General features: G+C 46.7%; 5 protein-coding genes and 1 long non-coding RNA gene across 14 annotated transcripts; 2 read left to right on the top strand and 4 right to left on the bottom strand.

Moving 5' to 3' along the window:
• Positions 1 to 40,172: 40,172 nt before the first annotated feature.
• On the bottom strand, positions 40,173 to 57,261 carry LOC141156736 (uncharacterized). The gene is made up of 7 exons (XR_012247707.1): positions 57,054 to 57,261; positions 50,615 to 50,822; positions 41,017 to 41,264; positions 40,770 to 40,928; positions 40,559 to 40,684; positions 40,343 to 40,463; positions 40,173 to 40,249 (listed from the first exon to the last, which is right to left on the bottom strand). It is a non-coding gene; the product is annotated as an uncharacterized lncRNA (long non-coding RNA).
• Positions 57,235 to 107,069, top strand: MFSD14A (major facilitator superfamily domain containing 14A). The gene is made up of 13 exons (XM_073643056.1): positions 57,235 to 57,383; positions 70,786 to 70,898; positions 72,325 to 72,420; positions 73,772 to 73,834; positions 74,540 to 74,667; positions 74,763 to 74,877; positions 77,244 to 77,462; positions 82,450 to 82,563; positions 82,653 to 82,724; positions 83,270 to 83,382; positions 84,456 to 84,553; positions 100,321 to 100,481; positions 101,469 to 107,069. The coding sequence occupies exons 2-13, from the start codon at positions 70,818 to 70,820 to the stop codon at positions 101,673 to 101,675; spliced, it is 1,467 nt and encodes a 488-aa protein (XP_073499157.1). The 5' UTR covers positions 57,235 to 57,383; positions 70,786 to 70,817; the 3' UTR covers positions 101,676 to 107,069.
• A 3,556-nt stretch (positions 107,070 to 110,625) lies between these two features.
• Positions 110,626 to 160,589, bottom strand: SASS6 (SAS-6 centriolar assembly protein). 3 transcript variants are annotated; one of them, XM_073643045.1, is made up of 17 exons: positions 160,269 to 160,317; positions 149,668 to 149,728; positions 149,350 to 149,423; positions 148,483 to 148,667; positions 143,482 to 143,650; positions 143,312 to 143,389; positions 142,943 to 143,062; positions 141,378 to 141,569; positions 140,746 to 140,940; positions 139,984 to 140,073; positions 139,656 to 139,835; positions 137,431 to 137,512; positions 136,738 to 136,829; positions 136,519 to 136,647; positions 136,372 to 136,439; positions 136,188 to 136,276; positions 110,626 to 111,290 (listed from the first exon to the last, which is right to left on the bottom strand). In XM_073643045.1, the coding sequence occupies exons 4-17, from the start codon at positions 148,650 to 148,652 to the stop codon at positions 111,193 to 111,195; spliced, it is 1,752 nt and encodes a 583-aa protein (XP_073499146.1). In that variant the 5' UTR covers positions 148,653 to 148,667; positions 149,350 to 149,423; positions 149,668 to 149,728; positions 160,269 to 160,317; the 3' UTR covers positions 110,626 to 111,192. The 3 variants fall into 3 exon arrangements, with proteins under 3 accessions (XP_073499146.1, XP_073499144.1, XP_073499145.1); XM_073643043.1 differs by lacking the exon at positions 149,350 to 149,423 and having other exon boundaries at positions 160,269 to 160,589; XM_073643044.1 differs by lacking the exon at positions 149,350 to 149,423 and having other exon boundaries at positions 160,257 to 160,275.
• TRMT13 (tRNA methyltransferase 13 homolog) lies at positions 160,551 to 177,148 on the top strand. Of its 4 annotated transcripts, none has more exons than XM_073643046.1 (12): positions 160,551 to 160,677; positions 163,966 to 164,127; positions 164,915 to 164,961; positions 165,033 to 165,099; positions 165,241 to 165,300; positions 165,626 to 165,695; positions 168,241 to 168,347; positions 168,673 to 168,840; positions 175,009 to 175,075; positions 175,157 to 175,231; positions 176,395 to 176,770; positions 176,866 to 177,148. In XM_073643046.1, the coding sequence occupies exons 2-12, from the start codon at positions 163,972 to 163,974 to the stop codon at positions 177,062 to 177,064; spliced, it is 1,392 nt and encodes a 463-aa protein (XP_073499147.1). In that variant the 5' UTR covers positions 160,551 to 160,677; positions 163,966 to 163,971; the 3' UTR covers positions 177,065 to 177,148. The 4 variants fall into 4 exon arrangements, with proteins under 4 accessions (XP_073499147.1, XP_073499148.1, XP_073499149.1 ...); XM_073643047.1 differs by having other exon boundaries at positions 163,966 to 164,132; positions 165,038 to 165,099; XM_073643048.1 differs by having other exon boundaries at positions 163,966 to 164,132.
• LRRC39 (leucine rich repeat containing 39) lies at positions 172,435 to 248,137 on the bottom strand. 2 transcript variants are annotated; one of them, XM_073643050.1, is made up of 9 exons: positions 244,941 to 248,137; positions 221,412 to 221,575; positions 220,175 to 220,280; positions 216,849 to 217,005; positions 215,277 to 215,413; positions 214,812 to 214,957; positions 214,128 to 214,280; positions 185,313 to 185,455; positions 172,435 to 177,322 (listed from the first exon to the last, which is right to left on the bottom strand). In XM_073643050.1, the coding sequence occupies exons 2-9, from the start codon at positions 221,534 to 221,536 to the stop codon at positions 177,282 to 177,284; spliced, it is 1,008 nt and encodes a 335-aa protein (XP_073499151.1). In that variant the 5' UTR covers positions 221,537 to 221,575; positions 244,941 to 248,137; the 3' UTR covers positions 172,435 to 177,281. The 2 variants fall into 2 exon arrangements, with proteins under 2 accessions (XP_073499151.1, XP_073499152.1); XM_073643051.1 differs by lacking the exon at positions 244,941 to 248,137 and adding an exon at positions 230,994 to 231,493.
• A 1,838-nt stretch (positions 248,138 to 249,975) lies between these two features.
• On the bottom strand, positions 249,976 to 255,300 carry LOC141156733 (dynein light chain Tctex-type 5-A-like). 3 transcript variants are annotated; one of them, XM_073643054.1, is made up of 2 exons: positions 255,100 to 255,300; positions 249,976 to 250,856 (listed from the first exon to the last, which is right to left on the bottom strand). In XM_073643054.1, exon 2 carries the CDS (start codon positions 250,847 to 250,849, stop codon positions 250,271 to 250,273), a length of 579 nt encoding a protein of 192 aa, XP_073499155.1. In that variant the 5' UTR covers positions 250,850 to 250,856; positions 255,100 to 255,300; the 3' UTR covers positions 249,976 to 250,270. The 3 variants fall into 3 exon arrangements, with proteins under 3 accessions (XP_073499155.1, XP_073499154.1, XP_073499153.1); XM_073643053.1 differs by lacking the exon at positions 255,100 to 255,300 and adding an exon at positions 253,777 to 254,070 and having other exon boundaries at positions 249,977 to 250,856; XM_073643052.1 differs by lacking the exon at positions 255,100 to 255,300 and adding an exon at positions 253,857 to 254,069 and having other exon boundaries at positions 249,982 to 250,856.
• Between the last annotated feature and the right edge of the window lie 3,588 nt (positions 255,301 to 258,888).

The raw sequence follows: 258,888 nt of genomic DNA, 5'->3' as shown, positions 1-258,888 counted from the left end.
CTAGGTCACACTATATAAATCCATGCAAACGGCATGGATTTATACAGTGTGAACCGTAAAAATAAAATAAGCTATACTCACCCCCGATGCCCCGGCGTGTGCTGCAGCGCTGCTTCCTGGCTGGTTCCCGGCTGCCGGCATATCGCGAGACAGAACGCTGAAGGGCCTGCGGTCACATGACTGTGACGTCACCAAAGGTCCTTCAGCATGCAGAGAAGCCTTTGGAAAGGCGAGTATAAACTTTATTTATTATTTTATTCTTTTTTTTTACAGGTACAATGGTACCCAGGTCTGGATGAGAGTCTTGTCTCCTCCAGACTTGGGTACCATCCGCACATAGAGACTCATAGAATTCGCTTGTAGAAATGTACAGACGCGCATTCTATGCGTCTCAATGCAAGTCAATGGCGGCCATTCCGCTGCGCTTCCGCAAAATTAAATGACATGCTGCGGATTTTTGTACGCAGCATAAACGCTGCGGAAAATTCGCAGCATGTGCATAGAACATGCGGAATCCCCTTGGGGACCATGGGGTGCGGATTACCTAGCGTTTCACAAGCGTTTCCGCTGCGGAAATTCCGCAGCATAAACGCTTGAAAAATGCTACGTGGGCACACAGCCTTACTGGAAACGCCGGAGATAAGCAGATCGCAGCGCTCGGCTTACGCTCCTATTACAGTCATTGGAGAGGCGGTGCTCATGATAGACCTCTGCTCCATTCAGCTGGGGATTTTCAGAGCCCAGGTATTTGGGATGTGTGGGGGCCACAGCGATTGGTGCCCGAGCGATTAGTTATCCCTTATCCCCGTGATGGGAGAGAACTTTCAAACTTGAGAACACCCCGAGGGTGTATTCATCATTGTGAGGTGCCAAATCAATGTGGACAGGTAAGTCTGGGAATGACTGGTAAAAATGAAATGGGTAATCACGTGATGAAAAAGAAATACTGCTGTTGGCTGATGTGTTTCAGATTGACATTGTCTCATGGCCGCTTACACACCAGCGAGGGGATCTGACCCCGATATTATGGTTGCTTTGTCTTACAGAGAACCGGGAACAAGTGCACATTACTATTACAGTTCACAGTCTGTCACAATACAGTTTTACTGCAGATCCTAAAATAAATTCTGGTCTAAATATTCCTACTACATACTTTTTCTTGCAGCTCGTGATATTCTTATGAACCCCTCTCATAAAGTCTACATAAGGGTATGTGCCGACGTGGCAGATAAAGTCTTACCTGCAGATCTTGCTGGAGATTACATCCTATACACTTAAAGGGTGAAACCTGATTATCTGGCAGAAAAATTGCAGATATTGTGGTGGATTTGAAAATCTACAGCATGCTCTGTTTTCGGCTTTTTTTTTTTTCTCTTTTCTTCCCCTGCTATATTTTGGATACCCCGTCCACATGCTCTTAAAATTCACAATTCTGTAGCATCAGCCTAAGGACACGATCGCACGTTCAGTATTTTACATCAGTATTTGTAAGCCAAAATCAGGAGTGGAAGAATCAGAAGAAAAGTATCATAGAAACACGTCACCACTTCTGCATGTTTCACCCACTCCTGGTGTAAAATACTGATCGTGTGAACGTGGCCTTATGTGTCCAGTGCCTGTGGACAGAAATGCCCAGCAGCTCAGTCCCACCGCCCATGGATCTAGTTTCACATGACTGTATTATTTGCTAGTATGGAGAGCAGTTAATAAGGATCAGCACATCAGAGAAGACTTCAGGCGGCTACAAGAATAGTTATAGGGAACCAGAGCGCAAATGCTGCATTATTGCAGTCATATATTTTAGGCCTCCTTTACACATCTGCGTTTTCAGTACGTGTGGTATCCGTTCTTGTTCTCACAGATACCACACGTACCCATTATAACCTATGGTGCTGTGCAACAGCCGCGTACAACACATGGATGGCATCAGTGTACAGTCTGTGTGCTGTCTGTGTTTAGCGCTGCAAAATATAGGAGAAAGCACTGATGACAAATGGATGGAAAATACTGACACCGCTTCCGGTTTTACATGTAGGTGTTTTATATGGGAGTGATGGAGGCCCAGCTCTGACACTGCAGCATTTCAGGGAAAGCATACCCTATAAAAGCTGCTCGGTACGATGCGTCTCAGAAGATTAGTCCGAGGCCGATTCCCCAGTGGCTTCTCTCCACTTCCCTAGAATTACAGGTCTCTTTATGTGTGTATAGGTGTTTGTTACAGGAAGAATAATGTGATTAGCGCTGCACGCTCTTCTGTACAATAAATAATGGTCCGTGGAATTAATTATACCTTTTTCTTTCTTTTTATTGTCAGATGACAGTAATAACACAGTTAGCGGTTGACAGTATAAATATACAATGCAATTACAATAGAAATAATTAAGTTATACATATAAAGAAATTAGAATACTGAATATAGAACTCCTCAAAAAAGATTCATAAAAATATTTGTTTCTCAAAAAATAACAGATGCAAAGACTGAATTGTTTATTTCCTTATGTATTCAAATATTGGTTTTTGTTTTCTTTTAGTTTGTTGATGAAACTGATCTCTCTCTCTCTCTCTCTCTCTCTCTCTCTCTCTCTCTCTCTCTCTCTCTCTCTCTCTCTCTCTCTCTCTCTCTCTCTCTCTCTCTCTCTCTCTCTCTCTCTCTCTCTCTCTCAGCTGAGATGGATCAATTCTGTATGGCTTGTACTTGTCTGTAATGAACATCCTATCCTATTTCATTAGAGTATCCCTGGTGCATTAATACCCTTTGACCACAAGGTGTCACTGGTTCACAGAATGACTTTACTGATCATTTAGTCCGTATGGATTCAGCGACTGTAATTTCTAAATCCAATAGATTTCTCTTTTCTTCAGTTTCATATTTAGTGAATACGTGTTTTCAGATGCAATCAATGGGTTGCATGGATGTAGGATCTGCCATACTGGGATGGCTTAAAGGGGTTGTCTGGCCTTAGCCTACAAGTCTGCTGTCATTCTACATCAATTCTTCCACATTGACATCACAACACCAAGAAGGAAAAGTCGTAGAATTATGAGAATCACAGAATGGATAGACATGTAAATGATATGCAAATTAGGAAAATATGGACATAACATTTTCAAAACTTCTTGATTTATTCAATATTGAGTATGAGCGCCAACCATATAATTACAGACACTTACACACCTCGACTACTATCAATGAGGCTATTAATGGTTGTCTGATCATCAAGTTTCACTGCTGGCAGCTCACTTTGCAATTGCCAACCAAGGCTCTGCAGCTCATTGTAGCTAAATAACAATGGCAATTTACTATTTATTTCCATTCCTTAGACCTTCTCCTTCTCCTCAAAAAATAATTAAAGAGAAACTGTCGGCTGATTAATGCTGCCCAAACCTCAGGCAGCATTAATCACAGCCTGGCTGCAGAACTGCAGTCAGGTATATTTTGTTTCTGAAACGCGTTTCCTCTCATCCAGATTCATCAGGGGAGACTTTCATGGCACTTGTGGTCAGATGTGACCACGTAGGAGGATAAGGACTGGTTGGTTTTCATTGCTGGAGCATTCCCAGTCATGAAAGTCTCCCCTGATGAATCTGGATGAGAGGAAACGCGTAGGGAGCACAGCACCTCCATCTCTTTATATGCTACCAGTTTGTGGACTTATGAGATTGATACCACACTGGTACTGAGTGAGCCATGCTTTCTTGCAGGACATGGTAAGACTGTTCTAGTTTTTTTCTACAGTGATAGTCCTATGCATTCTTTCAGAGGTCTGTTCTGATTTATGACAGACACTTTAGCATTCTGTCCTATATGCTTTTTTTGTACTTGTATCTTTGTGGTGGTTTATGTATTTGTCCTGTCATTGGTCTTTAAAGGGTATGTGTATAGCACAGCAGCACTTTACTAATATATGTATTCTGGACCCTTACCACTCAGGTAGTTAAAATTTCCATAGTGCGACTTGCATACACCTGGTCATTATCATAATTGTTCTGCTTTATAGGTATGGTGTACCATTGAACTATTTCTACCTACCTTACTTCAATACTACAGTTACTTATGGACTATTTTTTCTGGGTGTGCATTTGATTCACTATGGGTATGTACTTTGTTTAGAGTATATGCTCATAGTAATGGGAGATATATATACCTAGTGAATTTTCTTATGTGGAACTTTTCTATCAGTGTGTGTACTTGGTATTGTATATAGGACCTTGAGGTTTAATTTGTGATTTGAGTAGGAGGTTCACTTTAGTGGATCATTTTATTGCATATTAATTAAAACATTACATTTTAATATTACCACTTTTTGCTTTAATAGGGCCTAGCTTTAGGGTTAGCTAGGGCCAGGTTTCCAGCTCGGCGATAGGTGCAGAACCTATATAGGGTCCATAGGGGAGTCAGGGTTTGTCGTTTGAGCTGTTTAGGGGTCTCCACTCCCCTTTTCTCCACTTGTAGGGCACCCTTCCCTTTTCCTGTTGTTAAATGGTGGATTCTTCTCATAGCCAGCATGACATTTATCTCCTCTTCCCACAATCGCATGCAAGATTTCTCCCGTGCATCCCCCTACTCTGGAACTCTCTACCCCAACATATCAGACTCTCACCTACTGTTGAAACCTTCAAAAGGAAGCTGAAGACCCACCTCTTCCGACAAGCCTACAACCTGCAGTAACCACCGCTCCACCATACCGCTGCACGACCAGCTCTACCCTCACCTACTGTATCCTCACCCATCCCTTGTAGACTGTGAGCCCTCGTGGGCAGGGTCCTCGCTCCTCCTGTACCAGTCACCGTCACGTCTTTGTTCAAGATTATTGTAATTGTTTTTGCTTCGTATACCCCTTTTTCATATGTAAGGCACTATAATAATAAATAATAATAATAATGTGGTCCAGACTCAAGGCTACTGAGACTGGACCGTGTGCAAGACTGAGTGGTGGTGGTGGCAAACTGACTGGAAGCATTATCTATTTATCTGCTATCCCACAAACAACCTTTTCACACCAGTCTGGCTTCAAGAGTGGTATTCCGCGGCCCCCTAGAAAGTAGGACAGGAAGCTAGGTTGACATTATGTGGGTGCTTGTTGTGGCTTCCTTAGTAGGCACAGTTTCATCTTGCCCACGGCCTCGGCCTCTGCATGCACCATCACCATTACGTCCACTTCCCCGTCCCTTGCCATGCACCTTGCCCATTTTAAATGGAGTTTAATATTTGTCAAGTTGCCAAAAATGTCTGTATTATTACGGCAGTAATATAGGATCACGTCTGATGACCCTGGTTTTAGGTAGTGACCTGGGATGCAGAGATGCTTCTAGGGGTCTTCCCCATGCTGTTCCCATGTCATTTCAGCACTATGGATGTGTCTGATCATGTCTCATACACCACATGACCAGATAAGGTCATGTGGTGTAATATGTTAAAAATACATTTACTGGTGAACGAATTTTCCACCCTTTAAAGCAATGCGAAAGTGCAAAACGCATCAAACACACTCAGTGTAAACATAGCCCAAGGTGTGGAGGAGCATTATAGTTATTTTTTTGCCTTATATACAAGTCATTACCTTGGAAAGGATGTTCCTTAACATTTTTTCCAGGAAAAGCCATTTTGGTTTCGTTTTTGTGTTTTATTGTGAGTCCGTAAAAGTGTCGTAATACCTCTGACAACATTGTTCACGGCAGTGACCTGGGAGTCAGAGATGCTTCCAGGGTCTTACCCATGTTGTTCCCATGTCATTTCAGCACTGTTCCCATCGATTTGGGCAATTTTTAGGCCCCTCCTGACCTACGGGGAGTGGGATGCCGTAAAAATGCTTGCGTTTCCCATTGACTCACATTAAGTTCATTACTCGGGTCGAGCACCCGAGCATTACGATTTGCTCGACCTGAGCAATGAGCACCCAAGTATTTTTGTGCTCGCTCATCATTAATAATAATCCATCATTTATAGTAGCCGGCATCGGTAGTCTAAACGAAAAACTGAGTCTGTGGGTTGATCTATTTTTACAACCTTTGGTAAAACAACTACCTGGATACATCAGAGATACGAAACACCTCATAGCATATTTAGATGACCCGAACTGGCAGGAGACCTCCTCTTCGCTCTCATGTGACGTAGTGGGTCTTTATCCATACATACCCCATGCTTCAATGATTTCTATTCTATCTTACCATTTAAATGCTTATAGTGCATATAGTAGGGATTTCCAGCAATTTTTGGTGTTAGCAGTGGAGTTCCTACTTAGCCACAATTATTTTTCTTTCAACGATGAATTTTTTTTTGCAGAAATGTGGAGCGTCGATGGGGGCGGGTTTCTCGCCATCCATAGCCAACATTTTCATGGCATATTGGGAAAAAACTTTTTATTTTTTTCAGATTCTAGTCCTTTCTCCTCCCATATCAGGTGGTATGGCCGCTGTATAGATGACCTGCTCCTGATATGGGATGGGACAAGGACAGAAGCAGAGGAATTTATTAGATTCATTGGGGTCAATTCCATGAACTTAACATTTACTCACAATTTACAGCACAAAACTATTGATTTTTTGGATGTTACTTTGAGTTTTGAAGACAACACAGTGGTCATTACACCTTTTAGAAAGAGTCTGTCCAGAAACTCCATCCTATTAGCTTCTTCTTGCCACAACAAAAAAACTATTACCAATATACCGGTAGGTGAATTAATACGTACTAAAAGAAATACGAGCAATCCCCTACAATATAGGATAGAAGCAAATAAAATTATGAATAGATTGTCAGAGAGAGAATATCCTAATTGGATGTTAAATAGGGCAGATCACATTGTAAATAAAAAAGACAGACAAAATATGATCAGAACAAAACAAAAAATCACAACTAAAACTCCTAATCATGTTACATTTGTTTCCCAATATAGCCCTCAATTTTCATCAATAAAAAATATAATAAATAAATATTTACCCATGCTACATGCTGACCCAAAATTGAGGGAAGTACTTTCAATACCTGTTAGATTTACAGCCCGTAGAGCACCTACTCTGGGAGATCTTTTATCGCCGAGTTTGTACTTAAATGAAACTAAATCTAATTCAACTACCTGGCTGCACACAACCGGTTTTTACAAGTGTGGACACTCTATTTGTACGTGCTGTACCCATATCACTAGAACTAAAACTTTTATATCTTTTTCTACTAATGCAGTATATAACATAAAAAATTTCATTAATTGTAATTCTACTTATATTATTTATGTCATTTCATGCAAGGTATGCCATCTTCAATATGTGGGATGTACCTGCAATCCCCTAAAAACACGCAGCAGACGCCACTTGACAGACGCCCACAATAAATTAATTAAAAAATGCTCTGCGGCTTCAAGACATTTTTCGATGTGTCACAAAGGGGATACTACAGCTTTTAGTGTAATCGACATAGAGAGAGTTATACAGTGGTGGCCAAAAGTATTGACACCCCTGCAATTCTGTCAGATAATACTCAGTTTCTTCCTGAAAATGATTGCAATCACAAATTCTTTGGTATTATTATCTTCATTTAATTTGCTTGCAAGGAAAAAACACAACAGAGAATGAAGAAAAAATCAAATCATTGATCATTTCACACAAAACTCCAAAAATGGGCCAGAGAAAAGTATTGGCACCCTCAGCCTAATACTTGGTTGCACAACCTTTAGCCAAAATAACTGCGAACAACCGCTTCCGGTAACCATCAATGAGTTTCTTACAATGCTCTGCTGGAATTGTAGACCTTTCTTCTTTGGCAAACTGCTCCAGGTCCCTGATATCTGAAGGGTGCCTTCTCCAAACTGCCATTTTGAGATCTCTCCACAGGTGTTCTATGGGATTCAGGTCTGGACTCATTGCTGGCCACCTTAGAAGTCTCCAGTGCTTTCTCTCAAACCATTTTATAGTGCTTTTGGAAGTGTGTTTTGGGTCATTGTCCTGCTGGAAGACCCACGACCTCTGAGGGAGACCCAGCTTTCTCACACTGGGCCCTACATTATGCTGCAAAATTTGTTGGTAGTCTTCAGACATCATAATGCCATGCACACGGTCAAGCAGTCAAGTGCCAGAGGCAGCAAAACAACCCCAAAACATCAGGGAACCTCCGCCATGTTTGACTGTAGGGACCGTGTTCTTTTTTTTGAATGCCTCTTTTTTTTTTTCCTGTACACTCTATGTTGATGCTTTTTCCCAAAAAGCTGTACTTTTGTCTCATCTGACCAGAGAACATTCTTCCAAAACGTTTTAGGCTTTCTCAGGTAAGTTTTGGCAAACTCCAGCCTGGCTTTTTTATGTCTCGGGGTAAGAAGTGGGGTCTTCCTAGGTATCCTACCATACAGTCCCTTTTCATTCAGACGCCGACGGATAGTACGGGTTGACACTGTTGTACCCTCGGACTACAGGGCAGCTTGAACTTGTTAGGATGTTAATCGAGGTTCTTTATCCACCATCCGCACAATCTTGCGTTGAAATCTATCGTCAATTTTTCTTTTTCGTCCACATCTAGGGAGGTTAGCCACAGTGCCATGGGCTTTAAACTTCTTGATGACACTGCGCACGGAAGACACAGGAACATTCAGGTCTTTGGAGATGGACTTGTAGCCTTGAGATTGCTCATGCTTCCTCACAATTTGGTTTCTCAAGTCCTCAGACAGTTCTTTGGTCTTCTTTCTTTTCTCCATGCTCAATGTTGTACACACAAGGACACAAGACAGAGGTTGAGTCAACTTTAATCCATGTTAACTGGCTGCAAGTGTGATTTAGTTATTGCCAACACCTGTTAGGTGCCACAGGTAAGTTACAGGTGCTGTTAATTACACGAATTAGAGAAGCATCACATGATTTTTCAAACAGTGCCAATACTTTTGTCCACCCCCTTTTTTAGGTTTGATGTGGAATTATATCCAATTTGGCTTTAGTACAATTCTTTTTGTGTTTTTTCCTTGCAAGCAAATTAAATGAAGATAATAATACCAAAGAATTTGTGATGGCAATCATTTTCAGGAAGAAACTGAGTATTATCTGACAGAATTGCAGGGGTGCCAATACTTTTGGCCACCACTGTAAGACCACATAGGGGGGGCGATCATAGGAGAAAATTCCTTAATAGAGAAAGTTGGTGGATCTATACTCTGAATACAGGCGCACCGGCCGGCATGAACATCAGGCATGATCTGTTGTATCACTATGAATGAGAACTTTTTCTCCCCCTTTTACTCTCTCCTTACAAATTAGTAGATACAATTAAACATGCATATTATCTTTGTGTTATAATTTTTCCTTTGCTGAAACATTAAAAGGAAAGACACATTTTATTATTTCAGATGTTTTTACCCATTATTGTTTCTTTAATTTTGATTGGTTTACCTTTGAACATGTGATCAGCAGGATATGACATATAACGCTATTTCCATGCGGTTTTTCACTATGCAATGATTAAGAACTCATAGTTCGAAACGCGTTTGCTATTGTCCTCCCAAGGTTGTTTTAACTAATTTCCTAATTTCTTCATGATCTAATAAAGAAATTATTTTTAGAAGATTTGCTCATTTTTAGAAGATTTCACTATACAAGTTATTATTTTTCTCATGAAACATCATTTTTTTGTGTTTGATCATTCTTTTTATTTACAGCATAGGGGGTTTCTATGGGAGTCAAATTCTCCCCCTCCCTAGCAAATTTGGTGATGCCCTACTGGGAAGAATTATTCTATCCTAAACTCTGCTGCCCGACTAATCCACCTGTCCCCCTGCTATTCCCCGGCCTCTCCTCTCTGTCAATCTCTTCACTGGCTCCCCATTGCTCAGAGAATCCAGTTCAAAACCCCAACCATGACATACAAAGCCATTCACAACCTGTCTCCTCCATACATCTCTGACTTAGTCTCCCGTTACACACCCGCACGCAACCTCCGATCCTCACAAGATCTCCTTCTCTACTCCCCTCTTATCTCCTCCTCCCACAATCACATATAAGATTTCTCTTGTTCATATCCCCCTACTCTGGAACTCTCTACCCCAACACATCAGACTCTTGTCGACCGTGGAAACCTTCAAAAGGAGCCTGAAGACCCACCTCTTCCGACAAGCCTACAACCTGCAGTAACCACCGCTGCATGACCAGCTCTACCCTCACCTGCTGTATCCTCACCCATCCCTTGTAGATTGTGAGCCCTCACGGGCAGGGTCCTCGCTCCTCCTGTACCAGTCGCTGTCACATTGTGTTCAAGATTATTGTGCTTGTTGTTTGCTATGTATACCCCTTTTCACATGTAAAGCGCCATGGAATAAATGGCGCTATAATAATAAATAATAATAATATATTCCTCACACCATCCTTTCTACACACACATATTCTGGTATGGCATACATCGACTATATTCTCCTCATCTGGAGTGGCGATGTAGCTGCCATACCACCATTCATTGATTATATTAATTCTAATAGTTTCAATCTACAATTTAGGGTCAGTTATAATCCATCTACCATTTCTTTTCTTGATTTACAATTGACGAGTATCCCTGGTAGTCTCATCTCCTCCTCCATGTTTCACAATCCGCTTGCTGGTAACACAATCATGCAAGTAAACAGTAGTCCTCCCAAACATGTAGCTAAAGCAATCCCTGTAGGCAAATTTATTAGGAGCAAGAGGAATTGCAGCGATCCTGTAGACTTTTACCAAAAAAACAAACAATTGAATACGAGACTATAAAATCGTGGCTACCCTCCATGGATGTTGCACGGGGCACACAATCTGACCAAGCAAAAAAAAACGTTCTGACCTTGTGAGATTTAACAGATCATTATCTGATGGTGAGAAATTTGATAAACCCATTTTTTCCACACAATATAGTCCACAGTTTGTCACCATCAGAGAAACAATACATACATATTTACCATTATTATTTGAAGACGGTACACTTGCTTCCATCTTGCAGTCTGGCTGCAGAGTGGTTGTGAGAAACGCACCTTCACTTAACAACATTCTATCACTTAGTTTTTTTGGTTCTAATTCTTCTAAGCAGACCTGGCTTCGTTTTAAAGGTTTTTTTTCAATGCGGTGCCAAGCAATGCAGGACTTGCAAGCAAGCATTTCCATGTTCTATTTTTTCAATCATGATCATACTCAGAATTATAATATCAAAGAAATCATTAATTGCAATACTGAGAATGTAATTTACGCTATTAGGTGCTCTCTTTAGATAAAGTTTATATTAGTTGTACCGTTCGTGAATTGAAAACACGCATTTCAGAACATTTGAACGATATTACTAATAATAGCAACATTGATGGACATGTTTTATCTGCAGCTAAACACTTCATTCACACACACCACTGACAAATCACATACCTACAGGTTTTTGGTCTGAAAAATGTTAACAGACCAGCTCATGGTGGGGATATGAGGAGACGCCTATTAACCAGGGAGGCTTTCTGGATCTTCAATATTGATGCTCGTTCTCCCCAGGGTTTGAATTTACAGAGTGAAATCATGTATCATTACTATGTTCTTGCATTTTTCATGCAGTTTTTTCATGTAATTGTATTCACAATTCCTGTTTTGTTGAATTTTACTTATGTTTGTATTTCATTACAATTGTTTTTATTTAGTCTCATTTAGTCTTTCTTTTGTCACATGTCTTTTTAATTTGTTCACCTGAGTATTTAGGTTGCAGCTTGTGCTGGTGTCTCTGATCCTGTGTGTAGATACGGGTCATGTCCCTGGTAGTTATGATCCTGGTGACAGCTCCTGGCCGTTTTCCAGGTGGTCATGATCCTGGTTACATCTCAGAGTCATCTCTCGTGTCCATGGATCTGATTACTGCTCCTGTATGTGTCACGTGGTTCTGGTTACAACTGCTGGCCATGTTCCTGACTGATGCTCATGATCCTGTTTGTAGCTCATGTCTGTGTTCCTGGTGTTCATGAACCTGGTTGCAGCTCCTGGCCATGTTCCTGGTGCTCATGATCCTGGATATAGCTCCTGTACGTTTTCCTAATGTTTGTCATCCTGGTTAGAGTTACTGGCCGTGTTTCTGGTGCACATGATTCTTATTGCAGCTCCTGGCCGTGTTCCTTTTGCTCATGATCCTGGTGTAGCTCATGACTGTGTTCTTGGTGCTCATAAACCTGATTGGAGCTCCTGGCCATGTTTCTTGTGCTCATGATCTTCGTTGTAGCTCCTGGTAGTGTTCCTGGTGTTTGTAATCCTGGTTACAGCTCCTGGCCATATTCCTGGTGCTCATGATCCTTGTTGTAGCTCCTCGCCGTGTTCATGGTGTAAATTATTCTGATTGCTGCTCCTAAATGTGTCCACTGTGATCCTGGTTACAGCTTCTGACCCTGTTCCTGGTGCTTATGATCCTGCTTGCAGCTCATGACTCTGTTCTTGGTGCTATTGAACCTGGTTACTGTTAGAACCTTGCTGTTAGGTTTTTTTTCCTTTGCTGGTCACATGACCTTGTTGGCCTATTTAATCCTGCTCCGCCCTTCTGGCTTTGCTGGACTTCATTGTATATCTACTTTCTAGCTAGCCTGTGCTCTGTATCTAGCTCTGTTAGTTTGCTTGGTCTACGGACCTCTATGTTCTATCTATTTTGTTTGTTCGTCTGTCTGCTACTATTTCTGTTAGGAGGTGTCCCATATTCCTCCCAGTCCTTAGTACTTGTAGGGATTCCCTCCCCACATCTATAGGTCTCCGTACAGACTAGATTAGGACTTTAGCAGGTCTGATCGCAGGATCAGGTTCCCTGTTACATCGTAGGGATTCAGCTGAGTCCTATAGTAGGGACAGATCTCCTCTCTTTCCTTAGCTTTGGTAGCAGAACATAACAGTAAGTCCAGCCTGCAAATTCTCTAAGGAAAGATTTTTTTTTTTTTTTGTTCCATCATGGTGTCGGTTCAGGATTTGACTAAACACCTGCAGGGACTCTCTCTGGAAGTGGCCGAGCTCCGTCAGCACGTGAGTAACTGTCCTGGAGCATATTTCTTGGAGCCTAAGGTATGTTTGCCGGATTTATTTTTTGGTGAACATCGAGAATTTTTTTCATTTAAAAATGCTTGCTTATTGTATTTTCGTTTGAGACCCAAGTCCTCTGGGGATGAATCCCAGCGCGTAGGGTTCATAATGTCACTTTTGCGCAAAGAGCCTCAGGAGTGGGCCTTTTCTTTGCAACCTAGTGATACATGCTTCAGATCAGTGGATAGTTTTTTTTCTGCTTTAGGATTATTATATGATGATCCTGACCGTGTGGCATCAGCTGAGACTGAGTTGAGACGTTTAAAACAAGGATCAGGTAATGTGGAAAAATATTGTACTCATTTTCGTCGTTGGTCCACTCAAACAGGGTGGAACGATTCTGCTCTGAAAAGTCTATTTCTTGCTGGGCTCAGTGAAAGGGTTAAAGACCTGCTAATTGCTTATCCTACACCTGAGGATTTGCAACAGGCTATGCAATTAGCTATACGGGTGGATAGAAGACTGCATGCTAGGGTTAATGAGAGCAAATCCTCTGCTATGTCAGTTTCTGGTTATGATAATGTGTGTACTAACAGTGGTGAACCGATGGAGATTGGATCGGTGGCACCTCGCTCTCAAGAAAAAGACCGTCGTTTTTCGGAAGGCTTGTGTTTCTATTGCGGAAAATCTGGTCATTTGATTAAAGGCTGTGAGCTTCGTATGAAGAAAGAAAAAAAAAATGGTCAGTCACGCCCGTATTGCCTGTTTAAATTCCAAGGGTATATTTTTAGCTGCTTCCACGATTGCTCAGAAAAAATTAATGGAATTTCGGGTGTTTGTTGATTGCGGGTCTACACTGAATGTAATTGATGGGGGATTCGTGGAAAAACTCAATTTAAAACCTGAACCTTTATCATCCCCCATTGCTGTGGTTTCTGTGGATGGCTCCCCTTTGAAGAATATTACTCTCAAGGTCAGTGAATTTCCTCTCACTATTAATGGTGTTCACCATGAGAAATTGGATTTGGTAGTGTTGAATAACTTGCCTTCTCCAGTAATATTGGGTTTGCCCTGGTTAAAATTTCACAATCCTGTACTGGATTGGTCTACCAGTGAAATTAAATCCTGGAGCCATAAATGTTATGACAAGTGTTGTAACGGGCGTATTGCAGCTTTGGATAGGGGAGAATTGCCTGTTCCTATTCAGGATTTTTGGAGAGTTTTTTCTGAGAAAGAATCGCAGGTTTTGCCTCCCCATAGAGACTATGATTGTTCTATTGAATTTGTCCCTGGAGCGATTCTTCCTAAAAGTCGTTTATTTAACCTTACTATTCCTGAGAGGAAGGCTTTGGAGGAATACATACAGACAAGTTTGGCCGCCAGTCACATTAGGCCCTCTAAGTCTCCTGTGGCGGTTGGATTTTTTTTTGTAAAAAAAAAGGACGGCGGTTTACGTCCTTGTCTGGATTTTCGTGAGATTAACAAAATTACGGTACGCAATCCTTACCCACTGCCATTGATTCCTGATCTGTTTAACCAGTTATTGGGGGCCAAGTGGTTCTCTAAAATTGACCTTAAGGGGGCATACAATCTGTTGCGCATGAAGGAGGGTGATGAATGGAAGACTGCTTTTAACACTCCTGTGGGTCATTTTGAGAATCTGGTTATGCCTTTTGGTCTTACTAATGCTCCTGCATTTTTTCAGAATCTGATTAATGACATCCTTAGACCTTTGATCGGTAAAAATGTGGTTGTGTATTTGGATGACATTTTGATTTATTCGCCAGATCTGGAGTCTCATTGGCGGAGCGTGCGTGAGGTATTACAGTTATTAATGGACAATTTGCTTTTTGCTAAGCTGGAGAAATGTGAGTTCGCTGTACAGAGAATTAGTTTTTTGGGCTACATTATCTCCAGCCAAGGTTTTGAGATGGATCCGGTTAAGGTTCAGGCTGTGCAGGAATGGCCTAGGCCTATTGGTTTGAAATCGATACAGAGGTTTTTGGGTTTCGCCAATTACTATAGAAAATTCATAAAAAAATTTTCTAGTATTGTCAAACCTCTGACTGATCTCACCAGGAAAGGTGCTGATGCGGTTCAGTGGTCTTCTGAAGCCATTGAAGCTTTTGTGTATCTCAAGGAGAGGTTCACCTCTGCTCCCATCCTTATGCAGCCTGATGTTACTAGGCCGTTTTTGGTTGAGGTTGATGCTTCCTCTGTGGGGGTTGGCGCAGTATTGTCTCAGGATAACGGGGATGGATTACATCCCTGTGCCTTTTTTTCAAAAAAATTTTCGGAGACTGAATTGAATTACGATATTGGTAATCGGGAATTATTGGCTATTAAACTCGCATTTGAACACTGGCGCCACTTCTTGGAAGGTGCGGAATTTCCCGTTCAGGTTCTTACGGATCATAAAAATCTGATATATCTTGATGCTGCCAAGCGCCTGAATGCCCGTCAGGCTAGGTGGGCACTGTTTTTCTCGCGGTTTAATTTCTCCGTTACTTACATCCCTGGTACTAAGAATGTTAAGGCGGATGCCTTGTCTCGCAGTTTTTCTCCCATAGTCGGTGCTGAGAAAGAGGAAAACATTTTACAAGAAGGTGTTGTGATAGCTGCTTTAGACTCCGTTTTGGAAGATGAGATTCTTAAAGCTCAGGAGAATGCCCCATCTAACACTCCTCATGGGAGGTTGTTTGTGCCTGGGACCTTTAGGAGAGATTTGTTTGTTGAGTGTCACGAATCTCGGTTGGCAGGTCATCCCGGAATCTCTGAGACCAAGAGACTGGTGGGTCGCAGTTTTTGGTGGCCTGGATGGCAGAAGGAAGTCATTAAGTGGGTGCGCCAATGTACTATATGTGCTAGATCTAAGTCCTCACATACTCCTGCTGCGGGGTTACTTTGTCCTTTGGAGGTTCCTACCTCCTGGAGAATTAATCCGGTCTTTCATGTCTCTCTGTTAAAAAAAGCTGTTGTGTCGGATGGTGACGCCTCTGCCTCTGTTCCTCCGGTGGTGGAGGACGGGGAATATGAAATTTCTCGCATCCTTGACTCTAGACGGTATAGAGGTAGTTTGCAGTATCTTGTGGCCTGGAAAGGTTTCGGACCCGAGGATAACTCTTGAGTGAGGTCAGATGATGTTTGCGCGTCCAGACTTATCAGAGCGTTTCACAGGAGATTTCCTGATAAGCCTGGTCCTAGGGGATCCGGAGGATCCTCTTAGAAGGGGGGGTACTGTTAGAACCTTGCTGTTAGGTTTTTTTTCCTTTGCTGGTCACATGACCTTGTTGGCCTATTTAATCCTGCTCCGTCCTTCTGGCTTTGCTGGACTTCATTGTATATCTACTTTCTAGCTAGCCTGTGCTCTGTATCTAGCTCTGTTAGTTTGCTTGGTCTACGGACCTCTATGTTCTATCTATTTTGTTTGTTCGTCTGTCTGCTACTATTTCTGTTAGGAGGTGTCCCATATTCCTCCCAGTCCTTAGTACTTGTAGGGATTCCCTCCCCACATCTATAGGTCTCCGTACAGACTAGATTAGGACTTTAGCAGGTCTGATCGCAGGATCAGGTTCCCTGTTACATCGTAGGGATTCAGCTGAGTCCTATAGTAGGGACAGATCTCCTCTCTTTCCTTAGCTTTGGTAGCAGAACATAACAGTTACAACTTCTGGCAGTGTTCTTGGTAATCATGATCCTGGTAACAGTTCCTGGTCGTGTTCCCAGTGGTTATGATCCTGATTACATCTCAGGGCCAACTCTCGTGTCCATGGATCTGAGTACTCTCCTGAATGTGTCCACATGGTCATGGTTACAGCTCCCGGCCCTGTTCCTGATACTCATGATCCTGTTTGTAGATCATGGCTGTGTTACCGGTGCTCATGAACCTGGTTGCAGCTTCTTGCCGTGTTCCTGGTGCCCATGATCCTGGTTGTAGCTCCTGGGAGTGTTGCTGGTGTTCTTAATCCAGGTTACAGCTCCTGGCCATGTTCATGGTGCTCATGATCCTGATTACAGCTTCTGACTTTGTTCCTGGTGCTCATAATCATAGTTGCAGTTCTTGGTCGTGTTCCTGGTGCTCATGATTCTGGTTATAGTTTTTGGCCATGTTCCTGGTGCTCATGATTCTAGTTGTAGCTCTTGGCTGTGTTTCTGGTGCTCATGATCCTAGTTGCAGATCCTGACTGTGTTCCTGGTGCTAATGATCCTAGTTGTAACTCCTGACCGTTTTCCGGGTGCTCATGATCCCAGTTTCTGCTCCTGGTGCTCATGGTTCTGGTTGCAGCTCCTAGTCATGTTCCTGGTACTCGTGATCCTGGTTACAGCTTCTGGCAAGGTTGCTGGTGTTCCTGATCCTGGTTGCAGCTACTGGTGCTCATGATCCTGGTTGTAGCTTATGGCTGTGTTCCTTTAGCTCATGATCCTGATTGCAGATCCTGTCTGTGATCCTGGTGCTCATGATTCTTGTTGCAGATCCTGGCCGTGTTCCTTTTGCTCATGATCCTGGCTGTAGCTTATGACTTTGTTCCTGGTGCTCATGATTCTGATTGCAGCATCTGACCGTGTTCCTTGTGTTCTTGATCCTGGTTGGTGCTTATGGCTGTGTTTCTGGTGCTCATGATTCCAGGTGCAGCTCCTGGCCGTTTTCCTGCTGTTTGTGATCTCGCTTACAGCTCCTGGCTGTTTTCCTGGTACTCATGATCCCAGTTATAGCTCCTTGCAGTGTTACTGGTGCTAATTATTCTGGTAGTAGCTCATGGCTGTGTTCCTGGAGCTCATGATCTTGGTTGCAGCTGCTGGTGCCCGTGATCCTGGTTGTCTCTCCTGGCTTTTTTCCTGGTCCTCATGATCCTGAATACAGCTCCTGACCATGTTACTGATGACCAGGATTCTGGTTACAACTACTGACCGTGTTTCTGGTGCTCATAATCCTAGTTATGGCTCATGGCTGTGTTCCATGAGCTCATGATCATGGATAGAGCTCCTGGCCATTTTACTGGTGCTCATGATCCCAGTTGCAGCTCCTTGCAGTGTTGCTTGTGCTCATGATTCTGGTTGCAGCTCCTGGTCGTGTTCTTGGTGCTCAGAATCCTGGTTATAACTTCTGACAATGTTCCTGGTGCTCGTGATACTGGTTGCAACTCATCCCTGTGTTCCTGGTGCTCATGATTCTGGTTGTAGGTCCTGGCTGTTTCTTTTGCTCATGATCGTGGTTGTAGCTCATGGCTGTGTTCCTGGTGCTTATGATCCTGGTTGCAGCTCCTGGCCGTGTTCCTCATGCTTATGATTCTGGTTATAGCTCTTGACCATTTTTCTGGTGCTCATGATCCCAGTTACAGCTCATTGGCATGCTCCTGGTGCTCATGATTCTGGTTGTAGCTCATGGCTTTTCTCCTGGTCTTTGTAATTGTGGTTACAGCTCCTGGCTGTGATCCTTGTGCTCATGAGGCTGGATATAGGCTGGATGTTGCTACTTGTATTTCGCCTTTCAAGGGTTTTAAAGCATTTTAAGTTTTCCCTTAGTAGTCATTTATTTTGTTTGCTAGTATCCTTTGCATATGCCTGAAGGACATAAAAAAGAATACATTTTGCTTACTTAAAAAATTATTTTCCTTCAGTCCGTAAGTCATCATGGTGTTCTGCACCAAATATTTGAATTACTTGAAACATTTTGTTTGGACCTTGTGTCAGAGTTTTTAATAGTGTATGCCACTAGACCACACAACCTGTTGTTTGCATCCCACTAAAGCACGAGGCCTGGTATTTGTCTGCACAGGAGCACATAGCTGAATGTTTGCCTGCCACTAGAGCATTCAGCTTGATGATTCTGTGCCACTGAAGCTCTCGTCTTGGCTTCTTACTGTGACCAGGGTACACTGTTTGGTGCATGTGGTCGTTTACATGGCTGGTGTTTTTGTACCAATGGAGTACACAGCTTTGCATTTGCGTGACAATGAAGCAAATAGCTTTAGCATTTATGGGTGACTGGAGAACACAGCTTAGCTATTCTGTGCTCGCTCCCGGAGAACACGACTTAGCAATTTGGTTACAGCTATGCCAACTAGTCGTAAATGCAATCCAATGTTTTTTAGCCATTTATGACAGTGGACACACACGTTTTTTTGCTTGTCACCAGGATGCACTCTTTGGCCTTTCTGACTAACATAGGGGCACACTCTTGGGCATTTTAGCCTTCCACAGGGAACTTTCTTTGGCCTAATTGCTTACCACCAGAGCACACTCTTTGGCTGTTTAGCCTGCTAGAGGGGTGCACTTTTTGCCATTTGTGTGCTACTGGAGCAAATCCGTTGCCATGCAATTGGAGCACACCCCTTGTCGTTGGCATGCTACCGGAACACAGCCTTTGCCGTTGGCATGCCAACAGAGCATACTCTTTGCCATTGGCTTACCACCGAAGTACAGCCTTTGCCGTTGGCGTGCCATCGGAGCACAGCCTTCGCCATTGGCGTACCACCGAAGCACAGACTTTGCTGCTGGCTTGCCACCGGAGCACAGCATTTGTTGTTGGTGTGCCACCGGAGCACAGCCTTTGCTGCTGGTGTGCCAACGGAGCACAGCCTTTGCCGTTGGCGTGCCACAGGAGCACAGCCTTTGCCGTTGGTGTGCCACCGGAGCACAGGTTTGGCCATTGGCGTGCCACCGGAGAACAGCCTTTGTCATTGGCGTGCCACCGGAGCACAGCCTTTGCTGTTGGCGTGCCACCGGAGCACAGCCTTTACCATTGGCGTGCCACCGAAGCACAGCCTTTGCCGTTAAAGTGCCACCGGAGCACAGGTTTGGCCGTTGGCGTGCCACCGGAGTATAGCCTATGCCGTTGGTGTGCCACCGGAGCACAGACTTTGCCGTTGGCGTGCCACCGGAGAACAGCCTTTGCTGTTGGCGCTCCACCGAAGCACAGCCTTTGCCGTTGGTGTGCCACAGGAGCACAGGGTTGGCCGTTGGCGTGCCACCGGAGCACAGCCTTTGTCGTTGGCGTGCCACCGGAGCACAGCCTTTGCTGTTGGCGTGACAACAGAGCACAGCCTTTCCCGTTGGCATGCCACCGGAGCACAGGGTTGGCCGTTGGCGTGCCACAGGAGCACAGGTTTGGCCATTGGCATGCCACCGGAGCACAGCCTTTGCTGTTGGCGTGTCAGCGGAGAACAGCCTTTTGCCATTGGCGTGCCACCGGAGCACAGGGTTGGCCTATGGCGTGCCACCACAGCACAGCCTTTGCCGTTGACGTGCCACGGGAGCACAGGCTTTCCTGTTGGCGTTCCACCTGAGCACAGCCTTTGTCGTTGGCGTGACACCGAAGCACAGGGTTGGCCATTGGCGTGCCACCGGAGCACAGCCTTTACCGTTGGCGTGCCACCAGAGCACAGCCTTTGCCGTTTGCGTGCCACCGGAGCATAGCCTTAGCCGTTGGAGTGCCAAAGGAGCACAGCCTTTGCCGTTGGCGTGCCACCGGAGCACAGCCTTTGCTCTTAGCGTGCCACCGGAGCACAGCCTTTGCCGTTGGCGTGCCACAGGAGCACAGGGTTGGCCGTTGCCATGACACCGGAGCAGAGCCTTTGCCGTTGGCATGCCACCGGAGCACAGCTTTTGCCGTTGGCGTGCCACCGGAGCACAGCCTTTGCGGTTGGCGTGCCACCGGAGCACAGCCTTTGCCATTGGCGTGCCACCGAATCACAGGTGTTGGCCATTGGTGTGCCACCGGAGCACAGCCTTTGCCGTTGGCGTGCCACTGGAGCACAGTCTTTCCTGTTGGCGTGACACAGGAGCACGCCCTTTGCCGTTGGCGTGCCACCGGAGCATAGAGTTGGCCGATGGCGTGCCACAGGAGCACAGGGTTGGCCGCTGGCGTAACACCAGAGCACAGCCTTTGCTGTTGGCGTGCCACCAGAGAACAGCCTTTTGCCGTAGGCGTACCACCGGAGGACAGCCTTTTGCCATTGGCGTGTCACCGGAGCACAGGTTGGCCTTTGGTGTGCCACCAGAGCACAGCCTTTGCCGTTGGCCTGCCACTGGAGCACAGCCCTTCTCATTGGCGTGCCACTAGAGCACAACGTTTGCCATTGGCGTGCCACCGGAGCACATCCTTTGCCGTTGGCGTGCCACCGGAGCACAGGGATGGCCGTTGGCGTGTCACCAGAACACAACCATTGCCGTTGGCGTGCCACTGGAGCACAGCCATTGCCGTTGGCGTGCCACCGGAGCACAGCCTTTTCCATTGGCGTGCCACAGCAGCACAGCCTTTGCCGTTGGCGTGCCACCGGAGTACAGCCTTTGCCGTTGGCGTGCCACCAGAGCACAGCCTTTGCCGTGCCACCACAGCACAGCCTTTGCCGTTGGCGTGCCACGGGAGCACAGGTTTGGCCATGGTGTGTCACCGGAGCACAGTCTTTGCCATTGGCGTGCCACCGGAGCACAGCCTTTGCCGTTGGCGTGCCACCGGAGCACAGCCTTTGCGGTTGGCGTGCCACCGGAGCACAGCCTTTGCCATTGGCGTGCCACCGAATCACAGAGTTGGCCATTGGCATGCCACCGGAGCACAGCCTTGACCGTTGGTGTGCCACCGGAGCACAGCCTTTGCCGTTGGCGTGCCACTGGAGCACAGTCTTTCCTGTTGGCGTGACACAGGAGCATGCCCTTTGCCGTTGGCCTGCCACCGGAGCATAGAGTTGGCCGATGGCGTGCCACAGGAGCACAGGGTTGGCCGCTGGCGTAACACCAGAGCACAGCCTTTGCTGTTGGCGTGCCACCGGAGAACAGCCTTTTGCCGTAGGCGTACCACCGGAGGACAGCCTTTTGCCGTTGGCGTGCCACTGGAGCACAGGTTGGCCTTTGGTGTGCCACCAGAGCACAGCCTTTGCCGTTGGCGTGCCACTGGAGCACAGCCCTTCTCATTGGCGTGCCACTGGAGCACAACGTTTGCCATTGGCGTGCCACCGGAGCACAGCCTTTGCCGTTGGCGTGCCAACGGAGCACAGCCTTTGCCGTTGGCGTGCCACCGGAGCACAGGGATGGCCGTTGGCGTGTCACCGGAACACAACCATTGCCGTTGGCGTGCTAATGGAGCACAGCCATTGCCGTTGGCGTGCCACCGGAGCACAGTCTTTTCCATTGGCGTGCCACCGGAGCACAGCCTTTGCCGTTGGCGTGCCACCGGAGCACTGCCTTTGCCGTTGGCGTGCCACCAGAGCACAGCCTTTGCCGTGCCACCACAGCACAGCCTTTGCCGTTGGCGTGCCACCGGAGCACAGGTTTGGCCATGGTGTGTCACCGGAGCACAGCCTTTGCCATTGGCGTGCCACCGGAGCAAAGCCTTTGCTGTTGGCGTGCCATCGGAGCACAGCCTTTGCTGTTGGCGTGCCACCAGAGGACAGGGTTGGCCGTTGGCGTGCCACCGGAGCACAGCCTATACTGTTGGTGTGCCACCAGAGCACAGGTTTGGCCGTTGGCATGCCACCGGAGCACAGCCTTTGCCATTGGCATGCCACCGGAGCACAGCCTTTGCCGTTGGCGAGCCACCGGAGCATAGCCTTTGCTGTTGGCGTTCCATCGGAGCACAGCCTTTGCTGTTGGCGTGCCACCAGAGGACAGGGTTGGCTGTTGGCGTGACACCGGAGCACAGCCTTTACTGTTGGCGTGCCACCGGAGCACAGCCTTTGCCATTGGCATGCCACCGGAGCACAGCCTTTGCCGTTGGCGTGCCACCAGAGCATAGCCTTTGCTGTTGGCGTTCCAAAGGAGCACAGCCTTTGCCGTTGGCGTGCCACCGGAGCACAGCCTTTGCCGTTGGCGTTCTACGGGAGCACAGCCTTTGCAGTTGGTGTGCCACCGGAGCAAAGCCTTTGCCGTTGGCGTCCAACCGGAGCACAGACTTTTGCCGTTAGTGTGCCACAGGAGCAAAGCCTTTGCCGTTGGCGTGCCACCGGAGCACAGCCGTTGCCGTTGGCGTGCCACCGGAGCACAGCCTTTGCCGTTGGCGTGCCACCAGAGCACAGCCTTTGCCGTGCCACCAGAGTACAGCCTTTGCCAATGGCGTGCCACCGGAGCACAGGTTTGGCCGTTGGTGTGTCACCGGAGCACAGCCTTTGCCATTGGCGTGCCACCGGAGCAAAGCCTTTGCTGTTGGCGTGCCACCGGAGCACAGCCTTTGCCGTTGGCGTGCCACCGGAGCAAAGCCTTTGCTGTTGGCGTGCCATCGGAGCACAGCCTTTGCTGTTGGCGTGCCACCAGAGGACAGGGTTGGCCGTTGGTGTGTCACCGGAGCACAGCCTTTACTGTTGGTGTGCCACCAGAGCACAAGTTTGGCCGTTGGCATGCCACCGGAGCACAGCCTTTGCCATTGGCATGCCACCGGAGCACAGCCTTTGCCGTTGGCGAGCCACCAGAGCATAGCCTTTGCTGTTGGCGTTCCACCGGAGCACAGCCTTTGCCGTTGGCGTGCCACTGGAGCATACGGATGGCCGTTGGCGTATCACCGGAACACAAACATTGCCGTTGGCGTGCCACTGGAGCACAGCCATTGCCATTGGCGTGCCACCGGAGCACAGCCTTTGCCGTTGGCGTGCCACCGGAGCACATCCTTTGCCATTGGCGTGCCACCTGAGCACAGCCTTTGCCGTTGGCATGCCACTGGAGCACAGCGTTTGCCGTTGGCGTCCCACCAGAGCACAGCCTTTGCCGTGCCACCAGAGCACAGCCTTTGCCGTTGGCGTTCCAACGGAGCACAGGTTTGGACGTTGGTGTGTCACGGGAGCACAGCCTTTGCCATTGTCGTGCCACCGGAGTACAGCCTTTGCTGATGGCGTGCTACCGGAGCACAGCCTTTGCCGTTGGCGTGCCACCGGAGCACAGTCTTTGCTGTTGGCGTGCCAGCAGAGGACAGGGTTGGCCATTGTCTTGCCACCGGAGCACAGCCTTTACTGTTGGCATGCCACCGGAGCACAGCCTTTGCCATTGGCATGCCACCGGAGCACAGTCTTTGCCGTTGCCGTGCCACCAGAGCATAGCCTTTGCTGTCGGCGTTCCAACGGAGCATTGCCTTTGCCGTTGGCGTGCCACCGGAGCACAGCCTTTGCTGTTGGCGTTCCACGGGAGCACAGCCTTTGCAGTTGGCGTGCCACCGGAGCACAGCCTTTGCCGTTGGTGTGCAACCAGAGCATAGCCTTTTGCCGTTGGTCTGCCACAGGAGCACAGCCTTTGCCGTTGGCGTGCCACCAGAGCACAGCCTTTGCCGTGCCACCAGAGCACAGCCTTTGCCATTGGCGTGCCACCGGAGCACAGGTTTGGCCGTTGGTGTGTCACCGGAGCACAGCCTTTGCCATTGGCGTGCCACCGGAGCAAAGCATTTGCTGTTGGCGTCCCACCAGAGCAGAGCCTTTGCCGTTGGCGTGCCACTGGAGCACAGGCTTTGCTGATGGTGTGCGACCAGAGGACAGGGTTGGCCGTTGGCATGCCACTGGAGCACAGCCTTTACTGCTGGCGTGCCACCGGATCACAGCCTTTACCATTGGCATGCCACCGGAGCACAGTCTTTGCCGTTGGCGTGCCACCAGAGCATAGCCTTTGCTGTCGGCGTTCCAACGGAGCATAGCCTTTGCCGTGCCACCGGAGCACAGCCTTTGCTGTTGGCGTTCCACGGGAGCACAGCCTTTGCAGTTGGCGTGCCACCGGAGCACAGCCTTTGCCGTTGGCATGCAACCGGAGCACAACCTTTTGCCGTTGGTGTGCCATAGGAGCACAGCCTTTGCCGTTGGCGTGCCACCGGAGCACAGCCTTTGCCGTTGGCGTGCCACCGGAGCACAGCCTTTGCCGTTGGCGTGCCACCGGAGCACAGCCTTTGCCGTTGGCGTGCCACCAGAGCACAGCCTTTGCGGTGCCACCAGAGCACAGCCTTTGCCATTGGCGTGCCACCGGAGCACAGGTTTGGCTGTTGGTGTGTCACCGGAGCTCAGCCTTTGCCATTGGCGTGCCACCGGAGCAAAGCATTTGCCGTTGGCGTGCCACCGGAGCACAGCCTTTGCCGTTGGCGTGCCACCGGAGCACAGCCTTTGCTGATGGTGTGCCACCAGAGGACAGGGTTGGCCGTTGGCGTGCCACCAGAGCATAGCCTTTGCTGTCGGCGTTCCAACTGAGCATAGCCTTTGCCGTTGGCGTGCCACCGGAGCACAGCCTTTGGAGTTGGCGTTCCACGGGAGCACAGCCTTTGCAGTTGGCGTGCCACCGGAGCACAGCCTTTGCCGTTGGCGTGCAACCGGAGCACAGCCTTTTGCCGTTGGTATGCCACCGGAGCACAGCCTTTGCAGTTGGCGTGCCACCGGAGCACAGCCTTTGCCGTTGGCGTGCCACCTGAGCACAGCCTTTGCCGTGCCACCAGAGCACAGCCTTTGCCATTGGCGTGCCACCGGAGCACAGGTTTGGCTGTTGGTGTGTCACCGGAGCACAGCCTTTGCCATTGGCGTGCCACCGGAGCAAAGCATTTGCTGTTGGCGTGCCACCGGAGCACAGCCTTTGCTGTTGGCATGCCACCGGAGCACAGCCTTTGCTGATGCTGTGCCACCAGAGGACAGGGTTGGCCATTGGCGTGCCACCGGAGCACAGCCTTTACTGTTGGCGTGCCACCGAAGCACAGGTATGGCCGTTGGCGTGCCACCAGAGCACAGCCTTTGCCGTTGGCGTGCCACCGGAGCACAGCCTTTGCCGTTGGCGTGCCACCGGAGCACAGCCTTTGCCTTTGCCGTGCCACCAGAGCACAGCCTTTGCCGTTGGCGTGCCACCGGAGCACAGGTTTGGCCGTTGGTGTGTCACCGGAGCACAGCCTTTGCCATTGTCGTGCCACCAGAGCACAGCCTTTGCTGTTGGCGTGCCACCGGAGCACAGCCTTTGCCATTGGCGTGCCACTGGAGCACAGCCTTTGCTGTTGGCGTGCCACCAGAGGACAGGGTTGGCCGTTGGCGTGCCACCGGAGCACAGCCTTTACTGTTGGCGTGCCACCGGAGCACAGCCTTTGCCATTGGCATGCCACCGGAGCACAGCCTTTGCCGTTGGCGTGCCACCAGAGCATAGCCTTTGCTGTTGGCGTTCCAAAGGAGCACAGCCTTTGCCGTTGGCGTGCCACCGGAGCACAGCCTTTGCCATTGGCATTCCACGGGAGCACAGCCTTTGCTGTTGGTGTGCCACAGGAACAAAGCCTTTGCCGTTGGCGTGCAACCGGAGCACAGCCTTTTGCCGTTAGTGTGCCACAGGAGCACAGCCTTTGCCGTTGGCGTGCCACCGGAGCACAGCCGTTGCCGTTGGCGTGCCACCGGAGCACAGCCTTTGCCGTGCCACCAGAGTACAGCCTTTGCCGTTGGCGTGCCACCGGAGCACAGGTTTGGCCGTTGGTGTGTCACCGGAGCACAGCCTTCGCCATTGGCGTGCCACCGGAGCAATGCCTTTGCTGTTGGCGTGTCACCGGAGCACAGCCTTTGCCGTTGGCGTGCCACCGGAGCACAGCCTTTGCTGTTGGCGTGCCACCAGAGGACAGGGTTGGCCGTTGGCGTTTCACCGGAGCACAGGTTTGGCCATTGGCGTGCCACCGGAGCACAGGTTTTGCCGTTGGCTTGCCACCGGAGCACAGCCTTAGCCATTGGCATGCCACCGGAGCACAGCCTTTGCTGTTGGCATGCCACCGGAGCACAGCCTTTGCTGTTGGCGTGCCACCGGAGCACAGACTTTACCGTTTGTGTGCCACTGGAACACAGCCTTTGTCGTTGGTGTGCCACTGGAGCACAGGTTTGGCCGTTGGTGTGCCACCATTGCACAGCCTTTCCCGTTGGCGTGCCACCAGACTTTGCCGTTGGTGTGCCACCGAAGCACTGGGTTGGCCGTTGGCGTGGCACCAGAACACAACCATTGCCGTTGGCGTGACAACGGAGCACAGCCCTTGCCGTCGGCGTGCCACCGGAGCACAGGATTGGCCGTTGGCGTACCACAGCCTTTGCCGTTGGCGTGCCACGGGAGCACAGGTTTGGCAGTTGACGTGCCACCGGAGTACAGCCTTTGCCGTTGGCGTGCCACCGGAGCACAGCCTTTGCCGTTGGCGTGCCACCGGAGCATAGACTTTGCCGTTAGCGTGCCACCGGAGCAGACTTTGCCGTTTGTGTGCCACCGGACAACAGACTTTCCCGTTGGTGTGCCAGCGGAGCACACCCTTTGCAATTGGCGTGCCACCGGAGCACAGCCTTTGCCATTGGCGTGCCACCGGAATACAGCCTTTGCCATTGTCGTGCCACCGGAGCACAGCCTTTGCTGTTGGCGTGCCACCGGAGCACAGCCTTTGCCGTTGGCGTGCCACTGGAGCACAGCCTTTGCTGTTGGCGTGCCACAAGAGGACAGGGTTGGCATTGGCGTGCCACCGGAGCACAGCCTTTACTGTTGGCGTGCCACCGGAGCACAGCCTTTGCCGTTGGCGTGCCACCAGAGCATAGCCTTTGCTGATGGCGTTCCAACGGAGCACAGCCATTGCCGTTGGCGTTAGACGGGAGCACAGCGTTTGCAGTTGGCGTGCCACCGGAGCACAGCCTTTGCCGTTGGCGTACAACCGGAGCACAGACTTTTGACGTGGGTGTGCCACAGGAGCACAGCCTTTCCCGTTGGCGTGCCACCGGAGCACAGCCTTTGCCGTTGGCTTGCCACCGGAGCACAGCCTTTGCCGTTGTCGTGCCACCAGAGCACAGCCTTTGCCGTGCCACCAGAGCACAGCCTTTGCCGTTGGCGTGCCACCGGAGCACAGGTTTGGCCGTTGGTGTGTCACCGGAGCACAGCCTTTGCCATTGGCGTGCCACCGGAGCAAAGCCTTTGCTGTTGGCGTGCCACCGGAGCACAGCCTTTGCTGTTGGCGCGCCACCAGAGGACAGGGTTGGCCGTTGGCGTGCCACTGGAGCACAGCCTTTACTGTTGGTGTGCCACCAGAGCACAGGTTTGGCCGTTGGCGTGCCACCGGAGCACAGCCTTTGCCATTGGCATGCCACCGGAGCACAGCCTTTGCCGTTGGCGAGCCACCGGAGCATAGCCTTTGCTGTTGGCGTTCCAACGGAGCACAGCCTTTGCCGTTGGCGTGCCACTGGAGCACAGGGAAGGCCGTTGGCGTGTTACCGGAACACAACCATTGCCGTTGGCGTGCCACTGGAGCACAGCCATTGCCGTTGGCGTGCCACCGGAGCACAGCCTTTGCCATTGGCGTGCCACCGGAGCACAGCCTTTGCCGTTGGCGTGCCACCGGAGCACAGCCTTTGCCGTTGGCGTGCCACCGGAGCACAGCATTTGCCGTTGGCGTGCCACCAGAGCACAGCCTTTGCCGTTGGCGTGCCACCGGAGCACAGGTTTGGCCGTTGCTGTGTCACGGAAGCACAGCCTTTCCCATTGTCGTGCCACCGGAGTACAGCCTTTGCTGTTGTCGTGCCACCGGAGCACAGCCTTTGCCGTTGGCGTGCCACCGGAGCACAGCCTTTGCTGTTGGCGTGCCACCAGAGGACAGGGTTGGCCATTGGCGTGCCACCGGAGCGCAGCCTTTACTGTTGGCGTGTCACCGGAGCACAGCCTTTGCCATTGTCGTGCCACCGGAGCACAGCCTTTGCTGTTGGCGTGCCACCGGAGCACAGCCTTTGCCGTTGGCGTGCCACTGGAGCACAGCCTTTGCTGTTGGCGTGCCACAAGAGGACAGGGTTGGCATTGGCGTGCCACTGGAGCACAGCCTTTACTGTTGGCATGCCACCGGAGCACCGGAGCATAGCCTTTGCTGTTGGCGTTCCAACGGAGCACAGCCTTTGCCGTTGGCGTGCCACCGGAGCACAGGGAAGGCCGTTGGCGTGTTACCGGAACACAACCATTGCCGTTGGCGTGCCACTGGAGCACAGCCATTGCCGTTGGCGTGCCACCGGAGCACAGCCTTTGCCATTGGCGTGCCACCGGAGCACAGCGTTTGCCGTTGGCGTGCCACCAGAGCACAGCCTTTGCCGTTGGCGTGCCACCGGAGCACAGGTTTGGCCGTTGCTGTGTCACGGAAGCACAGCCTTTCCCATTGTCGTGCCACCGGAGTACAGCCTTTGCTGTTGTCGTGCCACCGGAGCACAGCCTTTGCCGTTGGCGTGCCACCGGAGCACAGCCTTTGCTGTTGGCGTGCCACCAGAGGACAGGGTTGGCCATTGGCGTGCCACCGGAGCGCAGCCTTTACTGTTGGCGTGTCACCGGAGCACAGCCTTTGCCATTGTCGTGCCACCGGAGCACAGCCTTTGCTGTTGGCGTGCCACCGGAGCACAGCCTTTGCCGTTGGCGTGCCACTGGAGCACAGCCTTTGCTGTTGGCGTGCCACAAGAGGACAGGGTTGGCATTGGCGTGCCACTGGAGCACAGCCTTTACTGTTGGCGTGCCACCGGAGCACAGCCTTTGCCGTTGGCGTGCCACCAGACCATAGCCTTTGCTGTTGGCGTTCCAACGGAGCACAGCCATTGCCGTTGGCGTTCGACGGGAGCACAACGTTTGCAGTTGGCGTGCCACCGGAGCACAGCCTTTGCCGTTGGCGCACAACCGGAGCACAGACTTTTGACGTGGGTGTGCCACAGGAGCACAGCCTTTCCCGTTGGCGTGCCACTGGAGCACGGCCTTTGCCGTTGGCATGCCACCGGAGCACAGCCTTTGCCGTTGTCGTGCCACCAGAGCACAGCCTTTGCCGTGCCACCAGAGCACAGCCTTTGCCGTTGGCGTGCCACCGGAGCACAGGTTTGGCCGTTGGTGTGTCACCGGAGCACAGCCTTTGCCATTGGCGTGCCACCGGAGCAAAGCCTTTGCTGTTAGCGTGCCACCAGAGCACAGCCTTTGCTGTTGGCGCGCCACCAGAGGACAGGGTTGGCCGTTGGCGTGCCACTGGAGCACAGCCTTTACTGTTGGTGTGCCACCAGAGCACAGGTTTGGCCATTGGCGTGCCACCGGAGCACAGCCTTTGCCATTGGCATGCCACCGGAGCACAGCATTTGCCGTTGGCGAGCCACCGGAGCATAGCCTTTGCTGTTGGCGTTCCACCGGAGCAAAGCCTTTGCCGTTGGCGTGCCACCGGAGCACAGGGAAGGCCGTTGGCGTGTCACCGGAACACAACCATTGCCGTTGGCGTGCCACTGGAGCACAGCCACTGCCGTTGGCGTGCCACCGGAGCACAGCCTTTGCCATTGGCGTGCCACCGGAGCACAGCCTTTGCCATTGGCGTGCCACCGGAGCACATCCTTTGCCGTTGGCGTGCCACCGGAGCACAGCGTTTGCCGTTGGCGTGCCACCAGAGCACAGCCTTTGCAGTTGGCGTGCCACCGGAGCACAGGTTTGGCAGTTGCTGTGTCACGGGAGCACAGCCTTTCCTATTGTCGTGCCACCGGAGTACAGCCTTTGCTGTTGGCGTGGCACCGGAGCACAGCCTTTGCCGTTGGCGTGCCACTGGAGTACAGCCTTTGCTGTTGGCGTGCCACCGGAGCACAGCCTTTGCCGTTGGCGTGCCAGCGGAGCACAGACTTTGCTGTTGGCGTGCCACCAGAGGACAGGGTTGGCCATTGGCGTGCCACCGGAGCACAGCCTTTACTGTTGGCGTGCCACCGGAGCACAGTCTTTGCCATTGGCATGCCACCGGAGCAGTTTTGCCGTTGGCTTGCCACCAGAGCATAGCCTTTGCTGTCGGCGTTCCAACAGAGCATAGCCTTTGCCGTTGGCATACCACCGGAGCACAGCCTTTGCCGTTGGAGTTCCACGGGAGCACAGCCTTTGCAGTTGGCGTGCCACCGGATCACAGCCTTTGCCGTTGGCGTGCTACCGGAGCACAGCCTTTTGCCGTTGGTGTGCCACAGGAGCACAGCCTTTGACGTTGGCGTGCCACAGGAGCACAGCCTTTGACGTTGGCGTGCCACCGGAGCACAGCCTTTGCCGTTGGCGTGCCACGGGAGCACAGCCTTTGCCGTTGGCGTGCCACCAGAGCACAGCCTTTGCCGTGCCACCAGAGCACAGCCTTTGCCATTGGCGTGCCACCGGAGCACAGGTTTGGCCGTTGCTGTGTCACGGGAGCACAGCCTTTCCCATTGTCGTGCCACCGGAGTACAGTCTTTGCCGTTGGCGTGCCACCGGAGCACAGCCTTTGCTGTTGGCGTGCCACCAGAGGACAGGGTTGGCCATTGGCGTGCCACCGGAGCACAGCCTTTACCGTTGGCGTGCCACCGGAGCACAGTCTTTGCCATTGGCATGCCACCGGAGCACAGTCTTTGCCGTTGGCGTGCCACCAGAGCATAGCCTTTGCTGTCGGCGTTCCAACGGAGCATAGCCTTTGCCGTTGGCATACCACCGGAGCACAGCCTTTGCCGTTGGAGTTCCATGGGAGCACAGCCTTTGCAGTTGGCGTACAACCGGAGCACAGCCTTTGCCGTTGGCGTGCTACCGGAGCACAGCCTTTTGCCGTTGGTGTGCCACAGGAGCACAGCCTTTGACGTTGGCGTGCCACAGGAGCACAGCCTTTGACGTTGGCGTGCCACCGGAGCACAGCCTTTGCCGTTGGCGTGCCACCGGAGCACAGCCTTTGCCGTTGGCGTGCCACCAGAGCACAGCCTTTGCCGTGCCACCAGAGCACAGCCTTTGCCATTGGCGTGCCACCGGAGCACAGGTTTGGCTGTTGGTGTGTCACCGGAGCACAGCCTTTGCCATTGGCGTGCCACCGGAGCAAAGCATTTGCTGTTGGCGTGCCACCGGAGCACAGCCTTTGCCATTGGCGTGCCACCGGAGCACAGCCTTTACTGATGGTGTGCCACCAGAGGACAGGGTTGGCCGTTGGCATGCCACCGAAGCACAGCCTTTGCCATTGGCATGCCACCGGAGCACAGCCTTTGCCGTTGGCGTGCCACTAGAGCATAGCCTTTGCTGTTGGCGTTCCACCGGAGCACAGCCTTTGCTTTTGGCGTGCCACCAGAGGACAGGGTTGGCCGTTGGCAAGCCACCGGAGCACAGCTTTTGCCGTTGGCGTGCCATCAGAGCACAGCCTTTGCCATTGGCGTGCCACCAGAGCACAGCCTTTGCTGTTGGCGTGACACCGGAGCACAGCCTTTGCCGTTGGCGTACCACCGGAGCACAGGTTTGGCCGTTGGCGTGCCACCGGAGCACAGCCTTTGCCATTGGCGCGCCACCGGAGCACAGGTTTGGCAGTTGGCGTGCCACCGGAGCACAGCCTTTGCCATTGGCGTGCAACCGGAGCACAGCCTTAGCCATTGACGTGCCACCGGAGCACAGTCTTTACTGTTGGCGTTCCACCGGAGCACAGCCTTTGCCGTTGGCGTGACACCGGAGCACAGCCTTTGCCATTGGCGTTCCACCGGAGCACAGCCTTTTGCCGTTGGCGTGACACAGGAGCACAGCCTTTGCCGTTGGCGTGCCACCGGAGCACAGCCTTTGCCGTTGGCGTGCCACCAGAGCACAGCCTTTGCCATTGGTGTGCCACCGGAGCATAACCTTTGCTGTTGGCATTCCACCGGAGCACAGACTTTGTCGTTGGCATGCCAGCACAGGCTTGGCCGTTGGCGTGCTACCGGAGCACAGCCTTTTGCCGTTGGTGTGCCACAGGAGCACAGCCTTTGACGTTGGCGTGCCACAGGAGCACAGCCTTTGACGTTGGCGTGCCACCGGAGCACAGCCTTTGCCGTTGGCGTGCCACCGGAGCACAGCCTTTGCCGTTGGCGTGCCACCGGAGCACAGCCTTTGCCGTTGGCCTGCCACCGGAGCACAACCTTTGCTGTTGGCGTGCCACCGGAGCACAGCCTTTGCCGTTGGCTTGCCACCGGAGCACAGGTTTGGCCGTTGGCGTGCCACCGGAGCACAGCCTTTGCCGTTTGCCTGCCACCGGAGCACAGCCTTTGCCGTTTGCCTGCCACCGGAGCACAGCCTTTGCTGTTGGCGTGCCACCGGAGCACAGCCTTTGCCGTTGGCTTGCCACCGGAGCACAGGTTTGGCCGTTGGCGTGCCACCGGAGCACAGCCTTTGCCGTTGGCGTGCCACCGGAGCACAGCCTTTGCCGTTTGCGTGCCACCGGAGCACAGCCCTTGCCGTTGGCGTGCCACCGGAGCACAGCCTTTGCTGTTCGCGTTCCACCGGAGCACAGCCTTTCCCGTTGGCGTGCTACCGGAGCACAGGGTTGGCGTGCCACCGGATCACAGCCTTTACCTTTGGCGTGCCACCGAAGCACAGCCTTTGCCGTTGGCGTGCCACCGGAGCACAGCCCTTGCCCATGGGCGTGCCACCGGAGTACACTTCTTGCCCGTGGGCGTGCCACCGGAGCACCGTTATTGCCCGTGGGCGTGCCACCGAAGCACCCTTATTGCCCGTGGGCTTGCCACCGGAGCACACCCCTTGCCATTGCCGTGCCACCAGAGCACACCCTTTGCCGTGCTACCAGAGCACATCTTTTTCCCATTGGCAAAACCACTGTACATGCAGTGACTTACTGGTGACATCACAGTTTGGGTCTTATCACCTTCTCACTGGAGTCGCTCTTTTTCGTCACTTCTCTACCTACTCCAGTCCTTCATGGCGACTTTCAAGCATGACTAGTCTTTGCAGAATTTGCCATTCAGGTGTCTTGTTTCTGTTCTTGAATAAAATATGCCACCCACTGTGCCACAAAATGCAAATATGTGCCACACTGTGCCCATGAGTATATAATTCACAACAGTGCACCCTCCACTCCACTGAGAATATATATTAGTTACCAGCACTGTGCCCCCATTATAAATATAAATTCATGGGCCAGTGATATAAATGATTATGAGTCCATCCACGGCTCGCTGCCCAGCGCCTGCTCTATGCCACACATGATATGATGATTTTATTGTTTTACCACGTGCGTCATTCAATAGGAGCACGACTGGAAAAAACCAAAGCAGCAAGTGGAAGCCGGACGAAAGAGTCAGGCGGAAATTGAACTTTTTATTTTATTGCTTTACTAGGCACATGTGGCTCATTAATTATATTTCACAGTGACCCTCCACCCTGGCACTAAAAAGTGTGTGTACATTTATCACAGCGCCTGGTGTCCTCCGTTTGCTTTCTACTGTCTCCTCCATTCAGATCGGTATTTTCGTCCAGATCCAAGATGGCCGCAGCAATGGCATGGGGAGTGCAGTGATGAATCTAGACCTCACCTCCGTGTTATAAAACTCTTCATCAGAAAGAAGCGCTCAGAAATGTATTCTCCACGAGACTGTGGGAAAAAGCTGAGCGCTCTACTATACTAGCATATTTAGCAAGCAGAGGCGCTACAAGAAGCCGTCCCCGACTGTGCTGGACCATGGGCCCAGGGAGGGTCAGGCCACTCATGATGGCGCAGATTACCATCATTACAATCCTCCAGTGATGATAGATACATAAAATGAACTGCTATAGCCCCTTTTTGTGTTAGATCACTTGATTTATCTGGCATGATAAATGGAATTATAATACTAATAACAATATTTTATTTATTTATTTATATATTTTACTCACTTATATAGCGCCAATGATTTCACAGTGCTTTACAGACATCAGTGGCAAAAAAATTGCTGTTTTTTGTTAATCTAAAGCAGGGATGTCAAACTCAAAAACACAGAGGGCCAAAATGAAAATCTTGGACAAAGTCGCAGGTCAACCAGCATACAGTATAATGGACCCCACAAAATCCTCCATACAGAATAATGGGCCCCACAAAGTCATCCATACAGTAAAATGGGCCCCACGAAGTCCTCCATACAGTATAATGGGCCCCACAAAGTCCTCCATACAGTATAATGGGCCCCACAAAGTTCTCCATACAGAATAATGGACCCCACAAAGTCCTCCATACAGAATAATGGGCCCCACATAGTCCTCCATACAGAATGATGGGCCCTACAAAGTCCTCCATACCGAATAATGGGCCCCACAAAGTCCTCCATACCGAATAATGGGCCCCACAAAGTCCTCCATACCGAATAATGGGCCCCACAAAGTCCTCCATACCGAATAATGGGCCCCACAAAGTCCTCCATACCGAATACTGGGCCCCACAAAGTCCTCCATACCGAATACTGGGCCCCACAAAGTCCTCCATACCGAATACTGGGCCCCACAAAGTCCTCCATTCCGAATACTGGGCCCCACAAAGTCCTCCATACAGAATACTGGGCCCCACAAGGTCCTCCATACAGAATACTGGGCCCCACAAAGTCCTCCATACAAAACAATGGGCCCCACAAAGTCCTCCATACAGAACAATGGGCCCCACAAAGTCCTCCATACAGAACAATGGGCCCCACAAAGTCCTTCATACAGTATAATGGGCCCCACAAAGTCCTCCATGCAAAATAATGGGCCCCACAAAGTCCTCCATACAGTAAAATGGGCCCCACAAAGTCCTCCATACAGAACAATGGTCCCCACAAAGTCCACCATACAGTATAATGGGCCCCACAAAGTCTTCCATACAGAATAATGGGCCCCTCATATTCCTCCATACAGAATAATGGCTCCATATAGTCCTCCATACAGAATGCCCCACATAGGGGTGGTGGTTCTGGTGTTGTGGGTCAACTAAAACCCTCATGTGGGCTAGATTTGCCTCACAGGCCAGAGTTTGACATACAGAACAATGGGCCACACAAGGTCCTCCATACAGTATAATGGGCCCCACAAAGTCCTCCATACAGAATAATGGACCCCACAAAGTCTTCCATACAAAATAATGGGCACCACAAAGTCCTCCATACAGTATTGGGGGCCCCACAAAGTCCTCCATACAGAATAATGGGCCCCACAAAGTCCTCCATACAGAATAATGGGCCCCACATAGTCCTCCATACCGAATAATGGACCCCACATAGTCCTCCATACAGAATAATGGGCCCCACAAAGTCCTCCATACCGAATAATGGGCCCCACAAAGTCCTCCATTCCGAATAATGGGCTCCACAAAGTCCTCCATACCAAATAATGGGCCGCACAAAGTCCTCCATACCGAATAATGGGCCCCACAAAGTCCTCCATACCGAATAATGGGCCCCACAAAGTCCTCCATACCGAATACTGGGCCCCACAAAGTCCTCCATACCGAATACTGGGCCCCACAAAGTCCTCCATACCGAATACTGGACCCCACAAAGTCCTCCATTCCGAATACTGGGCCCCACAAAGTCCTCCATACAGAATACTGGGCCCCACAAGGTCCTCCATACAGAATACTGGGCCCCACAAAGTCCTCCATACAAAACAATGGGCCCCACAAAGTCCTCCATACAGAACAATGGGCCCCACAAAGTCCTTCATACAGTATAATGGGCCCCACAAAGTCCTCCATGCAAAATAATGGGCCCCACAAAGTCCTCCATGCAAAATAATGGGCCCCACAAAGTCCTCCATACAGTAAAATGGGCCCCACAAAGTCCTCCATACAGAACAATGGTCCCCACAAAGTCCACCATACAGTATAATGGGCCCCACAAAGTCTTCCATACAGAATAATGGGCCCCTCATATTCCTCCATACAGAATAATGGCTCCATATAGTCCTCCATACAGAATGCCCCACATAGGGGTGGTGGTTCTGGTGTTGTGGGTCAACTAAAACCCTCATGTGGGCTAGATTTGCCTCACAGGCCAGAGTTTGACATACAGAACAATGGGCCACACAAGGTCCTCCATACAGTATAATGGGCCCCACAAAGTCCTCCATACAGAATAATGGACCCCACAAAGTCTTCCATACAAAATAATGGGCACCACAAAGTCCTCCATACAGTATTGGGGGCCCCACAAAGTCCTCCATACAGAATAATGGGCCCCACAAAGTCCTCCATACAGAATAATGGGCCCCACATAGTCCTCCATACCGAATAATGGACCCCACATAGTCCTCCATACAGAATAATGGGCCCCACAAAGTCCTCCATACCGAATAATGGGCCCCACAAAGTCCTCCATTCCGAATAATGGGCTCCACAAAGTCCTCCATACCGAATAATGGGCCCCACAAAGTCCTCCATACCGAATAATGGGCCCCACAAAGTCCTCCATACCGAATACTGGGCCCCACAAAGTCCTCCATACCGAATACTGGGCCCCACAAAAGTCCTCCATACCGAATACTGGGCCCCACAAAGTCCTCCATACTGAATACTGGGCCCACAAAGTCCTCCATACAGAATTCTGAGCCCCACAAAGTCCTCCATACAGAATACTGGGCCCCACAAAGTCCCCCATACAGAACAATGGGCCCCACAAAGTCCTCCATACAGAACAATGGGCCCCATAAAGTCCTCCATACAGAACAATGGGCCCCACAAAGTCCTCCAAACAGAACAATGGGCCCCACAAAGTCCTCCATACAGAATAATGGGCCCCACAAAGTCCTCCATACAGTATAATGGGCCCCACAAAGTCCTCCATACAGAATACTGGGCCCCACAAAGTCCTCCATACCGAATACTGGGCCCCACAAAGTCGTCCATACCGAATACTGGGCCGCACAAAGTCCTCCATACCGAATACTGGGCCCCACAAAGTCCTCCATACCGAATACTGGGCCCCACAAAGTCCTCCATACCGAATACTGGGCCCCACAAAGTCCTCCATACAGAAAACTGGGCCCCACAAAGTCCTCCATACAGAACAATGGGCCCCACAAAGTCATCCATACAGAACAATGGGCCCCACAAAGTCCTCCATACAGAACAATGGGCCCCACAAAGTCCTCCATACAGTATAATGGGCCCCACAAAGTCCTCCATACAGAACAAGGGGCCCCACAAAGTCCTCCATACAGAATGGGCCCCACAAAGTCCTCCATACAGAATAATGGGCCCCACATAGTCCTCCATACAGAATAATAGGCCCCACATAGTCCTCCATACAGAATAATGGGCCCCACAAAGTCTTCCATACAGAATAATGGGCCCCTCATATTCCTCCATACAGAATAATGGCCCCATATAGTCCTCCATACAGAATGCCCCACATAGGGGTGGTGGTTCTGGTGTCGTGGGTCAACTAAAACCCCCATGTGGGCCAGATTTGACTCACAGGCCAGAGTTTGACATGTATGACCTAACGGGTAAGAAGTGAAATAAAAATAATAAAAATGTTATCTATACCCCAATATGTTACCAATGAAATCAACAGTTCATATAGCTTTGTCACAGGAGAAATAAACTTATAGTAAACACAAAAAAATTTTTGTAAACTCTTTTTCGAAATCTGTCATATATGTATGGCAGATGTCAGGAGTGTGTGTATGGATAATATATAATAAAACAAGGTAAAAGTTTGAATCACCCACTTTTCCAAATCTGAAAATAAAGAATTTAAAACAATAAAAGAATCACTGGAGTCCGGTTCCTGAGTGGAGTAAGATTTGTGGCGAGACCCTCACCTGATTTATTAAGAAGTGCCTCTCACTCCACATCACCCTCATTAAGCCTGTCCAGAAACACGCCGGTCTTGATGAATCGGGCCATGGTTCCTGGAAGGAGGAGGAGTTAAAAATGAAATATTGTTCCCATCAGGAAGGGGTTAAAGTGCATTTATTGTGAAAGGGTAATAAAACCTTATATTCGGTGTCACCCGCAGAATAAACAGAACATAATGGAGCAGATCTGATGAATTGTCAGAACAGATGATTACTCCAGGGCTGATCCCCTCCAGGATAGCACTGCTCACCTGTTATATACACACATACACACATGCACACATACAGAGGCTAGACTTTGCAGGAGTAAGCCACTTACCCCCCCAACATAAGCAGTAGTTGGCCCAATACCTTGGATTCGCTATGCACAGACAGAACCAACCAGTCATCATAGAACAAACTACCTGGTTTATTATCATACAAAATGTGAGGAGCGGCCTGTAAGAAAGGGGGATCATGAGGAGCAGTCTGTAAGAAAAGGGAATCATGAGGAGCAGTGTGTGCGAAAGGGGGATCATGAGGAGCAGTCTGTGAGAAAGGGGGATCATGAGGAGCGGTCTGTGAGAAGCCGTCCTCTGATGTGCTGGGCTTTCTGACCGTGCAACACAAAAATGTGGCTTTTTCACACCATTTTCTCTGGGCTCCCCCACTTTTCACATTCCTGAGGAGCTGTGGAGTTCCTTACTCCACAAATCTTAATCCAGTTAAGGACCTGACTGGAGTAAGGTTTGTGGCTAGGCACACGGAGATGCACACCGGATCTAAATCCCACTAAACACAATTTTGTCCGGACCGGCTTTCTATCTGTTTTTATTTTGTGTTGTTATAAAATACACAAAGGAAATAAACATGTGTATAACAAAACGTGAAATTGCAATAATTTTCTGGGAGAAATGCTTCTTTTCTGGAACAATTTCAAGGCTGGCAACACTTTCAGCCATAACTAATATATACAGTATATATCATGGCTGAAAGTGTTGGCACCCGTTGTAAAATTGTTCCAGTAAATGAAGTATTTCTCCCAGAAAATTATTGCAATTACATGTTTTGTTATACACATGTTTATTTCAATTGTTTGCATTGGAAAAAAAAGAGAAAAAAGACAAATTGGACATAATTTCATACAAAAACGCAAAAATGGGCCAGATAAAATTATGGTCCAGTGCGGCTAATAGTCCACAAAATACGGTGTGAAATATATATATATATATATATATAAATATATATATATATATATATATATATTGGTTGGTATGTGGGTACAGGAGGCGCTGTGGGCTCGTCACTACTAGTGGCAGCAAATTTGTGGACAGGGAACCAGGGTTGTCCCAATAAGTGTTGATATAGCCGAGAAGAAGTAAATTTGCGCTAGTGGTAGTGAACAGAAGGACGGCACGAGAGATTTTGAGTGCAAGGGATAATTTTATTTAATTGAACATGTGCTTAAAAATAGCTAGTTAAAATGATTCAGACTCAGTGAGGTCACTGGGTCGGATATGAGAATAGGTATTAAAAGTATTAAAAGTTTTAAAATCGATAAATAGATCGGTGTCCACTGATACAAGGTAATCACTGATTGATAAAAATAGGCCTTTTTCCCTCGTAGTCTGAGGATGTTCGGTTGCAGTAGATGTATAAGGAGGCAAAGGCTTGTAGACCTGGTGGGATAGAATAGGAATGTATAAATATGGTATACTAATGAGCGATGGGGGAAGGGGTAGGTATCTGTTTGTCTGTGGTTACCTGATACTGGTGCCTCGTATGGGGTATGGAGGTTCACTGGTGGCACGTGTTGGTGCCTGGGAGGGAGGACGAGGGGTACCTAGAGTGGGGTACACAAAAAAATGTGTGGATCAGTGTGGGTGGAACTCGACAGAGATGTCTCTGCTGGACTCTGTGTTGGGTCGTGAGTTACCTGTTCTTGGTATGGTACTCAATAGACTGTGGTAGTAGTTGGCTGTTGTTCCACAGTAGTGCTGCTACTGGTGTGACAGTCAGCAGGCTGTGTAGATAATACTGGATTCACCGGAGTAGTACTATAGGGAGTGAGAGGAGGCAAGTATTAAGAATAGGGTGCAGGGCTCAAGGGTTAAGATATGGGGTTCGAAGGGGGCAGTTTTGGATTAGTTACCTTCTAGAGGGTAGCGGGGGGTGTCCTGATTATTTTGGATGACTAGGAGGTATCGGTCCTGGTCCTTCTTGGAGAGAGGTAGAGGATATGTCACACACGGCTGTGGGTTGATGATCTGAGTTAGATCTGTAGGGGGAAGGAATAAGGATAGATCATAAATTAACTGATGTAGCTGTGGTACAAGCCTTGGAGACAAGAGGTTTAGGGTTACCTGTTTGTAGGTACAAGGGGCATCCAGGGACGTCTTAGAATGAGCTGGAGGTAGTAGTCCTGGTCCCTTGTTGAGTGGAGGTAGCACGAGGAGGTCAGAAGTAGGATGCAGCAAGAGGCTTGTACTAGCATGTAATGCCTCTGTTCGCTGTATAGAGATCTGTAGGGAGGGGGAGGGGGTGTATCTGTTAGGGTATCACTGGATTGTGGCTGTAGCCTCCAGTTTTTACCCAGAGATCGTGGTTTACCTGCTTCGTAGGGATTAGGGTGTCAATAGTAGATGCTGGTTCAGGTCTCCATAATGTAGATACAGCAGGGTGCTGTAGTAGGAGGCTATAGTTATGTCAGAGGTAACCAGAGATAGGATACAGCAGGAGGCTTATGTTTTCCTATGTTGGGTGCACCAGGAGGCTCTGGCTGGAAGCAGTGGGTGCCAGATTCAGCAATAGGGAGGGTTGCTGGTGCAGAGCCCAACTGAAGGGGTTGGTAGCAAGTACTGCGGGGAACAGGGAAAGACCGTTAGAGGGTCAGCTGGGTACAGTATGGACTTGGTGGGGCAGGGGCCTGTTGTTACTTACGGTCTGTAGAGGGCTTCACCGTCTGTGGGCGGTCGAGGTCCGGAGCGAGAGCGGAGTCCCGGCCGGTGACTGCCGCGTACTCGGTACTTCCGGGTAGGAGGAGGAGAGAGAGAGTATGTGGAGAGCGCGCGAGAAGGTGCGCGTCTCCAGGAAAGCGCGCAAGAGGGGGGCAGCGTGACGTAGGGTCACGTGGTGTGCAGCGTGCACAAGGTACAGAGGCCTGTGGGCGCCTCTTTAGCTGGGTTAAGGGTCAGTCCGACGCGTTTCAACAGCTGCGGCTGTCTTCCTCATCGAGATCATTTTCATGCATGATAATGCCCCGTCTCATGCTGCACATAACACACCTGCATCTCTGGCTGCTATGGGCATAAAAGGGGACAAACTTATGGTGTGACCCCCTTGCTCCCCTGACCTCAACCCCATTGAGAACCTCTGGAGCATCATCAAAAGGAGTGTCTATGATAGCGGGAGGAAGTTCACATCTAAGCAACAGCTCTGGGAGGGTATTCTGTCCTCATGCAAAACAATTAAAGCAGAAACCATCCAAAACCTGACAAATTCAATGGACGAGAGAGTTCAGAAGCTCCTTTCGAACAAGGGGTCCTATGTTCAAATGTAACATCACCTAGAATAAAGTTTTGAGTTGAAAACTGTTTGATTTCAGTTTGTAAAAACCTGCTAATGCTTATAACTTCAAAAATGACCATTTTTTTGTTCTTTATTAATATGAAAAGGTTGAAAACTCTGCTGTGCATAATAATTTGGAACATGCATTTTGAGTTTTTTATTTTTTTTAAAAATATACTGTTATCATAGGCAGTTTGTACAAAAACCTTTCAATTGTACTCTAATAGTTATTTGACTGGAAAATTACAATGACTGCAATTCATATAGGTAATTTGGGAAAATCTGAGAAAATATTATTTGCATAATAATTTGGAACACAGTGTATATATATATATATATATATATATATATATATATATATATATATATACACTGTGTTCAGAAATATTAGGCAAGTTGTATTTTAGAGGATTATTTTTATTATTGATCAACAACTATGTTCTCAATCAACCCAAAAGACTCATAAATATCCAAGCTTAATATTTTTGGAAGTTGGAGTGGGTTTTTTTTAGATTTGGCTATCTTAGGAGGATATCTGTTTGTGCAGGTAACTATTACTGTGCTGAATTATTAGGCAACTTAATAAAAAACAAATATAATCCCATCTCACTTGTTTATTTTCACCAGGTAAACCAATATCAGTGCACAAAATTTAGAAATAAACATTTCTGACATGCAAAAACAAAAACCAAAAAATTTAGTGATCAATATAGCCACCTTTCTTTATGATGACACTCAACAGCCTTCCATCCATAGATTCTGTCAGTTGCTTGATCTGTTTTCGAACAACATTGCGTGCAGCAGCCACCACAGCCTCCCAGACACTGTTCCGAGAGGTGTACTGTTTTCCCTCCCTGTAGATCTCACATTTTATGATGGACCACAGGTTCTCTATGGGGTTCAGATCAGGTGAACAAGAGGGCCATGTCATTATTTTTTCTTCTTTTAGACCTTTACTGGCCAGCCACGCTGTGGAGTAGTTGGATGCATGTGATGGAGCATTGTCCTGCATGAAAATCATGTTTTTCTTGAACAATACCGACTTCTTCCTGTACCACTGCTTGAAGAAGTTGTCTTCCAGAAACTGGCAGTAGGTCTGGAAGTTGAGCTTCACTCCATCCTCAACTCGAAAAGGTCCCACAAGTTAATCTTTGATGATACCAGCCCATACCAGTACCCCACCTCCACCTTGCTGGCGTCTGAGTCGGAGTGAAGCTCTCTGCCCTTTACTGATCCAGCCTCTGGCCCATTGTAGTGTCGGCGTCCCTGCCCCCTGCTAGGCAGGGACGCCGTTCCCCTCACCTCTCCGCTCCGTGCCCGGCGGCTTCCTCCCGCTCTGCTGGCAGCGCGCGCTGCTTCCCGGCCTCTGTGCTTAGGGCGCGCGCGCCCCCCCCCTCTCTTAAAGGGGCCGCGCGCGCCGTCCTAAGGAGTCCCCGGCCAATGGCCGGAGGACCTCTCCATATATAAGGCACCTCCTCCAAAATGGAGGTGCCCGAGCAATGTTGTTGCAAAGCCTTCACTCTGCTTCAGCCCTCAGGTCCCGTTACCTGTTACCTGCCAGTCACCTGCCAGATTCCTGCTTGTTACCTGCCAGATTCCTGCCTGTTACCTGCCAGTCACCTGCCAGTTTCCTGCTTGATACCTGCCTGTTATCCGCTTACCTGCTTGCAAGCCTGCGGTCCGACGGTCTGCCTTCCGACACCTGTCAGTCTGTCTATGGACCAGCCTGCCCACTCACCTGGGAGCGCTCACCTGCTACCTGCCTGCTAGCTTACCTGGAGGCTCTGCCGTCACTTGCCGTGACCACCTGCCTGTCCAGAGACTCTTGCTCGCTCACCTGGGAGCGCTCACCTGTTACCTGCCTGCTAGCCTACCTGGAGGCTCTGCCGTCACTTGCCGTGACCACCTGCCTGTCCAGAGACTCTTGCCCGCTCACCTGGGAGCGCTCACCTGTTACCTGCCTGCTAGCCTTCCTGGAGGCTCTGCCGTCACTTGCCGTGACCACCTGCCTGTCCAGAGACTCTTGCCCGCTCACCTGGGAGCGTTCACCTGCTACCTGCCTGCTAGCCTACCTGGAGGCTCTGCCGTCACTTGCCGTGACCACCTGCCTGTCCAGAGACTCTTGCCCGCTCACCTGGGAGCGCCCACCTGCTGTCTGCTAGTCTACCTGGAGGTTCTGCCGTCACTTGCCGTGACCACCTGCCTGTCCAGAGACTCTCGCCCGCTCACCTGGGAGCGCTCACCAGCCACGTGACTACCTGCCCTTCTACCCAGAGACTGTCCCTGTCACTTGCCGTGACTACCTGCCCTTCTACCCAGAGACTGTCCCTGTCACTTGACGTGAGTACCTGCCCGTCTTCCCTGGGAGCCACCCGCTTCCTTACAAGGACTGCCCCCTTGTTTAGTTGCTCAGAGGTTCCAACTCCCAGACCCGTTACAGTTTGCTCGGGCCATGGAACCCGGTGGCACCCAATCTCCCTCGCTCTCGGACCTATGCCATGAACTGTCCCGTCAGAGGTCCCAACAGGAGTCCATCCTGAGCCACCTGCGGAATGTCAACTCTCGCCTGGACGCTCTGACTGCTCCACCAGCAACCACCGCTAGTGTCATGACTCGCAACCCGGCAGTGCCGCTGCCCACCAATACCATGGCATCCTGCCCCGGTCCCTGGCTTTCTGCACCTCCTCGCTTCGGAGGCGACCCTGCTCAAGCTCGGGGCTTCATAAACCAGTGCACCCTGCACTTTGAACTCCTGGCCCACCAGTTTATCTCCGACCAAGCCAAAGTGGCATTCATCATGTCCCATCTCACTGGGGAGGCACTGGCATGGCTTAACCCTCTGTGGGAGAGAGGGGATCCCCTGGTGTCCGACCTGTCGTCTTTCCTCACTGCTTTCCGAGGGGTCTTCGATGAACCGGGACGAAAGACCTCATCAGCCTCCTCTTTGCTACGTCTCCGCCAAGGGAGTCTCACCGTGGGTCAATATGCCATACGGTTCCGCACCATCGCTTCTGAGCTTGCCTAGGATAATGAGGCCCTGGTGTCCGTCTTCTGGGAGGGTTTTTCCGGTCGGATTAAAGATGAGCTCGCCGGTCGGGACATTCCTACCACCCTGAATGACCTGGTGTCTCTGGCCACCCGGATTGACATCCGGTTTCAAGAACGTACCAAAGAGACCACCAGTGAGAGAACGTTTCCCCGCCTAGCTCCTACTTGCCAGAAACCTGTCTCCTCTTCTGTCACTCCCCGGGCGCACTCACCCGAGTCCATGCAGATCCACTAGACCAAGTTGGTCAAATCTCGCCAAGAGTCACGCCGAGCCGAGGGGAGCTGCTTCTATTGTGGCAGTAAAGAGCACCTGATTCGTTCCTGCCCGGAGAGGTCGGGAAACTCCAGTGTCTAAGACCGCTCGGAGAGGTCGCCCTAGACAAAAATAAGTCCTCTCCAACCCTGACTTTGTCTGTATCTATCTCCTGGGGAGAGAACCGTCACTTTGAACTCGCCCACCTGGACTCTGGATCCGCTGGAAACCTCATCTCTCAGTCCTTGGTTGAGAAATACCGTATTCCCACCAAGTCTCTGGCTGAACCTTTGTCAGTCGCCTCCGTGGATGGAAGACTCCTTCCGGTGACCATCCTGCTCGTCACGGAACCCATAACCCTGCAGGTGGGAATGCTGCACTCTGAGGTAATCTCCTTCCATGTCTTGTCCGGACTCTCCCACTCCCTATTGCTAGGTCTACCTTGGCTCCAGACACATGAACCCGTGTTGAACTGGCATTCCGGTGAAGTACTCCGGTGGGGGCCAGCCTGCCATAAGACCTGCCTGGTTCCGGTTCGTCCGGTTCATCCTCCACCTATCCCAGCTAATTTACCCGGTCTTCCGGCTCCTTACTGGCCCTATGCTGACGTCTTCGGTAAGAAGGAAGCAGAGACATTGCCTCCTCATAGGCCATATGATTGCCCGGTCGACCTGGTACCTGGAGCCACTCCACCCCGTGGGCGTATTTATCCGTTGTCTGCAGCAGAAACCCGGGCCATGTCTGAGTACATAGAGGAGAATCTGGCCAGGGGATTCATCCGGAAGTCTACTTCCCCGGCTGGAGCCGGATTCTTCTTTGTCAAAAAAAAAGATGGCTCGCTTCGCCCCTGTATTGACTATAGAGGACTCAATCAGATCACGGTTAAAAATAAATACCCCCTTCCGCTCATCTCTGAGTTATTTGATCGTCTTAAAGGCGCCAGGATCTTCTCCAAGCTGGATCTACGCGGAGCATATAACCTGGTCGGTATCCATCAGGGAGACGAGTGGAAAACAGCATTTAATACCCGGGACGGACACTATGAGTACCGTGTGATGCCCTTCGGTCTCTGCAATGCTCCCGCCGTCTTCCAAGAACTGGTCAACGACATCTTCCGTGACCTTCTTTACTCCTGCGTGGTGGTATACCTGGACGACATCTTGGTCTTCTCTCCGGATCTTCCCACACACCGGAGGGATGTTCGTCAGGTCCTGCTTAGGCTCAGGCAGAACCACCTCTATGCTAAATACGAGAAGTGCCTTTTTGACCAGACCTCTCTTCCTTTCCTGGGCTATGTTATCTCCCAGACAGGCTTGCGAATGGATCCCGAGAAGCTCTCTGCTGTCCTTAAGTGGCCCCGTCCGGAGGGCTTGAAGGCGATACAGCGATTCCTGGGCTTCGCTAATTACTATCGTCTCTTCATTCCTCACTTCTCGTCACGGACTGCGCCCATATCTGCGCTCACCCGTAAGGGAGCAAATCCCAAGGTATGGTCATCCGAAGCTGAGGAGGCCTTCCTTTCCCTGAAACAAGCCTTCTCCTCTGCCCCTGTGGTGCACCGTCCGGACTGCAACAAACAGTTCTACCTGGAGGTGGATGCCTCCTCCTCTGGAGCCGGAGCGGTGCTCACCCAGAAGTCTTCCTCCGGGTGAATGGTAACCTGCGGCTTTTTCTCTAAAATCTTCTCCTCCTCTGAGCGCAATTACTCCATAGGAGACCGATAACTGCTTGCCGTTAAATTGGCGCTGGAGGAGTGGCGTTACCTGCTTGAAGGGGCTCTATACCCGGTGATCATCTATACGGATCACAAGAACCTGGCATATCTCCAAAATGCCCAGAGACTTAATCCACGTCAGGCCCGGTGGTCTTTGTTCTTTGCCCGCTTCGATTTCATCCTTCATTTCCGCCCGGCGGACAAAAATGTCAAAGCTGATGCCTTGTCCCGATCCTTCCTTTCCTCCGACCAAGAGGAGGAGCCTATGCACATTATCGACCCCTCCAAGGTGATGAATGTGGCCCCCTTGGATTTGACTCGTCTTCCACCCGGCAAGACGTTCGTGGCACCTCCAGACCGGGAGAGGGTTCTTCGCTGGGGTCATTCTTCTAAACTAGCTGGCCATGCCGGCCAAAAGAAGACCTTCCTACTCATTTCCCGGCATTACTGGTGGTCTACCCTGCGTAAGGATGTGGTAGACTTCATCTCTGCCTGTTCATCTTGTGGCCGCAACAAAGTTCCCAGACACTTACCAGCTGGTCATCTCCTGCCGTTTCCCATACCTGTTGCCCCGTGGCAACACATCGCTATGGACTTCATTACCGATCTTCCTGTCTCTGCCGGGTGTACTGTCATTTGGGTGGTCGCGAACCGCTTCTCTAAAATGGCCCACTTCATTCCCCTGCCTGGTCTTCCGTCTGCTCCTGAGCTGGCTAAGGACTTTATTCGCCATATCTTCCGTCTCCATGGCCTACCCCTCCACATCGTGTCGGATCGAGGGGTTCAGTTTACCTCACGCTTCTGGAGAGCCACATGTAAACTGCTGGACGTCACCCTGGACTTCTCCTCCGCTTACCACCCTCAGTCCAATGGTCAAGTGGAGCGGATCAATCAGATCAGATCAGATCTCCGGCACTTTGTTAATGCCCACCATTCTGATTGGGTGGACCTCCTTCCTTGGGCCGAGTTCTCTTATAATAACCACGAGAGCGAATCCTCTTCCAAGTCCCCGTTCTTTATTGTCTTTGGCCAGCACCCCCGGATTCCGTTTCCCGTCTCCGCCTCTGTGGACAACCCTGCCGCGCAGTCTCTTGTCAGCGAGTTTTCTACCATTTGGGAGAATACCAGGTCTGCACTTCTTCAGTCCTCCGAGCGGATGAAGCGATATGCTGATAAGAGACGTCTGGATCCGCCTCAATTCCGTCCGGGAGACAAGGTTTGGCTCTCTTCCAAACATGTACGGCTCAAGATACCCTCCTACAAGTTAGGTCCTCGCTTCATCGGTCCTTTCGAAATCCTCAGGCAAATTAATCCAGTGGCCTACAAATTAAAACTCCCGGCCACCTTACGGATTCCCAACTCCTTCCACGTATCTCTCCTCAAACCCGTTGTCTTTAACTCTTTTTCCAACAATCCAGGTACTCCTCCTGCTCCGGTTTCCGCTGAAGACGTCTTTGAGGTAGAGAGTATTCTGGCCACTAAGAGGGTAAGAGGAAAGACTTTTTTTTTTGGTAGATTGGAAGGGGTTTGGTCCTGAGGAGAGAACATGGGAGCCCCGGGAGAACATCCATGCCCCTCTCATCCTTGCTAAATTTCTCTCTGGCCTAAAAAGGGGGGGGGCCTAAAGGGGGGGGTACTGTAGCGTCGGCGTCCCTGCCCCCTGCTAGGCAGGGACGCCGTTCCCCTCACCTCTCCGCTCTGTGCCCGGCGGCTTCCTCCCGATCTGCTGGCAGCACGCGCTGCTTCCAGGCCTCTGTGCTTAGGGCGCGCGCGCCCCCTCCCTCTTCAAGGGGCCACGCGCACCGTCCTAAGGAGTCCCCGGCCAATGGCCGGAGGACCTCTCCATATATAAGGCACCTCCTCCAAAATGGAGGTGCCCGAGCAATGTTGTTGCAAAGCCTTCACTCTGCTTCAGCCCTCAGGTCCCGTTACCTGTTACCTGCCAGTCACCTGCCAGATTCCTGCTTGTTACCTGCCAGTCACCTGCCAGATTCCTGCCTGTTACCTGCCAGTCACCTGCCAGTTTCCTGCTTGATACCTGCCTGTTATCCGCTTACCTGCTTGCAAGCCTGCGGTCCGACGGTCTGCCTTCCGACACCTGTCAGTCTGTCTATGGACCAGCCTGCCCGCTCACCTGGGAGCGCTCACCTGCTACCTGCCTGCTAGCCTACCTGGAGGTTCTGCCGTCACTAGCCGTGACCACCTGCCTGTCCAGAGACTCTTGCCCGCTCACCTGGGAGCGCTCACCTGTTACCTGCCTGCTAGCCTACCTGGAGGCTCTGCCGTCACTTGCCGTGACCACCTGCCTGTCCAGAGACTCTTGCCCGCTCACCTGGGAGCGCTCACCTGTTACCTGCCTGCTAGCCTACCTGGAGGTTCTGCCGTTACTTGCCGTGACCACCTGCCTGTCCAGAGACTCTTGCCCGCTCACCTGGGAGCGTTCACCTGCTACCTGCCTGCTAGCCTACCTGGAGGCTCTGCCGTCACTTGCCGTGACCACCTGCCTGTCCAGAGACTCTTGCCCGCTCACCTGGGAGCGTCCACCTGCTACCTGTCTGCTAGTCTACCTGGAGGTTCTGCCGTCACTTGCCGTGACCACTTGCCTGTCCAGAGACTCTCGCCCGCTCATCTGGGAGCGCTCACCAGCCACGTGACTACCTGCCCTTCTACCCAGAGACTGTCCCTGTCACTTGCCGTGAGTACCTGCCCGTCTTCCCTGGGAGCCACCCGCTTCCTTACAAGGACTGCCCCCTTGTATAGTTGCTCAGAGGTTCCACCTCCCAGACCCGTTACACCTATCCATCTGGCCCATCAAGAGTCACTCATTTCATCAGTCCATAAAACCTTTGAAAAATCAGCCTTAAGATACTTCTTGGCCCATTCTTGACGTTTTATCTTATGTTTCTTGTTCAAAGGTGGTCGTTTTTCAGCCTTCCTTACCTTGGCCATGTCCCTGAGTATCGCACACGTTGTGCTTTTTGATACTCCAGTAATGTTGCAGCTCTGAAATATGGCAAAACTGGTGGTGAATGGCATCTTGGCAGCTTCACGCTTGATTTTCCTCAATTCATGGGCAGTTATTTTGCGCCTTTTTTGGCCAACATGCTTCTTGCGACCCTGTTGGTTATTTACCATGAAACTCTTGATTGTTCAGTGATCACGCTTCAAAAGTTTGGAAATTTCAAGACAGCTGCATCCCTCTGCAAGACATCTCACAATTTTGGACTTTTCAGAGCAAGTCAAATCTCTCTTCTGACCCATTTTGCCAAAGGAAAGGAAGTTGCCTAATAATTAAGCACACCTTATATAGGGTGTTGATGTCATTAGTCGACACCCCTCCTCATTACAGAGATGCACATCACCATATTTACTTAATTGGTAGTTGGCTCTCAAGCCTATGCAGCTTGGAGTAGGACAACGTGTATAAAAAGTATCATGTGATCAAAATACTCATTTGCCTAATAATTCGGCACACCGTGTATATATACACACACACACCGTGTTTTGCGGACTATAAGTCGCACTGGACCATAAGACTCATCCCAAATATTGGGATGGAAAATAGGAAAACATTTTTTTAAATAAAATGGTGGTGCGTTTTATAGTCCGTTTTAGCGATAGCTTACCGGGAGGTCAGCGGCGGTGGAGTGGGGTCACAGAAGGCAGGGTCACTGCTTCAGGAGGCTGACAGCGGTAGGAGTGGGGCGATGCTGCGGCACTGGGCTCTCACAAGTTGTCGGTGCCGGCGAGCGGAGCCCTCTTTCCCAACGATCTCCCTGCAGTGGGCTTCAGGAAGATGGAGGCGGCACATGCGCAGATTGAGATCTCGGGAGACTATAAATTTGGATGAAAACAGTGCGTCTTATAATCCGGAAACTACGGTATAATGAATATATATATATATATATATATATATATATATATATATATATATATATATAGTACAGACCAAAAGTTTGGACACACCTTCTCATTTAAAGATTTTTCTGTATTTTCATGACTTTGAAAATTGTACATTCACACTGAAGGCATCAAAACTATGAATTAACACATGTGGAGTTATATACTTAACAAAAAAAGTGTGAAACAACTGAAAATATGTCTTATATTCTAAGTTCTTCAAAGTAGCCACCTTTTGCTTTGATGACTGCTTTGCACACTCTTGGCATGCTCTTGATGAGCTTCAAGAGGTAGTCACCGGAAATGGTCTTCCAACAATCTTGAAGGAGTTCCCAGAGATGCTTAGCACTTGTTGGCCCTTTTGCCTTCACTCTGCGGTCCAGCTCACCCCAAACCATCTCCATTGGGTTCAGGTCTGGTGACTGTGGAGGCCAGGTCATCTGGCGTAGCACCCCATCACTCTCCTTCTTGGTCAAATAGCCCTTACACAGCCTGGAGGTGTGTTTGGGGTCATTGTCCTGTTGAAAAATAAATGATGGTCCAACTAAACGCAAACCGGATGGAATAGCATGCCGCTGCAAGATGCTGTGGTAGCCATGCTGGTTTAGTATGCCTTCAGTTTTGAATAAATCCCCAACAGTGTCACCAGCAAAGCACCCCCACACCATCACACCTCCTCCTCCATGCTTCACGGTGGGAACCAGGCATGTAGAGTCCATCCGTTCACCTTTTCTGCATCGCACAAAGACACAGTGGTTGGAACCAAAGATCTCAAATATGGACTCATCAGACCAAAGCACAGATTTCCACGGGTCTAATGTCCATTCCTTTTGTTCTTTAGCCCAAACAAGTCTCTTCTGCTTGTTGCCTGTCCTTAGCAGTGGTTTCCTAGCAGCTATTTTACCATGAAGGCCTGCTGCACAAAGTCTCCTCTTAACAGTTGTTGTAGAGATGTGTCTGCTGCTAGAACTCTGTGTGGCACTGACCTGGTCTCTAATCTGAGCTGCTGTTAACCTGCGATTTCTGAGGCTGGTGACTTGGATAAACTTATCCTCAGAAGCAGAGGTGACTCTTGGTCTTCCTTTCCTAGGGAGGTCCTCATGTGAGCCAGTTTCTTTGTAGAGTTTGATGGCTTTTGCAACTGCACTTGGGGACACATTCAAAGTTTGCCCAATTTTTCGGACTGACTGACCTTCATTTCTTAAAGTAATTATGGCCACTCGTTTTTCTTTACTTAGCTGCTTTTTTCTTGCCATAATACAAATTCTAACAGTCTATTCAGTAGGACTATCAGCTGTGTATCCACCTGACTTCAGCACAACACAATTGATGGTCCCAACCCCATTTATAAGGCAAGAAATCCCACTTATTAAACCTGACAGGGCACACCTGTGAAGTGAAAACCATTTCCGGTGACTACCACTTGAAGCTCATCAAGAGAATGCCAAGAGTGTGCAAAGCAGTTATCAAAGCAAAAGATGAGTACTTTGAAGAACCTATAATATAAGACATATTTTCAGTTGTTTCACACTTTTTTGTTAAGTATATAATTCCACATGTGATAATTCATAGTTTTGATGCCTTCAGTGTGAATGTACAATTTTCAAAGTCATGAAAATACAGAAAAATCTTTAAATGAGAAGGTGTGTCCAAACTTTTGGTCTGTACTACATATATATATATATATATATATATATATATATATATATATATATATATATATACTGCCGTTCAAAAGTTTGGGGTCATTTAGAAATTTCATCATTTTTGAAAGAAAAGCACATTTTTTTTCAATGAAGCTAACATTAAATGAATCAGAAATAAACTCTATACATTGTTAATGTGGTAAATGACTATTCTAGCTGCAAACGTCTTGTTTTTATTGTAATATCTACATAGGTGTATAGAGGCCCATTTCCAACAACCACCACTCCAGTGTTTTAATGGTATATTGTGCTTGCTAACTGTGTAAGAAGGCTAATGGATGTCTAGAAAACCCTAGAAAACCCTTGCACAAGTATGTTAGCCCAGCTGAAAACGGTTTGGCTGATTTGAGAAGCTATAAAATTGACCTTCCTTTGAGCTAGTTGAGAATCTGGAACATTACATTTGTTTGTTTTATGAAACTCTCAAAATGGCCTGAAAAAGAGAACTTTCAAGTGAAACTCGACAGTCTATTCTTGTTCTTAGAAATGAAGGCTATTCCATGCGAGAAATTGCCAAGAAACTGAAGATTTCCTACAACGGTGTGTACTATTCCCTTCAGAGGAGAGCACAAACAGGCTCTAACCAGAGTAGAAAAAGAAGTGGGAGGCCCCGCTGCACAACTGAGCAACAAGACAAATACATTAGAGTCTCTAGCTTGAGAAATCGACGCCTCACAGCTCCTCAACTGGCAGTTTCATTAAATAGTAAAAGCAAAACACCAGCGTCAACGTCTACAGTGAAGACTCCGGGATGCTGGCCTTCAGGGTATAGTGGCAAAGAAAAAGCCATATCTGAGACTGGCTAATAAAAGGAAAAGATTAATATGGGCAAAACAACACAGACATTGGACAGAGGAAGATTGGAAAAAAGTTTTATAGACAGACAAATCAAAGTTTGAGGTGTTTGGATCACACAGAAGAACATTTGTGAGACGCAGAACAACTGAAAAGATGCTGGAAGAGTGCCTGACGCCATCTGTCAAGCATGGTGGAGGTAATGTGATGGTCTGGGGTTGCTTTGGTGCTGGTAAAGTGGGAGATTTGTACAAGGTAAATGGGATTTTGAATAAGGAAGGCTATCACTCCATTTTGCAACGCCATGCCATCAACATCTCACTGAACACAAGAACAATTTCCAAAATTTTAACAAGACGGAGTTTCATAGAACATTTTTTTAACCCATAACATGAAAGTAAGGTTGAAAATATAACTTTCTTTACAAAATCATAGGTTTTACCACAATTAGGTGATACAAAAATGAGTACACCCCACATCAAAAACTGCTACGTCTAGAATTTTGTATGACCTCCATGATTTTTAGGGACAGCACCAACTCCTCTAGGCAGGGCCGGCTTTAGCCTGAATGGTGCCCTGTGCAAAATTGCCCCCACCCATTTCATTTTTTACCCATATTCCCAGAGCACAGACGAGGACAGAGAGACATTTTTTATAGCCTAAGAAATTTGATTTTGGCTTTCTTCACATAGTTTTTGGGAATTCTGCCATCTCTGGACTGAGAGCGGCGCCTGTCATTGCCCCATTGGGGGATCCACATCTACTATACACTTCTGGGAAATCCTGTGGATGCCATAAATATACAGGAAGAGAATACCAGGCGATACATGAAGGAGCCGCCCCTGCTCTGCATGGATTCAGGGCCAAAATACAAGTGTTAAAGAGGATTGTACAAAATTAGAAAAAAATCTCTGCTTTCCTGTATAATAATGTGTCCTCTGATTATATCTGACGTTGCTCAAGTGAGCTCAACAGGCAGAGGTGCAGTACCACATCCACAACACGAGGACAAGGAGGGCGCTGTTTATGGAAGACCTCCGCCATGTTAATCCACAATAACCCCTTATTAACCAGTTTGGGCTCACACCAGTTGGCAATGCTGCAAATAATCTCTCAGAAAATCTGTAAAGCAAATCCACAACGAATCATGCGGATATTGGAGCAGATTTGCCTCAGATTTTCTTGGGTGTTATAAAAAGAAAAAAAAAAGTCAGTGATTTTGAAATACATTGTACATAATACAGCTGCTGCAGAACCTCATAACAAACCTCAGCTGCTGCAGAACCTCATAATACACACCTCAGCTGCTGCAGAACCTCAAAGTGATATGCAGATAGCAGTGACTCCATTTAACATATGAGTGTGAGGTTTCCAATGTTATTTTGCCAACAGATAAGGAACCTGACAGCTGATTCCTACTGCACAATCCTGGGGCCGCAGGAATCAGACATCGGCTCCATTATTGCAGCCGTTCATTCTCTGATGCTGCCGCGTTTCAAAGAAAACACAGATTTAAATCTGTCTGGGAACGATGTGACGAGGATGAGTAGCCCAAGAGGCAGGATCCCGACGGCTTCTCCCTGCTCTGCTGCCCAGGACTGACAGGTGTCCTTTGCCCAGCGGGCCGCGGTATAGCACTGCATGGTGGGCGGAGCACTTGGTGGCCCCATTAATTCTCTATCGCTGGGGGGGCGAGCACAGGGAGTTCATTAAATGGACCAACATGACGCACACAGGTCTGGAGCCTGGAACGCGGACATACGTCAGGACGCTCTTTGTGGTAGGAGAGCGCACACTCTGCTCTCCCGCCCTTGTAACGCTGCAGCCGCTTAGTGATCTGGAGCGGTGAGCAGCTGCGTGTTTGTTCTGCTCCTACAGATGCTTCATGCTGGGCCGCTCTGAGTCCTGCCCAAATCTGCACTATTCTGGGGCACTGAGTTAGCGAGTGTTCCCAGCCCAGAGACAAGAGGAAACTCATATATTGCTGCTTCCCAGCTCTGGTCCACGCGCTGCTTGCAATATGATGAATCTGGACAACCCCTTTAAGAACGATCGTTTCTCAAAAAGGTTTGTGTGTAAATTGGCTTCTGATCCTGGGTGAAGCATCATTGTTCTTGGAGGTGCCTCATCCCCTGTAGCCAGGGTGCGCACGATGGCAGTCTATGTGCACAGGGCAGACTATAACCGTGCGCATCGTTACCATGGTCACCCCGTGTACACAGGTGAATAAACAGCGGCCAGGTGCTGAAGGATGACCAGCAGCGTTATCTAGTCCTGACCATGGGCCATAAAAAAGAACCCAAGTGAAAGGGGTTGTCCAGTCAGGAAATAGTGACGACCCCTCCATAGGATCAGTCATCAGTGTGAGATCCGTGGGGTCAGCGTCCCCAGAGGTCAGGTGTTCTGGCGCCTGCTGGAGGGGAACGCGCTGGATGGGCCTCGGCTGCTGTGGGATTAGACGCCCTTCTGTAGAGCTAACTGCAACATTCAGCGAGTAATGCTGCCACCTGCCAAAAATACCAGCTGATTGGTGGGGTGGAGGGTCGGACCCCCATGGAAAGCAGTTTTCTCACCCATTAGAGTAAGGCTATGTGCCCACGATGCAGAAATGCTCCGGATTTTTCCTGAGCGTTTCTGCATCTCCCCTGGCAGAAAAAACGCATGCGGATTATACATGCGGATTATACATGTGGATTGTACATGTGGATTGTACATGCGGATTGTACATGCGGATTGTACATGGGTTTTTCCTGCCAGGGACATGCGGAAGTGAAGCATTCTTCACATGCATTTCCACATGCGGGTTGACAAGCGCTTTCCAGGCGATTTTAGCATCACTTGGAAAGAGCTTGACAACTTGGTCACACTATATAAATCCATGCAAACGGCATGTATTTATATAGTGTGACCCCAAAGAATGGTTAAAAATAAATCTATACTTACCTTCCGATGGCCCCCGCAGTCTTGTTTCACTCCATCCTGGCTGCCGGCAGATCGCGGTACACTGAAGGACCTGCCGACGTCAGCATCGCGTGACCCGTCACATGACTATGACGTCAGTGCAGGTCCTTCAGTCCACCGTGATCTGCCGGCATGGGAGGACGAGCGCAGCGGGGGCCATCAGAAGGTAAATATAACATATATTTTTTATTATATTCTTTTTTTAACAGGTTCTATGGTACCTGGGTCCAGAGGAGAGTCTCCTGTCCTCCACACCCGGGTACCATCCGCACATTGAAACGTATGGAATCCGCATCTACAGATCCAGTGATGCAGAATCCAAGCGTTCCAATGCAAGTCAATGGCGGCGAAAACGCAGCGCTTCCGCAAAATAATTGGTAATGCTGCGTTTTTTTTCCGCAATGATAATCCGCAGCGGAAATTTCCGCAGCATGTGCACAGCACATGCGGATTATCATTGGGGAACATGGCAGACCTTCTACCAGGCGTTTTTAAGCGTTTCTGCAGAGTTTTTGCCGCTGCGGAAACGCTTAAAAAACGCATCGTGTGCACACAGCCTAACCCTTTCATGACCATGGCACATAGTATCATCACAAGAAAATTGCCCTCCACAGTATGACACCCCCACAGTGAATTCCCCCACCGGACCCTGCACACACACTATGACTCACCCACACACATTATAAGACCTCAACACACTCACATTTATAAATCTGCGGTTTGTGTCCCAGATTCATTCCCAGCACTAATAACAGCCGGTGCGTCCCTCCCCCGCGTCCGTACAGCGCAGCCGCAGACCCACAACCTTCGGCTGCGCTGGGATCAGGGCAGTGACGCCCCGCTCTACCCCGCCTACTGCCTGATGCGTCTGCCCGCGCAGCCACGCCCCCTCACGTGCGCAGACTCGGGTCTGGCGAGGCACACGTGGTCGCCGTGTCAGCCAATGGGCGGGTCGCACGATTTGACGTGAGAGGGTGGAGCGTGCGCAACATGGCCGCGGAGTGAGAGGAACGGCGAGAACGGAGGGAGGCAGGTGAGGTGTGAGGGGAGACTGGCACCGGGAAGTACAGACTGAGGGTGGGGAGGGACCGTACAGGAGGGGGGTAATATGGCGGCGAGGCAGAAGATGACAGGCGGGGGCTACAGGCAGAAGTGACAGGCTGTTATGAGGAGGGCGCTCAGTGTATGGCGGCGGCTACAGGACGAGCCCGGGGCCCTGCCCGACACTGCCGGCCGTGTAATGGCTGCACCGGGGACTGTATATAACCGCACACCCTGCGGGCCCGGGAATCCCCCCTTCTGGTGGCAGAGACCCAGCTGTTACTCGTCTGTGCGCAGGTGCCCGGATGTCAGGGGGATGCTGCCTGTGTGACTGGAGAGGGGCTGGCTAATAGCCAAGCCGGTGCCCTAAGAGCTGATTATGGGGCTGCCGGGTGTCAACCCCCCACTGATCTGGTATTGATGAGCCGTCCTCAGGGAGGTTATCATCGTCATTGACACTCCTTTGAAAGGGAACCTGTCACATGAAAAACCATATTAACCTGCAGATATGGGGTTAATGGCATTACTAACCTGCCTGGCACTGAGAGCCCCAATGCTGGGAGGAAATTAACTTCATCCCCCCCCATATCCTTCCTGTTTAAGTTATGGGGGCGGCGCAGGTTCAGTCATCGCTCTGTGTATAGAGAGCAGCGGCTTTAACTGCTCCCTTGGCCCTGACTGACAGCCGGCCATAGTACTGATCGTGCTGACAGTCAGGGCTGGGGGAGCAATTACCCCCACTGCTCTCTATACACAGAGCAATAACTGAAACCAGAACGCTGCTGGGGGGAATGAGGTTAAAGGGATCCAGCTTCACTGCGCACGCACTATTACCTTTGGATCCCCGCGCGTGCGCAGTCAACCTGGAAACCACACAGCCTCACTGCGCAGGACCAGTGGCCTGACATGTACGCATGCGCCCCACAATAATAGCGCTTGCCAGGAGCAATAATCAAATACATGGGCGTAGTGTAGATAGGACGTGACAGGTTCCCTTTAATATAATCCCAGCATCAGGGCTCTTAAGTGCAGGCGCCAGGCAGGATCACAACGCTATTAACTTGGAGATTAACCCCATATCTGCAAGTTAATATTGTTGTTTTTTTCAGGTTAAGGGTTCCCTTTAAAAGAAACCGATCACTAGTTTTTCGCCCTGTAAAACCTGCCCTTCATCTTTAAAATCATGTGAATGTGGTTCCTACAACCCCCTTTATATCCTCAGACCTGCCTCTGTATACCTCAGAAAAGGTTTTTTATTCCTGTCCCACGTTGTATGTAAATTGCACAATCCGGTTCCATTGGTGAATCCAGATCACACTGCCGCCCTGGTCCCTTCAAATTGCCGCCTCTATCTAGATGGAAGTGGATAACGTTTCCAAGTTACTCACACAGTGCTCAGTCTTGCACCGGATTTACTGGTACGTCACCAGACCCTTGGCTGTTCAGTAGGGCATAGTGAGGAGCGCCTGCCTGGATCTGATTCCACTGCGAGACTTCCAGCCCCGAGACTTCCAGCCCCGAGACTTCCAGCCCCGAGACTTCCAGCCCCGAGACTTCCAGCCCCGAGACTTCCAGCCCCGAGACTTCCAGCCCCGAGACTTCCAGCCCCGAGACTTCCAGCCCCGAGACTTCCAGCCCCGAGACTTCCAGCCCCGAGACTTCCAGCCCCGAGACTTCCAGCCCCGAGACTTCCCCCACATAGAAGATGCAGCGTTGTAAGGGACTAGGGCGACTCTGTGCACAATCTGGATTCATCCATCAAGCCAGACCATGCAATTTACTTGCAGCTCGGGATGTGTATAAACCACTTTTTCAGGGGTTTGAAGAGGCTCCTAGTAGAATCATAGAATCATAGAATGGTAGAGTTGGAAGGGACCTCCTGGGTCATCTGGTCCAACCCCCTGCTCAAAGCAGGATTCACTAGATCATCTCAGACAGATGTCTGTCCAGCCTCTGTTTGAAGACGTCCATTGAAGGGGAACTCACCACCTCTCGTGGCAGCCTGTTCCACTCATTAATCACCCTAACTGTGAAAAAGTTTTTTCTAATATCTAATCTGTGTTTCATCCCATTGCTTCTAGTCTTTCCTTGTGCAAATGAGAATAAAGATGATCCTTCTGCAATGTGACAGCCCTTGACATATTTGTAGACAGCTATTAAGTCTCCTCTCAGTCTTCTTTTTTGCAAGCTAAACATTCCCAAATCCTGCAACCGTTCCTCATAGGACATAGTTTGCAGACCAGTCACCATTCTGGTCGCTCTTCTCTGAACTTGCTCCAGTTTGTCTATGTCTTTTTTAAAATGTGGTGCCCAAAACTGGACGCAGTATTCCAGATGAGGTCTGACCAAAGAGGAGTAAAGACCGATAATGACTTCACGTGATCTAGACTGTATGCTTCTGTTAATACATCCCAGAATTGTATTTGCCTTTTTTGCTGCTGCATCACACTGTTGACTCATGTTTAGTCTATGATCTATTAGTATACCTAAGTCTTTTTCACATGTACTGTTGCTTAGCTCTATTCCTCCCATTCTGTATATGCTTTTTTCATTTTTATTGCCCAGATGTAGTACTTTGCATTTTTCCCTGTTAAAAAACATTCTGTTGGTTGCTGCCCACTGCTCCAGTTTATTTAGGTCTTTTTGAATCCTCTCTCTCTCTTCTCTAGTATTAGCTATCCCTCCTAGCTTTGTGTCATCAGCAAATTTAATCAGTTTACCCTCAATTCCTTCATCTAAATCATTGATAAAGATGTTGAACAATACAGGTCCCAGGACGGAGCCCTGTGGTACCCCACTTGAGACATTCATCCAGCTGGATGTGAAGCCATTTACAACAACCCTTTGAGCCCGATCACTAAGCCAGTTATGAATCCACCTAACAGTTGCCTGGTCCATTGCATACTTGGTCATTTTTTCAATAAGGATGGTGTGAGATACTTTGTCAAATGCTTTGCTGAAGTCAAGATATACTATATCTACAGCATTTCCCTGATCCACCCAGTCAGTGATTCTGTCATAGAAGGAAATTAAGTTAGTCTGACATGACTTGTTAGTTACAAACCCATGCTGACTCTGGTTAATCACTTCATTCTTATCCATGTACTTACATACGTGTTGTTTAATAATTTGTTCAAAGATCTTTCCTGGTATAGAAGTCAGACTCACCGGCCTATAGTTCCCTGGGTCCACCTTTTTCCCCTTTTTGAAGATAGGAACAACATTTGCTCTTCTCCAGTCTTCTGGGACTTCTCCTGTTCTCCAAGAATTTTCAAAGATTATGGAGAGTGGTTCTAAAATTTCTTCTACGATCTCCTTCAGTACTCTGGGGTGTAATTCATCTGGACCTGGAGACTTGAACTCATTTATGTTAGCTAAATATTCCCTCACAATCTTTCTGTTTACAGATAACTTGGATTCCTCTATTCCTTTAAAAGGACAGTGAAGATCAGTTGATGTTACATTTTCTTTCTAGAATATAAAGGGTTTGTAGGAACCAAATTTACATGATTTTAAAGGTGGTGTGCAGGGTTTATAAAAAAAAAAACTAGTGACAGGTCCCTTTTTAAAGCTGTAAATGTAGAAGAAAAGCAAAGTAACATTGTTCAAATTTGGATCCTTTAAATATACTTACTGACTGTAGTTTTCCTGTGGTGTTGCCAGGTCCAGTTCTTGTCTGTTATTGCTGATTTAGTTTGTCAGTCGGTGACGAGGTCTCTTTCTATAGAGTGACCCCACTGTCAGTTTCACCTTACTGCCTGGAACATTGCTGTTGTTGGAGATATGATCATGATATCACAAGCTTGGATCACGATATCTTTGTGATTGAATGTTTTGGATATGATTTAGGGTCCTATAGGGGTTTGTAAACTTGAGCTCTTCTATCCAGATGATCCTCTCTGTCTTTCAGGAAAGTCAGGGGTGGAGTCTCTTATGTTCGCTAAGTGGCCAAGAATTAAAAGGTGCTGCGACTTCCAGATGGAATGTTAAAAAAATGAAAAAACAAAACCTACCACTTATTAACGTCCAAACATTATTTTGCACAACCGCAGAGCCATCTACAATAGGCAATTGATGTGGACTCTGGTCCTAATTTAAAAGCCCCTGAGATTTTTATCTGGGCTCATAGACTTTCTAGTCTGCTCACTGCTCTGTGTGCGCGGCCATACTAGATCAAAGCTGTGCTGCATCTTCACCAGCATTCACGTGAATAAGGTTTTGAGGGATCAGCGGGGGTCTTAGGATCTGGAAGCGCACCAGTCTGTGAGGCTTTTCCAAGATAACAAAAATATAAGTTGTCAAGAAATAATATAAAATTGCAAGAGAAAGTAATCTCACCAGCTAGGTCTGTCACCTTCTGTTTATGTGGCAGCAATATTTAAGTGCTGTTCACAGCAGTACGGTGGTTCAGTGGTTAGCACTGTGTCTGTGCAGCACTGGGGTCCTGATTCAAATCCCACCAAGGACAGCAAGCATCTCAAAGGAGTGTGTATTTTAGGATTTCACTCAGGTACTGCTTGAGGTAGGCATTAGGCAGCATCCACACAGGCAACATTTTTAGTCCAACAAGGCAAGGTTTATCCCCTTAGTGACCGGACCAATTTTTTGAAATTTGACATGTCACTTTATGTAGTAACTCTGAAATGCTTTAGCATAACCAATTGATTTTGAGATTGTTCTTTGTGACACATTAGACTTTATAATAATGGTAAATTAAGATTGGTATATTTTGCGTTTATTTATAAAAATCAGAAATTTGACAAAAATGAAAAAAAATTGCACTTTTCAAATTTTGAATGATTTCTTTAATCCAGATAGTCATACCACACAAAAACATTAATAAATAACATTTCCCTCATGTCTGCCTTACATCAGCACCATTTGTAAAATGTTTTTATTTTATTAGCATTTTAGAAGGTTTAAAAATGTAGCAGTAATCTTTCAGTTTTTCAAGGAATTTTGCAAAACTTATTTCTTATGGATCTCTTCAGTTGTGAAGTGACTTTGGGGGACCTTTATATTGGAAACCATCCAAAAGTCATACCATTTTAAAAACCGTGCGCCTCAATGTATTCAAAATTGTTTTTACCACCTAAATTTTGATAACTTCTGAACAGGCCGCTATAGCCAGCAGACTCCAAGGCCGTTATTTGGTCATCAACTGCCATGGCAAATATCCGGACCACACTATCAATATCTCAGGGTGCCGATGAGGTTAAAGAGGAAGCCCACACACTCTTAACTATTTAGATTCTGTAGTCACTATTGACAGCAGCATCTAAGGGGTTAAATGGCCATGGTCAGTGCCAACACTAATAATGGCTGATGCAGCAAGCTGTCAGCTATAGCAGTGTTCCCCAACTCCAGTCCAAGTCCCACCAACAGGTCATGTTTTCAGGATTTCCTTAGTATTGCACAGATGATAATTACATCACCTGTGCAATACTATGGAAATCCTGAAAACATGACCTGTTGGTGGGCCTTGAGGACTGAAGTTGGGGAACACTGAGCTATAGTGTAAATCTGACAGCTGCTGGATTGCCACGCATCGCGGGATGCTAGACTCTTATGTCGCAGGTCTGTAAATGGACGTATTGGTGGTCGCTAAGGGGTTATTAGCTCCAAAAACCCCAGAGAGAGTTCAACACAAAACAGCCATGCTCCGGTACAAAGATAAACCCAGCAGGTCAATAATCCGGCAGACACCCACACACCGATTAGTATAAGATATACCCTTCTCCCACACTCTGGTAGACTGTCCACCCTTAAATTATCCTTTTCTCTGTAGGACCAAAGACTGCTCAGCTCCTCAGCTGACTCGCCAGCAGTCACTCCATTCAACAGAGACCCTCAGCTGTCTCTCTCCCAGCGACAGCTCACATCTTGGCTGGTCACTCACAAGCTACATACTTGCCTCTGCTACATCCAGCCGACTGACTGACTCCCCAGCCAGCAGCATCAGCACACACTGATTCTTAGTAAAACACTGCAGGTGCCCTCCTAATGAAGACCTGCAGTGCTAGGATTTACCCCTCACCATCCTGACCTTGCTATAGTATGTTCTCACCGTGATTGTTTTAAGGTTCTCCGGTTTCCTCCCACTCTCCAAAAATACTGATGCAGAACTTAATCCCAATGTTAACAGTGAGGATAATGTCTGTAATATGATGGCACTATATAAGCAAGAAATGTAAAAATAAATATAAACGTGATGGTTAGAGTGAGTCACTACAGGCAACATGTAGATAGCACTTTATTGCTGCAGCCCAGCAACCAAAGACCAGCTGTGAGCGCTGGAGCAGCAGCAGGGGATGTGACTGCTGAGTATATGTTCTGGTGGACTTGTATACCATGTCCTGCCATTGCCCAAAGGTTATTTTTTTCCTAGAGTCCTTAGTGACACCTTTTAATAGCTAACTGAAAAGATGGAACCAAATAGCATCTTTCTAGACTACTTAGGTCTTTTCATCAGGCATAGTATAACACACATTCTGAAGGGTCACATATTTATGTACAACAGGACACAGGAATAATAGTGACTGGAAGTAGAACTATCTTATGGGAAGGGGAGAACCAGTTGTGGCAGTATATAGTAATGCAGTTCATAGACTAGGAGTGTTAATGTTTGTATTGTCCTCTGATTGAGATCTGGTCCAGGATTGCGATTCCCCAAATGGTCTACTGACTAATACAGTACAAAGATCTTTCTCTTAAATATTGCTGCAGGTGTCATTATCTTTACCAGTTATGCTGCTAAGAACTGGGATTTTCCCTGCAGCGTGACCAGTGTAAAGAAAAGAAATAGAAATTGCCCCTACAGCCACACAGCAGCAATTGATGTAGTGTGATGAGGTTACAGGATACTCAGGTCTTGTGCAGAGACGTGGATTCTGCGGTTTTGTATATTTTCCAACTGATTTCTGCCTCCTGCTACTGCAGTTTGTGTCCATCTGTCAGTAAGTTGATCAGTTTCTTGCATGTTTTAAGTATTTCTTAAAAGGAATCTGTCAGGACAAGTTTACTAACTAGTGGTATGGCGGTCGCGTGACCTGTCACATGACTAAATGATGTCATGGAAGGTCCTTTTACACCACCGCGAGACACTGTAGAGACCGGGGCCAATCGGAATTTTTTTTATTATTATTTATTACCATTTTATTCTTTTTTTTTAAACTATTAACTTGGTCACACTATATAAATCAATGCCGGTTGCATGGATTTATATAGTGTGACCAAGTTGTCAAGCACTTTCCAAGTGATGCTAAAATCGCCTGGAAAAGCGCTTGACAACCCGCATGCGAAATCGCATGTGAAAAATGCGCGACAAACGCTTGTCCCTGGCTGAAAAAATGCATGTACAATCCACATGTACAATCCACATGCTTTTTTTCTGCCAGGTTGATGCAGAAACGCTCAGGAAAAATCCGGAGCATTTCTGCATCGTGGGCACACAGCCTAACGGTGCCCTCCTGGCAGTGTATGTGGTTACTAAGCACAATCCTGCTGACAGGTGCGCTTTAAGGTTCTGTTCAAAATTTTAAGTAGCTTTGTAAATGTTTTTCTGTACTCAGAGGGATTTTCTTATGAAGTCTACACCATTCCATGTGCACCAATCCAGACTTGCTCCAATCAACCCCTTCTCATTCCATATGTTTGGTCCCCAGTAAATAATTAGTTATACTCACATCCGGCACCGTTCCAGTGGTGTCTGCACTGGCTCTCCCATGGATCACGTGACATTGATCCCTGTGGCCAATCAGTGCTGGCTTCACTCTCCCTGCCTTCAGATGTATGTCATTTGTCTGAAAGGTGGATAGAGTTAAGCCAGCGCTGATTGGCGGCAGGGATGAATGCCACGTGATCCCTGGGAGAGCCAGTGCCGACACCACTGGAACAGCGCTGGTGGTGAGTACAGATGTTCTTTTACTGGTGGAAAACATAGGAATACAGAAGGGGTTGTCCGAGTAGTGGACAACCCCTTTAGGATCTGTGGATCGTCTTTTCCTGCATCGTGCTTTTCCTTTTGGTTTTCCTTCTAGAAATGTATGAATAAAAAAGCAACAGGGCTTTACCATTTCTCATATATTTCTTGGAGGAGTAACAGAGGAACACTAGACTGCTAGAATAGTTGTTCTATGAAGAATAAAAGTATTTACTAAAGCAAACAAACTGTCAGGACCAACAGGTCCTCATAACCTTGTACCTGTCCAGTGTTACAGCTTTTGAAATCCATGTTCTTGCATCCGAAACAACCGTATTTAGAGATTTTTAGTCTCTGATATTTTCTTTTACAAATCTGCTTAAAAACATAAGTGAAAGTAGATAAAATTTCACATGTGTCTTTTGGAAATTGGATGATTTCCCTCTTATTACAGGGATGCAGGCTTTACTTTCACTTTATTGGAGTGCATGGAAAATCTGGTGAGAGTCTCTTCTCTGGGAGGCACCAACTGTGAGCGAGGGGGAAGCTGACTCTAAATCATCCGAATGGCGGAGCCTTGTGCTCAAATATGGCAGGGCTTGGGCTGTTTTGCTGTATTGTAGACTTGCTGGTTCATAGAATACAATGGGAGAATGACTTACCTAGAAGTTCCCAAGGAAAGTAAATGCAGATCTTCTGCTGAGGATTTGATTGGTTAAAATCCGTCACATATTGCAATCCCAGCATTGCGATTGAATGAGATGTAATTACTGTATATCTCATGGCCACATTGCATAAAAAATGTGCAGGGGGTATGCTGATTTGAAATCTGCAAAAAGTAAATCTAATATGCAGACTCTTTTTGTGTTTGACCCTGCACAATGCAAAGTGTGAAATGTATCTTGTATCTTTTGCAGTTTTCCTGTAATGAAATCATCAGCGGTATTTACTATTGCAGATTTTATGCTGCTGAAAAACCATAGCATTTTGTGCCAAGGGGGGCCGTTATTCAGAAGTTCACCGAAAGAGAAACACTAACTTGGTTGATTACTTTTTCAATGCATCCCAATAGGCAGCAAATGGCAAACAGATAAAAATTTCTTACTCCCCTCCAAGAGCTTCTATTGTACTTCCCACACAATATAATTTATCAGCTATGTAATAATATATCCTTGTGTATCATATGGCCCAGATAAAGGAGGAGGATGTGGTGCTTTCCAAAGGGTTCATCTGCAAAAGACTGAATCTACTGCCTATAAAGCTGTGGTGTCAAACTCAAATACAGAGGGCCAAAATTAAAAATTTAGACAGTCGTGGGCCCACCTTAATAGTTATTATAAAAAACGTCTACAATTGAGGACTTTTTTTCTTTATCACCAAGAGAGAATGTTTTTGCTGCATGTGAACATAACCTTAAATTTGTATTTAAATGATTCACGTGCCAGTAGTTTGGTCAGCATGAGTTTCATTTCATGATTAGACAGACTGGCAAGATGTGTAGCACACAGGGGACAATGAACATGTTGTGGGGGAGGTGGGAGCTCGGGGAAGATCCACTCCTGTCCACGGGCAGGGAGCACTGACGTGGATCCGCTCATCTCTAGATAGGGGATAACTTTCTGACTGCTTGTGGTCCCAGAAGTTAAACCCCCAGTGATTCCAAGCATGGGGCTGTGGACCCAACAATTGGGCTCTACAGAACAGTGTATATAATTTATTACACTGGTACAGTTTGTATAACAGGTACAGTATTTTTGTATTGCCCCTTTACCCCCAAGCCTGTTTTCACCTTCATGACCAGGCCAAATTTTACAGTTCTGACCAGTGTCACTTTATGAAGTAGTAAATCTGGAACGTTTCAGTGGATTGCACTGATTCTGAGATTGTTTTTCGTGACATATTGTACTTTATAATAGTGGTAAAATTTCTTCATTATAACTTGTGTTTATTTGTGAAAAAAAATGGGAATTTGGCAAAAATTTCAAAAATGTAACAATTTTCAAACTTTTAATTTTTATGCCCTTAAATCAGAGAGTTATGCCATACAAAATGGTTAATAAATAACATTTCCCACATTTCTACTCAATTTTTGAAACAAAATTTTTCTTTTTGTTAGTAAGTTAGAAGGGTTAAAAGTTGACCAGCAGTTTTTCATTTTCCCAACAAAATTTACAAAACTACTTTTTTTTTCAGGGACCATTTCACATTCGAAGTGACTTTGAGGGGCCTATACGACACATAATGTCTGGCCTCTGTTCAGCACTGTCCTTCTTTTCAGAAGTGCACAAAACTGTGGCCGACCGCGCTTTTATGCACTCCTAAAAAGACAGACACAGCTGGATCATTGGCCAGATGGTGTTCACGGTGCCTCCATCTGGCTCATTATAGGGAATCTTCTGCCGGGGTTTCCGTCTGAATCCCGTATTTTAGAGATTTACCCGGTGTAAGAACTCAACGCAGAGCGCCGGATGAATGTGCACCGAGCCTTACTGCGATCTTTGGGAGGCAGAATGAACAGATCAACAGCCGGTGAAGAATTGGTGTTATTTATTTTTAATTCTGCTCCTCATGCGGTATGAGTGATTAGACGACTTTATTCTTCGGGTCGGTGCGATTACAGCGATGCCACATATGATTTTTTTTTTTTATGTTTTGGCGCTTTTACACAATAAAAACTATTTTATAGAAAAAAAATCCTTATTTTTGCATCGCTTTATTGTGAGAGCTATAACTTTTTTTATTTTTCAGTTGTTGGCGCTGTATGGCGGCTTTTTTGCAGCACAAGATGATGTTTTCAGCGGTACCATTTTTATTTACCTTTGTCTTTTTGATCACTTGAACACTTTTTGTTTGGCGGTATGATGATAAAGCATAGTTTTTTGCCTCATTGTTTTTTTTTTTTGTTTGTTCGTTTTTTTTATTGTGTTCACTAAAGGGATTATCTAGTGGGACAGTGTTGGGTCGGGTTGCTCCAGTCACGGTAATACCATGTGTGTACTTTATATGAAATATATATTTATTTATGGGTACAATATATTTTTATTTTGTATAATTTTTTTATATATATATATATATATATTACAAAAAAAAAATAAATTCACATTTATTTGTTTTTTTTACTTTGTTCCATTATGGGATTTTCACTTTTTGCAGGCTGACCGATTGTAAAGCATAGCAATGCTATGCTTCAAAAAATGTCAGCGCTGCTCTAACAAATTTGCTACACCATGCACTGAGCATGGTGTAGCAACTTTGCTAGCTCTTGTGACCAGATGACACATCAGGTCACCATGGCAACTATCGGGCCTCCACAATGACTCTGATCCAGGGGCAGTGGGCGCTTCCTCCATCTACCTGCTCTCTAAATGCTCTGATCGATTTTGTTTGCAGCATTTAGGGGGTTAAAGTGCCGGGAACGATGCAATATAGAATCAGCTGACGCCCGGCTGTGATTGCCCGCGCACATCCCCTGTGCGCGGGCGATCGCCATGACGTATCCATACGTCCAAGGTTGTACCAGGCGACCTGGACGTATGGATACGTCTAAGGTCTTAAAGGGGTTAATATACCAACTCCACTGGATGGGGGAGTAGGGTCAGGGGACAGGGATCAGTCCCAGCCTGGAGTCCTCAGTGTAGCAGTGACAGGAGGCCGCTGTGTCAGAGGTTAGAATCCATGATCTGGTGACTTGTGCTCTGAGCTCCTTGTTGGTCGGTGCTGTGTGTGGCTGAGAAACCTGATCTGCTCCGACCAGCATGGAGCACCGAACACAGAGTCACTAATTCACTTTAATCTCCGACACTGTGACCATCCTGCTGTGTAGAAGCGGACAGGCGGCAGGAAGCATCTCGCCTCCATCAGCAGAAGAGTCCTATGATGAGTGAGAAGGCTGAGGAGAGGAGCGGCCTGCGTGCATGAACTGAGACATGGGTTCACGAGCTCTGCTGAGCTACACAGTGGTGCTGTAGCTATCAAAGTGCCTAGGAACAACCCTGACTTGCGGGCCAAATACAATCACCCCACGGGCCAGAGTTTAACACATGTAATGTCTGTAAAGCGCTGTGGAATTAATGGCACTATATAAGTGAATGAAATAAAAACTAAAAATAAATATGTGCTGTAAAGGGTTCTTTTCAGTCTCACACTACATTCTGGACACAGACAGCCACAGCACAGGAGAAGCCTGTGACAAGATTTACCTCAGTTGCTGTAAATATCTTCCTTGTGCTCCATAATACACAGAAATCCATCTTGTATATTTTCTTATTGAAAGTAGACCTGTCACTACATTCATGCTGCGCCATCTAGAGGCAGCATGAATCAGAGACTGCTCTGGCCTTTCAGAGAAAACAATTTAAGGAGTGGGGGTAAAGTCAAGGAATAGATGTGACTAGTCCAGAGCGGACCCAGACCAGCTTCTCCCTCCGCTGCCCTAGTTGACCGGTCTTTCCCATGTTTGTACACAGGAAGATGCCGGTCAATCACCTGGAGCAGGGAGAATCCAGATGGGGGTCCAGACTAGCCTTCTCTATTCTTATGGTTCATAGCCAGCTCTTTAAACTATGTTTTCTCAATAACACTGGGGCATTTCAGAGAACAACATAACTGGCTGCAATGGTGCAGCGAGGCTCAGATTAATGCTGCTCGTGTTTCGGGCAGCAGGAGTCAAATGACAGGTTCTTTTTAAATACATCCAGGATGACATAAAACTGCAACACAGATCTGTGTTTTCATACTGCACACCCCAATCCCACACAGTGGTGTCTCAAGCTAGAAGAAGAAAGTCTCACATAGCTGTCAGTATAGTGGAACAGTGGAGAGCCTGGCTTAAAGGAGTTGTCCAGTCTAAAATTAAGTCTTCTGTCATTCTGTGTGACTGCAGACTTTTGAATTCCCCCAGCTGATTTCTGAGCTGGGAACGGCGGTGTTATATGCGATATGCATACTTCCGAGCAGAAGCAATCTAGTGGGCGTGGCTTCGCTCCATACAAGAGTATACAGTGAGGCCCCGCCCACTAAATGGCTTCTGCCTGGGAGTATGCACCTAAATACCTCTGAATTCTGGGTAGTAGGAACTATGGTCATATGACTTGTGTGAAAACTCCCACTGCTTTACAGCAGCACAGCCGAGCAATTAGGGGTAAATGTGTTGACAATCATATTGACTTATTTCAATAACAACCAGCAGAATTGTGAATGCTGCTCCAGAATATACCACAGGTTGTAAGTCCTGATTAGTAGAAGATAAATAGTAAAATGTTTCCAGAGTGATTCAACTGTTGGATGATTATCTCTAACTATAACCTATGAGAGAGGAGTCTCTCCACCTTTGGACACTAGCAGACCTTACTATCACTCTGTAGCATCTTTCTTATTGTGAGTCTTGTAATATATATTGCCTGTACTCGGCTACTTATAGTATATGATACTACATATGGATAGATAACACGATCACTTTACTTTTTTTTTGTAGGTGAATGTTACCAGAACCCTAGTTATGTGAAAATGACCCAGGGAAAGAAAAAGAAGAGGGTGAACCGCAGTGTTCTTCTCGCGAAAAAGATCATCATCAAAGATGGCGGCTCAGTAAGTATCATCACCTGAATGGGGAATGTGAGTTTTGGGAACATTGTTGAATACAAAAACTGCGAAGCATTTTTTAAAGTACCATTCCAGCAATTATTTCTTTTTATCTCCCCACTTGTTAGCAATTAGTAATGTGTGCTCAGTTATATGCATTATAATACATACTGGTTGCTGACTTTTGCCGTTGCTCCCGAATATTTTGTGTTTTAAAAGCCTCACACTTGTAATCAGGGCTGTGGAGTTATAATCGGAGGGTCCAACCCCACATAAATATGGCAAGTAATGAGTAATAACACAATTATTGTATTACATCACTGTAATCACTGTTTCTTAATAAATAAAGGGCCTTAGATTGATAGAACATAAAATAGATTTCTTTAAAATGTCTAAACTTGTCTCATTTCCTATGAAACTTAATAAATTAAACAATATTAATAGTGAAATATGCATATATTATTTTTTTTAAGCTGGATATGGTTTGTTTCTTCCAGTTGCACCCAAAACTAGCTACAACATGAACTCCACAGTCCTGCTTGCAAAAGCATATTAATAAAATTGGAAAATTCTTTTGAGATGTTTTTTTTTTTTTTTTACATCCTGCAAAATGTGTCCAGCAGGAGGGAATGGTATAAAATGAGAAAAGAAAATAGTCACTTGTTAAATCACAGGGCGATCGCTGACCGTCTTGCTTTACTTGGGTGCAGTGGTCACCTTTGTAGACGGGACGTGACCATTGGTGCCAAATAAAAAACGCCTGAAGGGGAACACTGGTACAGTGGGCGATTTAACAGGTTACTGCAGGTTCTTTTATTACACCACTTTTTTCACCTATTGCCAAATGTTGTAGGTTCTCTGAAATTTTATTTAAAGTTTTCCTGCCATTCTTTATCAGCTTTTGTTTCGGTGTAATTTTTGGTTGCACTTGTTAGAAAATAACTTTGCTACTTCATCTGCCTGGGCTTGTTCACACATTGTGTTTTTGCTGCTTTTCTTTCAGCGTGTTTTTATCATGGGGGGAGAAAAAGCATTTTTACAGTACCAGCAAAGTGAATGAGACCTCTGAAATCTCAAGCACACGTTGCTTATTTTTTCCTTGAGGATGTGAACCATGAACGCATTTCCTTCAAATATGCAGCATGTCAGTTCTTTAAGCGTTTTCCACCTATTCAAATGAATGGGGGAAAAAACACAAGTAAAAACATATCAGAAACGCCTGTATTTTGCACATCATGTTTTTCCTGCTAATACTCAGGAGGGTTTTTTTTTTGCAGAAAAATATGCTGCAGATACTCAGTGTGTGCACATAGCCTTACTTACACTGATTCAAGAATATATGAAGTCTATTCCTTACTTTTCTTCTCTTAGTGGTTGATATATAGTTATTTTTGTAGAGAAAGCAACTCTAATACTGTCATTGTGTCTTCAGCCTCAGGGGTTTGGCTCTCCCAGCGTGTATCATGCGGTCATCGTTATCTTCCTTGAATTCTTTGCTTGGGGTTTACTCACTGCTCCAACATTGGTGGTAAGTTCAGTTTATCGTTGTACAATTGCCACACAATGTATCAAAACTGTTGCCCATAGGATCCTAAACTGTGATTGGCAAATGTAAGACTGGGTTCAGACATATTTCGGCTATTTAATAGCTGTCCGTTCATGTACTAATCTTACAACCTTATATGCGTCTGAGGCTGTAGGTTTGGGAGACTTCAGGTCTGTCTGGGCGTTGTAATCCATAAACAGACTATGAAGTGTGCCTGTTTAAATAGGGGTTACAGTTTATTTTTTAGACTCTTTAATTATACATAAATGGCTACTGGCTCTGGATTTTTTTAGTTGCTCAGGGATTAATCCACACAAGGGCATTGACCAATATTGGAGAAATTAGCTAAGAATTCTCCAGGAGAGCATCTGGTCAGGAAGTAACTGTGTTGTATGTCACAGTAATCTTTATTTCTGTCTTACAAACATGTTTATACTGAGATGTCATATGGACTTGTGATGCAGGCATCAGATAGCAACCTAGTATTTGCAGGTGGCTACAAGATTTTTTTTTTAGTCTTGTTGCTCTTTACAGCTATCATGTTCCCTGTGTCTTCCAGCAGATGTGCTGCATGCCGGTCATGTCTGCTAGAAGACCAGCTCAGTGTGCCGCCATTGCTGCCCGCCATTGTAGAGCAGGTTAGGGTGTGAACATCCCCTGAAGGTGATATCTGGATGTTAATGTAAACATTTCCCTTTTGGATGTGCTCCTCTTTAAATAATGCCATTATTGGGCATGGAACTTTACTCTTTTTACACCTTATTTGTCAGTATTAATAAATATATATTTATATTATTTAATTTGGCACCTAAATGTTTTAGGTTGGCTTGTAGATAGTGGGCTTTTTTTCTGGATCACTGTAATGTGAGTTTGGCCATGTGTATTTCTGCAGCAAACTTGCCCCAGTCTGTGTCAGATGTGGCTTTAGATTCAGTAGTCGGGTTATTTCCTGCTACTGATGATCAGGAGCCGAGTGCTTTCCTTCTCACTTCATACAGTTTCGTTAACACGGTCCCTTGGGGTCTTACAACCTACTGACAGGTTTTTGGATTAAGGTAGCCATATTTTCCTAATCCTGTAGAACCACATTCAGTAGTTATTACATTTTTGTCTTGTAGATTCAGGGTTTTTTGTACAGGACAGCAGCTAGACAGCATTATTTCCCATCAGTGTATATGTCATAACCTCTGCAGATGATGACTTTCCACGGTAGCTGGAGAGCAAACGCTCAAACCACAAGATGAATCACCGTCTCTTCCTGCATTAATGCTCGCAATGTGATGTAGCATGGTCGGCTCTATACATTTACACCATTTATCTGTTGCCTGTACAGGTTTTACATGAGACCTTCCCAAAGCACACGTTTCTTATGAATGGACTCATCCAGGGAGTGAAGGTAATGTGAACTTGACCTGTGACACTCGTGATCCCTGTTCTGTCAATTACCTCTTGTTCAATAATGAATAAACTTAAAAATATTTCCTGGTGGATTGCACTATAATTCCTTGAAAAGATTCTCCAGAATTATTTTCTGGGGAGTGTGACTATATTGGTCATAGCTGATAAATCCTAACTAATATATTATGGCTCCATATGTCAGCTATATATCTAGCACCAAGAACGGGATTGGATTCTGTTAGTTCACACCCCGAAGTATGGTGTGAATTGTATATTTTTATGATGATTTCTGTTAGGTTTATATTTGTTTTTGGGTGCATTCATACATCCCTGTGAAATTCCCGAGTACTGCCTGGTTCTATTTTATTAGACAGCACTTGGACCCATGGAGTTCCACAAATCCATTCACACAACCGTGAAAATGATGATTCTGAGAATATCCTTGAAATTCTGTGCATGTCCTATCCTGATCTAAGGTTGCGGGTCAGAACAGAACATTTTCAGTGGGTCGGTGTGCTGTCTGCTAAAAAAAATATAGCTGCACACCGACCGTCAAATGCTTCCTAAAAGTAACGATTAGGGCTCGCTCACACTGGTGTATAAATTGGACAAGTGCAATCCAGGAAAAAATCTTTTTTTTTTTTTTTTTTTTTTACATGCTAATGTAAGCGAACCCTTAATGTGTTTCCTCTGTTTCTTTCAGGGTTTATTGTCCTTTCTCAGTGCACCTTTGATAGGGGCGCTCTCTGATGTTTGGGGAAGGAAGTCTTTCTTGCTGCTGACGGTGTTTTTCACATGTGCGCCAATACCACTAATGAAGATCAGCCCCTGGTATGTAGTGGCTGTTACGTGCATCTGTCCTTCTGTCTGTATATAAGCATTTATGGAACGTTATAATTATTGCTTTTTCTGTGTTTTTTTTTTAGGTGGTACTTTGCAGTAATTTCTGTATCTGGTGTATTCGCTGTTACCTTTTCTGTGGTATTTGCTTATGTTGCGGATATAACACAGGAGCATGAGAGAAGCATGGCTTACGGACTGGTATGGGAAGTGTTTTAGGTCTTTAAGGCAACATTGAAATTTTAGGAATTTGTTGTGAATTTTCAGCATTGATTTCGCGTGAAAATCCACAAAAATACATACCCTATGAATGGGGTTTTCATAACCCCAGCAGCAGTCATCAGATGTATGTAACCGGTGAAACCACCTGCCATATCCACATCGCTGCGGATCTAAAAACATCTGCTGTGTCTGAACTTATCGTTCAAGATAACAGAACAGACAAGTGTTTAATATAGCTCAAAAGTTATGTATTTTAAATAAATGACACATTAAGAAAAATGTAACTTCATGCCTTCTATGGCTGAGATGGGAATATCTCTGACCAAACAATGTAGCATGGCAAGTAAATGGGGAACTTTTAAGATAAAACTCACATAGCCAGCAGACATCTGCTTGCATTAGGGGGCTTTCACATTGCATCTAGTTACATGGTTGGTGTCCCCGTTGGGGCATACGTCCGGACCCCTCCCCTACAAAACGGGATTCGGGCGTAAGCGCCAATGGGGCCATAGGCTGTAATGGTGCAGACAGAGTGAGCGTGCTTGGGCTTGTATGCCTCCAGTAGGCGCATACGCCTGAAACTGCACGGCAGAGCGCCGGCACCATTTTACTTTGTCCTCATCAGCCCATAATTTCACATCCCATTTTGCGGTAGTGGGCTCTGACGTATGCCCCAACGGGGCCACTGAGCATGTAAGTAAATGCAATGTGTAAGCACCCTTAGAGAGCTATGCATGTATTCAGCACACCTCGGGAACACACTTCTTGGTCTACCCAGCAGAAAAGGCGGTTATACTGCAGGGCCTGTCAGCGGTAATAGTGATCCACCCAGACGGTCCCCAGGTTAATCCCCAGGAAGAGTGCGGCACAATGGTGGATATGGCATCTTCAGATGATGACGTTGGTAGACCTTCCTATTGACCCATAGTATTGCTGAAAGTTTATTTTTTTTCCTTGTTCATATAATCTGTTTTGATCCTATGGTCTTTATCAGCTACATATTGAAGACCACAGTCTGAGAACCACAGCAGCACAATTTGAGGTTTCCATATGCACCATTTTACAGCATAAGGCCGCGGCCCCACTATCAGTATTCGATCAGTATTTTTTCTCAGGAGTGGGTGATAAATGCAGAATTGGTGACTTGTTTCTATTATACCTTTCCTCTGATTGTTCCTCACCTGGTTTTGGCTCCCACTCCTGAGAAAAAATACTGATAGTGGGGCCGTGGCCTTAGGCTGCGGCTACACGGCAACTTTTGTGACGACACCAGTTCACTACGTCTTGCTGCTACATCGCAGTGCGATACAAGTGAACAGGGTCACATTGTGGCCTCTGGGGTATTTCAACAAGCAAACTGCAAAAAATCTGACACAGGTGGACTTTTTTCTATTTGCTTGTCGCATTACATTTGGGGTTGCAGGCTCGCAGTGCGACTCTATTTACTTGTATTGTTTTGCAATGTGGCAGCGACACTTGGCGAACTTTGGTCGAGTGATGAGTATCTCAGCCTTATTCCAAAATGTCCTACTGAAATAGGAATATCTTTTCTAACCCTGCACCAGTAATCTGGTTCCATGATGTGCCATTCATATTTAGTATAATAGTTTGACGTTTTTTTTTATTATTTTTAGCTGCATGAAATTTTTTTATGAGCAATCTGAAAATCCGTTTAATCTGTGGGTCGGATGCTGTGCCCGACAACCGTGCTGCCTTTTAGCATCACTATTTTGTATAAATTAGGCCCTCTATACATTGCCTACATAGATTGAAAGAAAATTGACAGCAGAGCCTGAACCTATAATTCCTGTAAGAAACTGTTTTGTGGTATCTCTTCTGGTTATGCTCCTACAATGGAAAATCCTGTGTGACGTGCGGCACTTTCTGTGTGAGGCTCCCGGCCTCTGCTAGTTATTTCCATACACAGCTTCATGTTTTCTGGAAAGACAACAAAGCAAATCCCCAGGTAAACATGGTAGAAAGTGTGGAGATGCCGGAGACTCTGCATGTGTAAGTGACACTGTGCAGTGCAAGGACGTGAGAGGAACATGATCCCTGTGCCACCCTGCTATTCACAGAGATCCTTATCGCACATTACAGCCCTTGTGGTTTCATTGCTAAAACTGATTTCTTGAGATTTGTACCAAACTGTGCAGGATGTAATTCCAGGAAAGATATAGTAAGAGTGGTATGAAAGGAGCTTATATGTCAGTGGGTGCAGCCTGAATCTGTCCAGGCTGCATGGTGTGCCCCCAACAGCTGTAGAGTGAATGGTTATATATATTTAGTGCTGCATTTAGGTTTTCTTTGTCACTGTTGTGTTAAACGTTCCCGTACTTTTGCAGGTTTCCGCCACGTTTGCAGCTAGTTTGGTCACTAGTCCTGCCATTGGAGCCTACTTGAGTCATGCTTACGGGGACTCTCTTGTGGTGCTGCTGGCAACGGCCATTGCTCTGCTGGACATCTGTTTCATCCTGGTGGCTGTTCCAGAGTCTCTTCCAGAAAAAATGAGGCCAGCATCTTGGGGGGCCCCAATTTCTTGGGAACAGGCAGATCCATTTGCCGTAAGTGAAAACATTGTGTATGTTCTTATTTATTACACTCTTACTAGGAAGACAGTGGGTGAGTCCAGTTGGCTAATAGAAGCCATCAAAGAAAACCAAGGACTTTTAGCTCTGAGTCTGCAGTATTCCTAAGGGCAGCAATCCCCATCCCTCTCAGCACTGATTGACTGCGAAGTGCCGATAAATACATCTTATTGGCCATGTTAGTTAATGGGAAAACGGGACCTGTTTCTATTATATGGTGCCATATTTTTGGGCAATACGTTTAATTGACTACTCCAATTTAAAAGAGTTGTGTTTTTTTTTTTGTTTTTTTTTCTTCACATGTGGCACAATTTTATCGTTCACTGTAAAATCAGGGAAAACCCTAAATAAAATAGTGTTTGATTTGTTTCAGAATGGTCTAGTTATGTACATAACACGTCTGTTCAGAGCACCGGGCCTCACTTTAGCAGGTCTTCTTACCAATCGCAGAATTCCATTTATCAGAGACGTGTAGAAACTCACAGTTGCTCTTGATTGTTGCTGGTTTTCATAAATGTGGACAATTGATTTCCCCCTTAATTTCTTCCTACATTCTGTCATGGGTTCTCTTAGGGCTCGTTCAGGCGAGTTTATTAAAAGTCCGTGTACAATATGTGTAACATATGGACCGCACAACGACCAATGCCAGTCAGTGTGCTAGTTCACATGAAATCTTTTGCATGTGAAGAATATCAGATCACATATGTTGGGTTTTTTTTGTGATTCTATTACAATTATTAACATAGGAACTTGTATTTGTTTTTTCCTTTATAATTTATTAAAATGATAATATAAAAACCAGATGCCATACAGACGTGGAAAACGGACATGCAGACCCACACGGAAGCAAATATTTTTTTGGGGGAACTAAAAAAACTGATGATGATTTTGCATTCGAGTGTGTAAATCCTGCCGTAGGTATTCAGCTTGTGGTGGTCTCTATGAAGGCCTCGCCTACATTTTTCCTATTGCTTCTAACTAGTGCACTACATTATAGTAGAGGGTGTCGCCTTCTTCCTTGCATTGATTATTGTCTGTAATGGTAACTGTTTCCCACAATGTAATGGAGAGATAACAAGCGCTGTACTCCCGTCACAGAGGGCTGGCCCCTCCAATACAGCAGTGTGCCGTACTAATTGGTAGCCAGGGAAGCAGCCATATTAGCCACTTCCTCCTGGCAATGAGAGCGTGATCAGAGAGAGAAGCGGCTTATCTATTGATTTATATGAAGGCTGGAATATTCACCTCCTCATTTCTCTTTTAGCATGGAAAAATCACCTCCACCCTTCCTAATCTGGCCACTTGTGTTCTTTATCCCTAGATGTAACGTACATTATACAGCACAAACTGTATATTAAGTTCTTCAAAGCGCATAACGTTCTGAGCTGATGCTGATATCTGCATTTTTGGCCACGATTGGACTTGTATTGGAATGAATTACATTTCTCTAATAGAGATGTGGCTGTCTGTTTGATCCCCTCTTGGGGGTTTAGTTTACCTACACTCCTAATGGCATTTAAGTTCTGGTCTTAAAGAAATAAAATGTGCAGTGTATGAATTTGATATTTTATTTATCAGGTTCCCTGCATTGTCTACTCCATTCTGTGGTCAAACCACAGAAAATTAAAGTAGTACATATGATAATTGCTGAAGGAAATTCAATATATCCATTAAAGTACATGATCTGTGTGGATCTGAGTGTAGATGAGCCCCCCCAGAGCATGTTATGTATGTATTATCCCATGTGTGCATTGCTTTGCACTTATTTTATCACTGCCTGTGAGCTGTGACATCTTAGCCTCAGCTCAGGAGACACATGGCCAGTGTGAAAGTCGTGGTCCGTGCACGGACCCTGAAATTCAGATGTGTTTTAAAGCTGCATTAGTAAAATCTGTGCCTAAATCCTGGCAACATCTTGGTGTGAGCATGCAATGAGATGCTAAATGTCTATATGATGCGATTTCACAGTGTAAACATTTTAGTGTCTTTAAACCTCATTTACAGGCCTAGTTTTACCTAAGGTAAGCTGCAATGTGTGGGTGCATTGTGCTTGCATGCAACGCTCTTGTGGCATTCTGCATTGACTTCTAGTCTGCTCACTTCCACAGGTGAGGGGCCGGAGATGTCAGGTGTACTTAGATCTGCCGTGTCTGAATTGTAAACCTGTCTTATTCAGTAGATGTGACATCACTTGTCTCCTGATGCAGAAGTGAACACAGCCAAAATACCCTTTAAAGGGACCATCATTAAATGCGTTGTCTAGTACTAACATTGATATGGCTGATGCAGACTACTGCTGTATAATAACCATTCACTCCCATCAGTTTTATTTATTCTCTTAATATATTCTAGTCATATGATATAGCACTGTGTACTTACAATTGCTCATTTTGCCTTTCTATCCAGTTAATTCTTCTCTTTTCCATTAGATCTATGACATCATGAGATTGAAACAGACTAGCTCAGGGGTGGGCAATTAATTTTCCAGAGGGGCCACATGAGAGACCGTGACTGTTGTGGAGGGCCGAATCAATAGGCTGAAATTAACTCTGCTCAATATTAAAATTACCATATTAATTATAATTACTTTATATTAATATTAACTGTATCACTTAACATTGAGCAGAATTAAGTATGCAGACATCCCCCTATATACCGTTTGAGCACACACACAGCCCCTTATATACCGTAAGGGCCTCCACACAGCCTTCCCATGATCAGCATGAGACCCCCATAGCCTCCCCATGTCCAGCAACTGCTACCCTCCCCCCATGTCCAGCAACAGACACCCCCTTCCCCTCCCCCCATGTCCATTAAATAAAAAAACACATACTCACCTCGTTCCCATTGTCCCGGCGCTGGGGACAGGCGGGGGGCGGTGCGGCCGGCGGGCCACTGTTTTCTGCCATGGTTGTCTTGGTCTGCGGGCCGGACGGGGACAGCCACAGGGCCTGGCCTGTCTCGGTCTGCGGCCCGGACGGGGACAGCCACAGGGCCGGATGAGGCGCGTGGGCCGCACTTTGCCCAGGCCTGGACTAGCTGAATCTAAGCTCTATGTAGAAATAGGAGGTCTCTTGTCCCTGCATGAGTCCTCATTATAACTACAATCCTACCTCCCTGACTAAAGGAAATAAGGAAGAGAGAGAAAAGCAAGGGGGGCGTGAGCAGCTGATCCAGAAGTTGAAGAGGTGGAGCTGGGCTGCCAGGGACTTTGCAGTGATGTAGAATTGCAGTTCCAATGATGATTCATGCAGGGAAAAGAGACTTCCTGTTTCTACATAGAGCTTAGAAGGATTCAGTTAGTCTGTTTTTAATCACATGATGCTATAGAACTAATGGAAAAGAGAAGAATTACCTGGGTAAAAGGACAAAATGAGCAACTGTAAGTACACAGTGCTATATAATATAATGACTGCAATATATTAAGAGGCTAAAACTTCTATTGGAGTGCTTCTTTAAGTCTGTAGCCACATAGCTATCATTTGCTTGCCTCCAGATCAGATATCAAGTGATCGAGTTTTGGGCCCCCATTGAGATCATATTGATGATCTATCCTAAGGATGGGCCATCAGTATGTTAGTCCGGGACAACTCCTTCAAAAGTGTTTTTCCCATTTTAGACATTTGTGACATGCCATTAATATCGTATAGATGCAAGCAGGTCCCACCTCTAGGACCCACTCCCATCCCTGGAAGGCCCTGCCTGTGGCCTCCATATCTAAGTGGAGAATGAATGGATGTGGTTGTGGGGCGTTCTCCGTTCACTTCTATGAGAGTCATGACAGGTCCACACAAAGGGTTTAGTTAGGTGTCTGGTGCACACAGATTTACGTAAGTGTCTGCCTAAAATATGAGCTATTTCAGCGTCTCCGTACATTTCCCTTATGATCTGGTCTTGTTTGTTCGTTTTAGTGCCCGCTTGGTCAGCTTGTTTGCTCATTCTTTACTTGACATAGGTGGCTGTCAGTTATGCAGTGAAAGTGACGCTTTCTGCTTTTACGCTAGAAACCTGTACAAGCGACATGTCTCAGGATCAGGCCCCGTTATTCACACTGAACTAGAGCGGCAAATGCTACACTAGCCGAAAGTGTGTCAGCCCAGCATCAGCTTACATGTGTTATGGCACCTTACCAGCCAGTTTGCAGAGCCAGAAGTGACACCTTGTCATCAAGCTGCCTTGAAAACAGACACTTGCCAAGTCAGTGGTCTACTGCCTGTAGAGCCTTGTGGAAGGGGGGTTGTTGGCTTCCAATAGCTGGTGAGCCAAAGATTGAAGTCAGTGGAACAGAATGCATTGCGTCTGACAAGCCAAGCAGCTAGGATGTCTTAGAGGTTTTTTCATGTTCATAATTGGGTAAAATTTCAAATTGCTTGTATAAAAGAAACTTTGCAATTTGCCTTTTATTAAAAATTATCGAACTGAGGGTTTTTAAGTCTTTAGTTCCCTGCTCATTGTCTAGGTTGCTGCCACTTCTGGGGTTTATCAGTGGTGGCCGGTTTCTGGGGCAAGGAGCGTACGCTTGCAGGCTCTTTTCTATAGAGCGTTTAATCACTGCTCTAAAACCAGTGACCCAGCATTGGAGGGCACACAGTTTGGGTTGGTGGTTCATCCATGCTGCTGGGCCGAACTGCCAATCTTCAGGAGCGCACTCTCCCCCACCTCCCGGCAAAAAAGCATTGAGGTTGGGGAGCGGTGTTCTCCTGAAGATAAAAAACAAGACTATTCCTTTACTTGTGCCAATAGTTCCACTCTGATAGGGTGTTGTACCTGGTGACATGTTCCCACATCTACTTTATGTAACTACTCATCTCTTCCACAAATCTGGCCTTTTTTCAGTTGTGTTTTGTCTGCTGTTAGGCTGTGGTGGTGGAGTCTGTGTATATTATGTATATGTATGTATATGATGGTTGTGCCTACTACATTTGTATGGTTCAGAATGTTACAATTTGTCTCTTGTTCCCAGTCGCTGAAGAAGGTTGGCCAGGATTCCATCGTCCTGCTCATCTGCATCACCGTATTCCTCTCCTACCTCCCGGAGGCTGGACAGTATTCCAGCTTCTTTCTGTACCTCAGACAGGTGAGCAGGACCCACATGAAGAATACGTTGTAGGAGTCCAATCAGTCCTGTGTACTCACTCAGTGTTTGTTCCTTACTTTTTCCTGAAGATTATGAAATTTTCACCAGAAAGTGTGGCTGCCTTCATTGCTGTTTTGGGAATTCTATCCATTGTTGCTCAGGTAGGTAAAAACAGGCCTCACTGACATGCAGGTTGTGTTCGGTGAAGAAATATGCCTTTACTTAGTATCAGTGGCACAGTTGTACTTTTACAGTCAGGCATCATCAGAACGAGAAATATTACCTGGATTAAATGTTCGGATAAACTTATCTAGGGTTTAAAATATGTTTTCTGCATCCAAGTACGCAGTGTATTTTAGAAAGCAAACTTCTTTTCTCACCCACCCATGGTCCAGTGCTGAGTTTTTGCTGCTGCTGCTACCGGTGTTTGTTGTGTGTAGCGTTGATGTCATGTCGATAGCACTTCAGACAATCACTGCACTCGGCAACTTTTGCCATCTACATTGGCAGAGCGCTTCAGCTCACTGACTGCCTGCAGCGTTGTCAACAACAATAAACACTGAAATAGCAATGGAGGCTCATTGCTGGACCTGGGGAGGGTGAGAAATGTAGGAGAAAGGACTATGCCATCTGTTTTCTAGTATATGTACGTTTCATCTTTCAGTCCTGTATGTGTCATATCATTTTCTTATGTTCGTTATTGCAGACAATTGTGTTAAGTCTTCTAATGAGGTCGATTGGAAACAAGAACACAATTCTGCTGGGCCTTGGTTTTCAGATCTTGCAGCTGGCCTGGTATGGCTTTGGATCAGAACCTTGGTAAGGACATCATGGTCAATTGTGATGGAGCGAGCACTTTTTTTCCACTCTTTTGCTGGAAAGTCTTTCAGCGATCGGGTCTGTGCTCACAATCTGTTAATGCAAATAATGCACATCCTGAAACTAGAGAAGGCAGCGAGGAGCTGATGACAAACAGGTTCCCATTACAGGTCTGCCTCAGGCTGAAAGACAGAGATGAGATCAAAATGTGCTCATGGAGTTAGCGCTGGTACTGCTGCCATCTCTGCCTGCTAGATTAATCTTTTGGGGTTCTGTATGTATTTAGTCCTGGTTTAACAGATTAGGACATATTAAAAAAAATCTGGTCCTGTAGAAGGTCTTAAAGTTTGATTTCAGCCTTCTATGAACAACACATGACAAATTGCACCAGTTATAGATGTGATAAAGTAGATGTGTATATATATAATATATTAGACATACAGTACTGTCCAAAAGTTGTAATCCGTTGTGGGGAAAGTATGCTGCAAATATAGAAGCGTTATTCTTTTATTTGTATAAATTAACAAAATGCAAAGTGAATGAACAAAACTGAAATTCAAATCATTTGGTGTGGTCGCCCTCTGCCTTCAAAACGGCATCCATTCTTTTAGGTTATATATGTCACTCTGGCCCGTGGGCCAATCTGGCTCACAGGGTGATTTACATTTGGCCCGTGACACCATAACCACCACCAAGGAGTACTATGTGGGGCCCATTGTTCGGTGCGGAGGACTGCGCGCGGCCCATTCTTCGGTGCGGAGGACTGCAGAGTTCCTTCAAAGACTGTGTGCAAGTGTAAAGAATTGAGGTTTTCAAGGCACACCAAATATTGATTTATATACGGTTATGACCCGCATGAAGATAAGTTTATGTACACCAGAAACACAGGAGGTAATTGTATATATTCAACAAGCACAGTTCCTATCTTCTGCCAAGATCAGAGAAACATCAGATTAACCTGTTTAATAGTAATTGCAGTGATTTCAGAGGGCAGAGGCTTATTTTTTTCTACTGTAATCCTCAGGAAATGTTTATCACGTCTGACAGTGTTCTCTATATCTTGTCACTTGCAGGATGATGTGGGCAGCGGGAGCTGTTGCAGCAATGTCCAGCATTACATTTCCTGCAGTCAGTGCTTTGGTGTCTCGGACAGCAGATGCCGACCAGCAAGGTAGGTGAACTGTAATAAGCTTGTTGCAATCTGCAAGTACAGTGGCTTGCGAATGTATTCACCCCCCTTGACTTTTACTTATTTTGTTACGTTACAACCTGAGTTTAAATATTTTTGTAAGACGATTTTTGTGTGATGCATCAGCGCTAAATTGTGTAAGTTGGTGATGTGAGAAAAATATAGGCATACATTTATGGGATCAATTAACTAAAAATTGTCATGTGCATATGTATTCACCCCTTTTGCTATGAAGCCCCTAAAAATTTCTGGTGCAAGCAATTACCTTCATAAGTCACATGTTCGGTTCGGGAAAGATTGCACATGTGGACTTCCTAAGTGTCACATGTCAGTCAGTATATACACTTTACCTTTTCTGAATGGCCGCAGAGGCTACAGCACCATTAAGCAAGAAGCACCACTGACCAAACACCACCATGAAGACCAAGGAGATCTCCAAACAACACCATGGAGATCTCCAAACAAGTTGGGGACAAAGTTGTTGAGAAGCACAAGTCATGGTTGGGTTATAAAAAAAAATAAATAAATAAATATCCCAATCTCTGATGATCCCCTGGAGCACCATCAAATGGAAAGAACATGGTACCACAACAAACCTGTCAAGAGATGTCCACCCACAAACTCTCAGCCCGGGCAAGGAGGGCATTAATCAGAGAGGCAGCACAGAGACCAAAGGTAACCCTGAAGGAGTTGCAGGGTTCCCAAGCAGAGACTGGAGTATCTGTCCATATGACCACAATACGCTATACACTCAATAGAGGTGCCTTTATGGAAGAGTGGGCAGAAAAAAGCCTTTACTTACGCACACACAAATTATAAGGCTCTTTTTAAGTTTGCCAAAAGACGTGGGAGACTCCCCAAATATATGGAGGAAGGTGGTGTGGTCAGATGAGACCAAAATTTTACCTTTTGGCCACCAAGATAAACAATGTGTCTGGCGCCACACAACACAGCTCATCACCCCAAAATCACCATCCCCACAGTGAATCATGGTGGTGGCAGCATCATGCTGTGTGGATGTTTTTCTACAGCAAGGAAAGGGAAAATGGTCCGAGTCGAGGGGAAGATGGATGGTGCAAAATACAGGGATGTTCTTGAGCAAAACCTGTTTGTCTGTCAGTGATTTGAGATTGGGATGGAGGTTCATCTTCCAACAAGACAATGACCCAAAGCATACTGCTAAAGCTACACTCGAGTGGTTTGAGTGGAAATGTGTAAATGTTTGGAGTGCCTAGTCAAAGCCCAGACCTTAATCCAATTGAGAATCTGTGGTCAGACTTGAAGATTGCTGTTCACCAGAGGAAACCATCTAACTTGAAGGAGCTGAAGCAGTTTTGCCTTGAGGAATGGGAAAAATCACAATGGCAAAATATGGAAAGCTCAGAGACTTATCCAAAGCGACTTGCAGCTGTAATTACCGCAAAAGGAGGCTCTACAACTTAAGTACTGACTTTAGGGGGGTGAATAGTTATGCACACTGAAGTTTTCAGTTAATTTGTCCCATTTATTGTTTTCTTCACAGTAAAAGGAAAACCAAATGTTCACAGTTGTAGGCATGTTCTTTACATGAACTGATGCAAACTCTCAAAAATCAATGAAATTCATGGTTGTGAGGTAGCAAAACAGGAAAAATGCCAAGGGGGGTCAATACTTTCGCATGCCACTGTATATACAGGAGCATCTCACTAAATTAGAATATTATCAAAAAGTTAATTTATTTCAGTTCTTCAATACAAAAAGTGAAACTCATATATTATATAGAGTCATTACAAACAGAGTGATCTATTTCAAGTGTTTATTTCTGTTAATGCTGATGATTATGGCTTACAGCCAATGAAAACACAAAAGTCTTTATCTCAGTAAATTAAAATAATTAACAAAAAACACCTGCAAATGCTTCCTAAGCATTTAAAAAGGCCCCTTAGTCTGTTTCAGTAGGCTCCACAATCATGGGGAAGACTGCTGACTTGACAGATGTCCAGAAGGCAGTCATTGACACACTCCACAAGGTCCCAGAGTTCCAATTTTCATTTGAAAATCAAGGTCCCGGAGTCTGGAGGAAGAGTGGAGAGGCCACAATCCAGGCTGGTTGAGGTCTAGGGTGAAGTTTCCACAATCTGATGGTTTGGGGAGCAATGTCATCTACTGGTGTAGGTCCACTGTGCTTTATCAAGACCAAAGTGAGCGCAGCCGTCTACCAGGAAATTTTAGAGCACTTCATGCTTCCCTCACAAGCAGACAAGCTTTTTGGAGATGGAAATGTCTTTCTCCAGCAGGACTTGACCCCTGTCCACACTGCCAAAAGTACCAATACCTGGTGTAAAAACAACAGTATCACTGTGCTTGATTGGCAGCAAACTCGCCTGACCTTAACCCCATAGAGAATCTATGGGGTACTGTCAAGAGGAAGATGAGAGACACCAGACCCAACAATGCAGACGAGCTGAAGGCTGCTATCAAAGCAACCTGGGCTTTCATAACACCTCAACAGTGCCACAGGCTGATCGCCTCCATGCCACGCCACATTGATGCAGTAATTGATGCAAAAGGCGCCCCGACCAAGTATTGAGGGCATTTACTGAACATACATTTCAGTAGGCCAACATTTTGGATTTTAAAAACATTTTTAAAGCTGTTATAAATTATTCTAATTTACTGAGATAAGGACTTTTGTGTTTTCATTGGCTGTAAGCCATAATCAACATTAACAGAAATAATCACCTGAAATAGATCACTCTGTAATGACTCTATATAATGAGTTTCACTTTTTGTATTGAAGAACTGAAATATTAACTTACTTTATCGCTTCATTGGGGGACACAGGACCATGGGTGTATGCTGTTGTCGCTAGGAGGTTGACACTAGGCAAAAAAAGGAAAATAGCTCCTCCTCCGCAATATACACCCGCCTACAGGCACCAAGCTCACCAGTTTAAGCTTAGTGTCTGTAGGAGGTAGACCTGGATCCTAACAGATCCAACCCTGTTGTGTTTTATTAATGTTTGTTCTTTATTTTTCAGATACAGCTCTTCAGGGTTAACAGGGAACACTGCGTCCCCTGTTATCCCCATTCTCAAGCGACCGAGAGAGCAGTGTAGCATTTCCCACATCGCCCACTCTCGGACCCGCTGGGCAGGACCTATCCCCTGTCGCCTTCAAGTGTCTCAGGGTGATTCTCGGTGGCCAGTCCTTGCCTATTCCCCAGCCCCCTCCTCGGAGCGGCCTGGGAGGGGAGACGGTGGTCACTACGGTGACCTTCCCCCAGATTCTGGGGTTGACACAGTCTCCTGCACTGTCCAGGACCGGTCAGTGCGGGAAGGAGGAAGAGCCAGGATCCCCCCTATCCACGGAGGACCTCCTGTGTCCATCCTCAGAGGGAAAGAGGAAGAGTCATCAGGACCTTATACAAAGGTACAATCCCTCCCTGCTGCCCCCTCAGCCCCAGGTCCCTCAGATCTCATGGCTATGGCACAGAGTTGCCTGCCTGCGGGCCCCGTAAATCCTGGGATATTAATGGGGGCATCACATTTCCCCGCCGACGCTCATTTACTGCAGCACTTGGCCACGCCCCCTTTCCTCGCAGGACATTCTTCATCGGCACAGCATGGCGTCCCCCTTAGCATGGCGTCCCCCACAGCCGCCCCCCTTTCTCTGTCCCTTTTTGCGCGGCATATCTGCCCTCGCTTTCTCTGTCGGGGGGCGGCTTGGGGTGGGCGTTACTCTTTCCGGCGGGTATACGCCCCTCCCGGAAACCGGCCAATCAGGACCGAGGAGCAATATGACTCTTCCGTCACGCCCGCTTTTATCCCGGGGGCCTATCAGCGGCCGAGTTCTTAAGCCCGCCCCCATCCCTTCTGCCTATCGGAGCCTTGGCTCCCCTAGCTTGCTCAGGGCAGCACCCTGCTCCGCCCCTCTACGCTGCTCTCTGTTCTGGCTCCGGCAGCACCATTCTGTCTGACTGCCTCATCACCGCAGCCCTGCTCCTGCCTCCGTGGCTCCGGACTTTCCGACGGGGGATACGGGACCGTGCCCATTCCAGACCGGGTAGGCCCTACTCTGGCACCTCCAAACACACAGGCTCCCTCCTCTGCAGTATTCCTGGTAGGTACATATGCCCAAACCCAGGGAGCTTTCTGTCCGTTCCACTCGCAGTCACATACTACGCCTGTGCTCTTTGCAGTACTAAGTGGCCCACGGGTCTGACAACGGCTTTCTGCTCGACCTGCAAGCCTCCCACCATGCTGGCACCCCAAGACCCCCCCTGCCACCCAGGACGAGGTAACTCCCCCTCCTCCGGATTGGGCTGTTGCTATGTCTCAGTCGGTCTCTGACCTCACCAAGGTATCTGAATCTCTGGTGCAGGTCCTAGAACGTTTGCCCATGCTATCCACGGCCACCAGTGCTCCGAACGTTCCAACGGACGATTCTAAGGGCAGACCGAGGACACGTTCTCAGCAACGGACTAGTGTTGAGCCACCCCCGTAGTGTTCGGGTTCGGTTCGGTTCGTCGAACACCGGGATGTTCGAGGAACTGTTCGTCGAACACCTTAGAACACCGTCGAACACCGTTAAAACCAATGGCAGGCAAACAAAAACACATAGAAACACATAGAAAACACCTGCAAAGGTGTCCAAAAGCTGACAAACTGCTCAGAAGACACTCTCTTTAAAAAAGCCGGCCGGCAAATTCAGCAGCGGCATACACCGGTACCCGACAATTTAGACAAGAAGGAATAGAGCATCACACATAGATTAGATAGATAGAAACATGTCAGTCACACATATAAGAAGCACAGTGACAGTGTTGGTTACTGCACTTGTCATTTAGTGTAAAGGATTTATTAAAAAAAATATTAGTGTTTTCATGCACCGTCTCTTTAAAAAAGCCGGCCGGCAATTCAGCATCTGTACCCGACAATTTAGAACAGAAAGAATAGAGCTTCACACATAGATTAGATAGATAGAAACATGTCAGTCACATATATAATAAGTACAGTGATAGTGTTGCTTACTGTACTTGTCATTTAGTGTAAAGGATTTATTTAAAAAAATAATAGTGTTTTCATGCACTGTCTCTTTAAAAAAGCCGGCCGGCAATTCAGCAGCGGTATCCGACAATTTAGAACAGAAAGATAGAGCATCACACATAGATTAGATAGATAGAAACATGTCAGTCACATATATATGAAGTACAGTGATAGTGTTGGTTACTGTACTTGTCATTTAGTATTAAAATAAAGGATTTATTATTAAAAAAAATTGGCGTGGGGTTCCCCTTAATTTTAGGCTCTAGCGGAGGTTAAGCAGACGGCTGGGGCAGATGTTTGAAGCCTGGGAAGGGGGTAATACCCACGGAGCTTCCCAGGCTACTAATATCAGCCCCCAGCTGAATACATAGCCTTTACTAGCTATTAAAATGGGGGACCCCCCCAAAAAAATGACGTGGGGTCCCCCCTAATTTAATAGCTAGCAAAGGCTAGGCAGACAGCTGGGGGCTGATATTAATAGCCCAGGAAGGGAGCCATGAATATTGGCCCCCTCCCAGGCTAGAAACACCAGCCGTCAGCCGCCCCAGAAATGGCGCATTCATAGGATGCGCCAATTCTGGCACTTAGCCTCGCTCTTCCACGCTGCCCTGGTGCGGTGGCAGGGGGTAATAGGGTTGGGGTTGATGTCAGCTTATAATGCCAGCTGACATCAAGCCCAGGTTAGTAATGGAGAGGCGTCTATAAGACACCCCCATTACTAACCCCATAGTCAAAGTTAAAAAAAACACAAACACCCAGAATAAAGTCCTTTAATTGAAATAAAGACACAATCCTTTATTGTTCTAAATTAAACCATACTTACCGTCACGCCCATTCCAGCTGAAGCCAACGATCTCCTGCAATAAAAGAAAAATAATAAAGCAACCTCATCCTTACCTTTCCATGGTTCCCACGACAGCTTCAGCTCTGCTACATCGAGATGACAGGCTGGACCGCAGCAGAACGCTGCCATCCAGCCTGTCATCCCGCAGACACTGAGAAGCGCAGGCTTGCTTGCGCTGCTCAGCGTCTCTCTGTGACGACATCCAGATGAGCCGAGTTCATGTCCAATGAACTCGGCTCACCTCATGCACGTCACTGACAGCGTGGGAAAATTCTCAAGCTGAAGCGGTGAGTGCAGGAGAATTCTCCCACGCTGTCAGTGACGTGCATAAGGTGAGCTCATGTCCAATGAACTCAGCTCATCTCCTGCACGTCACTGACAGCGTGGGAGAATTCTCCTGCACTCAGCGCTTCAGCGTGAGAATTCTCCCGCTGAAGCGCTGAGTGCAGGAGAATTTTCCCACGCTGTCAGTGACGTGCAGGAGGTGAGCTGAGTTCATTGGACATGAGCTCACCTCATGCACATCACTGACAGCGTGGGAGAATTCTCCTGCACTCAGCACTTCAGCGTAAGAATTTTCCCACGCTGTCAGTGACGTGCAGGAGGTGAGTTGAGTTCATTGGACATGAGCTCACCTCATGCACATCACTGACAGCGTGGGAGAATTCTCCTGCACTCAGCACTTCAGCGTGAGAATTTTCCCACGCTGTCAGTGACGTGCATGAGGTGAGCCGAGTTCATTGGACATGACCTCGGCTCATCTGGATGCCGTCACAGCGAGACAGTGAGGAGCGCAAGCATGCCTGCGCTTCTCAGTGTCTGCGGGATGACAGACTGGATGGCAGCGTTCTGCTGCGGTCCAGCCAGTCATCTCGATGTAGCAGAGCTGAAGCTGTCGTGGGAACCATGGAAAGGTAAGGATGAGGTTGGTTTATTATTTTTCTTTTATTGCAGGAGATCGTTGGCTTCAGCTGGAATGGGTGTGATGGTAAGTATGGTTTAATTTAGAACAATAAAGAATTGTGTGTTTATTTCAATTAAAGGACTTTATTCTGGGTGTTGTGTTTTTTTTAAATACTTTACTAGAAATTCATGGCGGTCATGTCTAATACTGGCGTGACCCCATGAATTTTGGGCTTGGGGCCAGCTGATAATACCAAGCTGGCCCTAACCCCTTTATTACCCAGTGAGCCACCGCACCAGGGCCCTGGATGAGTTGGGTACAGCGCCAGAAGATGGCGCTTCTATGAACGCGCCATTTTCCGGGGTGGCTGCGGACTGCAATTTGTAGCGGGGGGGGGCCCAGAAAGCTTGGGCCTCCCTGCGCTGCAGATTCCAGCCCCCAGCTGCCTAGTTGTACCTGGCTGGACACAAAAATAGGGCGAAGCCCCACGTACTTTTTTTTTCATTATTTCATGAAATTCATGAAATAATTAAGAAAAAAAGGGCTTCCCTATATTGTTGTGTCCGGCCAGGTACAAATAGGCAGCTGGTGGTTGGGGGCAGCCCGTTCCTGCCTGCTGTACCTGGCTGGACACAAATATAGTGCGAAGCCCCACTTCAATTTTTTTTAATTATTTCATGAAATTCATGAAATAATTAAGAAAAAAAGGGCTTCCATATATTGTTGTGTCCGGCCAGGTACAAATAGGCAGCTGGTGGATGGGGGCAGCCCGTTCCTGCCTGCTGTACCTGGCTGGACACAAATATAGTGCGAAGCCCCACTTCAATTTTTTTAAATTATTTCAGGAAATTCATGAAATAATTTAAAAAAAATTGACGTGGGGCTTCGCACTATATTTGTGTCCAGCCAGGTACAGCAGGCAGGAACGGGCTGCCCCCAACCACCAGCTGCCTATTTGTACCTGGCCGGACACAACAATATAGGGAAGCCCTTTTTTTCTTAATTATTTCATGAAATAATTTAAAGAAAATTGACGTGGGGCTTCGCCCTGTTTTTGTGTCCAGCCAGGTACAACTAGGCAGCTGGGGGCTGGAATCCGCAGCGCAGGGAGGCCCAAGCTTTCTGGGCCACCCCCGCTGCAAATTGCAGTCCGCAGCCACCCCGGAAAATGGCGCGTTCATAGAAGCGCCATCTTCTGGCGCTGTACCCAACTCATCCAGGGCCCTGATGCGGTGGCTCACTGGGTAATAAAGGGGTTAGGGCCAGCTTGGCATTATCAGCTGGCCCTAAGCCCGAAATTCATGGGGTCACGCCAATATTAGACATGACCACCATGAATTTCTAGTAAAGTATTTAAAAAAAACACAACACCCAGAATAAAGTCCTTTAATTGAAATAAACACACAATTCTTTATTGTTCTAAATTAAACCATACTTACCATCACGCCCATTCCAGCTGAAGCCAACGATCTCCTGAAATAAAAGAAAAATAATAAAGCAACATCATCCTTACCTTTCCATGGTTCCCATGACAGCTTCAGCTCTGCTACATCGAGATGACAGGCTGGACCGCAGCAGAACGCGGCCATCCAGCCTGTCATCCCGCAGACACTGAGAAGCGCAGGCTTGCTTGCGCTCCACAGTGTCTCTCTGTGAGGGCATCCAGATGAGCCGAGTTAATGTCCAATGAACTCGGCTCACCTCATGCACGTCACTGACAGCGTGGGAAAATTCTCCTGCACTCAGCGCTTCAGCGTGGGAGAATTCTCACACTGAAGCGCTGAGTGCAGGAGAATTCTCCCACGCTGTCAGTGACGTGCAGGAGGTGAGCTGAGTTCATTGGACATGAGCTCACCTTATGCACGTCACTGACAGCGTGGGAAAATTCTCCTGCACTCAGCGCTTCAGCGGGAGAATTCTCCCACGCTGAAGCGCTGAGTGCAGGAGAATTTTCCCACGCTGTCAGTGACGTGCATGAGGTGAGCCGAGTTCATTGGACATTAACTCGGCTCATCTGAAGCTGTCGTGGGAACCATGGAAAGGTAAGGATGAGGTTGCTTTATTATTTTTCTTTTATTGCAGGAGATCGTTGGCTTCAGCTGGAATGGGCGTGATGGTAAGTATGGTTTAATTTAGAACAATAAAGGATTGTGTCTTTATTTCAATTAAAGGACTTTATTCTGGGTGTTTGTGTTTTTTTTAACTTTGACTATGGGGTTAGTAATGGGGGTGTCTTATAGACGCCTCTCCATTACTAACTTGGGCTTGATGTCAGCTGGCATTATAAGCTGACATCAACCCCAACCCTATTACCCCCTGCCACCGCACCAGGGCAGCGTGGAAGAGCGAGGCTAAGTGCCAGAATTGGCGCATCCTATGAATGCGCCATTTCTGGGGCGGCTGACGGCTGGTGTTTCTAGCCTGGGAGGGGGCCAATATTCATGGCTCCCTTCCTGGGCTATTAATATCAGCCCCCAGCTGTCTGCCTAGCCTTTGCTAGCTATTAAATTAGGGGGGACCCCACGTCATTTTTTTTGGGGGTCCCCCATTTTAATAGCTAGTAAAGGCTATGTATTCAGCTGGGGGCTGATATTAGTAGCCTGGGAAGCTCCGTGGGTATTACCCCCTTCCCAGGCTTCAAACATCTGCCCCAGCCGTCTGCTTAACCTCCGCTAGAGCCTAAAATTAAGGGGAACCCCACGCCAATTTTTTTAATAATAAATCCTTTATTTTAATTCTAAATGACAAGTACAGTAACCAACACTATCACTGTACTTCATATATATGTGACTGACATGTTTCTATCTATCTAATCTATGTGTGAAGCTCTATTCTGTCTGTTCTAAATTGTCGGGTACCGCTGCTGAATTGCCGGCCGGCTTTTTTAAAGAGACAGTGCATGAAAACACTATTATTTTTTTAAATAAATCCTTTACACTAAATGACAAGTACAGTAATCAACACTGTCACTGCACTTCTTATATATGTGACTGACATGTTTCTATCTATCTAATCTATGTGTGATTCTCTATTCCTTCTATTCTAAATTGTCGGGTACCGCTGCTGAATTGCCGGCCGGCTTTTTTAAAGAGACGGTGCATGAAAACACTATTATTTTTTTTGATAAATCCTTTACGCTAAATGACAAGTACAGTAAGCAGCACTTTCACTGTACTTCGTATATATGTGGCTGACATGTTTATATCTATCTAATCTATGTGTGAAGCTCTATTCTTTCGGTTCTAAATTGTCGGGTACAGGTGTATGCCGCTGCTGAATTGCCGGCTTTTCATGTTTCACTGTTGGCACTGTTCCCATCGATTTGGGCAATCACTGTAATGCCACAACCACCATGGCTGTGGCATTACAGTGAGTGGCAGACAATCCCTGCATGATTGGTGCTCTAAATAGCGCCAGACATGCAGGACACGCTTTTGGTGCACGAACAGTTATCGAACATAACCTCGAACAGCCGAATTTTTTGCAAATCGTTCGGGTTCGTCGAACAACTCGAACACCGCCCAAAACAGCTCGAATTTGAGATTGGCGAACAGTTCTAGTCAAACACCGCTCATCTCTACAACGGACTCACACAAGCTCGTCCTCCTGCTGTCCAGACTCCAAATTGCTCCCTGCATCTCACACCTCTTCCCCTTGTCTGATCCCGTGTCGCTCCGGGATCAGACACTGCATCAGATTCTGACTTTAGAATATTGGTCCGTGTCAGATCCAGAGTCCAGGACATGGTTGACAGCCTTATATCGGCCGTCAATCAGACTCTGCATGTTAAAGAGGACGACTCCGTTTCCTTCAAGAGAATCAAGTGCCCGGCACGCACCTTTTCTAACCATTCAGAATTTGATGGTGTCTTTCAGAAACAATGGGAGCATCCAGAGAAGCGCTTCACTGTAAAGAAAGTTAGACATGCTATACCCATTTAACCACGACCTCGTCAGCAGATGGACGGAGTCCCCTTCTTTGGATCCTCCTGTCTCTCGTCTCTCGGCTAAGACAGTACTGTCCCTTCCAGACGGTTCTTCCCTCAAGGACACTACGGATAGACAGGTTGAGGCCTTGGCTAAGTCGGCTTTCGAAGGCTGCTGGCACCTCTTTTTGTCCTTCCTTCACCTCAACTTGGGTATCAAAAGCAGTCTCCGCATGGGCCAAACAGCTTAGGCAGGGCATCCTCACGGGGGCTTCCCCAGACGATCTGGCTGACTTAGCGGATCAGATCGCCCACGCAGGGAAATATCTGCTCACGGCGTCCCTTGATGCCGCTACCGGTTCAGCCTGCATCTCCAGCAATATCATCGCTATACGTAGGATTCTTTGGCTGAAGGCTTGGAACGCCGACCCAGCCTCCAAGAAATCACTAACAAATCTCCCTTTTCAGGGCTCCAGACGGTTTGGGTCTAAATTAGACCAGATCATCTCTGATGCCACTGGGGGCTAGAGCATTTCCCTTCCTCAGCCGAGACCTAATCGCCCTTTTCCTAGGAAACGTTCCCTTCAGTTCCGGTCCTTTCGTCGGTTCGCTCAACCAGGACCCTCCTCTCAACAGGACCGTACCCCAGCACAGCAAGACAAACGTAAACCTACCTTTAGGCCCACTCCCAACTGGTGCGCAAAAGGTCTCTCTTCCAAGCCCTCTGGATCCCGATCACGATCCAACAGATTTCTCCCAGGGTGGGCGGCCGTCTACTTCTGTTCCGAGACCCTTGGGTATCTGCAATAGAGGATGCCTGGGTCAAGGAGATAGTGACCTCAGGCTATAAGATCAAGTTCAACGCCATACTAGGAACACGATTTCTCAGGTCCCGCCACCTGCATCCATCTCTACCTCCTGGTTTCCTTCAGGCCATTGCCTCGCTTCTGCGCTCAGGAATTATAGTTCCAGTCCCCCTTCAAGAAAGGTGTTCGGGTTTCTACTCCAATCTTTTCGTCGTTCCAAAAAATGACGGCTCACTACATCCGATCCTAGACCTCAAACAACTAAACCGACAGGTACGCGTACGGCACTTCAGAATGGAGTCCCTCAGGTCGGTAATCGCCTCGATGGAGGCCAGGGAATATCTATGTTCAGTGGAGATTCAGGATGCGTATCTTCATATCCCAATCTGCGCACCACATCAGAAGTTCCTTCGATTTGCCTTCCAGAACGCACATTACCAGTTCACTTCTCTCCCCTTCTGGCTTGCCTCCGCCCCTAGGGTTTTCACAAAGGTAATGGCGACGGTCATGGCCATTCTACGAGCCAGGGGTATTGTAATTATTCCCTACCTCAACGACCTAATGATCAAGGGTTCTACGTTCAGGGACTGTCTCCACAGTCTCCAGATCACCCTGAACACGCTCTCTCGGTTAGGCTGGCTGATCAACACAGACAAATCCTCCCTGGTCCCATCTCAGTGCTTAACCTTTCTAGGGATGCAGTTCGACACGACCCATGCCCGGGTCCTTCTCCCGCGGGAAAAGATAATCCCTCTCTGTCGGGGGATTCACCTTCTCTCCGACCCAAGTCCACGCTGTCTTCGCCTGTGCATGAGTGTCTTGGGAAAAATGGTGGCAGCTATGGAAGCAGTCCCGTTTGCCCAGTTCCATACCCGGCCTCTTCAGCTGGCCTTTCTGTCGGCATGGGACAAGAACCCGTAGTCTCTAGATCGACGCATCAGGTTACCTCTTCATGTGAGAAGGTCATTAATATGGTGGACTCGTCCTTCAGACCCTGGAGGTCATTCCTACCGCTTCGCTGGCAGGTGGTCACGACCGATGCCAGCCTCAGTTGGGGGGCAGTCTTCCTCCACCACACGGCTCAGGGCCGTTGGAGCCTCCACGAAGCCTCCCTACCGATCAATATATTGGAGATAAGGGCAATTTACCTGGCGATGCGTCACTGGCAGGACATTCTTGCAGGGTTCCCAGTCCGCGTACAATCGGACAACGCCACGGCAGTGGCGTACATAAACAGTCAGGGAGGAACGCGCAGAAAGTCCGTCTTGAAAGAGGTGACAAGAGTGCTACAAGAGAACACTGTTCCGGCAATCTCAGCAGTCCACATTCCGGGGGTCGACAGTTGGGCAGCCGACTTCCTCAGTCGGCAGGACCTTGCCTCAGGAGAATGGTCTCTCCATCAGATATGCTTACAATGGGGCACGCCGGACGTCGACCTCATGGCGTCTCGGTTAAACCACAAAGTTCCATCCTTCGTAGCCCGATCCCGCGATCCTCTTGCGATCGCTAGTCATTTCATGGTCTCAGTTCCAGGTGCCCTATCTTTTTCCCCCTCTACCATTGATACCTCGGGTCGTCAAAAAGATCAAGACAGAGGGAGTACCGGTAATTCTAGTAGCCCCGGATTGGCCCAGACGCATCTGGTACGCAGATCTGGTAAATCTGCTCGTCGCCGCCTCCTGGAGACTACCGGATCATCCGGACCTCCTCTCTCGGGGGCCTATTCATCAGAATTCTCGTTCTCTGAATTTAATGGCATGGCCGTTGAGGCCGCAGTGCTGAAAAAGGCGGGTTTTGCAGACAACGTCATCCAGACCCTAATTAGTGCCAGGAAACCCGCAACCTCGCGCATATACCACAGAACCTGGAGAGCCTTTTTTCGTCACTGCGAGAATGACCGGCTAGCTCCCATGTCCTTTTCACTACCGGTCATTTTGACTTTTCTTCAGTCTGGCCTGGAAGCGGGACTCTCTAAGTACTCTCAAAGGCCAGGTTTCAGCCTTGTCTATTCTATTCCAACGTAACTTGGCTTTCCGTCCCCAGGTCAAGACGTTTCTGCAAGGGGTGGCTCACCTGGTGCCGCCTTATCGCCCCCCAGTGGATCCATGGGACCTTAACTTGGTCCTGAGCGTCCTTCAACAGCCCCCATTTGAACCCATTCAGGATATCCCAGCCTCGCTTCTCTCCTGGAAGGTGGTTTCCCTGGTGGCTGTTACCTCTATTAGGAGGGTTGCAGAGCTCGCAGCCCTCTCTTGTCGGTCGCCTTTTCTGGTCTTCCATCAGGAAAAGGTGGTGCTCAGGGCAGTGCCTTCCTTTTTGCCAAAAGTGGTCTCCTCTTTCCACATCAATGAGGACATTGTTTTGCCTTCCTTCTGCCCACCCCAGTGCACCCTCGGGAGAAATCCCTGCACAAACTGGATCTGGTCAGAGCTCTACGTGTGTACCTTTCTAGAATGGCTTCCATTCGGCGTTCGGACGCCCTGTTTGTCATCCCCGAGGTGCGTCGCAAGGGTCTTCCTGCTTCCAAGTCAACCATCGCCCGTTGGATACGTTCGACCATTTTGGAGGCATATCGCGTCTCGGACAAATCTCCCCCTCCGGGGGTAAGGGCTCAATCCACCCGGACGGTGGGGGCCTCTTTGGCTGTTCGCCATCAGGCTTCAGCTTCTCAGATCTGTAAGGCCGCAACATGGTCTTCACTCCACACCTTTTCAAGGTTTTACAAGGTCCACACTTATTCATCGGCTGATGCCAGTGTTGGACGGAAGGTTCTGCAAGTAGCGGTTGCCTGCAGTCAGACCTAGTCTGTGGCTACCTTTTTTTGTTCTCCCACCCTAGGAACTGCTTTTGGACGTCCCATGGTCCTGTGTCCCCCAATGAAGCGATAAAGAAAGAGGGATTTTTGGTACTCACCGTAAAATCTCTTTCTTGGAGCCTTCATTGGGGGACACAGCACCCTCCCTGATTTTGGGCATAGGTACAGTTGGCCCTATTTGGCATCTAATTTAGTTTTCACGGTTGTGCCCCGTTGGGCATTGCATGGTTAATTGTTTTAAGTTCCTCCTACTGCTTTAGCCACTAACTGGTGAGCTTGGTGCCTGTAGGCGGGTGTATACTGCGGAGGAGGAGCTTTTTCTTTTTTTGCTTTGTGTCACCCTCCTAGTGACAACAGCATACACCCCATGGTCCTGTGTCCCCCAATGAAGGCTCCAAGAAAGAGATTTTACGGTGAGTACCAAAAATCCCTCTTTTTGATGATATTCTAATTTAGCGAGATGCACCTGTATCTGTGATATTATGTATTGGGTAAATTATTGTAGTGTTACTGTTGGAATAGCCTGGTTAATAATCATAGGTTGTTGATGCCTTCTGTGTGTATATGACACTGGGTGAATCATGAGCTCCGTGATTAATGTGCTTACATTAATATGTTGACAGAACACTCATAAGATACCACGGTGTAAATAGGCAACTGTAGTAGTAACTCAAATGTAAACATTTGCAAAAATGTAAATTCCTGAATGTGACTTTGTTTCTATTTGATGGCCAAGTCCTATGAATGCCAGCTGCTTGGACAATCTATAGAAATATATGGGAATTCCCTTTTGGTGATCTAAGCCTGTTAAAGGGGATGGCCAATACTTTGTTGGTTGTTGATTTATCTATTTTTGATGATGGGTAATCAAAAAAAAGTTTGGGTGTTGGACATGCATCACCCCTAACGATCAGCTGTTATTAGCTACATCATCATCTGGATTTAAACAATGAATGGAGAGGAAGAGCCCAGCTGTGTACATTAGTAGCCATATCCGAGTACTGCAGACTGCTCTCATCACCAGTATCCAGAAGCCGCCACTAAACTGTATGGCTGCAGTCAGAGCTGATAAGTTGATTGCTGGGACTGCTGGGTGTCAGACCTCGACAATCTGATAATTGATGACCTCCCGCCTCCTAAGGGCGCAGCCAGACAGACCGAGGTTGGTGTAAAAAAAAATTGGACCAAGGTTGAACCACAAGGTACGGACTGGCTGGCGGCTCTCCCGATCAGAGTGGGACAGCTGCATAGAAATATATGCAGGGTTAGGAGAGACGCCAGCCAGTCCATACATTGTAGTCTGAGCTTGGTCCAATTTATCCAGCTGTCTGACTGTGCCTTAAGAACAAGTCATCAATATCAAAGCCGCAGTCAATCCCTTTTAATGAGGATAAGGCAGAAAATAATCACATTTTTCTTCCTTCTGCAGGTGTTGTCCAGGGTATGATTACAGGAATCCGTGGGTTATGTAATGGCCTTGGACCTGCACTCTATGGTTTCATATTTTACATTTTCCATGTGGAACTAAATGAAAACCCTATAGGAGAATCAGAGCCAAGAGACAAGGTGACGACATCACATTCACAACAGGTACTAATATTCATACATTCCAATAAATGAACATTCAGATTACAGTACTGAATATATATAGTTACAGATCTTTCCTGATACCATGGGATGGTGTATAGAATCTTAGTGTTTCATCTGTAATCTCACATTTATAGGTTTAGTACAATAACCTCCTTTGGTTGTGAGATCCACCTCTTATATGACGGCATCTGCTGCTCTTCTTTTGATTAGCTGGCCTGGCACATCATCACAGGTTGGCTAATCAAAAGAGCAGCGGATGCTGTTTGGTTGGAGACAGCCCTCACGGCTCCCATCAGCAACTGCAGACCGGTGTCATGACCCATGGACTAAGGTGTGTGAATCTATTCGCATCAACAGTGACCGAGTTGGAATCAATGGATTTGTCTCTCTGCTTTTGCTCGTAAAGGGGGTCCCTGACACAGTCCCGATCATAAAATACATGTTAAATTAGATTGTCAAATGTTATGTTCACATATGGCAGATTCTTAGCACAACTTTGTCAGCGTTGCTGTCACCTGAATGGGGTTTGAATTCATTTACCTGCTACAGAAGCAGCTCCATTTGTTTTTCATGAAACAAGCCCATAAGACTGGCCATGTAATAAAAAATACAGCTTTATGAGCCAAACACAGGAATGGCTAAATAGATAAATATAGAGGGGTTGGTCTGCCACTGGGACACCTGCCAATCCCAAGAATAGGGGTCTCACTCTCCTCGTTTGTTCTTTAGCTAATGGAAAGTACCAGTGAATTTAGTATAAGACCTCATTTATTCAAAACAAGCCCCTCGTGATTGTGGTAAGTGTGCGGCATGTAGTGATCCACTGATGGGTTATTGTGGCCCTTATTCTCTGTACTGGTAGTCACTGACTTCAGTGCAGCTACCATATCATTTTCTGTGATTGCATTGGTGGATGATTGTGACCTGATGAGAATGTAAAACTACTGTATTGAATGTCCTTAATCCATCTGGTCTCTCTCCATGCAGAACTCCATCATCCCCGGGCCCCCGTTTCTCTTTGGAGCGTGCTCCGTGCTTCTTGCCCTCCTCGTAGCTTTGTTTATTCCGGAACACACCAATCTGAACATGCGCAGCAGCAACTGGAAAAAACATGGTGCAGGACACGGTCATCCCCATAGTCCTCCAGCACCTGGCGAGGGCAAAGAACCTCTTTTGCAGGACACAAATGTATGACAAATGCCTAAAAGACAACTTCTACTGGCTTCTGCTGCTCATGTAGTTGCATTCCACTCAGTTGTGAGCTGAGGCACCTGCAGGACCAATTGGTATAAAAGGAAAGCTCAAATGAGAGTCCTCGCCACACAAAGGACTAACCTCCGGCCCCACATGACTATCCTGCCTCCTCTATTCAAGCAGGGCCAAATCTCCAGCCTTTTCTACTTACAACCAGATTGCGAGGAAGTATGGATGTAAATCTATTCCATCTTCTGAATGCCAGATTGTTGCAACTGAAGAAAAAAAAATCTGTATGTACAGATGTAAATGGTGCAGGTCGACGTAGAATAACAGCAGGTGAACCTGTTGACATGGCACTAGAGGTCTGTAAGGGGATCTCCAGCCAAAACTGTTCTCCTGGGAACCATGTTCTACATAGGAGCTAATAGCTGTGCAGCTGCCCGTGACCGAAGACTGGCAGGAGGGCAGATGGCCCGGTGCGGGTCACATCACTGGTGTTGTTACAGCTATTAGCTTTTGATTGCACATGGTTCTTCAGTCATGTAGTGTAACTTTGTGTTTTCTCCAGCAATTTATTTTATTTTTTAAGATAGCCAAAGTACATGCATTTTACTTTGCTTACTGAGTTTCCATGACTTTTTTTTTTTTTTGCTCTTTGATACCATTGCAAGCATTTATTTTCCTCCCCCAGTCTATTGTAAGATTTGCTAATTACCTACCTTTACATGTTTACAAAATGACACCACTTAAAGGTTACAGTGGAGCTGGTATTACCAGTCCGGGAGCAATGCTTGTCCTGGCACAGTTTGGGAATCTAATTAAATGTTTTGCTGTGTAAACCACTAAGCCTTAACTGAAGCCCAAGTGAACTTGTAAAAGCAGAAAACTACTTCTGTCAGGGCGGGCGGTCGTGTGGCCTCCTGGTTCACCAACAGCTGGCTTACTAGTGAGCAGAAAGGGTGAAATGCTGATGTCTTCTGAGCATTACATTGCTGTATTACTACAAGAGAGCACCAGAGAGAGGTATGGCGTGACTCCAGCTACTGTATGTACTCTGTTCTTCACCCTTTCTTATGGCAAATAGGAAAGAATTCACATCGCCAAATAAGAAATATGGATCGTGCCAATAGAAGGCATTATAGAAAGATGGCGTTTTCTTCTCAGATCAACAATGCAGCTTCTCTCATTAAAAATCTCCAAACAAGATATTGAAGCATTTAAAGGGAACCTGTGACCTGAGAACTTCTTCTATTAACCTGTAGATATGCGGTTAATCAGTAGGTTAACAGCGTTATGCTGCCCGGCGCCTGCACGCAGCCAAATGCAGCGGGGAGAAAATTAACTTGATTCTCCCCGCCAGCATTTGGTTTCACTCATGGGGGCGGGGATGGCGCGGATTCAGTCACCGCTCTAAGTATACAGAGCGGCGGATGTAACTGCGCCCCTGACTGACAGGCGGCCGCAATGCTGGGCCGTTGTCAGGGTCACGGTTACAGCCGCCGCTCTATTCTCAGAGCGGTGACTGAATCAGTGCTGCCCTTAACCCCAAGACTAAAACCGAATGCTGACTTAGAGAATAAAGTTAATTTTCTCCCCACTGCATTTGGCTATGTGCAGGCGCTGGGCACCATAAGCTATTAACCTGCAGATTGATAGCATATCTGCATGTTAATAGCGTTATCTCGGGTGACAGGTTCCCTTTAAACTGACAAAAACTCATAATCTTTGACTTTCAAGCCTTTTTATTTTTACAATCTCAATTGCACGTGTTGCTATAAAAACAGTAGTGCATAGATCACGGGTCAGTTCAGTCTATAAAGTCATTACATACGAACGCCAGTTTCACAGTCGTTCAATCTTCAAAAATAAAAAATACAGCAAGGCTTGACAGTCTCTTTTTTTTTGGGCAGCTTTGATGGTTAAACGCTGGGATTCATTGTTTGGACATTTTGGATACCGTAAGGAGCTTGTAAAAAAAATCTAAAATTCTGACAGGATGTGGTCTGCTTGGTTTGGGCTACACTGCTGGATAGGATCATGTATTACTGTGTGCTGTACCCTCGGTAAACATACAATGTTGAGTAACTTGCAGTATATTACATTCATTTTATGTACACCCAAAGGGTATAATAAAGGGGGATCCAGGTGTCCTCTATTAGGACGTATGGACAGGAATGGTCTGTCTGAGACTACCTTACACCGTCCTGTTTCCTCCCGATGGCAGGAGCTGCTTCTGCCCCATTGTACCCTGCAGCTCAATCACTGGATTGTACATGCTCTGTTGTGGGGCAGTGAAAATACAAGATAAGGGTAGGTTCACACAAGCATTTTTTCGGTCCTAGTGCAAACAGACAGCACTAGGGCTTATGTTATTCAATTGGGCTATGCACATAAGCATATTTTTTTTTTTTATGGACCGAATCTGCATGTGAAAAAAAATGGCAGCATGCACTAGCTTCCTCCGTGTGTGGTGTCAGTCACCCACTCTATGGATGTAAAGAATAAAAAACGATCCCATACGGAGCCACCATACAGCATCTGTTTTTTTACGGATACATTGCAAGTCATTAACAAAGGAAACTGTAAATGGTCTTGTAATTTAATAAACGGAATTACATACAGATTACAAGTGAGAAAAAAAAATGCCCCAGGTTTCTGAACGAAAATCTGCCAGTTTTTTTTATACGCTCATGTGAACCTGGCCTAAGTGTTTGCAAATACTCAACAGTGTGTGTATAATCAAGCTAAATCATACTGTATGGCAAAACAAAGCATTCTGGCTCAGACAGTTTTTCTCGTACAAGAAAAATCACTGAGTGTCGTCAATGTGTTCATTTTTTCCATTAGTTTAGTCAGCGTTTTATCAGTTCTCTTCTGATGGGGAACTGACGGGTTATTTCTGGTTTTGTGACACTATGCCATTAAAGCTACATTCACACTTCCAATTCTGTTCCATTTTTAAGACCTATTACATTACTCATGTAAATGGAAGCAGAGGGACCAGCGATTATTTTGTCTAGGTTCTAAGTTCTGCAAGAAGTTCTTTTTCTTCCATTTTAAAGACTGATTCATATCAGAACCCCAACGAACTTCATAATAATCACTGGGGTCCCTCAGCTTCCATTTAAATCTAATGGAACGGCAAAATGAGACTCCTCCACTTGTTTTGCATCAGTTATTGAGAGTATCCGTTTTAGATATTAAGGCCACAGCCACACTATCAGTATTCGGTCAGTATTTTTTTTTCTCAGGAGTGGGAGCCAAAACCAGGTGAGGAACAATCAGAGAAAAGGTATAAGAGAAACAAGTCACCAATTCTGCATTTATCACCCACTCCTGGTTTTGGCTCCCACTCCTGAGAAAAAATACTTAACAAGAACTGACCAAATACTGATAGTGATCTAAGGCTAGGTGTACATGTTGTGGTTTTGCTGGGGGGGGGGGGGGTGTTAGTGCAGATTTGTCACAACCAAAATGGATTTCCTGATGGCCAGCGGAGTGAATGAGAATCCTGAAGTCTTATTCATACATTGCTTATTTGTGACTTGCAAATTTAAATCTGCAGCATGTCAATTCTTCGTTTTTGCTGCTGCTTTCACCCATATTAGAGAAGTTGTCCACTACTTTTACATTGATGCCCTATCCGTATCCATTGGTGCTGATCGTACATTGATGCCCTATCCAATGGATAGGGCAACAATGTAAAAGTAGTGGACAACTCCTTTAATAAGTGGGGAAGAATTTGCACCAAAAAAAGCACATTTTGCCTCTATTTTTCCTATTAAAAGATGCAGAAATTTCTGCAAATACTTAACATGTACACTTACCCTAAATCAGTTTTTCTGTTTCTTAAAATGGGAGTGTGAACAAAGCTTTATATTGCATTACTTTTTACTGATGTGCCATCTCTGGAGCTGCCGATTAGAAGGCCACATGAAATAATTGCATTATGTTGGGGGTTTTTTTGTCCCTGGGAGCAGAGGACAGGACCATGGACAACACTTTCTACTTGTGAATTTAGGGAATTTTATTTACCGTCTCATTATATGCTTTTAAATTGTATTAAATTTGTTCTTACACTGAATTAATTCAAGACTCCAGTCTTGACCCATAGTCTACTAAAGTAAGATATGGCCTCTTAATCAAGGAATTTAATGGGAAGGAGTAAGTTTCTACTATAATTTATGCCAAAATTAAATTGTAGTCACAATGTTGGGTGGTGAGGCCACACCCCTTCCAGCAAAGCCCTGCCCACTCATAAAAACCCCAAAACGGACCCCAAAAAAAAGTGCAACTTTGTAAAATGCTTAATGAATTGGTAAGAACAAATTTGTACTGTTTGCAGTGTACGTTGGAGGTCTATTCCAGATTAACCAGTGACATCTTTTACCTATAAACTCCCATGTTAAAGGAAACCTGACCCCATGCTCCAGCAGGCAATTACATGATAGTTACAATGGAGCTAAACTATGTTTTGTAGTTCTGCTACAGCTATAAATGAAAGCGTTGTCTCCCGTTTTGTATAAAACTGTTACCCCCACCCCCCCGAGTCATCAGTGCAGTATGGTATCCTGGCCGAGTCACCAGTCATCTTCTGAAAACTCGCCCATTCCCTCTGATCGGTCTAGTCTGGTGATGGCAACACAGGCGTCTTTAAAATCCAGTACTTGTAGAGTCCAGGCTGAGAACGCCGCTGTAATGCGCAGTGAGCCGAGGTGTGTGTGTGTGTGTGTGTGTCTCAGCCTACTGTGCGTATAGCTCTCAAAGACCAATGCACAGACTGGAGCCGTCGCTCAAAGGAAATGGGCATGTTTTCAAGATACTGTACTGCCCCAATGACTCGGGGTAACCGTTTTGCTCACACAAAGGAAAGGTTTTAGTTTAGACCTATAGCAAAACAAAAAAGCGTATGGTTTAGCTGCAAGCACCATTGTGATTATCATGTAACTGCCTGCAGGAACATGGGGTCAGGTTAATAGGCTATTTTCTGATGTCCAGTTCCCTTCAAAAAGAGGGGAAAACCCAAAACACTGGATACCTCTGTACAAATTAGGGCGTCAGTCTGTGCAATTCCATACAGCTGATAAAAAGCTTACCAAGGTGAAAAGAACATTCTTTTCCCTGATTTAGATTAATAGGAGGGGTTGTAAAGTTGTTCAGCAGCTAAAAAAAAAACAGGAACATTTACAATTTTATTCTGCCTCCCACTGTTCATTATATACTGTACCACTAGATGTTGGATGTTTTTACTCTTCAAAACTTGAATATACAGCTCTGAGGTTGTGTCCCGGCATAATGAAGCTCAAGTATGAGCAGCTGGCATCACCCATATGTCAGCCGTTGCTCAGTTTAAAGAGGAGACTTTATGAGGGTGAGCTCCAAAAAATAAAAGCTTTATAACTGATGTGAATTTCTCTTCTAAAACTATCTATAATTTGTGTATATTTTTGCTTGGTTATTTAAAGTGCTTTCTTTGTACAGTACAAAGTGTTGTATAATTTAATAGAATCACTTTTTTTTGCTTGGCACTTTGAACATTTCTCATTGGCTAAGATCTGAATGATGTACGTTTATTAATAAACCTGAATATTTTTATATTGAACTTTAATGGCTCTCACTTTCTGAAAAAACATACACCTTCAATCAACGCCATATGATCTCTGGTCCTTTATTGCTTCAGGTTTTGTTTTGGCATGGTTTTGGGTCACCATGATCTACAGCTCCAGTCACGACAGCTTTATTTTTATACAAATGTAACACACATTCTTAAAGGGAATGTGTCACCGCCCTGGGCAATATCAGACCACTACTATGGGCATACAGGGTATAGAAAAGTAAATCTATACTTACCTGTATGGCTCATAGCAGAGGTCTCATTGCTGAGAAATCTTCTCCAGGGGATGCCAAGCCAACCCCTCCCATCTGCTTATTATACACGTAATTCGCCGTCTCTTTTCAAAAACAACATATTCCCCCCATCACATCACAGGGTGCTGTGACAGGCCCAGTGATGTTCCCTGCGCTGACACCCATGCAGCGCTTTGTTTCCCTCCGGCCCTGTTTGGTTGCGCACTTGTGTGATGCTGACGCAGCCTTGCATTGCACAAGTGCCAGGGAGTCACTCAGTCTCAGAACAAAGTGAAGGTTCTGGAGTGGCCACCTCAGTCTCCTGCCCTCAATATCATTGAGCCACTCTGGGGAGATCTCAAGAGTGCAGTTCATGCTAGACAGCCCAGGAATTTACAGGAACTGGAGGCTTTTTGCCAAGAAGAATGGGCATCTTTACCATCTGAGAAAATAAAGAACCTCATCCACAACTACCACAAAAGACTTCAAGCTGTCATTGATGTTAGAGGGGGCAATACACGGTATTAAGAACTGGGGTATGAACTTTTGATCAGGGTCATTTGGATGTTTTTGGTTGTCATTAAGATTTAAAAAGAGAAAACACAGTAGTTTGACAATAAATGGCTTCACCCAACCAATAACCATGAGTGGAGAAAAAGGTTTTTTTTCTTATCATTCATATCCTCTGAAACAAGGCCAAGAAAGGAAAAATTCTGGCGGGGTATGTAAACTTTTGAGCACAACTGTATGCATCCTCACAGCATGTGTATACACTAACCATGCACTGTAAGATATATCTATATACACACTAACTGCATATGCAAACCGCTCAGCTTCAGAACCTATAGAGACATTCACTGTCCCCAGTCCCCCTGGTGATGTGATGGCTCGGCTGTCTGTACACTGTACATCTGCCTCGGATGCTCCCTGAGCCGGCGGTGTACAGAGTGCTGACTGCAGCCTGGTGCCTAATGTATGATGTGTCTGAAACACCACATGCACATAGGGTGAGGGTCTGACTATTGTGGCCATCTATTGTATTGAAGTGTCTAATAAGGTGTGAAAGGAGGAGGAGCAGGGTCTGCTGTAAGGGTGCTTTCACATTGCCTCTAGTACAGGCTCTGTGACCCCATCAGGGCATACCTCCAAACACTCCCGCAAAACCGGTTTCGGACAGTTGCCCAATGGGGCCATAGGCAATAATGGTGCCGGCAGAGCAAAAGTGTGCTCTGCATCATTTTCGAGCATGTATGCCTACTGGAGGCAGACACTCACACTTAGTAGACTTTTTCCAAAGTTAGTGACATGGGGAAAAAATACATTGCCAAAATGTTTTCAAAAAATACATGCAAACGTAAAAACCTAAATTTAAAAAGGGGTTGTCTGGTCCACACAGATAAATCTGCAGTTTACTCTGTGTGACTGCAGACTTATGAATCCCCCCCAGTGCACGCACTGTGTGCTGCGGGTATTCACTGGTTTCTGAGCCGGGACCGGAGGGTATATGTGAGTTATACATACTCCTGGCCAATGGGTGCAACCACACTCTCAATACACTTGTATTGAGCAAGGCTGCGCCCACTAGATGGCCGCACCCCAATACAAGTGTATGGAGTGAGGCCATGCCCACTGACCAGGAGTATGTATAACTCATATATACCCTCCAGTCCCAGGTCTGAGACCAGTGAATCCCTACAGTGTGTGCGCTGGGGGGGATTCACAAGTCTGCAGTCACACCGAGTGACCGCAGGCTTATCTGTTTGGACTAGACAGCCCCTTTAAATAATAATTTTGTGACGATCGCTTCCCTTCAAGGCTGGGGTGAAATTGCGCTATGCAGCTGCTACATTATAGCATAGTAAAAATTACCTTGCAGGTTGCGATGTGGACCCATCTACACTATGCTGCAATGTACTAGTAGCATAGCAAGAAATTAGGCTGTGCAGCTCGTGTCACAGCCAACATAGTTGTGACTGGGGGCAGCATTTTCTCCAGTGCACCCAAAACTATTACATGTCCTGCTTTAAAGAGAATCTGAGTAGGAGCAACCCTCTTGAGCCGTCTATATGGGCATGGAGGTCACAGGAAGCTGAATAAAAAGATACCTTTATATCTCCAATGTCTTATTCCAGAGAAATCTACATTTTTCTTCTATGTAAATGAGCTGTTAAGATCTATGGGCCGGACACTGATCTCACTGAGAATCTGTCTCCAGAAACTATTTTAAATGAAAGGGAGTATTACCAGTGTGAGACATGTAATGACCGACTTTGTTCATAATCACACTCAGCTCTGAGATCCGAACTAGCTCAGTACTGAATGAACTTTGTCTCATTACACACCTTTGCACCAGCACGTGTCTTCTCAGTGCTGGCAGCTCTGTGCCTGATTATAACTAACACAGTACAGCAGAGTTGAACTTCCTCTCATTGCAAACACATTTGCAGTAATGTCAGCTCTGCCCCTTCCCCCACACGGCATGGACTGCCTGGGAGATGGAAGCTGAAGCAGTATGAGAGGACACTGCAGTGCAAATGTTAGTACAATAAAAGTGAACGGTCTCATTAGTGTTAGCTTTTCTGTACGGTGTTAGTTCTGCGTACATTGTAGAGCTGTGTCAGGAGGCATTAGCATTATATGTAGTAATGACTAATTTAAAATAAGCTCTGGTTGCAGAATCGCTGGGAGATCCATGTCCGGCCCATAGATCTTAACAGATCATTTGCATATAAGGAAAATGTGGATTTCTCTAGAATAAGCTATAGGGTTGCAGATATCAAGGCATCATTTTATTCAGCTTTCTGTGACCTACATGCCCATAAAGACGGCTTAAGAGGGGTGATCCTATTGACTAGATTCCATTTAATTGAAAAAAAAAAAAGGCTATAAACCTATTCCTCTTTTCATTCTGGAGATTACTGCTTTGTACCCGATAGCCCACATTGAGGAAGCGACAACTTCCACATTCTATGTGACCTAATCGAAACCTGTTTGAAGAAAGTCAGTTATGTCTAGCAGACCATCCCATAACCGTTTCCTCCCCCCCCCCCACACACACGTATATATGTATAAAAAGGAAATTATATAAAACTCTTGAAACTTATGAAAAAGATAACTATTTACAGTGTTTAATCAGAATATTACATACAACGTGATCTGAAGAAGTGAGCCGTCCAATCAGAGCAAAAATTTTCACACGAGACGTAACAGAAGACGGGAGGTAGTGGAAGCATTTAAATATTTCTTTGGAATAAAATTACTAATGTTAAATAGATTCGTAGTGATGTGCAAAATACAGTATTAGTGTCCCTGGCCCAGATCTATTGGGATAGAGCACAGACACTAGTTATACTTCTGTTCATACAAGATTCCTTGCCCCAAGCGCCTCAGATGAACATAAATCCTTCCTGGGGAATATATACGTATTAATACCACACATCAATCAATGGAAATAAAGATATTCAAGTTCAAACAACCATACACAAAAGCAAATATCTGAACGAGTAATAGAAGAACCCTTCCAAACCTATGAGGTTGTATAAGAATATGCTGTTGCCTTTTTATTCTTGTGCAGCCACAAATCCTGTTTCCATAGGTTCGGGCCATGACCATAATTCCAACCTCCAGTTAATGGGGCTTAAGACGTACAAGTAACCAGCTCACGCCATCAGGATGACACTTGTCCAGGAAAGTATGCAGACTGAATGGCAGGTCCAGTCTTCGCTTGTGTTGCTGTACGTAGAGCGGATTTATGTGGTTCTGTAACTGGGGAAAAAAAAAAAATACAAAACGTCATCGTAATCCAATACATGTAGCAAGTCATACAATACATACAAGTCCAGAAAGCGTCATACACAAACGTTGCCTCTATTCTACAGACTTAGGCCTCCTTCACACGTCCTGGTGATTTCTGTACAGGAAAAACCAGTACTGGTGAAAACCGTGGTCCGTATGTCACATACCGGCGCCTGGGAAAAGCAGTACAGTTCGCACTGATCCCAGGTGCCAGCTGCTGAAGGCAGCTCTCATCAATGATGGGAGTTGTATTCAGCACCCGCTGTGTACATCCAGTGTAAAATGAAGAATTAAATTTAAAAAAAAAATGGCATGGGCTTCTGCATCATTTTCATAACAAGCAGCAGGAAAGCTGACCATTGGGGACTGATATCACTAGCCAGGGAAGTGACCATTAGCCAAAAAGGATTCCTGGCTACTAACAGCTCGCAACCGTTTGATTAGCGTTTACTGGCTAGTTTACAGGGGGACCCCAGAAAAAAATTGACATAAGGGTCCCCCTATAAAATCTACCCAGCAAAGGCTAAACAGACAGCGGTGGGCTGATATTAATAGCCAGGGAAGGGGCCACGGATCTTGGCCCCCTCCGAGGCCAACAACATCAGCACTCCGAGGCCCCAGAAATGGCTCATCAATAAGATGCGCCAAATCTAGCGCTTAGCCTCGGCTCTTCCCACTTGCCCTGGTGCGGTGGCAAGTGGAGTAATAGGGTTGGAGTTGATGTCAGCCTTGTATTGGCAGCTGACATGAAGCCCAGGGGTTAGTAACGGAGAAGAGTCTATAAGACACTCCCATTACTAACCCTATAGTAAAAGTTTGTAAATAAAGCAAGAATAGAATCCTTTATTTAAAATAAAAGTCCACAACCTGTTTCACACATTTAAAAATAAAAAACACAGTTATACCTCACCTAACATCTAGTCCTCTGAAGCCATTGTCCCCTGTAAAAAAATAAATAAATAAAAAAATAATATCCCTCACCGGTCCGAAGCGGAAAGAATTCATTGTGTCCCACACCGTAATCCATCTGTGCGACACATGCTCTTCAGGCCACCGCTCATGCTTTAGAGCTGGGTAGAATGACTCGCTGCAGCAAGAGCGGGCCCATAAACTGCAGTGACCTCTGAGCTCACCGCAGTTCACCGTGATAAATTTCTCATGGTGTTGCGCTGAGCTCACGGAGTTCAAAGTGAACTGCAGTGAACTCTGAACTCAGCGCAACACCGTGAGAAATTTCTCCTGGTGAACTGCATTCAACTCCCTGAGGTCACACAGTTCATGGGCCTGCTTTCGCTACAGCGAGTCATTCTCCCCTGCTCTTCAGCATGAGCAGTAGCCTCATGCCACCGTTCATGCTGAAGAGCAAATGTTGCACAGATGGCTTATGGCACTATAGATTCTTTTCACTTCGGACAGGTGAGGAATATTGTTGTATTTTATTTTTGTTTTTTTAACATGGGACAATGGCTTCTGGGAATAGGAGTTAAGGGGAGTATAACCTTTATTTAATTCTTCATTTTACACTGGATGTAGACAGCAGGGGTAGAATACAACTCCCTGCATTGTCCCCTGCTCGCGCTGATCTCAGCACGAGCAGCTGACAATGATGAAAGCTGTCTTCAGCAGCCGGTGCCGGGAAGCAGCGCTAACTCTACCGCTGATTCCCAGGCTCCGGTATGTGTCACATTGATGACATTCGTGTATCAACAGTATGCAGCACGCATTTTGTCCATGCTGTGCAAAAAAAAACCCTGACACTGTCCGTGTGAAAAACCTGACATGTGCGTACACCCATTGAATACAGTGGGTGTGCGCATGTCCGTATTTGTGGTCCTTAAAAAAAGGACCGTATACGGACATACAAAACAGACGTGTGAAGGGGTCCTTAGACTGATTCATAGCTTTAGAGCATATGTACTACCATTGGTCATATTCATTAATTAGTGCTCACCAGAACTTTGGTGCATAAGTGCTTGACATGTAGCCATTTTTTGCAAAAGTTGTGCAAAAATTAGCAACTTTTGGTATTTTTACACCAGTGTTGGTGAGCTCGGTCATCTCTTGGAAGAGTCGGTGGAGCTTTGATGAGGTGTGGCCAAGCACTCCCGACAAATTCATCATGGCGTAAACAACAAAAGAGATGTACACCGACCACTGGCTGGCTTGTGTTTCTGTCACTTGTGTCGGCAGTTGAAAGATGTCCCAATTTTTTTTTTTTTTTTTTTCTAAAGAGGCACACACCTCAAAGAATTTGGCACATCTTCAGTTCTCTCTTCATTAAGCTGGGAGCTTTGCAATCATGAATCGGGCATATATTCAGTCATTACAGTAGACGGTTGCTACTGTTCTGGATTGTGTTTATTTTTAATTCACAGACAACTGTAGAAAAGGCAAATTTTTGCAAGAATGTTACAGCTTTTAGCTGTTTATTATGCCAGCTCCGCTTTTAAAAAAAAAAAAAAATAGGAGTTTTGATTAATTTACCCTGTATTCTCTAAATGTATTAAGATTACAATGGGGTCCACAATCTCCTGATAAAAGGATGGGTACAAGACACACTGCTGCTAGCATTCTGCAATGATCGGTAATAAAAGAAAAATATGGCGGCAAGTGTTCCCCACCACAGGTTAAATGAAGTATTACACCGTTTCCATTAAAGGGAAGCTGTGACCCTTTTGAGGTTCTCATGTTAATAATATGGGCATACATGTTGTATACAGCTGAAATAAGTCATGACTATGTGCCTCCTGGATGTGGCATCGTTCAGTAAAAATCATCTTTTATGGTTTTGCTCTACCTGGCTATGGGGCGAAGGCAGCCCGGAAGAGAAGACTGCCTCCGGTCTTCATTATACAATATTTCTCCTCCCGTTCTTTTTATTTTCCCTTTGACGTCATGTGCGCTGCCGGAAAACCAGCACCTGCGCATTCGGCCTGCCGTCGCTCCTCTGCACTATGGGGAATTCACCTTTACTGTGCACCGGAAGTTACGACTCTCCGGAGCACATCAAAATTGAAGACAGCGCCTACAGAAGGGCGGAACGGTGCAGAGGAGAGACTGCAGGCAAAAGGCGCAGGATTTCCGGCCGCGCATGTGATGTCAAAGGGACGTCTGAAGAGAAGGGGAGGACAAAAAAAACTATATTATGAAGACCGGAGGCAGTCTTATCTTCTGGGCAGCCTACGCCCCATAGTCTGGAAGATCAAAGCTATAAACTATGATTTTTACTGAACAAGGCATCATTAAGGAGGCATAAAAGTATGACTAATTTCAGCTGTATACAACCTGTATGCCCATATTAACTCTAAAACCTCAAAAAGGTGACAGATTCCCTTTAACTCCTTAACGACCGCCGATACGCCTTTTAGCGGCGGTTGTTAAGGGGCCTTATTCCTCAGCGCCGTCCCACGGCTGATATTCTTCCCGCGGGTGTCAGCTGTACACGACAGCTGACAGCCTGTGGTATCGGACTTGGCCGGTTTTGATACCGATCGGGGCAGATTAACCCCTTAAATACCGCGCTGTCAATCGCAACAGCAGTATTTAAGTTGTTGCTAGTAACCATCGGACCCCTGCAAAGAGCATCGCAGGTTCAGATGGTTAGCGTGGTACTCTGAGGTCATGTGATGACCCCAGGTTACTGCAGTGTATGAGACGAGTGATCAAAGTAAAAGTTATACATGTCCCACAGTGGGAAAAAGTAAAAAATAAAAAAACACACAACGCACACAAATGACTAAAATCGGTTTTGCTACACAAAAAGCAGTGCTTGTGATAACCCAAAAATAAACCCCAAAAAAGGACACAATTGGTATCGCCGCTTCTGGAGTGACCCGCTTTATAAAACTGGCACGTTATTTATTCCATATGGCGAAAAAAAAGACGCTTTTTCATCATACTGACTCTCAAAAAAGGGAATAAAAAGGATCAAAAAGTTCTAACTTTTTTTTTTACATACATAAATTAAAACGCCAAACCATCCCACAAAAAACAAACCCTAATATGGCTCATTTGGCAAAAAGATAAAGTTACAGCACTCAGCAATGAAAAAAAAATTCCATTTTCGTAAAATATTGTTTTTAGTGTGTAAAAAGAGCAAATCATAAAAAAAACTATATAAATCTGGTATCGCTGTAATCATACCGACTCGAAGAACAAAATCGGTCTCATCACTTACCGCACGGTAAACGGCGCAAAAAGACGGATTTTGGTAAGACCTTACCTGTAAAATCCTTTTCAGCGAAGAAAGGAAGGGAGACACAGTCATTACTAGTGGGTAGGCGGAGCCCACATAGGATAGAAACACCTCAGATTTAAAAAAAAGAGTGTTGTCCGGCTCCTCCAGCTTGGGCTCCTCCTACTCCAGCTCTCCAGTCCGTACACAAGCTAAGGAAGAGCAAATATCACCAGCGGAGCAACATAACCCCTTCTGAAGAACTTCAGAGAAAAAACAAGAGACAGGTTATGCATATAACAGAAAAACCACACAGTCCCAGGTACTACTCACTGGACCTGACCACTGCGATGAGCTGGCAATGCTGGAACAGAGCCTTAGCGCGCCGACCTCAGCCCAGATAATCGCTATCAGAGAAGGGTCACGCTGCATCTGAAAACACAACAACACACTTCTGCCATGGGAGGGTGCTGTGTCTCCCTTCCTTCCTTCGCTGAAAAGGATTTTACAGGTAAGGTCTTACCAAAATCCGTCTTTCAGCAGCAGATGGAAGGAAGGGAGACACAGTCATTACTAGTGGGACATCCCAAAGCAGTCCAAAAATTAAGGGTGGGAAAAAACCAACAGAGGCAGAATCCCAACAACCTAGAAAAATGCGCAACTAGCGCTAAATACAAGTTAACGATAACTTAAACTACAGCCGCCTGCAGGACCCTACGTCCTAAGGCTGCATCAGCGGAAGCACTGACGTCCACCTTATAAAACTTTGTAAAAGTGTGGACGGAGCGCCAGGTAGCCGCCCGGCAGAGTTGAGCTGCCGAGGCCCCTTGATGAAAAGCCCACGATGAACCCACAGCTCTTGTGGAGTGAGCTCGAATCTTAATTGGACAAGATTCGCCCTTGAGTCGGTAAGCCTCTAAAATGGCCGACCGAATCCATCGAGCTATAGTGTCCTTGGAAGCTCGTTGACCACGCCGACGACCTGCTTGAATCACAAACAGAGAGTCCGATTTCCGAAAACCTTGAGTAATAGACAAATAGAACTTCAAAGCCCGCACTAAATCCAATGAGTGCAAGGCCCGTTCCTTCGCATTCCTCGGTTCCGGACAGAGCGAGGGCAACACAATATCCTGGTTAACATGAAATTGTGACACCACCTTAGGTAGAAAGTCGCCCCGTGTGCGAAGCACCACACGATCCGGGAGAAACTCCAGAAAAGGAGGCGAGCAAGAAAGAGCCGCCAGTTCAGAAACCCTTCTCAAAGAGGTGACTGCCACTAAAAAGGCAACCTTCCAAGAAAGCAAAGAAAGGCTAACGGAGTCCATAGGCTCAAAAGGCCCATGCTGAAGAGCCTCCAAGACCAGATTGAGCCGCCAAGGGGACACAAGCGCCTTCCGCGGCGGAAACTGACGGGTTACCCCGCGAAAAAAGGAACGAACGTCCCTACGCGAGGCGATAGCCTTCCGAAACAGCAAGGACAAAGCAGAAACCTGACCCCTCAGAGTGCTAACTGCCAAACCCTTGTCCAGGCCATACTGCAAAAAGGCCAACAAATTGGGAATGGAAAAAATCCTCGGGTTCCTTGAAGAACCCGAACACCATGAAAAGAAGGCCTCCCAAGTCTTGTGATAGATCCTAGTAGTGGCAGGACCCCTGGCAGCTCGCAGAGTGGCAATGACTTCGGCTGAAAAACCTTGACGAGTCAAGATTTCGGTCTCAAGAGCCACGCCGTCAAACGCAGAGACTTCAGGTCCGGATGACGAACGGGCCCTTGGGTTAACAGGTCCGGGCGAAGAGGGAGAGGAAGTGGAGGCGCAGCCAGAAGCGACACCAGCGTCGAGAACCACGTCCTCCTTGGCCAGTCTGGGGCTACTAACATAGCCGGGACTCTTTCCAGTCTGATCCGACGCAACACCAGAGGAAGTAAGGATATCGGCGGGAACACATAGATTAGCTCGAATTGGTCCCACGGAGCTACCAGAGCATCCACCGCCACAGCCTTCGGGTCCTTGTACCTGGACATGAACGTCGGTAACTTGGTGTTGAACCTTGATGCCATCAAATCCACTTGAGGAGTTCCCCAACGGGAGCACAGCTGTGCAAAAATTTCTGGGTGAAGACTCCATTCTCCGGGATCCACCTTCTCGCGACTGAGGAAGTCCGCCGTGATATTCTGAACTCCCGGAATGTGAATCGCAGAGATGGCTGGCACCTTGGCCTCGGCCCATACCAGGATCCGAGACACTTCCATCATGAGCCTGGAGCTCCTCGTTCCACCTTGATGGTTGATATACGCGACCGCCGTCGCGTTGTCTGTCTGCACTCGGACTGGCAGACCGTTTAAAGGGACTGTCCAGTGTTGGAGGCAAAGGAAAATGTTCCAGACACCCGCCCAGCCTGACAGGCTGGCATCGGTGGTTATGACCGACCACCTCGGAAGGAGGAAGGACTTCCCCAGGGATAACGCTTCCGGACGTAACCACCATTCTAGAGACTCTCGCACCCTGTGGGAGATGATGACACTGCGATCCAGCGAAGCCTGTGATCGATCCCAACGGTTCAGAATGAGCATTTGGAGAGTCCTGGAATGAAATTGGGCAAACGGAAGTGCCTCCATTGACGCCACCATCAAACCCAAAAGGCGCATACACCTTCGAAGGGACATTGCTGTCGAAGACTTCATAACCTGTACATGTCGAAGAAGACTTGCTTGCTTGTCTGGAGGCAGGGACACCACTGCTCGTACAGTGTCGAAATGCATCCCCAAAAACAGGATTGACTGCGACGGTTCCAGAGACGACTTCTTCCAATTGACCAGCCACCCGAAGTCCTCCAGGAGCTGAAGGGATAGATTGCAAGCCGTCACCGCCTCCTCCTTTGAGGACGCCACAATCAAAAGGTCGTCTAGGTAGGGAAGAACCGTAACCCCCTGTCTTCGAAGGATCGCCATGAGAGGTGCCAGAATTTTTGTAAAAACTCTGGGCGCCGAGGCCAACCCGAATGGTAGGGCCACAAACTGGAAATGGTCCTGACCTATGGCAAAACGAAGGAAGCGTTGGTGGGCCCTTCCGACGGGAACATGCAAATAAGCGTCGCGAATGTCGATTGACACCAAAAAGTCGTTCTGCGACAGGGCCGCCACAACCGAGCGAAGCGACTCCATGCGGAATTTCCGGGTGCGGACATGCCGATTCAATCTTTTGAGATCCAGAATGGGGCGAAATTTGTCCTCCTTTTTGGGGACCACAAAGAGGTTTGAATAAAACCCTCTTCCCCGATCCTCCGGCGGAACCGGTACCACCACACCCTTCAGCAGAAGGGAATCGACCTCCTGCCGTAGAGCGGCAACTAGCTCGGGCTCTGACGGAATGCGAGATCGGCAAAACCTGTCTGGGGGTCGAGAAAGAAACTCTATGAAGTAGCCTGCTGACACAACCCGCGTCACCCAGGCGTCCGAAACGCGGGACGCCCAAGTCGATTCGAATTGGAGCAGGCGACCCCCCACTCGAGAGCCCTCGAGTGAAAACCTGGCGTCAATCCGCCTTAGCGGGCTTTTTGTCAGCTTCCCGCTTGTCTTGACGGAAGCTCTGTTTCCAGGGAGTGCGGGATTTCTGAGAAGCCTTTTTTCCTGAAAAAGAGGGACGACCCGATCCCCAAGAGGGCTGACCGGACCGTCCCCTGGACCGAAAGGGCCGCCGACTACTACCGGCACTAGGCCTGCCCGACGCAGAAGCCACAGTTCTTCGCTGTGGTAAGGCCGCTTCTTTTGCCTTTGCCTTGACAATCAGCTCCGTGAGGTCAGATCCAAATAACTGACCACCCTTGTAAGCTAAAGATAGCAAACCTTGCTTGGAAACCGCGTCCCCGGTCCACTGTCTGAGCCACAGTGCTCTTCTGACTGTGACCGCCGAGGATTGCGCCCTGGACAGCAGTGACGCGGTATCCAAACCTGCATCACTGCCATATCGGGCCGCATCCTCCAACAACTTGAAAAGCCCATCTACCTCGGATAGCGGGGAACCATCCGCCACGCCGTCCGTAGACGGTCCAACCAGCTTAGGGAAGCTTTACAAGCACACATGGATCCTAGCACCGCTCTGAATCCATGACCCGCGGCCTCGTAGATGGATTTCGCCGCCATCTCCGTTTTTCTGTCCAGCGGATCCTGCAGACTCGCCTTCCCTTTAACAGGCAGTAATGAGGATTTGCTAAGCTGGGATAAAGGGACATCCACTTCAGGAGAAGGAATCCAATTATCAATCAACTCCGTGGAACACGGATACAGTGCCTCAAAAAACCGTGTTCCCTGAAAACGTTTATCTGGACACAGGCGTTCCTTCTCCACTGCCCCATTAAGCTCATCCAGAGATGGTAATGCCAAGCGCGACCTATGCGACTCCTGAAACATCCGGGCCGACTTACCAGGACGTCTAGTTACCTCCTCCGGAAACTGTAACGCCTCCCTCATGGCTCCAATAAAAGCCTCTGCACGGCCCAAAAAAGAGGCAGAGTGCCCCTGCCGATCCTCCTTATCCGAATCGGACATCTCCCCATCTGAGCTTGAAGGGGAACCCTCCATAACAGAGATCTCCGAGTCGCTGCGCGGGGAGGGCAGTACCGGCCTGTGGCGCTTCCTGCCATGAGAGGATCTAGCTGACACCCAATAACCTAGAAGGTCAGACAGGCCATCAATAGAACGAGTGAGGGTCTCCATTTTGACCACTGCCCCATCACCGAAACCCCCGACCGCTGCGCTTGACGCCGTCGAGGACTCCTGCGTGTCAGACACGCGAGACTGATCCTGTAGCGGACCTGGGAGACGGTCCGCACCTCCTGGACCCTGATCTGACATGCCCTCACACAGTATATGGCAGGTTAAACCTGTCAGTAAGTAGGACAGTGTGGTTTCTTAAAAGAAAGCTGAAGGGTTAAAGCTCTTAAAGAGAGCTACCCCAGCTGACCCCCAATTAAGGGATAACCGCCTAATAAGGGGTTAATGTCGCAGACTCCCCACAACGTCTGTGAAAAGAAAAGGATGTGCGAGCCCCAGACAAAAAAGGGAACCTCTATATGAGGTAATAGCTGCAGGACAGCACAGTCTGCCACCTTATTGTGCCTCAGAAAGGTGCCCTGCGCTGAGGGGGTGAGGGGTTAAGCTTCTGCCCTGACAGGCAGAAGCGACTCACCCAGCTGGCCGCGGTGCAGTGTTCCTTCGGTCTGTCGGGAGGAGAGGAGAGTGAGGAGCCCGATGGAAGCCGTTCAGTAATGGCCGCCGCGCTGTGAGGAGAGAGAAGCCGGAAGAGGAGGGGCAGGAGAAAGCGCGCGCTCAGAGCGCTTCCTGCCCGCGAAAGACCGGGAAGGCGCGAAGCCACGCCCCCTGCCGGCTTCAAAAAAAGCGCGCGCGACTCCTCCGCTCTCCGCTCCTGCCCCGCTTCCATGTCCTGCAGGCATCCACCTGCGGACAAAAAAACACAAGTCACCACCAGAATACATGTAGCAGCGGCTGCCGCAGCAGCCGCTGAAGCACTCAAAACACATTAACATGCTGAGTACTCACCCAGCTGAGCGCCACAGGGACCCCCAGGGATTTGTGGCGCTGTGCCCAAGCTTCCCCCCAGGGCGGAGAACGCAGTGACCCCAGATGCGCGGTTTGCGTCCCCGCCAGGGAAGCATCCCTCATCCCCCGGGGCCGGCAGGGTTCTGCAGGGACCTCTCTCAAAGGGTAATGCAGATCCGCCAAGGGAGGGGTGGGGGTCCAGCAGCGCTGAGACCTCAAGACCACGGGGGTCTAAGTCTCTGTCCGATAAAAATAAAAAAATTTTCTGAGGAGCTGCTTCCAGCAGCAACCATCCTCTGTGACCTCAAATTTTAGACTGGAGAGCTGGAGTAGGAGGAGCCCAAGCTGGAGGGGCCGGACAACACTCTTTTTTAATCTGAGGTGTTCTATCCTGTGTGGGCTCCGCCTACCCACTAGTAATGACTGTGTCTCCCTTCCTTCCATCTGCTGCTGAAAATAAAAATAACTGAATTGCTGGTTTTTGTTCATAATGCGTTTGAAAAATCTGAATAAAAAGCAATCAAAAAATATTAATGTATCCCAAAATGGCAGGGCTGTGGAGTCGGTGTCGGTATAAAATGGACCGACTCCTAAAATATATAATGAATTGAGTACAGTAGTTCATGCAGTTTGTGGGGAATATTTTTTTTCATAAGAATTTGGTAAAGTTATGAAATGTCCTATTCCTGATCTAAGGGTCTAGACTTTTAGCGGAGATGAATCTGTGCTACAGTAAATTTATCACTTAAACATGAGCCATGAGGGAGTTGGAGTCATGGAAATTGAGGAGTTGGAGTCGGAGGTTTGGCTTACCGACTCCACAGCCCTGCAAAATAGTACCAAAAAAATCTTCAACTTGTCTCGCAAAAAATAAGCCCTCATACAGCTCTGTTCGCCAAAAAATAAAAAAGTTACAGTTCTCAAAATATGGCGACGAATAAAACTACTTTTATAAAAAGGCATTTTGACTGTGTGATAGCAGTAAAACCTAAAAAACAAACAAAAAAAAAAAAAACACAATATAAATCTGGTATTGCACCGACCAGAAGAATAAATCCGCCTTATCACTTAGACAGCAGTACAAGAATAGTTGAATAGTTTTTATTTTTGCTGTTTTCAATATGCGGTATATTTGTTCATTCACAGCTCACATTTATCCTGCACGCTCCGCTGAGCGCTTACGTTGTGGTTTCCGTGTAAATTCCCTAAAACCGCGATTCAGACAAAAACCCCAGCGGAACCACTCACTTATGATGCAGATGACGTCACTTTGGACTGGTCTCTGTTCCAGCGGTGTCCCATCATTTTAGGCGTCTTTTTAGCGCACAAGTGTGGGCGACCACAGATCTGTGCACACCTACAAAGATGGAGACCACCGGAGCAGACGCCAAACGGACACCAAAGTGTCTCCATCTGCCTCATTATGGTGGGTGGTTCCGTTGGGGGTTTTGTCTGAATCGCATTTTTGTGGGATCTAAACAGAAACCCCGACATAAGTGCTCAGAATAGAACACAAGAAGGCGATCCAGCCTTATTCTGGAAGTGATTGAGAAATATTATGTACCCAAAAATGTTACCAATAAAACCCCAATTTATCCCGCACAAAACCAGCCCCCACTCAGGTCTGTCATCTGTCACTGGAACTATAGGGGTCCCACATTACTGATAGAACAAAGGCTCTGGAAAAGCGACGGCTCCCACCATCTCAAATAAAATCCAGTGAATTCTGCGCTCGCAAATCCAAATGCTCGCTCCTTCTGCGCCCCACTGTGCCTAAACTACAGTAAGCAGCCACATGTTTGGCATAATTGTAGTGGGGAGAGAGCACTTAATTTACAAGGTACGTAACGCCAGATGCACAAGCTGGACACAATGTATGGGGCCCTACAATATATGGGCACTAAACTGGCAAATGTTCAGTTCTCCGGAAAAAAAAGTCTGGGGTGGATGTTACAAAATAGTCACTGCAGCCGCAGATTAATTCATCGAGGTGCGCAATTTCTACAATGGTGTCACTTTTGGGGTTTCTCTGCTGTTCTGGCACCTTCATGGCTCCGTAAATGTCGCCCACAAACTATTCTACCAAAATATGCACTCCAAAAGCCAAATAAGCGCTCCTTCCTTCTCAGAACTGATGTATGGCCTAACTAATTTCTGACGCCATATGGGGCATCACCGCATTCGGGAAAAATTGCTCAATAAATTATGGTGTCCAGTTTCACCTATTTAACCCTTGTATACCTGACAAATTTGAAACAAATACAAAAAATAAATTTTTCACCACAAAAAAGTCATATTTCCACGTCTCCATGTTATAAAATTCTGTGAGGCACCTAAGAGTTCAAAATATTCACTACATCGCAAGATGAATTCCTTAGGCAGTGAAGTTTCCAATATGGGGTCACATGGGGGGGGGGGGGGGGGGGTGTTCTGCTGGCACCTCAAGGGCTCGGCTAATGGAGCCCACAATCTATTCAAACAGAATCTGCATTCTAAAATCCAAGTATCGCTCCTTCCCATCAGACCCTGCTGTGTGCTTAAACAGTAGTGTACAACCATATATGGGGTACTGCCATATTTGGGAGAAATTGCGTAACAAATTGTGGGGTCCAATTTCTCCCATTACCCTTTGTGTAAATTATAAATTTGGTGCTAAAACAGTATTTTAGTGGAAAAAAAAAAATTGTGTTCTCACATCTAAAAGTTAAGTTTCGTGAATCACCTGTACGTTAAAAAAGCTATTCCTTGAGGGGTCTAGTTTCCAAAATGGGGTCACTTGTGGAGCGTTTCTGCTGTTTCGCATTTCAGGGATTCTCCAATTGCGACATGGCATTCACAATCTATTCCAGACAAATAGCACTCTTTCCTTTCCTAGCCCTGCTATGTGCCCAAACACAAGTTTTTGACCACATATGGGGTATCATCACGTTCGGAAGAAATTGCGTAACAAATTATGGGGTCTGTTTTATACTATTATCCATTATATATTGGGGCCAAAACTACATTTTCGTTGAAAAAAAAAAATTAAAATTTTCAATATGATGACCTGTTATCAAATTCTGCGTACTACCTGTGGGTTTAAAATACTCACTATACCCCTGGAGAAAATCCTTGAGGGTGTATTTTCCAAAGTGGGGTCACTTGAGGGGGTTTCTCCAATCGCAACATGGCGTCCACAGACCATTCCATCAAAGTCTGCTTTCCAAAATGTCACTCCTTTCTTTCCGAGCCCTGCCATGCGCCCAAACAGTAATTTTACCCCACATATGGGGTAATGGTGCACTCGGGAGAAATTGCACAACACATTTTGAGATCCATTTTCACCTGTTACCCTTGTGAAAATAAAAAAAAATTTGGGGCTAAAAAATACATTTTTTTGTGAGAATTATTATTTTTTCATGGCTCTACATTATAAAACTTCTGTGAAGGACCTTTGGGTTCAAGGTGCTCCCCACACATCTAGATACATTCCTTGTGTGGTCTACTTTCCAAAATGGGGTCACATGGGTGGAGGTTTCCACTATTTAGGTACATCAGGGGCTCTCCAAACGCGACATGGCGTCCACTCTCGATTCCAACCATTTTTGCATTCAAAAAGTCAAACAGTGCGCCTTCGATTCCGAACCCTGCCGTGCGCCCAAACAGTAGTTTTCCTCCATATATGGGGTATCGGAATACTGAGGAGAAATTGCACAACACATTTTGGGGTTTATTTTCTCCTTTAATAACAACATTTGGGGCTGAAGTAAAATTTGTGAGAAAAAAAGTAAAATGTAAAATTTCCAGTACGTCCCCATGACAGCACCATAGGAGGAGTAATCCCATATCCTGTGTAGGGACAGGAAGCACAAGAGGTTAAAAGCCCTCCCACCCCCAACCTCTCAGTGTTTTTCCTGTCCCTACACAGGACAGGGAGTACAGGAGGAGTGCTGGTGCAGGAGCACTGGTGCGAAGATGGATATACCTCAGGGGACCCCAGGCAGGTCGGGGGGGGGCCACGGCTCTCTCCTTCCCGCCGCCAAGCGGGTCCTGGGCCGACAGTCCCTGTCAGGAGTCCCTCAGCCCTCCGGTGTGCTGGAGCCTCCAGGTGCCGCTTCCCCATCGCCGGGGCTCTCTGCTTCCTGCTCTGGGCGGGTCCGGCTTCTCCTGGCTCCAGGACCGCCCGGCGTCGAAACCGGGAGTTCGGGATGACGACTTCTGGTGGCGGTCACGCGGTTAATTCAAACCGCGGTTCAACCAGACGCCAGGGAGCAGGGAAAGGAATGACAGGACGACCAGGTAAGGTATAAGAAGGGGGGCTGGGGAGCACAAAGACAGGCTTACAGCTTGGGTACCCCTGACAGCAAAATGGCAGAGATGTCTCGCCCTGATACCCTCCCTGGATCGTCCCACAGTCATGTAAGTGTACCATTACCTCCTTTATATGGTTAATGGAGCTTACTCTTACCAGGCCCTCCATATTTTTTATAGGATCTATCTTGGCAGTTACCACCTCCTTCTAAGAAACAGAAGGATAAAGGGAAAAAGGCCACAGTAAAATCCAAGAGGTGCCTGGATTGTAACATCAGACTTCCCGATTCATATACAAAATGTATATGTGCTGAATGTAGAGCCTCCATGCTAAAGGAGGAGCACGGGGCTGTATTAAACAAGATGCGTAATATAATCAAAGAAGAGGTTCAGGCTTCTATTAGGTCTCTGCAGCCCCCAGGTTCAGGAGTCCAGGATGTCCCAGGACCCAAAAGACCCAGAGAAGGTATAGCACCATCTTCTGAGCGTGAAATCGACCCATCTGGCGACTCTGACAATGAGACCATTAGTACACCTCAGGGCGGGGAAAGGAAAAAATACATGTTCCACTCAGATGGTATGGATATTCCTCTACGAGCAGTCCGAAACACGATGTAGGTAGAGGAAACGGAGAAAAGCAGTAACATTCAGGATAAGATGTTTGGTGGTCTTAGAACCCAGAGATCCATGGTTTTTCCTGTTAATGCCCATGTGAAGGACATGATACTAGAGGAATGGGGGGGATGCGGAGAAGAGACTCTATACCACGAGACTTCCGCGCCCGACTATCTTTTGACCCAGAGGACACCAAAGTGTGGCACACTATTCCTAAAATTGACGTCCGGTGGCTAAGGTGGTCAAGAAAACCTCTATCCCCTTTGAAGACTCGTCAGGACTTAAAGATCCTATGTATAAGAAGGCGGATGGACTTTTGAAAAAAGCCTGGGAAGCTTCAGTGGCAATTATTAAATCTAATGTCGCTGCTACATCTATTGCCAGATCCATGAGAGTCTGGCTAGAAGAGCTAGAGAGTCACCTACGAGATGGCACCCCGAGGGAATCTCTCCTTCAATCATTGCCCCGATTAAAAATGGCAACAAATTTTATGGCCGACACTTCAGCGGAATCGGTCAGATTTGCGGCCAGAAATAATGCGCTTTCCAACACAGCCCGTAGAGCTGTTTGGTTAAAAACATGGTCTGGAGATACAGCTTCTAAGAACAAACTGTGCTCCATTCCATTTTCTGGGCTCAGAGTATTTGGACCTATATTAGATGACATTCTAGAAAAAGCAACCGATAAAAAGAAGGGCTTCCCTGAGGAGAAAAAAAAAAAGGGCAGCCCTTTCGTAAACCGTTCCCCTCCCGTAAATATAACACGTAGAAAAAAGGGGGGTCCAAAAGCTGGAGTTTTAATAAGGGGAACAAAGATAAAAAATACCAGCCCAGTACTAGTTCCCGTCCAAACCGACAATGACTATGTCAGAGTACGGGGCGATTAAAGTTTTTCAGAAACAGTTGGCATCGGGTAACTCAAAATCCCTGGATACCAACAACTATAGCGCAGGGTTACAGGATAGAATTTTCTCAAAATCCCCCTCAAAAATTCCACCTGACGAGAGGTTCCCCTACCTCTCTTTCCCGTCTGCAGGCAGACATAGAAAAGCTGCTACATCAGAGGGTTATTGTACCAGTTCCAGAACACGAACAACATCAGAGCCATTACTCCGCTCTGTTTTCAATAAAGAAACCGTCAGGGGAGTTCCGTACGATTATCAACCTGAAACCCCTAAACTGATGGGTCCGCTACCAAAAATTCCGCATGAAATCAGTAAGATCAGCCATCCCTCTAATAGACATGGATGTGGTAATGTGCACCCTGGACCTCAGGGATGCATACTACCACCTGCTAATACATTCCTCAAGTCAGCAATATCTGAGGTTTGCACTACCATCAGGCAGTCAGATTCTACACTACCAGTTCCGATGTCTTCCCTTTGGCCTGTCATCTGCTCCCAGAATCTTTACAAAGATCATGGTAGAGGTGGTAGCCTATATCCGACTCAGGGATCTTACCATCATTCCGTACTTGGACGACTTCCTGTTTGTAGCAGGATCTCCTCTAGGTATGACGCAACATCTGGAATTTGTCCTACGGACTTTAACCAGCCTGGGTTTGATTGTGAACAAAGAAAAATCCAATCTTGTCCCAAGTACATCACACATCTTCCTGGGAGTCCATCTCGACTCCCGAATACGAATGTCTTGTCTCCCGGAAGACAAGATGCTCTCAATTCCACAAAGGATTCGTTCTTTTGCAAGAGAGAAGAAACCTTCAATCCGGAAGGCAATGAGTATTTTAGGAATCATGACGTCAAGCATCACCTGCGTCAGATGGAGCCAGTTCCAATCTAGGCCTCTACAGAAATGCATTCTGGAAGTGACAGACGGACATCAGAATTGCCTAGACAGGAAGATGTCTTTGTCCAGAGACGCCCAGGACTCTACACTGGTGGCTCGACCAGAAGAATCTACGGAAGGGAGTGCAGTGGATTCTGGAACCTTGTCTTTTAGTGACCACAGACGCAAGTCTCTCAGGATGGGGAGCTCGAGTGGGAGATTCTCATCTCCAAGGAACATGGTCCACAGAGATTCAGACCCGATCATCGAATTTTTGGGAACTACAGGAAATCTGGGAAGCCCTACAGAGAAGCCGGGCGGTCTTAAAAGACAGACATGTAAAAATTGCGTCAGACAACATCACGGCAGTCTCTTCTATCAGACATCAGGGCGGACCAAGACATCCACCTCTCCAGTCCCTGGCCAACAGGATATTCTTAGGTATAGAGAAGATAGTGAGCTCCATTTCAGCAGTTCACCTTCGGGGATCCGGCAATCAGGAGGCAGATTATCTCAGCAGGCGTCAGATGAAGGCTTCAGAATGGGAACTGAAGGAAGAGGTGTTCCAGCAATTAACTCGCAGATGGGGTCAGCCGCACCTAGACCTTTTTGCATCCAGAACAAATGCAAAGACGACATCTTTCTTCTCTCTCGACCCAGGAGATCATCCTCTGGCAGTGGACACACTCTCACAATATTGGGGAGAGGGCCTTACATATGCCTTCCCACCTGCTCCTCTAATTCCGAGAATGCTGCGGAAAATTCAGGAAGATCGGGCGACAGTCATAGCAATTGTCCCGTTCGGGCCAAGGAGAAGTTGGTTCTCCCTTCTACGTCATCTAGCGTTGGAAACCCCAATCATTTTACCATTTCAGGAAGATCTTCTGAGGTCCACTGTTGCATCAGAATCTTCAACAGCTCCAGCTCTCAGCTTGGCTTCTGAAGGGGAGATCCTGAAGAACAAGGGCTTATCCGCCAGAGTGATCCAGACTATGCAGGCTAGTAGAAAACCTGTAACCCAGGCCATATATAAAAAAGTCTGGAGGACCTTTTGTCATTTCCACAGGACGGTAGACACCTCTCAACCAGACATCCATGCGATCCTGGATTTCTTGCAGGCAGGATTTGACGCAGGTCTTAGACCAAGTACCTTGAAGGTGCAGATTGCAGCAATAGGTGCTTTCTTCGACACATCATTGTCCTTGCATCCCTGGATAATCAGGTTTGCCAAGGCAATCCAGAGACTTAGGCCTACACAGAGAATTTCTTCCCCTCCGTGGGATCTGAATCTTGTCCTGAGAGTCCTTTGCAAACCTGCCTTCGGCCCGATTAATGAATTAGAAATAAAGAACTTAACTCTGAAAACAGTCTTCTTGGTGGCAATCACCACAGCTAAACGGTTAGGTGAAATCCAGGCTCTATCGGTTGTCGAGCCATGTATGGAGATTCGGGATGATTGCATCATTCTCAAACTGGATCCAAGTTTCTCCCCGAAGGTGGTGTTATCGATGACCTTAAACCAAGAAGTGGTTCTTCCATCATTCTGCGAAAATCCTAGGAATCAGAGGGAGGAAGAGTTCCACCAGCTTGATGTCCGCAGAGCAGTGTTGGCCTATTTGGAAGCCACTCGGAACTGGAGATTAGACTAATCTTTTTATACAGTTTGGGGGGAAAAAAAGAGAGGCAGGAAGGCTTCAAAATCATCCTTAGGTACATGGGTCACATCCATGATTAATCTAGCATATCTTTCAGAAGGACAGCCTCCCCCTGAAATTATCAAAGCCCATTCCACCAGAGCAATTTCCACCTCATGGGCAACTAGAGCAGGGGCTACCATTGAACAAATATGTACCGCAGCCACATGGTCAGGACATACTACTTACTGCAAACACTACAAGCTAGATGTTCTCTCACAGCAGAGATCTGCGTTTGGTAGGAAGAAACTTCAGGCAGTTATCCCACCCTAAGCTATGACTTCTTGGGTATACTCCTATGGTGCTGTCATGGGGACGTACTGGAAAACCGGAATTAGTCTTACCGGTAATGAGGTTTCCACATGACAGCACCCTTATTTCCCTCACTATATTGCTACTGTATGTGACTCCAACATATGTCTAAGCAGTCTAAAACAAAATTTTGCTGTACCCAGCCAATGTGGTTCTTGGAAAATCACTGAGGAGGTTGGGGGTGGGAGGGCTTTTAACCTCTTGTGCTTCCTGTCCCTACACAGGATATGGGATTACTCCTCCTATGGTGCTGTCATGTGGACTCCTGGAAACATCATTACCGGTAAGACTAATTCCGTTTTTTTTCCTTCCACATTGCTTTAGTTCCTATGAAGCACCTGAAGGGTTAATAAAGTTCTTGAATGTGGTTTTGAGGACTTTGAGGGGTGCAGTTTTTAGAATTGTGTCACTTTTGGGTATTTTCTGACATATGGGCCCCCAAAAGTCACTTCAAACGTGTCCCTAAAAAAATGAATGGTTTAGTAAATTTTGTTGGAAACTTAAGAAATTGCTGGTGAACTTTTAACCCTTATAACTTCCTAACAAAAAAATTAGATTTAAAAAATGATAGTGATGTAAAGATGTGGGAAATGTTATTAACTATTTTGTGTGACATATCTCTCTGGTTTAAGGGCATAAGAATTAAAAGTTTGAAAATTGAAAAATCTTCAAAACTTGCACCAAATTTGTAATATTTTCTCAAACAAAGTCATATCTAGGAAATTTTACCACTATTATGAAGTACATTATATTGCGAAAAAACAGTGAGAATCAGTGGGATCCACTGAAGTGTTCAAGAGTCATTACCTCATAGTGAGATTTCAGATTTCAAAAAGGTGGCCTGGTCAATAAGGTCAAAATTTACTCAGTCACTAAGGGGTCAAGTCATCTGTCATCTATTATAAGTGTTTGGTTGTTGCAGAGCAGGAGACACTGTCACCACTTTAGTAAGAGTGTCCTGAGTGAGACAGGACACCCAACATGCGCAGTAAGCGCTTTACTACTGAGCTTGTAAGCGCAGCTTAGAAGCTGTGTAGGATTGCCTCCGATCCCAGCCAGACCTCAAAGTTTTATTGCCCCAGAGCTGATGCCCTCAATCTCATCGCCACACAATTACAGAAAAAAAAAAAAAAACATCAACCTGTGGCTAAACATTTCTGTGGTCCAGGACACAAACAATATGAAAGTTGTTATATTTACCCCTTAGTGACGGAGCCAATTATGTCCTTAATGACCAGGTCAAATTTTACAATTCTGACCAGTGTCACTTTATAAAGGCAATACCTCTGGAACGCTTCAACGGATCACGCTGATTCCGAGATTGTTTTTTTCGTGACATATTGTACTTCGTGATAGTGGTAACATTTCTTCGATATGACGTGTTTGTGAAAAAAAATGAAAATTTGGCAGAAAATTTTACAATTTTGCAGTCTTATGCCCTTAAATCAGAGATTTATGTCACGCAAAATAGTCAAATAACATTTCACACATGTCTACTTCACATCAGCACAATTTTTGAAACATTTTTTTTTTTTTGTTAGGAAGTTATAAGAGTTAAAAGTTGACCAGCGATTTCTCATTTTTAGAACAAAATTTACAAAACCATTTTATTTTAGGGACCACATCACATTTGAAGTCACTTTGAAGGGTCTATATGACAGAAAATACCCAAAAGTGACACCATTCTAAAAATTGCACTCCTCAAGGTGCTCAAAACCACATTCAAGAATTCTATTAACCCTTCACGTGCGTCACAGGAACTGAAGCAACGTTGAAGGAAAACATGAACATTTAACTTTTTTTCACAAAATGTTCACTTCAGACCCAAATTTTTTCATTTTCACAAGGGTAACGAGAGAAAATAGACCACGAAATTTGTTGTGCAATTTATCCTGAGCATGCCGATATCCCATATGTGGGGGAAAACCACTGTTTGGGCGCATGGCAGAGCTCGGAAGGGAAGGAGCGTCATTTGACTTTTTGAATGCAAAATTGGCTGGAATTGAAAGTAGACGCCATGTTATGTTTGGAGAGCCCCTGATGTGCCCAAATACTGAAAACCCCTCACAAGTTAGCCCATTTTGGAAACTACACCCTCAAGGATTTTATCCAGGGGTATAGTGAGAATTTTGAACCCACAGGTACTACACAGAATTTGATAACATTAGGCCGTTATACTGAAAATTTTCATTTTTTTTTTTACCAAAAATTTAGTTTTAGCCCTAAATTTGTAATTTTTACAATGGATAATAGGAGAAAACAGACGCCATAATATATTATGCTATTTCTCCTGAACGCGTTGATGCCCCATATGTCGTCAAAAATTACTGTTGGGCCACACGTCAGGGCTGAGAAGAAAGGGGCACTATTTGGCTTTTGGAGCATAGATTTTGGTAGAATAGTTTGTGGGTGACATTTACGGAGCCCCAAAAGGTGCCAGAACAGCAGAAAAAAACCCAAAGTGACCCCATTGTAGAAATTACACATCTCATTCATCTACTGCTGCAGTGACTAATATGTAACATCCACACCAGGCTTTATTCTGGAGAATTGCAAATATCTCACTTTAGTGCCCATACATTGTGCCCCCCTAAAGTTTAGCACCCCCATATATTGTAGCGCCCCATACATTTCTCCTGGTGACACACACCCTGTAAATTGTTAAGTGCTCTCTCCCCGCTACAATTATGCCAAACATGTGGCCACTTACTGCCGTTTATGCACAGTGGGGAGCAGAAGGAGGGGGCATTTGGATTTGGGAGCGCAGAATTCACTGGATTTTATTTGAGGGGGCGGGAACCGTCGCTTTTCCAGAGTCTTTGTTCTACCAGTAATGTAGGACCCGCTATAGTTCCAGTGACAGATGACTGACGGACCTGGTTTTGTGTGGGATAAACTAGGGATTTTATTGGTAACATTTTGGGGTACATAATTTTTGATTCCTCCAGAATAAGAATGGATCGCCAGTCTACGCTCTGCACTTACGTCGAGGTTTCTGTATAAATCCCACAAAAATGCGATTCAGACGAAACCCCCGACGAAATCACCCACCATAATGAGGCAGATGGAGACACTTTGGAGTCCATTTGATGTCTGCTCCAGTGGTCTCCATTTTTTTTAGGTGTGCACAGATCTGTGGTCGCCCCCACACTTGTGCGCTAAAACAAAAAGCCTAAAATAATGGTACGCCGCCAGTACAGAGACCAGTCCAAAATGACTCCATCGGCCTCATAAGTGAGTGGCTCCATCTGAGGTTTTGACTGAATTGCGGTTTGGGGGAATTTACACGGAAACACCAACGTAAGCGCTCAGCGGAGAGCGCAGGATAAACATGAGCAGAGCCTTACTCCGATTTTTTTGGAGGCAGAATGAAGAAATAGACAGCAGTAGAAGAATAGTCCTTACTTTTTATTATTGCGCAGTTCAACGTGTGGTATAACGGATTTATTTTTCGGGTCGGTGCGATTACAGCGATACTAAATTTATATGGGTTTTTTAGGTTTTATTACCATCACACAGTAAAAATGCTTTTTTAAAAAAAAAAAGTAGTTTTTTTCGTCACTATCTTCTGAGAGCTGTAACTTTTTTATGTTTTGGTGAACAGAGCTGTATGAGGGCTTATTTTTTGTGGAACAAGTTGCAGATTTTTTTTGGTACCATTTTGGGGCGCACAGTAATTTTTGATCGCTTCTTATTCAGGTTTTTCAGACACAGAATGAACAAAAAAACAGCAATTCAGTTATTTTTTGTGCCTTTCACCGTGCGGTAAAAGTGAGACCGATTTGTTCGTCGGGTCGTTACAATTACAGCAGTACCAGATTTATATAGGGGTTTATGCTTTTCTATTTTTAGACACTAAAGTTTTACAAAAAAAAAATTTGATTTTGCATCGTCACATTCTGAGATGTAACTTATTTTTTTGCTGAATGAGCCATGTTATGCGGGACGGTTTGGCGTTTTTATTTTTATTATTTTATTTTATTTTTTTACATATGATTTTTTGATTGCTTTTTATTCACTTTGTGAGTCAGTATGTCAAAGGCGTAATTTTTAGTGTGTTTTTCATTTTTATTTTTTTATGGCGTTTGCTAAACTGAATAAATAATGTGACAGTTTTATAGAGCGGGTCGCTCCGGACTCGGCGATACCAATTAGGTCTACGTTTTTTCGTTTATTTTTGTTCTATCACAAACACTGCACTTTGAGCAGCAAAACAAATTTTAGTAATTTGTGTGCTTTTTTTTTAAAAATTACATAGGTTATTGCGCTTTTTATTTTTTCACTAAGTCTCACTGTGGGACATGTGTCATTTTCACTTTGATCGCTTGTCTCATACACTGCAGTACTCCTGCACTGCAGTGTATAAGACCTGTCAGTGTGTCACTGATTCAGCCTGACTCTGCCTGTGAGACCCAGCTTATTGCTGGATCTCACAGGCCACCGTACCCTGGAATCATCACATGATCTCAAGGTAACATGGTAACCATCGGGACCGACGATTCTCATCGCGGGGGTCCGATGGTTACTAAGAGGGTCTCACGACCCCCTTATAAACCACTTAAATAGCGCTGTCATGATTGCCAGAGATAGTTAAGGGGTTAATCGGCCCCGATCGGCATTGAAACCAGCCGGAGCCGATACTGCAGGGGTCCCGCAGCTGACAACTGCGGGAAACCCCGCCGCTGGGCAGCACTATTCACTTTTTCCTCAGTGCCGTGAAAGAGCGGCGCTGAGGCATAAGTACTCTTAACTGCCGCCGTAAAAATGCGTTACGGCAGTCGTTAAGGGTATGTGCCCACAATCCAGAGCCGCTGCGGCCTCAACGCTGCTGAATATCCGCACCACTTTCGCCCTCATTATGTAAATGAGCGGTGCGTTTTTTTTTTTCACTTGCAGACTTTCCTCATTGATGTCTAGTCTATGGGGAAAGTCCACATGTGGACTTGCAAGAGAAATTGACATGCTACAGGTCTGAAAGACTAGAACATCTGGGCGCTGCAGGTTTGACGCTGCATAAACACGCAGCTTCCAACCCGCAGCGGCTCCTGAACGTGGCCACATACCCTAAAAGGCAACTTCAAATCTCAGAAACATCGATGGGACTGAACAAAAATTTATGGCAGTCTGATACCGTCCACACAGGACTAAATCTATCACAAAAGGTTTATGACTTGCTACAAAATCTGAGGAATCTGCTCGAGAAACAGTGAGGGCATCAGGTCTGGCCCAATAATTTCACACCACTTATCTAAGCTAATGAAGGATTCGTTCTCTGAACTCAGTTAGCTTTTTTTTTTTTTTTTTTAAATGTCCATTTATTAGGTCATGTCTTTGCTTTTTTCATGTATATATTTGTGTTTCTTCAGATGCTCTGTTATACCATGCCTGAGGAAGAGACCTAAGAAGTCTCGACAGCTTGCTTTGTAACATCACTTAACAAAACTTTTTGACAGTGAGGGTGATCAATGAGAGGAACAGGCAGCCACGAGAGGTGGTGAGATCTCCTTCAATGGAAATCTTCAGAGGCTGGACAGACATCTGTCTGAGTTAGTTTAGTGACTCCTGCATTGAGCAGGGGGCTGGACACAATGACCCTGGGGGTCCCTTCCAACTCTAACATTCTATGATTCTATTTAAAAACAAACTGAGCCGTTTTGGTGACCATAATGGTAACAATTTAGAGTAGGTAGCTTGGTAGGGTGAGCCCACAAAAGGACACGAAAAAGAGACAATATTTTGTAACCCTGTAGAAACATCTCTTGAAAGAGGGGAGTAGGTTTTTAGAAAGTTAAATCTAGCCTTTTCAGGAGACAATTTTGAGTTTAGTGACAGCTATTTGGGTCTGCGGGGGAAGATTAAGAGGCCAGTGCAATCATGCACAGGTAGACATCAGTTGCGCTGAATAGAGTTCCTGGCTGGCAGCTTCAAAGAAATCTGAAGCAGATATCCTGGCTTAAGATGACAGATAGGCAAAGTATATACACCTCTACTGGCCCCTGTGGCTCCAGGGTCAAGCCACAGCACGAGGAGGCAGATGGATCACACATAGAGCAGCCATACTGATTGTCAGCCACGAAATTAAAAGTTGGTAAATTTGCCCAAAGGTGGACATTAAATTGTTCCCTGGTAAGATGGGCCAGAACATGGTGCCCACTAAGCAAAATGGTACTCACAGGCCATAGATGGCCTTGAATTAAAACATCCCAGCTGGACCTTCTTCAGCCGACTCCTCACAGCTCAGCAGCCACATCACATCCTCAAAAGTGAAGAGTATCTTAATAACAGCCAAAAATTTAAAGAAACTGTCAATCGCAAAACTAATTGCTAATGAAAGCAACGTCCAAAAAAAAAAAATCCATCTATGGAGATGGGAATAACACTCTATTGATAAATGGGTTTTCTAAACCAGACAACTCTTGGCTATAGATGAAGAGCCCTCACCTGGAGCAGCGTTGTGGCTAAGGCCTTGTAAAGGGAGGGTTCCCTCTCTCTTCTTCAGATACTTAACATCCAGGCCTGCTGGCTCACCACTGAAATAAATAGATCAGTAAGCCAATGGACCAGAAATTAATATACTTATAAAACCAGTTGTACATTTATACAGAAAGGTGACTTGGTGACTTACTTCTCTTTATTAGCACCATGAGATGCTCCTGGCAAGTGTCCTCTAGGGAGTGGATTATTGTACTGAACCTTTAAAACAGAGTTTGGAAATGAACTAACATCCTTAACATAAAACCATGCCCATACATTCAGGAGTCCAACACCTTACCCGAGGACCTGGGCGAACTACCTCCAACAAGGGCTGTGATGCTGAAGGTGCAATGTAAGGGATGCCCGAATAGGAGGAAGGAAGTGGATAGTTTATCCGGGAGCTATGGAGAGGTAGCCTGTTCTCTAACTGCAACACAAAGAAAACACATCATAGATCTCACGTCCAAGAATGAACACAGTATGAGTGTAAAGTGGTACTAGGTAGGGATATATTTACCATTTGGTTGGGTGGCACCGTTGACCTGAAGGGGGCACTGCTTGGGCTCACAGACTGATTTTCGTTCAGTTGCTTATTTAACCAAGTAATAACTGCAGGAGAACAAACAGCACAGGTTAGTAAAAAGTATTTTATCAAGGATCACATCACTTAATCTAGTTTAATTTTATGCAAAAGCTGAAGCAGTAAAAGCACACATGGGCCATCCAGTAGATGAATTCTCAGTTGCCATTCTTTAGTGGTATAAAGGGGTCTGTGTAACCCAGAAAAGCGTTTTTGTACATCCCAAAAAAATTCTTATCTCAATTCCACAGTCCATCTTGGATCTTTCATCCAGCAGTCAGAACATTCAACTGCTTAGTAAACTCCCGTACGTCAAACATTTTCATTAGGTCCATTTTTCACCTACCCAAGATCAGTAGATTGACTAAACGGATGCTACTCCATGTGTCCTTCATACAACATCCTACAATGAAGGTCATATTTTTAAGGGTTTAGCCTCAATGTTTTGTTAACATTGTCACCCTATTAGTGCTTCTCTCTCACCAGTTTTCTACATAGTCCTCAACATTAAAAGCCATTGCTTTCTGCCAGTAATATAGTGAACACTCTTATAGCACAGAAACACCAATATTAAGAGGTCTGTAGGAGTAGTTCTCCTAGCACAGAGTCAAACCAGTCTGTGGTCCTCACCATTCTCATTTGTCTTCAGCAGCTCTTTACTTTCTTCTAACTTCTTGTCTGTTTGCTGAAGCTGCTCTCGCATTTTTTCTACCTAAAATACACAATAACGAAACATGAAGACAGTTAAATAGTTAATAGAGGTAACAAGTAGGAATAAGACAGGTTTAAGAAAAAAAAAAAAAAGTGGTGGGCTGCCTTACCCAGACATAACACACAAGCTGGGTACCTACCCACTGATGACGTAAGATGGAAAGTTATTTCACTCAGTGACTCCTAATATTTATAGACATTTAATGATGGCATGTCATGGAGATATGCAACTTACACAAACAAACAAGAGTTTTCACTATAGTTTAATTTGTTCAGCTACACCCACTGACAATTTTGTATATGTGTAACTTCTTCCCACAAAAGTTGACACATGGATGAACTGATGGGGTGTACACTGTGTGCAGAATTATTAGGCAAGTTGTATTTTAGAGGATTATTTTTATTATTGATCAACAACTATGTTTTCAATCAACCCAAAAGACTCATAAATATCCAAGCTTAATATTTTTGGAAGTTGGAGTGGGTTTTTTTTTTAGATTTGGATATCTTAGGAGGATATCTGTTTGTGCAGATAACTATTACTGTGCAGAATTATTAGGCAACTTAATAAAAACCAAATATAATCCCATCTCACTTGCTTATTTTCACCAGGTAAACCAATGTCAGTGCACAAAATTTAGAAATAAACATTTCTGACATGCAAAAACAAAACCCCCAAAAATTAGTAATCAATATAGCCACCTTTCTTTATGATGACACTCAACAGCCTTCCATCCATAGATTCTGTCAGTTGCTTGATCTGTTTTCAATCAACATTGCGTGCAGCAGCCACCACAGCCTCCCAGACACTGTTCCGAGAGGTGTACTGTTTTCTCTCCCTGTAGATCTCACATTTTATGATGGACCACAGGTTCTCTATGGGGTTCAGATCAGGTGAACAAGGGGGCCATGTCATTATTTTTTCCTTTTAGACCTTTCCTGGCCAGCCACGCTGTGGAGTAGTTGGGTGCATGTGATGGAGCATTGTCCTGCATGATAATCATGTTTTTCTTGAACGATACTGACTTCTTCCTGTACCACTGCTTGAAGAAGTTGTCTTCCAGAAACTGGCAGTAGGTTTGGGAGTTGAGCTTCACTCCATCCTCAACCCTAAAAGGTCCCACAAGTTCATCTTTGATGATACCAGCCCATACCAGTACCCCACCTCCACCTTGCTGGCGTCTGAGTCGGAGTGGAGCTCTCTGCCCTTTACTGATCCAGCCTCTGGTCCATCAAGAGTCACTCTCATTTCATCAGTCCATAAAACCTTTGAAAAATCAGTCTTAAGATATTTCTTGGCCCATTCTTGACGTTTTATCTTATGTTTCTTGTTCAAAGGTGGTCATTTTTCAGCCTTCCTTACCTTGGCCATGTCCCTGAGTATCGCACACCTTGTGCTTTTTGATACTCCAGTAACGTTGCAGCTCTGAAATATGGCAAAGCTGGTGGCGAATGGTATCTTCACGCTTGATTTTCCTCAATTCATGGGCAGTTATTTTGCGCCCCATTTTGCCAAAGGAAAGGAAGTTGCCTAATAATTAAGCACACCTTATATAGGGTGTTGATGTCATTAGTCAACACCCCTCCTCATTACAGAGATGCACATCATCAGATTTACTTAATTGGTAGTTGGCTCTCAAGCCTATGCAGCTTGGAGTAGGACAACATGTATAAAAAGTATCATGTGATCAAAATACTCATTTGCCTAATAATTCTGCACACAGTGTACATACTGCACCGGGGCGTACATATAGGTCTCAGAGATGGAGTGGAGACCGGTTGTGACACAGATGAGCTCCTGCTTTAACTGCAAGAAATATTCTATGCAAGGAGCTCAGCCATTGTACGCGCTTCAATATCCTGAGTGTGGCTGTAAGACAACTGGCTGCGCCAGAATCCCCCACTGCTCCCTGTATGTAGTAGGATCCCTGAGCCACCTCCCAAAGATAAGCAATCAGCAGAGGACTAGTCCTCGTTTTCTGCAGGATTTCTACAAAGCTGACTAATGCAGGATCATAGAAAATGCTGCAAACTAACACGGAGGGTCGCTAAACTACTTGTTTAAATGAATCCTTTATTTTTTTTTATGCGTATTGTTCCGTTAGTACAACCTTTGCAGGTTCTCTTACCCTAGCTATGCTTACCTCTTCTTCTTTTGACTGCAGACTCTTCTGAACATCGTGCATTATTCTTTGCCCTTCTTGTATCGACTTCTCCTTCTCTGTAAGCAGTTTCTCCTGCTGCACAGTCACTGTATTCTTCAGCTTCAGCTTACCTAATAAAGTCTTTAGGTCTCCTTGAAGTTTTTTTATTATGTCATTGGCCTTTAAAGTTTAAAAGGAAAGTACAGAAGTTAGAAAACTGAAAAAAGAGGCCATTATCCAAAAGTTATGAATTAGTGAGGCCAGACCCCTCCATAATCCCACTGTAAACCAAATCTAGCTTTTACAATTAAACTAATCAGCCTTTTACCTTGAGGAGCTCGGCGGATAAGGATTTTATTGTGGCTTCTAACTTCCCAATCTGCATTTGCTTCTTCTCAGCACCGGCTTCTAATACAGCCTGTTAAACACATAACATACTAAATGGTGGCCATACATATTAGAGAAAGAGTGCAGTCCACAATCTAATGTGTATGCACATTACCTGATGCCGGCTATGTTGTGTCTACAGCAGAGAGCTGAACACTGCCATTAACTACTGAAAGGGACTGTCAGCAAAGAATGACTGTTCAAACCAAGCACTGTGCATCATGGCAGGGCCAATCATTTATATACACCTTCCCATCTATCTCCGCTTTTCTCAGGTTCTATGAAGCTGGAGCTGTCAATTAAAGAAGATGATGGGGTGGAGATAGATGGAAAACAAGCAGGTGGGAAGGTGTATATAAAGGATTGGCTCCGCTGTGAAGCACCAAGTGGCGGGACTTCGTTTGAACAGTCATCCCGTGCTGAAAATCTCTAACAGCAGCATTTAAATGCTGTATTCACTGGTGCTCGTGTGTACCAGCTTCCAATGGCCACCTGCGACGAGATCACGTGGCACCGACGGCTGACCATGGTGGACAGAAAAGTAAAAACAACATTTTTGGCTCTTGGTAGAAGGAGGAAGAAAAAAATGAATGCACACACAAAAAAAATCTGTTCTTTAAGAGATTAGAGGTGTATAGGCACGATTATGCACAAAGGGTCTACAGGCTTGTAGTGTGCCTATAAATGTGAGGCTGTACCCTACCTTTTGTTCTTGAGTGGCCGCTAGGATTTCATTACTCCTTAATACCAGCTGATCCTTGTCTTTCAGCTCTTGCTCCAGAACAGCAAGTCGTGTCTGCAGGCGATTTATCTCTTTTTCCTTGTCATGGCACTCGGCATCCAGCGCACTGTTCTCTCTACCAAAGGACGTTACCTTCTGTTGTGTACGTTGTAGTTCCTATTAAAAAATATATATATATACAGAGCAAGATTAGATTAACGATCTATGGCGGAAGGGGGGAGGGGGAAACACAAAATCAAGCGCTGATTATTCATCTGTTCTTACAAAGTTTCAACATTTCCAATCACCTTTATCAATCATACGATTAGTGAAAGCTAGTCTTTCAGTATTATCCCATTCTACCCCCAAGAGGTCTAGGAATTAGAGGTTTACTCTTAGTCATTTACACTGGTCACACACAAATAGTTAAATTTTTTTAATGGGTATTCATGCTTGGCATGTATTAGTGCATGGCCCTCCCCGATTACAGCAGTATAGCTTTTCCCGTATCTTGGAAAGATATTCTTTTTTTTTCCATTTATTTCCAGACTCACATGTACATGGCCAACTGTACAGCCAAACTGCATCAACTAGTAGAAATTAAAAATGGTTACCTCTTCTAGGCTCTGGTACTTCGCTCTAATCTCTCGGACGGTAGATTCAGCTTTATACCGTTTTTCAAGAAGATCCTTATTAGACTGGTCAAGCTCAGCCAGTCTGCTCTGCATCTGCTGGGTGGTCTTCTGAAGAGAGCTCTCAAAATCTTTTTTTTGTTGCTCACACTGTTGCAGTAACTGAGCATAAGCCTAACAAGAAAATACCTTCCATAGTTAATGAAGATAATTGGCCCATAAAAAACTCACACATAAAGCACTACTGTGTAGTTTGTAACCATAATCAAAAATAAAGGTAAACTTAATAATGAAGTTGGTGGAGTTAGATGAAATCTGATTTTGTTTGTTCAGATAGGATTTCAGTCATTATCTCTTCTGTTGAAGGGAACCTGTCGGGTCCCGACCGCTACTATAGTGGTACAGATTTAATATGTTCATGTCATTTGTGTAGCTTACTAACACTGCAATGTTAGATTAAAAGAACCAATTTAAGAAAATCCTAACGAAGCAGGACTAGTCTGGTGAGGAATCGCTAATCCCAGACCTTCTTATCTTGCCTCCCTGGGTGCGACAGACAGCCTGTATGAGGTTTCTACAGTGGGGATTGAATGGGGGCTATCAATCACCCCAAATGAGGCATGATTACAAGGTCTGAGGATAGACTAGTCAGGGGAAAGATGCCTTACCAGAATAGTTCTGCTTCATTAGCATATTTGACACAGCAGACTAGAAATAGATTCTTCAAACATTGCATTTTTAGACCAAATTCAAGCCCCCATGAAACACGGACCACGCGGCACGTTTCAGCAGTCTCATTCATATATGAGTTGAGAAGTTCAAGTAGGGAGACCCATGGCCAGACAGCACATGATGGTCCATACAGAATCAGTGTTTCATGAACGTCTGAATTCAGCCTTCGTAAAATCCATATAAGATCTAATCAGAATGTTAACAACTCACTAAGAAAATTTGACCCCATATAACTAGGAAGGCAAGTTCCAGTTCTGTTTCTAATGCTAGGTATATAAAAGAGTTTGGGGTTCACTTTTCTGAAAGTATTAACCCCCCCTTAAAAGAAATCTACACCCATACTGCTATGGCAGCGGCTGAACGGTCAAGGGACCTGCTCGGTTGCCTTTAAAGTCAATGAGGCTAACCATTATTTGGAGAAGGAATCCGCTATGGTTTTGTTTTTAATCTTCTCTATTAGAGTGGTTTTCCCAAGATAAGTTACTCGCTATCTAAAGGTAAAGTATCACTTACGGTTTGCTGGGGGTCTGACCAATGGGACCTCCGGTGATCCTGAAAACAAGGTTCTGCAGAGCTCTGTCTGAATGGAGCCGAGGTTGAGTACCACGCACCTACGCTCCATTCACTCTCTATGAAACTGCCATAGATTGAGTATGGCTTCAGACGTATTCAGATGGTGCGGTGCAGAGCCCTGTACTTAGGACTGCCGAGGGCCCCAGTGGTCAGACCTCCAGCGATAGCTTACCCGCTTTCCTATAGATAAGAGAACTTACCATTGGATATTTGAAAATGGGCTTTGTAAATCAGTCAGGTACCTGCTGAGCCTTGTCTTTCTCACTGCTGAGCTCTGCTGTGTGCTGGCTGCTCAGTGATGCAATCCTGGATGAGGAGTCCGTTTTAATCTGCTCCAATTCAGTACTTTTCTCAGATAGACTCTACGAGAGAATAAAGGGTGATCAGGAGTGAACTGGAGGTTGTCAAAACAGAGGGGGGGGGGGCACTTTTTTTTTTATTTTCTCCTTATTAACCTAGTTTAATTTTCTATAGAGAAATGGAAAACAAGCATAGTGGAGATGGTGGACTTGATGCTTTTTTTGTGATACTATTCAATACGCTGATAAAACTTATCACAATTAATACAAAACGGATGTGATATTCTGTGCAGGAAGTCACATTCATCTCACCTGCTGTGTGCAGATGAGCTGTCGGGTCAGGTCATCTTCGGTTTTTTTCAGTTTATGCTGTAAAGTCATTTCTTTTTCCTGCACAAAGAATCAGTTCACTTTGTTGCCTAATGCAAAGTACCCACCATACCCCATCCAAACCCTAAACATATGACTGGGAAGATAGGTACCTTAATACACTTTAAACAGGTGGCCAGGTAAGTCTTTACTTCCATGTCATTTGCTGGGAGGAGTCGTAGAGAAAGATGTGTCAGGTGCTTAAATGGATTAGTCTCCACGATGTCTAATTGGGCAGGTGAACTGCCCAGGACTGAGCCCGAGGACAACTGCAACAAGAATCTACCGAGAAAGAATAGAGAAAGTCACTTTACTAGTTTGTGACAGTATTGGTAATGAAAAACAAAAAAAAAAATATCTTATAAATGGAAATACCCAGTTTATGGACCAATTTAGATGGGCCGTTAATCAGAATATAAGCATCAGTAGGAACAAGCCCGCTCCCGGTTAGCAGCCTGTCTAAACAAGTCAGCAAAACGCTCATTCTTCATGTGCGACAATCTATAAGCTGGTTGACAATCATCGTTAGCAGCAGTGTCCTGTGCAGCCAGGCCGAGCTGCCTAGAACAGGATGCTCTGTGTGCACAGAATGATCGCGCTGATGATCGCTCTGAGATCATAGAAGTGAAGCCTGTCTGTCTGTCTGAAGGGGCCATTAAATGACTACTCATCAGCTTGCATGTACCCAATTAGTGGTAGTTTAACACCCAGGATTGGCATGTCTAGACCCAGCTTAAGCCTTGCACCTCTTTATGCCATTGCATTAGTATTTGTACTGATCTATCTTCCAGCTACAAAGCTGAACCCTCTCAGTATCCCAAGCTTGTCAACTATTGTCTACAGTAGCCAGTAGATGTAAATGGACTATAATAAAGACTACCGTATTTTTGGGACTAAAAGACGCACATATATACAATACACACACACACACACTGTGGTGAGAAGTTGCGGTGGAGGAGCGGGGCACAGGAGGCAGCAGCCGCCTGCTTCAGCCTCCACTATCCCCGCTGCTAAAGAGAATGAATATTCATGCTCCTTAATAGAGGCACACTGTATCCGCAGCACGGCTCTTGCTTCTGCCCGCTATTAAAGAGCGTGAATATTCACCCCCTCTCCACGCCTATGGGATTGGAAAGGGGTGAATATTCATGCCCTTTAATAGCGGGCACACGCGATCGCCCGGCAGCAGAAGGAGCCGAGCTGGGGCTACGCTGTGTGCCGGCTATTAAGGAGCATGAAGTTACTGCTCCCCGCGCACACAGTCCCGGCGTGGGGAGCAATGATTTGCGGCAGCTGATCTCTCTTTGTGAGCCGCGCATGGCAGTGACACCACGTGCAGCTTACATGAGATCAGTGTGGGCAGACAGGACGCAGCACAGGAGGAGAGAAGAAAGGTGAGTAGGAGTGTTTATTTTTTTATTTATTTTTATGTGCAGCGTGATGGGGATGAGGGGTGCCATGCATACCAGGGTAGGGATGAGGGGTGCCACGCATACCAGGATAGGGATGAGGGCCACGTATAATAGGAAGGAGGGACATATCTACCAGGATGGGGGATATTATCAGAATTGGGGGACATTGCCCCTATACCAGTGTCAGGGAGAACCCCTCCCCCTTTAACAGTGCATCGTGACCACACTTTTTGCTTAATTTTTTTTTCCATTTTCCTCCTCTAAAACTTAGGTGCGTCTTATGGTCCGATGCGTCTTATACTCCGAAAATTACGGTAATACATTTCTTTAAGGTCTTGACTTCAAAAGGTAAACTCTTCTTAAAGGGAATCTGTCAGCAAGTTTTTGCTATTTAATCTGAGAGCAGCATAAAGTAGGAGCAGAGACCCTGATTCCAGGGATGTATCACTTACTAGGCTGTGCACTGTAGTTTCAATACAATCAGTGTTTTTATCAGCAGGAGATTATCACTGCAGGACTACTTGTTCTGTGCAGGACAGTCAGGCTTATGTGTGTACCCCACCACTGATTGGCCGCTTGCTGACAGTGCACACAGGAAGCTGCCAATCAGGGGTGTGGGCGGGGTTATACACAGCTCAGCATGTGAGGACGGCTACATCTACAGCAGGGAAAACAGTGATTCTATCAAAACTGCAGCAAACAGTCCAGCAAGTGATACATCACTGGAATCAGGGTCTCTGCCCCTACATCATGCTGCTCCCACACTACATAGCAAAAAAACTGCTGCCAGATTCCCTTCAAAGCTCTTCGCACAACTCCCCAAAAATACAAATGATATTTTTATTACAACTATAATAATATCAGTATTTCACAATGTATTTATGGTGGCCATTGAATATATGCTGCATATGCACTGTAGCTTATACTGCATGGTGGAACTTTTCAAACTACTTCTCCGGGGAACTGGCCGATTAAATCACTGTGAAAGCTGCACTAGCAAAAGCAACACAAAAGGTGGCTGCTGAATGTGTAAGAGATGCTGTAACATGTGTCACCAGAGACAGCCATGGTGCGTAAGCTTCACAACATCCGCCATATAGGTAGAGCACATGTCGGAAGCGGGTGTATGGAGCGGGATAAGGCATCGAGCCCACCCCATACCCAGCAGATGTTGGCTGAGTATTACAGCCAGGACCTGCTCCTAACAATCGCAAGTGGAGCTGTGCTCCGCCCGCGATTGTTAACTTGTTAAATGCCGCTGTCAATCTCTGACAGCGGCACTTAACATGCACTGATGTGCGCGCATGTCATTAACTCCGTCCATCCCCGTGTCGTGATCGCGGGTCGCCGATGGGTTGTCATGACAGCCGGTGGTCAGCTGATGACCCCTATGCTTGTCATTACAGAGCTCCTTTGAAACCCTGCCTGTGGTCGTGCTTCAGAGAAGACAGTGACTTTTGCTATATGCACCGATGCTGTGGTATCGCTGTATACAGTACAAGTGATCGGACAATCGCCTCTTCAAGTCCCCTAAGAGGGCTAACAAAAACCGTAAGAAAAAAAAATTTAAAAATAAAGCTCAAACCACTACCCTTTTCCCCCATTGAGAATTAAGATATTTAAAAAAAATACACACGTGGTATCGCTGCATTCAGAAATGTCTGATCTATCAAAATATAAAAATGATTAACCCAATCAGTAAACACTTTAAACAGAAAAAAAATCCAAAAAGGCCAAAATTACGTGTTTTTTTTTCTTTTTTTTTTGGTTGCTGCAATTCCACAAAAAATTCTGTAAAGAGCAATCAAAAAAAAAAAGTCTACGGGTTTCACAAAGTGGCGACAACCCCCAAAACTTTTTTTTTTTTTGCAAACTTCTGGGGGTTTTTTCACAATGCTTTAGCATTTACAGTACAGACCAAACGTTTGGACACACCGTCTCATTTAAAGAAATTTCTGTATTTTCTTAACTATGAAAATTGTACATTCACACTGAAGGCATCAAAACTATGAATTAACACATGTGGAATTATATACTTAACAAAAAAGTGTGAAACAACTGAAAATGTCTTATATTCTAGGTTCTTCAAAGTAGCCACCTTTTGCTTTGATGACTGCTTTGCACACTCTTGGCATTCTCTTGATGAGCTTCAAGAGGTAGTCACCGGAAATGGTCTTCCAACAATCTTGAAGGAGTTCCCAGAGATGCTTAGCACTTGTTGGCCCTTTTGCCTTCACTCTGCGGTCCAGCTCACCCCAAACCATCTCGATTGGGTTCAGGTCTGGTGACTGTGGAGGCCAGGTCATCTGGCGTAGCCCCCCATCACTCTCCCTCTTGGTCAGATAGCCCTTACACAGCCTGGAGGTGTGTTTGGGGTCATTGTCCTGTTGAAAAATAAATGATGGTCCAACTAAACGCAAACCGGATGGAATAGCAATGCTCTGTAAGATACTGTGGTAGCCATGCTGGTTCAGTATGCCTTCAATTTTGAATAAATCCCCAACAGTGTCACCAGCAAAGCACCCCCACACCACCACACCTCCTCCTCCATGCTTCACGGTGGGAACCAGGCATGTAGAGTCCATCTGTTCACCTTTTCTGCGTCGCACAAAGACACGGTGGTTGGAACCAAAGATCTCAAATTTGGACTCATCAGACCAAAGCACAGATTTACACTGGTCTAATGTCCGTTCCTTGTGTTCTTTAGCCCAAACAAGTCTCTTCTGCTTGTTGCCTGTCCTTAGCAGTGGTTTCCTAGCAGCTATTTTACCATGAAGGAGAGTGATGGGGTGCTACGCCAGATGACCTGGCCTCCACAGTCACCAGACCTGAACCCAGTCGAGATGGTTTGGGGTGAGCTGGACCGCAGAGTGAAGGCAAAAGGGCCAACAAGTGCTAAGCATCTCTGGGAACTCCTTCAAGATTGTTGGAAGACCATTTCCGGTGACTACCTCTTGAAGCTCATCAAGAGAATGCCAAGAGTGTGCAAAGCAGTCATCAAGGCAAAAGGGGGCTACTTTGAAGAACCTAGAATATAAGACATATTTTCAGTTGTTTCACACTTTTTTGTTAAGTATATAATTCCACATGGGTTAATTCATAGTTTTGATGCCTTCAGTGTGAATGTACAATTTTCAAAGTCATGAAAATACAGAAAAATCTTTAAATGAGAAGGTGTGTCCAAACTTTTGGTCTGTACGTGCCACTGAAGAAGCACGCAGCTAACCATTTGTATGCCACTAAATAAAAAAAACAAACTGGACATGTTTTGCATAGCCCTAGTCATATTGATGAGGAGAAATCATATTGCATGGTCATATTTACCACAAAATGTACACAGTTAAAAAAATTCCCAAAAAACAAAAGGGTCAGAATTGTGTTCTGTTTTTCTTCACAATTTTAAGTACACCATGTAGTAAAGTTAATGGTGTCATTCAAAAGTACAACTCGTCTCGCAAAAAACAAGCCCTTATATTTTATGTGGACAGAAAAATAAAAGTGTGATGGCTCTGGGAAAAAGAAGAGGAAAAAACAGAAAAGCAAAATGGAAATTGGCTGCAGCGTGAAGGGGTTAAAACATTGCCATGTATGAACTGTTAAGATGTTAATATAATTCTGTAGAATGAAATCAGAACTCTATTTCTTGTAACTCTGGAAATCTTGATTTTCTAGCTCAATAATTTGCCATACGCGGTGTCGTACCGAGGCACCTCCTTGTTTTCTTCATTGATGCACTGATAGAGCAAATCTATAAACTTCTGTGGAAAAGCTGAGAAGTCAACCAGGAGGCCCTGCTGGAGCTTCAGACTCTGGAAATCTTCTTCTGAAATCATCAGATTGTAAAGAAAGAATGGATCAGAGTCATCAGTCATCCGGACCACCAAGTCCTATGGAAAAGAAAAAAAAAAAAGTGTGAACGATTTCTAGCATTTTTTATATCGTTTCTCACGGTGTAGAACAGATAATTGATGAAATGTATCCACCCCCCCAAAGACCAGAACCATCAATTGGCATTTTTAATTTTCCAAGTTATGAAAGGTTTGGGATTTATAGTGCTCCAATGTTTCATGGAGCGCGCCGGAGGTCACTAATCAATGTAAGCCTATGAGAGCCTCACTCTGCCTCTCATACACTTAGGCCACGGCCCCACTATCAGTATTCGGTCAGTAATTTTTCTCAGGAGTGGGAGCCAAAACCAGAAGTGGGTGATAAATGCAGAATTGGTGACTTGTTTTCTCTAATTGTTCCTCACCTGGTTTTGGCTCCCACTCCTAAGAAAAAAATACTGACCAAATACTGAAAGTGGGGCTGTGGCTTTATATTGAGAGAGTGTGTGACTTCTGGACACTCACAAGGCAGCGCCACGGAAGCAGACCGACATCGAAAAACGGTGAAGACGCCAGAGGGCGAGTACATGACTGGGGACAGGAGACTTACGTTTAAAGCACCACTCCAATGGTGAAAAAGAAAACTGCTGGACTGGTACTTTAATGAAGCCCTCCAATATAGATTTTTTACTAAACCTGTATATGTGTGCATGTAATGTAGTGTCAGTGTGTTAATATTCACCTACTGCTGCCTTCTCCAGGCTCCAGCGCCGTTCCGCTCCTCTTCTCAGCGACGTCACCGGGTCACATTGCTCTCTGCATGGCAAAAAGTGACTTTTAGAATGGAAGTCATCATAGGCTTTCATTGTAAGAGACTTCCGGATCATACACAATGCAGTGTCACCCAGAGAGTCTGACGTCACTGGATCCTGGAGAAGGCGGTGGAAGGTGAATCTATTAACACACGCGCACTACTGCCTGCACATATGCACAGGAATATGTATAGCTCATAGAGGCTTCTGTAATATGTCTTCTGGAAAGCTCCCGGCTTTGTACATACCTTCTTATGGACAGGCGATGATGCTGCGTGCTGCTCGATGCACACCCGGACAGTCTGCCTCCTGTAACACATACCAGAGATGAGAACATGCAGCATCCGGGAGAAGGAACGTGAACAAAAATATCACCATGAGTTTTATGTGCGGATTTTCCTTATAAAATTGTATTAGATGCAGAAACCCGGCAGGTAAGACATTGCATGCGTTCTCAGGGCATTTATGCTGCGGGAATGCACTAAAATCACATGAACGCCGCTCATGGCTGTATCAATAAAGTTATCAAAGCCAAATACCAGGAAGCATCAAAAACAAAGCAGCTTTATTTAAAGCATGACACACCAACAAGAGACAAAAAACGCAGAATCAAAAACATGATAAATACACGAGTAACCTAATAGGTGCAGAAAATCTACAACATCAAAAGCTCCTCATGGGAACGTGGCCAAAAACTACACTTACTACAAGATATTCATGAGCGGGGTTTATTAAGAACGCTCATTACATCATTATGTAAACTGACTGCCGATCACCTGGTGAACGAGGAAAGCACTCGTACATCGCGTGAAATGATGATTGGTGCAGTAGTAGCAGTGGCATGACTGGCACACAGGATGATTGAAGTAGTAGTACTGGCGACACTGATTGGAGTAGTAGTATAACTGATATATACGAAACAATTGGAATAATAGTACTCGTCACATAGGCAAATACAGGATGATTGGAGCAGTAGTACTGGTGATACTGGTAAGGCACAATTATTACAATAGCAGTACTGGCACATTTAGAATGATTTGAGCAGTAGTGTTCGTGACACTGGCATACACAAGAGGATTTGAGGAGCAGTAGTAGTATGCCTGATACACAGTATGACGGGAGCAGTAGTACCAGTGACACTGGCGCACACACACACGGGCTGATGGGAGCAGTAGTACCGGTGACACTGGCGCACACACACACGGGCTGATGGGAGCAGTAGTACCGGTGACACTGGCGCACACACAAACACGGGCTGATGGGAGCAGTAGTACCGGTGACACTGGCGCACACACACACGGGATGATGGGAGCAGTAGTACCGGTGACACTGGCACACACACACACACGGGCTGATGGGAGCAGTAGTACCGGTGACACTGGCGCACACACACACGGGCTGATGGGAGCAGTAGTACCGGTGACACTGGCGCACACACACACGGGATGATGGGAGCAGTAGTACCGGTGACACTGGCGCGCACACACACACGGGCTGATGGGAGCAGTAGTACCGGTGACACTGGCACACACACACACACACGGGCTGATGGGAGCAGTAGTACCGGTGACACTGGCACACACACGGGCTGATGGGAGCAGTAGTACCGGTGACACTGGCACACACACACGGGATGATGGGAGCAGTAGTACCGGTGACACTGGCACGCACACACACACGGGATGATGGGAGCAGAAGTACCGGTGACATTGGCACACACACGGGATGATGGGAGCAGTAGTACCGGTGACACTGGCACACACACGGGATGATGGGAGCAGTAGTACCGGTGACACTGGCACACACACACACGGGATGATGGGAGCAGTAGTACCGGTGACACTGGCACACACACGGGATGATGGGAGCAGTAGTACCGGTGACACTGGCACACACACACACGGGATGATGGGAGCAGTAGTACCGGTGACACTGGCACACACACACACGGGATGATGGGAGCAGTAGTACCGGTGACACTGGCACACACACACACGGGATGATGGGAGCAGTAGTACCGGTGACACTGGCACACACACACAGGGGATGATGGGAGCAGTAGTACCGGTGACACTGGCACACACACACAGGGGATGATGGGAGCAGTAGTACCGGTGACACTGGCACACACACACAGGGGATGATGGGAGCAGTAGTACCGGTGACACTGGCACACACACACAGGGGATGATGGGAGCAGTAGTACCGGTGACACTGGCACACACACACAGGGGATGATGGGAGCAGTAGTACCGGTGACACTGGCACACACACACAGGGGATGATGGGAGCAGTAGTACCGGTGACACTGGCACACACACACAGGGGATGATGGGAGCAGTAGTACCGGTGACACTGGCACACACACACAGGGGATGATGGGAGCAGTAGTACCGGTGACACTGGCACACACACACAGGGGATGATGGGAGCAGTAGTACCGGTGACACTGGCACACACACACAGGGGATGATGGGAGCAGTAGTACCGGTGACACTGGCACACACACACAGGGGATGATGGGAGCAGTAGTACCGGTGACACTGACACACACACACAGGGGATGATGGGAGCAGTAGTACCGGTGACACTGGCACACACACACAGGGGATGATGGGAGCAGTAGTACCGGTGACACTGGCACACACACACGGGATGATGGGAGCAGTAGTACCGGTGACACTGGCGCACACACACACGGGATGATGGGAGCAGTAGTACCGGTGACACTGGCGCACACACACACGGGATGATGGGAGCAGTAGTACCAGTGACACTGGCACACACGGGATGATGGGAGCAGTAGTACCGGTGACACAGACACTGGCACACACGGGATGATGGGAGCAGTAGTACCGGTGACACAGGCACACACACACGGGATGATGGGAGCAGTAGAACCGGTGACACTGGCACACACACACGGGATGATGGGAGCAGTAGTACCGGTGACACAGGCACACACACGCACGGGATGATGGGAGCAGTAGTACCGGTGACACAGGCACACACACACACGGGATGATAGGAGCAGTAGTACCGGTGACACAGGCACACACACACGGGATGATGGGAGCAGTAGTACCGGTGACACAGGCACACACGGGATGATGGGAGCAGTAGTACCGGTGACACAGGCACACACGGGATGATGGGAGCAGTAGTACCGGTGACACAGGCACACACGGGATGATGGGAGCAGTAGTACCGGTGACACAGGCACACACGGGATGATGGGAGCAGTAGTACCGGTGACACAGGCACACACGGGATCATGGGAGCAGTAGTACCGGTGACACAGGCACACACGGGATGATGGGAGCAGTAGTACCGGTGACACAGGCACACACGGGATCATGGGAGCAGTAGTACCGGTGACACAGGCACACACGGGATCATGGGAGCAGTAGTACCGGTGACACAGGCACACACGGGATCATGGGAGCAGTAGTACCGGTGACACAGGCACACACGGGATCATGGGAGCAGTAGTACCGGGGACACTGGCACACACGGGATGATGGGAGCAGTAGTACCGGGGACACTGGTACATGCACAGGATGATGAGAGCAGTAGTACCGGTGATGCAGGCGCGCACACACACAGGATGATGGGAGCAGTAGTACCGGTGACACTGACACACACACAGGGGATGATGGGAGCAGTAGTACCGGTGACTCTGGCACACACACACAGGGGATGATGGGAGCAGTAGTACCGGTGACACTGGCACACACACACAGGGGATGATGGGAGCAGTAGTACCGGTGACACTGACACACACACGGGATGATGGGAGCAGTAGTACCGGTGACACTGGCGCACACACACACGGGATGATGGGAGCAGTAGTACCGGTGACACTGGCGCACACACACACACGGGATGATGGGAGCAGTAGTACCGGTGACACTGGCACACACACACACACGGGATGATGGGAGCAGTAGTACCGGTGACACTGGCACACACGGGATGATGGGAGCAGTAGTACCGGTGACACAGGCACACACACACGGGATGATGGGAGCAGTAGAACCGGTGACACTGGCACACACACACACGGGATGATGGGAGCAGTAGTACCGGTGACACTGGCACACACACGGGATGATGGGAGCAGTAGTACAGGTGACACTGGCACACACACACACACACACACACACACACACACACACACACACACACACACGGGATGATGGGAGCAGTAGTACCGGTGACACTGGCACACACACACGGGATGATGGGAGCAGTAGTACCGGTGACACAGGCACACACACACACGGGATGTTGGGAGCAGTAGTACCGGTGACACAGGCACACACACACACGGGATGATGGGAGCAGTAGTACCGGTGACACAGGCACACACACACACACGGGATGATGGGAGCAGTAGTACCGGTGACACAGGCACACACACACACGGGATGATGGGAGCAGTAGTACCGGTGACACAGGCACACACACGGGATGATGGGAGCAGTAGTACCGGTGACACAGGCACACACACGGGATGATGGGAGCAGTAGTACCGGTGACACAGGCACACACACGGGATGATGGGAGCAGTAGTACCGGTGACACAGGCACACACACGGGATGATGGGAGCAGTAGTACCGGTGACACAGGCACACACACGGGATGATGGGAGCAGTAGTACCGGTGACACAGGCACACACACACACACACACGGGCTGATGGGAGCAGTAGTACCTGTGACACTGGCACACACACGGGATGATGGGAGCAGTAGTACCGGTGACACTGGCACACACACGGGATGATGGGAGCAGTAGTACCGGTGACACTGGCACACACACGGGATGATGGGAGCAGTAGTACCGGTAACACTGGCACGCGCACACACACACGGGATGATGGGAGCAGTAGTACCGGTGACACTGGCACACACACACACGGGATGATGGGAGCAGTAGTACCGGTGACACTGGCACACACACACACGGGATGATGGGAGCAGTAGTACCGGTGACACTGGCACACACACACACGGGATGATGGGAGCAGTAGTACCGGTGACACTGGCACACACACACAGGGGATGATGGGAGCAGTAGTACCGGTGACACTGGCACACACACACAGGGGATGATGGGAGCAGTAGTACCGGTGACACTGGCACACACACACAGGGGATGATGGGAGCAGTAGTACCGGTGACACTGGCACACACACACGGGATGATGGGAGCAGTAGTACCGGTGACACTGGCGCACACACACACGGGATGATGGGAGCAGTAGTACCGGTGACACTGGCACACACGGGATGATGGGAGCAGTAGTACCGGTGACACAGACACTGGCACACACGGGATGATGGGAGCAGTAGTACCGGTGACACAGGCACACACACACGGGATGATGGGAGCAGTAGAACCGGTGACACTGGCACACACACACGGGATGATGGGAGCAGTAGTACCGGTGACACAGGCACACACACACACGGGATGATGGGAGCAGTAGTACCGGTGACACAGGCACACACACACACACGGGATGATAGGAGCAGTAGTACCGGTGACACAGGCACACACACACACGGGATGATAGGAGCAGTAGTACCGGTGACACAGGCACACACACACGGGATGATGGGAGCAGTAGTACCGGTGACACAGGCACACACACACGGGATGATGGGAGCAGTAGTACCGGTGACACAGGCACACACGGGATCATGGGAGCAGTAGTACCGGTGACACAGGCACACACGGGATGATGGGAGCAGTAGTACCGGTGACACAGGCACACACGGGATGATGGGAGCAGTAGTACCGGTGACACAGGCACACACGGGATGATGGGAGCAGTAGTACCGGTGACACAGGCACACACGGGATGATGGGAGCAGTAGTACCGGTGACACAGGCACACGGGATGATGGGAGCAGTAGTACCGGGGACACTGGCACACACGGGATGATGGGAGCAGTAGTACCGGGGACACTGGTACATGCACAGGATGATGAGAGCAGTAGTACCGGTGATGCAGGCGCGCACACACACACACACAGGATGATGGGAGCAGTAGTACCGGTGACACTGACACACACAGGGGATGATGGGAGCAGTAGTACCGGTGACTCTGGCACACACACACAGGGGATGATGGGAGCAGTAGTACCGGTGACACTGGCACACACACACACGGGATGATGGGAGCAGTAGTACCGGTGACACTGACACACACACGGGATGATGGGAGCAGTAGTACCGGTGACACTGGCGCACACACACACGGGATGATGGGAGCAGTAGTACCGGTGACACTGGCACACACACACACACGGGATGACGGGAGCAGTAGTACCGGTGACACAGACACACACGGGATGATGGGAGCAGTAGTACCGGTGACACAGGCACACACACACGGGATGATGGGAGCAGTAGAACCGGTGACACTGGCACACACACACACGGGATGATGGGAGCAGTAGTACCGGTGACACTGGCACACACACACACACACACACACACGGGATGATGGGAGCAGTAGTACCGGTGACACAGGCACACACACACGGGATGATGGGAGCAGTAGTACCGGTGACACAGGCACACACACACACGGGATGTTGGGAGCAGTAGTACCGGTGACACAGGCACACACACACACGGGATGATGGGAGCAGTAGTACCGGTGACACAGGCACACACACGGGATGATGGGAGCAGTAGTACCGGTGACACAGGCACACACACACACGGGATGATGGGAGCAGTAGTACCGGTGACACAGGCACACACACACACGGGATGATGGGAGCAGTAGTACCGGTGACACAGGCACACACACGGGATGATGGGAGCAGTAGTACCGGTGACACAGGCACACACACGGGATGATGGGAGCAGTAGTACCGGTGACACAGGCACACACACGGGATGATGGGAGCAGTAGTACCGGTGACACAGGCACACACACGGGATGATGGGAGCAGTAGTACCGGTGACACTGGCACACACACACACGGGATGATGGGAGCAGTAGTACCGGTGACACAGGCACACACACGGGATGATGGGAGCAGTAGTACCGGTGACACAGGCACACACACGGGATGATGGGAGCAGTAGTACCGGTGACACAGGCACACACACGGGATGATGGGAGCAGTAGTACCGGTGACACAGGCACACACACGGGATGATGGGAGCAGTAGTACCGGTGACACAGGCACACACACGGGATGATGGGAGCAGTAGTACCGGTGACACAGGCACACACACGGGATGATGGGAGCAGTAGTACCGGTGACACAGGCACACACGGGATGATGGGAGCAGTAGTACCGGTGACACTGACACACACACACACGGGATGATGGGAGCAGTAGTACCGGTGACACTGGCACACACACACGGGATGATGGGAGCAGTAGTACCGGTGACACTGGCGCACACACACACGGGATGATGGGAGCAGTAGTACCGGTGACACTGGCGCACACACACACGGGATGATGGGAGCAGTAGTACCGGTGACACTGGCGCACACACACACGGGATGATGGGAGCAGTAGTACCGGTGACACAGGCACACACACACACGGGATGATGGGAGCAGTAGTACCGGTGACACAGGCACACACACACGGGATGATGGGAGCAGTAGAACCGGTGACACTGGCACACACACACGGGATGATGGGAGCAGTAGAACCGGTGACACTGGCACACACACACACGGGATGATGGGAGCAGTAGTACCGGTGACACAGGCACACACACACACGGGATGATGGGAGCAGTAGTACCGGTGACACAGGCACACACGGGATCATGGGAGCAGTAGTACCGGTGACACAGGCACACACGGGATGATGGGAGCAGTAGTACCGGTGACACAGGCACACACGGGATGATGGGAGCAGTAGTACCGGTGACACAGGCACACACGGGATGATGGGAGCAGTAGTACCGGTGACACAGGCACACACGGGATGATGGGAGCAGTAGTACCGGTGACACAGGCACACACGGGATGATGGGAGCAGTAGTACCGGTGACACAGGCACACACGGGATGATGGGAGCAGTAGTACCGGTGACACAGGCACACACGGGATGATGGGAGCAGTAGTACCGGGGACACAGGCACACACGGGATGATGGGAGCAGTAGTACCGGGGACACAGGCACACACGGGATGATGGGAGCAGTAGTACCGGGGACACTGGCACACACGGGATGATGGGAGCAGTAGTACCGGGGACACTGGCACACACGGGATGATGGGAGCAGTAGTACCGGGGACACTGGCACACACGGGATGATGGGAGCAGTAGTACCGGGGACACTGGCACACACGGGATGATGGGAGCAGTAGTACCGGGGACACTGGCACACACGGGATGATGGGAGCAGTAGTACCGGGGACACTGGCACACACGGGATGATGGGAGCAGTAGTACCGGGGACACTGGTACATGCACAGGATGATGGGAGCAGTAGTACCGGGGACACTGGCACACACACACACGGGATGATGGGAGCAGTAGCACCGGGGACACAGGCACACACACACACGGGATGATGGGAGCAGTAGTACCGGTGACACAGGCACACACACACGGGATGATGGGAGCAGTAGTACCGGTGACACTGGCACACACACACGGGATGATGGGAGCAGTAGTACCGGTGACACTGGCGCACACACACACGGGATGATGGGAGCAGTAGTACCGGGGACACTGGCACACACGGGATGATGGGAGCAGTAGTACCGGGGACACTGGCACACACGGGATGATGGGAGCAGTAGTACCGGGGACACTGGCACACACGGGATGATGGGAGCAGTAGTACCGGGGACACTGGTACATGCACAGGATGATGGGAGCAGTAGTACCGGGGACACTGGCACACACACACACGGGATGATGGGAGCAGTAGCACCGGGGACACAGGCACACACACACACGGGATGATGGGAGCAGTAGTACCGGTGACACTGGCACACACACACACGGGATGATGGGAGAGGTAGTACCGGTGACACTGGCACACACACACACACGGGATGATGGGAGCAGTAGTACCGGTGACACAGGCACACACACACACGGGATGATGGGAGCAGTAGTCCCGGGGACACTGGCACACACACACGGGATGATGGGAGCAGTAGTCCCGGTGACACTGGCACACACACACGGGATGATGGGAGCAGTAGTACAGGTGACACTGGCACACACACACACGGGATGATGGGAGCAGTAGTACCGGTGACACTGGCACACACACGGGATGATGGGAGCAGTAGTACCGGTGACACAGGCACACACACGGGATGATGGGAGCAGTAGTACCGGTGACACAGGCACACACACGGGATGATGGGAGCAGTAGTACCGGTGACACAGGCACACACACGGGATGATGGGAGCAGTAGTACCGGTGACACAGGCACACACACGGGATGATGGGAGCAGTAGTACCGGTGACACAGGCACACACACGGGATGATGGGAGCAGTAGTACCGGTGACACAGGCACACACACGGGATGATGGGAGCAGTAGTACCGGTGACACAGGCACACACACGGGATGATGGGAGCAGTAGTACCGGTGACACAGGCACACACACGGGATGATGGGAGCAGTAGTACCGGTGACACAGGCACACACACGGGATGATGGGAGCAGTAGTACCGGTGACACAGGCACACACACGGGATGATGGGAGCAGTAGTACCGGTGACACAGGCACACACACGGGATGATGGGAGCAGTAGTACCGGTGACACAGGCACACACACGGGATGATGGGAGCAGTAGTACCGGTGACACAGGCACACACACGGGATGATGGGAGCAGTAGTACCGGTGACACAGGCACACACACGGGATGATGGGAGCAGTAGTACAGGTGACACAGGATGATGGGAGCAGTAGTACCGGTGACACTGACACACACACGGGATGATGGGAGCAGTAGTACCGGTGACACTGGCGCACACACACACAGGATGATGGGAGCAGTAGTACCAGTGACACAGGCGCGCACACACACACACACGGGATGATGGGAGCAGTAGTCCTGGGGACACTGGCACACACACACGGGATGATGGGAGCAGTAGTCCCGGGGACACTGGCACACACACGGGATGATGGGAGCAGTAGTACCGGGGACACTGGTACACACAAACACGGGATGATGGGAGCAGTAGTACCGGGGACACTGGTACACACAAACACGGGATGATGGGAGCAGTAGTACCGGGGACACTGGTACACACACACACGGGATGAGGGGAGCAGTAGTACCGGGGACACTGGTACACACACACACACACGGGATGAGGGGAGCAGTAGTACCGGGGACACTGGTACACACACACACACACGGGATGAGGGGAGCAGTAGTACCGGGGACACTGGTACACACACACACACGGGATGAGGGGAGCAGTAGTACCGGGGACACTGGTACACACACACACACACGGGATGATGAGAGTAGTAGTACCGGGGACACTGGTACACACACACAAGGGATGATGGGAGCAGTAGTACCGGGGACACTGGCACACACACACACGGGATGATGGGAGCAGTAGTACCGGGTACACTGGTACATGCACAGGATGATGGGAGCAGTAGTCCCGGTGACACAGGCGCACACACACACGGGATGATGGGAGCAGTAGTACCGGTGACACTGGTACATGCACAGGATGATGGGAGCAGTAGTCCCGGGGACACTGGCACACACACTCAGGATGATGGGAGCAGTAGTACCGGTGACACTAGCACACGCACAGGATGATGGGAGCAGTAGTACCGGTGACACTGACCGGACACGTTACCTCTCACCACAGTCCTGGTTCCGCAGTGTGACCTTCACCTCCCGGCTCAGCAGCTCGTACACCGGAGCCATCCTGCCCGGTCCTGGGCCTCGGTGCGGAGCTCCCGTCTCACTGTCCCTGTGCACTTCCCCCAGGAGCCTCTTATAGTCACCGGTATACCTCCGCTCCCGGGGGCCGCGACCTGCCTTCCCTCGGTGCCCGGACACCGCCCGGTCCTGTTACTCCCTAGTTGCCTCTGGTCGTCGCGGTACAATTTCCAAATCAACCGCCTGCTGCGTCCTCAGCGTGCTGACGTCACGACGCATTGACCTATTCAGCGCCATGTCATGTGTGGGAACGTGACGTGTCACCTCCTCATCGTCCATGTTTGTTGTGGGAACGTCTAGAGCCGCAGAGGAACGGAGGGAAGGTAGGAGAGTGTATCGTGCCCACATTCAGGAGTAGTTGAGTTTTTGACTCTGCGTTCTACGTTACTAGCAGAGTGGATGGATTTATAGGAATCCTATGCCCACTGTGCTAATGTTTGACGCTGCGTAAACTCACTTTTGTTTTGATGAGTATTTTGCAGCAGATTTTTAGGGTATGTGCACACGATGGCAGCGTTTTGAGTGCAGTATACTCTATTCTGCGTCCAAAGCGCTGCACGCAGGTGAATCCGCATGTGTTCATTGAACCATGCGGATTCATCGCATCCTATACATCACAGTGATAGAATTTCTCTTGTGGAGACTGGCGACTCCGCACTAGCGACTCCACAAGAGAAACTGGCGTGCTGCAGTCTGTGAAGACGCGCCCCGTGTCCGCGGGTGATCCGCAGGTGTACGGAGACGTATAGTGGACATGGGATTTCTGACATCTCATCCACGATGCTGGAACATCTGGCTGCCGTGGATTGCACACAGCACATGTGCGCTGCGTCCAGTCTGCAGCCATTCCTGACCCTCTACACGCACCTTTGTACAAATTTTCAGCTGCGTTTTGCAGAACCAGCAAAGTCTATGAGAAACCAGAATTCTCTGTTCACACATGTTGTGTGACGCCCAGCTGCTCTTGGTATCACAGATCCTAGAAGAGTGCATTGATGGATTCCTCCACAAGAGGCCCCCATAACCATTCACACATCTCCACCTTCCACCTCAGACCACCAGAGGGAGCCCGTTAGGGATATAAGAAGGGAAGGTGGAGCCAGGCAGTTAGTCTGGAGTCGACAGAGAGCCAAGTCTGTTGAGAGAGTTCCTGCAGTAGAGAAGCCTGAGAGAGGTCAGCCTGCAGTGGAGCACAGTCCAGACTCAGTGTAGCTCAGAGTAGTGAGCTTTAGGTGTGCCGGCGCCATAAGATCGGTGAAGCGCTGCAAGCTGCCGCTAGTGTGAATAGCCTAGTGAGGGCATGAGTAGGCCGAAGGCGAGTGGAGAGTTAGTACATAGGGGGCAGAGGAGCTTCACTAGCTCACCCCGAAGCATTTACCGGACACCGGGTCCGAAGCTTACCTGGATCTCTATGACCCAGTAAGGCATAACCGGAATCCCTGGAGAACTACAAGTCCCAGGATCGCTAGAGTGCTGATACGTAACAGAGCCGGGAGACACATAGGCCCCGTGAGCTGAGGAGCGTGTACTCCAAGAAAAGGCCCTACCACAAGGTCAGCCAGCGCAGGACAGAGACAAAGTTAGGCCTAGCTCCAGGCAGGTCAGAAACTTACTACGCAGAGGCAAGTAACAGGAGGCCCTACACCCGCTCATTGGGGAGGATCCTGACATGCACCCTTCACCCTACAGTGCTCCGGGACGTGCCAGAATTTCCATCAGTAAAAGTTACTGAAGTGACTATCGTGTCTGTCCCTGTTCTTGCCCTGACCCGGCTGGGTCTCGCCTGTCCTGCATTTCCCTTCCGTACGCTGCTCTGAGGCCCAGCTCCACCTGTGGGGAGCTATACCATCGAGCTGCCTTATCACCGGCCTCAGTGGACTGCGCAGCGCTGGTGATTGTCACCAGAAGCCACAGGTGGCGTCACAAACTTTTTATAAAATTAACAATTATCAACGCTTTTAAAGAGAGACCCCAGGGTACGGGCCCGGGAGCCGACTACCGCGACATCCCCAAGACAAAGGCCCGGGTACCGAGTCATCCCCATCCCCCTGGGCTGGTCAGTTGGTTTATTTTGTGCCTTTGTTGTGTTTTAGGAAAATAGAGCATGTCACTTCCTTGGCTATGTTCACACACATGTTTTTTTTCTGCTGCAAATCTGCTTCTAACTTTTCTCTGGCAGGAAAACAGCTGCATTAAAACTGCAGGTTTTGGTGCCATTTTGCTGTGTTTTTTTGACCACCCTTTACAAAAACACAGGTGCATTTTCTGCTGCTAAAACGGTGAAAGAAGTGACATGCTCTATTTTCCAAAAACCCAACCAAGGCACAAAATACACAACAACAAAAAAACCATGATGTGTGAACAGAGAATTCTGGTTTCTCATAGACTTTGCTGGTACTGCAAAACGCAGCTGAAAATTTGCATAAAAATCTGCAGCAAAAAACGCTGAAAAACCCAACGTGTGTTAACATAGCCTTTCAGTGTTTTTGCAGAGTTTTTTTCACCCAGAGGAAGTAATGGGTGGTGAAAAAAAAAGCTGCAAAACCACGGCGAAAAACACACCTATGTTTTTGCAGCGTTTTTGATGGCAAAATAGAATAGGATTTTTTTTTTCACAGAACTTTATGTACATGCATAAATAGAGAAAGAAGGACAGTAAAAAAAACGCATCAAAAACGCTGGAAAACCTGCATTTTTGACGCAACTGTTTTCCTGCCAGAGAAAAGTTGTCAGCAGATTTGCAGCAGAGTTGGCTGCAGGAAAAAAAAACACAACGTGTGTGAATATAGCCTTCGGAGCCGCAGCACGTCAGTTTCTGTTGCGGAGATTCTGGTCTCAAGGCTCTGTGCCCACGATCCGGACGTAGCAGCGCTTTGGACCCAATATATTTTTGCTGCGTCCAAAACGCTGCGTTCTATTGAACACAGGTGAATCCGCATGTGTTCATTGAACCATGCGGATTCACCACATTCAATACATTCTAGTGGCAAATTTCTCTTGTGGAAACTAGCGACTCCGTAAGAGAAATTGACATGCTGCGGTCCTGAAAGACGATCCGCATGTCCACGGGTGATCCGCAGTCTCTGATGCACGCATAGCGGACATGGGATTTCTAGAAATCCCATCCACTATACTGTAACATCTGGCGCTGTGGGTTTGACGCTGCATAAACACGCAACGTCAAAACCGCAGCAAATCCTGATCATGGGCACATACCCCAATAGAATGTATGGGGTGCGGTAACTCCACATATGTTCAATGAACACATGCGGATATACATGCGAAAATACGCTGCGTCCACAGCACTGCCTTAGCCTGATTGTGGGCACATACCGGAATAGCAGCGCATTGGACACAGCATATTACCGCACTTTTTTGTCAGTACATTCGGATCCACCACATGTAATGACATTCAATTGGTCAAAATCTGCAGCGGCTTTGAAATAAAAATTGACATGCTGCGGGTGAGTTTACTTGTCATCAAATAGAAGCACAGCATTGTATTTCTATAAATCCATCCGCTGTGCTTGTAACGTAGAATGCAGCGTCCAAAATGCTACTATTCCTGATTGTGGGCACATAGCCCATTCATGCATCGTGTCATCCTACAGGACGTGATGGATGAGCTGATCCACCTGTCCTCGGACCCCAGCTGGGCTGCCGGGCCCATACCAGGGAGATGTGGCCATTACGTCCAGAGGAAGAAGCGTTACTGCAAGATGACCCCAGGCGAAGGGAAGAAGTATTGTGGGGAGCATGCGGAGAATGGGGAGGTGATGTGTATGTCCGCTCCTGTGTTCATCTATGGAGACTTAGGGATCAGTGGGGGGTGAGGTGTATGTCTGCTCCTGTGTTCATCTATGGAGACATAGGGATCAGTGGGGGGTGAGGTGTATGTCTGCTCCTGTGTTCATCTATGGAGACATAGGGATCAGTGGGGGGTGAGGTGTATGTCTGCTCCTGTGTTCATCTATGGAGACATAGGGATCAGTGGGGGGTGAGGTGTATGTCTGCTCCTGTGTTCATCTATGGAGACATAGGGATCAGTGGGGGGTGAGGTGTATGTCTGCTCCTGTGTACATCTATGGAGACATAGGGATCAGTGGGAGTGAGGTGTATGTCTGCTCCTGTGTTCATCTATGGAAACCAATGAGTCAGACCCAGTCTTTTGCTGCTTTCGTCCTTCAGGTTGAAAAATTGATCCACTATAAACACCTGATTAAATAAATAGGTGATTTTCTGATGACATTTCTTTTACAAGAGATGTTCATTCGGCCAGAGAAAGAGGCGACTCTCGGGCCGTCTGTGCCCCACGTAGGGACATCTGCACTCACTTCTGCTGTAATTCATGACAATTTCTATAAATTCCCCCCATCCTCACTAAACCTCTCACTTTTTAGGAAAGTATCAAGGGAGCATAAAGGATGCCAAAGTTGCATATTTTTGCTTAAGTTGGGCATGCATAAACATATGGAAACCTTTCTTTTTTTATAAGAAACAACATAAAAGTAGTGCGGGGTCTGTGATAAATGTCTCCTGATGTCTGTGCCTTTATTCCAGGAGCAGAGCAGCAGAATCCGGATCCCCTGTCCTCTGGACCCCAAGCAGTGAGTCTCCATGATTACACTCCATTACATTACAGCGGACGGGTTTTACATTATTCTATTATTTTTTCTAGCACAGTTTGTAAAGATCAGCTCCAAAAGCATCTAAAGAAATGCAACTCCAGAGAAAAGCCCCAGCCGGTAAGTATGGAAGCCGGCTCCTTTTGTACGTCAAGGCTTTCTGTATCCAAAATGCATGAAGGAGTTTACGTTTTAATGACAAATTATTCAAGAAAATTTACTTAACTTGTCCTCACGGGTTTTCTATGTTGTCTATTACAGGTATTTTATGTGCATAATGTGAACTCTGGAGCGGTGACATTGGAGACTAGTCATGAACAGGTACGCTGGGTAAGATTCTGAATGCACAATGGGGGTCATCTAACCCCGAGATGACCTGTGAGGAGAGCAGCCGCCCGGCACATTAATGTGAGGAGCAGATAAATGGCGTCACTTGTGCTCCTCTCTCCATTCAAGTTGGTAGCAGTTCTGGATTCGGCAGAGTCGACCTGACTTTCCCAGTGCTTCCATTTTAGCTTTATTCTTGTGAATCTACTTGATAAATGTCGGACTCTTAATCAAACACAGATACAGATCTGAACACCCATTCTCCCCTTTTTGATAAGTTTGAGAGACTGACAAATTCTTGTCCATTTATTACTTTCAGATGAGCCTTAGTTCCTTGTCCAAAGAAGATCTGAAGAAGCTTACAGATACGCTGGTGCGGGTCACTAATGGTGAGTGAGTAGGGTCAAGAACCCACTATGACAGCCATTTATCTGAAGGTTATGGTACATAGCCACTGTAAAGAGAACGAGTGTCCAGACATCGCTCCCAATAATTTATATTCAGTCAAATTGCCCCATTGTATAACATCCGGGCCAGCTCCTCGCCATGCCACCTGCTTTTACTAAGATTTGTGACTTGTAGAGTAGAGCCGCTGGGGGGCTTCTCAGGGCTCCCTGCCGACATCCGCACATTCTCTTTTGATCTTCGGGGTCTGGTGCAACATCATCGTTGTGGAGTGAGGTACATGTGACGTTGTGCCAGGCTGGCTAATCAGAAGAGGAGCTGCAGGTGCCGGGAAGTAGTAGGTGGCTCTCCCAGTTCCCACCCAGCAACCACAGATTACTGATGAGGCTGATGGATCTGTGTCCTACAAATCGATTTACACCAAATACTAAAGAGCTCAGTGATACCAGCATGGCGCCACCATTGTAACAAGTTATAAGGTGATATTTCTTCAACCTAAATATTCCATTATCACCTGTGGGTGATGTTATTGAAAAGTGGAGGAACCGCAGAAACTCAGCCACAAAGTGGAGACCACGTAATGTTACAGAGCGGGGTCACCGAGTGCTGAGGAGCAAAGGGCAGAAAAGTCACCAACGCTCTGCTGACTCCATAACTGCAGAGTCCAGATCTCCTCTGGCATTAACATCTGAGCTAAAGCTGTGCCGGGAGCCTCATGTCCTGGACTTCCAGGAGAACGTTACCTGCCTGACTGCATTGTGACCACTGTACAGTGTGGTACAGGAGGGATAATGCCATAGGTTGGTTTTCAGGTTCGGCCTATGGCCCTCAGTTCTAGTGAAAAACTGTCTTAATGTTTCTGTAAGCAAAACCATAGCAAAAGGGCATGATAAATGAAAAAAAAGGCCACTGCATTTACCAACATAATGGCTACCCTTTTTCTGCTTTTTACGATTTTTTTGTGTCCTTTTGCTGTGTTTTTGCTCTTTATTTTAGTGTAGGGACTCGCAAGACAATGAGGACCCTTGACGTGGGCTGCAATCTTACATTTTTTGGCCAAAATATCGACCAATACCTTGAGATAGATATATATACCATATATGTGTGTGTGTGTATGTATGGTATTGCTCATATATATATATATATATATATATATATATATATATATATATATATATATATATATATATATATATATATATATATTTTTTTTTTTTTTTTTACTGCACTTTTTTTTTTCTTTTCATTTTTATGAAGGGTGCAGACATGCCCATTAATGTTGGCCTTGTAAACTAGGGTGCCTGTTCCTGTGGGTGCCCTTATATATTACTAGACAGCCCGCCTGATCTAATAGTTGGGGTAACTAACAGGCTGTAAGCCAGACACTGTGTGCTATATCTGTGTGACTGGCACCCTATACAGGCCTTATCCATGTGCAATTCTAATACTAGGTGATCATCCCCCCTAAGATTGGTGGTTGTGAGTGGTTCCTCGATCAGTATTTTGCACCTGTGCTGTCTTCCTTTATCAAGGGTTCTGCTGCATCCTGTAAGTGCATTAGTTTTCAGGCAAGACATTTTGAACAGTTGGAGCTTCCAACTTTATGGGAACAGTTTGAGGAAGTTTCTTTTCTGTCCCCCATGACTTTGCCCCAGTGCACAAAACAAGATCCAAAGTAATGGTTAGGTGAGTCCGGTGTGGAAGAACTTGACCGGCTGCACAGAGCCCTGATCTCATCCTCATCCAACACCTTTGGAGACTGCAAAGCAGATCCTTTTCTTCTGGATGAACGTGCAAAAATTCCCACAGACAACTCAAAAATCTTGTAGAAACCCTTCCCAGAACAGTGGGGGCCAAATCTGTATTGATTTAGAATGGGATGTCATAAGCTCCAGTAGGTGTAATGTGTAGGTGTCCCAACACTTTTGTCCATACAGTGTTTCCATGTATTGGGGAATATTTATTAGTGCGATCTAATTCTTCGACTGGACAGTCCTTGTGCCAGATATGTGCTCCATACTTTTGGAACTCGGTGTCACATGTTAGACCTCATCTTGTCATCAACCCAAAGAAAACAACTAAAACGCATCATAAATGTGGTGCCAGTCATGAAAGACAGTGGGTTTATTTTGGGGGGTTAGGGGTAGATATTGAGCTTGATAAATCTCCCGCAGTGTGTCATCTGTTTTTTTCTTAGACTGTGGGGTTTACAGGTAAATGTTCTTTGTATGTGCTTGTGACTTAAGCTGTTGTACACACTAGATGGCTGTCAGCCAAACGATTCTTTGGCCATTACCCCCGTCTACAGGAGTGCGGGTGGGGCTGAGCGCTCCTGTGTTCTGTATGAGAAAAGCTCCAGGAGAACACAGTGATCTGGAATCGGACATGCCCGATCGACATCTTCTCATTCGGCCGGCGCCCCCATACACATTAGAGTGTCAGCCAAGCTCATCAATATCGGTGGGCTAGGCCAGTAGCCATCTATTGTATATGGGGGGCTTACACTATTCTACTTGTTTACATTTACAGATTTGGACCCCCCACTGCCAGACAAGAAGCTCTGTCACCCGGCATTACACGAAGCTCTGAATGACCCCGCCAATGGAGACTCTGCCTCCAAGCATCTCAAACAGCAGGTACAGCCTTTGCCATCGGACATCTTGTCATCTTCACTGGAGTCTTAGGTTATGGGTGCTACGATTAACGACCAAATTGATGCTTTTTTCACCTGAACTGCCATTATTTCATGTGCAAGACTACAACTTCCAGCATGCTCTGAGACCGTGACGTGAAGTGCAGGCTCTATACTATAGTATATACCTATATCTTGCATACATTTCGTATAGGTGCACCCTGTTACATCTTCCTACATTGCGTATAATATTTTCCTGGTTGCTTAGTCAGCATTGTACGACGTTCTCGGTGGAGCCAGAGGGGTGGTAAATGCTTTTCTTTTCGCAGGGCTCTATTTTGGGTCATTTGGAAAGCCTGGATTTTCTTGGCCAGTCTCGTTGTTTTGTAGAGTTTGGAGCAGGCAGAGGGAAGTTGTCACATTGGGTGAACATCGCCACTGAAGACGCGGAAAATGTCCACTTTCTTCTGGTGGAAAGAGTCACAACCAGGTTTAAGGTGAGAATGTGCACGATGTCTGCCCAACTATCCACTAATACACTGCAGTATTTCTGCACACAATACTGCAGATGACTCCTAATGACAATGACGTCACGGCTACAGCACTTGTTAGCGCTGAAGCCAAACGCTGGACTCAACAGCTTGTGCCATCGACACTGCCACTGAGCCCAGTGATTGGCTGCAGTGGTGATGTCACATCTACAGCGCTCTTAACTGCAACATCCAAACGCTCAGCAGTTTGTTCCATCTACCTCAGCATCATCACTAAGACCAGTGATTGCCTGCAGTGGTGATGTCACATCTACAGTGCTTGTAACCGCTACAGCCAACTTCTCAGCAGCTTGTGACATCTACCTGAGCATCAACAGTGAGGCCAGTGATTAGCTGCAGTAGTTACAAGCGCTGTAGATTTGACGTCACCGCTGCAACCTACAACCAAAGACCAGAGAAGTGGTGGAGAGGCAGCGCCTCACCCGGCGAGGGTGAGTAAAAGCTCAGTTTGATATTTTAACACTTTGTGAGATTATGCACCATAGAAACATAAAAAAGGACAGCCCCTTTAAACTGGTATAAAGTCCCTCCAGCACAGCACCCTGTATACAGGAGGCATTGCTGCTCTTACTATTGGGAATGGTGCCACTAGCCATGAATAAGACATAACCCACAATGTTGTTTTTCAAACTAATTTTTCCTTTGAGAAGCTTTTTTTTCTTTTTTAATATTATTATAGACTAATAGTACGTAATGCTGGTAACTCCCCAATGACCATTACCCTCCATATTCGGTTTCTTCTTCCCTGGCCTTTTCTTCCCTGTGGCAGCTAATAGAGCTAATAAGGCTGTGTGCCCACGTAGCGTTTTTCAAGCGTATATGCTGCGGAATTTCTGCAGCGTAAACGCTTGAAAAACGCATGTATATCCGCACCCCATGGTCCCCAATGGCATTCCGCAATGTCAATGCCCATGCTGCGGATTTTTCCGCAGCGTATATGCTGCGGTCAAAAATCCGCAGCATGTTCATTAATTTTGCGGAAGCGCAGCGGAATCAATGTGCGGATGGTACCCAAGTCTGGAGGAGAGGAGACTCTCATCCAGACCTGGGTACCAAAGAACCTGTAAAAAAAAGAATAAAATAAAGTTTATACTTATCTTCTGATGTTTTCCCTCCGTCGCGCTGTTGTCTGAAGGACCTGCCACGTCATTGAGTCATGTGACCCACCACATGACTCAATGACGTCACCGCAGGTCCTGCACACAACAGCGTGAGCCGCTCAAGCCTCCGGACGGGGCAGAGAATGCATCAGAAGGTGAGTATAAAGTTTATTTTTTTATTTTTTACCATTCTGAACAAGTTGTCAAGCACTTTTCCAAGTGATGCTTGGAGAAGTGCTTGATAACCCGCATGCGGAAATGCATGCAAAGACGCCTCACAAACGCTTCTACCTGGCGGGAAAACTGCATGTAATATCCGCATGCGATTTTCCCGCCAGGGAGAAGCGTAAAAAATATGCTTCAGGTCCGCAACGTGGGCACATAGCCTAACAGTGATATGAGGTCTCTACTTTTACTTTTATTACTTTTTTTTTTAAGGGTAACTAAACGTTTTTTGTTGTTGTTGTTTTTAAAGAATTTTTTCCAGCATGGAGAGTTATGAGGTTTTGCAAATCACTTTATTGATGGATTTGGATGCAGTCCTATGCAAGTGGCTTCCAAACTCCTGCTTTTCCCCAGCATATTAGCGGGCCGTTAGCTGCATTGATATCAGTACATACTCATTTGGAGTACAAATGATGGCAGTGAGATGGCACCTGTCTCCTCCTCCGAGTGTTCTGCCTATCAGAATAACCACCTGCAGCAGCTGATCCCCAGAGACACTGCATTCACTGAGGCTTGATTGACACAGGTGCTGACCCATCACTGCCATCATCTGTACTCCAAATTAATGCATTCTGACATCAATTTAGCCAAGCAGGCAAGTAGACTGGAGAAAGTAGGGGTTAGAAAGCCACTTTCAGTCGTGGCAGAAAGTGTTGTCACCCTTGAAATTGTTCCAGAAAATGAAGTATTTCTCCTAGAAAATTATCGCAATTACATGTTTTTTTATACACTTTTATTTTTTTTGTGTGTATTGGAACAACACAAAAAGCAGAGGTAAAAATGGCAAATTGGACATAATTTCACACAACTCCAAAAATGGGCTGGACAAAATTGTTGGCATCCTCAACTTAATATTTGGTTGCACATCCTTTGGAATAAATAACTGCAATCAATGCTTCTTATAACCATCAAAAAGCTTCTTACACCTCTCAACTGGAATTTTGGACCACTCTTTTGCAAACTGCTCCAGATCTCTCATATGTGAATCCGCCTTCTCCCAACAGCAATTTTAAGATCTCTCCACAGGTGTTCAATGGGATTTAGATCCGGACTCATTGCTGGCCACTTCAGAACACTCCCGCGCATTATTTCCATCCATTTTTGGGTGCTTCTTGAAGTATGTTTGGGGTCCTTGTCCTCCTGGAAGACCCATGACCTAGGGCGCAGACCCATCTTCTTGACAGTGGGCACTACATTGCGACCCAAAATCCTCTGGTAATCTTCAGATTTCATGATTCTACATATCCTCTACATAGATGACAGTTACTACTGATAAGATTCTATCTCAGTCATTTAAAATCTCTATCCCTCGAATACACATTTTACCCGTGAACTGAGAATTCTGAAAATGAAAGATCAGTCCAGGAGGAGAAAGAAGCAGATTTATCTGATAAGATATATTACACAGTTACTTATCTTCATGTGCATTACTGATTTATGGATTAAAAATGAAACCGATGGTTACACTTAAATAATATACAGGTTTCCTGCGAGACACACAGTCCTGTTACTCTGTCTTGCATAGAACAATAATAAGGTTTTCATAAATGTGGGATTGGAACCCAGGACCCCAGCGCTGCAAGACAACAGTGCTAACCACTGAGCCACCGTGCTGCCCTTTATCAAATTAGAAATGTCATTAACAGAGATGAGACTGTGACAACTGTCACATGTAAACAAGTAGAGGGGTTAACCATGCTATGCTGATAATTTGGGTAATTTTGATAGGTTCCCTATTCTTCACAATTAACTGTATAAGATTATATGCATACACCATACCTGAGGATCTTATCACACTTCCCTTTATATTCTTCAATTTTATGTAGACTAGAATCAGGTAATTCAATGAGGTTGTCTACTGCTTCATCATTGATGACCTATCCATCAATGTCTGATCGGTTTGGGTCCGACCCCAGGCACCCCCGCCGATGAGCCGTTCTCGGTGTTGGTGGAAGCCGAAAGCTGGAAATGCTCAATTGTGGAGCTGCTCCGTCTTCTGATAGTGGCCATGGTTGGTTACTGCACATCCGCCTCCTATTAATTTGAATGTGCAGATCGTCCGCGCCACTGTCAGATGACGGAGCAGCTCCGCAATTGAGCATTTTCGCACACCGAGAACAGCTGATCGGCAGGAGTGCCAGGTTTCTGACCCCAGCCAATCAGACATTGATGACCTATCCTAAGGATAAGTCATCAATGATAAAGTAGTGGACAACCTCTTTAACTCCATAAGGTTCAATGACGGACACTGCACGGCATGAGCGGGTGTAAGTTCCTGCTCATTGTGTGCAGTGTCCGTCATAGCTTTAAACTGTCACTGCGTGTAAACACGCAGTGAAAGTTAAGTGCCAACAACTGTTTGTGACAGCTGAGCGGCACGAGAAGGGGTGCAGGGACCCATGCTGTTAGTCCCTGCACCCAGATCTCTGTGATCAGTCAGTCAGTCTGACTGACCGATCACAGCATGATAGTGCAGGAGATGCTGTAATATCAGCACCTCCTGCCCGATCAGTGCCGGAGCTCAGTGCTGACAGTGGCTGACCTCCGGCACTAAATAGCCAGGAGGGGTGTCAGCATCGCCCCTGGCTGTTAACCCCCTGAATGCTGCGATCGAGAGCAATCGCAGCATTCAGGAGCTCTCTCTCCCTTCAGATCGGTCGGCCCCGCGATGTAATCACGGGACCCGATCGTTGCCATGGTGACCAGGGGTTGTCATGCGGGATTCTGCTCTTCTAGCATGTAGGGGCTCTGTATATGGAGTCCACAAACTATTCTAGGAAAATCTGCGCTCCAGGAGGCAAATAGCGCTCTGTCCCTCCCGAGTCTCACCGTATGGCTAAGCAGTACTGTACTGCCACATATGAGGTATTGCCACATTCAGTAGAAATTGTGGGACAAATTTTGGAGCCAGTTTTATCCATTATCCCCATTTTAAAATGTAAAATCTGGGGCTAAAACAAATTTTTTGCCGCAAAAATTTAATTATTTTTTCTTCACTGCCCAATGGTATAAAATTCTGTGACACACCTGTGGTGTCAATATGATCACTGTACCCCTAGATGAGTTCATTGAGAGGTGTAGTTTGTAAAATGGGGTCACTTACGGTGAATTCTGCCGTTCTGGCACCTCAGGGGATCTCTTAGTGGGTCATGGCACCCTTAAACCATAACAGTAAAATCTGCACTATAATATGGCGCTCCTTCCCTTCTGACCTTTTCACTGTGCCTCAAAAGTAGTTCCCAATTACATGTAGGGTATTGGCGTACTCAGGAGACATTTCACAACAAAATGATAGGTCAATATTCTCCTGTTACCCTTGTGAAAATAAAAAATTTGGGGCTAAAAGAAAATTTTTCTGGAAAAAATTAGATTTTTTTATTTTCATTGCTCTACGTTATAAATTTCTGTGAAGCACCTGGGGGTTCAAAGTGCTCACCACACATCTAGATAAGTTCCCTGAGGGGTCTAGTCTCCAAAATAGGGTAACTTATGGGGGATTTCCACTGTTTAGTCACATGAGGGGCTCTCTAAATGTGACATGGCGTCCGCTCTCAATTCCAGCCAATTTTGCGTTCCAAAAGTCAAATGGTGCTCCTTCCATTCCAAGCTCTGTCGTGCGCCCAAACAGTGTTTCTCTCCCACATATGGGGTATCTGCGTACTCGGGAGAAATTGCACAACAACTTTTTGTGTCCATTTTCTCCTGTTATCCTTGTGAAAATAAAAAAAGTTGGGGCTAAAAGTTCAATTTGTGGAAAAAATTTGATTTTTTATTTTCATAGCTCTACGTTATAAACTTCTGTGAAGCACCTGGGGGTTCAAAGTTCTCACCACAAATATAGATAAGTTCATTGAGGGGTCTAGTTTCCAAAATGGTGTCACTTGTGGGGGAGGTTCCACTGTTTAGGCAAATCAGGGGCTCCCCAAACGCAACATGGCTACCGCTAATTATTCCAGCAAATTTTGAATTCCAAAAGTCAAAGGGCGCTCCGTCCCTTCCGAGCCCTGCCATGTGCCCAAACAGTGGTTTTCCGCCACATATTGGTATCAGCTTACTCAGGAGAAATTGCACAATACATTTTAAGGTCCATTTTCATCTGTTCCCTTGTGAAAATAAAAAAAATTGGGTTTAAATTACATTTTTTTGTGAAAAAAAGTTAAATGTTCATTTTTTTTCTTCCTCATTGCTTTAGTTCATGTGAAGCACCTGAAGGGTTAATAAAGTTCTTGAATGTGGTTTTGAGCACCTTGAGGGGTGCAGTTTTTAGAATGGTGTCACTTTTGGGTATTTTCTGTCATAAAGGCCCCTCAAAGTCACTTCAAATGTGATGTGGTCCCTAAAAAAATGGTTTTGTAAAATAAAAAATCGCTGGTCAACTTTTAACCCTTATAACTTTCTAACAAAAAAAAATGTTGTTGTCAAAATTGTGCTGATGTAAAGTAGACATGTGAGAAATGTTATTTATTAACTATTTTGTGTGACATATCTCTCTGATTTAAGGGCATGAAAATTCTAAATTTGAAAATTGCAAAATTTTCTCCAAATTTCCATTTTTTTCACAAATAAAAGCAAGTCATATCGAATAAATTGTACCACTATCACGAAGTACAATATGTCACGAAAAAAACAGTCTCAGAATCAGTGGGATCCGTTGAAGCGTTCCAGAGTTAAAACCTCATAAAGTGACAGCGGTCAGATTTAAAAAATGAGGCCTGGTCATTAACCTACAAAGTGGCTCAGTCCTTAAGGGGTTAAATAGAAAGTTTATGAGATGTGGTTTTGTCAACAGGTGGATGGAAAACAGAGAAAGTCGACTTTTGAGAGACTCCACATTGACATCCAGCACCTGTGTTTAGGTTGGTAGGGTATCACCAATATTAGGAGGATCAATAATGAGATATATATATAACACTTTTTTTTTTTTCTACAATTTTTAGATCGAGTTCCTAGTCTTGTTCAGAAACGGCTTCCAGTAATTGGGATCGGTAAACACCTCTGTGGAGCGGGCACAGGTACGGCAGCGTTAGGATAGCCATCGCAGAATAGGTTCTGCTTTATTTTTAATTTCCTTGCTGCTCAGACAATATTTTTGTGTAGGTATATTGGCCTGGGCTACCTAGAACGGGGGCAGTTGTGAGTAGTATTAGATCCATGTTAGTTTTAGGATGAAACAATAATGTTTCCATTCACTGACAGCAAGGACATTGGGCAGATGGGGAAGTAAAGAATTATTAAAGTATATTTGAAAGTTGAAAAACTTGATGTCACTGAACTTTCTCATAACCTTAAGTGTATATTCATTAGGCGTCTTTTGCTGGTATGGGGTTTTTTTTTTTTGCACGGAAAATGTTGTAAAAATCGCTAACAGAATTCTAAAAAGAATGCTCCTATTGATTTGTATGTAGAAAAAAAATGACACTGTGCATAAGTTTTTGCACGTCTTAAACACTTTATGCTTTCAAAGAAGCCAACGCTTGAAAGAAGTGACGTGCAGTCTTCAGCCATAGGAAGACGTTTAATACATTACAACACAAGTCAGTGGGAAGGCTAAAAGACACCTGGCTTTTTTGGTGTATTTTGTAAGCGTTTCCATCTCAAAAAAACACTTGCATTTAATGGATGTCAAAAAAAAATCCGAAAAACACTTGAAAAAAATAAAACCTGAAAAGCGCTCAGGAAATGGCCAAAAACGGGAACGAAAAGACTGTACAGGATTACACAATAGAGAAAGGGAGATTCTCAAAGCGAATTCTGCATTAAAAAAAAAAAACTGAATGTTTTCACCGCTGGAAAAAGACGCAGTGTGAACTTACCCCAAGACCTCATTCTGTGTTTAAACAAGTACGTGAAAAAAGGTATTCGTGTCATCCGTGTACAGTCCGTGTGTCTGTTTTTACCATCCGTGATTTTCACGAATGGACAAATAAATAAATAATACATCGTCTTCTATACTTTGCAATATTAAATATAGATGATACATGGATGCCATCCGTCAGCTGTATGTGTTTTTCACGGACCCATAGACTTGTATAGGCTCTTGTTATCTGTGCTGCCGGAAAAAACGGACAAGTGAATAGCACTTTAGATTATATCGTTCATCTACCCATGGCCAATATGGATTCCTTGTATCATTGCAGTTTTGCCGTTCTCAGTTTCTTCTGTCTCCTCTCTGCAGATTTGGCTCTCCGATGTCTAGTTCGCAGTTACAGTAAATCAGACGGAGAACCACAGTTAAAGCGCTCGAGGACGGACACGGAGCCGACCATCAGCGTAGACCCCACCGATCAGTGCAACGTGCGGGGAATTGTCATTGCCCTGTGCTGCCACCATCGCTGTGATTGGCAGCACTATGTGGGCACAGACTTTTTTGAAAAGCTGGGACTGGGGCAACGGGAATTTGGCCTTTTCCAGCGAATGTCCAGCTGGGCTACGTGTGGTGCCAGGAATCCATCTCAAGGAGAGACTTTCAGTGGAAAAGGAAACAATGAGGATCTGGAAGAGCATGACCTGGACCAGAGGAACAATGACTGCAATGCAGAGTCTGAGCAAGGGTGAGAACATGATGGTCACACAGTGATGGTTCTTCATATTTCTATCCTTCTCTGTATATTCTGTATAATGGCTTCCTCTCTTCTCGATTTCCCAGGTTACAACTTTCTGTGGAGGAGCGAGAGCATTTAGGACGTCTTTGCAAACTGTTAATAGATCGTGGACGTGTGGACTACTTGGAAAAAATGGGTTATGAAGCCAACTTAGAGTATTATACTGAGCCCGAGGTGTCCTTAGAGAACGTCATCTTGATGGCAGCACCTCGGCTACATAAACTCCTGAATTGTCCAAAATGAATTCATCACGTCTTCCCAGTTTTTTAACATGATCTGCAGCTACAAATCAGACACATTATAGGAAAAAAAGGAAGTGTTGAAGTATTTTGGCGTCAGTGAAATTATTGTGTAAAATTCTTACAGGACCTGCACAGGCTTATAAGGGAAGACAGAGAAGAACAAGTCTCCATGGTCTACAGCTCTTCCACTGTAGTAGTTATTTCACAAAACCTGTCTTTCATGATAATGCACCATCATCTCTCTTCAGATCTTCATTATCTGAAATATAAAATGTTATTCTAGAATTACTGATAACTTCCACTACATACCAGTATTTAAAAGGGTTTGTACCCAGTTATTAAGTTGTTCCCTATGGATAACAAAGGGAATAACATGGTGATCGCTGGACGTCTAACCTCTAAGACCTCCCCCCTGTTCCCAAGATCAGGGCGGTCTCAGGCAGTATGATAGACAATGAATGGAGCGGAAGTTCTCATGCTCAACCTCCGGGCTATCCAGACACAGCTCAGCAGTACCCAATTGTCAGGATTAGTCGGGGTCTCAGTAGTCGGACGCCCAGAAATCAGTAAATTATCACCTATTTTATAACTTAAAATTTGGCACAAAGCCTTTAATCCAATACCGACATATGATGTAAAGTTACATCCTATGCCAGCTCCATGTCTGTGATGCGGGCCCAGGAACTGAGTCTGTATCTTTGCTGGCAGATGATGGCTTTGATATTCAGCAATCATCTGCCTCAATCTCTGACAGCAGCAGTAACAGTGCTTCGACGGGGGGTGGGGGGAGCGTGTAATTCTCTGCATCTATTGTATTCACCCAATGGGTTGCCATGACGACCAGGGGTCTGCTGAAGACCCCCGTACCTGTCATGATGGTACTCCTGTGAATGTCCACTTCTGCCTGGTGTTCATAGGAGACCATGATTTCTGCTATATACAGCAGTGCTGTGGCATTGCTGTATATAGCACAAGCGATCAGATGATCGCAGGTGCAAATCCCCTTAGGGGACTAACAAATACAGTTAAAGGTGGAAAAAATGTTTTAAAAAAAAATGTAAAAGTTCAAATCACCCGCTTTTTCGCCCAATTAAAAATAAAGAAATGAAAGGAAATTCACACTTGATAATGTTATATCTGTAAACGTCTGCTCTATCAAAATATAAAATGAGTCAACCCAATTGGCAATCGGCGTAGTGAGAAAAAAATGTAAACACCAGAATTACGTTTCTTTGGCAGCAAATCAAGCAAATGCAATAGGAAGTGATTAAAACACGTATCTCTCCCAAAATGGTATCAGTAAAAACATTGGTTCAGGGCACATAATACAAGCGCTCACACAGCCCCATTGAACAAAAATCGAAAATGTTACGGGTCTCGGGAAAATGGCAACAGCCAAACAAATTTTTATTTTTTTCATATGCAAATTGCCTCTTCAGAGAAAAAGAGGACTTGAACTCTATAGCGCCATCTATTGGAAGCAGCAATCCTACAAGTCACAATCAACAATTTTTTTCACAAATTTATTGTGAGTTTGAAAAAAAAATCTGGGAACAAAAACTTTGTGATACGTTTGTAACAGAACTAGTGATCTTTCACGCAGGTAAAAAAGATCAGGAATTTATCTCTGACTGGTCATGCCTGGAGTTTTTTATTGCCATCCAGGGCACAAACCTCTTAACCCCTCAGATATATTCCTGATCCAAATTCTGCATCCATACCAGCAGTATGCCTCCATCCGGCACCAGCAGTACGCCTCCGTGTGGTAACAGCAGTACGCCTCCGCACCAGCAGTACGCCTCCGTGCCCCACCAGCAGTACATGCGGCACCGGCAGTACGCCTCCGCACCAGCAGTATGCCTCCGTACCCCACCAGCAGTACACCTCCATGCGGCACCAGCAGTACGCCTCCGTGCGTCACCAGCAGTACGCCTCTGTGTGGCACCAGCAGTGCGTGCGGCACAAGCAGTACTCCTCCACACCAGCAGTATGCCTCCGTGCTACACCGGCAGTACACCTCCGCACCAGCAGTATGCCTTTGTGCTATACCAGCAGTATGGCTCCGTGCGGCACCAGCAAAACGCCTCCGTGCGGCACCAGCAGTACTCCTCCATGTGGCACCAGCAGTAGGCCTCCGTGCCCCACCAGCAGTATGCCTCCATGCCCCACCAGCAGTACGCCTCTGCACCAGCAGTATGCCTTTGTGCTATACCAGCAGTACGTCCGGCACCAGCAGTACGCCTCCGCACCAGCAGTATGCCTCCGTACGGCACCAGCAGTACGCCTCCGTGCAGCACCAGCAGTACGCCTCCGCACCAGCAGTATGCCTCCGTGCAGCACCAGCAGTACGCCTCCATGCGGCACCAGCAGTACTCCTCCGCACCAGCAGTATGCCTCCATGCGGCACTAGCAGTAGGCCTCCGTGCCCCACCAGCAGTATGCCTCCATGCCCCACCAGCAGTACGCCTCCATGCGGCACCAGCAGTAGGCCTCCGTGCCCCACCAGCAGTATGCCTCCGTGCCACACCAGCAGTATGCCTCCATGCCACACCAGCAGTATGCCTCCGTGCCACACCAGCAGTATGCCTCCGTGCCCCACCAGCAGTATGCCTCCGTGCCCCACCAGCAGTACGCCTCCGTGCTACACCAGCAGTACGCCTTCGTGCTACACCAGCAGTACGCCTTCGTGCCCCACCAGCAGTACGCCTCCGTGCCCCACCAGCAGTACGCCTCCGTGCCCCACCAGCAGTATGCCTCCGTGCCGCACCAGCAGTATGCCTCCGTGCAGCACCAGCAGTACGCCTCCGCACCAGCAGTATGCCTCCATGCGGCACCAGCAGTAGGCCTCCGTGCCCCACCAGCAGTATGCCTCCATGCCCCACCAGCAGTACGCCTCCATGCGGCACCAGCAGTAGACCTCCGTGCCCCACCAGCAGTATGCCTCCGTGCCACACCAGCAGTATGCCTCCATGCCACACCAGCAGTATGCCTCCGTGCCACACCAGCAGTATGCCTCCGTGCCCCACCAGCAGTATGCCTCCGTGCTACACCAGCAGTACGCCTTCGTGCCCCACCAGCAGTACGCCTCCGTGCCCCACCAGCAGTATGCCTCCGTGCCCCACCAGCAGTACGCCTCCGTGCGGCACCAGCAAAACGCCTCCGTGCAGCACCAGCAGTATGCCTCCGCACCAGCAGTACGCCTCCATGCGGCACCAGCAGTACACCTCCATGCGGCACCAGCAGTACGCCTCCATGCGGCACCAGCAGTAGGCCTCCATGCCCCACCAGCAGTATGCCTCCGTGCCCCACCAGCAGTACGCCTCTGCACCAGCAGTATGCCTTTGTGCTATACCAGCAGTACGCCTCCGCACCAGCAGTATGCCTCCGTACGGCACCAGCAGTACGCTTCCGTGCAGCACCAGCAGTACGCCTCCGCACCAGCAGTATGCCTCCGTGCAGCACCAGCAGTACGCCTCCATGCGGCACCAGCAGTACGCCTCCGCACCAGCAGTATGCCTCCATGCGGCACCAGCAGTAGGCCTCCGTGCCCCACCAGCAGTATGCCTCCATGCCCCACCAGCAGTACGCCTCCATGCGGCACCAGCAGTAGGCCTCCGTGCCCCACCAGCAGTATGCCTCCGTGCCACACCAGCAGTATGCCTCCGTGCCCCACCAGCAGTATGCCTCCGTGCTACACCAGCAGTACGCCTCCGTGCGGTACCAGCAGTACGCCTCCGTGCGGTACCAGCAGTATGCCTCCGCACCAGCAGTACGCCTCCGTGCGGCACCAGCAGTACGTGCGGCACCAGCAGTATGCCTCCACACCGGCAGTACGCCTCCGCACCGGCAGTACGCCTCCGTACCCCACCAGCAGTACACCTCCATGCGGCACCAGCAGTACGCCTCTGTGTGGCACCAGCAGTACGTGTGGCACCAGCAGTATGCCTCCGTGCCCCACCAGCAGTACGTGCGGCACCAGCAGTACGCCTCCGTGCCGCACCAGCAGTAGGCCTCCTTGCCGCACCAGCAGTACGCCTTCGTGCCGCACCAGCAGTGCGTGCGGCACAAGCAGTACTCCTCCACACCAGCAGTATGCCTCCGTGCTACACCGGCAGTACACCTCCGCACCAGCAGTATGCCTTTGTGCTATACCAGCAGTATGACTCCGTGCGGCACCAGCAAAACACCTCCGTGCAGCACCAGCAGTACGCCTCCATGCGGCACCAGCAGTACGTGCGGCACCAGCAGTACGTCTCCATGCGGCACCATCAGTAGGCCTCCGTGCCCCACCAGCAGTATGCCTCCGTGCCCCACCAGCAGTACGCCTCTGCACCAGCAGTATGCCTTTGTGCTATACAAGCAGTATGTGCGGCACCAGCAGTACGCCTCGCACCAGCAGTATGCCTCCGTGCGGCACCAGCAGTACGCCTCCGTGCGGCACCAGCAGTACGCCTCCGTGCGGCACCAGCAGTACGCCTCCATGCCCCACCAGCAGTACGCCTCCATGCCCCACCAGCAGTACGCCTCCATGCCCCACCAGCAGTACGCCTCCATGCCCCACCAGCAGTAGGCCTCCGTGCCCCACCAGCAGTATGCCTCCGTGCCACACCAGCAGTATGCCTCCATGCCACACCAGCAGTATGCCTCCGTGCCCCACCAGCAGTATGCCTCCGTGCTACACCAGCAGTACGCCTCCATGCGGCACCAGCAGTAGGCCTCCGTGCCCCACCAGCAGTAAGCCTCCATGCCCCACCAGCAGTATGCCTCCATGCCCCACCAGCAGTACGCCTCCATGCGGCACCAGCAGAAGGCCTCCGTACCCCACCAGCAGTATGCCTCCGTGCCACACCAGCAGTATGCCTCCGTGCCACACCAGCAGTATGCCTCCGTGCCACACCAGCAGTACGCCTCCGTGCTACACCAGCAGTATGCCTTTGTGCTATACCAGCAGTATGTGTGGCACCAGCAGTACACCTCCGTGCGGCACCAGCAGTACGCCTTCGTGCGGCACCAGCAGTACGACTCCGTGCGGCACCAGCAGTACGCCTCCGCACCAGCAGTATGCCTCCGTGCGGCACCAGCAGTACGCCTCCATGCGGCACCAGCAGTACGCACGGCACCAGCAGTATGCCTCCGCACCAGCAGTATGCCTCCATGCGGCACCAGCAGTAGGCCTCCGTGCCCCAACAGCAGTATGCCTCCATGCCCCACCAGCAGTACGCCTCCGTGCTACACCAGCAGTACGCCTCCATGCGGCACAAGCAGTAGGCCTCCGTGCCCCACCAGCAGTATGCCTCCGTGCCACACCAGCAGTATGCCTCCGTGCTACACCAGCAGTATGCCTCTGCACCAGCAGTATGCCTTTGTGCTATACCAGCAGTACGTGTGGCACCAGCAGTACACCTCCGCACCAGCAGTACGCCTCCGTGCGGCACCAGCAGTACGCCTTCGTGCGGCACCAGCAGTACGACTCCGTGCGGCACCAGCAGTACGCCTCGGCACCAGCAGTATGCCTCAGTGCGGCACCAGCAGTATGCCTCCGTGCAGCACCAGCAGTATGCCTCCGTGCAGCACCAGCAGTATGCCTCCATGCGGCACCAGCAGTACGTACGGCACCAGCAGTATGCCTCCGCACCAGCAGTATGCCTCCGTGCCCCACCAGCAGTAGGCCTCCGTGCTACACCAGCAGTACGCCTCTGTGCTACACCAGCAGTACGCCTCCATGCAGCACAAGCAGTAGGCCTCCGTGCCCCACCAGCAGTATGCCTCCGTGCCACACCAGCAGTATGCCTCCGTGCTATACCAGCAGTACGCCTCTGCACCAGCAGTATGCCTCTGTGCTATACCAGCAGTACGTGCGGCACCAGCAGTACGCCTCCGCACCAGCAGTATGCCTCCATGCAGCACCAGCAGTAGGCCTCCATGCCCCACCAGCAGTACGTCTCCGTACTACACCAGCAGTACGCCTCCGTGCTACACCAGCAGTACGCCTCCATGCGGCACAAGCAGTAGGCCTCCGTGCCCCACCAGCAGTATGCCTCCGTGCCACACCAGCAGTATGCCTCCGTGCTACCCCAGCAGTACGCCTCTACACCTGCAGTATGCCTCCGTGTTATACCAGCAGTACGTGCGGCACCAGCAGTACGCCTCCGCACGGCACCAGCAGTACGCCTCCGTGCTACACCAGCAGTACGCCTCCATGCGGCACAAGCAGTAGGCCTCCGTGCCCCACCAGCAGTATGCCTCCGTGCCACACCAGCAGTATGCCTCCGTGCTATACCAGCAGTATGCCTTTGTGCTATACCAGCAGTACGTGCGGCACCAGCAGTACGCCTCCGCACCAGCAGTATGCCTCCGTGCGGCACCAGCAGAACGCTTCCGTGCGGCACCAGCAGTACGCCTCCGCACCAGCAGTATGCCTCCGTGCGGCACCAGCAGTACGCCTCCATGCGGCACCAGCAGTACGTGCGGCACCAGCAGTACGCCTCCGCACCAGCAGTACGCCTCCATGCGGCACCAGCAGTAGGCCTCCATGCGGCACCAGCAGTAGGCCTCCATGCTGCACCAGCAGTAGGCCTCCGTGCTACACCAGCAGTACGCCTCTGCACCAGCAGTATGCCTTTGTGCTATACCAGCAGTACATGTGGCACCAGCAGTACACCTCCGCACCAGCAGTATGCCTCCGTGCGGCACCAGCAGTACGCCTTCGTGCGGCACCAGAAGTACGCCTCCGTGCGGCACCAGCAGTATGCCTCCGCACCAGCAGTATGCCTCAGTGCGGCACCAGCAGTACGCCTCCATGCGGCACCAGCAGTACGTGCGGCACCAGCAGTACGTGCGGCACCAGCAGTATGCCTCCATGCGGCACCAGCAGTATGCCTCCATGCCCCACCAGCAGTACGCCTCCGTGCTACACCAGCAGTACGCCTCCATGCGGCACAAGCAGTAGGCCTCCGTGCCCCACCAGCAGTATGCCTCCGCACCAGCAGTATGCCTCAGTGCGGCACCAGCAGTATGCCTCCATGCCCCACCAGCAGTACGCCTCCGTGCTACACCAGCAGTACGCCTCCATGCGGCACAAGCAGTAGGCCTCCGTGCCCCACCAGCAGTATGCCTCCGCACCAGCAGTATGCCTCAGTGCGGCACCAGCAGTACGCCTCCATGCGGCACCAGCAGTACGTGCGGCACCAGCAGTATGCCTCCGTGCGGCACCAGCAGAACGCTTCCGTGCGGCACCAGCAGTACGCCTCCGCACCAGCAGTATGCCTCCGTGCGGCACCAGCAGTACGCCTCCATGCGGCACCAGCAGTACGCCTCCGCACCAGCAGTACGCCTCCATGCGGCACCAGCAGTAGGCCTCCGTGCCCCACCAGCAGTATGCCTCCGCACCAGCAGTATGCCTTTGTGCTATACCAGCAGTACGTGTGGCACCAGCAGTACACCTCCGCACCAGCAGTACGCCTTCGTGCGGCACCAGCAGTACGCCTCCGTGCGGCACCAGCAGTATGCCTCCGCACCAGCAGTATGCCTCCGTGCGGCACCAGCAGTATGCCTCCGTGCGGCACCAGCAGTATGCCTCCATGCCCCACCAGCAGTACGCCTCCATGCGGCACAAGCAGTAGGCCTCCGTTCCCCACCAGCAGTACGCCTCTGTGCTATACCAGCAGTACGCCTCCGCACGGCACCAGCAGTAGGCCTCCGTGCCCCAACAGCAGTATGCCTCCATGCCCCACCAGCAGTACGCCTCCATGCGGCACCAGCAGAAAGCCTCCGTGCAAGGTTATGACACCGGCTACAGGGTTTATGAAAATGTCGGCTCTTTGACATCCCATTTACTATACAACTAATAATCTTTTAGAACAATCTTTTTATTTATATAGCGCCAACATATTCCACAGCACTTTACAATTCAGACAATTTACAGACATTATCGGCCCTGTCCCCATTGGGGCTCACAATCTCCATTCCCTATCAGTATGTCTTTGTAGTGTGGGAGGAAACCGGAGGAAACCCATGCAAACACGGGGAGAACATACAAACTCCTTGCAGATGTTGTCCTTGGTGGGATTTGAACCCAGGACCCCAGTGCAGCAAGGCTGCAGTGCTAACCACTGAGTCACTATGCAGCCCTGGTAACATCTTTCACATTTCCGCATAGAGAAGTTCTCTTTGATTTAATAATGTGTAGATACAGCGGCACAGAGTTTAATATGGTCACTGACGCTGACGCCTGTTACCTTAGACCTTACCTGTTCCCCCACCATTTCTGCTTTCTTGTATATAGGCATGCATGAACTGCAATCCAAACTGCTCTCTCTCCTCGTCCTCTTCATCTTCACTCGGGGGTAGTGAAACTTTCAGCTCCAGAGGATTATCTCGGAAGTTTACAAACCTGTTAGAATATAAAATTAATAAGTAATACTACCAAGTCTGGATATTTATCTCGTAAGGTTTTTTTTTTCAGGATTTTGCAAAAGTAGAAATTGTTATAAAACAATGAAACAAGCATTACTTACTCTTTAAGTCCAGCTCCGTTGTTCAGGTCATCCCTGCTTGCACATTCCATATTTTACCGCTGCCGCTAATCCCAAACTTCTGCCATTATGTTTGCATGTGCTGTACCAGGCCGCTGAAGCCAGTGATCGTCTGCAGCGGTCATGTAAATTGTGAACAGGACATGATCACTTCTGATACCAGTGTCACAATTTCGCCTATCAGTGTGTCTGGACGCAGTGAGTGACAGTTCTGCCGTCCAAACTAGGACAGGGGCATGCTAAGCTGTCAGTATGATGATGGACAGCTCAGCAGTCCAATCAGAGGCTGGGAAGTGCTAAGCTGTCAATGTGTTGAGTGACAGTTTAGCCATCCAATCAGGGCTGGGGCATGCTGGGGCTTCCTCCATGTGTCTGCTATTCGAGTGATTACCTGGCTATTTAGCTACCTCTCTGCCTCCAATAAGTGCCAATTATAGCTTACCTCATGTGTTGTGCGCTTGCTCTGTACTCTGTTCCTGTATCTGATCATTGCTGCCCGACCTTGGACCTTGCCTTTGACCATCTGTTTGCCTTGCCCCTTTGTCTTGATGTGCTACCTTCCTGGAATTCTTACCTCGGACTGTAACCTGACTATGCCTTTGCCTTAACCCGTTTGTTTAAGATGAGCCCTCATTGTATCTGACTCTGGACCTCTAATTAAAAAATATATGTTTTGCTCTGAAACTTAGCGGCATTAATTGTAAAAGTGGCCAGGAGCAAGGTGACTAGTTGTGGAGGTACTGTATGTCTGTGCCTGCTCCGCTAGAATGGCAGGTCTATCCCTGTTATCACAGTGCGTGACCTGTCAGTCCAGCTGAGCAGGTGGGAAGAAGTTGGTGGGGACATACAGTACCTCTGCAACTAGTCACTAACCGCAGTCACATGCTGAACTCTGTCTTTCTCTGAATTGCCGCAGCGTTTGAGAGTAAAACACGCATGATTGTAATGAGGGAGCCAGTGTGAGTCATTCTGTCCGTGGTGCGGACCGCATAAATCATGGGACTCGTTTTCTTTACTAGATGAGCAGCAGGCATAAATATATGGCAAACATCCTGATTAGTGTTGAGCGAGTATGTTCTATTAACCCTTTTGCCGAGTATGCTCGGGCCGAGCTCCGAGTATTTATAGCTGCTCGGTGATATGTTTGAATCGCTCCCGTGTGCATGATTTGCAACTGTTTGACAGTTTTATTACATGGGAGGAATGTCTATTTCTTACACATTCCTCACATGTAATAAAGCTGTCAAACAGTCGCAAATCATGCACACGGGAGCGATTCAACCTTATCACCGAGCAGCTATAAATACTCGGAGCTCGGCCCGAGCATACTCGGACAGAACATACTTGCTCAACCCTAATCCTGATACCAGATGTCGTTTTTACAAAGGTTAGAAAATGAAGTTTGGAGAATTGTGTTCAATAATTTTTCGCCCGCTGTAAGAACATCACCAATTTTCTAAGTAAACATATTTCTTTTTTTTAAATCAAATGCTTTTTATTGATGTTTAGGCTGTGTGCACACGATGCGTTTTTAATGCGTTTCCGCAGCATTTTTGCAGCTGCGGAAACGCATTAAAAACGCATTAAAAACGCATGGTAGAAGGGCAGCAATGTTCCCCAATGATAATCCGCATGTGCTGTGCACATGCTGCGGAAATTTCCGCTGCAGATTATCATTGCGGAAAAAAACGCAGCACTACCAATTATTTTGCGGAAGTGCTGTGTCTTCGCCGCCATTGACTTGCATTAGACCGCATGGATTACGCATCACTGTATATGTAGATGCGTAATCCAAGCGTTCTAATGTGCTGGTGGTACCCGGGTGTGGAGGACAGGAGACTCTCCTCCACAGCCAGGTACCATTAAAAAATCTGTAAAAAAATAATAAAATAAAAAATAAATGTATACTTACCTTCTGTCGGCCCGCGCACCGCTCCTGCTTGGTTCCCGGAACTTTGCAGTGAGTTGAAGGACCTGCGCTGACGTCAGAGTCATGTGACGGATCACGTGACGCTGACGTCGGCAGGTCTTTCAATTCCCTGTTGCCGGCAAGGGAGAACGGAGTGAGCAGGACACCGGGGGCCATCGGAGGGTAAGTATATATTTATTTTTTTATTTCTACCACTCTCTCGGGTCACACTATATAAATCTGTGCTGGTTGCATGGATTTATATAGTGTGACCAAGTTGTCACAAGCACTTTCCAAGTAATGCTAATCGCTTGGAAAGCGCTTGTCAATCCGCATGCGGAAATGTCAGTGGGTAACCGCTCCATTTCCGCATGTCCCTGGCAGGAAAATGCATGTACAATCCGCATGTACAATCCGCATGCGTTTTTTTCTGTCAGCGAGATGCAGAAACGCTCAGGAAAAAATCCTGAGCATTTCTGCATTGTGGGCACATAGCCTTATAAAGATTTTCACAAAGGTAAAAATAAATAAAAACAACAACAACCAAACAAACATTGGAGAAACACAGTTCTACACCCCCCAACCTTAAGAAGCATTAAACATGAGTTATTTATCCATCCTGGCTCTGCAAAACCAACATAATTAGATGAACAAATATTTGAACATAGTAACTGTAGCGCCGGCGTCCCTGCCCTCTGCTAGGCAGGGACGCTGTTCCCCTCACCCCTCTGCTCCGAGCCCGGCGTCCTCCTCCCGCTCTGCTGGCAGCGCGCGCTCCTTCCTGGCCACTGTGCTTAGGGCGCGCGCGCGCTCCCTCCCTCTTAAAGGGGCCGCGCGCGCCGTCCTAAGGAGTCCCCGGCCAATGGCCGGAGGACTTCACCATATATAAGGCACCTCCTCCAAAATGGAGGTGCCCGAGCAATGTTGTTGCACTGTTCACTACTCTGCTTCAGCCCTCAGGTCCCATTGCCAGTTACCTGCCAGATTCCTGCCAGTTTGCTGTCCGATTCCTGCCTGATATTCCGCTTACCTGCCTGCTAGCCTGAGGTCCGACGGTCTGCCTACCGACTCCGGTCAGTCTGTCTAAGGACCAGCTTGCCCGCTCACCTGGGAGCACACTTCTGCTACCTGCCTGCTAGCCTGAGGTCCGACGGTCTGCCCTCCAACTCCTGTCAGTCTGTCTATGGACCAGCTTGCCCGCTCACCTGGGAGCGCACATCTGCTACCTGCCTGCTAGCCTACCTGGAGGCTCCGCCGTCACGTGCTGTGACCACCCGCCTGTCCAGAGACTCCTGCCCGCTCACCTGGGAGCGCTCATCTGCTGCCTGTCTGCTAGTCTACCTGGAGGCTCCGCCGTCACGTGCTGTGACCACCCGCCTGTCCAGAGACTCCTGCCCGCTCACCTGGGAGCACTCATCTGCTGCCTGTCTGTTGGTCTACCTGGAGGCTCCGCCGTCACATGCTGTGACCACCCGCTTATCCAGAGACTCTCGCCTGCTCACCTGGGAGCTCACGTCTACCATCTGCCTGCTAGCCTACCTGGAGGCTCAGCCGTCACAGGTCGTACCAACCCTTTACCCAGAGACTGCCCCGGTCACTTGCCGTGACCTCCTGCCCGTTCATCCAGAGACTGCCCCGGTCACTTGCCGTGACCTCCTGCCCGTTCATCCAGAGACTGCCCCGGTCACTTGCCGTGACCTCCTGTCCGTTCACCCAGAGACTGTCCCGGTCACCTGCTGTGACTGCCTGCCCGTCTTCCCTGGTCGCCACCCGCTCCCTTACAAGGACCGCCCCCTTGTATAGTAGCTCAGAGGTTCCGCCTCCCAGACCCGTTACAGTTTGCTCGGGCCATGGAACACGGTGGCACCCAAGCTCCCTCACTCTCGGACCTGTGTCATGAACTGTCCCGTCAGAGGTCCCAACAGGAGTCCATCCTGGGTCACCTGCGGAATGTCAATTGTCGCCTGGACACTCTGACTGCTCCACCAGCAACCACCGCCCGTGCCATGACTCGCAATCCGGCAGCTCCGCTGCCCACCAATACTATGGTATCCTACCCCGGACCCCGGCTTTCTGCACCTCCTCGCTTCGGAGGCGACTCCGCTCAGGCTCGGGGCTTTATAAATCAGTGCACCCTGCACTTTGAACTCCTGTCCCACCAGTTTAACTCCGACCGGGCCAAAATTGCCTTCATCATGTCCCATCTCACCGGGGAGGCCCTGGCCTGGCTAAATCCTCTATGGGAGAGAGGAGACCCCCTGGTGTCCGACTTGCCTGCCTTTCTCACCGCTTTCCGGAGAGTCTTCGACGAACCCGGACGGAAGACCTCATCCGCATCATCTCTGCTACGCCTCCGTCAGGGAAGTCTCACCGTGGGCCAATATGCCATACTGTTCCGTACCCTTGCCTCGGAGCTGGCCTGGGATAACGACGCTCTGGTATCTGTCTTCTGGGAGGGTCTGTCCGGCCGTATTAAAGATGAACTCGCCGGTCGAGACATTCCTACCACTCTCGATGACCTAATAACTCTTGCCACCCGAATTGACCTACGGTTCCAGGAGCGTGCCAAAGAAGTCACCCGTGAGAGGAGGTTTCCACGTCTAGCTCCTACTTTTCAGAAACCCGTCACTCCCTCCGTTTCTCCCCAGGTACACTCTCCTGAGCCTATGCAGGTCGACCAGACCAAGATGGTCAAAACCCGGCAGGACTTACGCCGTGCCGAGGGGAGCTGCTTCTACTGTGGCAGTAAGGAGCACCGGATCCGTACCTGCCCGGAGAGGTCGGGAAACGCCTGTGTCTAGGTTCGCTCAGAGAGGTCGACCTAGACAAGAATAAATCCTCTCCATCTCTGCTGCTGTCAGTCTCAATTATCTGTGGGGAGAATCGTTATTTCGAACTAGCCCAACTTGACTCTGGAGCGGCCGGGAATCTTATTTCACAGGCCCTGGTAGAAAAATACTGCATTCCCACCAAACCTCTGGCTATACCATTATCTGTCGCTGCTGTGGATGGGGGCCTCTTACCACGTCCCATCCAACTCATCACCGAATCCATAACTCTGCAGGTGGGAATGCTGCATTCTGAGAGCATCTCTTTTCATGTTCTGCCTGGACTCTCTCACGCCCTCTTACTAGGTCTACCTTGGCTCCAGAGACATGCACCCGTGCTTGACTGGCAGACCGGAGAAGTCCTTCGCTGGGGACAGGACTGTCATAAGACTTGTTTGGTTCCTGTTCATCCCGCCCGTCCTTCTCCTACCCCAACTAATCTACCTGGACTTCCGATTCCCTATTGGTCATTTGCTGATGTCTTTAATAAAAAGGAGGAAGAGACATTACCCCCTCATAGACCATACGACTGTCCTATCGACCTGTTACCCGGTACTACGCCTCCCCGTGGGCGTATTTACCCATTGTCCGCTGCTGAGACCCGGTCGATGTCCGAATATATTGAGGAGAATTGGGCCAGGGGATTCATCCGGAAATCTACCTCCCCGGCGGGAGCAGGCTTCTTTTTCGTAAAAAAGAAGGACGGCTCTCTCCGTCCCTGTATAGACTATAGAGGCCTTAACCAGATCACGGTGAAGAATAAGTACCCCCTTCCGCTCATTCCAGAATTATTTGATCATCTGAGGGGGGCTAGAATCTTCACCAAACTGGACCTCCGTGGGGCGTACAACCTGGTCCGTATCCGTCAAGGGGATGAATGGAAGACTGCATTCAACACCCGGGACGGCCACTATGAATATCTGGTAATGCCCTTTGGTCTCTGTAATGCTCCTGCCGTCTTTCAAGAGTTGGTCAATGACATCTTCCGGGACCTTCTCTACTCCTGCGTAGTGGTGTACCTGGACGACATCTTGGTCTTCTCTCCGGATCTCCAGACTCACCGGAGGGATGTTCGTCAGGTCCTGCTCAGGCTCAGGCAGAATCACCTCTTCGCTAAATATGAGAAGTGCCTCTTTGAGCAGACCTCGCTTCCGTTTTTGGGCTACATTATTTCTCAGACCGGCCTACGAATGGATCCAGAGAAACTGTCTGCCATCGAGAAATGGCCCCGACCGGAGGGGTTGAAGGCCATTCAGCGGTTCCTGGGCTTCGCCAACTACTACCGCCTCTTCATACCGCACTTCTCTTCCCGGACTGCCCCAATTTCCGCGCTCACCCGTAAGGGCACTAATCCCAGAGAGTGGCCGCCCGAAGCAGAGGAGGCCTTTCTTTCCTTAAAACAGGCCTTCTCTTCCGCCCCGGTGCTGCATCGCCCAGATGGCAACAAGCAGTTCTTCCTGGAGGTTGACGCCTCCTCCTCTGGAGCCGGAGCGGTACTTACCCAAAAATCATCTTCCGGGAGAATGGTAACTTGTGGCTTCTTCTCCAAACTCTTCTCCTCTTCTGAGCGCAACTATTCCATAGGAGATCGAGAGTTATTGGCCATCAAGTTGGCATTGGAGGAGTGGCGTTACCTGCTCGAAGGGGCTCTTCACCCGGTAATAATTTACACTAACCACAAGAACTTGGTTTACCTCCAGCATGCCCAGAGACTTAACCCGCGCCAAGCTCGGTGGTCCTTGTTTTTTGCTCGCTTTGATTTTATTCTTCATTTTCGCCCGGCTGACAAAAACATCAAGACGGACGCCTTGTCCCGATCCTTTCTGGTGTCTAATCTCGAGGAGGAACCGAAACACATCATCGATCCCGCCAGAGTAATGCAGGTGGCTCCCGTGAGTCTAAATCTTCTCCCTCCCGGTAAGACGTTCGTATCAGTACCTGATCGGGAGAAGATCCTACACTGGGGTCACTCGTCTAAACTAGCTGGCCACGCCGGTCAGAAAAAGACCCTCCAGCTTATTACCCGGCACTACTGGTGGCCTACCCTGCACAAGGACGTAATAGACTTTGTTTCTGCCTGTGTGTCCTGCGCCCGCAACAAGGTTCCGAGACATCTGCCAGCCGGTCGCCTCCTTCCGCTCCCAGTACCTGCTGCCCCCTGGCAGCATATAGCAATGGACTTTATAACTGATCTCCCCGTCTCTGCCGGTTGTACGGTCATTTGGGTGGTCGCTGACCGCTTTTCTAAGATGGCTCATTTCGTTCCCCTGCCAGGCCTCCCGTCTGCACCCGAGCTGGCTAAAGACTTTATCCGCCACATCTTCCGTCTTCATGGACTGCCCCTCCACATAGTGTCGGATCGTGGGGTACAGTTCCCCTCACGCTTCTGGAGAGACACTTGTAAACTGCTAGACGTCACCCTGGACTTCTCCGCTTCCACCCACAGTCTAATGGTTAAGTGGAGCGGATCAATCAGAACCTGACCAGTTACCTCCGGCACTTCGTTAATGCCCACCATTCAGACTGGGTGGATCTCCTGCCATGGGCCAAATTTTCTTACAACAATCACGAGAGCGAATCTTCCTCCAAATCCCCGTTTTTTGTTGTCTTCGGTCAGCATCCTCGGATCCCATTTCCCGTCTCCACCTCGGTGGACAATCCGGCTGCGGAATCTCTTGTTAACAAATTTTCCTCCATATGGGAGAGCACCCGGTCCGCACTCCTTCTGTCATCCGAGCGTATGAAAAGACATGCTGACAAAAAACGTCTGGATCCTCCTCAATTCCGTCCAGGGGATAAGGTCTGGCTCTCGTCCAAGTATGTCCGGCTCAAGATTCCTTCCTATAAGTTAGGGCCTCGGTTCATCGGTCCTCTGGAGGTCATCAGTCAGATCAACCCGGTGGCCTATAAATTGAAACTCCCGGCCAACTTGCGGATCCCTAACTCCTTCCATGTATCTCTCCTCAAACCTGTGGTACTTAACTCTTTTTCCAAGTCTACAGGTACGCCTCCTGCTCCGGTTTCCGCTGAAAACGAATTTGAGGTAGAGAACATTCTGGCCACCAAAAGGGTAAGAGGGAAGACCTTTTTTCTAGTAGATTGGAAGGGGTTTGGTCCTGAAGAGAGAACGTGGGAGCCCCGGGAGAACATCCATGCCCCTCTCATCCTAGCTAAATTTCTCTCTGGCCTAAAAAAGGGGGGGCCTAAAGGGGGGGGTACTGTAGCGCCGGCGTCCCTGCCCTCTGCTAGGCAGGGACGCTGTTCCCCTCACCCCTCTGCTCCGAGCCCGGCGTCCTCCTCCCGCTCTGCTGGCAGCGCGCGCTCCTTCCCGGGCACTGTGCTTAGGGCGCGCGCGCGCGTGCTCCCTCCCTCTTAAAGGGGCCGCGCGCGCCGTCCTAAGGAGTCCCCGGCCAATGGCCGGAGGACTTCACCATATATAAGGTACCTCCTCCAAAATGGAGGTGCCTGAGCAATGTTGTTGCACTGTTCACTACTCTGCTTCAGCCCTCAGGTCCCGTTGCCAGTTACCTGCCAGATTCCTGCCAGTTTGCTGTCTGATTCCTGCCTGATATTCCGCTTACCTGCCTGCTAGCCTGAGGTCCGACGGTCTGTCTAAGGACCAGCTTGCCCACTTACCTGGGAGCGCACTTCTGCTACCTGCCTGCTAGCCTGAGGTCCAACGGTCTGCCCTCCAACTCCTGTCAGTCTGTCTATGGACCAGCTTGCCCGCTCACCTGGGAGCGCACATCTGCTACCTGCCTGCTAGCCTACCTGGAGGCTCCGCCGTCACGTGCTGTGACCACCCGCCTGTCCAGAGACTCCTGCCCGCTCACCTGGGAGCACTCATCTGCTGCCTGTCTGCTAGTCTACCTGGAGGCTCCGCCGTCACGTGCTGTGACCACCCGCCTGTCCAGAGACTCCTGCCCGCTCACCTGGGAGCACTCATCTGCTACCTGCCTGCTAGCCTACCTGGAGGCTCCGCCGTCACGTGCTGTGACCACCCGCCTGTCCAGAGACTCCTGCCCGCTCACCTGGGAGCACTCATCTGCTGCCTGTCTGCTAGTCTACCTGGAGGCTCCGCCGTCACGTGCTGTGACCACCCGCCTGTCCAGAGACTCCTGCCCGCTCACCTGGGAGCGCTCATCTGCTGCCTGTCTGTTGGTCTACCTGGAGGCTCCGCCGTCACATGCTGTGACCACCCGCTTATCCAGAGACTCTCGCCTGCTCACCTGGGAGCTCACGTCTACCATCTGCCTGCTAGCCTACCTGGAGGCTCAGCCGTCACAGGTCGTACCAACCCTTTACCCAGAGACTGCCCCGGTCACTTGCCGTGACCTCCTGCCCGTTCATCCAGAGACTGCCCCGGTCACTTGCCGTGACCTCCTGCCCGTTCATCCAGAGACTGCCCCGGTCACTTGTCGTGACCTCCTGTCCGTTCACCCAGAGACTGTCCCGGTCACCTGCTGTGACTGCCTGCCCGTCTTCCCTGGTCGCCACCCGCTCCCTTACAAGGACCGCCCCCTTGTATAGTAGCTCAGAGGTTCCGCCTCCCAGACCCGTTACAGTAACAATAGTCAATCCAATTACATATAACTTGTGGAAGTACTGATAACATTTTTATTTTCAACGAAGTTTAATTTGAGGCATCATATAAACGTCACTCAAAGCAAGCCGAGGCGAAATCTTCCCTAGATGTAACACCAGAACCATCAATCCATAGACCCCATATCTTGTCAAATTTAGAGATAGCATCTCTTTTTAGTTATATGCCTCTTTACAGATTTACTAGCCAGTTAACTTTATCAATACAACAAATTCTGATATCATAGGCTCCTGATCTGATATCCATTTTTGGGCTATCAATTTTCTTGCCATATATAACATACGTCCCGCTGCAATTTTGCCGTACTCATCAATAGTCCGATCTTCAACATATCCCAGTATACACACTAATGGTGAAAGCTCTACATCAATTGAATAAACCCTGTTAATCATTGCTACAACACTCTTCCAAAAGGACACCAGGTTAGGACAGTTCCACATCATATGAAGCATATCTGGTATGTTAGTTTTGCATCTAGGACAGTGGGGACTTGAACGAAATCCTATGTTAAATAAGAATTGAGGTGTCCTGTATACCTGGTGTATCACATACACCATCGTTCAAAAGTTTGGGTTTGTGTTTTCCATGAAAACTCATACTTTTATTTATCAAATGAGTTGCAAAATGAATAGAAAATATAGTCCAGACATTGACAAGGTTAGAAATAATGATTTTTATTAGAAAGAATAATTTTCTCCTTCATACTTTGCTTTCGTCACAGAATGCTCCCTTTGCAGCAATTACCGCATTGCAGACCTTTGGCATTCTAGCTGTTAATTTGCTGATGTAATCTTGAGAAATTTCACCCCATGCTTCCTGAAGCCCGTCCCACAAGTTGGATTGGCTTGATGGGCACTTTTTGCGTACCATACGGTCAAGCTGCTCCCACAACAGCTCAATGGGGTTGAGATCTGGTGACTGCTCTGGCCACTCCATTACCGATAGAATACCAGCTGCCTGCTTCTTCCCTAAATAGTTCATGCATAATTTGGAGGTGTGCTTTGGGTCATTGTCCTGTTGTAGGATGAAATTGGCTCCAATCAAGCGCTGTCCGCAGGGTATGGCATGGTGTTGCAAAATGGAGTGATAGCCTTCCTTTTTCAAAATCCCATTTACCTTATACAAATCTCCCATTTTACCAGCACGAAAGCAACCCCAGACCATCACATTACCTCCACCATGCTTGACAGATGGGATCAGGCACTCTTCCAGCATCTTTTCAGTTGTTCTGCATCTCACAAATGTTCTTCTGTGTGTTCCAAACACTTCAAACTTTGATTCGTCTGTCCATAAAACTTTTTTCCAATCTTCCTCTGTCCAATGTCTGTGTTCATTTGCCCATATTAATCTTTTCCTTTTATTAGCCAGTCTCAGATATGGCTTTTTCTTTGCCACTTTGCCCTGAAGGCCAGCATCCCGAAGTCGCCTCTTCACTGTAGACGTTGACACTAGCGTTTTGCGTGTACTATTTAATGAAGCTGACAGTTGAGGAGCTGTGAGGCGTCGATTTCTCAAACTAGAGACTCTAATGTACTTGTCTTGTTGCTCAATTGTGCAGCGGGGCCTCCCACTTCTCTTTCTACTCTGGTTAGAGCCTGTTTGTGCTCTCCTCTGAAGGAAGTAGTACACACCGTTGTAGGAAATCTTCAGTTTCTTGGCAACTTCTCGCATGGAATAGCCTTCATTTCTAAGAACAAGAATAGACTGTCGAGTTTCACATGAAAGTTCTCTTTTTCTGGCTATTTTGAGAGTTTCATAGAACAAACAAATGTAATGCTCCAGATTCTCAACTAGCTCAAAGGAAGGTCAATTTTATAGCTTCTCAAATCCGCCAAACCATTTTCAGCTGGGCTAACATACCTGTGCAAGGGTTTTCTAAGGTTTTCTAAACATCCATTAGCCTTCTTACACAGTCAGCAAACACAATGTACCATTAAAACACTGGAGTGGTGGTTGTTGGAAATGGGCCTCTATACACCTATGTAGATATTGCAATAAAAACAAGACGTTTGCAGCTAGAATAGTAATTTACCACATTAACAATGTATAGAGTGTATTTCTGATTCATTTAATATTAACTTCATTGAAAAAAAATGTGCTTTTCTTTAAAAAATAATGACATTTCTAAATGACCCCAAACTTTTGAACGGTAGTGTATATATGGGACAGTCTATGGGATTCACTTAAAGACAGCTGTGGAACTCTTTCCAGTATATCTGACCAGTGATTTTCCTCTATGGGTCCCATTACACTCTCCCATTTCTCTTTTGCTCGTATAGGCTGGTTTGTCAATATAATGTCTAAGAGAATGTTATAAAGTAATGAGATCAGTCCTCGAGAACTGTGTAGATTAGCTATTCTCTGTATTATTGAGTTTCGGGGTACCCGTCCTTCCAGAACAATGCCTTACGCCCGATATGCGTGCCTAAATTCTAAGTATTTATAGAATTCAGAGGGAGGTAACCCATATTTGTTTTGCAGCTGTGCGAATTCCTTAATCACATCACATATCAACACTTGATTAGTCTGTTTAAACAGTTCCCAACCGCCCACTGTAGATAAACGTCGGCGCTTGCTGGGCTCTGTGCAGCGCCGACGTTTAAAAACGGTGGGTGGTCTCGCAGCGCTCAGGACGCCCAGGGTCCTGCAAGCGCTGCAATTCCGGTGCAGAGCGTTAGCTCTGACAGGGGACATCATCGGGACCTGATTGGATCAGGTCCCAATGATGTTAACCCTTTGCTATGTTCTATATGTCGCGATCTATAGTGATCGCGGCATATAGAAGATAGACAGAGGAGAGGGGGTCGTCTTACTTACCTCTCCGACGACCCTTGATACCTTCCAGGACCTGGCGTTGCTATGGCAGCTGGAGGTCACATGACCGCCTCCAGATCTGCCATATATGGTGTCCTGCCTGGCTCAGCCTGCAGCTGAAGCCTGGCAGGACACACTGACTGTGAAACAGTCAGCAAAGATCTCATGTAATGTAATACATGTCTATTACATTACATGAGATCAGTGATCAGAAAAATAAAAATTAATGTCCCATACAGGGACTAAGTAAAAAAAAAGTTAAAAAAATGTTTTTAAACTGTTAAAAAAAAAATCACAAAATAAATAAAAATAAATAAATAAAATATTAAACCAATAAATCCGTATATTTATGCAAAACCAAAAAAAGTACACATATTTGGTATCGCCGCGTTCGAAACAACCCGATCTATAAAACTGTCACACTAATTAACTCCTTCTGTGCACACCGTAATAAAAATAAATAAAAAACGGAGCAAAAAATATGCTTTTTCATCATATCGCCAAACAAAAAGTGGAAAAAAATGCGATCAAAAAGCAAAATGGAAATAAAAATGGTACCGCTGAAAACGTCATCTTGTTTCGCAAAAAAAAAGCCGCGATACAGCTCCATCAGCCGAAAAATAAAAAAGATATAGCGCTCAGAATAAAGCAATGCAAAAAAAATATTTTTTCTATAAAATTGTTTTATTGTGTTAAAGCGCCAAAACATAAAAAAAATATACAGTAAGTGTAGTATCGCTGTAAACGTACTGACCCGAAGAATAACGCTGCCTGATCACTTTTACCACACGCAGAATGGCATAAAAAAAAAAACTCAAAAAACAATTCCTGAATTGTTGGTTTTTGTTAATTTTACCTCCCAAAAAATGGAATAGAAAGCGATCAAAAAATGTCACGTACCCAAAAATGGTACCAATAAAAATGTCAACTCGTCCCACAAAAAAACAAGCCGTCACATGACTCTGTCGGCCGAAATATGGAAAAATTATAGCTCTCAAAATATGGCGATGCAAAAACTAGATTTTGCAAAAAAAAAGCGTCTCTTAGTGTGTGACAGCTGTCAGTCATAAAAACCCGATATAAATCTGGTATCTCAGTAATCGCACCGACCCGAAGAATAAAGTAATCTAATCGGTTATATCACACGAGGAACGGCGTAAAAAATAAATAAAACCAATTCTTCACCTGCTACTGATTTGTTTATTATGTCTCCCAAAGATCGCAGTAAGGCTCATAGTTACATATAGTTACATATAGTTACATAGTTTATAAGGCCAAAAAAAGACAAGCGTCCATCCAGTTCAGCCTATTTCTTGTGCACTGCAGCTATTCCGCAGCGTTGATCCAGGGGAAGGCAAAAAAAAAACATGCGGTATAGGCCAATTTACATCATTGAGGAAAAATTCAATTCCCGACACCAATCTGGCAGTCAGATTAAATCCCTGGATTAATTAACTATCACTCAGCATAAGATGTAATTTTATTGTTCTCAAGAAAGGCGTCCAGGCCTCTCTTGAACTCATTGAGTGAGTTGGACATCACCACTTCCTCTCCCAGAGAGTTCCAGAGTCTCACGGCTCTGACCGTAAAGAATCCCCTTCTATGCTGGTGCAGGAACCTCCTTTCCTCCAGACGCATAGTGTGCCCTCTCGTCTTTGTCACCATCCTTGGTATAAACAGGTCATGGGAGAGATCTCTGTACTGCCCCCTGATGTATTTATACATGTTTATGAGGTCTCCCCTAAGCCTTCTCTTTTCCAATGTAAATAGGCCTAATTTTGACAACCTCTCTGGGTATTGTAGTCCCTCCATTCCCTTTATTACCTTAGTCGCCCTCCTTTGTACCCTCTCTAGCTCCAATATGTCTTTCCTGAGCACCGGAGCCCAGAACTGTGCACAATATTCTAAGTGCGACCTTACCAGCGCTTTATACAGAGGAAGAACAATGTTCTCATCATATGCCCCTATTCCTCTTCTGATGCATGCCATGACTCTATTTGCCTTCGCAGCTGCTGCCTGACATTGGGCACTCCAATTTAATTTGCTATTAACCAAGATGCCCAGGTCCTTCTCCATGTCAGATTTCCCCAACGGTTTCCCATTTAATATGTATGGGTGACTGCTGTTTTTCTTTCCCATGTGCATGACCTTACATTTATCGGCATTGAACCCCATTTGCCATTTTTTGGCCCAACTCCCCAATTTATCTAAATCCTCCTGTAGCTGTGCCCTATCTTCATCTGTATTAACTACTTTACAAAGTTTAGTATCATCTGCAAATATTGCTATTTTACTATGCAACCCTTCCACTAGATCATTAATAAATATATTAAATAATATAGGGCCCAAGACAGACCCTTGAGGCACCCCGCTAGTAACCCGGACACACCCTGAGCTTACTCCATTGATAACCACCCTCTGCTTTCTATCACTCAGCCAGCTATTTACCCACTTGCACACATTATCCCCCAGACCAAGCATTCTCATTTTATATACCAACCTTTTGTGTGGCATGGTATCAAACGCTTTGGAGAAGTCAAGGTATACAACATCCACTGACTCTCCCCGGTCCAGCTGTGAGCTCACCTCCTCGTAGAAGACCATCAGGTTTGCTTGGCAGGAGCGATCCCTCATGAATCCATGTTGATATGGAGTTAGACAGTTATTATCATTAAGATATTCTACAATAGCATCTCTAAGAAATCCTTCAAACAATTTACCCACAACAGACGTTAAGCTTACTGGTCTATAGTTCCCAGGGTCACTTTTAGACCCCTTTTTGAATATTGGTACCACATTTGCTTGGCGCCAGTCTAGTGGGACAGTCCCTGTCCATAAAGAGTGCTTGAATATAAGATACAGCGGTCTGTCTATCACATTACTTAATTCTTTTAGTACCCGGGGGTGTATGTCATCTGGGCCTGGTGACTTGACTATTTTGATATTATTTAGGCGTTTCTGAACTTCCTCCTGGGTTAGGTGGGTGATATTTAGCGGAGGGTTTACTTTATCACTCTGCATTTCCTCCGATAAATTGTTTTCTTTTGTGAAAACAGTGGAGAAGAAGCTATTGAGTAGGTTTGCTTTACCCTCATCGCCCTCTATGATTTTACCCAGGTTATTTTTCTATGGGCCAACGCCATCAGTTTTAATCCTTTTACTGTTTATATAGTTAAAGAACAGTTTGGGATTCGTTTTACTTTCCTTGGCAATTAGTCTCTCTGTCTCCTCCTTTGCTATTCTTATTTGTTTCTTACAGATTTTGTTTTTTTCCCTATAAGATATTAGCGCTTCCTCGCTGCCTTCTTGTTTAAGTTTACTGAAAGCCCTTTTTTTGTTTTTCACTGCCCTCTTGACGTCCTTATTTAGCCACATTGGCTTCCTCCTATTCCTAGCCCTTTTATTCCCATAAGGTATGTACCTTCTACAGTGACTATGTAGGACTGTTTTGAAAATTTCCCATTTTCTATCTGTGCTCCTATTACTAAAGATACTATCCCAGTCTATAAGGTGAAGGGCATCTCTTAGCTGATCAAACTTTGCCCTCCTGAAGTTCAGTGTTTTTGTGACTCCCTTGCTGGGCACCCTACTGAAGCACATGTGGAATTGTATAATGTTGTGGTCACTATTTCCCAGGTGCCCCCCGACCTGCACCTCAGTTATTCTGTCTGGCCTGTTAGTTAATATTAAGTCTAAAAGGGCCGTCCCTCTAGTTGGTTCCTGCACAAGTTGTGACAAATAATTGTCTTTGATAATTGACAGAAACCTGTTTCCTTTCTGAGATCTACAGCTTTCGGTTTCCCAGTCTATATCGGGGTAGTTGAAGTCCCCCATAATAATCACCTCGTTATTTTTTGCTACTTCGTCTATTTGTCTCATTAATAGACTTTCCGTGGCTTCTGCTATATTTGGTGGTTTATAACAGACTCCTATGATAATTTTATTATTGTTTTTTGCCCCATGTATCTCCACCCATAAGGACTCGACCTCCTCATTTTCCTCCCATACATCCTCCCATATTGTAGGCTTTAGACACGTCTTTACATATAGACAGACTCCACCCCCTTTCCGATTTCTTCGATCCCTTCTAACAGACTGTATCCCTGTAAGTTAACTGCCCAGTCATAGCTTTCATCTAACCATGTCTCGGTTATTCCCACTATGTCACAGTTACCTGTAGATATTTCTGCTTCCAGTTCATCCATCTTGTTTGTCAGGCTCCTGGCATTTGCTAGCACGCAGTTTACACGATTTTGTTTTGTTCCAATCTTCTCCCTGTGGATTGTATTAGAAATTTTCTTACCTCCCTTCCAAGTATCTTGTCTTGGACCTTCTTTGTCACACTTCATATCTTTCATTAGTATGTTCTCTGGTTGCATGTTCGTGTCCGGCGTTTTTCTTCCCATCCCCTCTTCTTCTAGTTTAACGCTCTGCTCACATTTATCCTGCTCTCTGCGCTGAGCACTTACACCAGAGTTTCCGTGTAAATCTCTGAAATATGTGATTCAGCCGGAACCCATGACGGAAGATTCCCTGTAATGAGGTAGATATAGGCCACTGTGGATGCCGTCTGGCCTGTGATCCCACGGTGTCATTTGTTTTAGGCGTGCATAAAAGTGCGGTTGGCCACAGTTTTGTGCACTTCTGAAAAAAAGGACACCGCTAAACAGAGGCCAGACGGAGTCCAGAGTAACTCTGCTGCCTCATTACAGTGAATGGATCCCGCAGGGGTTTCATCTGAATTACATCACTTGGAAATTTAGATGGAAACCCCGATGTAAGTGCTCAGCCTAGAGCGCCGGATAAATGTTACGTAAAATGTTCCCAATAAAAGCTTCAACTCAGTCCTCAAAAAAAGCTAGTCCCCACTCAGGTCCGTCATCTGTTAAAAATATAAGGGACTTCCAAGTTACTGGTAGCAGAAAGGCTCTGGAAAAGCGAAATGGCCCTTGCCCACCAAAAGAAATTCAGAAAATTTTGTGCTCCCAAATCCAAATGCCTAATCTACAATAATTTGTTCTCCAATTGTCAAATAGCACTCCGTTCCCCCCAGATCTCGCCGTATGTCTGAGCGGTACGATACAGCCACATATGGGGTATTGCCACTTTTAGAAGAAATTGTGTGACACATTTCGGCACCATTTTTACCCATTGCCCTGTGTGAAAATGTAAAATCTGAGGGGAAAATATTTTTTTGTGGTAAAAATATAATTATGCTTTTTTCACTGCCCAATGGAATAAATTTAAAAATGAAAAAATACTCACTACTTCCCTAGATGAATTCCTTGAGAAGTGTAGTTTACAAAATGGGGTCACTTGTGGGGGTTTCTGCTGTTTCGGCATGTCAGTGACTCTTCAAATGTGACATGGTGTCTGCAACCTATCCCAGCCAACATAGCGCTCCTTTCTCTTCCGAATCCTGCTGTACACCAAAGCAGTGGTTTTCCCCCACATATGGGGTATTGGCGTACTCAGGAGAAATTGCACAACAAATTTCATGGTGCAATTTATCCTGTTACCCTTATGATAATGCAAAATTAGGGAATGAAAAACATTTTTTGTGGGAAAAATGTGAAAATTTTATTTTTATGGCTCAATATTATAAACTTCTGTGAAGCAGCTGGGGGTGCAAGGTGCTCACCACATATCTAGATAAGTTCCCTAAGGGGTCTAGTTTCCAAAATGGTGGCACTTGTGGGGGGTTTCCACTGTTTAGGCACATCAGGGGCTCCCCAAATGCAACATGGCGTCCGCTAATTATTCAAACAAATTTTACATTCAAAAAGTCAAATGGCGCTCCTTCCCTTTCAAACCCTGCCGTGCGCCCAAACAGTGGTTTGCCTCCGCATATGGGGTATCAGCGTGTTCAGGAGAAATTGCACAACAAATTTCATGGAGCAATTTATCCTATTGCCCTTATGATAATGCAAAATTAAGGGATGAAAAACGTTTTTGTGGGAAAAATGTGAAAATTTTATTTTTACAGCTCAATATTATAAACTTCTGTGAAGCACTTTGGGGTTCAAGGTGCTCACCACACATCTAGATAAGTTCCCTAAGGGGTCTAGTTTCCAAAATGGTGGCACTTGTGGGGGGTTTCCACTGTTTAGGCACATTAGGGGCTCCCCAAATGCGACATGGCATCTGCTAATTATTCAAACAAATTTTACATTCAAAAAGTCAAATGGCGCTCCTTCCCTTTCAAACCCTGCCATGTGCCCAAACAGTAATTTGCCTCCACATATGGGGTATCAGCGTGTTCAGGAGAAATTGCACAACAAATTTCATGGTGCAATTTATCCTATTACCCTTATGATAATGCAAAATTAAGGGATGAAAAACGTTTTTGTGGGAAAAATGTGAAAATTTTATTTTTACAGCTCAATATTATAAACTTCTGTGAAGCACCTTGGGGTTCAAGGTGCTCACCACACATCTAGATAAGTTCCCTAAGGGGTCTAGTTTCCAAAATGGTGGCACTTGTGGGGGGTTTCCACTGTTTAGGAACATCAAAACGCAACATGGCGTCTGCTAATTATTCAGACAAATTTTACATTCCAAAAGTCTAATGGCGCTCCTTCCCTTCCGAACCCTGCCGTGCGCCGAAACAGTGGTTTTCCCTCACATATGGGGTATCAGCGTGCTCAAGAGAAATTGCACAAAAAATTTTGGGGTCCATTTTTTCCTGTTACCCCTGTGAAAATGAAAAAATTGGGTCTAAAGTAACATTTTTGTGAAAAAAGTTAAATGTTAATTTTTTTCTTCCACATTCCAAAAATTCCTGTGAAGCACCTGAAGGGTTAATAAATTTCTTGAATGTGGTTTTGAGCACGTTGAGGGGTGCAGTTTTTAGAATGGTGTCACTTTTGGGTATTTTCTGTCACAAAGTGACTTCAAATATGATGTGGTCCCTAAAAAAATGTTTTTGTAAATTTTGTTGTAAAAATGAGAAATCGCTGGTCAACTTTTAACCCTTATAGCTCCCTAACAAAAAAAAATTTTGGTTCCAAAATTGTGCTGATGTAAAGTAGACATGTGGGAAATGTTATTTATTAACTATTTTGTGTGACATATCTCTCTAATTTAAGGGCATGAAAATTCAAAGTTTGAAAATTGCAAAATTTTCAAAATTTTCGCCAAATTTCCGATTTTTTCACAAATAAACGCAAGTGATATTGAAGAAATTTTACCACTATCATGAAGTACAATATGTCACGAAAAAACAATCTCAGAATCAGGTGGATCCGTTGAAGCGTTCCAGAGTAATTACTTCATAAAGTGACAGTGGTCAGAATTGAAAAAATTGGCCGGGTCACGAAGGCAAAAACAGGCTCTGGTGCGAAGTGGTTAAACCCTTGGAGCTCCAGGAGCCAAATCCCACCAGTTGGTATAAATTTGGAAGCCATGGAGTGTTGCATAATGAAGTAAATTGTGAAACACCTTCTATTCTTGTAATTTTTTCACCGTCCCCCAAAGTTTGTGACTTAACAGCATAGTTGGTATTTTGCCTGAACTTATGAGCCTCCAATACCTCATAGAGTTTATCTGATTGGAAATAATGCTGTAGCAACATACGCTGAGTTCCCCCTTCCCCAGGGTCGTCCCATACCCGAATATGTTGAAGCTGAGATGCCATATAGTATACCCATGGGTTAGGAACCGCAAGCCCTCCAATTGTTTTGTTTCGTTGCAATGTTTCCAGCTTAATTCTCGGAGTCTGTTTGCCCCATATTAATTTTCTAAACTCCTGACTGACTTTAAAGAAAAACCTCCGATTTATCCACATTGGGGAGTTGTGTAGAACGTACAGCAATTGTGGCATCCAGATCATTTTGACCAGGTTAGCACGGCCTATGCCCGACAACGGTAACTTAGACTAGGCGCCTAGTTTACCTCTAAATTTAATTAAGACTGGGTCAAGATTCAACTTCTCACAATCATTTATTTTTGCCAATATATTGATGCCTAAATATTTAAACTCCGATACCACTTGTAAACCCGAATTAATGTAGTGGGAAGCATTCTCATCTGTATTATCCAATGGAAGTATAACTGATTTGCTCCAGTTTATCTACAGACCAGAGTATTTTCCAAATGTTTCTATCGTTTCCATTGCTATAGGAAGGGACTCAGAAGTTTTAGCCAAAAATAATAAAGTGTCATCAGCATATAAGGCGGCCTTCTCTTCATTATTCCCTCTACGAAACCCAACTATTCCTGGATGCTCCCCGATAACTGATGCCAGGGGTTCAATGGCCAGTGCAAAGAGCAGGGGGGACAATGAGCACCCCTGCCTCGTACCTCTACTCAGTCCAAAAGCCGGGGAGAGGTGTCCATTTACCCGTATTCTAGCCACTGGCCTACCATGTGCAATTTAACCCATGAAATAAAACTAGGTCCTATACCAAACTTTTCCAACACCGCCCATAAATATTCCCACTCAACAGAATCAAACGCCTTAGTGGCGTCCAGAGAACATACAGCCCTGTCCCCATCACAATCCACCGGCAATTGAAGATTAAGAAACAATCTCCGGATATTAACAGCTAGGGATCTAGCCGGCATGAAGCCTGACTGATTAGTATGAATTACTGTAGAAATTACTGTACTCAATCTAGACGCTAGAACCTTTGCAATAATTTTAACATCAGTTGACAATAAAGATATGGGCCTGTATGAGTCAGGGATAAAGGGTCTTTACCTGGCTTAGATATGACTACTATCACCGCCTCTTGCATTGAATGGGGTAGTGTTCCCCCCTCTCACCGCCTCCTCAAAGGTAGCCAGTAAGTAGGGAAGTAGAATATTTCCAAATTTCTTATATATTTCTTTGGGAAGCCTGTCAAGTCCTGGCGATTTGTTATTAGCCATAGAGGCTACTGCCATTAACTCCTCCAGCTGTAATGGTCTATTTAAGAATTCTTGAACTTTACCGCTGAATGTCGGTAGTTTGATTTCCCTCAAGTAGGATAAGATCTGTTCTCTATTACATTGCAGTTTGGATGTATATAGATCTTTATAAAATTCTAGCAGAGTGTTTCAGATCTGGTCAGTCTGGGTTACTACCACTCCTTCCCTGTCCTTCAAAGCACCAATAAAAGAACTCCCCATCGGGGCTCTTGCTATCACGACCAGTAAGTGTCCCGCCTTCTCCCCCTCCTCGAAGAAGTGTGTCTGGGCAAACATGCGTTTGTTTTTAGCTTTTTCCTTGATATGTGTGGTGTACCCTTCTTGTGCCTCTCCCCACTCCATCAGGTTCTCTTTTACACCGGTTAGTACACATTTCTCTTCTGTAGATCTCACTCTATCCTGTAAAAACTCCCTGAACTGTTTTGTCTTAGTTTTGGATCTGTTAATGGCCTGTATTAAGACTCCTCGTAAGCACGCTTTCATGACATCCCATAATGTGTTTTGCGACACTCGTTTGTGTTTTTTCTTAAAATAATGTTCTAGGTAGATGTGATCAGCGGAATATCTATAATTTGACGCCAGAAGGGATTCATGGCTCACATAGTCAGAGAATCCAGCGGCCTGGGTGAAAAACAAAGAGTAGTCAGCAAGGGTGAATGATCTGATAGCACTCTGGGCAAATATTCCACTGTTCTTACCAAGGGGGAAATATGTTCTGTGCCCAATACCCTATCAATACGCGATAATGTTTATGCGTCTTAGAATAGCAGGAAAATTGTCTAGTGTACGGATATTTGAAACGCCATATGTCCATTAATGATAGTTCTGACAGTATTTCTCCAAACTTAGTTATAGGGGCAGTTTTTGTAGCAGTGTCTGATTTATATCTACCCCAGATGCATGAAGGCCCCCCCCCCCCGTGCATCTCTGATTCCCCCCACTCCTAGTTAATTAATTGTATTTAAAAAAAATAAAACTTGTTATACTTACCCCCAGGGCCGGCTCCAGGTTTTTGTGGGCCCTGGGCGACAGAGTTCCAGTGGGCCTCTTTAATACATACCACGATTCATGATGCACAGATACTGCAGAGAAATATATATATATATATATAGTACAAGGCCAAGGATTTCACTTACTACATTACATGAGCGATATCTATTGTAAATTTTACAATAGCTCAGAAACCGGCGAATCCTCACAGCGCACAGTGCAGACCGGACAGTATAGTCCTTCATACAGTATTATGGGCACCATATATAGCTCCATACAGGATACTGACCCCCTTATAATGCTCCATACAGGATACTGGTCCCCATATAATGCTCCATACAGGATACTGGTCCCCATATAACGCTCCATACAGGATACTGGTCCCCATATAACACTGCATACAGAATACTGTCCCCCATATAACGCTCCATACAGAATACTGTCCCCCATATAACGCTCCATACAGAATACTGACCCCCAAATAACGCTCCATACAGAATATTGGCCCCCATATAACGCTCCATGCAGGCTGTTCCCCCCTTATAATGCCCCATTACACGAGCGATATCTATTGTAAATTCTACAATAGCTCAGAAACCGGCGAATCCTCACAGCGCACAGTGCAGACCGGACAGTATAGTCCTTCATACAGTATTATGGGCACCATATATAGCTCCATACAGGATACTGACCCCCTTATAATGCTCCATACAGGATACTGGTCCCCATATAATGCTCCATACAGGATACTGGTCCCCATATAACGCTCCATACAGGATACTGGTCCCCATATAACACTGCATACAAAATATTGGCCCCCGTGTAACGCTCCATGCAGGCTGTTTCCCCCTTATAATGCCCCATGCAGGATGTCACGCCCCCCCTCCCTTATAATGCCCCATGCAGGATGTCACTTCTCCCCTTCCCCTCTTATAATGCCCCATGCAGGATGTCACACTCCCCCCCACCCCCATATAATGCCCCATGCAGGATGTCAATTCCCCCCTCCCCCTCTTATAATGCACCATGCAGGATGTCACCCCCCCTCCCTTATATTGCCCCATGCAGGATGTCACTTCCCCCCTTCCCCTCTTATAATGCCCCATGCAGGATGTCACTTCCCCCCTTCCCCTCTTATAATGCCCCATGCAGGATGTCACTTCCCCCCTTCTCCTCTTATAATGCCCCATGCAGGATGTCACCCCCCCCACCCCCATATAATGCCCCCATGCAGGATGTCAATTCCCCCCTCCCCTTACCCCATATAATGCCCCATGCAGGATGTCAATTCCCCCCTCCCCCTCTTATAATGCCCCATGCAGGATGTCACACCCCCTCCCTTATAATGCCCCATGCAGGATGTCAATTCCCCCCTCCCCCTCTTATAATGCCCCATGCAGGATATCACACCCCCTCCCTTATAATGCCCCATGCAGGACGTCACTTCCCCCTTCCCCTCTTATAATGCCCCATGCAGTATGTCACCCCCCCATATAATGCCCCATGCAGTATGTCACCCCCCCCATATAATGCCCAATGCAGGATGTCACACCCCCCTCCCTTATAATGCCCCATGCAGGATGTCACCTCTCCCCCCATATAATGCCCCATGCAGGATGTCACCCCCCCATATAATGCCCCATGCAGGATGTCCCCCCCCATATAATGCCCCATGCAGGATGTCATACCACCCCCCCATATAATGGCCCATGCAGGATGTCACACCCACTCTCCCCCCACCATATAATGCCCCATGCAGGATATCACCCCCCCATATAATGCCCCATGCAGGATGTCACCCCCCCATATAATGCCCCATGCAGGATGTCACACCCACTTTCCCCCCACCATATAATGCCCCATGCAGGATGTCACACCCACTTTTCCCCCACCATATAATGCCCCATGCCCCCATACATAAAAAAAAAAAAATCAAATACTCACCTCGCTTCTCACCTGATGCTGATCCGGACTCCAGCATCGCCCGCGTCTTTGCGCTGTCACAGCTCAGGAGAGATCGCGCGGTGTAAACATATCACCGCGCCCTCTGACCTGAGACGTCACAGTCAGAGGACGCGGAAGACGTTGCGGAGGCACGGGGAGGGGTAAGTATTGTGCCGGCGCCGTCACATGACCGGAGATGTCCCTGCGCTCAGCATGGGTCCGGGGGCCCATGCTGAGCGCAGGGACATCTCCGGTCATGTGACGGCGGGGGTCCTGCGGGGGGGCCCCATGAGGAGACGCACAAGAGGGGGGCCCCAACGGGGCTCCGAGGGGGCCCCGACCGGCTGGGCCCCATGCTGGAGTCAGGGCAATCATGCCCTGATGGCGGCCCTGCTGGAGGCTGGAGGGGCCCCCTCTCCCTCGGAGGCCCCCGTTCAAAGAACCAGCTGCACGGGCGGTAGGTCCGCCCCTGCACACCACTGCAGGCAGGTGATCCCGGATATGCTCCATGGCCACCGCTCTCTTTAAGGAGTCCCCCAGACCTCTGACCTGGGCAGCCTTAAGGATGGCACCACTGCAGGCAGGTGATCCCGGATATGCTCCATGGCCACCGCTCTCTTTAAGGAGTCCCCCAGACCTCTGACCTGGGCAGCCTTAAGTATGGCACCACTGCAGGCAGGTGATCCCGGATATGCTCCATGACCACCGCTCTCTTTAAGGAATCCCCCAGACCTCTGACATTCCAAGAGAGGAATTTTACTTTATCAGCCATAATATCTAGTCATATAAGAATTGAAAAATACAGGTGAATTGGAAGGTACAGTATATCATCTTTCTCCTCCCTTTTATAACCCTTTTTACAGTATTTCCACTTAGTTGGCTTGACCGACAGTATTGGCACAACCAGACAACAAGTTATAGAAAGAAAAACCCCACAAACACATTTAAACAAGTAAATATTAATCCATCCATTCAATCTGGATGAAGAAAGGCACCAGTCCATCCTGTAGCCGTATACAAGGCAAGCGAACAATCAACCTAAAACGAAAAGGGTTAAACACTTCCTGGTGGCCTGCAATATTCGATATAGCTCAGGATAGTTGTGTCCACTGGGCCGTGGGCTAGGCAGTAAAGGATATGATGCAGAAATGAAGCAGAAAATTTCTGCAGCGTTTCTGCATGGTCTTGGCAGTCAAAAACGCTTGAGGATCTTACACGCGTTTTTGCAGCGTTTTTACATGCAGATTTGACTTGCGTTTTTCAAGTCCATTGGGACCTCAAATCCGCATGCAGAAATGCACAAATAATGGACATGCTGCAGATTTTTCCGCAAGGAAAATCCGCTGCAGAAAAATCCGCAGCATGGGCACAGAACATGCAGATTTTCATTGGGGATCATGGGGCTTGGATTACCAAGCATTTTTAAAGCGTTTCTGCTGTGGAAATTCCGCATCAAAACCGCTTGAAAAACGCATAGTGGGCACACAGCCTTATATTATTTCGCCTGAATCTGTTCTCCAAATCATCTGTTTTAGCTAATAGGGCCATAGTCTGTTGGTCATGTCTCTGGCTGTCCCTGATTATCTGAGGCTATTTATCCTCCAGATCACCGATTCTGACCTCTGCTGCTGTAGTGCAGTCATTAACCTTTTGTAGCCCTTATATAAGAAAGGGCTCTTTAATCTCTCCCATCTGACAGTTAAGTGAGGCTAAAGCAGATCCATACTGTGTTTCAGCCATAAACACATCCTTTATCGTGGGCTCATTAATGTGCTGATCTCTATTATGGTGGGAAGCAGTGATTTCTGGCTGAGGCTGCGGGGCACAGGAACTTTCAGAGTCATTTTCATCAATGTTATTGAATTCCTCTGAGAGCGCACAGAAACGATTAGACACCACAATGATTTGTATATGTGCCTCATTGCCAGTGCTGGCTTCTGTGTCTGAAACGCTAGCAAAGCCAGTCAGCCTCAGTGCTGTGCCTGCAGCCACTGACTTCCCTGTTCTGATACCTGTTGCAGAGGAGCATGCGCCATCTTGGATGCCTCCACTCCCTCCTGCTGCTGCGCCCCGTCGTCTCGCCGTCACTCCTCCAGCCATGATTGCTCCTCCTATGCACACCGGTAAGTGCTAGGATGTGTATAGAAGGGGTAATACCTCTTTTTATGAATTTAGGAGCCCAGTGGATCCTCCGGCAGGCTGCTTATCCCAGGAGCTCTTCTAACACACTTCCACTCACATGTCCGGCCAGGCCACGCCCCAAGTAAATATATTTCTAAAGGTGCTATTGACATTAAATTCTCACCAGATGTTGGTAACGACACATCCAATCCACACAGGCAAAGAAAGCAAACCATAGATGTCCATAAATTGAAATTACATTGTGTAGTAATGAGAAATGACACAGAAAAAGTATTGAAGACATGAAGAAAGAGAGGTGCAAAAAGCCATGGAAAGTCATGATACCAGTTGAAATCTATCAGTGATTAGAAAGCCATACTGCCACTTAGTGAAAAATAATATCAACTGGTTCAACTGATGTCCTATAAAAAGGTGTCTCATTACCAAGGTGCCACACAAGAAACATGTCATGATGGGTAAAACCAGTGAGCTGTCTCGAGACCTGTGCAACCTTATTGTTGCAAAACATATTGATGAAATTGATTACAGAAGAATTTCTAAACTACTGAAGGTTCCAATGAGCTCTGTTGGGGCCATAATCCAGAATTGGAAACAACATAATTTTACCATAAACCAGGTGCTCCCTACAGGATTTCAGACAGGAGAGTGAAAATAATTATCCAAGAGTTATCCAAGAGCCAAGGACCACCTGTGGAGAGCTACAGCAATACCTGGAATCAGCAGGTACAGCTATTTCAAATACAGTAAAACAATAAGTAATGCACTCAACCTCGATGGCCTGTATGCATGCTCACCATGCAAGACTCCATAGCTGAACAAAAAGCATGTTCAAGTGCATTTAAAATTTGCTCAACAACATTTAGACACGCCCGAGAAATACTGGGAGAATACAGTCTGGTCAGACAAGGCCAAAATTGGACTCTTTAGATGTCATAATACACACAATGTTTTGAGGCCAAAAGACACTGCATATCACCCCAAAGACACCATACCAACAGTGAAGATTGGAGGTGGGAACATCATGGTGTGGAGCTGTTTTTCAGTGTACAGCACTGGCATACTACATATAATTGAAGGAAGGATGAATGTACAAATGTATTCAGACATTCATGATAAAAATCTGCTACCTTCTACCAGAATGATGAAGATGAAGCGAGGGTGGACATTTCAGCAAGACAATGATGCCAAACACACAGCCAAGAAAACTCAATTGGCTTTAGAGAAAGAAAATAAAGCTGCTAGAATGGCTCAGCCAAGCACCTGACCTGAATCCAATAGAAAATTTACGGAAGAAACTAGAGCTCAGAGTTCATAGAAGGAGCCCACGGGACCTTCAGGATTTAAAGAGTGTTTGTGTGGAAGAATGGGCCAAAATCACACCTAAGCAATGCATGCGACTAGTTTCTCCATGCAGGAGACGTCTTAATCATCATCACCAACAAAGGCTTTTGTACAAAGTATTAAATACATTTCAGTAAGTGTGTTCAATACTTTTTCCCTGTGTCATTTCATATTATTACATATAACTTAATTTATGGACATCTATGGTTTGATTTCTTTGCCTGTGTGGATTGGAAGGGTTATTGCCGACATCTGGTGAGAATTTCATGGCAATAGCACTTTTAGAAATATATTTACTTAGAAAATTGGTGATGTGTTCAATACTTATTTCACCTACTGTATATGTGGCAATCTAAGATTGAGAACTCCACTGGAAAATAAATCTGATGATCTAGAAGGGTAAGTACAAGAATGTGATCAATAGATCACTATCTTTTTGATCCAATAATTTTGGCTTTGAAGAACCACAGATCTATATCAGCTGCAGTCAGAACACAAGACGCACTGAGTTGCTAATATACTCTATGTCTCTCAGGTGCTCAGAGCTTCAGTTATAACCAATGGTCCTAGCAGGACCTGTTCCTGTACAGCATTTCCTGTGTTAGCATGTCACCAAAGCTGTATGTGAAGGTGGCTGGCTCACTGCTCACTTCAATAGCTAAGCCAGCCCCTTTCTCAGCCTATTATGAGAAGTCAGACAGTTTTTTTTTTTTGTGCCATCATAAAGATTGCTGTTCTCTGGCACAAACCTGAAGAGGACCTCTGAGACATGAAGTATATTAGTAAGTTGCAGATCTTGTACATTTAAGGCTTTTTTTACATTGGACAATCCCTTTAATTGTTCAAATGTAGAAAACCCAAGTGGCACTCACCATCCATAAAATCTTCCTTTATTGCGACAGAATTAAAACACAAATGGCAGGAAGCGGGGAGCAATAAAGGAAGATTTTATGGATGGTGAGTGCCACTTGTGTTTTCTACATTTCAAGTCTTACTACTTTTTCAACCCCTTTAATTGTTCCAAATTTATGACATTGCTGGGCCCTTACCGAAGATTCTGTAAGCTCTGCAGACAAGCTGGGATGTCTCTCATCCGATTGTTGCTTAGGACTAGTGTACTGAGGTTCTGGAGATGTCTGATGGAATCGGGCAGCTGCGAGATTTCATTCCGTTGAAGCCATAATGTGTGCAGACTCTGCATTCTGTAGTAAGACAAACAGTGTGCCGTCATGTCACTCAGAGACCTGAAAGCATTAAAGAGAATCTGTCACCAGTTTTTTTGCTACCTTATATGAGAGCAGCATAAGTAGATAAAGAAATCTTGATTCCCCTGATATGTCACTGGGTTGTTTGCTGTAGTTTTGATAAAATAACTGTTTATCAGCAGGGGAATATCACTAGAGGACTAGTAAACTGGCTGCCATGTAGTCTCCATATTCATGAGCTCTGTATAACCCGGTCCCCACCACTGACTGGCAGCTTTCTGCCTATGCACAGTGCACACAGGAAGCTGCCAATCAGTGGTGTGGGTGGGGTTATACAGGGCTCAGCATTCAGAGATTTGGTAGATCTGCAGCAGAGAAATTTTAATTTAGATTTTTAATCAAAACTGCAGCAAGCAGATTATTAAGTGACACATCACTGGAATCAGGGTCTCTGCCCCTACATCATGCTGTTCTCAGATGGGGTAAAAAACCTGATGACCCTTTTAGCTGGCAGCACTCTGCACTCACTTGTCTATACCTTCGGGTAGCGCCTTCAATTTATTGCTACCGATGTCCAGCCACTCCAGTGCAGGTAGCTGTAAGACCACCTCTGGGATGGTCGAAAACTGATTCATACTTAGGTCCAGATGTGTCAACTGGGTGAGTTTTCTGAACTGAAGAAGGGAGAAAACTCACGTTTAAGATGTACAGGAACTGTGCTGCAACTTTATCCATTGAGACGGGATCATTATAAGTGTACACTACAAGGCCTCATTCACACTTCAGTATTTGATCAGTATTTAATCAGTATTTTGTATGCCAAAACCAGGAGTGGAACTTTCAGAGAAAAACTATAATTGAAACTTTGACACCTATTCGGTGCTTTAGAGACAATCCAGGTTTTGGCATACAAATACTGATCAAAAATACTGGTGTGTGAATGAGGCCTAACACATGTATTGACAGAACCGAGGAAACTGCATGTTCTCCTACCTGAGCGGGGAGCCCCGATATATCTTGGTTTACTGCTAGCTCCAATCTTTCTAGATTCTCACAGCCACTTATTTCTGCAGGGACCTCTGCGATCCGGTTATAGCTAAGTAGAAGTTCACGGAGTTTGGTGAGCCTACCTGAAAATGATAGAAAAGAAAGATATGCACATCAGGACACGACGTCTGCTGAAATCTATATACGTATATGTGTCACCCTGGCCTGGATGCCGCAAATGTATAATAAAGCTGTGTCTGAGAGCAAGGGGGAGGTTCTCTGGTCAGGGACCATTAGCATGCAGCACCTCCTGTCCCAGGCCAGTAGGGGGAGCAGGCTGCCCCTATAAAAGCTGGAACTGGGGGCAGGGTTAGAGAGTTCTGGACGACCTGTCTCTGGATTGAGAGGTGTCCCAGAGAAGGGAGAGCCAGTTCAGCTGAGGCTGAGGAGGACGAGTGGCAGTAGAGGAGCCACAAGCCAGGGACGGAAGGCGAGGGGAGCCTGTCCTGGCTGAGAGAGAAACTGAACTACCGGACTTTGGTGTCCGAGGCTGTTAGGATTCCAAGTCCTACAGCAAATAACCAGTCCGCAGGGGATTGTATGTCCCTTGGCCTATTGCGATCGGAATCATCCCCTCCATCATCCATCTATATACTGCCCTGGGTCCACACTCCTCCCGTGGGGAGTTATACTACTTAGTGCTGCACACCTACATCTGCCCCAGCGGTCTGCACTGCAGCGGCGGTTAACCCTGACCGCAATCCACGGGTGGCGTAGTCGGACATTTAAAACCCTACAAATAGACTGCCACAACGTTTGGTCTGACCACCCTGAGCCACGGACCGGGTTGCCACTACTACCCCCAATATTGCCCTGTTGCCCGGCTCCGAGTGCCCCACGGCCCAGGGGCGAGTCATATGCTCCATTGCTCATTTGGACTAGTTTACTATTTGTATACTATGGGCATCTTGTACCCAGTGATTTTCCAATGTCAGTGAATGAATGAACCCCAAAATACATCCTGAAGATCCAGGTGGTTGATATAGATGAGGTGATGAGTGTCTGTTCACTGGGAGTCTGACCACTGGGGCCCCTACCGATCCCAAGAAAAGCCCCATATGAATGGAGCGGAGGATGATCTCGCACATTACTGCTCCATTTATTCTAATGGGGGAGTTGAAGACCAGCCGAGTGCAGAGCTCAGCGCGGACATTAAAAGTAAATGAAGCAGCAGTGTACATGATTGACCACCCATCTATTTACACCTCGCTCTTCAGACGCCTGTTTCACATGATTGATGAGGGCCCCAGCAGTCAGACCCCCAACAATCAGGAAGCTGTCCCCTATCCTATAGATGAGGGATAACTTTCAAACTTGAGAATACCCCTTTCAGGCTCATGCACATGGCAGAGAATTGTTCATGGAACCTGGATGGCTCCTTTGATAGAAAGCAATGTTTCTAGGTGGAATACCTCTTTGTATATATATCATTTAATTCAGCATGGCACCATTTTTTTCCTACGAGGTTCATATAGGGTACAGAAGCAGACGCAGGTACCTCTAACTGTAGGAACTCACCAATCTCCTGAGGAATTTTATTGATCACATTTCGAGATAAGTCCAAGACCAGAAGGTTATTAAAGTTGCCGATAAATGTGGGAATAGTGGTCAGACCGGTGCGGTGTAATTGCCATTCTTGGAGCTGTGGTAACTTCACTAGACATGCTGGTAGTGTCTGCGCAAAGAGAGAAGACGGTAGAGATATTCTCTCAGGTTGCAGTACGTTACATGGCAGCTATAGGAATGATTAAGCCATTAAATATGTGTGACCACTATAATTTATATGCAAAACATGGTTGTCAGTCTTTAATTTTTGTTTTAATCCATAGGCTTCCTAAATGTGAAAAGTTTCCCAGTCTTTGTTGATATGGCTGCAGTGGTGGCATGATGCAAGCACTGCAGCTAATCACTGGGCTCAGCAGTCTGGTGCTATCTACATCAGTATCTCTGCTGAGCTCAGTGATTGTCTGCAGCCATGCATATCAACAAAGACACCTAGCACCCTCCCCGATCTTATATTGATTGTCTATGCGAAGGTCAGGTGTAGACGACTGTATTTATGGTCATCGGATCGCACTCGGATCAATGTTAGTCTATGTGGCTGTGCATGTGTTCACTTTTTTTCCTCGGACAGAGTCTGTATGAGGAAAGAAATCACTGCATGCCTGAGCTTGATCCGATATTCGGATCGTACTCAGCAATGCACGTCAATAAGTGCGTGGGAAACATCGGACTGCACTCAAATGACATCTGAGTGCAGCCCAATTTCCACAGCTTCGCATAATAGAGAAGATGGAGAAATGTTTTCTCCATCTTCTCCTCATCCGATGATCACACTGAGCAAACTTTAATCAGAGTTTGATCAGAGTGTAATTTGCATAATTGACCAGATTCTCTCAGATGAGAGAATATACAGCTGTCTGCACCTGCCATAGAGAAAGATCATCAATATCATAAGGCTGCACAACCTCTTACAATTTCTTGTACACTCCTCAACATTGAAATTGCAACACCAAGAAGGAAAAGTTGTGGAATTATGGAAATCACAGGATTGATAGGCAAAGGGTTTGAGATCATGGAAATCAAAGGATTGATAGATATAATAAAAAAATATGAAATTATGATGAAAAATGAATATTCAAATGATCAAAAATGGAGACACTGCTAGGCATGGTAGATAGCACCAGTACGTTTAGACCAGAGTTCCCCAACTCCAGTCCTCAAGGCCCACCAACAGGTCATGTTTTCAGGACTCCCTTAGTATTGCCCAGGTAGCGGAATTATTACCTGTGCAGGTGATGTAATTATCACCTGTGTAATACTAGGGAAATCCTGAAAACATGACCTGTTGGTGGGCCTTGAGGCATGAGGTCAATGGACACCTGTAACGGGACATCTGACTCAACCCAATGTTGTGCAAACGCCTTCTGATGGTTTGCGTAGAGACTGGTTGATGCCTTAGGTTTGGTATGTGATGTCCAATTTCACAGTCATTTCTCCAGTGCCCCAAGTCCCGCCATGTGTTGATCATGTTACTATGACCCCTGGCTATTTTTTCTATTTTTCAATTTTATTAATTGTTTACCTCTTTACTACCATATTCTTCCCTTATCGCAATTGGCTTTGGTAATTCTGCGTTCATCATTGTACGCTTATGTAGATCTGTGACTAGGTACTGTACATACTTTGTGGTATGTGGTCTGTTGTGGCTCTTATTCTTTATATTTGGGCTTATTTGATCACATTTGGACGCTTTTACATTGCTGATAACTTAGCGTCTGGCACTAGATCATTGTGAGCATGTTTGTTATGTACACGCCCCCTATTAGCATATTGTATCTAGGAAGCGATTTTGAGATCGCTACTGCGATCGATTCTGAGATCGCTACTGCGCATGCGCGACTCTAGTGCGTTCCATATGCGTTTCACAGACCGGAAGTTGTCATTTTTTATCGTCCTGTATGGTCTGCGCACAGGATATGACGTCATACCCGGAAGTAAACGCTGTTTTCAGCATGCAGCACATGTATAAGAGGCACTGCAGCAATGGGTACTACAAACCAGCCACTAAAGCATATCCAACAAATGGGGGCATGATTATAAGGCACTTTACTCCCCTGATGATCAAAGGGAAACGAGTCGGGAGCCTGCCTGCGTTGAGACTGCATACCCATCATTAATGGAGGATCAGATAAGTTGAAAAATTTCCTCTATGATTATATAATAATGTTTAATGCCACAAAATAGTTTATTCAGTTGTGGAGATAATGATAACATTTTTGCTGTTGTTCTATATGGTTGGCCGAGTTGCTTTATACACTTACTAGCATATACCTTTCCCCTACGCCGTGTATTGTATCTACATCAATACTTTATCTTACTTGGCTAAATTATGGATGGGAAATAGATAGAGAAATCACTGTTGTTTGGTGAATTATACCAGTGAGATTATCTTCGTTAGTATCCATCATTTACCTGAGAAATCATTTCCTCAAAGGTCTTGTGTGACCTATTTCTTATATAGGAACACCATCATGATAAGTTTCCTATTTTGTCTTAACATTTTTGTACTTTGGTACTTCTTGTACTTATGCATGCACCTTGCACCTTTTTGAACCTTTTTTTAAAATAATACTGAATAAAGGTTATGTTTTACCCCCTTGCTATTTATTATCATGTTACTATGAGCAGTCTGTTTGGCCTAAACGTGCCACAATGGCCTACACCTCCTCCATACTGGGACGACATTGGTCGGCAGTTGTGAAGCGAAATGTCAGCAGCAGAATTTAATGACTTGCCCAAGTGCATCCAGCGGGCAGAACATTCCTCATACACCATTAATAATCTCATTGACAAGCAGTCAAGGCTGTAAGTGTGGGGATTTCTACACATGGCGCTCATATTCGGTACTCAATAAATCGAGACAATTTGAATTTTTTTTTTCCATTTTTCATCATTTGCATATCATTTACATGTCTATCCATCTTGAGATTTCCATAATTCCACAACTTTGCCTTCTTGGAGCTACAATTCCATTGTATCAGGTGTATTTATCGTTTTTTTTTTTTCTGTTTTCACCCTTTTCATCTTTTCCAATTTTGCTGGAGAAAATGTTGGGGCATATCTAACTGAAAATAAATAAAACATGAGCAAATTTTAATTGTATGCATTACGATTTTATTGTGATTTTTTTTCTAGCAAAATTTGCCATTACTGCTTCTTTGTGGCTTTGTTTTGGTGTCGTAAATAAAAAAAATAACAAAATAATTATAACAAAATAATAATATTTATTATTTTCATTATTTTTTTATCTCCAATTAAAAATTCTTTAGGATATAAATTACCTTCCACTCTTCCTTTTCTATTCTTAGGATTAATCTTCCATCTTCATTGTAAACTTTTTCTTTCAGTTTTGATAACTGGATCCGACTTTCCCAAATATTAGAGATCCTGTTCCAGTAAAGAATGACACATATCACATACAAGTACAAATGCAATGAACCATTTATAGAGATTGTCACATGAACAAAGCACATTTTAATTATTAGGTCTTGGAATAAAAATAAGTTCAGCAATTGGATGTGTTAAAAAATGTGCCCCTGCTGTGTACTGTGTAATGGCTGTGTCCACTTATGGAGAACTGCTCTAGTTCATGGTCGGCACATACCACAGCTTCTGGCCAAAGGGGGAGAAAGCATAAGTCACTTACGATAATTTAGTAAACAGACACAACACAGCAGGGGCTTGAATAACAAATTTCCCTGTCTGTTTTATCATAGGAACAAGTGTTTCTGCCAGTCCTGTGAGCTCATAATAAATCAAGTCCTTGACATATGAACTCAGCAGGCACCAGTGCTCCTACATCACTGACTTGATTTATGATAATTTCAGAGGGCTGCAGAGGCAGCAGAAACCTGGCTCCTGTGATAAAACTGGCAGAGAAATGTGTTATCTCTGAAAGCAACAGCTGCGAGCCCCTGCTGTTTCATCTGTATTCTCAGTTATTATAAGTGATTTATGCTTCCTTCCCCTGGTCAGGAGCTGTGATATGTGTCCGACCATGAACTGGAGCAGCTCTGCATGGTCGGACACATCCATTGCACAGTACACAACAGGGGCACATTTATAAGATTATCTCAGCAGAGAAACATTTTTTTAACACATCCAATTGTGGAACTTACTATTATTCCAAGACCTATTAATTAAAATGTACTTTGTGGGACACCCCCTTTAAGTTTTTAAGTTTAGTCATGTCTGATGTCCACTGTAACACATCAGGTGTCGCCCCAAATGTGAAAATTATTGCCCAGCTCCCAACCACTAAATGATTGAAGGAAAAACAGACTTATCTTTGTAACCTAATAGGTAATTCAGTAGGTTCAAAATTATGTGCTGATTATTAGTATAAATAAAATATATACAGTAATAGCTGTGTGCGTGTGTATGTCCTTTTCCGGATTACCTACACACAGCAGGCAGAACATATCAGTGCTCACATTATCCATATACCATATAATATGTGTATGCCAGCCATGTATGCAATTGAACACTGACTATATGGTGCGATGTCTTTCTACTCACTCCCCCACAGAAGCCTTTCCTCTCCGGCCCCGCTCCGCTTGCAGCTCTTCTTGGTGTTTCTGGATTCTGCTCTCCCACAAGGCTTTGATATTAGAGATTGATCCTAAGCAAACCACAGCTGTCATGTTCCAGCCTCAGGACGAGAATTGTGCTTGTTCCTGTATCTATATAAGACAGAGATATTTTAATATTTTCTTTCGGAGTATGCAAGGAGGGCTAATTGTGTCTTCTCCATTTGATGCACATGGACTAAGCATGTAACCTTTAAAGGGAATCTGTCAGCAGGTTTTTGCAATGTAATCTGAGGGCAGCATGAGGAAAGGGCTGAGACACTGATTTCAGCGATGTGTCACTTATTAGGCTGTGTGCTGTTGTTTCAGTACATTGAGTGTTTTATCTTCAAGAGATTATCATTGCCAGACTAGCTCCCCCATGCATCATGGTTCAACTACACCCCTAGAACTGATTAGCAGCTCACTGTATATAGACAATGTACATAGATAGCTGTGATGTGGGCGGGGTTAGCTTTCTGAGCTCTGCTATATCTAAAAACTCTGTGTCACAACTGCTACACTCAGTAAACTAAGTGATACATCACTGGAATAAGGGTCTCTTTCCCTACATTATATTGCTCCCAGATGAGGTAGCGAAAACCTGGTAACAGATTCCCTTTAACCCCTTAACCCCTGAGGGTGGTTTGCACGTTAATTACCAGGCCAATTTTTACAATTCTGACCACTGTCACTTTATGAGGTAATTACTCTGGAACGCTTCAACGGATCCCCCTGATTCTGAGATTGTTTTTTTCGTGACATATTGTACTTCATGATTTTGGTAAAATTTCTTCGATATCACTTGCGTTTATTTGTGAAAAAAATGGAAATTTGGCAAAAATTGTGAAAATTTAGCAATTTTCAAAATTTGAATTTTCATGCCCTTAAATCAGAGAGATATGTCACACAAAATAGTTAATAAATAACATTTCCCACATGTGTACTTTACATCAGCACAATTTTGGAACCAAAATTTTTTTTTGTTAGGGAGCTATAAGGGTTAAAAGTTGACCAGTGATTTCTCATTTTTCCAACAAAATTTACAAAACCATTTTTTTAGGGACCACATCACATTTGAAGTCACTTTGAGAGGTCTTTATGACAGAAAATACCCAAAAGTGACACCATTCTAAAAACTGCACCCCTCAAGGTGCTCAAAACCACATTCAAGAACTTTATTAACCCTTCAGGTGCTTCACAGGAATTTTTTGAATGTGGAAGGAAAAAATGAACATTTAACTTTTTTCACAAAAATGTTACTTTAGACCCAATTTTTCTTATTTTCACAGGGGTAACAAGAAAAAATGGACCCCAAAATTTGTTGTGTAATTTCCCCTGGGCACGAAGATACCCCATATGTGGGGAAAAACCACTGTTTGGGCGCATGGCAGGGCTCGGAAGGGAAGGAGCGCCATTTGACTTTTTGATTGTAAAATTTGCTTGAATAATTAGCGGACACCATGTTGCGTTTGGAGAGCCCCTGATGTGCCTAAACATTGGAGCTCCCCCACAAGTGACCTCATTGTGGAAACTAGACCCCAAGGCACCTATCTAGATGCATAGTGAGCACTTGGAACCCCCAGGTGCTTCACAAATTAATTCGTAAAAATGAAAAAGTATTTTTTTTTCCACTTTTTCATTTTTACGAATCAATTTGTGAAGAACCTGGGGGTTCCAAGTGCTCACTATGCATCTAGATAGGTGCCTTGGGGGGTCTAGTTTCCAAAATGGGGTCACCTGTGGGGGAGCTCCAATGTTTAGGCACACAGGGACTCTCCAAATGCAACATGGTGTCTGCTAACAAATTGAATGGAAAATCGGCTCAAATTGTTAGCGGACACCATGTTGCGTTTGGAGAGCCCCTGTGTGTCTAAACATTGGAGCTCCCCCACAAGTGACCCCATTTTGGAAGCTATACCCCTCAAGGATTTTATTAAGGTGTATAGTAAACATTTTGAACCCAGAGGTACGACACAGAATTTGATAACATTAGGTCATCATATTGAATAAGTTGTCATTAGTCTTGAGCGCAAGTGGTCGCTAGTTGAGTTTGCATCGGGTACTCAGGTATGCACCATGTACTGCGTGTGCTCGAGTGACATGCTCGAGTCCCTGCCCCGCATGTTTCACGGTTATTAGACACCCAAAAAAAAACATGCTGGGATTGCTCGTGCATGGCAGGCAATCCCCGCAAAGTTTTTTTGGCCGCGAAGCATATGGGGCGGAGACTCGAGCATGTCACTCAAATACCCACGATACTCAATGCATACCCGAGCACCCGATGCAAACTCAAGTAGCGAGCACTTGCGCTCAACACTAGTCGCCATATCGTCATCTTTTTTTCTTACTTTTGAAAAAAATCCCAACCCCATCACATCCCTAACCCCAAACCCAGCCCTAACCCTAGCCCAACCCTAACTCGAGAGTTTATTTTTTACGCCGTTCCTCGTGCGGTATAAGTGATTAGACTACTTTATTCTTCGGGTCGGTGCGATTACAGTGATACCAGAATCATATGGGGTTTTTATGACTGAGTGCTGTCACACACTAAAAGACGCATTTTTTTAAAATCTAGTTTTTGCATCGCCATATTTTGAGAGCTATAATTTTTCCAGATTTTGGCAGACAGTCATGTGACGGCTTGTTTTTTGCGGGATGAGTTGACGTTGTTATTGGTGCCATTTTCAGGCACGTGACATTTTTTGATCGCTTTCTATTCCGATTTTTGGGAGGCAGAATAAACAAAAACCAACAATTCAGGATTTTTTTTTTTTTTTTTATTCTGTTCCGCGTGTGGTAAAATTAATAAGGTAGCTTTATTCTTCGGGTCAGTACGTTTACAGCGGTACCACATTTATATCGTTTTTCTATGTTTTGCACTTTTACATAAAAGCAATTTTATAGAAAAAAAATATTTTTTAGCATAGCTTTATTCTGAGAGCTATAACTTTTTTATTTTTCGGCTGATGGAGCTGTATGGCGGCTTGTTTTTTGCGGGACGAGATGACGTTTTCAGCGGTACCATTTTTATTTATATTCATCTTTTTGATCGCGTGTTATTCCATTTTTTGTTTGGCGGTATGATGATAAAGCATTAATTTTTGCTTCTTTTTTTTTTTTTTTTACCGTGTTCACTGAAGGGGTTAACTAGTGGGACAGTTTTATAGGTCAGGTTGTTCCGGATGCAGCGATACCAAATATGTGTACTTTTATTGTTTTTTTTTTTTTTTTTTTTATAATACTATTTATTGATGGGTACATTATATTTTTATTTTTGGTGGATTATTATTATTATTTTTTTTTTTATATTTTTACAATTTTTTTTTTATTTATTTTTTCACTTTCTGACAGTTTTTACGCTTTTTTTTACTCTGTCCCACTCTAGGACTTTTACTTTTTTTATTCTGATCGCCTGCATGGCATAGGAATGGAGCACCATCCCTGTGACGTGCAGGCTGTCAGCGCTGGACAGGGAGAAGATAGTTTGAAAATGCTCTGCGCATGTCCAAAAAATCTTCCTGCTGTCTGGTGATCCGGATGTTGTCATGACGACATCGGGTCGTCATGGCAACATCCTGGAAGCCACGGCAGACAGCGCTGGAGGCCGGAAGAGGAGGTGAGTATCTGCGATCACCTCCCCTTGCCACCACAATGATGCGATCGACTTCGATCGCAGCATTGCGGGGGTTAATGTGCCGGGAGCGGTGCGGGACCGCTCCCTGCACATAGTACCGGGTGTCAGCTGTGACAATCAGCTGACACCCGGCGGCGATCGCGCCCGCACAGCCTGTGTGCGCGCTCGATCGCGATGACGTACTAATACGGGTCTGGCTCTTAAGTCCCAGGGCACAGACCCGTATTAGTACGTCTAATGTTGTTAAGGGGTTAAATAATTGTCTTTTTAAGTGAATGAATTACATTATTTGACAATATGTATATAGTTTATGTTGCACTGTGTGCATGTACTGGTTACTCAACTAGTGTGTTGCGGGGTAAGGAGACTAATACTGGCTGCCAGAAAGACAACCTTTGTGGATGTCATGTGTAGTTGTATGAACAGATGGTGGAGTGGGCTCAGGAGAAGCCTGTGTTTGCCAGGAAGATGTATGTGGTAACGTGATGCACTATGATACCAAAGCGGCTGCTGGGAGGGTCAGCAAATCAAGCTGGAAAATGTATACAGAAAAAAAGATATGTTGATGTATCTTTTAGGTTTGCCATTTAGCAAGTTGCATAAAAAATTACGGTGTTTATCCATCAATGAGTGGGACTGTCGGCCAAAGTCTCCTTCAAGCATAATTTTTGTCACGCTGTGGTTGTGAAACCACTGTGCCGTGGTCCGGAGAGAGCCTGGAGGGGCGTAGCTAAGCGACCACCGGGTTCTTCACTAGAGCCCCTGATGGTGTGGTTAGTCCTGACCACAGGTGGACACCAAGTATCACTCCAGGACAGACCCCTGAGCCACACCTGCTGACCCCCAAGGGGGCATTGGAGCAGGGATGCATTCGGAGAGTCTGACCGGCCAGGAACTGGTTAACAGGAGGAATGGGTGCTGTATGGCTGGTTAGATAGAGCAGGTTCTAAGTAATACTGCACGGCCGGTAGACAGAGTAGATACTAGAATGACATGGACAGAACAAGTTCCAGAACACAGGACGGACTCAGGTGAAGGATTATAGGTACTGGTTCAGACTGAACACGTGAGGGTAGCGGAACAAATGCGGACAAGGCAGATCAGAATAAGAACTAGGGATAGGCAGGATGGACTCAGAAACAGGTTCAGCGGGACCGAAAGGATGTCAGGCTTTCTGCCCTTCTACAGTTTGACCACTAGTTGCCGCTATTGTTCATTTTAATAATTGTGCTTCAGTTTCAGTCCTTACCACTGAAGGCTGCTGCTGTGTTCTGTAATTGCCCTTTACCAAGGGCGGATTCTGAATCTATGGAATCCATCTTGTTTCCTGTTTGGGCCTAATTAAAGCCACATGGAACACTCACTCATTGCTTCAGTATTGTGTCTAGCTATTGTGGCACCCTGCTGTTCACAGGTACCACAGGACCCAAAAGGGTGCATGGATGGACTTCTCCACAAGAGACCCTCATTACATACAAACACCTCCACCCTTCCACCTCATACCACCAGAGGTAGCCAGTTAGGGATATATATATATATGGAGGGTGGAGCCAGGCAGTTCAGTCAGTTAGAAGTTCAGTTAGTCTGAGGAGAGTGTGCTGCCACTGAGAGCAGTGAAGACGAAGCACATCTGCTGCTGAATTGAGGGCCCCGAGTGTGGCCGAAGGAAAAGAGGAGAGGAGAGAGGAGTTGAGGGGGAAGAGGAGCATCATAGGCTCACCCCCGAGTATACAAACCGGACACCGGGTCCGTGCCTACAGGGTCCTTTATATCCAGTAGGGACAACCGGCATACGAGAAGGACTACAAGTCCCTGGTCGACCTGAAGCTAAACCCTTGACAGGACTAGGAACCACGAAGGCCCCGGCATCCAGGGATAGTGGTTGCCAGAAAAAGGTCCTACTTCCAAGCGACAGGTGAAGGAACAGCACGACACAGAAGCTAGGCCCAGTTGCAGGCTGGCCAGGAGCTTAGAGAGAGGGAGACACGGACCAGGAGGCCTTATACCCGCTCACTGTGGAGAAGTCCTGAAGTGCACCCTTTCTACCGAGTACCCTGGACCGTACCTGACATCCGCACCAGTAAAGGTACTGAAGTGAATCCCCTGTCTCTGTTAGTTACTCCTGCTGCGCCATCTCTCCTGCACTGCAAGCCCCAGCATCACCACCATTTGCACCTACACTGCCCCGAGGGGCCCGCTCCGCCTGTGGGGAGCAGAAATATCCCAGCTGCCATCCCATCACCCCCCCCGGAGGTCTGCAGCTGCGCCGGTATCCATTACCAAGAACCACAGGTGGCGTCACAAGACAAACTGTACACTAAAACCCCCCTTTTTAAAGAGAGACCCAGAGTACGGGCCCGGGAGACGACTGCCGTGACCTCCTAAACAAGGTAAAAGGCCCGGGTACCGAGTCCCCTATATTCCCCCTGGGTGACACACTATCAGCCTAGTTTCAGTCTGCAGCTCCTGAACATTCTTACCCAGACTGTTCTAAGTCATTTACGGATTGTTTCCTACAACTCCTCACTAACTTCAAGAATTTCTACTACGGCTTGCTGTTCCTACTTGTGCTCCTTCGGCCACTCGTTTCCAATAGTACTACGCCTGTATCGTAACACAGGATCAGGTTCAAACAGGATAGACTTGATCAGGTTCAGACAGGACGGACAGGATCAGGCTCAGGGGGCATGGTTGCAGCGTTCTTACAACAAAGTAGCAAGTGTACACACTAATCACTGATGTTGTTCAGGAACCTCCCTATAAGGAAGGGTGCGTTAAATAGCTGACATCTCCCAGCTATTGGCTGGGGACATTTTCAGAAGCACACGTGCTGCCCCGTTAAGTAGCGGGGAACGCACACGCGCGTGACCTAAGCACGCTACCAGGAGACCTGCGTGCCATTCGCAGGTCATGGGAAGATGCTGTCATGGCGGGGAACGGAGCGGGACGGGTGAGTAGTTGAGCACATCTGCGTCCCTGCCGAGAGCAGACATCGTGACTACAGCACTACAACCAATGTCTGTGACTATGTAGATGGAATCAACTTCTGAGCCCAGTGATTAGTTGTAGCGGTGCTGTCATGATGTCACCAGTGCAGCCTGTAAACAATCACCAGATCATCGGCAGAGAGGCAGCTCCCTCACAAAGAGGGTTGTTCAGTTTTGTCATTTTATACCGCTGCTAGCCTATGGGCAATAAAAATTTGAATCAGGTAATAAAAGATCACGTTAGATTAATCTGAATTTTGTTTTTATTAATGGTGGAAAGTAAAATTATGATGTTAAACTATTATTACCTTGAAAAGTGCAAATTCATATGTTTTCACCTTTGTTGGGAAATACTTTACTAAAGGGGTTGTTCGGCCTTAGGCTACAAGTCTGCAGTTACTTTCTGTGACTGCAGACTTGTGAATCCTCACTAGCGCTCGGTGCCAGGAGCAGTGGGCACGTGACCCCACATATCTGATTTGTATATATGCGGTCACATGCCGACTAGATGGGCTTGGCCTCTCTCAAAGGGAATCTAGTCGGAATATATCGATGAGTATGCAAATCGCATACCTGTGTTCACATCACCACCTGATCCTGGCGTCAGCACTAAAGAATCCTCACAGCAGAAAGTGTGCGTGCAATGTGAAGATTCACAAGTCTACAATCACATAGAGTGACTGCAGACTTGTAGCCTATGGCCAGACAACCCCTTCAATAAATGTTTCCTAAAGTCACGTAAACAAGAAGGAGTAATTTCCAAGCAGCGGTCATTCTTCCTAAATTAAATTAATTACATTTGTACACGTGCCATTTATATAAATGACATAGTATTCATGTCACTGCAATGTGACCCAGAACATAATCCTTCCTAGACCATTGCTTATGTGGCGCCCCTGAGGGTTCAGTCGCCACAGAGGTACTGCACCTCACCCAGAGGTGTTCTATCTCCTTCTCTCAGGTAAGGAGGGAGTGCTGCCCGGAACCCCAACACCTGCATCCAACACTACACTGCTCCAGGCCGGCTGGAGGGGCAAGATGCAATGTGTTTTCCTGCTGAGCCCTGACCCTGGCTGGAGTGGGGGGAACCCAAAGGTAGGGGGGAACCAGTAGTGGGTGTGGGTGGAGGAAGTAGTTTAGGGGAGCACTATAGAGTGAGATATAAAAAGGGAGGCCATTTTAGGGTGGCAGAACAGACAGGCTAGTAAGTGGAGAACAGTCTGGGAGCAGAGTCTCTTTAGGAGCTCTGCTCCACAAGTAGGGCCCAGTCCTAGAGGCCCAGGAGGGGAGCAGAGGAGTAGGCTCCGATCTACAGAAGGGATCCCAGGGGGTACGGTGAGTGCGAGACGGCACCCGTACGCCCCGAATCTGTCAGAAGACAGAGGGATCGTAGGCCGCAAGTAGGGGACCGGCCCCTGGTCCACCCGTTTTACTACAGGTCTCGGCTGGGAAAATCGGAGGCTTCTGGCTTATATAGTCAGTTGCCGAAGCCTCATTCTAATCTCCGTGAGGGTCAAGCAGGTCTGGGAACTCCAGCAAGACAGGAGGGACCTCAGAGCACCCGAGCGGGATTGAGAGTGGGAAGCGCAGGGCAGGAGGGAGAAAGATACAGCGTGAAGACGGTCTAGCTAGGAACACAAGAAAGTGGGGTTCCGTCAAGTGCTCCTAATCTGCCTGAGGAAGAGCTGAACCCCTGCCTGGTGAATGCAGCGCGACGTGGGAGACTGGCACCTGTACAGTGCACCAGTGGAACTGTCATAAGAACTGTGAGTAAAGACTTGGATGACTGTACAGTACTACCTCCGTCCATTCTTTCATCTGCGCCATCTTTCCCTCCCTGCACTACAACGCCCAGCGCAACTCTCACTACCTACACTGCCTTGGAGCTAGCTCTACCTGTGGAGAGCCACACCATCCCTGCTGCGGTAACACCAGCTCCAGAGGACTGCTCCGCAGCGGCGGCTCCCTTTGGCCGCACTCCACAGGTGGCGTCACGAACACTTTCCAAATCCCCTATAAAGAAATCCCCTTTTGTTGACCGCCCTGGGCCATGGAACGGGTCAGCCACCATGATATCCCCCACCGGCATCCAGAGGCCCGGCTGCCGAGTACCCCATGGCCCTGGGGGCGCGTCACTTATAACACACAGTTCCTCTTAATGAAGCAAGATACTTTACAAAGCTGTACATTCCAGTCAGTGCTTGGCCTTTGCTGGAGGATTTCAAACCTGAATGTAATTGTAATGTATTTCGCAGAAAGCTAACTTGGAGTGGTTGAACTTTATGGCCAGACTGCCGGGAACCAACTCACACTCCCTTCTGATGCAAGGGCCCACTTAAAGGGAATCTGTCAGCAGGCATTTTTATGTAATCTTCCAGCAGAACTGTGTAGAGACAGAGACCCTGATAGCAACGATGTATCACGTACTTTACAAGGTGCGGCAGTTGTGATAGAATCACAGTTTTCTCAGTCATAGCATTTATTAATAAATTGTAATAAATGAGTTGAGTGAGTTCATAACCAACAGAGTAGCAGCCAGTATACTTCTGGCTTCTGTTTCCCGGTGTTCCAGCACGACCTTACCATAATATCCGACAGCTGAGACATCAACTACTAACATCTAATGTCCAGAGTGGGAGGATTGCAACATAAAACTCGTACCTAGGTGCACTGGAAAAGAGGCCATCCCATCAGAGAATGGGTCCTAAATACTCTATGGAAGGAAGGGTAAGGGCATCAGCCTTGGAAAACTCAATCTCCTGCTGCCCACCCAACAAATCAATCAAATGTAAGGTGCCCAATCGAGGTAGTTGTGGGAGAGCTGTAGCCCATGCTCGCTTTGGTACCCTACAGACAAAATGTGTCCTCGCTCTAGTGTGCTGCGGTGTATGTGGTGTTTTTCACTTACTTCTGGCCAGCCGTCCTCTTCTGACTCCAGGAATTCCTCTTCTGGAACCAGGGCAGCAATTAATTCAGAAGACACGAGGTTCATAACAACAGCTAGAATTTTACTTAATAACTGGTAGTATTTACAGGCAGGTATAAAGGATAAGGCATAACAGGCTGTCATCTTTCCCACAGGTACTAGATACAACTTCAGCCCTGGTTCCAAATCTAGGTGAAGCATCTCCTTGCTTTCTTCTCTAGCCCTAGAGAATCTCCTCACCAAAGACAGTATATCCGGATCCAAGTTCTCCCCACGTCCTAGACTTGAGTCCTAACATCCTCTGCAGGCTTGCAGACAGAATGTGCCCCGAGGTCCCCTACGACTCTCTCAAGGTTCCCAGGAGGGCTAAGGGGACTCTTGTGAAGGGATTCTTTTGTCTGGTGATCCACTGTCTGGGATACTAGGCCCACGTCTACCCTAGCAGCCAATATAGAACCTGTCAGCTCTCTGAAGTACTGCACACTACTGACTGAACTCACTTCATGCTTGTGGAAACTATCCAGAGATTCCTCAAGTGCTCACCCACCATGGGCTGTCCTCACACATAGTTAACTCTCACACTGTCATAAATGCCTGCTATGTTACTGGCAATCTTCACCTTTCACCTACATTCTAGACAGTGGCACATTGTGGCCGTTTATTAATACTACAGCCTACAAGGAAACATATCAGGAACAAAACATTATTCATATTCTATACCACAGCAGCATTGATGTCTTCAGGGGGAACATGGCGCTGGTCATCTCGTTGCATAAGTATACCCCCTTTCCCTGCAGTCAGGGAGTGCACCGCCTATACACAGGGCTGGTTTTAGACAAAGTGGGGCTCTAGGCAAAAGTTTAAAGTGGAACCCCAAATGCTCACATATTGCACCATCACACAGAAACATTTTGGTTGTATTTACATGCGCTGAGTTCAGGCCGTTAAACGAGCGCGATCGACAATATTGAAGTCATTCGGTGCTTGTTTCCCGGCCTCTTTACACCGACTGAGGAAGAATGATGGAGACAAAACAATCACTAATAGATCAATCTGTCCTCATACAGTATCATGTTATCAGCAGCATATCTGCAGCTTACACCGGGCGATGTGCTGCTGAGAACAAGGATTTGTGTTCGGGTAAACAATCCAATCACTCGATGAATAGGCAGCATTGTGCTCGTTAGTATAATACACCCCATAGTCCACCATATAATATAATGCGCCCTATAGTTCACCATATAATATAATGCGCCCTATTATCTTCCATATAGTATAATGCACTCCTCATAGTCCTCCGTACAGAATAATGCACCCCCCATAGTCCTCTATACAGTATAATGCAGCCCCCAGATAGTACTGTACATACAGTATAATTCACAGCCTATAGTTCTTGATAGAGTATAGTGCCGCCCCCACAGAGTATAGTGCAGCCTCCACAGAGTGTAATGCAGCCCCCATAGAGTATAATGCAGGCCCCCATAGAGTATAACGCAGGCCCCCATCTATTATAATGCATGGCCATATAATATAATGTAGCCCCATCTATTATAATGCATGCACATATAATGTAGCCCCATATAGTATATTGCAGCCCCCCATCTAGTATAATGCATGCCCATATAATATAATGTAGCCCCATCTAGTATAATGCATGCTCATGTAATATAATGCAGCCCCCCATACAGTATAATGCAGGCCCATATAATATAATTGAAAAAAGGAGAAAGAGAGTAGCATGGCATACAACAAATTATATTAAGAAGTGATATTTAAAATTACAATATCATATAAATACATAATACACAAATGCCTCGGTTCATGGGCACTATATGGTAAGTCTCTTGAAGGTTGCCACTTCTTTCTTCACTTGAATATATTTACTCCTATACTTTGGTAAAAGTCATTTGGCTATTCTATAGATGGATATAACTTCCTGTTACTCCCATGGTATATACTGAGGCCTATTCTGACAAGGTAGGATGTCATATCACCCGACCTACTTTGTTCCCATGTCACATCTGTCTATTATGTATTTATATGATATTGTAATTTTAAATATCACTTCTTAATAAAATTTGTTGTATGCCATGCTACTCTCTTTCTCCCTTTTTCAATTATATAGTTCTGAGTAGGCTTTTTTGGTGGTTAGGATTCGGCATTGATCACCGGATACCTATCCCATTTTCTCTACATTATGCGGGTCTCTGTTTTTGTACCATACAGTATAATATAGTCCCCATATAGTATAATGTAGCCGCAGCCCCATACTGTATAATGAAAACCCATATAATACAGTATAATGTAGCCCCCATGTAGTATAATGCAGGTACCCCCCATACAGTATAATGTAGCCCCCATATAGTATAATACAGCCACAGCCCCATACTGTATAATGCAGCCCCCTATAGTATAATGTAGCTGCAGCCCCATACAGTATAATGCAAACCCATATAATATAATGTAGCCCCCTAATAGTATAAGGCAGCTACCCCTATACAGTATAATGTAGCCACCATATAGTATAATGCAGCTCCATATAATATAATGTAACCCCCATATAGTATATTGCAGCCCCCATCTAGTATAATGCATGCATATATAATTTAATGTAGCCCCCATATACAACCCCTGGCAAAAATTATGGAATCACCGGGCTCGGAGGATGTTCATTCATTTGTTTAATGCTGTTGAAAAAAAGCAGATCACGGACATGGCACAAAACTAAACTCATTTCAAATGGCAACTTTAGGGCTTTAAGAGACACTAAAAGAAATCAAGATTAAAAATGTGGTACTCAGTAAGGGTAAGTTTTTTCAGACCAAGCAGAGGGAAAAAATTATGGAATCACTCAATTCTGAGGAAAAAAATAAGGAATCACCCTGTAAATTTTCATTTCCAAAACTAACTCCTGCATCAAATTAGATCTGATCGTTAGTCTGCATCTAAAAAGGAGTGATCACACCTTGGAGAGCTGTTGCACCAAGTGGACTGACATGAATCATGGCTCCAACACGAGAGATGTCAATTGAAACAAAGGAGAGGATTATCAAACTCTTAAAAGAAGGTAAATCATCATGCAATGTTGCAAAAGATGTTGTTTGTTCACAGTCAGCTGTGTCTAAAATCTAGACCAAATACAAAAAACATGGGAAGGTTGTTAAAGGCAAACATACTGGTAGACGAAGGAAGACATCAAAGCATCAAGACCAGAAACTTAAAGCAATATGTCTCTAAAACAGGAAATGCACAACAAAACAAATGAGGAACAAATGGGAGGAAACTGGAGTAAATGTCTGTGACCGAACTGTAAGAAACCGCCTAAGGCTATGTGCCCACGATGCAGAAATGCTCCGGATTTTTCCTGAGCGTTTCTGCATCTCCCCTGGCAGAAAAAACGCATGCGGATTGTACATGCGGATTGTACATGCGTTTTTCCTGCCAGGGACATGCGGATGTGAAGCGTTCTTCACATGCATTTCTGTATGCGGGTTGACGAGCGCTTTCCAAGCGATTTTAGCATCACTTGGAAAGTGCTTGACAACTTGGTCACACTATATAAATCCATGCAACCGGCATGGATTTATATAGTGTGACCCGAGAGAATGTAAAAAAATAAATCTATATGTAGCACCCTGAGGATTCGGCTGCTACAGGGGTATTGCACCTCAACCCAGAGGTGTGATATTCCACTCCCGGGTAAGGATGGAGTGTGGAGCTGAGCTCAGAAAGCTGCATGCACTACACACATCCCATTTCCGAGGAACAGACCAACGGTACTCCCACTTAGAAATGTGCAGGTACGACCGAGTCTGTTCCTGGCTGGAGTGGGAGGGGGGTGGTACATCCCAGTAGTGTAGGGGCAGATAGGGGGAGCAGCCTGGGTAAAGATAGGAGCTCATTGGGTGCTGGTCACCTGAGCTCACACATAGAGGGAGTATATAAGGTGGGCACCATCTAAGATCAGGGTCGGTCAGTCAGTCAGTCAGCCACAGTCAGTCAGTCTGTGAGTCTTTGCAGAGAAGTCAGAGGAAGAGAGCAGAAGAGCAGAGCAGCCCCAGGCCCAAAAGAGAGAGAGAGGAGAGAACGAAAGACCCAGAGGGGGAGAAAGAAGGAACTCTGAGAGCCCAAATATAACCACAGGGTGAAGAGTTGGCAACAGGGTACCGGATCCCAAACTGGTGGGGGCTACAGCATACCTCAGCCAGAGACCGGAGGCCGTGGGCAGCATCTGCCACGGTCACCCACCATATCCACACAGAAGGCAGACCACGCATAGGGTCAGGGAACCCAGAGGCAAGGGTTCGCCAACAAGAGGCCCGAGGGAGCCGGACTTAGGTGGATCCCTGGTGGGGAAGGCCAGAGACGAGGACAGGACAGAACGGGAGCTCAGAACCACGCTCCAGAACTACTTGGGGGTTGGCCGAGTCCAGGACCTGGTGGACGCAGCACGGCTCGGGTGGTCACTCAAGGCCGGAATGACCGGAACATCTGCAGTAAGTAAAGAACCCTGAACTGCACAACCCGACTCTGACTCTCATTACCATCATCCCTGCACTTCCACAACCACCATCCTCTGCACCTGACCCCCTGAGGCTATACCCCTCCCGTTGGGGGTTATACTACCTAAGCTGCACCAACACCATCAGCCTCAGCGGACCCTGCTGCAGCGGCGGCCGTAGTGACCGCAATTCAACGGGTGGCGTAGTCGACATAAAGAACTTTAGTAACATCAGTAAGGACTGCCACACACTGAGCTTGACACCCTGGGCACGGACCGGGTCACAGCCACTCGGAGACTACAACCCCCATCTGATCCGGCTCCGGGTATTCCCCTAAAGAATATGGCCCAGGGGGCGCGTCATATACTTACCTTCCGATGGCCCCCGCAGTCTTGCTTCGCTTGGTGCTGACTGCCGGCAGATCGGGGTACACTGCACTGAAGGACCTGCCGAGGTCAGCGTCGCGTGACCCGTCACATGACTATGACGTCAGCGCAGGTCCTTCAGTCCATCGCGATTTGCCGGCAAGGGAGGACGAGTGCACCTGGGGCCGTCAGAAGGTAAGTATCATATTTATTTTTTATTTTATTCTTTTTTTTTTTTACAGTTTCTATGGTACCCGGGTCCGGAGGAGAGTCTCCTCTCCTCTAGACCTGGGTACCATCTGTACATTGGAACGCGTAGAATGCGCATCTACATATGCAGTGATGCGTAATCCATGCGTTCTAATGCAAGTCAATGGCGGCGAAAATGCAGCGCTTCCGCAAAATAATTGGTAGTGCTGCGTTTTTTTCCGCAATGATAATCCGCAGCGGAAATTTCCGCAGCATGTGCACAGCACATGCGGATTATCATTGGGGAACATGGCAGGCCTTCTACCATGCATTTTTTATGCGTTTCTGCAGCGTTTTTGCCGCTGCGGAAAGGCTTAAAAAACGCATCGTGGGCACACAGCCTAAAGGAAATGGGATGTACATACAGAAAAGCTAAACATAAGCCATCATTAACACCTAAACAGAAAAAATTTTTTTACAATGGGCTAAGGAAAAGCAATCGTGGACTGTGGATGACTGGATGAAAGTCATATTCAGTGATGAATCGCGAATCTGCATTGGGCAAGGTGATGATGCTGGAACTTTTGTTTGGTGCCGTTTCAATGAGATTTATAGAGATGACTGCATGAAGAGAACATGCAAATTTCCACAGTCATTGATGATATGGGGCTGCATGTCAGGTAAAGGCACTGGGGAGATGGCTGTCATTACATCTTCAATAAATGCCCAAGTTTACATTGATATTTTGGACAGTTTTCTTATCCCATCAATTGAAAGGATGTTTGGGGATGATGACATCATTTTTCAAGATGATATTGCATCCTGCCATAGAGCAAAAACTGTGAAAACATTCCTTGAAAGAAGACACATAAGGTCAATGTCATGGCCTGCAAATAGTCCGGATCTCAATCCAATTGAAAATCTTTGGTGGAAGTTGAAGAAAATGGTCCATGACAAGGCTCCAACCTGCAAAGCTGATCTGGCAACAGCAGTCAGAGAAAGTTGGAGCCAGATTGATGAAGAGTACTGTTTGTCACTCATTAAGTCCATGCCTCAGAGACTGCAAGCTGTTATTAAAGCCAGTGGTGGTGCAACAAAATACTAGTGATGTATTGGAGTGTTCTTTTGTGTTGTGTTTGTTTTTCATGATTCCATAATTTTTTCCTCAGAATTGAGTGATTCCATAATTTTTTCCCTCTGCTTGGTCTGAAAAAAATTACCCTTACTGAGTACCACATTTTTTATCTTGATTTCTTTTAGTGTTTCTTAAAGCCCTAAAGTTGCCATTTGAAATTACTTTAGTTTTGTGCCATGTCTGTGATCTGCTTTTTTTCAGCAACATTAAACAACTGAATAAACATCCTCCGAGCCCGGTGATTCCATAATTTTTGCCAGGGGTTGTAGTATAATGCAGCCCCATATGCCCCCATATAGTATAGTGCAGCCCCATATGCCCCCATATAGTATAGTGCAGCCCCATATGCCCCCATATAGTGTATAATGCAGCCCATATGCCCCCATATAGTATAATGCAGCCCTACACGCCCCCATATAGTATAATGCAGGCCCACAGTCCTGCACTATTATGGCCACCATTTACTCACTGATGTAAAAAAATAAATGAATACATACTTACCTCTCCTCGTTCTTCCAGTCTCTGCAGAGCGTCTCAGCAGCTCCACTGCCCGGTCCGCGATGAGATGATGTCATCGCGCTGCATCGACAGAGGCAGAGAAGGAATGATGGGAAAGGGAGCATCACATGACTGCAAACAGCTACGTACATTCAAACAAGAATGCCACCAACACCCTACACCATGGAGTACTGCTCCAGACCACCCGATGGCATACACAATTTGAGTCCAAGTGGATTTATACAGGGGGTACCGTTATTTTAAAAGAATGATATACTTGCGATGTGGAACAGTAGTAATGCAGTAACATCAGAGTAATACAGGAGTATTCAAAATAATAACAGTGTGTCCAAAAACATGAGTTAAGCACAAAATCTTTATACTAGTTTTTATTTCCATGCATTGGGAACATTGCACAATGTTTTCTAATTCAAAATATCAAGAGAAATGTATATAATTTTTAACTACTTTACAGAAAATAACAAAAAAATAAACATTGGGCTGTTCTAAAAAATAGCAGAGTCTGCATTTGTCTTTACAAACTCACAATATATACTCTTTTTTTTGAGGATATAGCATTAGTGTGAATCACTAACCTAATATTTAATTGTATACCCACAGTTTTTTTTAGAACTGCTTTACACCTATGTTGCATAGAGTCAACGAACTTCTAGCACCTGTCAACTGTTATTCCAGCCCAGGATGCTTTGACTAAATCCCACATTTTTTTTGGCATTTCTTGGCTTTGCCTCAGAAACGGCATTTTTGATGTCACCCTACAAGTGTTCTATCGGATTAAGGTTCGGCGATTGGGCTGGCCACTCCATAACCTCAAATTTTTTGGACTGGAACCAAGATATTGTACGTTTACTAGTGTCTTTAGGGACGTTGTCTTGTTGAAACACCCATTTCAAGGGCATATCCTCTTCAGCGTAAGGCAACATGACCTCTTCAAGTGTTTTAATGAATGCAAACTGGTCCATGATCTCTGGTATGCAGAAAATAGGTCTGTTACCATATTAAGAGAAACATGCCCATATCATGATGCTTGCACCACCATGCTTCACTGTCTTCAGAGTGTACTGTGGCTTGAATGCAAAGTTTTTGGGTTGTCTGACGAACTGTCTGCGGCCCTTGGACCCCAAAAGAACAATTTTACTTTCATCAGTCCACAAAATGTTTCTCCATTTCTCTTTAGGCCAGGTGATGTGTTCTTTTGCAAATTGTATGCGCTTCAGTACATGTCTTTTTTTTAACAGTGGGACTTTGTAGGGACTTCATGCTAAGAGATTAGCTTCACACTGGCATCTTCTAACTGTCACAGTACTCACAGGTAACTTGAGACTGTCTTTGATCAGCCTGGAGCTGATCATTGACTGATCCTTTGCCATTCAGGCTATTCTTCAATCCATTCGAATGGTAGTCTTCCGTTTTCTTCCACGTCTCTCTGGCTTTACTTTCCATTTTAAAGTATTGGAAATCATTTCAGCTGAACAGCCCATCATTGGAAAAAAAGAGACAAGCCACAGGTACAGAGAGCCAAGCACACCCAAATATTTGTATTGTAAACATATAATGATTTTATTAGACAGAGTTTGAAAAAAGCAATGTGACCATACTAGAAAAAGTTATAAACAATTAAAACACAAAAGACCCATGCAAGGGTAGGATCATCCCAAACATGCACCAACAGGTGTTTATATAATTTGTAATGTTAGAATCAATTAAAGTTTGGATTCAAGAAAGTATTGACCATAAAGTTAATCAATGGCAACCCAGTGTGCAAATGGAGACAATATAAAGTGCAATAGTATATAAGCATAAACAAAATACAATGCATATAGGCATCATTAAAAGGTCAGGGTCAACTTGCAGCTTCATCAGGGGTAATCCCAAAAATGTGGTACACCATCTATATATAGGAAGTTCAGGGAGGAAGCATCAGCTGTGATAAATTGATCAATATTAGACTCAAATTCTATGGATCCCAGGTGGACCAATGCATAAGCCGTCCTAGTCAGTGGCAGCCATTGCATGTGTCCCAGAGGTATGCGGCATGCGTTTCACCGCAGCAACTATGACGTCTTATGCATTTGTCCACAACAACACAGTGACTGGGAAAGTCCACCTAACCACGGACACGTGGACAAGTGCTTGTGGCCAGGGACGGTACATCTCACTGACAGCACACTGGGTTAATATAGTGGAAGCGGGGACCCAGTCAGACCCTTGGACAGAACATGTCCTCCCGACGTCGAGGATTGCGGGCCCTGGGTCAGTCAGGGTTGCCTCCACATTCTACAGCTCCTGCACCTCCTCCTCCTCCTCCTTTTCAGCCTCCATTTCCGAAATGACCACATCAGTCGGAACCTTGAAGCACTGCATCACTGTCTCGGCCAAGCATCCACAGGCTGCGCTGAAGCTAATGTGCTTAGGTGACAAACTGCACACCGTTGCAGAGTTGTTCACAGCTGTAACAGAGCAGGCAGATCTGTGACTGTCACCGCTGAACCTACAGCCAGGCATGGTCGTGTGTGACAATGGCTGGAACCTGGTGGCGTCTCTAAGGCTTGGCAACCTCGCACATGTACCATGCCTGGCCCATGTGCTCAACCTAATGATTCTGCGGTTTCTCAAAACCTACCCGGATCTGCCTGAGCTGCTTGTCAAAGTACGCCACGTATGTGCCCATTTCAGAAAGTCACCTACAAGTTCCACCGCCCTCGCCGTGCTTCAGCTGCGTTTGCAGCTTACAGCTCACTGACTGGTGTGCGATGTCACCACGCGTTGGAACTCAACGTTGCATATGTTGGGAAAGATTTGTGAGCAGCAGAAGGCAGTTGTTGAGTACTAGCTTCAACACGCCCGTCGGTATTCAGATGTCATGCCAGGATTTAGTGCAATACAGAGGGAAAAGGGAAAGGGAGCCCAGACACTAGGGAAAGGGGGAAGAGCCGACCTCCTAGTCTGGTCTAGCGTCACCCTGTGTCAACTACCGTCCCTATATGGCCTCTTCAGCAATTGCCGCATGTGTTCCTTGCCCTGCTTTCCCTGGCTCATGTCTATAGCTAGGGATGGAAGGAGATGAGCACTAGTCAACCTCCACTAAACACTATAGACAACAAGGGAAGACAAAACAGGGGGAAATTGCTTAGCTTTAGATGACTCCAAATATGCACCTCAAATATGCAGCCTCAAGCTCCAGAGAGGACGAAGTACTGCTCTTGCTAAGCCTCACAAGTAGAAATGAATATAGCCGGCGACTCCCTCTCAGACACACCAGGTATATATACCCCCAGGCCAGAGAGCTGTGGCGCCCCTGTGGGTTCAGTCGCCACAGAGGTACTGCATCTCACCCAGAGGTGTGGTATCTCACTCTCAGGTAAGGATGGAGTACTGCCCGGGACCCAAACACCTGCATCCAACACATTCCACTTCAGTAGGGGCAGGGCGAGATTGCTCCTAAGGGAGAGCACAGTCCCTGGTCCCTAGCTGGAGGGTGGAACTATGTAGTGGGTGTGGGTGAAGGACGTAGTTTAGGGGAGCACAGGCAGAAGGAGGATATAAAAGGGGAAACAATCTTGGAAGTGAGTGCTTAGTCTGAGGAGGAGTGGGGGCAGATCTGCACGAGCTCTGCTCAGGGAGGAGCGGGCCTGAGTGAGAGAGGCCCAGGAGGTCAGACTGAAGAGGAGAGGAGCAAGAAGGAAGGCTCCAGAAGGAAAGAGAGGATCCTGTGGGTACGGGTCGTGCTGGAAGCCACCCGTACGCCCGAATCTACCAGGAGTGGAAGGATCAGGCCGCAAAGGGGACCGGCCCCTAACTAGTAAGAATTGCAATATTCAACTAGAAACCGGAGGCTTCTACATTTTCAGGGTGTAGTTGCCACAGCCGCAATTAATCGCCAAAAAGGTAGCCACACAAGATCCAGGGAACTTCAGGTTGCCCGCCAAGATCTGCGGTTACCGGTTTGCTGAACCCCTCCCTGAGTAAACACCGGACGTCGTGGGTGGTTATGAACTGCAGTCGTAACCAGGAGCAACGTGAGAATCGTGAATAAAAAACCCTGAAGACTGCACCCCACTGTCTCTGTGAATCATTGCTGTGCCATCATCCCCTGCACCACATTGCACAACCACAGTTACTTCATCATCTACCATCACCGCACTGCCCTGGAGCTTAGCTCTACCTGTGGAAAGCTGAACCAACTCTGCTGCATTAGCATCAGCTCCAGAGGACCTGCTCCGCAGCGGCGGCTCCATATAGCCGCATACCACAGGTGGCGTCACGAACATTTCATAAAACTATAATCCCCTTTCCCAATGCCCCCATTTATTGACCGCCCTGGGTCACGGACCAGGTCACCGCCACTGTGACATCTCCCCTAGCAACGACCGGCCTGGCTACCGAGTACCCCATGGCCCAGGGGGCGCGTCAGAGCTAATTATCAAGAGGGAGGTAGTCCCTCGGTCCTAAAGAGAGCCTCTTATCTAAGAAGCTGTCTGCAATGCCAAACGTAGAGATCTCCTGCAACCAACTGCATGGCGACTGTCTGACACTTCTGACACACCCGTGACATCAGGTCAGCCTCCGCACATAAGAGCTCATGAGTGGGCATGGATGTCTGACATCTGTGTTGTCCTCCAGAACTTTGAGAACTCCACCAAGACGGTGAGCGGAGAAGACGCCACAATTAGTATCACCATCCCGCTTCTCTGTCTACTGAAACGCTCGCTGCTCACAATTAAAGAGGAGGCATTGCAGGCGGAGCACGGTGAGATGGAGAAAGGAACTATACAGGGTGATGCCACACAGCTCAGCCTCATCTCATCTCAATGCGGATTGGGTGATAATGAGAAGGAGGAGGAGGAGGAACAGGAGCTGTTTTCCTGTGCTACAGACGGTACTACCCTCACAACAGTCATACCGTCTGTTCAGCGTGGATGGCCTGAGGAGAGGGAGAACGAGAAGGAGGACCAGGAGGAGGAGGGGAGCATGGACAGTCATCTTCTTGATCAGGACAGGGAAGCCATGGCTGTTGGCAGGCTGGTACACATTACTGACTTTATGTTCCGCTGCTTTTCCCGTGACCCTCGTGTTGTACACATTTTGGGCAACACTAATTACTGGTTGGTCACACTTCTAGACCCACGCTACAAGGAAAACTCTCTATCTCTCCTTCCCAATGCGGAGAGGTCTAATAAAATGTTGCAGTACCATAAGGCCCTTGCTATAGAATTATTTCAAAAATTCCCATCTGAAAACGCTGGTGGCAGAGGTGACAGTTTGTTGGACAACCAAGGAGTACAGGCGAGGGAGACACAAATACGATGCAGCAGAAGCAGGGGAACACTGTCAAAGGTGTGGGACAGTTTTCTCAGACCCTCCCAGTGCCCAGACTCTGATGCGTGGGATACTCTGACAAGGAGGGAAAAGTTTTGGAAGATGCTGAAGGAGTACCTTGCCGACCGTACTAACGTCCTCCGTGATTCCTCTGTGCCTTATAATTATTTGGTATCCAAGCTGGACATGTGGCATGAATTGGCTCTCTATGCCTTGGAGGTCCTGGCTTGGCCTGCAGCTAGCATTCTGTCAGAGCAGGTTTTTAGTGCCCCGGGGGCATTATAACTGATAGGTGCATCCGCCTGTCAACTGAAAATACTGACAGGCTGACTCTTATCAAAATGAACAAGAGCTGGACTGGGCCAGACTTCTCAACACCACCGGATGATAGCAGCGGAACATAAAGTCAAATCCAGTGGGGTTTTTTTGTGGGGGTGGGGTCTATTCCCATGCACCTCTTCACACCCAGACATGGGTATACGCTTCAGGATTTCATCTATTTTATGTTGTTCTCCTCCTTCTCCTCATCCTCCGCCACCATATCATCAGGGTGACCGTGATGCAACACCCACATAATTTTTTAAGCATGTTTATGATGCCCTTTGGTAATATTTTTAGAGGTCTACCTTTAACATTCTGTATGTTATACAGTAGGTTCATGTATACCCCTCAGGGGTAAATGTTTTTCAGCTTTACCAGTATAGGAGACCCACTCCTTAACAATGGGAACAATTTTTTGAATGAGGCCCTCCTCTACGTCTCTTCAAAGGGGCATTGGAGTGCATCCAAATTTTGGGCAGCCATTACAGTCATTGCATGGGCATTACCACTATAGCAGACCCACTCCTTAATAATGGGAACAATTTTTTTAATGAGGCCCTCCTCTACGTCTCTTCAAATGGGTATTGGAATGCGTCCTAATTTTTGGCAGCCCTTGAACTTGCTGCATACGCAATAACAGTATAGGGACCCACTCCTTTATAATGGGAATTTTTTTTAATGAGGCCCTCCTCTACATCTCTTCAAAGAGGTATTGGAGTGTGTCCTAATTTTTGGCAGCCCTTGCAGTCACTGCATGCGCAATAACAGTATAGGAGACCCACTCCTTAATACTGAGAACAACAAAGCACAGCCAGCTGATGGCCCTCTAACAATAATGAGGGACAGCTGCTGGCCCTCTAACAATAGTAAGGGTACCTGATGGCATTGTAAAAATAGGCTTTGTGACTTTCACAGTCACTCCTTCATAAATGAAACAGGATGTGTCTGATCATGTCTCACACACCACATGGCCAGATAAGGTAGTAAAATGTTAAAATTACATTTACTGGTGAATGTATTTTTCACCGTTCAAAGCAATGCAAAAGTGCAAAAAAGCATCAAAAACACTACGTGTGAACATAGACCAAGGTGTGGAGGAGCATTTTTGTTTTTGGTTATTTATTTTGCCTTATATACAGTCATTGCCCTGGAAAGAATTTTCCTTAACTTTTTTTCCACTAAAATCCATTTTGGCTTTGTTTTTGTATGTTTTATTATGAGTCCGTAAAAGTGGCATAATACTCTGACAACATTGTTCACAGCAGTGACTTGGGATGCAGAGATACTTCCAGGGGTCTTGCCTATGCTATTCCCATATCATTTGAGCACTGTTTCCATCGATTTGGCCAACTTTTAGGTCCTCTGCAGACCGCCGGGGGGAGCCGCCTGAAAAATGCTCAAGTTTCCCATTGACTTACATTGGGCTTGTTGCTTGAGTCGAGCACCCGAGCATTACGATTTGCTCGACCCGAGCAATAAGCACCCGAGCACTCTAGTGCTCACCCATCACAAATCATTATTACTCCACATGGTTCATACATAGAGACAATTGCAATCGTCATCTGTAAAGGTAACTCACCCAGATTTGCCTAATGACTGTAGCCTGTTCAATGAGACGTTCCCATATCCAAAACTTGTACACTCAGAATAGAATTGTAGAAAAAGGGCTGAATAGACCATCTCAGAGATACATGCTGTCATCCACAGAAATCCAGAATGGCAGGGGAATATACAAATCAATAATGGGAAATGCTCTAGTAGAAGTCCCTGCTGCAGTCCTTGTGCTTAGTCTGTACATGAGGAATGTCACCCATCATCTGAATGTGGCACGTGACCAGCTGAAAATAACCTTCAGAGCATGAGGCCAGATACTGTGACAGGTGGGACGTCACCGGCGTCTGACAAAGTGCGGTATACACCGTGACATCATATACAGTATGAATATATACAGTGGGGTAAGAACAGGAAAGCATGCAGCTATGCTAAGAATTGTATTCAGATTTTTTCTTGTACAGTAATATACCTGATACGTTTGGTTTGGATATACCAACTAAAAAGGGTTTTCCTTTATTTAATCTTTATTTTTAGCATTTTCCTCTCTTAAAAAAAAAAACATTGTTATTAAAGGTTTGGTAAAGATGATTGGTAGTTGTTTGTTATTCTGTACCATAAATCATAACTACAAAAAGCAATCACATGACAAAACTGGTGACAATTACCATCTCTAGGCTAAATAGTACATTATCAAACCTTAAAAGAAATCTGTCACAAACTTTTTGCTACCCCATCTGAGAGCAGCATGATGGAGAGATAGAAACCCTGATTCCAGCGATGTGTAACTTATCGGTGTGCTTTCTGCAGTTTTGATACAATCACTGTTTTATCTGCTGCAGATCTAGAAGTTCTGTGAATGCTGAGTGCTGTATAACCCCGCCCCACACCAATGATTTGAATCTTACTGTGTACACTGTGCATAGGCAGAAAGCTGGCAATCAGTTCTAGGGGTGGGGTTATGAAGGACTACATGGCAGCAGGTTTACTAGTCCTCTAGAGCAAGGGTGTCAAACTCATTTTCATCCAGGGTCACATCAGCAATATGGTCGCCTTCAAAGGGCCGTTTATAATTATAAGGGCTTATGGAGGAAGGTTAAACTTGATGGACCTAGGTCTTTTTTCAACCTATATAACTATATGCAGACGTCCATGCAACACGGTACGAGCATGGACTGCAAAGCACGGACTGTCCAGGGGCTATAAGAGAGCTATCCCTGATAGTAGGGTTAACAGAGCTTTTCCTAGGTAGTAGGGCTAAGAGAACTGTTCCTAGGTAATAGGGCTACGAATACTGTTCCTGGGTAATAGTGCTAAGAGAGCTGTTCCTGGGTAGTAGGGCTAAGAAAACTGTTCCTGGGTAATAGTGCTAAGAGAGCTGTTCCTGGGTAGTAGGGCTAAGAAAACTGTTCCTGGGTAATAGTGCTAAGAGAGCTGTTCCTGGGTAGTAGGGCTACGAAAACTGTTCCTGGGTAATAGTGCTAAGAGAGCTGTTCCTGGGTAGTAGGGCTAAGAGAGCTGTTCCTGGGTAGTAGGGCTAAGAGAGCTGTTCCTGGGTAGTAGGGCTAAGGAAACTGTTCCTTTGTAGTAGGGCTGAGAGAGCTGTTCCTGGGTAGTGGCAGATTCTAGTAGATTCTAATGCGGATCGCCTAGTTAGAGAGTTCTGTCAGCAATTCTGTCAGCAGTTAGGGATCAGTGGGTCCAGTTGCCCCTCAGAAAGGGGGCTAGTTGTCATAGTCTGGGTTCAAATCCTTGAGCCTGTGCTTTGTGGTCGACTTCTCTATCCGCTTAGCCACAGCAGTCCCATCTTTTCTCCGGGTATATATTGTCTGTTATCCTTGGTTTAGTCTTTTAGGTCAACAGGTGTTTTCATTTATTCATTTGTCTGCCCAATCACCTTTCGGGAGCAGTTATATATACTTCCCCCCTATGGGTGTTTCCTTTGGGTGATATTCTCTTTTGGATGTCTAGCCATACTGCCGTTTTTTTATGTCAGTCACTGAAAGACCAGCTAGGGTTTACCTCTCTGCTGATTTCGCTTTTTCACCCTGCACCTATCTTCTGTTTCTTGCTTAGGAAGTAGGCGTCATACTCTCTGTGTACCTTACTTCTCATTTTGTATTTCATGGTTTGTTTTAACTCACTCTGGGATCCCTTTCTATCTCAGCACTCCTTCCCTTCTGTAGGTAAATCTCACTCTGCTCTGCCCTTCGATTCCTTAGGAGAAACGTGAAGGGCTTGATGGCCTTTCAGGTGCCATCTTCTAGTCTGTTGTTAGTGGTTCCTATGTGGGTTGGAATAGTCCTAAGGACCGTGGGGTCAGAATCTCTAGTCTGTACAGGAACCAGCTGGGTCAATTGCAGTTTTTAGTGTGTTATTTATTTTTCCGAATGAGTTGTTACACAACCATAACAGTAGGGCAAAGAGAGCTGTTCCTGGGTAGTAGGGCTAAGAGAGTTGTGCCTGGGTAGTAGGGCTAAGAGCCGTCCCCGGGTAGTAGGGCTAAGAGAGCTGTTCCTGGGCAGTAGAGCTAAGAGAGCTGTTCCTGGGTAGTAGGGCTAAGAGGGTTGTCCCTGAGTAGTAGGGCTAATAGTGCTGTCCCTGAGTAGTAGGGCTAAGAGAGCTGTCCTAGGTGATGGGGCTAAAGAGCTGTTCCTGGGTGCTAGGGCTAATAGAGCTGTCCCTGGGTGGCAGGGTAAAGAGTGCTGTCCCTGGGTATTAGAGCTAAGAAAGCTGTTCCTGGGTAGTAGGGCTAAAAGAGTTGTCCCTGCGCAATAGGGTTCCTGTCAGGAGTCCTGACAGGTTCCCTTTAAAATGTGTACAAATTACGACTGCATGAAAACAGTTTTGTGTTTGGCTCATCCCTCATGGATGTTGCCAACGTGATTACAGTTTTCTTTTTTTTATGATTATTTTTTCTTTTTATTATTTATTATTTTTGTATTATTCCTTTTTTTTCTTTTCATAAAAAAAAAATCACAAACATCTGATATTTGTTATGGTGTGCCAGATTTTCTGTAAAATATATATATATATATATTGAAAGTGATCTATGTCTGCAGCACAGAATACAGATATGATCACATTACCAGCATTTACTATATTAATTACTATGCAATGTACTGTATAGAAAATGAAGAATAAAAAAAAAATCATAGATGCTTCCATTTCTTTTTTTTGGACACAGGAAAGAAGTTCCCCTTCATTTACACTGTCCTGGAATTTATAGACTGTTGGCTATTCTGCCATCATGATAAACCATAAACCTAATAAATAATTAATTAACGTAACGTAATTAATTAATGTATTTAATGTAATTTATTCAGGTGCGTCAGTCCTAGATATAATGCGTGTAGTACTTATTACTATATGGTATTATACATAGAATATATTTGCATCACATACTGTCCCCCGGGGGTTCACAATCTGAGTGCATACAGCGTAACTAGGGGGGATTCTTAGGAACAGCAAAGTAAGGGAAACTAATAGGTATTATGTAGCTATAGTCTGCATTTATTTTTTAGCTTTTATTTTATTTGAGCAATGCATTAAAGTCTTCTGGACAATCATTTTAACCTGAAAATATCAGGATCTCTGGTATTGCAGCTATAAAATAAATTAGAGCCAATTTTTCTTGTATGACAATGGTGCAGTTGTATTCAATTTGATAGAAGGGTAAAGGATTAAGGTATTTTGATGCAGGATGTAAATATGTATAAACATATACACAGTACTCAGTACAATTTTAATCAATATCTCACTGAATATAAGAACATCTTCCAACATTTTGACAAGACTGAGTTTCACAGAACATTTTTTTAACCCATAATATGAAAGTAAGGTTGATAATATAATTTTCATTACAAAATCTTCTGTTTTACTCAAATTAGTTAATGCCAAATTGAATACACCCAACATCAAAAACTGCTGCATCTAAGATTTTGTATGACCTCCATGATTGTTAAGGACAGCACCAAGTCTCCTAAGCACGGAATGAACAAGCTGGCCACATATTGCAGCATCTATCCTTCTCCATTCTTCAATAACGACCTCTTTTAGAGCCTGGATGCTGGATGGAGAGTGATGACACCTTGTCTCTTCAGAATTAGTTATCGGTATTCGATTGGGTTCTGATCAGGAGATAATTGGCCACTGAATCACTTTCATTCTGTTCTTCTTCAGAAATGCAACAGTGGCCTTAAATGTGTGATTTGGATCATTGTCATGTTGGAAAAGTGCACATCTCTCAAAGGCATGGAATAATGGGAGCATCATCTCTTTTGATATACTGCAGTACATCTGTGAGTTTATGATATCATCAATGAAATGTAGCTCCCCGACACCAGCAGCGCTCATGTAGCCCTACATAAGGCCACTGCCACCACCATGTTTCACTGTAGGCACCATGTATTTTTCTAAATTCATTTTTCTAAATGTATGCAATCCAGCACACCTGAACAAGGGAAGCAGTTAAGCTATTGATCTGTTACCAGCAAAATTTTCATTCAAGAACAGACAGCACTACTCTATGAGGCTCTCCTGTCCTGCTTTTTCTCTCCTACAGCACTGGTATACATTTTTTGTGTGGTTTGACTAAACCCCTAAACTCTTAGCATATATGAAATTGCATTATACATTTTGCATCTGTAGGACTCGTTCACATGTCAGTTTTTCTCGTACGAGTTCTATCCGTTTTTTTTCCAGATAGAACCTGTATATATGATATTCTATGGGGCTGTTTACATGTCCAGATTTTTTATGGGGCTTTTTACATGTCTGAGTGGTAAGTTAGAAAGAAAATTGCCAGCTCACCTGTAGGGGTTTAGAGGTTCAGAGCACAGAAGTTTGTCCTGACCAGACGTGAAACATTTAAGAAGAAGAAAAGGGGGTATTCCAGCTCCATTAAAAAATTAAACTTTATTTATAAATCCATTAAAATAGACGCATCCCAAAATAGGCAAGGAAAAAGGGGGGGCAGGTGGTGCAACGCGTTTCGAACGCAGTACATGCAACCAATTAATGGATTTATAAATAAAGTAAAAAATTTTAATGGAGCTGGAATACCCCCTTTTCTTCTTCTTGCATGTCTGTGTGGCCTGTGGAAAATATCGGAGACATGTCCAATTTTGTTCCAGGGGTCGGATCAAAATCGGCTATTCAAGTCTATAGGTTGGTGGTAAAATCGGACCGCATTCGGATGCCATCCAAGTGCGGCCCAATTTTCATGATTATCAGAAAGGAGAAGGCGGAGAAACTTTTTCTTTCCTTTCTCCCCGAGAAAAACTGATGCCACTCTGCTCAAAGTCTGATTAGTCCATTTTTCTCGTACATGGAAAATACCGTCACCTGAATGAACCCTTACTCATAATATCCGGCATACACAATGCATAGTGCAAAGAGAGACTGGTTCTGGAACAGATATTCCGCATATGTATCAGAGTTTGGACTCCACACACTTCTGCTGCAGCAGTACATGGTCCCCCCTGATACTGGACCTAGTACTATGTAACAGACAAGCTTGTACCTCTCATACCCAAGGTCCCTCACAGCTGATTTCACTAACTCTGCAAGCTCCATTGCTCTCCTCTGGCTTTCTGTGGCCTCATAAGTACAATCTCGCAGCTCTCCATCTAAAATGGACTTTATTACTTTTGTTGCTTCTTCCGAAGAAAAGATTCGACTAGGCCGCGGGTGTAGGTCACAATCTGGATCCAAAGAGCTGTATTCCACGACTTCGTGCTTTGATTGCCTACTGGACTTAGCATTATCCTGAGTAACAATTTTCCTTCTCATCCTGGATTCCTGGCACCTCGTGCAGCTGGGGAGCAGAGGAGTCACTGCTAATGATCTCAAGGCTTCACCCTCACTCCTCTTTGGGTGCTGTTTTGGCTTAGTATAAATCCAGCGTTTTAGGTCATTTTCATGGGCTTGATCCATTTCTCAACTGTAAAATAAGATTTTGAAGAACATATTCACGTTATTAAAACTGCCCTCAACAAGGCTGCTTGGTAGATTTCACAGTCAGTAAAATTATCTCAATCAGCAATTAAGCCATTTAAGGCTTGAAAAAGCAACAACTGGAGGCATAGTCAACTATATGTTGCTGCCCGTCTCAACCAACCATGTACAGCCGAAAATGATGCACAGCAGAGCACACTGTGACCCCGTCTGCATCAATATAATGGTCCCAACGATGCATACACCCCAATGCTGTTTTGCGGCGGTTGGGACATAAGCCCCGACGGAGCCACTGAACACAGTGCAAACACTTTGTGAACTGAGCCTAAAAGATCATTCTGGAACAGAAGAATTTGGCTTTCAGGAAAAAATATCCATGACAGCTATAGGTTTTTGTTCAGGCGTATGAGTGATTTTGCACACCCCGAACACATTTCCATCAGTCGGAGACAATCACGTTATACCATAGCTGAATCACTCATGGCCATAAATAATTACCATTGCTGAGTATATTAGGATTACCTGTGTTCATATATGGCCTTATTAAAGAGAGAAAAGACGCAAGGCAAGAGACAAAAGCTGTGCACTAACATTATTTTAGAAAAATACAAAAGATCTTTATTAAGCATTTAGCAGACAAAACATCGCAAAAGGCTTTTAAAAACATTTAAAACAACCAATATACAAGTTGTTCCAATATGCATAACGGGTTCAGGTATAATAACTCAAGAATCCTCTTAGTCTTGCAGAGCAGGAATTAAATTAATATTACCACGAAAAGTAAAAATCATTATTGAAAGCCTCTTCCCCCATAGGAATAAATTAAAAGGTAGTTCTTATATTTGATCCAGATAAATGAAGACCTGTGGCACAAAATAAACAATCACCAAACAACACCCCAAAGGTCACCAAGGGAATCCTCTAGGTGAGTGGTGGAAATATCTCAAGGAGATTGACTAATGCCCTCTTAAAGTCCCATGAATAAGGTGATTGGGGAAAGGTTTTACCTGCAAGCTGGAACACCCAACGTGTGTCGCTGCTCCAAGGCAGCTTCGTCAGGGGTAAGTAAGCATATGAAGTGTCTGCTTTTTATATCCTAACTAATTAGTACCAGTGACCAAAAAAGTGGCAGCAGCTGTCTATCTGTGATTAAGGGGAGGCATGGCCCACGATGCGGTGTGCGTTTCAGACGGTTAACACATAATTACTTCGTTTTTGAACACACATTTTACCGCCAGATCTCGGGGACTGCTATGGGTGCATGTTGTGAGCCCTTCTTCGCCAACCTATTCATGGGTTGGTGGGATGGCACACATGTGTACCCTAGGCCGGATTTTTGTGAACACGTCTACAGATGTTTACGGTTTATAGACGATATCCTTGTGGTCTGGACGGGCACTGAATCGGAGGTTTGGTCTTTATTGGGATGCTAAATGGCAATAACCTCAATATTCATTTGACGTATAAAATTTCTTCTATTACAGTAAATCTCCTGGATTCGGAGATTAGTGTGGCAGGCAATTCCCATATAACAAAGCTATACAGAAAAGAAACAGCAACAAACAGCCTATTGCATTACCATAGTTTCCATCCTTGAAATTTGAAGAATGGAATACCGGTTGGACAATTCTCAAGAATTAAGAGGAACTGTTCTAATAACCATGATTACAGGTTGGAGGCCAGAGATCTGACCTACAGGTTCCGGGAACGGGGATACCCCAGATCGGTTGTTTCTAAAGCACATCAAAAGATCTTGGCTAAGTCACGTGAATTGCTTTTACAATCTTAAATCAAGACCAATGACTCCCAAATTAGATTCATCACGAGATTTAATAATCAATGGAATCATTTTAATGAGGTATTGGGTCGACACTGGAACATACTCAGGACAGACAAATGTGCTTATCGGGAATCATATCCGACAAGCCTTTAATAACGGCTAGGCGTGCACCTAGCCTTAAAGATGAGCTTGTAAAATGTCACTACACACGTCATACCTCTGGAGGCATTCGTTTCAGAGGTTCTTACCCGTGTGGTGATTGTTCTGTGTGTCCATTTTTCCTTCCGGAAAAAACTTTCATTAATCCCATTGATAATGCACGGTATCCCCTTAAGGGCTTCATAAACTGTAGGACATCCAATGTTGTTTATGCTCTTAAATGTATGTGCCCTAAGATATATGTGGGACAAACATCTCAGGAGTTGCGCAAGAGAGTTCAGCAGCACATCTCTAACATTAATCTTGCGGAACAGGACTTGAAAAAGGGACGGTCTATTTCATGTGTGGCAGCCCATTTTCTCCAATTCCACTCTGGTAGCCCGAGTTATCTACAGGTAATAGGCCTTCAAAAAATGAATCCAAATTCACGTAAAACTGATTACTCCAATGACCTGCTAAGATCTGAATCCAGATGGATATTTTTACTGGATTCGGTTGCCCCTAGAGGAATTAATGAGGATTTCTCCTTCGCAGGATACTTAAATTAGGATCTGGATAGTTCTATGGTGCCCTTTTTAGAATGGTGCCTTTCTCTGGTCCGTTATCTCATACCATTTTTTGCCTTTTGTCTAGTTTGTGCCGGTCTGATCCCTGGTCCGTCCTCATTGAGCCTTGTCTTATCTCTGCATTGTTCTGATCCGGGGTTTACTGCTATTTTCTCAGCTCAATCTCTAATTGGGTGGCATCGATTTACGGAGATGGTAAGTATATGTATTGTTATTTATGTCATGTGGCTCCCTTTCCCTATGTGTTCACTGATCACAATCCCCTATATGTCTATTGTGTTGTTTTATGTAATGAGCTTTGTTTCATGCGTCTAGTCTTGTTTGGTGTAATTTGTCAGTTATTGTCTAGTACAATTGTTTGTCTGTTTTTTCATATATATTTTTACTGATATTTACTTTACCGTTTTTTTTGATAGTGGACGCGTTATCTTCAGTTTGCGTTCCACTAGACTCGTTGTTGGAACGCATTCCCTTTGCCTACCTTTTCCCCTTTTTTCTTTCCCCCTCTTTTTCCTTTCTTTTTTCTTTTCCTGCTGCCTGGTGCCCACAGGCTGATCGCCCAAATGACATATCCGGTTTGTGTCCCACCGTGATCCTCAGTTGGAACGCATACCATGCAGCCATATAGGATATGACGCCAACCTAAGATTAGATCTCTCACTTCCGGCTTATGCGTTCCACATGGTGGAACGCATGATCAAGTTCCTGTTTCTTTGACTTGTGACGTCACATCCGGCTAGCGCTCAGCCGTGATTGCTGGCTGGAGCGCCTCTGAATATCGGATGTGACGCCAGCAGAATACTAAGCAACATATATGTCAGGTCAGTGCGCTTAACCGGCTGAAACGCACACCGCATCTTGGGCTACGCCTCCCCTTAATCACAGATAGACAGCTGATGCCACTTTTTTGGTCACTGGTACTAATTAGTTAGGATCTAAAAAGCAGACGCTTCATATGCTTACTTACCCCTGACGAAGCTGCCTTGGAGCAGCGGCACGCGTTGGGTGGTCCAGCATGCAGGTAAAACCTTTCCCCAATCACCTTATTCATGGGACTTTAATAGGGTATTAGTCAATCTCCTTGAGATATTTCCACCACTCACCCAGAGGATTCCCTTGGTGACCTTTGGGGTGTTGTTTGGTGATTGTTTATTTTGTGCCACAGGTCTTAATTTATCTGGATCAAATATAAGACCTACCTTTAAATTTATTCCTATGGGGGAAGAGGCTTTCAATAATGATTTTTACTTTTCGTGGTAATATTAATTTAATTCCTGCTCTGCAAGACTAAGAGGATTCTTGAGTTATTATACCTGAACCCGTTATGCATATTGGAACAACTTGTATATTGGTTGTTTTAAATGTTTTTAAAAGTCTTTTGCACATGTGTTGTCTGCTATATATTCAATAAAGATCTTTTGTATTTTTCTAAAATAATGTGAGTGCACAGCGTTTGTCTCTTGCCTTGTGTCTTTTCTCTCTTTAATCTACATTAATTATCTGCAAGGCCCTTGTCGCACCCTTTTGATAACCATATTGATATTCATATATATCTGTGCCTACCCATTTATATAATCTTCTCTCATATATGGCTGTATCTAATTCCTCAACCTTTAGCCATCAGCGATATGACTACTGATACGTGCTCCTCCGATACAACTATTACTTATGATACACATGACAGCAACCATACAGATGTGCAAATGTTTTACGATTTCACATACCAAGCTTATGATGTAATTGCCTTCCCAAAAAAATGAATGTTTCCTCTTCCGATGCCTTGAAGTTACCTTCTGCTCCTCAATTTATAGCCAAGTCCCAAAATCTCGAGCCACCACAGCGCTCTGTCATTACAGTCGATCCTTCTTCTTCTGCATATGGTTTACTCCGGTGTTTATCCACAGTCCTGCTTTGTTGTCCTCATCAGTCCTTGACGTTCTCTGGTACTTTGACTCCAGTCTAGAAATAAAGCTGCCCACTCCCACAACTGGATGCTATTCCAGCATTATGATGTTGCCATGAGACCCGGTGCCCTTCCTCCCCTCCTCTACATATATTGTACTCCTGTTATTCTACCAGGCTCAAAACACAGTCACGAGGACCCTTTAAAATAAAGCTTCAGGTCCTACACAAAATCTTTCTGTCCCCATCCTATGCATTCAGTAAACATAGTAACCATTTATTCCCACACGGCCTCATTTACAAGCCGCTTTACAAGATCATTTATTGTACCAAGTCTGGTTCATATTGGCAGAGCCTGCAAGCTGTCAGTCTGGGCAGAAACGCTGGAACTAATGCCATGGATTTGTAAGCTTATTTACATCTTCACACGGCGGGGGATATTCCTGCACCAATGTGTTACATGTGGATTTAACCCTGGGTTCATACATACCTTCTCTGCATTGCTTTCTGTAAAAAAAAAATAAATAAATAAATAATTTTTGTTTTCTGTAAAAACATTTTTTTTTCTTCTCTTCTAACTGCATTTATTGAAACTGTTCTTTTGTTACTTTTTTTTATTTTTTTAAATGAATGTGTTTTAGTAGCTGCATTATTTTTCCTCCTGCAGGAAAAACAAACACAATGTGGAAGGAAAAAAAAATAAAAAGCAACAATCAAAAAACACAAAGTGAAAAATAAACACACAAAAAATCCGCTAGTGCAAGATGCGCTTGATTTATTAATAGGTGCACACTTCTTAGTAAATTAGGTGCCTCGCTTAACGTAAGCAGCGGAGAAACCGCCAAAAAGTTAAAGGATGGCATAACTATGGTCATAATTTGCAACTTTTTTTGTATGCCAGAAAACCCGCAAAAATTAGTGTCCCTCAATGTGTGTTTTGCGTTTCATTTTTTTTTTATCTGGCTGCAGCCTTTTTTTGACCAAATACATGCAGAAAAAAAAAAGGAGATAAAAAACCACTACATTAAATATTAAGGCGCACACAGATAAAAAAAGGGAGATTGTTGGATGTAAAATGGACGATTTTTCGTATACTCATCTGAACCCGCCCTACTGTCATTGCACAGAGTTTAATTTCATCTGTTTTTTTTTATGCCATCTTTAACGCCACAAAAAAAAACAGAAACACATAATTTGGAATGTTTTTACATGGTGCGTTTTAGAGCTTTCTGCGTATTGTTTTAGAGCATTGCATGTTTGTTAATTGTATACAATAAGGGACATATTATAATTTTTTTTTTTTTTTTTTTTTAACAGCGTTCTATGTTCATCTAAGGGAATAGTATTTTTAAGTAATCAGATTACAGCTGTGTCAGATCTACGGCACCAAGAGTATTTTCCATATATTTTTATTGAATTAAAATACTACAGAAGAGGCTTTAGGAACATGCTGGCGATGAAGTGTTTCCATGGCGTGCTGGGATTACTGGGAGCTTTACATTTTCCTACAGCTTATAGAGAGACGTATGTAAATTCCATGCACACTCGTAATACACACAACTATGTACATGCACAGAGGTCAAAGCAAAGATTCCTAGGACTAGTAGAGTCACCCAGGAAACCCATCCCTGTGCTGCTCGGGGTCCTCTCTCCAGCGTCTGCAGCCCCCGCTTGCTGCTTAGTCACCACAAGTATATGCATGGACACAAATGCACTGTATACAAGTCCAGACACAAGGATATTCAGCATATAACCAGGCACAGTCAGTGGAAAGAGGTGTCTAAGGACTTGCACTTGCTTTCTTTGCAATGACCATCTGTACATAAACGTTTTCACCTTCTATATGTCAAAAGACAGGTCCCAATACATGGCATTGTTGGCCTCACAAAACCACTGACCCCCCCCCCCCCCCCCGAGTGAGCTCCGCCCACTTTTTGAAAAGTTGGCATAAAAACGTCAAAAATTGCATTAAAAAAAGATGACCTGTTACAGTGGCAGAAGAGTAATGTGCAGAACACTGACAGTCACTAACACTTTTCAGTCCTGGTTTCCCCATTAACATGTTGATCAGGAAAACACACAAACTATGTGAATAAAGGGGACAAATGCTGAAGTGATTCTATTGTTTTCTCCCCAAAAATATGCAACAGATAAACATTTCAATTAGTTGGATTATGAAAGATTGTCAGAGACTAAACAACTGATGACTTAAGGTGCAGTGTGGTGTCACTAATGTAAATCCCCTGCCCCTAGTAATACTTACCAGCTGCCGTCTTCTGTTCTCGGGGCTGCTACAGTCGTCTTCTGCAGGTTGTGACCTGCCGGACTGCTCCAGTGTTTGCTGGGTGACCGGAGGTTACTGCTTAGTGTAACCAGAATGTGGCCTTCATAGACTTACATTGAGAGCTTGTGACCGTTACCTCTGACTTCCGGTCAGTCAGGAGCTGCAGTCACAAGATGGGGGTGCGGGACAGGAGCGGAGCCGGGAAGAGCAGAAGATGGAGGCTGTTGAGTATAGCACCGGGGGACTGAAATAAACCAAGTGGTGCTTTGGATGCTGGCATGAAACAAAGCACATTGGTCCTAATTCATTATTGAATTCTGATGTAAAACAGCACAATATTTTTTTGGTCTAATTTGTAGATTGGGCAAAAAAAGTTGTGACACTTGCCATTTTTTTTATGCCAATCCCATCCATTTCATCTTTTATAGAACTAGGCAGGGCATGGTCAAAGAACGGCCAGCAAATTCATCATCATTTAAGCCACAAAAGTGACAAATTATGAAATTCACTCTAATCAGAGACTTGAGTTCTATTCAGATTCTTACAGACAGCAGCTGAAAGACAACCTACATTCATTAAGAGGTGCACACGTCCTTAATAAGTATGACGCATCTTATTCCACCGCTCCATTCATTAATGCATGCAAAACGCCAGTCTTGATAAATTAAGTCCACTGAATCCTATGGAGTACAGCGTTCCTTCTATATGTACCAGAGAAAGTCTAAAGCCAGTCACGCAGGAAAAGTGTCAGCTGCAGACAAGGGTATGAAAAATGATAGTCATCCACATTGTCGTCATCCTTGTGTCTGTAATTTATGTCCGTCTGACATACTTATTGATCATCGAATATAGTTTCCTAGGTCAATAATTGCAATATATATCTCAATATGGATGTCTCCCATATATGCAACTTGAGGGCTAGTGTGTGTGCGTGGGGTGGGTGTTGTTACTGACAGATCCCCCTTAACCAAATTGTCAAAATAGCTATAATCTTTCTAATAAAATAAACCCTGGACCAGATGGCCATATAAGCATGTACCCCCCCCCTTTAGTGACAGAGCCAATTATGTTCTTAATGACCAAGCCAAATTTAAAATTTTTTGGTATCCCCTTTTTTGTACCATAATTTTTACAATTCTGACCGCTGTCACTTTATGAGGTAATTACCCTGGAACGCTTCAACGGATCCTGCTGATTCTGAGACTGTTTTTCTCGTGACATATTGTACTTCATGATTGTGGTAAAATTTCTTCAATAGGACTGGCGTTTATTTGTGGAAAAAAAAATAAAAAAAACTGAAAATTGGCAAAAGTTTTGCCATTTTCAA

The sequence above is a fragment of the Phyllobates terribilis genome, unplaced genomic scaffold, assembly GCF_046119375.1.
Source record: "Phyllobates terribilis strain yellow unplaced genomic scaffold, ASM4611937v1 Scaffold_8__6_contigs__length_399053987, whole genome shotgun sequence".
Taxonomy (NCBI): Eukaryota; Metazoa; Chordata; class Amphibia; order Anura; family Dendrobatidae; genus Phyllobates; species Phyllobates terribilis.
The sequence above is the reverse complement of the archived record's forward strand: the minus strand, read 5'-3'. Positions and strand labels throughout refer to the sequence as shown.

What these genes read in the sequence shown, in the direction of transcription:
- MFSD14A (XM_073643056.1), top strand. Translation starts at nt 70,818, where the DNA reads ATGACCCAGGGAAAGAAAAAGAAGAGGGTGAACCGCAGTGTTCTTCTC. An exon ending in TTCTATCCATTGTTGCTCAG is followed by an intron (nt 82,725 to 83,269) that starts GTAGGTAAAAAC and finishes TCGTTATTGCAG; the next exon opens with ACAATTGTGTTAAGTCTTCT. An exon ending in CGACATCACATTCACAACAG is followed by an intron (nt 100,482 to 101,468) that starts GTACTAATATTC and finishes CTCTCCATGCAG; the next exon opens with AACTCCATCATCCCCGGGCC.
- SASS6 (XM_073643043.1), bottom strand. Translation starts at nt 160,339, where the DNA reads ATGGCTCCGGTGTACGAGCTGCTGAGCCGGGAGGTGAAGGTCACACTG. An exon ending in AGTACCAGAGCCTAGAAGAG is followed by an intron (nt 140,941 to 141,377) that starts GTAACCATTTTT and finishes ATTTTTTAATAG; the next exon opens with GAACTACAACGTACACAACA. An exon ending in CGGTGCCACCCAACCAAATG is followed by an intron (nt 136,648 to 136,737) that starts GTAAATATATCC and finishes TTTGTGTTGCAG; the next exon opens with TTAGAGAACAGGCTACCTCT.
- TRMT13 (XM_073643046.1), top strand. Translation starts at nt 163,972, where the DNA reads ATGGATGAGCTGATCCACCTGTCCTCGGACCCCAGCTGGGCTGCCGGG. An exon ending in CCAGAGAAAAGCCCCAGCCG is followed by an intron (nt 165,100 to 165,240) that starts GTAAGTATGGAA and finishes TGTCTATTACAG; the next exon opens with GTATTTTATGTGCATAATGT. An exon ending in GAGTCACAACCAGGTTTAAG is followed by an intron (nt 168,841 to 175,008) that starts GTGAGAATGTGC and finishes TTTTGTCAACAG; the next exon opens with GTGGATGGAAAACAGAGAAA.
- LRRC39 (XM_073643050.1), bottom strand. Translation starts at nt 221,536, where the DNA reads ATGACAGCTGTGGTTTGCTTAGGATCAATCTCTAATATCAAAGCCTTG. An exon ending in GGAAAGGCTTCTGTGGGGGA is followed by an intron (nt 220,281 to 221,411) that starts GTGAGTAGAAAG and finishes TTACTGGAACAG; the next exon opens with GATCTCTAATATTTGGGAAA. An exon ending in TATCGGGGCTCCCCGCTCAG is followed by an intron (nt 214,958 to 215,276) that starts GTAGGAGAACAT and finishes TCCCTTCTTCAG; the next exon opens with TTCAGAAAACTCACCCAGTT.
- LOC141156733 (XM_073643054.1), bottom strand. Translation starts at nt 250,849, where the DNA reads ATGGATCAAGCCCATGAAAATGACCTAAAACGCTGGATTTATACTAAG.